Here is a 288,358-nt window from a genome sequence, read left to right as displayed (position 1 = left end):
AGGAGTTACACCCACTTAAAAACCTAATTTCTGAAGACATTTTAAGCAAGAATAATGTCGTCTTATTCTCGTTATTTTTCACATATTGTTAATTTATGCAGTAAATTGTTTGTAACATTTTTTAAAGTCTGAAGATGTAAGGGATAGGAGACCTATAAATGAGGAAGTTTCTGGAATATCATTATTTTTATTGACTCATATTCTAATGTTGAACACGTTTTGTGGATTTTTGATTGCTTCTTACAGAAATTTGTGGTTCATACGAATAAAACCAAGTGTATTGAAGTGGACTGCGGTATTAGCCTGCTCCTATTGGAAATGGTTTGTGAACCCTACAGGTTTCAGGACTGAACATTTAAGACTCCAGTCTTTAGAACTGGTGTAATATGTAACAATTGCAATGATGCACGGGGAATAATTATAGTTAACCTAATTATTTTTGGTTAAACATTGATTACCCACTGTGGGTGGGGCAGTAGAATACGTTCACTGTATGTACGGTATCTCCTTCATGCCGTACAAAATGACTGAGTCTAATATTGCTTCCACTTACTTGTGTCAGGCTCCTCGCTTTCAACTTTCTTATCTGACCTCCCTTGGTCAGAGCATGTTCTTTTCCAACCTCGATGTTATTAGGTTTGTGAGGCCTGGGAAGTCTTTAATATTCCTGCCTTTCGCAGCTCTTTCCTTTCATTTACCGATAACTTAATTTTTCGAAGAGTCAGACCTCTTCCATTTTCCTTCTGATTAGTCTTAATAGAGGATGGTTGCGCAGTTGTACTTCCTCTTAAAACAGCAATCTAGCCATGTATGTGCACGGGGGGAGGGATAGATTAACATTCAAGACGTCCCTTCCCTGTTGAGCAACTAAAAGTGCAACCAGGGGCAGTCAACTTGAGAGCATGCGTCGGCGAACGTGGTCTCCCTAGTTGAGTCTGGCATTGATTCCGCTTACTTGTGTTAGGCTCCACAATTCCATCTTTCCTGTCAAGCCTCTGTTGGTCAAATCTTGTTCTCCTCCGACCCCGATGGTATTAGGTTAGTAGTAGGGCAAGGGGGATTCTGAGCCACCTCGTCAGCATTTTTGTGCTGAGTCAGCACCCGAGGTCATTTAAACCGGCCAAGGCCATTGACCCCATGACACCATGACCACGTGACCGGCCACGTGCTATTGTTTGTAAACAAAGCCACAGCTGTCACCTTGACGGACCCTAGCCTCACTTTTTTCGATAAGAGAACGTCGCTAACCTCACTGCTGCCACCTTGACAGACTCTAACCTCACTGCTGTCATCTTAACCACGTAGGGGGCGCGGAATTTGAAATCCACGGGCTTTTAACAGCTGTCAAGATGACAGATGCCATCTTGACAGGTCGTAACTACGTGCACTTGTTGAACAAGTTGACGTCGCTAACCTCACTGCTGCCATCATGACAGGACCTAACCTCACTGCTGCCATCTTAACTACTTGGGGGCGCGGAATTTAAAATCCACGTGCTTTTGACAGCTGTTAAGATGACAGCTGCTATCTTGACAGGTCCTAACCAAGTGCATTTGTTTGGCGCGGATTTTGAACAAGTGAACGTGGCTGTCCTCACTGCTGTCAAATTCACATGTGCGATGCAGTGGATGAAGAAGGAGAAAACGCATTTTATAAACTAAAATATAACATTTTTATTTGCACATAATGTTTTCAATTTTGAAAGCCCATCCACCCGAAAAATTCTAAATATTTCCTCCCTCAAAATAAATCCTGTTAACACATTTGTGGAGACTTCAACAAGTTTACAAAATCTTCAACACATTTTACGGGCTAAAACATTCATGACAATAGCTTCTGCCTTTGTTTTTCCACAAGATATTTTTTTGTTTGTTCTGAATCATTGAACACGTGAGGAATTAATTTTGTGCTGCAATCAAAATTATCGTAACCCTTTTTTGTTGCTGGTGGTTTAACATCGCACTAGCACATTGGAGGTTTTCAGTGATGGAAGGATAGGTAAGGATTCAGAAAGTAGTACCAATATCCTTAATTGAGGTACAACACCACCATTTTCCTGGTGTGAAAATGGGAAACCGTTGGGTAACTGTGGTTTGATAGAAGGCAGTTCGGGTTTAGCAAAAGTTATTCCAGTGAAGCTCAACTTGTAGGATTCCACCAAAATATAGCAGATATTTTAGATTCAGGAGGTCAAATGGACTGTATCGCTATTGACCTATTCAAGGCTTTTCATAGGGTAGATCATGCGAGATTACTGACAAAAATGAGGGCAATTGGACTAGACAAAATAGTGGTTGAATGGGTGGCTAAATTTCTGGAAAATAGAAAGAGAATTAAAGTAGGCGAAGCGTTATTTGATCCTGTAGTGATTAAGAGGGGGATCCCGCAGGGCAGTATTATTGGACCTTTGTTTAGTTATATATATAAATGATACGAGTAAAGATCTGGAATCACAGATAAGGATATTTGCGGGTGATGTTATACTGTATAGAGTAGTAAATGAGTTGCAGGATTGTGAGCGAATCTAGGGGGACTTAAACAATGTAGTGGGATGGACAGCAGACGATGGTACGAATGTAAATGGGATGAACAGCCAACTTGTAAGTTTCACCAAGAGGAAAAGTGCTCTCAGTTTTAATTATGATGCTTATGGGGTGATAGTACCTCATGGGGAACACTGTAAGTACCTAGTTGTCAATAGAAGAAAAGATCTTCATTGCGGTAATCATATTAACGAAGTATTTAAGAAAGGTTACAGATCTCTTCACATGGTTATGAGAGTATTTAGGAGTTGTAGTAAGGATATAAAGGAGAGGGCTTATAACTCTCTGGTAAGACCGTAATTACGGTATGGCTCCAGTGTATGGGACCCTCACCAAAACTACTTGATACGAGAACCGGAAAAAATTCAAAGGTTTTTCTGGATGATTCCCGACAAAAGAGTTATGTTACTAAAACTTGGGAGTAAGGAGATGAGATGCTCGACTATGGGGTATGTCAACTGTCCGTTAGCATGGAATGACGTAAGTAGAAGAATAAGCTTTATTGGAGCTTTTAAAAGGGGAGAATATCATAATATGAAAATAAATTTGGAATTCAAGATAACAGATTGGGATGAATATTCATTTATAGGATGAGAAGTAGGGGATTGGAATAAATTATCAAGGGAAATGTTCGATAAATTTCCAAGTACGTTGAAAATATTTAAGAAAAAGCTAGGTAAACAATTATAAATAAATGTATGTATGTATGTATGTATGTATGTATGTATGTATGTATGTATGTATGTATGTATTTATTCATGAACATAACAGGCGTTCAGCCCCAAAAACATGTTCACATTAAAACAATCCAACCTAAGCCACCACGTTCACAACAATAAATAAAATAATCATAACACAGAAGAAAATAATAACAACTTAAACAATTAACTAATAAAAATAATAAAGCCCTACAAACCAACTGGCCTACGGTTGATTCCCTCGAGGAACCGTTAGCCTTATCCCATAATTTAATATAAAAATATAAAATACCACTTTTCTTGACCCAATTCCTCATTGCTGTTCCCATACTACCCTACACAGAAAGGAAAAAGAAAAATCATACAGTCAAATCTCAACACTGGTCTCCCTCCACACTTACCTTAAATACCACTTTTCTTTCAACACATTAATAACACTCATGATGCAACTTATTCTTATTAACTCATGCTTGATCTCATTTAAAACCCAAGCCATGCTCAGCATTACATTTGCTATCGCAACCATCCCTCATTACGTGTCCTTGTGCATTCAGCACATACGTCATCTTCATTGTTCTCTAGCTTACTCTCTGTCCAAACCATAACAACCAACATTCCGCAATTGCATTCCTATCCACCATGCACTACATTTACCAACCCGCATTTACTCTTACAAACTCCACCTACTGTACCGAAAAGGTATAGAAAAATAATACAACACACGCCACCAAACCACAATTTACAAAATGACACCACTTAATACAATCACCTCTCCAACTCCAAAAATTTCAGCAATAAATAAAACCATCTCAATACCAAACCATCTTCGCCTACAAAAACCAAACACTCATATACCAACACTTCTCCCACACCACATTTCGTTTCAATAGATAATAAAATCACCTCTACAACTCCAAACATTCATCAATACACTCCCATTTAATACCAACACATTACCTCATATACCACCTCTCAATCTCCCGAATTCAGTAATCAATGATCCGACTACATCAACTTACTAATACCAAACACAAATACAATAATACCACTTCCCAAATCTGAAATAATTCAGCAATAAATAAACCATCTACATACAAACTCCCGGATTCAGATACCACCTATTACCCACAATTTCCATTTCAGATCCACCTCATATACCTTCCACAATACACCACCAAATCAAAATTTACAAAATCTAAGATTTACAAAATAACATGACTTCTCGCCACATTTCAACCATAGTCCTCAATAACTGCGACCATTTTAATACATAATCATAAATACCAAGCCCTTAATAAATTCCAACATCACATTTCAGCAATATAACACCAACTCCACCCCATATACCACCTCTACCTCTTCGACCATTACACTCACCTTCTGCCATCCACCATCTTATACCACCACTTCTCCAACACCACATTTCAGCCCTATAACACATCATAACATACATACCACTTCTCCATCACCACATTTCAGCCTTCACAAATAAATACCATCATAACTTCCAACTCCACAAACACCACCTCCATCTCTTACTTCTTCGACAATCATGCCCTTAATTACTTACTCACTTTATTATTGTTTATACCAACTACCATTCAATACATATAACACTCAAAATACCAAACACTCATATACCATCTCTTCACCAACACCACATTTGAACCTCCACCATCCAAAACTCTGCTCCCTCTCAACACTCACTTATTTAGCATTAAATAAATATCATACCAAACACAAAAGCTATTACAACTACCATTCTATACCAACACCTCGCTTCATATACCACCTCCCAAACTCATACCACACACAAATACTATTGCCTCCACATATTTACCAAATAACACCTCTACTCAACACTACATTCTTACATCTAACAATCTCTATCTTCACTACTCACTAAACTATAGTTTTTTACTTCTAGTGACTACACCCCTCTCATTTCTACCTGTACCCCCACATGTCAGTCAGATTTCTATACCTTCCTGCTTCTCTACCACCCCTCTTAGCCGCCAATTCATCACTATCTTCACTCTGTTGTGTACCTTTGCCTCCAACTTCAGCTCTCATCATCTCCGTAAATTTTCTGCCCTTGCCTCTTTCCCAACTCAGATTGAGACATCCCAAAGTTGCTTCTGATGTCACCTTTTTACCCTGCCCTGCCCTTACTTCACTGCTTTCACTCCCCTGCCTTTCTTCTTCACTTCTTATGGTCACCTTTTCACTTGTCATCTCTTCCTGAACTTGGGCTTCTTCACTGTTTACGATCACATTTTCACTTGGCACCGCTCCCTGACCCTCTGCACACTGCACACTGTTACTGATATCTCGCCTCACTTCCCCACCTTTCGTTGCACTACTCACTTTTTCTTCGTCTTCTTTCATCCTCCTGTCTAAGTCAATCAATCTATTTACAGACCAGATTCTCTTCCAATTTCTGCCTGCTACCACTAGTTTTTGCCCTTTAATAGTCGCTCTCAACCCTTGATTTATTGCACGAATCTTGTGTTTTCTGAGTATTTTCTCGTTCCTAATCGCCTCCCATCCCACGTCTCTCTTGATCCATACTATCTCTCTCTGCACATTACTCGCATTTCGCATTTCTTATCACCGCATTAGCCATCAACGTAGAAAACTGTTCTAGTTTGATAGGCCTGTTGCCCCTAATTTTTCCCACCCTCTGCACATCGTCTATATCTACTTCACTAAAATTAAGTTTCAATTTCCCCTGTATTAAGTCCACTACTTTATAAGTTGTAGGTACTTTGTCTTCTCTCAACTCCTCCATATATAAATAAGCACTTCTTTCTTCGATATAAAGGATTGGCTTCCACTTCTTCTTTCAGCTTCAAGTTCTTCTCTTCTAATCGTCCTATTTTTTCCCTTAATGTTACAACTTCTTCGGTGTTATGTCTCACTTGTGCTGTTATATCTTCCGTTTTCTCTCTTAACCATACCTCCATTTTTCCAAACTCCCTGGTTTGTTCTTTAATCATATTTTTAATTTCCTCAAAAGGGCCAACTTCTTCCACCACCTCTTTTACGGCTCTTTTGAATGCGTCCATATTTTCCCTTTCCTCATTTCTACTAGAGGTTGGGCCTGGGTTCAGCTCGACCCCCCAATGCATAGCAAAATTATAATCACCGCCGCTGATAGCAATAATTCACCTTTTCTCTCCAAATCCATTTTACACCCTCCTAATTTCATTTCTTCTTTCTTCATTCTTCCCTGCCATCTTCCTACCGTCGCCCTGTACTGCTCTACACTAATCATTGTCGGCGCACTTCTCCACAACCTTCCTGCACTCGGCATTTTCACCCACCCCTCCCACTCCCGGGACCCTCCACTCAATGCGACCTCACTCGTCCGTGGCTTAGGCAAGACTGTGATATAAATAAATGTAAATATGAGGTAAACAATTGATAGGGTATCTGCCACCTGGGCGACCACCCTAAACGCAGATCATGGATTGATTGACTGATTTATTTATTTATTTATTTATTTATTTATTTATTTATTTATTTATTGACTGACTGATTGATTGATTGATTGATTGATTGATTGAGTGATTGATTGATTGATTGATTGATTGATTGATTGATTGATTGATTGATTGATTGATTGATTGATTGATTGATTGATTGATTGATTGATTGATTGATTGATTGATTGATTGACTGACTGATTGATCGAATGATTTATTTATTTATTGATTGATTGATTGATTGATTGATTGATTGATTGATTGATTGATTGATTGATTGATTGATTGATTGATTTATTTATTTATTTATTTATTTATTTATTTATTTATTTATTTATTTATTTATTTATTTATTTATTTATTTATTTATTTATTTATTTATTTATTGAACCATCTTCAGGGCTGCCGACGTTCGGATTCGAACCCACCATCTCCCAAATGCAAGCTCACAACTACACTACCCTAACTGCATAGCCAACTCACTTGGTAAACTATTATAACTCAAAAACAATTTTCAGTGTTATGGTAACATAAAGTTCACAGGCCATAGGCCCTACTGTAACTAAATTTTGTTCACAAGTTCCTTGTTAAATGAAGTAAGTTGTTTACTTTATATCTTTCACTTGTGATAACTTCCTGCAGTGAAGATTTTCAAAACAACATAACTCCAAGCTGCTTCACATCGTTTTCGCCACAGTGAGATATAGAAAATTTATATTTGTCATTTGAAATGTATACATTTTGCTTTGAAGTAATTGTTTCTAACACTCATTAATCAAGACTGTTTCTTTTTCCACCTTTCTTAACACGTGATTTTAACATGGCAATGAATGAGATATTTTCTTCTTCTCTCTGAACAAATGGAACAGAGCGATACATACAACATCTATAAGAACCTGAAAGAGACTAGAGACGTAACTGAAATAGACAGGGTAGTGTTAGAGGAGAGCATGAGTAGGGGGTGGTGAATAAACGGGTATGGTGGAATAGTTGGAATATGAATTCTACACTTGAAGATCTTTTCCCACGAAAGAGGGTGGCAGTAAAAATAAATATCTAATCGAAGTCATATTTGAGTTTGTAATTTAAGCAAAATATTGAAAAACGGTATTTTTGCTGATAATGATGACGATGCTTGTTGTTTTAAGTTGTCTAACATTAAAGTCATCGGCCCCTAATGGTATGAAATGGACGACATGATATGATAACTAAAATTTTAAAATGTATCCACTGACTAGAGTTTAAAATAAATGCTGGTGAAAAAATGATTATGAGATTAAAACAATCAGTGGATCTAATTCGCAATTTTCTAATAAAATGATGGAAAATACAGGTGACTATGGGATAAGGTATTGCCTGGAAGTACATATATATATATATCGAGTTAGAAGTTAAAATAACACATTAAAATACGCAAACACGAACTAAAAATAGAGTCAATGGGATAAAAGCGCAGCTAACAGAAATACACTAAGACAAAGGACATTATTACACACGATAAAAAAAGACCACTCTACCTCATAAAACGGATGACGAGGTCTGCAGACTGCTTGTCATCTTGCAGGATGAGAGACATGGTACTCGGGAGTTTTAGACTACGGCGCAGATCGACCAGGTCCACGCACAAACTATCCTCACTAAGGTGTTTAAACATCTGGTTATGGACATTGTCTGGTCCAGGAGACATGTCCTTGTGAAGAGCCAAGGCGCTGGGGAGTTCCCACTACGTAAAGGGCACGTTAGAGTCCTCTGAAGCTTGAGTGGAAACATTAAGATGATGACGTTCTGCCTCCCGCTTCAGAGCGAGGAAATCACGATCGTAATTCCCGGAGCCAGACACATCCGCGAAATTACTGGCTAGATGGTTAGCAATAGAGAGCGGACCAGTGACGATACTGCCTGCAATGGAAATTCCCTGTACAAAAGTTGATCCTTGGATACCCGAAATGCGTCAAAGTTTAGTCCACACTTGAGATGACGGAGTATGTGACGTCATAGATGACACATATCTCTCCCACGAAGCTTTCTTACTCTGTCGAATAAGAACTCGCGCCTTAGCACAGGTTTCTTAAACGTTACCAAACTGGCCACAGTAGACTGCCTACGATGGCGTTTATGAGCGCGACGGCGTTCTTTGATAGCTGCTGCAATTTCTTCGTTCCACCAAAGAACGAGTTTTCAACGAGGAGTCCCTGAAAACGTTGGAATGGACTCTTCAGCAGCAGCAAAAGTAACTTGTGTAATGTAAGTTATATCGCCGTCTACGGTCCGCCGGGTGACGTTATTAAAGACAGCTAGTGGTGTCAACTTTGGCCAATCATCATGTTTAAGAATCCATCAAGGAGGAGCGTCGACGGATTTCTGTTTCAACAATGTAATGGTCACTGTCAAAGAGATCATCGTGTGTATTCCACCGAAACAGCGGAACTTACGTCTATGCGAGATTATGTACCGTAACGTACACTGAAATGAGTTGGTTCTCCTGTATTCAAAACGCATAAATTCAGTTCTCTTACTCATGCCTCCAACTCCTTTCCCCTGGGGCAAGGCGCTTCATAGCCCCATATAGGGAGGGGCATTGAAATCGCCCAATAAGAGGAAGAACAGTGACATCATTTATATTAAGAGGCTGGCCTGGTGGAAAATAAGCATTATACACTGTTGCTATGGCAGGCAGTGGAACGCGAACTGCTACAGCCTCCAGTGGGATTCTTAGTGGAACCTCTTCACCGTAGATATCAGAACGGATAAAAATGCCAACGACATCGGAAGCCCGGTCAGCGTAATGTCATTCTGTTGAGTATAGACGAAAATCTCTCAAGATCGTATGATGGCCTTGTCTGAGATTTGTTTCCTGAATGCAGACTATACACATCGAATACTCACTAATGAGCTGGCGCAGCTCAGCAAAGTGCCTATCATTACCGTTACAATTCCGTTGTAACAGTGCCATAGTGTGGGTGTGGACTTCTGAGGCTTAGGTTAGAAGCAGCGAGATGCTACCTAACCTACACTCACATCCCCATCCGAAGATGGGGATAAATGCTCCATGAGCACCACCTCGAACTTCTTTGACGTATTCCGGGGGCGGGGTTTCTTCCTACGAGGGGAGCGCGCAGGTTTTCAAGAAGGATATCAGAATGGATAAAAATGCCAACGCAACAATATTCTGGCAAGGTGTTCCAGTTGTAAATGCCGAACCTAGGAGAGATTGTGCTATCATGCTGAAGTCTAGCGTCTTGGTCTGTGCATTCAGAGAATTAATCTTGCGGTGCGCTTAGGAAAGACCATCCAGGGTCTTGATCTCCTGAATCTTCTTCTCAATCAGGTATACTGGACACTTCTGATCTCTAGGAGAATGAAGACCAGGGCAGTTAGCACACCTATATGGAGTTGTGCAATCTTCCGTGCCACGAGCTACTATTCCACACGTACCACACATAGATGTATTCGAACAATGAGATACCGTGTGTCCGAATCTTTAACATTGATAGCATCGCATAGGAGGCGGGATGTATGGCCTCACATCGCAACGATTTTCTCTGGCAACACTGACAATTTGAAGGAAACTTTGAACGCACCCGTGGCAACGTCTTCACCGTTGACTTTGCGCGTGATGCGCCGGACGTGTGTCACGCCACGGTGCTTCATGTCTTCCGTCAATTCATCGTCGGTGTTCAGAACGAGATCACGGTGGAAGATAACTCCACGAATCAGACTCAAGTTTTTGTGTTCTTCCACTTTGACGAGGATTTTGCCAAAGCGGTTGCACTTAAGCAACCGATCTGCTTGGAGCGCAGTGCTCATCTTAAGAAGCAAACCACCATTGAGCATTTTCTTAAGATCCTCAAGTTCGCCGTATACATCTTCGAGTTGTCGACTGAAAAGGATCGATTTGACCAGCTTGAGATCTTTCCCATCGGTCCTGGTAGCAACCAGGAACATAGGGAAGCTGGAGCCCAGATTAATACGCTGCGCTTTTTCCCTAGGGGTTGCCCCCCTTACGGAATCAAATGTTAAAGACTTGGATAGCGAACTACCTGAGGAGGCAGGCGGAAGTGGTTTCGACGCCATGCCCGAAATCATCCTTCCCGAATGCTACTCACTCCGATCAGGGGCCTCTGTAGCTGAACCAAGCAGCCAATGTAAGACCTAACTGGTCGTAGCAGGTTTTGCCCGGGGTCCGATGTTGGACGATGTCTAATACGGAATGACTGAGACAATGAGCACTAGGACTCCCTCCAGTCACCCCTAATAGTATGTACCCCATAGTGTGTACAGAGTAATAAATATACAGGAAAAATTCAAAACAATTAATAATAATATGTCTTCCTGGCATTCGGCTGTGCCTAGACCTGTGTTGTCAGGCTGACACTACTGCACGAGTACATGGCGCTCCCACCCGCAAGTTTCCTGCGTGGTCACAAGCGGGCTTTCGAACGTAAACGCACACGTAAGAGGTACATCTCCGAGCAGCACGCACATCAAGGATTTTGAATCGGTATACAACTATCCCTCAATAAAAAAGAAAGAGGGGAGCCAATGGACACATGACTCTTTTATTCGCCTCCTACGACAGGCAGGGATTACTGGTGAATATATTAAGCCCCTCCCATCCACAGGAGGTCCAACACATGATACCAAGCCGCAATCCATGTCCGCGCCAAAGTCGCCACTTTTAGTCGCCTCTTACGATAGGCAGCGGATACCGGGGATGTATTCTACATCTACGTCCCCCACCCACAGGGGGTGTTACCATTTTAGTCGCCTTTACGGCAGGCAGGGTATACCGTGTATGTGTTCTTCGTCTGCGTCCCCCACCCACACGGGGTGGTATTTTTGCTGTCGCGTTCCATGCCTATATTGGATAATTTTCATACCCCTCAAATACAGGAAGTCCTGAACATATGGGATGGTTGACAACCTTACTGCCATTGCAACCAACTGAAGACATGCACCTATCCATCATGGCTTTGGAAGAACAAAGGCAAGCAACTAGTTCTAACAACACAATATACTTTTACACTCTCTTCCTATTAGTATTCCCGCCAGCTTCAGTGGCTCCAAATGAACATACTGCAGAAAGAAAAATGCAGAGTTGGAACATACTTCCAAACACATATCTGGACAGTGGGTTTAAAAGTTTAAAAATTATGTGGAGCAAAAGTTAGTGTTGAAATAATTTATAAATAAATTAAATGGAACTTCATTAGCTTCATCCCAGCAGTTGCAACTGCTTTTTGCAGCTGCTACCGCAGGACAAGTCATTGTAAGAATCTTGCAGAGCAGAGTTGAGACAAGTAGTAAATAATTTTCCGATTCTTTGCCATTCCAATGGTCAGCTATTTATACTGCAATTTGTTTGTCCTGTGAGCTTTTCTTAAATTTTTATGCACACAAAGGTACATACCTTGGTGAACCAGAGAATCATTGTTGAAAAATGGTATATTAACCAACTAGTGATCCACTTCGGCTTCTCACAGGAGCAATTTTGAATTTATGGCGATAGGCCTTCCTTGTAAGTTGCTTTCTCCCTAATGTAATATACAGTATGTAAGTCGTAGCTCACTGCAACATTTTCCCAAGGCCTTTCTTGCTGCTTGCCTGTTAGCTGGCACCTTTCTCCCTACTCCCCGTATGGATGAGGATGGTAGAATATATCCATGTTATCCTCCGTATATCGTAAGGGGTGACTAAAAGAGATAAACCTCTGCGCTCTGATCTTCGGGGGGCAGTAGAATACATCGATGTATGCCCTGGCTGTCATAAGAGGCGACTAAGGAACCAAGGACTGTTAACATAGGAGCGCGAGTTGGTGATCATGGTTCCCTAGTTGAGTCTGGCATTGATTCAACTTTTATCAGTCTTCTAGCTTTCATCTTTCCTATCCAACCTCCTTAGTCAACTCTTGTTCTTTTCTGACCCCAGTGGTATGGCATTTGGGAGGCCTAGGAAGTCTTTAGTTTCCATGCCCCTATATTTTCCCTTGTCAATACCTAATGATTAGTGTTAATAGAGGATGGTTACCCACGGATTCAAATTTGCCCTCGTATATAAATGTATGAGTAATTTTAATTGTAAATGTCTGTCATTGAGAAGTTTGCAAATGACCTGTCAGAATTTTAGAAAACCTCACCTAATCGATTTTAGAATTAAATAAAAGCAGTGATATGAATTGCTGGAACGTCAAAGGACCCCTTTTTGCAGGACAAAATTCCGCACTCTGGTGGGACTTAAAACTGATTCCTTGGAGGAACCTGAAACACAGAGCAAAATTTATACGTGATGTTGAATGTAATTGAAGTGTCCTTGAAAACATTTCAGTTATTTATATTTTAAAATATCTCACAATTAATTAAACATTGAAATGTAGGTATGTTGTTTCCTTTTATCTGCCAGGCTGAGTGGCTAACATTGCAGTGGGCAGGCTTTCTGAGCCTAAGTTAGCAGGTTCAATCCCGGCTTACTCCAGTAATATTTGAAAGAGCTCAAATACACCAACATCAAGTCAGTAGATTTACCGACATATAAAAGGACTACTGCGGGACAAAATTTCCAACATAGCAGCAGCTCTGATAAAAGTAGCTAATGGGAGTAAAACCGATAACTTTGATCTTTCTTTTGGTTCGTTTTGGTCTACTAAGAAGCAAGCAGCTCGTCTTAACTCTTAGCTATGGCCTTTTGCTGTTTCTTGGCCCAATATGCTTTCATTTTCTGGCTGTGTGCCTGTTTCCTTCCATCACTGAGAAGATTGCAAATGACCTGTCAGAATTTTACAAAATCACACCTAATAGATTTTAGAATGTAAATAAAAGCAGTGATAAGAATTGCTGGAATGTTAAAGAACATTTTGGCAGGACAAGGTACACCACTTAGATCTGGTGGTCCCTGTTCTCTTTTTGCTTGTGAGGGACAGTGGGAAGACTCCCTGTAGAATGGCCTGTCGGTACTGAGATCGGTTCTCTGTGGTCTCTAATGAGATCTGTAGTTCCTCTCGATCTGATTTTACTGAGGTGATCCTCTTGGTCTTGGATCCGCTACTTATCACTGTGTGGATTCGGTTGGTAAGTCTGCAGGATTTCAAGAGGGTAATGTGCCCGTAGAAAGTCAGTCGCCTTTTCCTCATACATGTGACTATGTCTTCCTGATGTTCGTAGCTCGTTGTTGTGCCTAATCCTGTAAGTGCTATCTTCCTGCCTTATGGGTCCTAGTATCCTCCTCAAGATCTTCCCATCTCCAAGTTCTAGTTTCCTGAGCGGGCCCTTTTGATTGATCAAGAGGCACTCAGAGGCGTAGAGTACAGAGGGTCTTACTACTGAGTTGTGGTGATTTAGTTTTACGTTCTAGGAGTGGTAATTTGAGGTACAAATGCTTTTACAGGTATGATAAGCCCTCTCTAACTTGGTGCACCTGGTGTATATGGCCAAAGTTTTGTTCTCGCTTCCTGAAATCCATTCTTCTAAGTATTTGAGAGAAGGAACTTTGCTTATGGAGTTATTTCCTAGTGGGATTGTAGAAGGAGCTTCCTTTATATTAGTGATAAACTCCATTTTCTGTAGGTTAACTCTCAAGCTGATTTTTGCTGCAATACTGTAGACACTCTGTAGTTGGTGAGTTGCCTCCTCCATGCTGTTGACCAGTAGGGTGAGATCATCAGGAAAGGCTAGACAGGGTGCACTGAAGTTGTCTTTCTTGTACGCAAGCTTCAGCCCTGCTATCGATGACAATGTGGCAGCCCAGTCCCTCAAGATCTTCTCTAGTACTCTAGCTCTCAGAGAGCTCATCTAGAACTTGACTTTGGAGGTGGTGTCCGTCAAGGTAGCTTGGAGCAGTCTGGTGGTCTTCTCATCTAGGCCTAGTTCCCGCAGGGTAGAGGAGAGGGTCTTTCTGTCTATTGAAACGTATGTCTTTCGGAAATCCACGATAATGGCTATCCAGGGGTGTCCTCCTTGGCTCGTATATGTGAGGATGGTCTTAAGGTTTTGTATCTGCTCTGTGCAGGACCTAATGATGCATAAACCAGCCTGATATTTGCCTATTTGGGAATCCAGCTGTTTGATGACTCTAATTAGCAAGACTGTAGAGAAGATCTCGTAGGTTACAAGCAATAGGGAGGTGCCTCTGTAGTTGTTGAGGTCGGTCTTACTCCCCTTCTTGTGTAGTGGATGGATCACAGCTGAGGTCCAACCCTCTGGCAAGAACTCTGTTCTCCATATGTCTTGGATGATCTGGGTGATACTCTGCAGGCAATGTTCCTATACATGCTTCCACATCTCTGAAACAATACCATCTTCACTTGGGACCTTGTTGTTCTTGAGGCCTTTGATTATCTCCTCTATTTTTACCTGTTGGGTGGTACGGAGTCCTGGTTCCTGACAGTGGGCTCGGGGAAGGTTAGTCTCTCTTTAGACTCTTCTGCATTGAGGAGTTTCTGGAAATACTCTGCAAAGGTGTTTGCGCTGTCTTTGTTGTTCATTTGTAGCTTCCCATCTGGCCCTCGGAGATGTAGGGCGGAGGCCGTGTATGAGGTAGGCTGTTTCTTGAGTCCCTTGTAGTAATCTCTTGAACTGTTTCTCTTGGAGTTTTCTTCTACCTGTTGCATTTGAGACCTGTTGTAGTTACTCTTAGTTTTGCGGATGATACTCGCTGTTCTTTTCCTTTGGGCAATGAAAGCCTGATGGTTGGGCTCATCCTTGCTCTGGTTCCGCTTGATCCAGGCTCTGAGTCTTTTTTCTGTAGCCTGATCACACTCTGTGGTCCAGCAGGGGTGCTTGTTTTTTATTGGATAAAGCAGGGATGGTTTCTTGAGCGTCATGCAGTAGAGCCTTTTGTAGAGTAGGCCATCCTTCTTTCTGTGCATTCTTCTCTAGGGTGGTCTGGAAGTCACAATCCTCACCGCTCAGCCGTTGGGTGTTGAAGCTAGGTATCCTCGAGATCTTTGGGGTTTTGCGTGCTCTCATCAAGGGTTGTAGCTTGGTTTTTACTAGGGAGAGATTGTGGTCAGAGCCGAGGTTGGTTCCTCTCAAGACCTTGACGTTCTATATTTCCGTGTGACATCTCCTGTCAATAGCCAAATGATCTAACTGAAATTCACCCAGCATGTGATTTGGACTCTTCCAGGTCATGGCCTTCGTAGGCAATTGCTTGAACGCGATTGATTTTAGGACCAGGTTGTATTTGTCACGAAGGTCTATGAGTCACTCGATATTTCTGTTGGTCCTTTTGTGAGCTGGGTAACTGCCAACTATCCTACGGTATTTATTCTCCTTGTCGACCTGTGCGTTGAAATCACCCATGAGTATGGTGGTGTGGTGTTTAGGGATCTTGTCTAGGATCTCTTCAAAGGTGTTTCAGTAATACTCTACTACTTCCAGATTTTCCTATTGGTGTCTTTTATAGTAGCATGGAAATTCACTATGGTGTACGCTCTGTTGTGGGACCTGAAGGATAGTGAGGAGATTCTGCCATTGAGCGAGATTAATTCTAACATATGGTCGACCATTATACGGTGCACAGCAGAGCCAGTATCCAGGTGTGGAACGGTCTTCATCACCCTCTTATCCGGTTTCCCTTTATAGATCCAGTATCCATTGGTTTCTATTGCGTCTTCATCTGTGAACCGAGTCTCTTGTAATGCTGCTATCTTGATATTATACTTGCCCAACGCTTCAAGGGTATGTTTGAGTTTACCCACCTTTAAGAGGGAGTTTGTTCACTGTAGCTAGGTTAGTAATGTTCCTTTTCTTTTTCTGTTGTTTTTGTGAGGGCTGTAGTGGTAGAGTACATGAAGGAGCAGGCTCCCCAGAATCCGATGACCTTCTTGCCCCATCATGACTGGGGGCGAACTGGTTAACTACCTGGGGAATCTGAATATATTTCAAGGCTCGTGAAATAGTACAGTATTCCTGATCCGATATATTAGCTGCAACAATTCTATCATTAATTATTATCAAAGGTGTTTATGATCTATAATACTGTCCACCAGTTTCTTAGAACTTTTTTTGCACGTTAAAATTGACCTCTTAGCATCTTCCTCTAATTAATGTGTATTGAGGTTTGGCATAACTTCGGTGTACTGATTAACTTCAGTGTCTTCGGAGGTGGGAGAAAAACGGAACCTTGTCAAACCTTAAATCGTCAACTGGAGAATACTGAAGCTTTCGGTCTGATTACATTCAAGTGGCAAGGTCTGGAAATTAAAAATATGTGTTTTAGTAGGTTTGAACTTTCGAAGATAAAAAGAGTAAATTTTTGTTGCGATTACCTGATACGAAAACTTATCCTCAATTAATGCTCTTCCTTATGGCCAGTTACCATCCGAGCCTAACTCTGACATGTTCAAACAGGACAGAAATGAATAGTGATGAAACTCAGTAATAAATTCCGGTGCCAAACCAGAAGGTGCAAGTTATGTTCAGTCCGCAATCAGAGATAGCATCACAATACGCATTGTGTGCAATACCTAACTATCATTATCAACAGATAGAGCAGGGAAGTCACTTCCGGGCTAGTGATGCACATCCGGTTATGCTTACGGCAGCTCCTCCCTCCCTACAACGTACACATGCCCCCCACCCCCCTTCACAACCTATTCCAACGATTATAATGCAGTTCTACTATTTCCATTCCCAATACATGATAGTACATAAATTTTTATTTTCAAGTACTTACTATGTTATAAATAATAATCTGATGTCCCTAGTTCGTATGGCACACTATATCATTTATAACATAACCTCACACCTCAAAGCAGCTTTAACTTGTAAGGGAATGACTGACATTTTAACACAAAGCTGACATTATGACAAATAATAAATCTCTTCAAAAGCAAGACGGCAGAGCACATCATATGCAAGATAATGGGGTATCGTATCAATATCTAAGTACCACACGAAATAAATATATCAGAATTAAATGCTCTGAAACAGGGAATATATAGAAATACATGATTAGCATCATTCAGCTTCCTGTCCCTAAGGTGTGTTCAAACAGGAAGAATTATGAAAACAAAATGAGGAGCCAGAATTGTATTATTACTACGGCAGAGCACACCATATGCAAGATAATGGGGTATCATATCAATATACAAATACCATACGAAAATAAATACAGTATATCAGAACTAAATGCTCTGAAACAGGGTATATATAGAAATTCAGTACATGATTAGAATCATTCAGCTTCCTGCCCCTGAGGTGTGTTCAAACAGGAAGAATTATAAAAACCACTACTATCAAACACACAGAAAGGGAAAGTGACCAGTAATGTATACATAAATATTTAGCTGAAGAATCACATACACAACTCTAACATTAAGCACTGAAAAATTCCGCAATAAATGTAGAAGATAGTGGAATAGAAGCCTACCTGTAACTGGAGTTTCATCCAGTCGGTATGTTTATAAGCATATTTAGGTGAATTTTGTGGTAAAATTGTAAACAATGTATGTTCCTCACCACAGTACTTCCTCTCGCCTGGTGGACCTTAGCTGGGGGCGGGAGGAGGACAAGCCCTGCTAGTAGGGGAAGGGAAAACTGTTCCGCCAATACGTAGAATGGAAGGAAGGAGTTTTCACTTCTGTGGAGGTAACTTAAAATTATTCATTTTGCTTGATGTTAAAAACGACGGTAGCTATTCTTATAATGGGTTTTTATTCCGTGTAAATCATTCATATTATAAATTAGATCCAAACCTATATAGATATTTTCATATATGCTCCTCAGTCTCCATCTGCGTACTTTTTTAATATGGCCAAGCCCAGATTTACATTGGTATACTGGTGGTCCACATCTCCCATATGGACACTCATGGCAGAATATTTCCTGTGTCTATTGTCTATTAGCATTACAGTGTACCTGGTACCTAGTATGAAAGTTCTTATCTCTTTGATCGACATACCTAACGCGACATTGATCGCACTTAAGTTTGTAAATTCCTGAATCTAATTAATCTTCTTTACTATGATTTACATTATTATAGTTGTAAAAACAAAGGGACATTATTATCCTTAGTTGAAAATGAAACCTGACAGTCGTGTTTCTTGAATAATATTGTGATTTGGTAAATGCTTGGTTTGTAAACGTAAATGTAGCGTACTTGGTGTTCTTGCAATTCTTTTGTGTTAATACTATTTTGTTCCTTACCTTTGTTTTACTGTAACTTTTTAAAATATTATTAACGCTAAACCCATTTATACTGGGTTCTTCTCCTCCATACCCCAACCAAGTTCCCCAGGCGAGAGGAAACATAACACGCCCAGTAGTGTGGTGAGGAACAGGTCAGAGATAGTCTCGGATGGTATCCCGCCATAGGGAGGAGCAATAACTGAGGGCAAGATTTCATATCACTTAATCGCAACAAGAACTTACCTTTTTTTATCTTCGAAAGTTCAAACCCACTAATATATATATTTCTTTCAAGAGGTTGTCACTTGAATTTTATCAGATCGAAAGCTTCAGTATTCTCCAGTTGATGATTTAAGAGTTGACAATGTCCCATTTTCTCGCACCTCCGATACTACAACTCAGCTTCGACACTGAAACTATGTCAAACCTCAATCAACATTTATTAGTGGAAGATAATGCTATGAGGTCAATTTTAACATGTAAAAGATCTTTTCTAAGAAAGTGGTGGACACTATTATAGAAAAAAATAGTGTATAGATTATAGTGTTTTTTAAAACATGACTGAAAGAACATTGGCTCATTCAATTTTAAGTCATTGGACAGTGATATTTCTGTATTTTAATTAGATTCAAATTTTTTGAGACACTAGGGCTGAAGACGTCTTAAACAGAAGACGAAACATGTGCCAAATTGTGCGTAAATAATTTAAGATTAATGTATTTTCACTTATAAACTGTAAAGTGAAGTGTATTCATTAAGTAGATCAATAAATCTGATATTTGTTCTAATTAAGCTGTATCAATACGGAACAATATGATAAAATTTGTAAATCGCAACACCCATTTTATCCAACAATCCCACTTTTCACACAAAAAGTACACGTTATAATATTGTGTTTAGTGCCGGTATTGTATATCCAATCATACATCCTTCCGGACAAAGTAGCATTGAGCATGTAATAAACATGATGGAAATTACAACAACCGCAACTGAGAAGCATTCTCAATACTCTGCTACTATCAGTTCACAAATAGCAGAAGCAGACACAACCTCAAGCAAAGAGTCTCAAATGCTTTACCAACGAGGGAACGAGTCTGCTTTATTACGCTGCCTGGCGGACGACGTAGAAGCAGTTTAGAGGCACATACACAGGCCGCCATATTACAACAATCAGTTGACTCCGTTTAAATCACGCACTCATTCCGGAGTACAAATTCAGATTTCACTTAAATTACTCACCTATATGTCCTTGTAACAAGTCAATTAGTGATATTAATCACTCGGTGTTTCAATGCGTGAATTATGAAACTCAACGTCAACTTTTATTACAGCAACTGATTAAACAAAATATTGTCGTCCCTACAGGTGTCTCTTGCCTAGCAAATAACTACACACAAGTGATAGTTATTATACGACTATTCATATCAGTTTGCTCTCCTCTTAATAAATTCATTATCGACCTTCATGAAAAGTATATCATAAAACACTAATATAGTTGACAAATGTTTGGGATCTGGTTGCGGCAGCATGGAAAAAGTTTAATGAAGCAGAGATTGTTATCACTAGGATACTGTACAGGAGGGGCACTGAATGCATGTCAGAGTACTTCGGCTCGCCAGGTACAGGTCTCTTGATTTGACGTCCGTAGGCGACCTGCGCGTCGTGATGAGGATGAAATACTGAAAAAGACACATACACCCAGTCCCCGTGCCAGGGGAATTAACAAATTAAGGTAAAAATTCCCAACCTTGCCGGGAATCTAACACGGGACCCCTGTTACGAAAGGCCAGCACGTTATCCATTTAGCCATGGAGCCGAACTTCAGTGAGTTTATGGAATGGATATGTGGGAAATTGGGAGTGGGATTTGTGGATCCTAATGGGTGGGTAGGAAATAAGAATCTTTGTTCAGATGGCCTTCACTTGAACTGCAATGGTACATATAAGTTAGGGGGTTTGTTTGCCAGAATTGTAAGAAGGGATGTTCAGGGAAACGGTGTGGACTAGGGAGCGGTGGTGAACATTTTAGAAAGCATAAAATCGAGTAAAATATAACATCAAATTTTTAATGTTAAACTCTATAAATATTTCAAAGAAAGGAACATAATTTATTTTCATAGAAATTTATTTATCAGAATTGAATCATCTCCGAGAAGTGATATTATGAATGCGGAAATTTTCTCACGGAACTGAAATGTTTATCGTAGAGACAGATTAGGAACGATAGGAGGGGAGTATTTATACTCACGAAAGAAAACTTGTAAAGGTTAAGGCTGAGGAACAAAAAATTCTAGGCGTAAGACACATCTCTGAAGACAGTAGGTAACTTGAAGTTTTTGGGGTGTACAGACCTGGCAAAGATGCGACGCTGATGCAGAATTATTTGATAAGGTAATCAGCTATGAGGGAACGACACAGATAGGAATATTATTGTACCGGGTGATCTGAACCTGTCAAATGTTAAATGGGAAGGGAATGCGAACGACAGACAAACAAGTGATGAATACTTTATTATGGGAAAGACAGCTGAATCAGAAATTGACGGTACAAAAAGGAGGGACAATATTCTAGACGTGGTTCTGAAGAAACCAGATGTGTTCCATAGGGAAACTGAAATGATAGATGGTAATACGTGACCATGGAGCTGCCTTTGTCAGAGTTGAAAATAAATGTGTTAGAAAGGAATGTCGCAAAAGTAGGACTATTAGGCAATGCCTTATTCCTGATGAGAGGGAATGCCGAAATTTTCAATAAAGCGATTATGATCTGTGGAAAATTGTAAATAAAAATGTACACAGTCTATGGGATGGGTTCAAACCAATTGCTGAGGTGTATGGAAACAAATATGTACCCTTAAAAGCGGTAAGAAATAGTAAGGACCAGTTATATTACGACAGGGATGTTAAGTGATTAAGAAGGAAGTGTAGATTAGAAAGAAATATGGTTAGGAATTGTTGTGGAAGTAAAGAGAGATTGAAAGAATTTATTAGGAAATTGAATTCAGCGAAAAATTCAGCTAAGGATAACGTGATGAGAAACGTAATTTGCAGCCATATGAATTGTACGTAACAATGGAAGGATAAGCATAGATACGTTAAGGCAGAAGCAGATTCCAGGAAGGACATTCCAGGGATTATTAATAAACAAGGGGAGTGTATATGCGGAGGCTTACAGAAGGCAGAAATATTCATTCAGCACTCTGTAATGGCAGTTGGATATAAAGATAAAGTTCTGATGTTGGAAGCAATCAATATTAGTGAAATACTAAAATTTACCTATGATAATAAAGACATGTATAAAAAGATACAAAAGTTTAAAGCTGGGAAGGCATCTGGGGTTGATAATATTTCTGGAGATATATTAAAGGCTACGGGTTGAGATATATTGCCATATATGCCATATATATTATTTGATTACTTTTTACATGAAGGAGCTACTGTATACCAAATGAATGGAGTGTTGCAATAGTAGTCCCAGTGTACGAGAGAAAGGGTGACTAATTCCACTAACATAAAGCGGACAGCTACAGACCAGTCAGCTGGGCATGTGTTTTAGTAAGCTCTGGGAAGTATTCTTTCTGATTAAATAAGACATGTTTGCGAAATCATTAACTGTTTTGATAAAAGGCAGTTGTGGTTCTTGGAGTAGCAGTGGGATACGTTCTTAAAAATGAGAGAAACACGCAATCATCCATAATTTGTACGAGGAAAATATTAATGAGGTGGTAAAACTTAACATAACCCTCACCAGCGCAGGAACCGCTGTTTAATGTTCATTTGTCACTGGGGACGTAAGTAGGTTCTTGGCGAATGGTACCAATTGATGTGGTGTAATTAGTTCCTGGTACCAACTTAACTTAGTTCCTATTTCCCAGTACCACTTTGGCCGCGCTGTTTAATCTATTCGTGGTTAGTCGCTACGGTCATAAATACATTCGTTGTTGCTATGGTAATAAACATGCTGTTGTTAAATATGGATGTTGTTCCGTGTGGAGGCTGATGTCTAAATTACTGATTTCAAGAGTAAGTTTGAGTATTTGTTGTCGTTTAATGTTCTTTGCTTGCTCTCCAATAAGGTATGTTATAATTTGGTGTAAATCTCCTTCTTCCTACGCATGGCACGTTATACATTGTCTATGTATCTATGAAATAATTTTTCAGCATTCGTCTACCCTGGACAATTAGTATTACTTTTCAGAAAAATGTGGCTTGCTATAGAACGATCACAGATGATTTCATTTCTCCTGTAGAAAAGATGTTGCTATTATTATTTTCACAATTTCCCTCATATCGATTATAAGAATGGCATCAGCGCAATCTATAATTTGCAGTGGTCAAATTTGACAAAAAACCTTTACTCTTATTTTCCCTTGGACGAAGCATAATGCCTAGCCCTGGACCATTTCAATTATTATTATTATTATTATTATTATTATTATTATTATTATTATTATTATTATTATTAATCCGACAAAAGTTCAGTTAGTGCAGCACTTCCTCACCCAGCTAGTGATAAAATCATTCGACTGGATAGGTTAGGTCCGGCTTTTGAATAAACCATTGGTCCGAATAGGTTAGGTCCGTCTAGTGACAATCCATTGGACTGTGATCAAGCAGAGGGAGTCCGGGAGCGTAAGCCCCCAGGCTAGCGCCGCGAAACACCTTTAGGCTTCTTGGTATCAGCGCAATGTACACATCACTGTGTTCACTTTTACAATTAACATGATTCGTTTTCTCCGGACAAAACGTAATGGTTATTTTTTCTCCTGTCCAAAATTCTTTTTCTATAATTTTTGTCCCATGAATTACAGGAGTGACATCAGCGCAAGCTATGCTTTACAGTGACGAGATTAAAAATTTCTCTATGGCTAGCCCTGGAAAATTCTAAAATGTTCTTTCTTCTCCTTGTTATTGATATTATTAATCTTGGCTGGTAGACAGCGAGATTTTATTATTGTTATCAATTACATATGATTATTCTTTCCATTCTTCCTCCCGACTACAACAACGATTAGTGAATCCATAACATTCCTTCATAATTTTAGGTCTGGTTATACCGCCTAAATTGGTCATAACCTCTCACTGTCTTGAATTATGGGAGTAGAGTTTCATTGGGCTAATGTTCAACCACTGACAGACTCCATTCGCGCCACCGCCAGGCATGTTATTAAATTATTTATACTGGTGAGGGTTAGGTGAAGTTTTACCAATCGGGTTATTTTCAACGTATTTTTTGCTGTGTATTTACTGCCATAACACAATTTACAGAGCTTATGTTATATTTCATTTCCTCATATTAATTGAATAAAACGACTGCAATGCAATGGAAGTTCATATTTCATTACATGAACAAATATTAAGAATTCCATAATAATAATAATAATAATAATAATAATAATAATAATAATAATAATAATAATAATAATAATAATAATAATAATAATAATAATATGCAAAGATTATCATAAATCGGTTATTGGTGACAGTGTTTACTTCTAGGTCATCGTACCGTAATAAACATAAAATCTGTCCATTTCCTTGAGATATTTTCCCTGCAATCGCCTCGTACGCTACCGTTTTATTAATTTTAGTTTGGTACTCTACTGAATCCACTGAATGAGCCTCATACTTAGCGATTAATACAGATACAACATCCCTCGGCGGCCGGCTCCGTGGCTAAATGGTTAGCGTGCTGGCTTTTGGTCACAGAGTTCCCAGGTTCGATTCCTGGCAGGGTCTGGAATTGTAACCATTATTGGTTAATTTCGATGGCTCGAGGGCTAGATGTTTGTGTCGTCTTCGTCATTATTTCATCCTCATCATGAACCTCAGGTCGCCTACGGCGATCAAATCAAAAGACCTGCAGCTGGCGACCCGAAAATGTTTTCGGACTCTCCCGGCACTAAAAGCCATACGCCATTTCAATTTTTCATCCCTCGGTCATGAAGAACACAATTTGTTGTTTTGATTCCTGTCACGGCACTTCAATCATGCCTAGCGGCATAGCCTGAATCGTTAATAGTCGAATTCTCGAATTCTGTTCTAGACATCGTAATTCTTTGATCGATTAGAACATATTCTAATTCACTTTCAAGACTTTTGAAGACTTATCATGATTTGGCAGGTATTGAAAGTGATTTGAAATATAAATTATGAAGTATTGACTATTCTTGTTAAGTCTTGAATTTCACCAACATTTGATCGTATGCAGCAGGCTTTAGATTATCCCGAGTAGTAAACTTACTCCGTTATCTGATGCAAGTAGTACCTAAAGGATATGTGTGTTCTGCATATTTTTGGGTATTGTCTAATATTCCTTGGAAACAGCGCGCACGTAGGTGATATTTTGAAGTTGCAAAAGAAAGCTATTCACACCATTGCTGATGTCCCACCTTCCACTTGCTGTAAACCACTATTCATTTAGCTGTCCATCTTAACAGTAATCAATTTATGTGTATATAACTTTCTCATATTATCAGGACTAAGCCCAGTAATGATTTTCCAGTGTGTCGGAGCATCATATATACGGTACTTACGGTATCAGGTCATCTTATCTCGATATGCCGTGGTGTACGTTAAAGCAAACTCAAAAATATAAGAGGGTGTTAAGTGTATCCCTATGTAATAAAATAGCTCAAGAATTCCGTCAGCTCCCATTAACATTTTTAAACATCTTCTTTATAAATGACTCTTGGTAGAGTCATGGTACTCCATTGTAGACAGCTTTGAAGAGGACTGGAGCGGTCTACACTAACTTAGAGTGTTAATTCCTAAGTTTCTATATCTTCAGTTTCGGTATTGTCTTATGCCGTATTTCCGTTATATAAACGCATTATGTGCAGGGAAGACAGGGTAGACAGCATGTACCCTTAACATTTTATGAACGAATATTGTCTAGTTAATTCAATTATTTTTAGAACGTTAATCACATTCGTCACATTATGGTATTCCCCGCTTCACTTATTTTCATCTCTCTTCGGCAATGCTAGGGTTCTCGCCAGTTACACGAAGCACGTAGGCGAAAGTAGACGCTGTCCATTAGTGTGTATTGATTGTAAAAGCTTTCAGATAGAGCAGCACTAACGCTATCTGTAGGTGTTGACTGTGGAACTATGACTTTCCTATAGCGAGATTTCTCCGCCCAGTAGACAGACTTACCAGGGTCTGTTCTTGCTCTCTTTGGCTAGTATTTGGATCTCGGTTATAACAGTGCTCGTATGAGCTACTATCACAGACATGCTTTTAATGTATTGTATTATATTTCATCCAAATGAACATACAATGATATGCGACACGTCAATAATCATATTTACAGTCACAAAGGATAAAATAATAATAATATACATTCCATGAGCAATAAAGAGAAATATACAATGTGGTATAGAGGCACAGATTTTTAAAAAAAGGTGATATATAAGTTAATTTTCAAGAGCTAAGTATTCTTCAATAGAATAAAAACGATGGTTAGAAAGAAATTTGAATAATTCTTTCTTAAATTTTGAACATGGTTTTGTAGTCTGGCATTTTATTAAATAACTCTGATTATATTAACTCAAACTTGATTCATATAGCTTAGTTTTGTGTGGTTCTATGTGCAGACTGTGTATATTTCTAGTATTACACCTATGCACATCGGAGTTTATGGTGAAACTGTTTATATTCTCTTTCATGTATACAAGTAAATAAATGGCGTAAGGCCTCCGGAGAGGCCTGGTGCAGGTCTTTTTCTAGTAGACGGCTATATTAGGCGACCTGCACGTCTGTGAAGATGAGGGCCCAACCAGAATGATTTCTACACACCCTGTCCCCGAGCCATTGGAATTAACCAATTAAGGTTAAAATCCCCGACCCGACCGGGAAACGAACCCGAGACCCTCTGAACTGAAGGCCCGCACGCTGATCATTCAGCCAACGAGTCGGACATATATACAAGTGTAAGGAAAATATAAAGGCTAGGCAATGATAAAATAAAATAAAGTTTAAAGTATTCCTTGCAACGTGTCCTCCTGCTGACACCGGCCATTCCACTGATTATTGTATTTTTTGTAACTTAAATATGACTTTATATCGTGAATTCCCCCATTAAATGATTCCATAGGTTAGTATGGGATGGACATATGCAAAATACATAATTCGGCAAGCCTCTAAATTAAAATTTTTTCAAAGATATTATCAAGAATAAATTCTACTAAGCCTTTTCCCTATAACCTCTGTATGTTTTCCCAGGTTAATGATTCATCCATCCACAAGGAAGAAACTTTGTTGATGAGTACTTTACTATGGTCTCTCCAAATGATATTGGACTAATTTCCATATTTAGATTAACCTTATGGTGAAATCTAATCACAGAAGATTTCTGTTCACTAAAAATTAATTCATTATCCTCAACCCAGCTCAGGATATTATTCACTATATTGCCTGCTTTTAATTCTAACCCTTCATAACTTTCATCAGCTACAAAAACAGAAATATCATCTGCAAAGTTAATTCCACTCCTTGAACATCATCGACAATTTGGACAATATCATTAATAAATACAAAAAATAATAATGCTCCTAAAACCGACCCCTGTGTAACATCGTGATTTATGTTTCTGGCACAGGAATACACATTCTTAATTATATTTTTGCTCAAATCAGTACCGGTATATTATTTCAACAATCTGTCTTATATCCCCTAAAAATGATTTGAACCAGTTATAGGCCATTCGCCGAACTCCATACATGCATAAATTTTCTAAAAGCAAGCTGTGGTCAATTGTAACAAAAGCTTTTGTTAAGTCTAAGAAAATACCTAAACAAGCACAGTTCCCATCTAGTGTGTCATATATCAGTTCAATAAAGTTAATGAATGCTGTGGTACTTGATCTGTTTTTACGAAAGCCATTTTGGCAACCAGCTATTTATATTATGCTTCTCTAAGAATGATAATAGCCTATCGTACATAATTATTTCCAGTATTTTGGAGAATACAGAAAGACAGTCAGGCCTATAGTTACCAGCATCTTTTTCACTACCCTTTTTATGTATTGGAACAACTTTGGTTACCTTGAATTTGTCCCGATATTTTCCAGTGGTTAGGGACAAATTTATCAAATAACAGAGAAGCTTTATTATATATTGGTAACATTATTTAATAAGGTACGGTAGTTTGAATAACCATTTAAATCAGAAGACTTCTCTTTACTCATATGTTTTATTATTTTCTCTATCTCTTGCTCAGTCACAGGAGTAAGAAACATGGATGATGCAGTCCTGTGAACTGCAGTTTGTTCTTGTCATTGATGTTTCAAACTTTTTCGTTAACCTCAAAACTGCTTCTAGAAAATAGTTACTAAAGATTTCTGCAGCTTCTTATGGATCACTGTCGTCCTTCCCTGCATTTGTAAGAGTAGTATTATCTTTTAATGAAACTAGAGTACCTTTCTCCCTTTTTATAATGTTCCACATACATTTAGAACTGTTTTAGTGTTTTTAGCCCATTTTCATTATGCAATCTCTTGGCACCTTTCAAAACTTCTTGATATATGTTCTTATAAAAATCCTTCAATTCAGATGAGGTGTTACTCCCTTTCACACTATTGCTTAAAAACCTTAATCGTCTACATGAATTTCTAATTCCTGTTGTAATCCACCCATTCCTATAGTTCTTTACAATTACCATTTTGACTGGTATTGCCACTTGATAATAATAGTTTAACAAACCCAAAAACTCACTGAAGCCCTCATTAGTTAAGTTATTTCTATATACACTCTCCCAAGTATCCGTGGCCAATAACTGGTTAAAATATGAAATATTTTCCTTTTTACACATTCTAGTTTCCCTGTAAAAGACATTATTATTGTTTAAATTATGGTTCCCTGCTACGCTAAAATTTAGATGCACAATTTGAGCAAAATGATCTGAAAAACCTGTATCATGAAGTTCTATTTCATAATTCCACATTTCCTCATTCAATACAATTTGATCTACTGCTGACATTTTATCCCCAGATATTCTAGTTGGTTGATTTACAACTGCCTTTAGACCATATAAGGAAAGCAACATGTCTAGCCTTTACTTATCTCGCCCACCATAATTCCCTAAAAATCTACATTAAAGTCGCCAGTGATTATTACATTTTTGTTCTTATTCTGCAGGTCATCTAAAATAACTTCAATATTATTACAAAAAGTTTCAGCATTACAAGAAGGATTTCTATAAATGCATATGTATTAACTTTTAATCCACGATTTCAATAAAGCTAGCCTCGAAATGCTCCTCTACATTCAGATATTTAAATTTATCCAACTGCTTACATTTGATCTTAATATTCACATATATACATGAACCTCCACATTTCATTTTCTTTCTACAAAACTTACTTGCAAGAGCATAACCTTCTAATACAAAGTTTGAAATTTCATCCTCTATCAATCAATGTTCAGTTAAACATAAAACATCATACCCTTGTAGGTAATGTGCCAATAGAACCTCCATACTTAGAATTTTATTTCTTAAAGTTTGAAATTCTGGTGGAACAAATCTAGCTCTCCCTTTAGATTATTACTATTGCTACCTTTTACCTTAAAAAATCCTGCTCTAGTAACACTGGTCGTTTCTTTGTCCTACTTGACGTTCTTATTTATGGTTGTTTAGCTTGCCCTCCTTCAGTTTGTCCTTGTGTTGCTCCAACATCCAACTTCTCAAGTAACTCCTCCCCTCGTTCATCCAAGTGACTGCTATGACGAGGTCAATGGTTTCCTCGCGAGTTTTCCCTGGGTACTCGGTGCTTTCTGGTATTGCTGTCTCTGATGATTGTGGTAGAATCACATTAATCCCTTTCAGCTGATTTTCTTGTCCTGAGCATCCTTCTTTAGTGGTAGCACTCACCTCAACTACTACCTCAACTCTTCTTACTTTCATTACCTGCAAAGGTTCTGTAATTTCTCATCTTTACCGAACAGCAATGGTATGGCATTATTCATTATAGTTGTTCCTGGGGTCTGTTGTATTTTTTCCTTATCATATTATATAGCTGCTTTTTCCTTCTTCTGCTAAGGTGCATGCCATGATTTGTGAAATATCCTCCATCCGTATTGCTCATATCAATTATATCTGTATTTTGAAAGTATTTGACAATCTTCTGTAGCCGCCTGTTTGTATCATCAACTAACTTATTTACGAAACACCATTCAATTAAATCATGTCGATGTGGAATATTACATAATATTACATTTGTGGTCTGTAATTCGCAATGTACATTCTTCACCACAGAAATCACACTTGCTGCTTCATTTCTAACAATATCATTCGTCCCTGCCATAATAACCACGTAGACATTCTCATTAAGTGTTCCCATCTCTTCCATATCTGACTTAAGAACCTCTTTGAACAGAGCACCTGGCTTGACAAAACCTACAACTTCAGTCCCCGGTAGCATATCACCAAGTTCGACAGCAATACCCCGACCATGCCTATCCCCGTACACAACTACCTTACAGTTTTGACTTCCTCAATCCCAGTGCAGGCTTCCTTGTAATGGCTGGGACGTTATTAATCTTTACACATTCTTCTTCACAAGAGGTAATTGATTCAATGACCTGGAACTTATTCCTTAATTCAATACCTAGGCCTATGCCCCGATCATGATTAGTCTTAGGCCTACTGTTGCAACTCCTCGTAATTACTTCTGACCATGTCTCACTTTGCACTTCAGTCACACCATTTAAACTAAGTCTATTACGTTTAATAGTTTCAATGTCTTCCCTTAACATTCGAAAAATTGAATCCCTTGAGGCCAGTTCGGATAATAAATTAACACAGTCAGCACACTTTTCCGCTTCCGCATGCACGATGCGTGCGTCACATACACGAACACTTCGCGAATTATTATCCCTTTGGCCTATATCCTGATCCAAACTTCCACTGGCATTTGACACCTTCTTCTTCCCGCCTTTAAATTCTATGCATTCACTACTTTCCATTAAACTATTACATTTCTGAAAATTCTCAACATCTTGAGAAGCAACACGATCGGCAGGCGCCATGTTTGAATAATAACATTATTAATTAATTTGAATTTACTTTCTTATATGACACGTCTAAAACAAAATAATATTCAAATACGAAGTATAACCAAGTTACACCTAATATATGCCGTGGTGTAGGTTAAAGGAAAACTCAAAGTACTTCAAGTACATACATTTTCTTGTCCGCCAATATTATTTACGGTATTATAACCCCAAAATTATTGGCTTACGTTCTTAAACATTAACTCCAGAGTGTGCATCCGGAAACAACAAAACTGCTTAACTTGATGCTGTATATTCCGTTAACGACAGTTTCTAGGGAATGCTCTGTCCGCCTCCGTAGCTAAATGGTTTGCGCGCTGGCCTTTGGTCCGGAGAATCCCGGATTCGATTCCCGGCCGCGTCGGGGTTTTAACCTCAATTGGTTAATTCCAGTTCTATGGGGCTGATTGAGTGTGCCATTTTCATCATTAGAATTCATCATATGGCGTCAAATTGAAAGACGTGCACCAGGTCTCCCCAGAGGCCACGCGCTATGAGTGCCTTCAAACGAATTAAAACCTATTTAATGAAGTCGATGACTGTCTAACTTGGGAACGCTAGCTATAGAGAAGGAACTGCTGTGGCATCTTAACAAGACGCCTGACTTCAAGACGAAAGTATTCGATATATTTGCTCAAATGAAGGACAGGTGGATTGAACTCATTTATAAGAATATTGTTCAAGTTACTTCTACGAAAATCTATTTATTTCTTATTTCTCTTAATAAATCTACATAACAATGAAAAATATTGCTATTCTTTTATTCTATTTGGTTATTTGACAACTACCGCTGCCTATTTGGCCTATATTTAAAATTAAAACGAGTGCACGCGAGGTTATAGGTTGTTATAGGGTTCGTCTTAGTTACGGAGCCATTAAGGGAACTGGGAAGCGTGAAACGATAGAAAAATATATCTTCCGATGTTTAGTTTCATATCTCAGAAACTAAAAGAGGTATTTCCTTGAACGATCTATTGATATATTCAGAATTCATTCATTATTATTTGGGCTGAATATGAAACTTCTCTGTTTAAAATTTTGTGTCAGGACAACATTATGAAAATAATATATTTTAAAAGTAAAAACTTCCCTTAACTGAGGTACCCTTTTCTGAGGAAATACTCAAACCAGACCCAAGAAAGTTTGTATGCATTATATATAAACATTTTTGAGCTGCTGAAGTAAAATTATTATCATATAATTTACAGGAGTTGAGAAATTATTATTTTTATATCCTAATGAAAAACTGAAATTTTCTGTAAAATTTTTAATACTCTTCAAGCTGGCCTCCACGAACTAATCAAGATATCTGATTAAATTTACTTCCACATGCAGATCTATATAGTGTCTAAGAGACTACCAAGTTTCAAATACAGTTATGCTGTAGTTTCGGAGAATAAAGTACACAAAATTTCAAAGAATATGACTTAGGAACATCCAAAAAGAATGTTTGACTGGTAGCAGTCATCTACTGATATTCAGTGTGAAGAGTTATGTTTAACCTTAATTTTATTGCCTCAAATATAACTTCAGCATAAAAACTAATACACCAAATTCTTCACGAAAGATGGAGATTTTTAAGTCAAAAACGAAAATTGACTTTTTTGAGCACAACACACTTTCTGGTTCCCTCAATATAATATTGAATACAGATCTGCATTCGTCGAAAACAGGATTCCATATATAAACTTATTCTCTCTCTCCAATCGTTCCACTCATGACTGATTATCGTGACCCAAGGAATTTGTTGTTTCTTTTATAAGCTGATACCATTCTATACGTAGGTACTTGCGTTTTCCGGACCATGATCTCCCTTATTTGATCAACCCATCTTTTCACGACCCGTCCTAGTGTCCTTGTGCCAGAAGCTTTTCCGTGGACAATTAATTTTCCCAGGGTGTCATCCTCTCTTGTCATAATGTGACTGAAGAATTGCATGATTCTCTGGTACATAACTTGGAATAGACTTACTTGTATTCCAATTTCCCGGATGACATAAGCATTTGTTCGCCTGATTAAAATAGCTTAAATAAAATATCTCTGTCTACCTCCTTACTTAATTCCCTCTTCGCCACTGAATATGTGTAACTGGATTTATGGGGTAACTTTTAATATTTTTTTATATTGTTCTGATTCCATTGAATGGCTGCTGCGAATTGAAATGAACGGGAGTCTTCTTCCAGTTGTTACTAGGGTTCAAGGCCGAGATTGACTGACTGAGAGCATGGAATTTATTTACAATATAATTAATTTGTTTTTAGTTGCATATCTGTCAATTTACTTTAGTATAATTGTGTTCTTGGTATGTAAGATTTTGGAGGTGTATATCGTTTAATCGTTGGAGTAAGCTCGCTTAGTTTATATGGTGTATATCTGTATCTGTATATACGAGGGGCGTACTATATTGTTTTACATATTATTTTTTACGCCCGGGTATGGTTCAGATTTCACTTTTGAAGTGATGGCGTGTAACTCTTGTCCTGTGCCTCCGTTTGGTAGCAGCACACGCACAGAGGCTAACGAATGCACTCGCCATAGCCATTTCATAACAACACTGTCAGCGTAGGAGCAGACAATAGGGAAAGCAACCGTCAGGGACAGCGCCATACGACTAGATTCCTACGGCAAGAAAGCGTGACCACTGCAGAAATATGTTGAATTACAAGAAGTTTAAGCGTCTTTAAAAATAGGAAATTTCACAATATGAAGGTAAAGTTGGAATTCAAGAGGACAAGCTGGGGCAAATATTCATTTATAGGAAGGGCAGTTAGGGATTGGAATAACTTACCAAGGGAGGTGTTCAATACATTTCCAATGTTATTGAAATCATTTAAGATAAGGCTAGGAAAACAACAGATAGGGAATCTGCCACCTGGGCGACTGCCCTAAATGCAGATCAGTATTGATTGATTGATTGAAATTTATCGACGCTTGGTGGCAGTCTGTGGAGAACATGTGCCGTCACGGAAAACTGTTTAAAACTGCGTGGGATGTTAGAAAACAGGGTGCACATCGATGGATAAGGGAGCCAGTTCTGGAAGGAATCTTACAGTGTCAACAATAGCCAACATTGTCCGGGTCGAACAGGCCATCCAAGGGAAAAAATGCATCACATTTACGGAAATGTATCCAGCCACGGGTATTAGCCGAAACACCCTGCAGTGGATCGTGCACGGCCACTTACAGTTGGGGAAGGTGTCATCCACGTGGGTGCCTAGACTCTTGTCAGCAGACGAAAAGCAGAGGCGTGTGCAGAGAACGTTTGCAACGCCATGATTGATATTCAGCCGACTGCATGCGTAGGCTTGTGACTGGTGATGAGATAAACAAACAAAAATCGATGCAATGGAAGCATAGGGGCAGTCCACCGCCAAGGAATTGTCGATCATGACATCATTTGAGAAGTGAATGGCGACAGTTTTCTGGGACAGAAAAGGCATCATCCTCATTGATTGGATAGAACTTGGGACCACGGTTAACAGTGCAGCATATGTGGCAAACCTTCAGCCCTTTCGTCTTGCCATTCAAAATAAGCGACCGGGAAAAAGGGCTACAAGGGTGCTTCTGCAAAATGACAATGCCCGGCCCTACACTAGCCGAGAGACCAACGCTGCCATTGATCAAATGGGATTCGCGGTGCTGTCACACCCACCATACTCTCCCGATTTCGCACCAAGTAATAATCACCAGTTCGTGAGCATGAAGAAACCTCTGCGTGGTCGCCATTTTGCGGATTTTGCAGAATTGGACACAACTGTCAAGGCGTGGGTACGCAGCACTCCGAAAGAATGTTTCCAGGAAGGTCTGGAGATACTGACACATCGATGGCAAAAGTGCATACAGTTTCAAGGACATTATTTTCAGTAGATGGACGTAACAACTGATCTGAAATGTACTTCATTTGAGTAAAAAAAGATAAAGTGTAAAGCAATATAGTACGCCCTTCGTATTAATGTATTATGACAAAGGTTATTGCCCTTTATGGTATAATGCCAAATAAATGATCCAATGATTCAGTGATCCAACTTACAGGCTGTCCAATAAGAGAAGGTCTTAACTAGTGCGACTGTGACGAAAACTACTGTGAGAAATATAGCGCGCTGTGTTGCGGCGTACCTGTCAACTAATTTGTCTATATGTTATATCTTGGTCTATTTTCAATATGAAACCTATTTTTCGCTTCTAACATTCACTAAGCTACGAAATTCACAGATTCGACTAAACAACAGAATGCATTCGTAGCTACTAGTACCCGTATATTTCTAATATTTACATACAATTCAATATAGGAGCGCGTGTAATATTAGCTGCGAAAATCCGTCTGGTGTCATAAGACATAAAGAAAACAGACACTCAGCGCAAGCATTATAACAAAGCCATAACATTCCTGCAATAATTATAATACATACAGGAATCATGAGCATTGGTATGACATGCAATAATATATATAGGCCAGTGCACGGAATGACAGCAATCAATAATCGCAGATATTATCCTACTTCTAAATCTGGTCTGGTCTAAAACAAAATGTGAACTCCACGGAGCGCGTCAAGTATAAATATCAAAGCAGCATACAAATACATTGCATAACAAATGTAGCTCCATTACCCCCGCAATAGCACAGTGCCTTTCAACAAGAATAAAAAACTTGTGTTGTTTGGACTGCTTATTTTTAAATCAGTAGGAATGGGTTAGATAGTTCGATCACCCTCCAAGTAATTTCTATTCTACCAATTGCCACGCTGCGCTCCTCCACACTGTCACATGATGTTGAACTTCTTCTAATTATTATTATTTGTATTTGATGGTCTTCGCTCCCGCGTTATGTCCAGCCAGAAGTCTCAAATATAGAAAGGCAATTTTCGTAAATAAATGAGGTTAGGGCAAGTTTATAAGTGGATTAAACCTGTAGGATATCTCTTCCAACTCAATAGTATTAACTCTGGGAATAGGCTAAAAACACGGGGACCGACCTCGATAGCTGCAGTCGCTTAAGTGCGGTCAGTATCCAGTATTCGGGAGATAGTAGGTTCGAACCCAACTGTCGCCAGCCCTGAAAATGGTTTTCCGTGGTTTCCCATTTTCACACCAGGCAAATGCTGGGGCTGTACCTTCATTAAGACCACGGCCGCTTCCTTCCCATTCCTAGCCCTTTCCTGTTCCGTCGTCGCCATAAGACCTATCTGTGTCGGTTCGGCGTAAAGCAAGTAGCAAACAAAACACGGGGATACGGATTGTTCGACTTTCTTCACCCGAGTGTGATCCACCACGGCGTCTTTCTACACTAAACACAAACAAGACAGGAGTATTAGGGCAGGGCGGGTTCAGAGCCATGGCGTCAGCATTTTTTCTGCTGAGTCAGCGCCCGAGGTCATTGACCACGTGACCGTGACGTCACACTGTTTGTAAACAAAGCCACGAACTTGGCCTGCCGCTTTTTGCCGGCTATCACCTTGACGACCCTAACCTCACTTTTCGGACAGGAGAACATCGCTTACCGCACTGCTGTCGTCTTGAAAGGGCCTAAACTCATTGTTGCCATCTTAATAAATAGGGGGCAGCGGAATTTATAATCCACGTGCTTTTGACAGCTGTCAAAACGGCAGGTCCTAACCACGTGAGCACGGAATTTAAGCAAGGGAACGTAGCTGGCCTCACTGCTGATATTTTAACAGTGATTAACCTCATTGTTTCTACCTTGAGCACTGGGGGGAATTTAAAATCCACGTGCTTTTGGCAGCTTTCAAATGACAGGTCCTAACCACGTGGGCGCGAAATTTAAACAAGTGAACGTGGCTAACCTCACTGCTGCCATCTTGACAGGGCCTAACCTCATTGTTGCCACAATAAGCACGTGAGGGCGCGGAATTTAAAATCCACGTGCAATTGACAGCTGACAATATGACAGCTGCTATCTTGACAGGTCCTTTGAGCACATGTGGGGCGGAATTTAAACAAGTGAACGTGGCTAACCTCACTGCTACCAACTTAACAGCGTATAAACCAACTGCTGCACACTTAATTAGGAAGGGGCTCGCGGAATCTAAAATGCACGTGCTTTTAACAGCTGTCAAGATGATGGGTCGTAACCACGTGCACCTGCTGGACAAGTGAACGCGGCTAACATGTCTGCTGCCAACATGACAGACACTAAAATCACCTCTCCCATCTTAACCATGTGGGGGCCGCGGAATTTGAACAGCTATTAAGATGACAGCTGCCATCTTTAACCACGTGCACTTTTTGCAGCTAACCTCACCGCTGTTATCTTGACAGGTCCTAACCACGTGCACATGTTTTGCTGCAGAATTTTGGAAAAGTGATCGATCGCTATAACCTCCCTGGTAAAATATTGACTTAACTACGTGCAGACGCGGAATTTGTGAAAAGTGAACGATCCTAACGGTACATAGACAGGGGGCCTATCCTCTAAGGATTAAGGCTAGCTGCTCTTATCGACACTATCCGTCTAGAAATCATAATTTGTTTTAATACAATTAAAGAGCTAACTGATGACGATCATCTAGTCTAGTTTGCAAAGAATAACGGATAAGAGGATTAGTCAAATATTTATCGTTAATATTACATTTTTCTGGTGCAGAGATACTTACGTTATTAAACAGGAAAGCATGTTGTAGCAATGTCCCTTGTTCTTTTTATCTCCTAATATGATGCGTCGCATAAGTTTTTACTTCCCCTTTTTACTATTTTCGTTTGATAAAAGATAAGGACTGAGCCGTAGGAGGAGGATTCGGTAAGGAGAAGGTAATACCGTTTTACAATTTTCTTTTTTAAATATTCATAACATGTTTCTGGTCTAAAAATCATAAATAGATGGACAAGGGAAGAGGAATAGATGTGTGTGATTATAATTTAATTTAATAAAAATACACAATATACCATTTTTCGTGTTCGATCGATAAAGGAAGAGGCGGGAGTTGTAGGAGGAGGATGCGGTAAGGAGGTAATATTTTTTAAAAAATTCAATATTTTACATATTGATAACAGCTTTTATGCTCTAAAGTCATAAATAGATGGACAAATGAGGAGGAAGAGATATGTGTGATTATAACCTAATTTAGTAAAAATAAACAATATGCCATTTTTCCTTTTCGATTAATAAAAGGAAAGGAAGGAGCGGTACGAGGAGAATGCGGTAAGGAGAAATAATTTTTACGTATTCATAACAGGTTTCTGTTCTAAAAATCATAAATAGGTGGACATAGGGAGAGGAATGGTTGTGTGATGATAATCTATTTTATTAAAATAACACAATATGCCATTTTTGTATTATTGATCATCATCGTTATCATTATTGACATTATAATTATTGTTTTTTAAATATTTCAAGTTAAACTATTATAATAAAAATAAACTTTATAGCATTCTTGTATTATTAGGGATTTTGAACATTTCTGAAAATGTTTTACATTTTCATTATTTTTGAAAATAAACATAATGTTACAATTTGAATATGTGCTTGATATTTTACATCTTGAATATAGAAAAATAGAATTTTAAATAAATTGTGTGGTAATAATATTTTGTATTTAAACTTTCCCCTTTTGACAGATAATTATAAAATTTACAATAATAAAACTTTTGTGAATATGATTTACACATGAAATCACGGCATAACAAGCAGCTATATGTTATTGTCCCCCATGTTACACTCGTAAGAGAATCAGTATTTCACACACGTTTATTATCAAATGGAATTAATGAACATTTATTCCGCTCAGTTTTAAAAACATGTTGTCTGCGTGATTTATTCTTTTCTGTGTACAAAAAGCAGCATTCTTAGATGGTAGCACATTACGATAGTATTGAACATGTAAATGGGTAACTACACTTGAACGTACACCTTTTGCCGTTTTCACAGATTGTGAATTTTCTGTCTCATATGCCTACATTTTTGGTGCTAAATCAATAAACTCTGTCAAAATATTCATGCCACATTCATAAATCATAAGACTTATTACTTTCTTACAAAGAGGCGTAATTTCAAATTGATTACATGGTGAAAAGGAAGATGTGTCGAAGTACTCAGAATAGTTTCGTATTATATTGTTGACGTTTGTATTCCGAATAATGATAAATAAAACCATCTGTATACATATACAAAAGTGCAAGATCTGAAAACTGCTGCTTTGCAAATCCATAATGAAAATCATACATTTTTAGTTTTGAGAAATCTAATATGACCATTCCCAAATAAATTAGCTTCGCATAATTTATCTCATTTTTTTCATTTCGACAGTAATAAGACATGATAGTATTTGAAATTCGGTTTTGATATGTACTTGCGTGCGCCATACCGTCCAACCCCTTGATTAATTAAATCAATGTCGCGGTGTTTCTGTACATTTTCCATAGATGGAGTTAGTTCTGCGTTTGAAGAACGTACTATCAAATAATGATGTAGCACGTTGACGATGCTCTGTATTTAAATCCATATACGATGTAAGCCATGCTTCCTGCTTAAACGCGATGATACGATGAATACACTCTAATTGTAAGCCGTATTCTAGACATTGAACAAGACATTGTATGTGAATAACATACCGCTTTTTTGGAAAAAGAATAGCTAGCAGTTTAACATGCTTTGATGTATTATCAGAATGAATCATTCTTTCAACACAAAAAGGAAGGTCAGAATGTGAATTATGCAGATTAGAAGGGTATGCAAGTGGAACCTCTAACACGAAACAACGATTAGGATCTTTAGCAGCTAGAAAACATCAAAATGTTCAATTTCAGTTTCTGTTAGCGATGCAAAATCGTTATATGGTAAAACCTCTGACATTGCATGCCCATAAAGATTATTAACATTAAAATACCTAAGATAAGAATATTCTTTCTCTGAATCATCATTCTTGAGGTAGGGATTATTTGCAATGGTATGTCTGTTAACAAGCGAATCAAGCCCACGACGAATTCCGCTTTTAAGAAAAGCATGTCAATGTCAGTAAGAAGATCAAGTTTAACACCCGTATACTTTAACATGGCATCCCGCAAAAGACCGGAAGTCGTGTAGAAATAGCAAGGATCTAATCCATAAATAGTTAAACACATTTTACGGAACTTTTAAACACATCACAGGGTAAAAGTGTGTCTACCTTCAAATACAAGTCTGTATATTCACCTAATGACTTTATATTAAATGCGTGCAAATAGTCTTCATCTGAAATCGATACTATATGCTTATTATTTGAGGATGAAATTAGTGACTGTGTACTACATCTAATACACTAGAAAATGCAGACTGAGGAGGTAACTTTCTTTCTTATAACATTTGAAAGCTTTGAATACAGTCATATGGCAGAATACCTTTCCTTATTTAAAGTTTAAATTTTTCAGGATCTGGAAAATACTCAAGAATGCATTTCAAGTCGTCGCTTGAAAGTCCACTTACAAGTGTATTAAGAGAAAAGTTTATAAATTTATAGGAATCTAGAAAGCGAATTCTAATATCGCCTACACGATGCCTTAATGAAATTAAGCGCTCATGATTTTGTGCAATTACAGTGAACTTTGAACAATTTAATAGTGCAAACTCAGGAACAATGACGTGGCTGTCATAACCTGACAAGTTATGAAATAAAACGAGGAATAAATTTTGTAACACGATGTAAGATGTTGCATGAATACTGTGCAGGTCCACGATATTTTCCAGTAAAGTGGCAGTAATCTCTAACATTAATCTCTGGGAATGTAACTGGCTGTTTACAGATGTGACATTCATCTCCTTCATCATTCATAATCATATCATCCAATGTCATTTGAATTGGAACTGGATGTGATATAAGAAAATGAACACGATGTGCTAACTCTTGTCATTTATTTAACAGCCATTCAGTACAGTTTTCTCCGCGATATATATAAGAAAATGATAATGATGGATCATATGAACAAACAACTTTCAATTTTCTAGTAAGTTCCATCAATTTCTCCTTACTTCCACAGCCATTTCTAAGTTTATTTCTTTCCAACCTGCAACTCCTTCTTAGTCTATTAACTTCTCTGTTATAATATAGTGATCCTTTGCCATTCCTTACCACCTTTAAATATACAAACCTGTTTTCACATTCCTCAACCATTGCTTTAAATCCATCCCAGAGTCTGTTTATATATTTATTATCATTTCCTCCGTTCATACTTACTTTTTGAAAATGTGTATTTGATCAGTCATATGGTACTGTCTAGTAATCCTAATTTTAACACATCCTTTCTATCACATTTATTTTTAACAACCACAAATACAGCTTTGTGATCACTAATACCATCTATTACTTCGGTTTCCCTATAGAGTTCATCTGGTTTCAGTAGCACAACATCGGAATATTCTTCCTTCTATTGGTTCTATCGCTTTCTGATTCAGCTGCCTTTCCTAAATTAACTTGTTTGCCATTTGTTGGTCATGCTTCCTGTCGTTCGCATGTCCTTCCCAACTGACATTTGGTAAATTGAGATTACCCGCTACAATCACTTTCCTTTCCATATCGTTGCCACATAGCTGATTATCTTATCAAATAATTCTGAATCAGCGTCCGCGCTACACTTTTCCGGTCTGTACACCCCAAAGATATCAAGTTGCCTATTATCTTTAGAGATGAGCCTTACACGTAGACTTTCATGTTTTTCATCTTTAACTTTTTTGTAGCTTACAAATTCTTCTTTCACCAGAATGAGTACTCCCCCTCCTATATTCCTATCCTACCTCTACGACACACAATCTAGTTCCGTGAGAATATTTCTGCACCCATTATATCATTTCCTAGCCATGAATCAACTCCTATTACGATATCTGGTAAGTACATATCTATTAAATTTATTATATTTCTTTCTTTACAGTACTTCTGCAGTTCAGCACCAACATTTTTATGTCATCCCTACTTGATTTCCAGATCCCTGTACCCTTTACACCGTTCTCTAGACCACCCCGTTTCCCTGAAGTACCTTCCTATAATCATTCTCAACGAATTTCCTAACTTATATGTACCACTGCGGTTTAAGGGAATGCCATCTGAGCGCAGATCCCTATCTCCTACCCACCCATGAGGATCTAGAACTCTCACTCTCAGTTTCCCACATACCCACTCCATAGTCTCATTTAAATCCCCAATCACCTTCCGGTCAGTATCCCTCCTACATAGTATTCCACTGATAACTATCTCCACTTCCTTAAACTTGACCCGTGCTGCATTTAGCAAAGTCCACACATCCCAACTATGTTGGTACGGTACTTATACCTGCTTGCCTTACGTTGTTGGGACCAACATAAAACAATACCGCCTTCTCCTTTCTGTCCTCTTTCTCTTCTGCTTTCCTCAACATCTGCCTTAACGTTATTCTTGGATAACACTGTACCCTGGTTCCCTTTCCTCCACACACTTTCCCCACATGTCTAACAGTGGAATCCCCATGAAAAGGGCCTCAAACCTACCCACCTCATATGATCCCTTCTCCTTCCTGGTCAGCCATATCTCACTTCTACCGAAGCTACTTTCTCCTCCCTATTTTCCCTCCCATGACCCTGTTGCACCTGTATTTTCATATCCTCTGTTCTACATTTCCCTTTCCTACCTTTTCCTTTCCTCCTACTTGCATTCTTCTCTGAAACAGTTCCCTGCTCCTCATGTTCCCCCCGTTTTTCTACCTGCAGTGACTCGTACCGATTTATCACAGACACCTGTCCTGAAATCTGATCCTGAATAGAGCCCCTTAGCCTGCAATCTCCTTCACCTTAAAACATTAAGGGCCGGTTTCATCAACGTGGGTTAAACCTTAACCCCGAGTTACACAGTTTTAACTCTGAGTTTGACTGTTCATTCCGTTTCATCAAGGAGGGTTATTTTTAACTCTAGGTTAAGACCGGAGTTAAGTTAACCCATCCTTTCGCCTGGGTTAAACTGTTTATTCGAGGTTAAAACAACATGGCCACAGTAAATCATGCATTTGATGCAGAGTTGCTTTATTTAGATTTGTTAAACGGTGTTCCTAACAGAAATAGGCCTATAATAAGAAGGAAAGACTTTGAAAATCTATCTGAGGAACAATTTCTGAAGAGATAGACTTCAAAAACCGTCGTCAGTTAATTCGTCGATGAAGTTCGCGAGAGGTTAGAATACACAGCTGATCGAAATAAACTTGAGCTTGCGAACTAAACTAGAAACTACATTGACCGTAATAGTAGCAACAGCGGTATTACACAATATTGCTGTGGAGACCCGAGATTAACTTCCCCCACAGGACTTGACTCTGCATCAGTATCTCACAGGAAGTAGAAGGAACAGGAATATTGGAATTGAGAATGGCAACATTCTTCACATTGATAACGACACCACCACTTCAGTAGTACAACACTTAAGAACATTATACTGTGTATTACGTAGTGGTTATACAAAAATGCATTACTTTCGTGTGTGTTATTGCTGTGAAGGTGTGCCAACTTTCAAAACAACTCTTGACACAGAGAAGCTAAAATTTTTATAGAACTGTTTTAGTTGTTTCGTGGATTGCACTGTAACGTGGGCAATATTACTAATTCCCCTGTTATTCTTTCCCATGTATCCTCCTTTTCTTTTAATTGTATACCGTCAATCTTCTTGCATTCTATAATACTTCGGTACTCGGTGACTAATTCAATAAGTAGTGATTTTTCTAAAGCAGAAAGATTCGTGCCACTATTTCTCTTCTGCACTTCTTCCATTTTTCGTTCAAGATCACGAAAGAATAATATCTACCACGGACCTGAGGAAGAAAACGAAATACAGCGAAAGAAAAAAAAGAACCACGCAAGAAGTGTGTTCATGATCTCTGATTTTTAGTCATTGCCTCCTTGATTATTAGGACAGCTGTTTCCTGCGAGGGTTAACGCGGTGTTAGTTAACCCTCTGCCGAAATAGCTTGGTGAAACGCGTGACTTGTAAGAATGAGTTAAAATATTAACCCTAAGTTAACAAACCCAGGGTTAGAGAATATTTAACCCACGTTGATGAAACCGGGCCTAAGCCAGCTTTCTTCTACAATTCCCCCTTTCTCTTCCCATTCCTACTTTACACCTACTGCATCCTGTACATTGTTTGAGGGAGGCCTAGTTTCCTTCCTGTCATCTGAGGGAATCCTAATTATCTCCCTTACACTCTCAACTCCTCCCTCATACTCCTTAACGCCCGGCCACACTCACAGTTCCTACAATTTTATTCCTTAGCCATTGTTTACGGAATAATGAAAAGAAAAGGAAAAATAACATTCTGTGCTAAATAAAAATGAAAGGAATGAAATATTTTGTAGGTATGTACACAAAGATAACATACAGTAAGGTAATTAATATAGGCTACTACTACACTACAATATTATTTATTTTTACTAAATTGTTATCCTACAACACTCTAACATCTTGAACACTGCTGTTAATTCTTGAAAACCGAAAGGAATACACAACAATTACACAATTCTAAGCTGCCGTTAAGTCTACCCTAATTTCTGCAACAGAATTCTAATTAGACAATTACTATAGATACTTCTACTATACTACACAAATGTTTTACAGTGATATAAAAAGCACACTAATTTCTAATATGATAGGTAATACAATACATTACTATTTTTTATTTCATTAATTATTCCAACGAGCCAAAGGCTCATATACAGGAATTGTACAATACAATATGTTTAGCGTCTAAAATTAATATAATACATACACAGTACATTGGCTGCAAATAAATACATAAATTTGTTATGATGAACGTTATTCTAAATATTTCCTTTACATTACCATTACACAGTCTTATCAAAAAAGTCGTCTACTCACTTAGGTACTGATTCTATAGCACTTTCTTTAATTTAATTTTGAAAGATGACAGATTGGAAACTGGTTTTAAATCTCTTGGAAGATGATTATATGATTGAATGGCTGAGAACTTAAAACTACAGTTGCCATACTTATATGAGTGTATTTGAAAGAGAGCTATGTCACCTGTTTTTCGTGCGTCATAGTTATGAATGTCTGAATTCAGTGTGTAGTTACTATGGTGCAGGACACTAGTTTAATTTTGTGAATTAATATTGATGATCTAAAAGCAGTGCACATATATAAGGGGATAATTTTACTATTAGCGTATAGAACTCGAGTGGGTGTGTCAAAAGGAAGATTATAGATATTTTTGATTGCTCTATTTTTTATTACCATAAGTTCATGAAGGATTGTCTTTCTGCAACGATACCAAATTACGTTTAGGTAGTGTAAGTGACTATGAATGAGTGAGTAATATACCGTAAGTAGAACTTTCCTACGGACTATAAATCTTAATCTTCTCAATAGCCCAGATACTGGAGCTATCTTTTTTGCAATGTAAATAAACATGCTCTACCCAGCTTAAATGTCTATCTATTGTTAGACCCAGATATTTAAAGTGATCGACCTCACCTATCTCCGTGTTGTTAATATATATCTTTGAATTATTAATATTTTTTATACTCGGCTTAGTTATTATATATTTAGATTTATTGACGTTCATAATTAATTTATTGATACTGAGCCACTTGTTTATTGCGATTATGTCTTCTTGCATATTATTGATTACCGAGTCCACTTTGTCACCAGTATAGAATACACCTATATTTGTATCATCAGCGTAAAGCATAAGTTTACCTTCTAAATTTAGAATATTTGTATCATTCATGTATATCAGAAACAATGTAGGGTCCAAGGTTAGACCCTTGTGGAACCTACACAATTCACCTATTTGTCCTGTTTTGATAACCATTGACGGAAAAAAAAATTCCACTAAAGTAGCTGCGCAACCACTCTAATGTAACACCACGAATTCCAGCATCTTCTAATTTAGATAACAGATTTTCGTGATTTACCGTGTCGAAAGCTTTAGCGAGATCAAAAACAATCCGGTCGCAATCTGGTTATTGTCAATGCTTTCCTGAAGCATCGACGCAAGATCAGTAACTGCGAGTTCTGTGCTGGAATTTTCCCGGAAACCATACTGGGATCGATAAAAGAATCTCTTTTTTCGGAGAAATGCCATTTGTTTTACCTTTATGATCCTTTCTAATATTTTGGAAATGATGGGTAGTATGGATATAGGTCTATAGTCCCCTGCGTTACTAGTGTTCCCTCAATTGAAAATCGGGATGACTTTAGCAATTTTTAGAGCCTACGGTACCATTCCAGTTGCCATGGATTCATTAATTAATGTAACAAGCTTAGTTATTAGCTGTTCATCAAACCTTTTGACAATAGTAGCTGTAATACCATCTACTCCACAAATTCTTTTTAATTTTTATATTTTTAATTATACATTTGACGTTTAATTTTTCCGAATAACAATTTGTCTTAATTTTTCTTTTTGGGAATGTTACTGAATTTCTACATTTTATGTATTCCACTCACAAGAGAATATTATCTTTGTGTATCTTGTGTATCTTTGTGTATCTTTAAGTTTAGAGTGAAGAGCATTACGTCGCTTAACGAGTTTTATCAATTCAGATGTTATCTAGGGAGTCGCAACATCTGTTTTAAATGCGTTTTTCTGCTGTATGGTATGGTCATTGCCTCTTTTTGTGTTTTTTATTTGAGCAATACATGTGGTTCATCTTAATTTTCTGGACTGAATGTCTTGCATTCTCTGGCAGGAAATTAATATTATTTAAATTATTTTTATCCACGCATTTTAAGAGTAAAGGCAAAGTGTTGTTTTGTATTTGGTTCTCTTAAGTGGCCATACAGTATCAGTGATAAGGATGTTGTGATCACTTATGTCATTTTCTACATTCGAAACTGTGAAATATATTTTATCTGTGTTAACTTGTACATGATCCAGAAGAGTTGATGTTTTGTCAGTCGTGTGTGTTGCATAAATTGTGATACACAGTGTGAACCCATAGCATGGAAGGATATTTATATACTGCTTTTTGTAAATGATCTTCAGTTAAATTATCAATATTTTTACAACCAATAAAAAAAAGGAGTATTGTTAGTCTGAGAAAGGAAATTTTCCAAAGATGTTAAAAATGACATTGCATTGCCCCTCGTAGGATTGTATCCTCTAATTATATGCAGACTATCTGAATTGGAATTACCACCTGAGATGTCTGGCCAAATCTCAACCCAGATTAAGCTATGTTTCATTTCACATTTATTAAGTATTTTAAATTTCCATTTTTTTATGGATAAATATCCCTGACCCACCACTCCCTTATGTGTATCCGTGAGCAAACAAACATGGGTATTTATTTAAATTGTAATATTTGGCCTCGTTACTTTTAACCCAGGTTTCGCATATAACCATGACATCGACTTCACCTAAAAATATTAAACTATTTTCAGACGTATCCTAATTACAACATGTTATTACTAATCTGTAATAACGCGTAGAACACTTTTATGGATTGATTCGTAAATAGGACATTGGAATATTGTGTGATTGAGTACCAGTGTCAAGTATACAATGATGAGAACTGATGCAAGTATGATTTAATCGCAGAATTTGAATTCCTAAGACGAATGATTATACTGTCCGCAGCAGTGTCGATAGTAATTTGCGACCCTGACCTTTCGAAATTTCGCTAGCTCGGTGTCGTACGGCCCGATGTAGAGAGCCAAGAATAACGGCCGAGAGGATCTGTCGTGCTGACCACACGATACCTCGTAATCTGTAGGCCTTCGGGCTGAACAACAGTCGCTTTGTAGGCCATAGCCCTTCGGGGCTTTTGCGCCATGGGGTTAAGTTTGGTTTAGGTGTCCTACGGCACATCACAATACTTGAAAAAATATATATATTTATAGAAAATCTAATTCTAAGGCGAAAGAACTTGAACGTTAAGCCAAACCTTATAGCATAAATTTTAAACTGAACTGATTTAAAACAGTAAGATAAAAAGGTAAAATTTCACAGGTAACATCCAAATAAAAATTTGGTGTTAACTATTGAGCATAGCCGCAGAGCACAAGAATGTAGTGTTTTGCGGAAAGTTATGCACAATGCTCGTACTTTATGTAATACTATCTTAATTTAATATTTGTTGTATACATCACCTATTTTAATAATGATGGGGAACTCGTCCTTGGTAGGAATACTGAGGAGAACGGACCAAAGATGATAGCATAGGTAGGGACAGCACGTTGTGATGACACATGACAGAATCCAGGTCGGGATCTGCCAATTTCCTGCATGGCTGATAATGCATAACTTCGATTAAGTAGCACGGATCTCTATACAAGGAAATTGAACAAGCACGTTTTCTTTGCGATCGAGTTGCGGTGTGTGAATGTTTGTATGTCGGATGGATTTGACATGTCTAAGCTATGGAATTCTATTTTGTTGTAAGATTTTAAATGGAACTGATAGTTCCTACAGGAATTCAACATAAGGATGTAAATTTTTAATAACAAGTTTGTACTCGAAGCTGTTAGCGTGTCTTGAAGTTATGGTACGTATATCACTAGTGTCGTACGGAGTACAGGTTATATGTATATGTCAAATCCGACCCTAAAATGAACAACGCCTTCTCTGATTTTGATACAAAATATCATTGTCTTTTACTTGCTGTAAATTATTCTATTTAATGTTGATTGCCTGGTTTTCCAGCCTTAATGACACTATCTGTGATTCCTGGTCACTTTTGTTATGTAAGTATGGGCATGGCTCAGTATTAAAAATGGTAATCTTCCTCAGGAGGAACCTGAAAAATCCAAGCCATGGGAGAAACCGTGGACAACAGATGAAATAAGGAGAGAGAGTGGCAATTGGAGCCTTGCTGGTGATGCTGGACTTTTGAATCATCTCCAACAGTTTTCACAAGTGGGTGCTTTCCTTGTTTAGCTGAATCTTGAGGATATCAGAAACACTTCACTGGGGTATTTCTTATGTGTTGTTCTGTGTTTGACATACGTAGTACATGTGCTTTGGCAGAAAGTTTAATATCAGTTGTGATACATTGCCTTCTATACAATTTTGGGAGGTACTAATCAGATCTTTTTTAAATGTTTTTAGAACTTGCTTCAAAGAACACACTCTACTGAGGTATCTCTGAATAAATTGATAGAAGAGTTGAAGACTACTTCTACAGAAATAAGCAATGTGACCAACTCTTTCCTGGCTCTTGCCAACACTCAGTTTGTGGAAAACAGGGTGTATGATGATGATGAAAATGAGAACTCTTCAGAAGACAAGAAAGAAGAAGAGAAGGTTAGAAATAAATCCTAGGTCTGTTTTTATCTTAGGGAATATTATGTAGGGTACATTGTTTGTTGTAACCCATTATTTATGCCTTTTAAAGTGAGATAACTGATTGGGTGCTTTTCACATGACAATTTGCCAGTGGCGTATGCTGGAATCAAGACGTGGGCTACCTCTAGACTTAGGTTGCCCCTTTTCGACAGTTGGTATAGTGAACGTCAAGCCTTCAGCGTTTTGAACTGGAGCCAATAGCCAACGGAGAAGTCTGCTGTGTTGTCAAGGCTGCTTCACAAGCTACTGCCCTGGCCTCTGCTACTGCCAATGCTCAACCCCTGATCAGCGGAGATAGTAGCCTAAGGTTTAGCAGATGAAAGTCCGGCTTTTTGGCTAAAAGGATAGAATGCTTGCCTTTGGCCCCGGTTCTAATTTCAGAATCAACTCCCTCATACTGTTAATTCCCCCGGCAAATGCCCTATTATTATTAGCAGTCGTACCCTTCACTGGTTAATTAGCTTCCTTGGGAGATCAGTGGTGGTGTCCGACACATGATCACGGGTTCAATTCCAACCAACAAATGAGAACGCTAAAGCTGAAAGATTGCACTTCAGTTTAGTAGATCTACCTGTAAAAAGAAAACTCTATTACTCGTATAACAGCAGCCGTGTAATGTCTTCCTACAAGGATGTAGAAGTAAACAGAAGTGAAATACCAGCACCCTGTTATCTATATAATTAAGCCAGAAGTATGAGGTGAGGAAGTATATACGATGAGTAACGCATGATTGATAGTTAGTAGTGGCGATCTGATGGACCGAACACACATATAATCTCCCGGTCCCCGCTCATATCGTACACAAGGCACCATTTTACAATGCTTGGTAAAGCTAAAGGTAACACAACAATTTCTAAGTAAGCATTATACATTACAAGCCAACAAATCAATAAAAAACACTTCAGAACTAATTAAACAACTAGAAAATTTCAAATTACAGGCATATGATACCATGCATTCATTCGATATCACCAATATGTACGCCAACATCAAATCTGAAAAAGTTATACCAATCGTTCTAAAAAATTTGCGTACTCACAGCCAACTTAGTCAACTTGAAATAGACGATTTCATACTAATCTTGAAGTTCCTAACTAACAATAATTATTTCATTTTCAACAAAGTAATTTATAAACAGGACGGACTGGCTATGGGTTCACCGGCATCAGGTATCTTAGCTGACATTTATATAGATTTTCTGGAACACACTAAAAATCATAAATAATAAGACATTCAATAATATAGCCGTATGGGCCAGATTTGTAGATGATACATTTATAATAATGGAACAACGCACTACCGATGCCCCTTCCACCTTAATATATTTCAACAGCATCGACAATGATATCAAATTTACAATAGAATCCGAAAGTAATAAACCCCTAAATTTTTTAGATCTAACCATTACCAGGCGCCCATCCTCTTTTGAATACAAAATCTACAGAAAACCGGCACACACAGCCACGACCATCAAACACGACTCTGAACATCCTCCTAGTCATAAAAGAGCTACATACAATAATTTAATACAGAGAGTATTTAATGTACCCTTGTCCAGTATAGAACGTAAAAAAGAACTCAACACTATACGCAAGATCGCATCCTACAACAAATGTTTTATAGAACGCATCATTTATAAATTTAAACACCAACCCAAGACTAAATTGCAAAAAGAAACGCCCAAAACAAAAACATATGCTACTTTCACCTTTAACTCTGACATCTTCCGATTAACCAATATTAAAAAAAAAAGAAATGTCAATATTGCCTTCAAAACTAACAATAGAAATTTAGATATTTTCTACAATTCCAAATCGGTTAATATACAAAAGCCATTTGATAGATCAGGTGTATATAGGTTTCATTGCAATGACTGTACCAGTGTTTACCTTGGACAGACTGGGAGATCATTTAATATCAGATACAATGAACATGTCAATGCCATAAAATATAGAAAATTTTTGGCAATAGGCCAGCACATACAGGAATACAAACACAATTTTTACAGTATCAACAAGGACTTGGACATCATCGAAACAATAAATAAAGGCCCACTCTTAGACCTAACGGAGCAATGTTACATTACTCTAGATCAATATTACAATCCCAATTAGAATCTAAATGATATTTTGGAAAAACCCACAATTTTATTTGACATGCTTATTTCATTGATTAATAGTTTAAAAATTCCTAAAAATCAATCAGTACATAAAATATTATGTTGCGCGCTAGCTTACTATCCCCGTAAAGCCCACGCCCCCCTGACACACAGATACTCGCGACCGCAACCTCTCCTACTTCCCCTTCCCCTACATAATACGCCCCCCTCACAGCTGGGCCAGCCGGCTGTCGTTTGACATTCAGCATTTGTTCCTCACTCTTTCTACACGCTGTTACATTCAACCTGAGGCGAGTTTCATATCTTAAATTCTTTCCTATAGTACCGCGTTTCATTCTCAATAACTCATACACAATTTGCAATTTCCTTTTTAGATCCGTGCTTGTTCGAGATTAATACTAATTACTGCCCGCTTCCACCTGGCATATAAAATAATATTCAAGATCTCAACCATAGTTTCGGCCTCAGCCATACAGTTATTTATCTTGAAAAAATACTACGAAGCAAGGTTCAAATACTAAAATAAGATTAAACATATCAGAAATCTGCAACTCCCTATATTAGTCAAACATAGACTGTTTTGTCAATAATTTTTAAGAAAGAAGAACCTGTATATATTATCAAACAGTATAAGTCGCATATCATGAGGAACAAAAAAACTGTGCTTTAATAATGGCAGATGTTTTGTAGAATCATTTATCAATTTTATATGAACTTCCTGTACATCAACTACACAAAATTAGAGACTTTGTCAATCACATAAAAAACAATTTTAGACGCACCAAATAATACTGTATTTTTAAAAAAGATATGTTACTTGTATAATACAATGGGTCAATGTTATCTAGCCATTTTTAATGTTTTTCATGTAGAATAGGACTTGCTGTTAAAAAACTGTGGTTTAAAATGGCAAATGCTCTGTAGAATCACTTATCAATTTCATATGAATTTCTTGTACATAAGCTACACCAAATCATAGACTTTTTCAATCATATACAAAATAATTTTAGACGCACCAAATAATACTGTATTTTTTCAAAAAAGACATGTTATTTGTATAGTACAATGGGTCAATGTTATCTAGTTATTTTTAATGTTTTTCATGTAGAATAGGACTTGCTGTTAAAAGTATGCCAAGCATACATTCTATACTGATTCTATAGCATATTTTTACTTTTTTGAATGTTCCTTGCTATTAAACTTTCAATGGCTGATGATGGCATAGTGGATTGCCGAAACCGGTCCCAAAGATGTATTTTACAATAAGTTAAATAAATATGTGATGTTCTAAACGTACCGTTATGATAATGTATTGAATAGGTGGAATCTTTAGCTTTACCAAGCATTGTAAAATCTTGAGTCAATACGGACAAAAAATGTTTTTAATACTAAACAAGGCACCATGCCGCGCAAAGTGAGTGGAGGGGAGAAGGACGAGAGTCTGGGCTGCAATATCAGTCTCCGATGCCTTGCTCTCAGAAATACGTGTGACGTTTTTCTCACTGCTTTCAAGTTTTGTAAATGGAGCAATGTGTCAGATGCTTACATTATAATGTGCTTTACACTTCCATCATTCTCAATTGAGGTTTGAGCTTGATAGCCCTCAGTATATGCCACTGCAGTTTACTGTTAGTAATGGGGAGAAAAAATTGTCATTATTTAACGTTGAAAAATTAATTTGTAAAATAAAAATCTAGGATAATATATAGATATTTTGACCAAAAAATAGGTTGCTCGTTTCAGAAGGAATTTTTGAGTTCTGTCATGTTTTCACATTTTCAGTTTATTGCTTTCCTTTTTTCTTTTTTAATTATTACTGTAAAGAAATTCTTATTCTATAATTGGAAATAGTAGTCACAATGAACTTTTGAAGAAATAAGCATTTTATTACATCAGCAAATGCACACTAGTGAACTATTTCAAACTAATAGTCACTGAAGTTCCTTAATTGGGTAATGTTTATTATGATTTTATATAGTACTTATGCTTGAATGGATACCTAAGTGGTTTCATATTCAATATCATTTGTACCTTGGTATTTTTGTCAAGCCTATTTCCTGCAAGAGATTTAATATCAGACTGGAGCTATGAACTGTGAAGATCCCGAATTAGAAATTAATTGATAGTTCAACAAGTGTTAAAAACTTGATTGTCATTCATTGGTTAGGAAGGAGAAAATCATGCAAAAATGTGAAACAATGCCGTAAGTATCAGAGAGGTGAGATCCTTCCTCTATGCTTGCCAAGGACCCACCAGCATATGCCTAGAAGCATTCTTCCTTACATAAAAAAAATACCATATTTACGTGAATAATCCCCGCCACCAAATAATCCCTGCACTCTAACTTTAGGAAGGCTGATTTTGAAAAAAAGTGCAAACATTGACGCAAATTAAACCCACACTCCAATTTCGTGCCTCAATTTTTAAAAGAAAATATGCGGGTGTTATTCGCGTAATTACGGTAAAATAAAACTGAGAATATGTCTATCTGTGAAATGCGACCATTTTCTGTGCTCCTATTGGCTGGAGAGGAGAGTGTGACATGCGATGGCGTGCACTGGGTGCAACTGCAGTATGTGGGAAGTTAATTTATTAACGATTTATTAAGCAATTCAGTCGTTGTAGAGTTTGTGACAGTTAAAGTGTGGGGAAGCAAATTCATTTTAGTGAGCCAGAAATATGCTTGCAAGTTTTATGCGCTCGGCCAAGTAGGGTAAGGTACATTTTTTTTTGTGTGTGTGTAAAGCACAAGAAGAAAGGGTTACAATCTATTGTCATTGCTTTTCAGCTTAATGACTGCAAGAGCTGCCATTGTTTAAAATTATAAAAATGACACTTGCTGTGTTAGTAAAGATAAAGTCTAGGTTGAATCACCGTCATTTGTGAATATTTCCTTTTGAGCAGTATTTAGTTTAATTGTGCTATTAGTCACTTTTAAGCCCTTAATTTAAAACAGACTTTCCTCATTTTCCCATTAAAATAACTAATGTAGACCACACAACATGTCAAGCATAAATATATATACTGCCGAAAGGAAAATAATGCAACATGCTCAAGGACCGTGTTCAGTAGCACCAGGGTGCAATATGTGTATACTGAGGGGTTGTGTTAGTGATTCATTTGTCACAGACATCGGTGATCAGATGGTGCTCAGGAGGCTTGTATGTGCACACTCTGTTTTGACTGCAGGCAGTAACTGTGCCGAGGTTTGAGATGAACAGTGTTCATAACATTCATTCTAACGTACAAGTACAGTAGAAGTCCGATAGTCCGGTACGTTCGGGACCGGCCCGGTGCCGGATTACCGAAAATGCCGGACTATCGGGCGGTACCTCTTATTACGATAGGTTAAGTCGTACAGTAAAAACAGCTGTAACACGGCGTTTTGAAGTAAAATGTCGATCAGCAGAATCATTAGTTTAATAACTTTAGCTCAAAATTAGGGCAGCACCAAATTTTCATTCAACACATTCAGTTTACATACATGTACTGTACTGTAATACGGATCCTAGATCGCAAGAAAAAATACTGTAGCGAAAAGATCTCGGTATCAAAACAATGAATTGAACCTGTGTGTGGTGATAGCCAACAATGCCGATTGTGTCTAACAATAGCAGACCCGTAGTGGACACTTTCGGGTGGTTTCGAACCGTGCCATGCACTTTAACTGTCCCAAACATAAGAAAAACAAAACATAAAATAATCCTGGAATCGTGCTGGACCATCGGACGTTCCGGACTGTTGGATGCCGGTCTAATGGAATTCTACTGCATGTCCCGCCGATGAGTATGTGCTCCTGTTGAACAACTGCAGCCATTTGAACAGGGTTGCATTGCGGGCATGCGGGAAGCTGGATGGACGTATCGACTGATTGCTGCACATGTTGGGCACAATGTATTAGTGGTGTGTCGCTGCTTTCAGCAGTGGTCTGTGGAACATTCCCACACCCGTAGACCAGACTCCGAACGATCCGCATAGTACAGATGCACGTCAAGATCAAGCATTGTGCGAGCAACTTTGGCTGACCGAACATCATCCAGGAACGAAATCCGGTCACATGCTGCACCTGCTGTCTCACCAAGGACCATAGGGAACTGTCTGCTTGCAGCAGGATTACAATTACGTGTGCCTCTGACCAGGCTACCACGACACCGCCAAGCACAGCTACTCTGGTGTTGTGAAAGAGTCGAGTGGAGAGGGGAATGGCACTTTGTTGTCTTAAGTGATGAGAATAGGTTCTGTCTGCATGCAAGTGATGGACGTACACATGTATGGCGTAGACCTAGTGAGTGGCCTATTCCAGAGTGCATTCGCCCACAATACCCGGGTCGCACTTCAGGCTCCTTGGTGTAGGAGAGGCCATCATTTACAACTTGCAGTCACAGTTGGTGTTTCTGCAGGGCTATGTAACCAGTGCCCGCTATATTGCACAGGTTGTTGTCCCCGTGCTACTGCCGTTTCTTTGATGGGAAGGTGATGTGCATTTTTAGCGGGACAAAGCACGTCCACAAACAGCTGCTGCGACACAACATGCTCTACGTAGTGTACAACAACTGCCCTGGCCAGCAAGATGACCGGATCTCTCGCCAATTGAACATGTATGGGACACAATGAAGTGGGAACTTAATGCGCTCTCTAAAGCCTGCAAGAACACTTGTCAAATTGCATCAAAAGATGCTTGGGACAATGTATTGCAGAATGCCATTCGGCACCTTTATGATCGCGTGCATGCGTGAATATATGCCTGCATTGCCACCAGAGCGGGGTACGCTGTGTACTGAAGCGGCTGATTGGGTGCCCTTTACTGTGATGTGTGTTTCATTTGGTTCGAATATGTAATCATATAGGCCTATTCCTGCAGTGATGAACTACCTGTCACCTTGCTTGTGAATAAAATGACCTTGTCCTTGAGGATGTTGCATTTTTTTTTTCCTGCACTGTATTTATAACTTAAACTTAACCCAAGTGGTTTAAAAATTCTTAAGGGTACAATTTTAGGTAGGTTGCATTGACAATAATATTTAGCAGTAAGATATATAACATTTTTTCTCGCTACCGCAGGGATGATGATGCTGATTATTATTATTATTATTATTATTATTATTATTATTATTATTATTATTATTATTATTATTATTATTATTATTATTATTATTATTATTATTATTATTGTTGTTGTTGTTGTTGTTGTTGTTGTTGTTGTTATTATTATTATTATTATTATTATTATTATTATCATCATTATTATTATTATTATTATTATTATTATGTTATTGGCTTTGAGTCCCACTAACTACTTTTATGGTTTTTGTAGATGGCCAAGGTGCCAGAATTTAGTCCTGCAGGAGTTCTTTTACATGCCAGTAAATCTGCCAATACAAGGCTGGCGAATTTGAGCTCCTTCAAATACCACTGGACTGAAAGCAAAGATCGAACCTGCCAAGTTGGGGTCAGTAGACCAGTGCCTCAACCGTATTTTTCTTCTTTCGTTTCTGCCAACTATGGGCCACATTAATTCAAATTCAGCTTTATCTGTATCTGGGCTTTAATCCTTGTCCAGTACTCCTTTATCGTTTCACTCTGCAATCTTTCTTCTGTCCATGGCGCTTGGGTATGGGATCTAACTTTTTCTTGAAACCTATTCATGGCCTTGATCCTTGACTTGTAAGCATCCTTGTTGCTGATTTCTGTTCCTTGTATTCCCATTTCTTCCAGATCCTTCCTCACTTCCTGTTACCAGCGCACACAGTAGTTTGCCTGATCTCAAAAAAATCTTATCTGATTGGTCAGTCTTCCTGGGTTCATTCTGTAGATATGTCCGAAGAACATGGCCCTCCTCTTCCAGATGGTATCTGAGATCTTTTCCGTCATGAGATATAATTTTTGGTTTCTTTCGTTTTGTATGATCCAACTTCTGTTTTTTGGGACCCCAGTATCTTCCTCAGAATCTTTCTCTCCACTAGTTCCAACTTCTTGGCCAATCCTGTTTTTATCAGGTTCAAACATTCAGCTACATATAAAGCCTCTGTCTGGTAGTTTCTTGAGTTTTGCATTGATCGAGATGTTTTTCTTGTTGTAAGTGTTCATAGTTAGTTTATATTCCAAATGCATCTTGCTGATTCTTGATAACAGTGGCTTTTTTTCTGACAGGTTATTGTCTATCCACTGTCCCAGATATTTGAATTTCTCCACTTCCTGAATCCTTTCTCTCTCAACTGTCATCCATCTGGGTGCTGTTTTGATGTTGGTCATGTATTAGTGTCTTCTCGAAGGAGATCCGTAGGCCTTCCTTGCTTTTTCCTAGGGTTGGGCAATTTGGTTCCGTGCCGCCTCTATTGACTCTGACAGGACCACAATGTCATCCGCAAAGTCTAAACAGTCAACTCCAATTCCTTTGTTCATGCATCCCATTCGTATACCACCCATTCCTTGCATTTTGCAGCTCCACTCTCTAATCACTTCATGAAGAACACAGTCTAATGGAAGGGGAGATAATACATCTCCCTATCTGACCCCTGTTTGAATCCCAAAAGATTCCAATAGGATCCCTTTGAACTTGACCTTGGATGTTGTGCCAGTCACTGGCTGTTTAATGAGTTCTCTTATCTTCCTATCTAGACCCATTTCTTCTAGGATATGAATCATTGTTTCCATTTCTACCGAATCGCAGACCTGCAGATCTTATATGTTACTGGTAGTAGTGATATTCCCTGTAATTGTTATCTGTCTTGTCTTCTTTCTTGTGTACCAGCGGTGATATCCATCCATCTGGCACCATCTCCTCTTCCCAAATCTTGCTCAGGATTCTTGTATATTTCAACGGTTGCTCTATCATTGGCATATTTCTAAAGGATATTCTCATATTTGAGCCCATATTGAAATTCAATGTAAATGTTAAAATACAAGTGTTTATTTGTAAGTTCACCTATTCAATACATAAAATACATTTATAATTAGGACTTCATCCTTGTTATAAATTCTATACTTGGTACATGTTTTGCCCATCTACCAGGCATCATCAGCCATAATAATGTCTCAAGGTTAGGTCAGGATCCTGGCTTTAATCTTTATAAGTTATTTGTTAAAACTAATTTACAAAAAATTATATTGTAATTGAAGATCAGTTATTAGACAGTATATAAAATAACAGCTTGGCTGTGAACAAGAAAATTGACAGTTCTGTACACTTTCAGTTAGATTAATTACAATAAAATTCTTGAATTATTTTTAACACTGAATGTCTAAATCTCAATAGTGTCATTCAGACTTGAAATGATGAATGAAGGCAATTATGTTGTAAAACACTTTAAAGTTTAGGGCAAGAAATCTGGCACCCCCTGCGGGTGGGGGACGCACATGTAGAATACACCCGCGGTATCCCCTGCCTGTGGTAAGAGGTGACTAGAAGGGACCCAAGGGGCTCTCAACTTGGGAGCGTGGGTTGGTGACCACAGGGCACTTAGCTGAGTCTTGGCATTGCTTCCACTTACTTGTGCCAGGCTGCTAACTTTTGTCTATCCTGTCCGACCTCCTTTGGTCAACTCTTGTTCTTTTCTGACCCCGACGGTATTAGATCATTCGAGGCCTAGGGAGTCTTTCATTTTCATGCCCGTCGTGGCCCTTGCCTTTCTTCGTCCGTTACTTCATTTTTCGAAGTGACGGATCCCTTCTTTCTTCTTTTTTCTCTCTCTCTACCCCCTGTGGGTGGGGGACTCAGATGAAAAATACACCCACAGTATCCCCTGCCTGTCGTGAGAGGCGACTAAAAGGGGCGACCAAGGGATGATTGTCTTAGAACAGTGAAACTACTTTTGATTAGTACCATCACGCGGGGAACACCATGGGTCGCCTTTACTTGTGAGTAGTGCCACTATATTAGGTACACAATAGGTTTGTGATTCATAGCAGCAGTGCATGTGGACTGTGGGTTTCCAGTACCCGTGAGTCGTATCCATGTGAGCAACACCACGGGTCTGGGTGTAGCCTGTGAGTTGTACCACTATATGAGTGACACCGTGGGTCTGCATTGCCTGTGATTGGTACCTACTATGTGAGGAACACCACGGGAATACCGGCGCCCGTGATTAGTACACTTAGGTGAGGAACCTCATTTGTTTGCGTTGGCTGTGAGTGGCGCCATTGTGTGAGAAACACCATAGGTCTGCGTTACCTGTACGACGTACAATACTTGTGAGTAGTACCATAATGTTTGGAACACCGTGAGTTTACGCTACCTTTGATTAGTACCGCAACTTGAGAAATACCATGGTTCTACTTTACTACCGATAAGTGCCATTATGCGGGATTGTTGACATAGATATTGGCCCATTTAGACAAGCATCATCGATTCAGGATTGGGCTTTGGAAGCTGTCCCTTGGTCAGTAATATTGTTTCTGGGAATGTGAGGCATTGCACGTCTTATCCACTGATTGTTTTAAATTCATATTCGTCAGTTCATTCCTCATCATCATGTTTTGAATTCTGGTCAGTGGATGAATTTTTTATTATTTTTAAATGGTAATTGCATTTTGTCTCATTTCGTACCATAGGGGGCGATGACCTAGATGTTAGGCCCCTCTAAACAACAATAATCATCAACATCAAGAAATCTGGCTAAAAGTTTCTTTTATTTCCAGAACTTTAAAAATTCTTAAACGTCTTATGGGCCTTCATCTTCACATTACGTACTATGATCTTCACAAGAATTTGTAGGTTCGAATCCCACTATCGGCAGCCCTGAAGATGGTTTTCCGTGGTTTCCCATTTTCACACCAGGCAAATGCTGGGGCTGTACCTTAATTAAGGCCACGGCTGCTTCCTTCCAACTCCTAGGCCTTTCCTATCCCATCGTCGCCATAAGACCTATCTGTGTCGGTGCGACGTAAAGCCCCTAGCAAAAAAAAAAGAATTTGTAGTTTGTTTCCAATAAATTAATTATTGACATAATCTACTGCCGGTGGCTCCAAGTAGCCTACACAATGGCCGCCACCGTATGCACTAGCCATGCGTCTTGATGGGTGTGCTATTTACCAGCTGATGAGCCCAACTTAGCACACAGGGACAAAACGCTGGCAACCAGGAAAGTTAGCTGGAAAATTTATAATGTCCAATAATGGACCATTTATATTGCTATTATAAATTTACTCATTCGGGACAAATATTTCAGGTTCCCTATGGGAATCAACATCTATATCATCTGATGGCCAGGCAGGCATCAATTTTTGGTAATGAGACAAAGTCTCTCATAGTGCATTGGCACTGCCGGTGGCTCCATGTAGCCTAACGCAGTGGCCTCCACGGTATACACTAGCCATGCGTCTTGGTGGGTGTGCTATTTACTAACTGATGAGCCCAACTTAGCACACAAGGGCGAAACGCTGGCAACCAGGAATGAGTTAGCTGGAAAATGTATAATGTCCAATAACGGACCATTTATATTGGTATTGTAATCAACTATGTCGTACTGATGATGTTTGCTATTTAAAGACTTGAAAGTAGTCAGTTGACATTGTAGAGTTTGAGGCTGGTAGTTTTTACAAGAGCGTCGGTTGAAAGGGACAATCCATTTTTAACCTTAGATGTTGAACTAATTGCTGCTGTTTATGCCAATACATGTTGATATGTCTGTAACAAGATAAAACTACGTGAAAATTGTGTGTTGGACCTTGTTTCTAAATGGTGGTGTTAATGGTTCATCATTTACCCCTTTGATTACAGCTAGGTTTTCTGGTGGTATTTACTGCAGCATAATGACTGCTTGCTGCCACGCTTCTACTTCTTGTATTGTAGGATTGAGGAAGTTGTAGCGGGGAGTGAGCCGGGGAGGGAAAGTTGGGCAGAGCTTTGATAACTGGCGTAGCGTGTGGAGGGGAATATTTAGAGGTAATAGAGGAAGAAGTTGTGCCTGTTTGTGTAGTGGGAGTATTAATAGATGTGGGATTGAAAATATTTTTTAAAATACTTTTTTCTAATTTGAGTGTTATTTATAGTTTCAGTATTTGTTCTAATAAAGGGCTTTTTATCTCAATATCATCATTTAAGTTTTTATCTTTATTAAAGTGTTGATCTAAATGGATATAGATATTTTCAAGTTCTGTCATTAATTTGCCCTTTTCAACCCTTGTAATGATTTTTATATCTCTTTCTATTCTAGTGAACTGGTGGCCAGTTTCTTTCATGTGAGAACTCATTGCAGAGTATTTATTTTTTGAGGCATTGAAATGTTCTAGATATCTAGTGAGAAACTTGTAAACTCAAACAACCACAACAATTTTTCGTACATTGGCCAAACTGGTCATAGTTTTTTCCACAGTCTGCAGTAATTCCATAATTTCTTGGATGGTGGTTCACAATGAGTTTTACAAAATAATCTGGTAGGATCTAACTGTTCTCCACATCACTGTGGGCTATTTTTCCTTCTAGGTTTCTGAAGTTCATCTAGCCTACTTAAGGTACACCTGAATGTTTTATACAAGTCCCAGGTGTTATTTTTCTGAAAGTCCTGTTCGATCTGGATCGAGCGTTCTTTCTCATACTTTCTCCTGAGATTTCTGATGATCTTGGCAGTTCTCTTCCTTCTTTCCTGGAACTTCTTCTGGTTTTTGGATGTTTCCGGGGAACATTAATTCACCCAAGCCTTTCGGCGTTCAATTGCCTCATCACCTTCACATGACCACCATGCATGTTTCCTCCTTTTCTCTAGAGGAACAGTAGCAGTATGTCACAGCCTCTTTTAATTGTTCCCATCCCTGATACTGCCTTTTGTTCAATTCTCTTGTGTGTTCTCAGTTTTTGAATGTCAAATTTAGGCATTTGAACTGTGTTACTGCTTTTTCTGGATGATGGAATGATCCTAACTTTGATGTTGGAGAGAAAATTATCTGAATCTAAGTTTGAACCCTCAGGACTTTTACATTTTGGATCCTTTTTTTTTTTTTGCAAGTTTAAAAATTGCTACATGACCAATTTGGAATTCTCCAAGGCTGGGATTGGGAGATATCCATGTTTTCTGTTTTTTCGGGAAGTGTCTGAAGGCTGTTGATTTTATGACCAGATTGAAGGTCTTATTATATTCTATCAGTCGCTCTCCATTTTGATTTGTCCTTTGTGTGCTGGATGAAAATTAAAATCCACAGCCTGTTTCCAGTTATTCGACCGGGTCAGGAATGGAATGAATGAATCCCCCATCTAGTGGCGAGGATAGGAATTGTGCCAGTTGCCGAAGCCTGTCGCACTCCTCTGGGGCAATGATTTTTTTTTTTTTTTGCTATTTGTTTTACGTTGCACCGACACAGATAGGTCTTATGGCGACAATTGGATAGGAAAGGTCTAGGAATGGGAAGGAAGCGGCTGTGGCCTTAATTAAGGTACAGCCCCAGCATTTGCCTGGTGTGAAAATGGGAAACCAAGGAAAACCATCTTCAGGGGTGCTGACAGTGGGGTTCGAACCCACTATCTCCCGGATGCAAGCTCACGGCTGCACGCTCCTAACCACACGGCCAACTCGCCCGGTGGGGCAATGATTAATGAATGACAGATGACATGAAATGATATTGGAGAGTGTTGCCTGAATGAAATATGACGGGGAAAGCCAGAGTGGCCGGAGAATATCCTGTCCTGCCTCCGCTTTGTCCAGCACAAATCTCACATGGAACAACTGAAATTTGAACCACGGAACCCAGAGGTAATAGGCCGGCGCGCTGCCGCCTGAGCCACGGAGGCTCACTGTGGGCTGGATATTCTCCAATAATGTTTTTGAATGTCCTTTTTCTTCCCAGTTGTGGATTAAAATCCCAAGGAGTATGATCACTTTGTTAGTTGGTACAGTGGATATTGTTTCCTCCAAATCTTCCCAGAAGTTCTCTACTTTTTCTGGATTTGTTTTTTTACTCTCATTCATGGGTGCATGTGCGTTGACTAGCGTGTAGAGCTTATTTGCTCCTTTGAAAGCTAGGGTGGGAATTCTGCAGTTTCGAGAAGTGAAGTCTGTTATTGCTTCTAGGATTCTTTTATTTACTGTGAAACCCTTTCCCAGGTGAGGTATGTTTTTCATCACTCTCTTGCCCGGTTTTCCTTTCTAAATTCTATACCCTTCTGATTCAAAAGCTGACTCGTCTGTGAACCTGGTCTCCCGTAATGCTGTTATCAGGATACTGTATTTTGTTTGGATAAGGTTGCAGTGAGATGTTTGAGTTTTCCAGCTTTGAGGAGTGAATTGACATTGAATGTTGCAAAGTGAGCTACTCCTTTGCTCTTTAATCTCTCGCATACTGGTGTGAGCTCCCCTGAATCCAAAGGCTCGCTGACGATGTTCTTGACAACGGTGAATTTCTTACCACCTTTCCATCATGCTGAGTAGTCGAATGATTATTATTATTATTATTATTATTATTATTATTATTATTATTATTATTATTATTATTATTATTATTATTTCCAAAGTTCAGACATCAACAATATTAATATTAAACCAACTGGCATACCATTATAATGAGAAAGAACAACCATATGATAAATTCAAGTCCAAAAGGAAATCTAAACCATTAACTAATACATCTTTCTTATTATTAAACTCCATCCAGGATGGAAATACTGCAGATCTGTCTACGCTTGAGTGATATTTAACTCTGCCGGGCTGAGTGACTGACGGTTAAGGTGCTGGTTTTCTGAGCCGAAGTTGGCAGGTTCGATCCAGGCTCAGTCCGGTGGTATTTGAAAGTGCTCAAATACGTGAGCCCCTTGTCAGTAGATTTACCGACACATAAAAGAACTCCTGTGGGATAAAATTTTGGCACCTCGGCATCCCCGAATACTGTAAAAGTTGTTAGTGGGATGTAAACTAATAACTATTATTATTATTATTAATATTATTATTATTATTATTATTATTATTATTATTATTATTATTATTATTATTATTATTATTATTATTATTGATATATTTTACTGTGTTTTGAGCACTAACACTTGATCAACAAATATCACATTTCTGTTCAAATTATTTACATAACAAGGAATAAAATCGAGAACATGCTCAAGTTTTCTTTCTCTTAACCCCATAAAGGAGAAAATACTGTTAATTCCCTTGACCTTAAAGGAGGTATGCTAAGAATTTCACCCTAATTAATAAAGAGAACAAGAAACAAGAAAGAAGGGAGGAAGCAAGATAGATGTTGGAATCGAAGAGAGTGAAAGAGTCTGAGGTTAAACAGTGATAGCAAAATTTAGATGATGAAAGTACACAGTGCATACAGCAGAATCTCTACTAAAGCGAAACAAGTTAAGAAACTTGTCTTTCAAAGTTTATCACTAAATTTGACACATAATGATTTTGTCCTACCATTTCCAGAAAGTTCTGTATCTGCAGTTTGCATAACTGGCTCAATAAACTTCAAAAGCAAACTAGGGAGTACATGCAGACTGTTGATGTACCACATCATTGTTCTTGCAACTCTCAAAGCCAATAATTTTGTGTTGTGAAATAAGTGAAATTTTAGAGAAACGTACAGGTCAGTATGCGAAAAAGAAATGGTTCCATTGAAAGGAATGGGGCTCCCTGCAGTAGAAAGAGACGTGATATATTGAAGAAGTACTTCTCCTGAACTCTCACCTCATATTACATAGATACATGATCATGTTGAAATGTTAAATTGAAATAATAAATATGGTAGTTCAACCTATTCAATACAAGTAAATAAGAGGTGTAGAGATTACATTCTTATTTTATTAAATGTGGAAATGGTACCAGCTTCGACCCCGGTCTGGGTCATCATCAGCCGATTGTAACTCGAAAAACAATGCATAAGTAAGAAAGAAGTTAACGGTCAAGTCCACACAATATCAGTTGAAGAGGCGATATAAAAATGACATTAAATTCACCCTCGAATCAGAACACAACAAAACTCTTAATTTTCTAGACTTAACCATTACTGGACATCCTTCTTCTTTATCTTACAAAATTTTCAGAAAACCAACCCAAACTGCAACCACAATACGACAAGATCCTTCGCACCCTCAAGCACATAAACGCGCTACTTATAACAGCCTAATTTTCCGTGCCTTCAACACCCCTATGTCTAAAAAAAGATTTAAATAATGAATTAAACACCATCCGTAACATCGCTAAATTCAATGGCTATAACAACTTCATAAACCGTATCATCAACAAATTCAAACACCGTCCTAAAACTACTTTATCTAAAGACAAAACCAAACCCACTGCATTTTCCACTTTCACTTTCACTCAAGAAGCTTATAAAATAACTAATGTTCTTAAAAAACATAACATGAAAATTTCCTTTAGAACCAATAACAGAAATTTTTATATATTACACAACTCTAAATCACTAAATAAATCTAATGCTTTTTCAAAATCTGGAGTGTACAGATTCAAATGTAACAACTGCAGCTCCTCATACATTGGTCAAACTGGCCGCAACTTCAACATCAGATACTCCGAACACATCAACGCCATTAAATACAACAGATTCTCCGCCATAGGACAACACATACATGACTCCAAGCACAATTTCACCAATATTGAAAAAGACATGAAAATACTTAAAATCATTAACAAAGGCCCCCTCTAAAACACTACTGAAAATTGTTTTATTCACCTTGACCAATACTTCAACCCCAATTCCAACTTAAACGACATTTCTGAAAAACGCAACATCCTATTTGACTTCCTAATTATTCTTAAAAATTTTAAATTTCAGAACCTGAATTCAATTTTCCATGCCTTACAAAGTTCCTATCCACATTTTGTACCTCCAGTAATCCACCCTAAACTACCCCTCCTTCATCCCTATCTTATCCTTTCTCACCACCTTTTAAACCCTTTTAATCTTTTCTTATCCACTAATCTTCTTTCTTTATTAATTTATCCTATTTTTCTTTTCACCTGTAAAAAAAAAAAAAAGCTACATTGCCACCTTCATTTTGGGCCGTCACTTTCAAATTTAAACTCGTGCCTTACGTCCGCCAACTTTGACTACTTCAGTCACGATCTGAATTTTTTATATTCAAGAAATAGCGCACTGTGCATACACGTTTTCATTTGTTTCCGGTATTGCGCTTTTTACCATTTTTTCTATTCACTATTGTTTTTTCACGTCACTGTTCTAAAAATCTTCAAGATCATAATTACGTATTCAGTTATATTGAATCGTATTATAAGTATATATATATATATATATATATATATATGTGCACATTTTCGTGAACTAAGCAAATACTTGATCATTAATCTATCCTTCAATCTCCGTCAGCGTATGAAACTACAGCACGTGATGTTGTAAACATCGCGCCGATCTTCTGGAGCTTGCAAGTTACTTCGGTTGAGCTGCTCGTCTTCGGCTTCTTCATGACTTTATATCTTCATATTTGGATTGTGTTGTGACTTTGTGCCTGACGGTGTATGCAGTCTGGCTCATTTATCTGTTCTCTGCTTTTCGTGAACATTGTGAAACAGTGCCAAACATAGTGTGTGCCGTGCTGATGCTTGGAAGATTACGCATTACTTCTTTTAAGTGACTTACATTCCACTTCGTCTGAATTTTACAGTGCCTACCGCCGTCATTTTTATATCGCCTCTTCAACTGATAGTGTGTGGACTTGACCGTTAACTTCTTTGTTACTTATGCATTGTTTTTTCGAGTTACAATCGGCTGATGATGACCCAGACTGGGGTCGAAACCGGTACCATTTCCACTTTTAATAAAGTAAGAATGTAATCTCTACATCTCTTATTTACTTGTATTGAATAGGTTGAACTACCATATTTATTATTTCAATTTAACTGTGATACTTTTCAATACAGAACAATGACATTTTTATCTTTAAATACATGTTGAAATGAGAAACCAGCTCTTCTACAATAAAGTAGTCTACTTGAATTTCGAGATGGACAGGAACTAGCTATTGGCAGGATGAGCTTCTATTTATATAGAGAGAGGGAGACTGACAATAAAACAGTAAAAGCAGCTGATGTGAGCACATCATAGGATGATGTCAGCAGCAGGCAGATGGTTCAAAGAGTGGACAGTCAAGAACAGGCTATGTTACGGGTTGGGGGCTGCATATGCAATCGTCTGTAGGGTGTGGTTCAAAATGGAAGTGGAATATGAAGATGAATAAAGGTAAGACATATATCACTTAAGGCTGTTATCACTACACAGATTACAATATATACCACAGAGCCCTGAAAAAAATCCCCTGGTCTTTTTGGTTTGTTTGCACTTTCGTGAGGTGTAATTTCTTCTTTCTTCATGGTAGCTGGAGGAGAAAGGTGACAAAATCCAAAACAGCACATGGAGTAAAATCAGTGGTGGCACCAACTGGGAGACGAAGTTGTTAACACAAAGTTTACGAAACGGGGCGCAACCATTAATGCAGACTTTTACTACCAAATGCTGATCTCATTGCGCAAGGCCTTAAAGAACAGCAGATGGGGAAAGTTAAGCAAAGGCATTTTCATTCATGACAATGAAACGGCACAAAAATTGTGCACAGTGGTTTCAGTGGGAGGTATGAGAGCATCTGGCGTACAGTCTGGATCTTGCACCATGTGATTTCCATGTGCTTGACAAACTAAACGAACATCTGAATGGAACAAGGCTTGCCTGTGATGAACAAGTTCAAACAACAGTTCTCTGGTTCCTGGATCCAGGAACAGATTTCTGTTGTCATGGAATTTGAACAATTGGTAGAACATTCCGAAGAATGTTTACAAAGACTGTGTGACTGTTGAAATGTAGTATGGTAATCTGTGTTCCTTCATACTGTACTGTGTAACTCAATAAAAGTTCACTAACCTCCCATAATGATGTATAACAATTTTTATAAAGGTGCTTTGTCTTGTACAGTCTTCTTTTGAAAGTTGTGTTTGTACTATGGTGTAAGAAGAAGTAAGATACAATCGGTTGATGAATCTCGGTGCTATTTGTTTGATATCCAGTCAGAGTACGCTTCATCAGTGTGGAAATCAGTCTTCACCACGTTCTAACAATTACGTTTCACAATTAGAGAGTTTTCTGATGTTCTCACCTAATCAATACTATATATGTTGTAAAATTTATTTACATTAAATTTTAAGACTGTAATATATAACAAACTCAAAGAAAGCGGTTTCTAATTATTTATTTATTTATTTCATGTGGAAAAGTTAAGGCTCATGGCCCTCTATTACAATACCCACATAATATCTAAAATAAACTTCAGAAAACAGTATAATGAAAAAATAAAATAAAAATCCATTCATACTGGCATTCACGCAAGCTGGTTATATATTTAATAGGTAATGTCAGCAAGACCACTTGAAAGAAGCTAAAGAGGTGCTATTCCTAACACTGACTGGAAAGGGATTCCATAGCCTTGCACCAGACATTTGAAAGGAGCAGTTATATGATGATGAGCGATGCACAGGAATTGAGAGTGTAGTAGTCGATCGTGTGTTATATTCATGAAAGGAGGAGAGTAAATTAAACTTTAAAGATAAATACTGAGGTTTAGATTCATTCAACAGACGAAATATGAGAGCTGTAAAGATATCTAGTTTATTGATTTTTAACCAGGAGAGTATTTTATAATAGGGGGTGATATGAGGTGAAAATTTAATTGAAAATATAAACCTAATGGATGAGTTCATTCCCCTCTGTAATTTCAATATTTGTTCCATGGTGGCATCTATCATTACAATATCACAATTAAATATAGCAAATACGAGTTTAATTTTCATGCTTAGTGGAAGAAGTGATTGGCGAGTTTTGAGAGGGTGAAGTGACGAGTGAATGACGACCTCGCCTCTCACCACTGCTCTCCACCGGCAGCCCAGTATCTATTAGCGGCTTATAGGATTTACTACATCTACTGTAGCGAGAGTTGCCAAATAGTCTACTGCACTCAACACAGAGGAAGAGTAAAGACTGAATAGAGTGTGAAAGAAAGTGGTTTGGCAACCTCTCCAGACCAAACAAGGATCACTTAGAATTCATTAATTCAGCAGGGCGCAGGGTGTGATAGACTGCTGGCTTCCAACTCGCTTCTAGGAACAGGCTGTCATGTTTTGTCCCCAAATATATGTGCTCACTCCAGTTGTATGTCGCTTATGAATATCTCAAGATTTTTTTACAGACTTCTGAAATGGTATAGGTACACCACAAAGCAAAGGTGAAGGCAATAACTTCTTGTTTAGGATATTTAGATGCATATAATAGTTTGTGTCTTTTTAGGGTTAATTAATAAACAGTTCTCATTAGAATAGAAGCTGATCAGATTTAAAATAGAATTCATCTGATGAATTCCAAGCTCAATATCAACGGCTTTATAGTGATAATATATTTGTAGATCATCTACATATAAATCATACCTACAGTTTCTGAACTGAGAAGAGATATCACTGATATATAGAGTAAACAGAAGAGGTCCTAGATGATGATGATGATGAGCGATGCACAGGAATTGAGAGTGTAGTAGTCGATCGTGTGTTATATTCATGAAAGGATGATGTGTATTCCACCGAAGCGGGCATTCAGCTGCGCAAACTAATGTCCATGTGCCATAACGTTGTGCTGGAATGTGTCAGTTCCCCTGGGTTCAGAATAGATCTGCGCTACCTATGAGTAGTACCACTTTACGAGAAACACCATGGGTGTACGTTTCCTGTGATTAGTACCACTTTGTGGAAAAAAAGCACGGGTTTGGCTGGTGCCCGTGGTAAGTACCACTATGTGCGAAAACCATGGGTGTGCGTTACCTGACTAAGGGCACCACAGGAATACCGGCACCCATGATTAGTCCCACTATGTGCCGAGCACCATGGGTCTGCGTTGCATGTGAGTAGTACCCTTATGTGCGAAACACCGTGGGTTTGTGTTACCTGTGAGTGATGCCATTGTGTGCGACATACGATAGGTCTAAATTTCCTGTGATTAGTACCACCATTAGAGAAACACCATGAGTCTGTTACCTGTGATTAGCACCACTATAGGAGGAACACCATGGTTCTACCTCCCAGTGATTAGTATCATTATGTGGAGCCGGCAACCTGGATTTAGGATCCCTTTAGATAATAATGCATCATCCCAGTACTTAAGTCATTGTGAATTAGATGCACTGATTGTTTTTGTTTCACTGTAATTTTTTCATCATTCATTCATTTTAGATTCTAGTCAGTGGATAAATTTTGAAGTTTTAGTTTTCGATTCGTTCACCTCGTACCGTTAGGGACCGATGACCTAGCTGTTAGGCATCATCATCATCAAAAGCATCTGTTGAAAAATGTCCATTAATCTCTCAAGTGGTTTACATGGTTCATAGGAGGCCTTTCAATACCTAATGAGCGAAGCTTTTGCCAAGTATTACCAGCGTTTATATTACTGGATAGATGCTGGAAGTAATAACATTTCTTATTAATGGTTATGAATTTCATGTCTATGGTCCGTATTGCAGTACACGGTATTGTTCGAATATACTGTTCTAATTGTTAGTGTAAGCAGTTGAGGATGATCCATGGATCGAAACTAGTATTGCAATGTAAATTAATAGATCTTACAACATATATAGTATTGATCAGGTGGGAACGTTAGAAAACTCTGTAATAGTGAATCGTAAACCATCAAATGGAAAAATGAAACTAATCACACGCAACTAACAATTACTTAAGCTATTAAAACTTTTTATAGTTGAGTTTATTAACAGTAACAATTACTTGTCGGTTCGCTGCAAAGGCAAAGTCATCTTGGAGTTCTTTTTTTCATTTGCAGGGAATTATTCATTCTGAATTCATTCCTGAGTGCAAAGCAGTAAACATAGAACTCTATTGGGATATTTTATATTGTTTGTGGCATCTCTCTCGTAAGCACCCTGAAATATGGCAAAGTGGATGATGGTACTTTCTGCTGGATAATATGCTTCCACATCGATCCTTACTGATCTCAAAGTTTTTTCGTTGAATATGAAACTTAATTTTCAATAACCTGCCTATTAACCAGACTTAGTCCCGTGTTACTTTTACCTTCTTCCAAGTGTGTAGAACATCAGATAAGGTGTCATTTTACGTCAGCAAATGAGATAAAAGCAAATCTCAGAGGACATTAGAAGAAGTATTTAAAGATTACACCTAGAAGTGTACTTTGAAGGTGGTTGTGCCATCAGTGTTTTAAAGTATTTGCAAAGAGAAGCAGAAATGAGCCTGTTGAAGCTGTAATTATTGATGAGGATAGAGCTCACCTATGTGAAAACTGTTGTATGTGAAGATCTGGACATAGTGTTTATCCTTTTGCGTTGTCATCTTTGTCAAAGTCCTTTTCGGTTACTCCTTCTACCCACTCTGACCTGTCGTTTCTCTATTCTAATATGCATTATCTTCCTGTGCAAGTTCCTGACTTTCTTCATATGACTATTTTTTGTTTGTTCCATTCAATTACCCCATGGCTCCCTTTATGGATCGGTGGTAGAGCGACATTGTGTGTATCCCAAGAATGCAGGACCAAACCTGGCAAAGAGAGTTGAATTTTTGAAAGACTGAGAAAATTCTGTTGGACACCCTGTGATACAGTGCCAGCGTGTAAAAGATCCCTGGCGACACATTTGGTATTTACAAGACATGATTTAAATCTCAACAATAGCCACCTAGTTTTGGTTCTGGTTTCTCTTCAAGGTGGTAGAGTAAAATGGAACATTGAAGTTGCCTGGCAGGCTAAATGATGTCAAGTCTCTGCACGCTGTAGCTGAATCCATACAATTATCATTGTTATTATTATTTCTATAAGAATGATTTTTGTTTAATATACTACACATTATTATTATACATACATACATACATACATACATACATACATACATTATCATTATAGACTGTTATGCCTTTCAGCGTTCAGTCTGCAAGCCTCTGAGAATTTACTAAACGTCGCCACAATCCTTGATTTGCAACTAGTGTTGTGGCCTCATTTAGTTCTATACCTCTTATCTTTAAATCGTTAGAAACAGAGTCTAACCATCGTCGTCTTGGTCTCCCTCTACTTCTCTTACCCTCCATAACAGAGTCCATTATTCTCCTAGGTAACCTATCCTCCTCCATTCGCCTCACATGACCCCACCACCGAAGCCGGTTTATGCGTACAGCTTCATCCATCGAGTTCATTCCTAAATTAGCCTTTATCTCCTCATTCTGAGTTCCCTCCTGCCATTGTTCCCACCTGTTTGTACCAGCAATCATTCTTGCTACTTTCATGTCTGTTACTTCTAACTTATGAATAAGATATCCTGAGTCCACCCAGCTTTCGCTCCCATAAAGCAAAGTTGGTCTGAAAACAGACCGATGTAAAGATAGTTTCGTCTGGGAGCTGACTTCCTTCTTACAGAATACTGCTGATCGCACCTGTGAGCTCACTGCATTAGCTTTACTACACCTTGATTCAATCTCACTTACTATATTACCATCCTGGGAAAACACACAACCTAAATACTTGAAATTATCGACCTGTTCTAGCTTTGTATCACCAATCTGGCATTCAATTCTGTTGGATTTCTTACCTACTGACATCAATTTAGTCTTCGAGAGGCTAATTTTCATACCATACTCACTGCACCTATTTTCAAGTTCCAAGATGTTAGACTGCAGGCTTACGGCACAGTCTGCTATTAAGACCAAGTCGTCAGCATAGGCCAGGCTGCTTACTACATTTCCACCTAACTGAATCCCTCCCTGCCATTTTATACCTTTCAGCATATGATCCATGTAAACTACAAACAGCAAAGGTGAAAGATTACAGCCTTGTCTAACTCCTGTAAGTACCCTGAACCAAGAACTCATTCTACCATCAATTATTACTGAAGCCCAATTGTCAACATAAATGCCTTTGATTGATTTTTATAATCTACCTTTAATTCCATAGTCCCCCAGTATAGCGAACATCTTTTCCCTCGGTACCCTGTCATATGCTTTCTCTAGATCTACGAAACATAAACACAACTGCCTATTCCTCTCGTAGCATTTTTCAATTACCTGGCGCATACTGAAAATCTGATCCTGACAGCCTCTCTGTGGTCTGAAACTACACTGGTTTTCATCCAACTTCCTCTCAACGACTGATCGCACCCTCCCTTCCAAGATGCCTGTGAATACTTTGCCTGGTATACTAATCAATGAGATACCTCGATAGTTGTTGCAATCCTTCCTGTTCCCTTGCTTATAGATAGGTGCAATTACTGCTTTTGTCCAATCTGAAGGTACCTTACCAACACTCCACGCTAATTTGACTACTCTATGAAGCCATTTCATCCCTGCCTTCCCACTATACTTCACCATTTCAGGTCTAATTTCATCTATTCCTGCTGCCTTATGACAATGGAGTTTATTTACTATCCTTTCCACTTCCTCAAGCATAATTTCATCATTTTCCTCCTCCCCATGAGCTTGACTGTTTGCAACACCACCATGATGATTTCCTTTTACATTGAGAAGATGTTCAAAATATTCCCTCCACCTCTCCAGTGATTCCCTGGGATCTGTTATGAGTTCACCTGAATTACTCAAAACACTGTTCATTTCCTTTTTCCCTCCATTCCTAAGATTCTTTATTACTGTCCAGAAAGGTTTCCCTGCTGCTTGACCTAGCCTTTCCAGGTTATTACCAAAATCTTCCCATGACTTCTTTTTGGATTCAACAACTATTTGTTTCGCTCTGTTTCTTTCATCTACGTACAAATCCCTGTCTGCCTCGGCCCTTGTTTAGAGCCATTTCTGATAAGCCTTCTTTTTACGTTTACAGGCTGCTCTCACTTCATCATTCCACCAAGATGTTCGCCTTTTCCCATCTTTACACACAGTTGTTCCTAGGCATTCCCTTGCTGTTTCTACTACAGCATCCCTGTATGCCACCCATTCACTTTCTATATCCTGAACCTGCTTACTGTCTACTGTTCGAAACTTCTCACTAATCATATCCATGTACTTCTGTCTAATTTCCTCGTCCTGGAGATTTTCTACCCTTATTCGTTTGCAGACAGATTTCACTTTCTCTACCCTAGGCCTACAGATACTTAGTTCACTACAGATCAGATAATGGTCTGTATCATCGAAAAATCCCCGAAAAACTCGTACATTCCTAAAAGATTTCTTGAATTCAAAGTCTGTTAAGATATAGTCTATTATGGATCTGGTACCCCTAGCCTCCCATGTGTAGCGGTGAATAGCCTTATGCTTGAAGAATGTATTCGTAACAGCTAAACCCATACTAGCACAGAAGTCCAGCAAACGCTTCCCATTCCCATTAGCTTCCATATCTTCCCCACATTTACCAATCACCCTTTCGTATCCTTCAGTTCTATTCCCAACTCTCGCATTGAAATCGCCCATTAGCACTATTCTATCCTTGCTGTTGACCCTGACCACGATGTCACTCAATGCTTCATAAAACTTGTCAACTTCATCCTCATCTGCACCCTCACATGGTGAATACACGGACACAATTCTTGTCCTAATTCCTCCCACTGACAAATCTACCCACATCATTCGCTCACTTACGTGCCTAACAGAAACTATGTTGCGTGCAATGGTATTCCTGATAAAGAGCCCTACCCCAGAATCTGCCCTTCCCTTTCTAACACCCGTCAAGTACACTTTATAATCTCCTATCTCTTCCTCCTGATCTCCCCTTACCCGAATATCACTTACTCCTAGCACATCCAGATGCATCCTCTTTGCTGACTCAGCAAGTTCTACCTTCTTTCTTCCATAAGCCCCATTAATATTGATAGCTCCCCATCGAATTCCATTTCGTTCGCCAAGTTGTTTCCAAGGAGTCCCTCGCCTGTCAAATGGGAGTGGGACTCCATTACTCCCATAGGTCCGAGGCTTGCTTAAAGGGTTCTGAGCTCGGTAAATTCATGAAGCAGGATGCTGCCCTACTTGCACATAGTCCAAGTGAGGATCTCTCCTCTAACGGGTTATGGACCACTGGTGAATTGTGTAGTCCTAGCCGCCTGAGCACAAGGAGGGCCTCGACTCAGAATATGTCCGAGATGCCCACTCCCATTCCATAGCAACTGGTATCCCGACTCTCAGGACCACCTACTAGGCCACTCAGCCGTTGCCCATGGTTCACGAACTAGGACGTGACTACAGTAACCCACAAACATGAACCATCATTATTATTATAAATAACTTAATTTTGTTTTACTTCTTTATTCCAGTTCTCTCAAAATCTAGGTAAATGTAGAATAAAGTGATGACTTATATGCAATGATAAACTGAGTGAATTCAGTTGTTAGTTGGGGCTCTAGTGGTATGTTATTGGTGTTGTCATTTTTGTTCATTTTTTTCATTGTAATGTTTTCTGCTGCATTACAGATTAGGCCAAAGGCTCAGCAAGAGGCGGAAGTGGTGGCCAGAATAAAAGAGGCTCTGGTGAAGGGTATGGCACTTCTGGATTCCCATTTTGATGTTGTGGATGTTCCTGCCAGTGATAGTGAGGAAGAAGAAAGCTCGGCCAGGTAAAATATACAGTGTGTGTTAAATTTTGATGTTGATTACCTGTTTAACCTCAATCAATCAATCAATACTGATCTGCATTTAGGGCAGTCGCCCAGGTGGCAGATTCCCTATCTGTTGTTTTCCTAGCCTTTTCTTAAATGATTTCAAAGAAATTGGAAATTTATTGAACATCTCCCATGGTAAGTTATTCCAATCTGTAACAATTCCTAATGTGTTTAGGTTTCCTTCACAATGTAATCCATCTATATATATAAAATAAGAGTTTTGTCTGTACATTGCTCAGAATTTGAAAATAATGGTATTTCTGTATCGGTCATGTCCATAGTAACAAGAAAATGCACTTTTTACTTTTCCGTAATTTCTGTCTGTCGGTCTGTCTGTATGTATGTATGTATGTACACGCATCACGAGAAAACGGTTGAAGAGAATTTAATGAAAATCGGTATGTGAAGTCAGGGCATGAGCCTCTACAATCTAGGCTATAAATCATTTTAGTTGCGCTGAGTGAAATGGTAGTTTAGGGGAAGGCCTAAAATTGAATTCTCAACTATTTATGTTATTAGTGGTCGTATTTTAAAGAAAATGGGTTTGCAAAGTTGGGGAATAAATTGCTACAATCTAGGCTGTCAATAATTGTATTCACGCTGAGAAAAATGGTAGTTTAGGGGAAGGCCTAAAATTTAATTCTCAAATATTGTTATTGGTAGTCCTATCTTGATGAAAATCGGTATGCAAAGTCAGAAAATGTCACTATAGTATAAGCTGTAAATTATTTTATTCACGCTGAGTGAAATGGTAGTTTAGGGGAAGGCCTAAAATGTAATTCTCAAATATTTCTTATTAGAGGTGTAATCGATGAATGCTACATAACTAAGGTTATATAGTATTAAATTTCCTATTATTCATGTCTTATACATTGTTACCGTACTGGCTATGATCACAAAGATATTCATGAATTTGGATTTTTGTTACCAAGTCCATATCAGCGCCGAGTAACGAGAAAATGGGTAAACAGTATTTAATGAAAATCGGTATGTAAAGTTGGAGAATAAGAAACTACAGTTTACAGTATAAAATATTTTACAAATAACAGAGTCGAAAGAAAACTAAATATGTAGGCCTACAATATAGAAAGCTCATAACATTGATCAACAATAACATTACATTGACCATTGTTTGTCGTGATGTGCTTTGTGTCTTCTGTTGCCCCTCATCTCCGGTAGATAGGATTACTGCTGCGTACAGAGTATTTTTTATTTGATTTACGTCACACCGACATAGATAGGTTTTATGGCGACGATGGGATAGGAAAGGGCTAGGAGTGCCTTAGGCCTTAATTAAGGTACAGGCCCAGCATTTGACTGGTGTGAAAGTGGGAAACCACGGAATACCATCTTCAGCGCTGCCAACAATGGGGTTCGAATCCACTATCTCTCGGATACAAGCTCACACCTGCGCACCGCTAACCACACGGTCAACTCGCCGAGTCGTACAGAGTGTAACAGCCTGCCTGAATATTGATGGGAAGTAGCTGGGGAGTTAGATAACTTTCTTCTTTAGCATGCCATTCCCCTGGTTTATAAATTTTCTGATACTACTGGTACGTAACACACTGGATCATCATAGCATTCGGGCTATTCAATCCCTACTCTGAGGCACTGATTGGAATGAACAGTGTGCATACTTAGCGGAATAATGGCAGATGAGTGTTCATGGCAATCTGGGGCCTGGTCATCCCAGCTCTGGAACTTTGGACTATTAGATTGGCACCGCAATCTAACCGCAGCACTGTTCGTTAAAAGTTATAAAACGTGCGGCTTTCCATTTGATCGAGTATTTTATATGATAGCATTGCTTTCAATCGCTACATTCATACTTACATTTTTGTAATGACCTATGTTGATTTCAGTTAGGAAAACCACAAAGTCAGTCTTTCTGAGAATCCCGTAGCGAAGCACGGGTACATCAGCTAGTTAAAAATATATGTGGAGAGATTTATGATTTCTTATTTTCAGAGATATTTCAACAAGATAGGAACACACAATAGGATAAACACAATGATAGGTCAAAATTGGAAGAGGGAGCAACAGAAAGAGGACACAACACTTTCCTACACTGCTGTCTTCAAATACATACACTCGTTTCTCATCAATCCCAGTTCTTCTACATCCATTTCTTCTTAGCCCCCAACAAGCTGTTTGTGCTGCCTAGCGTCTGTAAGAGGACGAGCTTCAACACTCATTGAGAGGCCATCTTGATGGATCTTCAGTCTTGACGTGGGAAGTGTGGGATAAGAAAGCTGGATGAACACATGAAAAGGGAAGGGACAAAAAGATAGTCAAATTCAAGTTGTAAAAAGCTAAAAACAAAGGTCAAACATAAAAGGAGAAAATAACCCAATGGGTCAATATAAGTAATTGAAGGTCCAAATTAAATGGTCTCATCATATGTCATTTGTTTGTTTTGTTCAATTTCTTATTTTAAACAAGATTGTTACGGCGTTTCTACAGGGAACAAGGAAAAAGAATGTGTTAAGCGAGAAAATTTACTACTGAATACACGAATAAAATCAATCCAACAAGGATATGGAAGCACTAGATACAATTTTTTTCTGACATGAAGGCATTTTACATTGTGTATCCAAGGGTACAGTGAAACTGTATGTACCCTTTCAAAAAATGAGAGGATAATATTAAATGGTGTGAAAAACACAAGAGAACAAATATGAAACCTTTTTCTGCTGGGGATTATAAAATATCAACAATGCACTAAAACAAATGGTAGTAGAAGCCTTTTATGTTGTACCAGTGGGCTATTAAACAGTATTTTCTGGTCACACTCTTAGACAATGAATTGGAGGTTACACTCGACCATGTGCAACTGTGGCCGTCATTTTGAACGTGGCAAAACTTTGATTTGACAAATTTGAATGATTGTGTTACAAATCAAAGGTGCAAGTTTTAACTTTGCGCTACCTCTGCATGCTTGAAGGTGCAGGTGCCAGTCCACTTTCTGATAGATTTTAATTTTGTTTTCATTAGTAAGGAATTTCACAACTTTTTCTGAATCCATAACTACGCTGTCACAAAAGGAATATTCACCACGTTAGTCAACTTTGCATGATTATGTTCCTAATCCAGATGTAGGCTATCAGGTGGCAAATATTTGCAACCCTTCACAGTACCACTCAACACAAAATAAATTTCTAATTTCTGAATAAAATGTGAAATACCAGCACTAACAGGCTGACTGAGTTGTTCAGCAATCTCGCTGCTGACCAGCAAGCAAAACTGAATATTCCTGAGGCTAATGGCTTGCTTTCCGAAGGTGCAACTTATCCTGTGAAATTCAGGAATTAATCACGCAACTCTGGCGAGGGCTCTTTCTCACCCAAATTAGAATCACGTTCCTTTCACGAGGGGTGACAAATAACGTTTTCAGGGCTAGGAAAAATGTGATCATACTGAGCCGTAATAGCGAAAGTTCGTGACACGATAAGCGAGGTATTTTTATATTGATGTAATATGATAAGAATTGGGACTTTGTATTTACAACATGCTAAGTGGGAAAATGTGTAATGAGGAACTCGCTAACAACGTTTCACTGTACTAGTTTAGGTGCATATTTTCTGTCTTGCTGGTTACTGCGCTGTGGAAATGAATAGACTGTACAGCCTGTGTCTCAATGCCAAGTGTCAGGCAGCAGTAAATAACCTGATCGCCTAAGGTAAACTAATGGTTTGGGGATAATGATTTAGCTTAGGTGGGGTGATGGTCCCCTCAGTATAGGAAATTACTGTGGAACCCATCGAGTAGGGTCTGAGCCCAGGTTAGGGCCAGCTGCAGAAGGCGTCTGTACTCCATTTTAGGAGCAGCCTGATCACCTGCTGGTAGTAACTCTGAAATGGCTATGAGAGTGGCGACTCTGTCATAACAGCAGCCTAAAATGATAATGGTACATTCAAATTAGCCTCAGAAAAGGCTAGGTCATTTCCCAGAAACAACATATAGATCTTATGCCATGGGAACTGTAAGACCTTAGCGACCAGTAGAGAACTTTATGAAGCTGACAGTAATCAACCTTATGTCACTGACTGGAAAGTTGGAAGAGATGGTTGATTTTGTAGAGGAGGGAATAGCTATAATAGGATTAAGTGAGGTTAATTGGAAAGGAAAAGGAAAGAAGTTGAGGATGGGATACACTTTCTCCTGGAATGGAGGACGTAAGGCAAAGAAAGAATGGAGTTAATAACCAACAATATCTTAGATGAGTACATAGAAAAAGTGGGCTACATAAGTGATAAAATTAAAGCTAAGAATGGAGTAAAGGACTTCATCACACCAGACTGGATGTAAAGATGATGATATGGACAAGTTCCTGGAGACTCTGGAGAGGGAAGTACAGGGTGTGGAAGTGACTGTCATAGGAGACTTTAACCGATGGTGCAATGAGGGGGGGGATGAAAGAAGTAATTGGACCATTTGGATATTGAAAGAAAAATGAAGAGGGAGAGAAGTTGGTGATTTTTGTGTGAGAAATGGGTTGTGTGGGCAAAATGTGGTTCAGGAAGAACAATAGAAAGGTTACAAGATATGGATGGGAAACAAAGATAGTAATGGCTTGCTTCTTGGTCGAAAGAGCAAATCATAGACACTTCTTAGATATAACAGCTTTGCCTTTAATGGAGTATTAGTAACAATAATTAAAGTAGGAAAAATAGTGAAAATAAAAGAAAAAAGGTGTTGATGTTGTTGAGTCATCAGTCCACAGACTGGTTTGATGCAGCTACCTCTCCAGCCACCCTATTCTGTGCTAGCCTTTTCATTTCTATGGAACTGCTGCATCCTACATCTGCTCTAATTTGCTTGTCATATTCATACCTTTGTCTACCCCTACCGTTCTTAACCCCTACAGTTCCCTCAAGTCCTGGGTGTCTTAAGTTATGTCTTATCATTCTCTCTCTTCTTCTCATAAAATTTAGCCAAATCGATCTCCTCTCACTAAATCGTTCCAGTATCTCTTCATTAGTGATTTGATCCATCCATCTCATCTTCAGCATTATTCTGTAACACCACATTTCAAAAGCTTCTATTCTCTTCCTTTCTGAACTAGTTGTCATCCCTATTTCACTTCCGTACAATGCCACGCTTCAAACAAAAGTCTTCAAAAACATCTTTCTAATTCCTATGTCAATGTTCAAAGTGAGTAAACTTCCTTTCTTGAGAAAGGCCTTCCTTGCTTGTACTAGTCGACATTTTATGTCCTCTCTACTTCTGCCATCGTTAAGTTATTTTACTACCCAAGTAACAATATTCATCTACTTCCTTTAAGACTTAATTTCCTAATCTAATATTACCTACATCACCTCACTTTGACTGCACTCCATTACTTTTGTTTTGGACTTACATATTTTCATCTTACCCAAGACTACATGCATACCATTCAGCAATTTCTCCACATCCTCTGCAGACTCAGACGAAATAACAATATCATTGGCAAATCTCAGGGTTTTGATTTCCTCTTCTTGCGATTCCCTTTTCAAATTCCTCTTTGCTTTCCTTTACTACCTGTTCTGTATAAACATTGAAAAGGACGGTCCTTTCCAGTTCTAGCGATTGGTTTCTCCATTTCATCAGTGTTCATCAGTGCACCCTTGTCTCTGTTTTCTGTTTCAAGACTGGGATTCCCCAATCATTAAGGACATCAGGGTTCTGGAGCTGTCAGATTCTCATTAAGCCCATTTTGTCCCTGCACTAGTCTATACCTAATAGGAACTTTTACCTGAAATTACAGTGGTCTGCCAAACTGGTAAGACATAGACTGTCAGTGTGGAGTTCCCATTTCAAGGAATAAGATATGTCCCAAACATGCAAAGTGTATTACTTTGAGGCTTTTTGTGCAGAAGTTTGGAGACTTTTTAAAACTGATGGAACTGTACTATTTTGAGACATTTATGAGAAACCCATAGCTGCAGGCAGACATGCATTTGCAAGTTACATAACATACTATGATAGCTATACACATTAAATGTGCAATGTTAAAGAAGCTGAACACAACATTTGCTTCCCGAAATTCAAGAAGTGAGACCTAGTCCAACGTACTACCAGTTCTCACAAAATATTTTCAAGCATATTTTCCGGCTAATGTACCGCTCAAAGTAAAGTATCCTGTGCTACATGAAATTTTAGAGAAGTACCTAAAACTTCCTCTCCCGACAAGTCAGCAGTATAGATTACAATGGACAAGACTGACACTACTGGCCATTACATAACCAGTGTCATAGTCAGTGCATTAAAATGTGGTCCATCACACTCCTTTTTTACTAATAATACTTCATCTTGTGAAAACTAACTACACTAGCTAAAGCTTTAATGATGCAGTGGCACTTCTGAGGCCTGATGACATCTGATTTGATAAAGTGCGTATATTAATTACAGACATGCTGCAGTTTACATGGTTAAAGCATGCCAAAGATTGAAAGTTCTGTACAGCATACATACATACATCTTCATTATAGGTTGTTATGCCTTTCAGCGTTCAGTCTGCAAGCCTCCGTGAATTTACTAATCGTCACCACAATCCTCTATTTGTAACTAGTTCTGTGGCCTTATTTAGTTCTATATCTCTTATCTTTAAATCACTAGAAACTTAGCCTAGCCAGTGTCATTTTGGTCTCCCTCTACCTTTCTTACCCTCCCATAAGAGTCCATTATTTTCCTAGGTAAGCAATCCTCCTCCCATTCGCCTTACATGATCCCACCACCAAAGCCGGTTTATGCGTACAGCTTCATCCATTGAGTTCATTCATAATTTAGCCTTTATTTCCTCATTCTGAGTACCCTCCTGCCATTGTTCCCACCTGTTTGTACAAGTAATGAAACTTGCTACATTTGTGTCTGTTACTTCTAGCTTATGAGTAAGATGCACCAAATCCACCCAGCTTTCGTTCCCAAGCAAAGTTGGTCGAAAACAGACCGAGGTTAGTCCCAGAGCTGACTTCCTTACAGAATACTGTTGATCGCAACTGTGAGCTCACTACATTTGCTTTACTGCACCTTGAATCAATCTCACTTACTATACTACCATCCTGGGAGAACAAACATCCTAAATACTTGAAATTATCTACCTGTTCCAGCTTTATATCACCAATCTAACATTCAGTTCTCTTGGATTTCTTACTAACTGTCATCATTTTAGCCTTCGAAAGGCTAATTTTCATACCATACTCATTGCACCTATTTTCAAGTTCAGGCTTTTGGCACAATCTGCCATTAAGACCAAGTTGTCAGCATAGGCTAGACCGCTTACTACATTTCCACCTACCTGAATCCCTCTCTGCCACCTTATAACTTTCAGCAGATGATCTATGTAAACTACGAACCACAAGGGTGAAAAATTACAGCCTTGTCTAACTCCTGTAAGTACCCTGAACCAAGAACTCATTCTACCATCAATTTTCACTGCAGCCCAATAGGGATGTATAGAACTAGCACCGATAGAGCGCACTGCTGTTATACTGGGTAAGCGCAATGCGCTCTTCATTTGTCTCCTCTGTACTCATGCTGCTAAATATCCACGAATTTAAGATGCTTAAATTGTTATTTTCGTGACTATGCCGAGCTGTTGCAGTATTCATCTTCGGAAAAAAAATCAGGGAAGCCCATTCTTTTTCGTTTCACCAGTTTTCACAAAATAAAGAAATAAGGACGAAATGGTTAAATGCTATTAGAAGGAAAGATTTTGGTGAGAAGAATCTGACCGAAAATATTAAAGTGTGTTCTCATTATTTTAAACGCGGTGATTTCATGAAAATTTTGTTGGGTAAGTGCGATTTACGAAGGGAAATAATTCCTTTTTTCAACCCATAAACTGATTAGGCATTTTGATAACCAGCAAATTTATGCGTTTGTATTTAAGGGTGAGAGAGCAAGATTAAAACCGGGCGCTGTTCCATCGCTTTTTCCGTGGACTACGAACACAACAAAAACAAGGAAGAGGCCATACACCAGAAAATTGCCGGATTACCACGATAAACCTACAATATTGGAATATGCAGAAATAACCTCCTTTGAAGTACGGGAAGAAATCGTGAATATACCCGAAGAAGTGAATGTTACATCAAAACTACATCAAAAACTACTACAGGTAATTTGTTTTTTGAGCGAACAATGCGTAATCGTGATGCCATATTGCTTTATACAGGGTTTGTAGACGTCCAACATTGTAAGCTGGCGTTTGGTATTCTGGAAGAAAACAGATACAATTTACTGATATTCCCTCTTGAACCCAGACTTTGTTTCTTCTTGACAGTTATGAAGCCAGGGACCAACAAATCTGACAAGGAACCAGGCCTTAACTTCGGAATCCATAAAACTACTGTTGGGAGAATATTTAATGTTTGGATTAATTTCATGTACTGCCAATTTAAAGAGTTGCTTTTAGACAGAAATACCCCTCGACTAGAGTTATAACTGGTGCAACTGAGATTATACATAGCAAAACTTGTTCCAAGGGCATACATTCCACTTTCATAGGGCTAACTGGCCTCAACCGTTTGGTAGAGGGATGCTGAAAAGTTTATACATTTTGGCTGCATGTTTCTGAACACTGAATAATACCAGTATTGGGGAAGTGCTCTAATGCGTAGCTTACAGCAGCAATATGCTTACAACATGCCTTGGGGCCTGCTCCAGCAAAACGTTCACATTCCCCTCCTATAATGTCACCAGGTAATCCTAAAATAAGCTTCACATTATAGGTCTTATGTTTTGTGTACTCGGATTTCACAGCACTGCATTGTAGAATTTTACCCGATTGAAATTAACCTTTTATAAACAAAACACTTTTCACTGAAAAGTCTGTATCTAGCATAACACAATGATTTGTAGTTGGAAACGGGTGTTCCATCTATTTCCGATTTTCTAAATACGAAGTAATCCATCGGGTGCAAATTTGTGATAGTGATCTTCACCTTATGGCTGATGGCCAAATATTCAAAGAAACTGGCACTGGGAAACTCAAGAATATTCACATGCCTTTGGTGGTGCACAAAGGCTGTATCTTCAGTTTCATGTAAGCCATCAACCTAAAAAGAATATATGAATCGAAGTCTATAAGCAAGGGGAGCAAGTGCGTGTTTAAATATATATTTATGATTTAAGTCTTGTGGAGGTACATTTATATATTTATCAATGTACAATACTCAAGTAATTGTAATCTTCAGGAAAAGGCATGCTGAATCCTATTCATTATTTGGATAATAAAACGTGTTATAATTTTCTAATTAGCGCTGTACTAATTCTTCGTTCCTCCCGCTAGTTTTAGCGTTTCTGGTCCGTAGCTCATTTTGCAGCTGTTTAAGGCTTAAACACTGAAAATCATCCGTAATATTCTAGGGGATATACCTATACAATTAATTAATATAGTCTTGGAGTAAAATTAGAGAAGATACAATCGGCTTTAGTTCAGAAAACTCGGTCACATTCTATACATTACTCGCAGCTGACTGGGGGAAACATAACACGATCGCCTTGCGCTTACCCAGTAGTACACGAGTGCTATCTGGCGCGAACTTTCTCTGCCTACATCCCTATTGTCAACATAAATGCCTTTGATTGATTATAATAATCTACCCTTAATTCCATAGTCCCCCAGTATGGCGAATATCTTTTCTCTCGGTACCCTGTCATATGCTTTCTCTAGATCTACAAAACATAAACATAACTGTCTATTCCTCTCGTAGCATTTTTCAGTTACTTGGTGCATACTGAAAATCTGGTCCTGACAGCCCCTCTGTGGTCTGAAACCACACTGGTTTTCTCCCGACTTCCTCTCAACCACTGATTGCACCCTCCGTTCTAAGATACCATTGAATACTTTGCCTGGTATACTAATCAATGAGATACCCCAATAGTTGTTGCAATCCCTCCTGTTCCCTTGCTAATAGATAGGTGCAGTTAGTATCTTTGTCCAAACTGAAGGTACCTTACCAACACTCCATGGTAATCTTATTACTTTATGAAGCCAATCCATCCCTGCCTTCCCACTATACTTCACCACTTCAGGTCTAATTTCATCTATTCCTGCTGCTTTATGACAATGGAGTTTATTTACCACCTTTTCCACTTCTTCGAACTTAATTTCACCAACATAATTTTCCTCCTCCAATTGAGCTTATTTGTTTGCGACACCACCAGGAAGATTTCCTTTTATATTGGGAAGATTTTCCAAATTTTCCCTCCATCTGTCCAGTGATTCCCTGGGATCTATTATGAGTTCACCTGAATTACCTAAAAAAACAATAAACACACTTGTTCATTTCCTTTTTCCCTCCCTTCCTAAGATTCTTTATTACTGTCCAGAAAGGTTTCCATGCTGCTTGACCTAATCTTTCCAGGTTATTACCAAAATCTTCCCACGACTTCTTTCTGGATTCAACAACTATTTGTTTCACTCTGTTTCTTTCATCTACGTACCAATCCCTGTCTGCAGCAGCACTTGTTTAGAGCCATTTCTGATAAGCCTTCTTTTTACGTTAGTAAGCTGCTCTCACTTCATCATTTCACCAAGATGTTCATTTTTTCCCATCTTTTCACAGAATTGTTACCAGGCATTCCCTTTCTGTTTCTATTGCAGCATCCCTGTATATCACCCATTCTCTTTCTGTATCCTGAACCTGCTTACTGTCCACTGTTCCTAACTTCTCACTAATCATATCAATGTACTTCTGTCTAATTTCTTCATCCTGGAGATTTTCTACCCTTATTAGTTTGCAGATAGATTTTACTTTCTCTATCCTAGGCGTAGAGATATTTAGTTCATTACAGATCAGATAGTGGTCTGTATCATCGAAAAATCCCCGGAAAACCCTCAAATTCCTAACAGATTTCTTAATTTCGAAGTCTGTTAAGATGTAGTCTATTATGGATCTGGTTCTCCTACTCTCCCGTGTGTAGCGGTGAATAGCCTTATGCTTGAAGAATGTATTCGTAACTGCTAAATCTATACTAGTACAGAAGTCCAGCAAAGGCTTCCCGTTGCTATTTGCTTTCATATCTTCCCCACATTTACCAATCACCCTTTCGTATCCTTCAGTTCTATTTCCAACTCTCAGATTGAAATTGCTTATTAGCACTATCCTATCCTATCCTTGCTGTTGACCCTGACTACAATGTTACTCAGTGCGTCATAAAATTTGTCAACTTCATCCTCATCTGCACACTCACACGGTGAATACACTGAGAAAATTCTCATCCTAATTCCTCCAACTGCCAAATCTACCCACATCGTTCGCTCACTTATGTTCCTAACAGAAACTGTGTTGCGTGCAATAGTATTCCTAATGAAAAGCCCTACCCCACACTCTTCCCTTCCCTTTTTAATACCTATCAAGTACACTTTATAATCATTTTTATGTACAGTACTTCAAAACAATGATCATCATGCTGCTCTGTTTGTGGGTCTAACTTAAATGATGAACAGTCTCCTAATAGTGCTTGGATGAGCCAGAATTATTAGGTTAAGATGTCTTAGATATGCGTAGCTATGTGGTGATATGGAATGCAACAGAGAAGAAAGGAAGGGCTGTAAGTTTTATTCTGGTATGACCAAGAAATCATAAAATAAACTGGTCCTCCTAACTTAGGATCTATAACACTAGCATTTTTCAAGAGGTTTGAGGCTATATCTAATATATCAGAACTGTTGCATTTATGAGCCTCTGTACAGGTTAATATGTTCATTTTTTCAGGTATGTTAGTTATTTTTTCAGTATTTTGAGCAGAGTCTGGAAAAAAGAAAGTTGCCAACACTGTCTGATTTAGTGTTTTCATAGTATACACACATCACCATAGATTTTTGAACCACCTGTGAACAACTTATTTTGAGAGCTGGGCTGAACATAATTTTAGCAAATATTACACATAGATTTTTATAACATGTATCCTATGACCCACCCGCACAAAATCAATGAAAACACGTTTTTCAGTTCTGCAAAGTTAGAAAAGGATGTTCTTTCCTTACACAGATTAAATTCTGCATCTCATTCCTGGAATATTGCATGTAAGTTTACATTCTCTCTCCTTCTTTTCTTGAGAACCTACTCTGTAAGTCTTAAAAGTGGTCAAATTACCCTGGACAGTTGGGCAGAAGTGAATGCACAGTGCCAGGTTGAAATCTTGGCACCTGCAGTGGTAGATTTATTTGTTGTCTATCCTCACAGTAGAAATAAATACTCCTTCTGATATCCTCAGGGTTAAAATGTAATTCTCAAACCAGATGTACATGGAAAGAAATCTGTTAGAATATACTGTAAACTGACATCACCTCCATCACATTGTTATAAATGTAGCTGATAACCTGCTTGAAATTTGGAGCATTTTAGTGTAGGTACTCACTTAAATTGACACTATTAAATCATATTAATGAAAAGAACCCAATAACTGAATACTGTATTGCATATATTTTTGGTCAATATTAAGGCATATCATTCAGTGCACATGATAAAACTGAATGTTTCAAGGTTAGGACTACCCTGTTTCCTGATTCCAGATTTATCCATTTTCAAGTTTCTCAAAAAATGATACAGTTTGTAGATTGTATAATTTATCAAGGGGTAAAACAAGATTTGCTTACATACTTTGTAGGAATGAAATCGTGATGTTTTATCTTCTGGGAACTTACAGACGTGTTTTATTTCTTATATCTTAGTTTTTCTTACAATTACGTACAGAACACTTGTAAACCATATTTACAGCGTATTATAAATAGCATAAACATCACCAAACCTTACACGATCACGAATGCACAAACCTGAATTGACAAATACTTTTCTAGGCTATTGTGGGCTATTACCTAAATGTTCCCATCATCTTGTTCATTCTCAGATCCATGCAAAGGCCTTCTATATAGGAAGTATTGAGTGAATGTTGTGGGCATTGAGCATTGACTCTGTTCATTGGAGAGAGGAGTGTTGCTTCTTCATCTCATGATGTATTTTTGTGTATTAGGTAGTAAATGAAAGGTAATGATTTTTATGAAATGTATGGAAATAAAAAGTAACTCGTAAGACCCTATTTTTAGTGATAAATAATATCCCTGAAGACGTGGAATGTAGTGGTGTAGCATATGTTTGTAGTGACGTTCAGTGGAAGTGGTACGAGTTGCAAACTTCTTATGCTGTGGAGGAAATTTCTTTTATTGGAAATTGGGGCCATGAAAGGATTCTGCTATGTTCTAGATGCATTGCAATTTTTCTCTTCTTTGATGAGGTTATACATATCGTAGTAGAGAAGATGGACACATGTGCTGAGCAAAGCCAAGGAGCCCGTGACAAGTGACAAAATATGTATGGTGCTTGGTCTCAGTATGTTGATGTGTCAAGTGCAGAAGCCCACTCTGAAAAATTCAGGTATTCATTTTAGGAGTCCTTGATCTTTTCTACAAACTATGAAACAGGACTGGTTTGAACTCTTAATGGGACTCCTGAATTTCATTAGAACAGCTGACAGTTACATAGAGCCTCCAAAATTATTCAAAAAGGAGAGATTGAAGGAACTTGCTAGGAAATTGAATTTAGCAAAAAATCATCTAAGAATAATAGTGGAAAAAAAACTACCTTTGAGAGGGTCACGAACATAAAATAAAATACCAATAAAATGGAAGGGAAATAAAGGACAGCAAAAACAACTGCTGCTGAAACAGTGTTAAGGCCACCACACACAGAAAGCTAAGCTACGCTGCACTATGCTACGCTAAGCAATGCCAAGCTGTGGTGTGCTATGACACGAATAAAAAGCTAAGCTAAACTATGCTAGGCAGCACGTTTATTGTCTCGCTGTTGTAAATAATCAATTGCTCTCTCTGCTCGGTGGCATGATTTTTTCGAAGCGGTTCGACTGGCTGAGATTGCGTAGGTGTGGCGGCGGACGGAACAGATGATGAACCAGATATATGTGATAGGGAGTGTAGGTCATCACATTCCATGCTCTCAGTCATCTGGGTGGTTACTTCAGTTATCTCTTGACCTCGATATGTTCCCTGCCTGTCATTGTTTGAATGTGTGCTATAAGGAAAACTAATTAAGCTATCAATACACATCCAAACGTATTTAAGAAATGACACACGGAGATCTGTTTATGGAGAATGAGCATATTGAACTCTCCTAGTCCTTGTGCTTCACACGCAATTATTCATGTTGTTCATTTTATTAGTGAAATGTTTATAATGTCTTAGCTGCAAAACATAACAAATTGAAATGTTCTTATTTTCTTATAACCTCGAATGAATTACATGTGTTTAAATTATAATATACTCAACATATAAATTCACTTATAATTTAATCAATTTTTAATATTTTAAAAATATCTTAAATATTAGTCATACTGCGTGTGTTAAAATGACAGCTCACCTTCTTGTAGAAATATAAGGCAGAAGGAATTCCATTTGTTTGTGGAATCTCCACTCCTTCATTTTCCCCCCTTACTGTCCACTTTTACTCTTTTTGTCTCATCATTGCCTCCCTAAAACAGCCTCTCAGTCATTTTCATAAGTTTTGAAGTTCTTTAGCTAAAACAATATATGCTATTATTTTACCTTTCACGTTCTTAGTAACTGTTGATATATTTAAGAATATTGCATACAGTTGCAGAACAGGCGCTTCAACTGTATCTGTTAAATTGTAAATAATGTGCGTAAAGCCATGTGAAAAACGTATTCGTCTCAAACAATTACAACTGTCAAAATTGTGATTATATAGCTAATTTATGAATGGTAGCCTACTTACAATCAATTTGAAGTACGGAACTTATTTACTGCCAACAGTTTTCCTTTCTTATCACGTCTCTGTAGTAATTTGATGACGTATCATAAAGGCAGGGATAAATTTTTACCTCTTCAATTAGTCGTTCTTCTTTTGGCCCTTTATCCATTGTATTAAAATATCGATGTACTACGCGAAGAGACTCACACGACACGACTAAACACACATGACAGCCCGCCAAACCAACTGCTCAGAAATGAAAAGCGCATGCGCCAGGCCAGCTACAGCCAAGAAAATCGCCTACCTAGCTATCTGTCTAGCTTAGCTTAGCTTAGCTTGGCATAGTATAGCTTAGCATAGTGGCCTGTGTGTCTCATCGTACTTGAATGCATTGGGAGCAATATTTTTCACAACAGCACGTAGCTTAGCTTAGCTTAGCTTAGCTTTCTGTGTGTGGTGGCCTTTAAAGGAAGCTACTGTAGGTCCAGGATCGAACATTTTACTTCACTGTCAACATGAGTTTAAACAAGAAAATCACTTTTAAACCAATTTATTAAATGAGTAAACAAGGAGCAATAGAGCCTACAGTAATACTTTTTTAACTGTAGAATTTGGATAACATTAATTAAAGCACGTACCTTTGTTAAGATGTCTGCACTTAATTGAACCCCACTGTCGGCAGCCCTGAATTTGGTTTTCGGTGGTTTCCCCATTTTCACACCAGGCAAATGCTGGGACTGTACCTTAATTAATGCCACGGTCGCTTCCCTCCCACTCCTAGGCCTTTTCTGTCCCATCGTTGCCATAAGACCTGTGTGTGTCAGTGCGACGTAAAGAAAATAGCAGAAATTTGGACAGCCCTCTCCATTCCATACATTCAGGCCATTTGGCACATTAGCACAGCCTAATATATGTGAAATACCGAATTTGTCATACAAGATAGAGGTCAGGCTCATTTCAAGCCTCTCGATGTGAGGAACAAAATTCGGTAGATCCCAGGGGGTCCCTAAAGGCCCTAAAACCAACTGTTTTCGAGATAATCAACACGCTACCCCTAGTCTAGGAATCTGATCGAGAAATGACTGGTCGTAACCATGGCAGTGTCAGCTAAAGCATGTTTCTATATGAGGGATCTCTTTGCATATGAAAGGAAATTATTAAATTCAGCCCTCTCTAAAGGGAAATATACATTTTCAGTCCATGAATAAAAATTATCCTGAGTAACCCTACCACCATGTTTGGCCTACGATTTTGCTATATATCTGCCAAAGATGTTACAATAATTTTTGCAGTATGGTTAGTAGTTTTCATGCATAGGCCATTTCGTTCTTCATGTAATATCAAATATCTTGCTGTATCAAACGTGATCACAATCAAAGAATAAATTCCTTCTGGAGAAGTAATACACATTAATGTATAGTAGGAGCTTGATTGTGTGTTGTCACAGTTTATTGCCTCCGCCTCTTGATATTTTTCTCTTACCAAGCTTGATAGCTGCAGTCGCTTAAGTGCGGCCAGTATCCAGTATTCGTGAGATAGTGGGTTCAAATCCCACTGTCCGCACCCCTGAAGATGGTTTTCCGTGGTTTCCGATTTTCACATCAGCCACAGACGCTTCCTGTCCCATCATCGCCGTAAGATCTATCTGTGTCAGTACGACATAAATCAAATTGTTAAAAACATACATACATTATCATTATAGACTGTTATTCCTTTCAGCGTTCAGTCTGCAAGCCTCTGAGGATTTACTAAACGTCGCCACAATCCTCAATTTGCAACTAGTGTTGTGGCCTCATTTAGTTCTATACCCCTTATCTTTAAATTGTTAGAAACCGAGTCTAACCATCGTCATCTTGGTGTCCCTCTACTTCTCTTACCCTCCATAGCAGAGTCCATTATTCTCCTAGGTAACCTATCCTCCTCCATTCGCCTCACATGACCCCACCACCGAAGCCAGTTTATGCGTACAGCTTCATCCATCGAGTTCATTCCTAAATTAGCCTTTATCTCCTCATTCCGAGTACTCTCCTGCCATTGTTCCCACCAGTTTGTGCCAGCAATCATTCTTGCTACTTTCATGTCTGTTACTTCTAACTTATGAATAAGATATCCTGAGTCCACCCAACTTTCGCTCCCGTAAAGCAAAGTTGGTTTGAAAACAGACCGATGTAAAGATAGTTTCGTCTGGGAGCCGACTTCCTTCTTACAGAATACTGCTGATCACAACTGCGTGCTCACTGCATTAGCTTTACTACACCTTGATTCAATCTCACTATATTACCAACCTGGGAAAACACACAACCTAAATACTTGAAATTATCTACCTGTTCTAGCTTTGTATCACCAATCTGACATTCAATTCTGTTGAATTTCTTACCTACTGACATCAATTCAGTCTTCGAGAGGCTAATTTTCATACCATTCTCATTGCACCTATTTTCAAGTTCCAAGATATTAGACTGCAGGCTTTCGGCACAGTCTGCCATTAAGACCAAGTCGTCAGCATGGGCCAAACTCTTTACTACATTTCCACCTAACTGAATCCCTCCCTGCCATTTTATACCTTTCAGCCGATGATCCACGTAAACTACGAACAGCAAAGGTCTTGTCTAACCCCTGTAATTACCCTGAACCAAGAACTCATTCTACCATCAATTCTCACTGAAGCCCAATTGTCAACATAAATGCCTTTGATTGATTTTAATAATCTACCTTTAATTCCATAGCCCCCCAGTATAGTGAACATCTTTTCCCTCGGTACCCTGTCATATGCTTTCTCTAGATCTACGAAACATAAACACAACTGCCTATCCCTCTCGTAGCATTTTTCAATTACCTGGCGCATACTGAAAATCTGATCCTGACAGCCTCTCTGTGGTCTGAAACCACACTGGTTTTCATCCAACTTCCTCTCAACGACTGATCGCACCCTCCCTTCCAAGATGCCAGTGAATACTTTGCCTGGTATACTAATCAATGAGATACCTCGATAGTTGTTGCAATCCTTCCTGTTCCCTTGCTAATAGATAGGTGCAATTACTGCTTTTGTCCAGTCTGAAGGTACCTTACCAACACTCCACGCTAATTTTACTACTCAATGAAGCCATTTCATCCCTGCCTTCCCGCTATATTTCACCATTTCAGGTCTAATTTCATCTATTCCTGCTGCCTTATGACAATGGAGTTTATTTACTATCCTTTCCACTTCCTCAAGCATAATTTCACCATCATTTTCCTCCTCCCTATGAGCTTGGCAGTTTGCAACACCACCTGGATGATTTCCTTTTACATTGAGAAGATGTTCAAAATATTCCGTCCATCTCTCCAGTGATCCCCTGGGATCTATTATGAGTTCACCTGAATTACTCAAAACACTGTTCATTTCCTTTTTCCCTCCCTTCCTAAGATTCTTTATTACTGTCCAGAAAGGTTTCCCTGCTGCTTGACCTAGCCTTTCCAGGTTGTTACCAAAATCTTCCCATGACTTCTTTCTTTCTTGGATTCAACAACTATTTGTTTCGCTCTGTTTCTTTCATCTACGTACAAATCCCTGTCTGCCTCGGCCCTTGTTTGGAGCCATTTCTGATAAGCCTTCTTTTTACATTTACAGGCTGCTCTCACTTCATCATTCCACCAAGATGTTCGCCTTTTCCCGTCTTTACACACAGTTGTTCCTAGGCATTCCCTTGCTGTTTCTACTACAGCATCCCTGTATGCCACCCATTCACTTTCTATATCCTGAACCTGCTTACTGTCTCCTGTTCGAAACTTCTCACTAACCATATCCATGTACTTCTAATTTCCTCGTCCTGGAGATTTTCTACCCTTATTCTTTTGCAGACACATTTCACTTTCTCTACCCTAGGCCTAGAGATACTTAGTTCACTACAGATCAGATAGTGGTCTGTATCATCGAAAAATCCGCGAAAAACTCGTACATTCCTAACAGATTTCCAGAATTCAAAGTCTGTTAAGATATAGTCTACTATGGATCTGGTACCCCTAGCATCCCATGTGTAGCGGTGAATAGCCTTATGGTTGAAGAATGTATTCGTAACAGCTAAACCCATACTAGCACAGAAGTCCAGCATACGCTTCCCATTCCCATTAGCTTCCATATCTTCCCCACATTTACCAATCACCCTTTCGTATCCTTCAGTTCTATTCCCAACTCTTGCATTGAAATCGCCCATTAGCACTATTCTATCCTTGCTGTTGACTCTGACCACGATGTCACTCAATGCTTCATAAAACTTGTCAACTTCATCCTCATTTGCACCCTCACATGGTGAATACACGGACACAATTCTTGTCCTAATTCCTCCAATTGACAAATCTACCCACATCATTCGCTCATTTACGTGCCTAACAGAAACTGTGTTGCGTGCAATGGTATTCCTGATAAAGAGCCCTACCCCAGACTCTGCCCTTCCCTTTCTAACACCCGTCAAGTACACTTTATAATCTCTTATATCTTCCTCATTATCTCCCTTTACCCGAATATCACTTACTCCTAGCACAACCAGATGCATCCCCTTTGCTGACTCAGCCAGTTCTACTTTCTTTCTTCCATAAGCCCCATTAATATTGATAACTCCCCATCGAATTCCATTTCGTTCGCCAAGTTGTTTCCAAGGAGTCCCTCGCCTGTCAAATGGGAGTGGGACTCCATTACTCCCATAGGTCCGAGGCTTGCTTAAAATGTTCTGAGCTCGGTAAATTCATGAAGCAGGATGCTACTCTACTTGCACATAGTCCAAGTGAGGATCTCTCCTCTAACGGGTTATGGACCACCGGTGAATTGTATAGTCCTAGCCTAGTAAAATACAATGTTCTTAAATTATAGACGTTCCCTGTTCCACATTAAAACTTATAGCTAGATTGAATAAAACATTTTGAGGCACAAATGAGTTCATACGGCATATTGTACTTATATAATTGTTATATCATGTGATCAGCCGTGTTTGTGTACTGGTGGTATAATGACTCAGAATATGTCCGAGATGCCCACTCCCATTCCATAGCAGCTGGTATCCCGACTCTCAGGACCACTTACTAGGCCACTCAGCCGTTGCCCATGGTTCACGAACTAGGATGTGACTACAGTAACCCACAAACATGAACCATAATTGTAAAAAAATAAAAAAATAAAGAAAATCATCTTAGATCATATCTACAATACACCAGAATCATTGGTGTAGCAATGGTAATCAATCTAAAAGTTTCATGTCCGTATTGATTTTGATATTCACAAATATGAAGTTTTGAAGCTTCCATCTAATCAATAATTTATTCCTGTATAGTTATTTTACAGTACCAGTTCCGACCTTGTGAAGGTCATCTTCTACTAATAAACATAACATGTAATTATAACATCACTGATACAATAAGAATGAATGACCGAGCTCGATAGCTGCAGTCGCTTAATTGCGGCCAGTATCCAGTATTCGGGAGATAGTAGGTTCGAACCCCACTGTCGGCAGCCCTGAAAATGGTTTTCAGTGGTTTCCCATTTTCACACCAGGCAAATGCTGGGGCTGTACCTTAATTAAGGCCACGGCCGCTTCCTTCCCACTTCTAGCCCTTCCCTGTCTCATCGTCGCCATAAGACCTATCTGTGTCGGTGTTACGTAAAGCAACTAGCAAAAAAAAAAAAACAATAAGAATGTCACATAGTATAGGTAAAAACATTGTCAATTTGCACGATTTGCAATATACTTCGTCCTAGCTTAAACAGTCGTCTACATTAAATTGTATGAGAATGAAAACTTAACATTACTATTATGTACATGAATGATGTGTGTTTAAAATACAATGTTCTTAAATTATAGACGTTCCCTGTTCCACATTAAAACTTATAGCTAGATTGAATAAAACATTTTGAGGCACAAATGAGTTCATACGGCGTATTGTACTTATATAATTGTTATATCATGTGATCAGCCGTGTTTGTGTACTGATGGTATAATGGTGTAAGTTTCTTGAAGTAATGTTGACACTTATGTTGAAGTCAAGGTTGTTGTCTGGTATTTGATGATGTGGAGCTTCGTCGATCTACATTTGAATGCTTACAGTCCATGTTAAAAAATTATAATTTTACCAGAAAACATACTTTGTAGAAATTTGTGTAATATTATGTATAGATCGTTAGTCTTACGATGTGCTTCCCTTGGTCTTTCTCGTTTTGTTAAAATGTCATTACTTGTTGCTTGATTTTGACGTATCATACGTTATACGAGTAGTGTGAAGTCTCCTCCTTCACTTTGTGTTGTTGGATATGTTTAGCATCTGTAAAAATAGAAAATAAACTGTAAGAAATTCGCACCTGCCAAGTTGGAATGTCTATTCAACGTTGGATAGGTGTGGGTGTGCGTGTACTTACTGCTGTTGTTGACTCTTGGTATGTGCTACTCGGGAGCACGTCATGCTCTGTTTCGTGTGTGTCTGAATCTACTGCTTGTGGTTGTGGAGGGGAAGGTTGGAGGGGTAGGAGGAGCGGCTGTTGAGGGAGTAGGAGTGGAGCGGGGCGTGTCTTCTGTTGGTTCTTTAATGTGCGTTGGGTTTTGTTTCTTGATTCTTTTTCGCTGGCACGGGGACGGGGTGTATGTGTCGTCTTCATCATCATTTCATCCTCATCACGACGTGCAGGTCGCCTAAGGGAGTCAAATAAAAAAACCTGCACCTGGCGAGCCGAACATGTCCTCCGACACTCCCGGCACCAAAAGCCATACGCTATTTCATTTCAGCTAGTATGCCTGATGTTGGGGATCCCATTGGTAAGCCTTGTTGTTGATAGATGGTGTCATGAAATTTGAAGTAATTGTTGTTGATCGTGAAGTAGAGTAATTTTATGAACTCTTCTATTTCAAGGATACTCAGTTTACTGTAGTTTTTTAAATTGGATTCTATTAATTTTATAGTCTTTTGCATAGGTCTATTAAGGTACATGTTTGTTATGTCATATGATGTTAAGCTGTGGTGGTGTTCAATTTTCTAATTCTTTCGTAATATTGCAGAAATCTATTGAATTTTTTACTGTTTTTTTTTTTTTTGCTAAAAATACGTTGTGTTTTTTAAGAAATGTTTGAATGAATTGTGACAGTTTGTAAGTTGGACACGGTCTGTAGTTTATAATGGGTCTCATTGGTACTTTTTCTTTGTGAATTTTCGGGTAAGCTTTGGCGGTCGGTAATTTGGGGTTCATTATGATGAGTTTTGCAGTTTCTTGTTCATTTGGAAGAAAGTGTTTATTAGTAATATTTTAAGGTTTCTTTGGATGCTGGTAGTTGGGTCTTTATTTTTAATTTGGAAAGTGTTATCTAGGAAGCATTGTTTGGTTTTGGCTATGTATTTGTTTTTGTCTAGGATGACAGTGGTATTGCCTATGTCTGCTTTAGTTATTAGTAAGTTGTTCTGTTTGATTTTGTTTCCGAGTTTTTTATTTGTATGTTGTTGATAGTGTTTTTGTTGCTGGTATCATTACCGATTCTATTGATATATTGTGGTAATCTTTTTCTACGTGTCTGACTTCATCACGCTGTTCGTAAGGAATTTTGTTGATGGCATTCTCAGTTTCTGTAATGATAGTGGTGATATTCTGGAAGGCTGAAATATTTCCCCAATTATGTTTGGGTCCCTTGCTCAGTATAATGGATTCTGTCTCGTCAAAGGTCGTATTTGTTAGATTTTTCATTGGCAGTCATAAGATATGGAAGAAATACAAAATTATTTTCTTCATTGTTTAGTGACAATACGATGCTGTCACTGAGGCTTTGCTTTGTACTGAGCTTACTGCATTAAATAATGCTGTAATATACTCAAATAAAATTGCCACACATTAGTTCACTAACTCGCTCAAACCCATTTGCTCCACAATAAAAGATGGAAGGGTGCATCATGACCTCTGGTCATGACAGCTGCATTGGCCCACTTTTCATTCCATGTACACTTTCTCTTTGAAGATTGTACTGTTTGGTTCTTGTGATCTGCCCTGTACATTTTCATTCGCTTCGATCATAATTTTCTCAATTTATCTGAAATCGTTATAGCCCTTCTATGGTATGTGTCATTTCTGCTGAAAATATGTGAGTCTTAAGAAGGGTGTTGATTTTGTTGTTGTTCTCTGTATCTACTATCTCGAGTTCAGTTGGTTTGCGATTTTGCTGAATTTTATGATTCCATTGCCCTCCCGTATTGTCTCCAAGATTTCTCATCACTAGCTGTTGTAAAAGCAAATTTCCTGGCAGACATAAGATATGAAAGAAATACAAAATTTTTTTCTTCATTGTACTGGTGATTGGATCAGTCTCTTAATAGACGGTTTCATTAGGAAGGATTCTCCAGACTCCTTCGACCTAGTATTTTTTTATTCATGCAAGTGCTGATGATTCTTCTTTCAGTTTTGAATAGCCGATCAGTTATTTAGTTTCTAATTTGGATCAGCATTTCACAAGCGTAAGTGGCTTCCGAGAGAGTGACTGTTCTATAGTGTTGGATCTCGATGTCTATTGACAGGCATTTCTTATTATACGTTAGGCTTATTTTCATTTTGTTAGTTCTATTTATCCATGTTTCTTTCTCTTTTAAGTTGTGTGTGATGATTTGTCCAAGATATATAAATTGTAGAACTTTAATTTTTTTTATCCTTTATGAAGACTTTATTTTTGATCACAGATTTCATGGGCATGATCTCAGTTTTTTCAAAGGATATATTTATTTATATTTTATATTTATATATTTTCCTATTTTTAGGGCAATTTTTTGGAAATCGGTGACTTGAGTATGGACTTTTTCCAAATTGAGGGCTATGAGAGCTAAATTGTCTACAAATCCCTAGCAGTTTGTTCTTATTGAGGGTTTTGCTCCAAATTTGGTTGTAGGTAGGTTTTCCTTTTGCCAAAGTCGCATGATGTAATCGAGAGCCATGTTGAAAAGCAGTGAATATAATCCATCACCTTGTCTGAGACCAGTTCTTATTGTAAAAGACTTTGTCACTTCTCCCCTGAATTTTACCATGGAATTTGTGTCAGTTAAAGTTAGTTTGTTGATTTTTATTAATTTGGGATGAAGACCATATGATCTGAAAATTTTTAAAAGTGTGGCTCTATGGATATTATCACTATCATATGCTTTTTTTGGAATCTACGAATGTGGTGATGAGCTGTTATTTCTACACTTGCAATATTCCATTATTAGATGTTGTTATACTATATAGAGTAATAAATACGTTACACGATTGTGAGTAACTGAAAAAAAAAGACCTCAACAGTGTTGCGAGATGTACAGCAGACTGATGGTAAAAGGGATGAAAAGTCAGGTTGTACGTTTCACCAAGAGAAAAAGTCCTCTCAGTTTTAATTACTGTTTTGATGGGGTGGAATTACCTCACAGGGATAACTGTAAGTACTTAGATGTTAATGTAAGGAGCAGTCTTCATCAGGGTAATCACATTAACAAGGTTTTAAATAAAGGTGACAGATCTCATATAGTTATGCGAGTATTTAGTGGTACCAATATAGTTGGTCCGTTATTGAACATTATGAATTTACCAGCTAACTCATTCCTGGTTGCCAGCGTTTCGCCCCAGTGTGCTAAGTTGGTCTCAACAGTTGGAAAATAGCACACCTACCAAGACGCATGGCTAGTGCATACCTTGAGGGCCACTGTGTAGGCTACTTGGAGCTACCGGCAGTGCCTATGCACTACGAGAGACTTCGTCTCCTTTTCAAAAGTGAATGCCTGCCTGGCCATCAGTATTTAGTGGTTGAATAATAATGTAAAAGAATGGGTGTATAAGTCTCTGGTAAGACTCCATTTAGAGTATGGTGCCAGTGTATGGGACCTACACCAGGATTACTTCATATAGGAACTGGAAAAGATTGAAAGAAAAGCAGTATGATTTGTTGTGGGTGATTTCCGATGGGTGATTTAGTGTTAAAAAAATATTGCAAACTTTGGGTTGGGAAGACTTGGGGTGAGGGAGATGAGCTGGAGACTAACAGAGATGTTACGGCTGTCATTGGAGAAATGGTGTGGAATGATGAAGATGAATAAGCTTGAGTGGAGCTTTTATAAGGATAAAGTTGGAATTCAAGAGGACAAATGTGGCAAATATTCATTTATAGGAAAAGGAATTAGGGAATGGACTAATTTATCAAAGGAAATGTTTGATAAATTTTCAAGTTAAAAAAAAAATCTTTTAAGAAAAGACTAGGTAAAAAAGTGATACAGAAACTGCCATCTGAACGATAGTCCTAAATGCAGATCATTGATTGATGGAACTTTCAAAACATTCTTCATGATTTTATTTATTTATTTATTTATTTATTTATTTATTTATTTATTTATTTATTTATTTATTTATTTATTTATTTATTTATTTATTTATTTATTTATTTATTTATTTATTATTTATTTATTTATAAAATGAGAATTCAAACAAGGTTAAAATAATGAAGAACACAAAATTTCAGTCTGCCTACATACCACAGATGCTAGGCTATTGGAATGTACACCTGAAAGGGTGATATGTTGCTTGTAAACCTGTGATATATGTTTTGCAGGCAGAGTTGATTTATTTGAGTCCAAAAGCACTACAGTACAGTACAACACGAAATATTACACTTTGTGAGTCCAATATTCAGCAGTCTAAATGGCACAGTCATTCGCTTTGAACAAGTCCTGGATATCACACAGTTCATTCAACTTACTGCAAACCAGCAGGTGTTCGGTATCCCACCTTTCTCCACACTCACATAGTTCATCACTGTAGTCCCACTTCTTCAAATTAATTTTGCACTATTTCACTCCACTTTATTATTATTATTATTATTATTATTATTATTATTATTATTATTATTATTATTATTATTATTATTATTATTATTTCAATTTCACTTCAAAGGTGATGCCTTATTCAATTTTGTTACATTTTAATCTATCTTAAATCATTTTATAAGAACATAAGGCCTTGTGAACTAGATGCACTAATTTTTAAATTCATAATTATTTTCATCATTTTTTTAAAATCCTAGTCAGTGGGTCATTTTAAATTTTAAATTATTATTTTATTTCATCTCATCTCGTACCATTACGGGCCAATGACCTATCATTATCATCACCATCATTCCTCAAACTGTCTTCTGAAAGCAACTTTCTTAGGTTTGACCACTGCTTCCACAGTACATATAACAGCTCTGTGGTGTGTTCTTGGAAATAGTTCTAGAATATGCTTCTTGGTTTGGTGAGCGGTTTGGTCTGAGGCAAAAATGCATTCCAGTACGGACAGAGTTGAAGACTACAGTATGAAATATTTGTGGTGGATACAACATTTGTAGTTCTTTTTCTGCAGTGACATTATCATAAGCATATTATTTATATTTTCTCTTTTTCTTTCCTTAATATAGTGATTCATTACTTATGATTTTATTAAGGCCAGTATGTGAGGTTTGTATGTAATATTGCTGCATTATTTGTGTCTCTGTTTACTACTCTACTTTTGGTCATCTCCCAACATGCTCATATTTGCCTTCTAGCTCTCCTTTCCCTACCGTAAACCAGAACGGGCATTGCATAGGCTACATTTTCAATCGGGGTGCTAGCCTCAAATCCTTTAGAAAAGTATATTTGTTTTCTCTGACATTAAGTTTTGTTTTTGGCTGGCTGGGTTGCACATTTGGTCAGGTTATCACTTCCTTTGCTGAAGGTTGTGAACTCAAATACTGACGACTACTTTGATGATGATGATGATGATGATGAACAATTTGCTGTATGCAAAGTGATTAGAAACATGAAGGGGGCATGGAATTTTATTCCAGTTCATCTCACCAGAGGTTGCTACATAACAAAGTATGATCATCAAATTACATAATTTGAAAGTATACATTTCACCATTATTTTGATGATTTCACATTACCAAAAATCAAGAAAACTGTACTGAAGTGATTACAGATTTTTTTTTTTTTGCCTCTTCAAAAACCATATCATCAGTAATAGCTAAGAAGATTTGTTGTTACATGCTTTGCATTCATAGATGAAACACCGCATACTGTATTTACATAATACAATCAGATGATACGTTTCCATTAATAATGTTCAGTATCGTAGCAAGTTTCACAAAGTACATAACTTGCAGCAATACAGAAATGCTAAGCAGAAGAAGAAGAAATATTTACTATTTCTTTGATCTAAGTGTCAGATCTCCTGCAACTTGACATGTATATACTGTACATGACACAGGGTGATATTTTGTTGTAGAGAACTAAAACAAATGAGGTGTTATAAACACTTTCATAGGTTTGTGGAACATTTACGGTATTTATGTAGTGCTCTATTGCTTTTAGTTGAAATAACATTGTTTTCTAGCACTGGACGAGTCTTCCTGGAAGCTCGAAACCCATACATGATGCGGCCTCTCCCTTGTCTGATTGGCTCTAAAGAGTTCATGGAAGATGATCATGTAGGCCTTGGAGAACTTCAGAGCGATACTGAAGAAAGTCCAGACCAAAATCTTGTACAGTCGAGTGAAAGTGAGGAAGATCTAGAACAAGGTGAATTTGGAGCAGTTCCCAAACGACCTCGGGTATGTGATTTGAAAGACTGTTTAATTTTTATTCTTCTTATTTTGTTTAAATGGAAGTGCTGTTTATTTTCATATCGTTTTAGTTGTCATCGTCAAGTGTGAGCGAAAATTCGGAGCCTGAAAGTGATCGAAGTGGTACACAAGCAAAACAAAAGAAGCATAAAGTAGGAAATTCTCATTTGGACTCTGCAGATGCTTTGGAAGAAGAACCTGACATGTTTGGCCGAGAATCACCTCCTGAATCTGATGTGGGAACAGTCACTCAAGTATGCATTTTTTTCTTTTTTTACTGTGTGTTTGGGTGTGTTCCAGTTAAGTTTTAAGATTCTGCACTACTTGCATGTCATCATTTTCATTTTCATTTCGCCTTGTCCAGCTCCTTTCAGGTCGGGGCGTTGATGGCACTTCATCACTGTTGCCTCTTATTCCACCACTCGTCTTCATTAATTGTATTCTAGTCCAGTCTTCCCTTTCTTATACTGTTCTTGACAGTCTTGGTCTGGGATTCCCTCTTACCCTCTTTCCTTCTATCTTAGCCTCCAACATTTGCTTTGATAACCTTCCCTCCTCCATCCTCATAAAATGTCTAAACCATCTCAATTTATTCTTCTCCAACCTATCACTCAGTTTTTCTATACCTACCTCTTTCTGAACTCAACATTTCTTACTCTGTCCCTCCTTGTCTTCTCTACCATACTCCTCAGAAACTAAATCTCACTGGCCTGAATTTTACTCTCATTTCTTGCTGCCAAAGTCCAAGTCTCTGAAACATACGTTAATATAGGAGTATACTACATCTTGTACATCATCTCTTTACATTTCACCGGGCGAGTTGGCCATGCGGTTAGGGGCGTGCAGCTGTGAGCTTGCATCTGGGAGATAGTGGGTTTGAGCCCTGAAGATGGTTTTCCATGGTTTCCCATTTTTACACCAGGCAAATGCTGGGGTCTACTTTAAGGCCACAGCCACTTCCTTCCGACTCCAAGCCCTTTCCTATCCCATCCTCGACATAACACCTGTCTGTGTCGGTGCAACGTAAAACAAACTGTAAAAAAAACTTTTACATTTCATAGGAACTTCTCTGTTCCATACCAGGTTCCTTATATTCTGGTAGAATGTATTTCCCGCTTGTACCCTTCTGCTGATGTCCTTATCCAACCTTGCATCTTGCATTAGTTCACGTCCCAAATATTTGAAGTATTAATCATCCTCAAGGTTTTGTCCCCTGATATTAATGATTCCTTTTTCTTCTCTTTCTCCTTTTGCCATCATCACTGTTTTGCTCTTCTCAACACTGATTTTCATACCGTATTTCTCAGTATTGTCATTTAAAGCCTTTAGTTGGATTCTGTATTGTCAACTCTCCAATCACTATGTCATATGCCAACAACAATATTTTCATTGCCATTGTTTCCTTTAGAATTTCATCCATAACCATTATAAACATAAGTGGAGACAATACAGTTCCCTGTCTTAGTCCAGTTTGGTTTCTAAACCAGTCTGTTCTCCCCACTGGAGTCTGGACATAACTGAAACAATTCAAATACATTGCTTTCACTTGTTCTGTTGATTGCCTTCCACATCCTTATCTTTCCAGGGTTTCCCACAACTGTTCTCCAGTACGCCTTCTCTAGATCAAGGAATACCATCTCCAGATTTTTTCCAGATTCCCACTGTTTTTTCATCAGTTATCTCATGGTAAATATAGGGTCTGTTGTTGACCTGCCCTGTCAAAATCCATACTGCACTTCTTCCAAATTTCTTTCCACCCTTCCTCTCATCCTCCTTCATAATATTCTCTCCAATACTTCGGCTACTTATGACAACAGTGTAATTCCTTGATAATTGTCACATACCTTCCTGTCAACTTTCTTAAATACTGGTATTAATACACCAGTTAGCTTTTCCCCCATATACATCTTAGCAACCTGTATAACCAATGTAGACCAATAGTCCTGCTGCCTTTATCATTTCCACACATATTTCATCCATCCCTGCTTGTTTTCTTATTTTCATTTGTTTAACAGCCATTTCTACCTTTGCCAGTGCAGTATCACTCCATTTCTGTATCATCCTCATTTACCACTACACTGTTGTAGTAGTTTAGTGTATATATAGACAGAAATTGTGAGGCATGCTGTCTTATACAGTCCTCTGTTAATCTTACTCTTCTTATTACTCTTGTAAAATAACAATCTTGAATCTTGATATTGGCTACAAATCTGCCTTAACTTACCAGTTGTTTCTGTTTAAAATCTTATACATTAATTCTGTAACCTAACATTTAAAAAAATAAATGTTGGTCCACATTGTCGTGCGTTTTAGGTCCTGAAATTTAGTTTAAACTTCGGTTATAGACAATTATAATTTGGAGGAACATTTGCAAAAATGTTGGACATTTTTAAAAGAATATTAAATGCTTAAATATATTAATTGCTGTAAAATATAAATGTAAATTACATAAATACTTTTAAAATATTTGCGAGTTATGCACTCACATCTGTTTCCTTCTGTGTCCTGATTCTTAATGAACTGATGTCAGAAGAGTCTGATTCACTTTTGTCATCCGAAGATGCAATATGACTTCCGCTGTCTGTCTGTCTGTCTGTCTGTCTGTCTGTCTGTCTGTCTGTCTGTCTGTCTGTCTGTCTGTCTGTCTGTAATATCACTCCTAAATCCACTATACTCAAAATCTTCATCAGTATTCACCTTGAAACAATTGCAGGAAATGAATGAAATTTAAGTGAAATATTCAGTGTGTCTGAGAATGTTTCTTGCCTTTTCAGGTAATCAGGTCAGTTGGTGCAATCCGACTTAACAGTGGCTCTGGTGCCCCTGCACTGTGACAGAAATTCTTTCTGAGATTTTGAAAAGTAAAAATGCAATGAACTTATATACAGTGTTGTGACTAACTGCAGCAACGGGTGGACAAAATGTTTATATTTGTTATTTTAAGTTTGTATACTTCGTACTGTTAGGTTACTCAAATATTCTTGATTTTTAAAGACCATTCATAAAAATGTAAAACTAGACATCTTGGGTTTTTAAGTTAAGAGGTTTAAGAAATAATGTATTGTATAATCAGATAGGATCTGAATGCAGAACAAAACGATTTTTTCTTAGAAAAGAGAGTTTAATTTGGATATTCTATAACATTTTTGCTGCAGTTTAGAAAGCTTCTGATAGTGTGTAATTGGCATCAGAAGAATGCATTACTTTTTAGTGTGTGCACTGATAGGGAAAGTTGAATTCACTTTGAGTTCCTAGCAAGAACTCCAGTTTGTTGGGTTTATGACCTTGAGATTTAGGTCACTAAAACACCAGTCATTATTATCATCTTTGTGCTGCTTTCTTACTGTTTTGCAGAGAGTTGCACACAGCAGTTTTGCAGCAGAGCTGGCTAGCAAACTAGGTGGAGTGGTAGCTGAGAGCAGTATAGCTCAGAAGCAGGAGCAAGGTAAATCTGGTAAGTACAGGATGTTAGTCATTTGCTGTTTTAGCTTGTTTGGGAGCTAGGGCTTGAATGAGTTTCAGTGGAGCATAAATATGTCTGCCAGGTACTGTATACAATAAATTATCATAGTTTGTGTGTCATTAATTTGCTATAGAAATTGTTTTCAATTTAACAACCTGGTATATTTGATAAAAGTGCTACTTGCATTTTCTGTGTATCCCTATCAGGATGGAGTCTATTGGAAGATTTGAATTTGTATTTTAAATCTAGATTCTTAATCATTTCATTCGATGTCTTCATGCCTTAGAAACTTCAGAGTACCATAAAATATACACACAATGACATAGGTATTGAATAAATGTCAAAGAAAGGAAACAACACATAAAGAGAGAAGCTGGGAAGAAAGATTGAGTTACTCAAAGAATAAGACTGTGATAGGTCAGTGTTGGTAGAGGGTGCAATAGGATGGAGAGATGAGACCTGAAAGACACCCATGAAAAAGGACAAACTTTTAGTCTTCATAGACAGGTTTTCTTATTAATTCCAGTTACCTTACCAGCAGTCCTAAAATTTTTCTGTGGTTTTCCATTTTAACTCTAAACAAATGCCAAGACTGTGCTCAATTTGAGGCCACATCTGCTCCCTTCCCTTCCCTTTCATAAATTATCTATCTCAGTTTTACTGCAAATTTACAGCCAAAAAAAAATATGTCTTTCCACTTACCAATGAGCTTATTTCTGTTTTTGTCTTCATTAATGAGGCAAGAATCTACACTTATCAAAGTAATCATTTTTGAGAAAAGGCTTTGGTTTTGTTATACAAAGCAGTGATGAAACAGAAATAAAGAATTCCAATATACTGTAAATTGTCCATTATTGGAAATTATAAATTTTCCAGCTAACTCATTCTTGGTTGCCAGCATTTCGCACCAGTGTGCCAATTAGGGCTTATCAGGTGGTAACTAGCACACCTGCCAAGAGCATGGCTAGTGCATAGTGGAGGCCACTGCATAGGCTGCTTGAAGCCACAGGCAGTGCCAGTTCAAGTTTCTCATACACATTGTTTTTCCATTACAGATTTGAACATCATTGGCGGTTTCCACTATGAGTCACTCACATTTTACCTGGCATTTGTTCTGTTCACAAACATAGTTACCTCAATTTTCTCGCTGCCCTCTTGATTACTTGTGATTGTGACTCAACGAAAACAGACTGTTATTTTCAATTTTAACACAGTGCATACGTTCTCGTTTTTAATTGCAACATACTGCACATTTGGACTAAGAGGTCCACTACCTCGCTATAATTACTTACTGTTTTAATTCCATCATGTCTCATTTGTTTTTCATTCTTTTCTTCATTGTATTTTAACATTCTTTTAGCATCAGTTATGTAAATTTTAACCTTTCGTCACTGAAGATGGCTCTAATGAGCAAAAACATGTATGACCAATATTACTCCATCAAAAGATGGAGATATATATGTATTAAATAGGAGGACATATTCAATTTCCTATGTAAAGTGTAAACCGTCAATACGGAATGATTTTAATATATTTCTGATATAGATATTGATTCCCAAAAGGAACCTGAAATATTTGTCCTGAATGCATAAATTCATATTTGAAATATAAATGGCCATTCATATTTGTAATATAAATGGCCCGTTATTGGAAATTATAAATTTCCCTCCGTGAAAGCGCTATCCAAGATCCATAAAGCTGACGTCCCCATAAGACCCATTATAAATTTCAGGAATAGTCTGACTTATAAAGTATATCAATTCATTCACAAATTCCTTAAATCATACTATCATTCTCAAGACATTACGTCAGTGAAAAATTCTAAAGAATTTTGCAATAAAATTAAGTAATTTATCCAAACACCACACACTTCATTCATTTGATATTACTAACATGTATGCTAATGTGCCCATTAACAACACCGTACAATTAAGAACAATTTTTTCCAAATTCAGTAAATTAACCGGATGAATGCTACGTCCGCCTATAGACGGGCTGACGCAGCCGGTCCACCAGTGCCATGCCCGTCTATAGACGGTGCGCGATAATTTAAATTATTTGAGTTTCCCAGCTCACTTTCGAGTGCGAATTTGATCTCTGTCATGTTCTGCCATCTGTTGGGCATTATGTAGAACTAACTGATCAGAGATTATAGCTTTGGGAAGTAACTTACAGACCTTTTTGTAGACATCTGTGGAGTTCATCTGTGATGTAAACAAACATGGCGGAACATCAATTTAGTTGCTCTTGCAGTGATGTTATTTCGGATCACAGAATCTTTCAGTTATTAACCACAGCGGAAAGTGATGATGGAGATAATAATTTTTAAGGAATCGTTAAGCGATTTTGAAAGTGTGAGTGATAGAGTGCCGAAAATTAACAGAGCCTCCTTCGAAACGAAAGGAGAAAAACACGGTGAGTACAAAAGCTGTTTTATCACTAATTTCGTGGCGGATGGATTACTTTTCTTCACCAGAGTTTCAGGTAACTGTGGCAGGCTCTGAGGGCCAAGTACTGTTTGATGACAACCCGAAAATCATTGATTTTTTAGAAACTTTTGTGCCAGTGGAGTTGGTGCAGATAGTTGAACAAATCGGCATCACAAACAACCAGAAAACATTTAACTATCACCACATTCCAGGTTTGGAAGGTATTTTAAAATATCAACTTATATACTTCTAAGAAGTTACATGTATTACTTGCCTACAGATTTTAGGAAATAATATTATTTTGGGCTCTTTACTTTGTATAAAGATAATGCACGCATAGGCACATAAGTGTAATTTTGTTTCCTCTCAAAATAATATTGAACATAAGTGAAGGATTTTCCATTTGCATTTAGTATAAACAACCAACATTTATAAACATTTTAAGCTAATCACCCCACTGATAAGTTAAAAATTGAGGCTTCTACAAATTTTTTTACATGCGAATGAAAAAACTCAGCACTGAGGTACCAAACAGTCAACTGGTAACTCAGCACTTAAAAGGTTAAGTATAGGTGAAATAGAAGAATTTATTCATGTTCTGAAAATCACATTGAACAACAATTTCTTCACTTTCAATAATGTCATTTACCAACAGATGGGTCCTTGTATGGGGTCACCGGCTTCAGGGATCCTTGCAGATATTTACATTGATCATTTAGAACATTCTCACATCATTGGAAAGTTTAATGGCGTTCAGCATTGGGCACGCTATGTGGATGACATGTTTGTTATTTTAGACTCTCGTATTACTAGCAGCAATACAGTATTTGATCTCCTCAACTCCATTGATCCACATATAAAATTCATCATAGAGTCAGAAAACAATAATGCCCTTAATTACTTTGGATTTAACCATCACGCAACTACAATAACACTTTATCCTTTAACATGTACAGAAAACCCACTCACACCATCAATACCATCCAACAAACTTCTCTGCATCCAGACATACATAAGAAAGCAGTTTACAATAGTATGGTACTCAGAGCACTACCTGTTCCTTTTATCTCGCAAGAATTACAAAAAAGAAATTAATACTATCTCCAATATTGCAGAATACAACGGCTTCAATAGAACCTTCATAAACAGAATCATCAATAGATACAAAAGCAGACCTAAGACTACCTTAGAAAAAGACTCTGCTCTTAAAGTTTTCTACTTTCACATTCAATAGTAGTTGCATTTACCAAATTTATAATGTCTTTAAAAAACACATCATCAAAATAGCGTTTAGAACCTCCCACACCAACTCCAGACTTATCTTCAATCTGCACACTGTCAACAATAATAATAATAATAATAATAATAATAATAATAATAATAATAATAATAATAATAATAATAATAATAATGCTAGTAATAGGTACTTGAACTCCGGAGTTTACAAATTAGAGTGCCAATCCTGTAATTTCATCTATATTGGTCAAACAGGCCACTATTTTTCATAAGATATGCCGAACATCGCAATGCTCTCAGATATAATAATTTTTCAGCCATGAGTGAGCATCATAAAGAATCCAGTTACGAATATACGACAATAGATGAAGATCTTAAGATCTTGCATTTTGAGCAAAAAGACACTTTGCTCAACATTCTCTAGAGCATCTACATCAATATAGATCAGTTTAAGAACCCCTCTCATAATTTGAATGAAATCAATGAAAAAAAGAACATTCTATTTGAAACATTCATTCCATATATTTGTCAGCACTTCTATAATTAAAATAAACCCTGCCTCCATCTCTCCAACTCAACACCACTTCTCTCTCCCCCTCTCCCCACAAGCTCCCCTTCTCCCTTCACTCCTCCCATCCTCACACACACACACACACACACACACACACACACACACACACACCTGAGCCAGCAACAGACACCACCAGTGAGAATGTGACCACCAGATTGAGAAGGTCAGTCAGTTTGAGAGGGCAGCTATGTAATAAATAAGTTTAAAGTTTTCTTCACGTTTATTTTTTTCTCATTAGTCCAAGTTTTTTATACACATTCAATTTTTCCATTACAGATTTGATCTTCATTGGCGTTTTCCACTATGAGTCAGTCACATTTTACCTGGCATTTGTTCTCTTCACAAACATAGTTATCAAAATTTTCTCGCTGCCCTCTTGATTACTTGTAATTGTGACTCAGCAAAAACAGACTGTTATTTTCAATTTTAACACAGTGCATATGTCCTCGTTTTTAATTGCAACATACTGCGCATTTAGACTAAGAGGTCCACTACCTCACTATTATTACTTATTGTTTTAATTCTATCATGTCTTATTTGTTTTTCTTTTCTTTATTGTATTTAACATTCTTTTAGCATCAGTTATGTAAATTTTAACCTTTCGTCACTGAAGATGACTCTAATGAGCTGAAATATGTATGACCAATATTACTCCATCTAAAGATGGAGATATGTACGTATTGAACAGGAGGGCATATTAAATTTCCTTTGTAAAGTGTAAAACTTAAGACGCTTCTGACGAGAAGAAGGAAGATCTTGAGATTAACCTCTTATCGGTGAATGGAAACCCCCTTATATGTTGACTTGGTTGAGGAGAACCATGCTCGCTGGGGACTGAGAAGAAATACAAAACAAAAAAACTATGATAAATGAAGAGGAAGCACATACAACAGTCTGTAAAGATATAGAACTTGTCTGTATCATTTCTTTGTCTTGTTTATACTTGTGTGTTCTCTCTTAGCTTTCTGTATTTAGGTGAATAAAACTAGTAGCATCAGTACAAACAATTGAGACATCTCTCTTCATAGAATTAGTAATTATTAAAATCTTAATTTCATCAATGGTAGTAAAGTGATCAGTTAAGTGAAATGTAGTTCAGATTCAGATGTGTTTTTATTGTGAAAAATAAGACTTCAAATTTTATTCTTAGTATCAAAAACTGAATGAATTTTTCTCTCTCAACAGATAATTTATTCTCTCCATCTTCAGAACCTGAAGAAGATAATTCTCTCTTTGGAAACAATGCTGGAAAGTTTTCTGGAGGACAGGGTTTATTTGATGATCTTGATGATTGGAGGAAAGCACCCAATTCCCTATGGGAAAACAGTGAAGAAACTGGTTCTAGGAAACAAGCTGAAAAAGGTAGGCATTTATAGTCTCTTCATGGGGTAATAAAGTAAAAGAAAAATATTTTGCTTTTGTTAAATTTTAGAGACTAAGAGACATGGTCATTATTCCAGTATGCATTAGTTGTGTTAGTACTGTTTGGTAATACGTGTTTATGTGATACTAGTATAATATGTTAATACTGTGGGATGGGGATTAAGAAATTAATGCATACTCAACAAATATATAAGCTGGTTTGCAGTTTTATGTGACTATTAACTTTGTGATCAGAAGCCACAAATCCTGTAATTTTCATGGAATTTGAATTATAGGGAAGTGGCTCTTTCTTCTGAAGATCTCCTATGCGTTGCCTGTATGGTGTATGGTGAGAAACTATTAATGATGCCTCTCAGCTATCTCGCCTGAAGTAAAACTTATTCCCTGTGCAAAAGAAATGCAGCCACTTGACCATAACCCTACGTAAGTCTCCTCTACTGACATATTCGACAAGCCCATCACTATAGTTATGCAACAGCAGGACTTAGATGTAAAATTTGAAACCAAATTATAATTTACGAACCACGTAGAAATATGAGGGCGAATCAAAAAAAGGAAGTTACACTTCCAAGTTATGGCCATTTATGAAACCACCTACACATAGCAACACAGCTATGACAACGTACAATGCAAGTTCACTTTTCCACATGGTCCCCAAGAGACTGTAAACATTTCTCAGAGTGGTCAACCAACTTTTTTATTCTGGATGTGTAGAAATCATCCCCAGCGCTATTGTAACCACCTGGAATCAGCTGCTTTCACCTTCTCATTGTTTCAGAATCGTCGTCAACAGAGATCGTTTTTCAGCTTACCAAACACATGATAATTGAATGGTGCTAAGTCTGAACTGTGTGGAGGATATTGCCATACCTCCCGCTTGAATCGTTGCAGCAGTTCGGACGTTTGGTGGGCCATGTGAGGTGTTGCATTATCGTGCAACAAAATCACACTGGCGCTCGATTTTCCCTGCCGCTTTTCTTTGATTGCCTTATGCAACATGTTCAACGTTTGGCAATACGAAGCCGAGCACCACACCCTCCATGTCAAAGATCACTGTCGCCATTACCTTTCCTTGGTCCTTGGCATTCTTTCGTGGTGGAGATGTGGTGTGCACCCATTCTCTCGATGTTTTCTTTGTTTCAGGGGTGAAATGGTGGACCCGCGTTTCATCCCCTGTCATGATTCGCCGCAGAAACTTGTTGCCCTCGACAGAATATCGTTGCAAAAATGCCAGTGATGATTGGAAACATTGTCCCATGTGAACATCGGTGAGCAGGTGTGGGACCCATCTTTGACACAGTTTACGAAATCGAAGGTGCTGGTGAACAATGGAGATCACACTGCCATACAAAGTGTTCAACATGCTGGCAATTTCCTGCATTGTTATGCGCCGATTCTCTCGAATGATCACATCCGCATGGTCAACATTTGCAACGGTACCGGACGTTGCGGGCCTGCCTTCACGATATTAGTCCATGAGATCTGTGCGTCCGGCATCAAATTGCTCACACCACTTTTTAATACCTGGGCGAGAAATTGCACGCTCACCATATACAGCAGTGATTTCATGATGAATGTCGGTGCAATTGAGCCGTTTAGCCCATAGAAATCTGATCGTTGCACACACCTCCAATTTGGAGTGAACATCCAGTTGACGCCCCATTGAGCCTAGCCCGCTTTGCACACACAACACAACGGGATACCACACCAACCTTCCTATGGGACGTGTCAGCAGTTACTGTAGCTTGCTCCGCATTGGCCACGGTCACAACACACAACGTGCTCTTTCGGCGAGCTTGTGTAACTTACTTTTTGATTCACCTTTGTATATACAGCCAAGGCTATGAAATTACTAGGCATTCTCTATACTGTTTCGCAGAAATCTCGGACCCCCTCTCCCACCCTCTTCTTTGCTTCTTTTTCTTGCCCTTCTTCTTCTTCATGTTCATTCAACCTCTCTTGAACTACTGCTCTCCAATTTGGACAACAGCCTCCCCCTCTAATACTAAACATTTAGACAGAGCATTGTCCTCCTTCACTGCCATTGTAAGGAACAGAAACCCTAAGCTTGGAAATCCATCTACACAGCTATATTAAGGGCTATGAATGTGCCACCGGTGCATTAGGCGACAGGCAGCTGATCTAAGTTTCCTTCATGGAATCTGAAATGGGTATTACTGCTCCTAATATCTTCTCTCACTCTTCTCTCTCTGCATTCCTTCCCTCTTCACAGAGTCAAAGAACTTCTCCATATTTCCCAAAATCAACATACACAGTTCTCCAACGATCCTTTCTAATCCATGTCCACCGAGCAAACTGGCCATACGATGCGCAGCTGTGAACTTGCAATTGGCAGATAGTGGGTTCGAAGCCCCCTGTTGGCAGCCCTGAAGATAGTTTGCTATTGTTACGGCTGCTTCCTTCCCACTCCTAGCCTTTTCCTATCCCATTGTCACCATAAGACCTATGTTTGTAAATGTGATTTAAATAATCTTGTAATAATAATAATAATAATAATAATAATAATAATAATAATAATAATAATCCATGTCTCAACTCTTTCATAATACAGTACGGTACAGTAGATCCTCGATTATACGTTCCCAGAAACTATGTTTTCCCGTATTATTCATTCAGATTACGTGGTCCTGCGAGCATCCTAATTAAATCACGTTGTAAAAATCCCGCATTATCGTTCCTCAAAGAAACGATTTCTCGGATCAACCGTCCAGAAATTTCAGTCCCATCAACGCTAAATCCTTGATCACATGTTTTCCAAGAAACTGTATCTTACGAAAGGACGGCTTCGGCATGGATCTTGATGTTGACGTCCCGTCATTGTGGTAATTTGAAGAAGTACCGGTACTGTACTGGAAAAGCGATCAGCGGTGAAGTTGCATAAGGGATCATCTTAGCATCGCATTCGGGTAGTATTGTTTAAAGAATCCTCGGAAATCATAAAGCAGAGATTGCCCTCGACAATTGGAAGGAGACAGAGCGGATTTTGGCAGCTCTGTTTGAAGACGGAACGAATTTCGTCAAATGTTCGTACTTGCAAAACGTCTACATTATGTCCAGGGTTAGATGGTTTTCTTTTTTACTTTTTTCGAGTGTTTCGCCGAGCAGGTTTCCGGCATTTCCCTCAGGGCACTGTATAGTCACTGGGCTTTCAGGCAGGAATCGAAACTGCTCCTTCTTAAGTAACACAAATTTAGTATTTTAATATTATCGTATACGATTATGTTTTACATACTATCCACTTCATATCCGTATCGACTATAAGATCCAATTAATTGAAGGAACAAGAATCCACCTGATCGATACTTTCACTTTTATTTAGCCTTAGGCTATTTCTATAGACATTAGATTAAAAGTTCAGAACATGTTTCGAATGCGTTGCATTCATCATCAGCTGCTTGCATTTGGCAAAAGTAAAAATTAGCTAAAAACAGTCTCACAATTTTCTTAAAACCTTAAAAACAAGTGTTAGTAGTGCGTGTGTGAATGGATGGGGGGGGGGGGAAGAGGGGGGGGGGATGCATTGAAGGCGTTTGTTAGTTAAACTAAGACTTATTATTAAAAATCTTAATGTTAAAAACACTGATGGACTAAAATGCAGTTCACTATGAGTCTTGTGAATTTTCCATGAGTTCGTTGATTACTGAAGAACTTGTATGCACTATGTGAAGTATATTAGTGAAAAGTTTCCTTGAGAAGGCATCCGGTGTTTTCACGTCTCTTATCTCCTGTTGAGTGGAGAGGTGTGGCTTGTTTCGAATATGAAGTTTGCTAATTTGTAGTTTGTATGAAAACAGTTGGATCGTCTGTATCACGATCTGTAACTGGCCAGGAAACTTTTCACTAATATACTTCACATAGTGCATACAAGTTCTTCAGTAATCAACGAACTCATGGAAAATTCACAAGACTCATAGTGAACTGCATTTTAGTCCATCAGTGTTTTTAACATTAAGATTTTTAATAATAAGTCTTAGTTTAACTAACAAACGCCTTCAATGCATCCCCCCCCTCTTCCCCCCCCCCCATCCATTCACACACGCACTACTAACACTTGTTTTTAAGGTTTTAAGAAAATTGTGAGACTGTTTTTAGCTAATTTTTACTTTTGCCAAATGCAAGCAGCTGATGATGAATGCAACGCATTCGAAACATGTTCTGAACTTTTAATCTAATGTCTATTGAAATAGCCTAAGGCTAAATAAAAGTGAAAGTATCGATCAGGTGGATTCTTGTTCCTTCAATTAATTGTACGATTATGTTATCGAGACCAGGACAGATGTTGCACCTTACATACGTACAAAAAGCCATGGGAGGTTTTGGGATTGCCTATTACTGTTTTGGTCCTAATATAAGACTGGGAATTTCACGTTTTTGTGTTAAAATGTTATAAAAGCCGCAGTCGTTTTATTTGCGCACATTACATTTCAAAACTTTGTATCGCACTCGTACCGACTTGTACAGCGAGAGTGCTTTCCAGCTGAGTTAAAGGTCGCGAATAATCGTAATTTCGGAAGTGTTAATGATATTTTTTCTCTTTCCAATTTGATTGTGATTAGTGACGGGCAGAACTAAATATAATGCATTCGAAAACTTGAGGATTGTTACTTTCAAAACCATATTCTCGCATTCAACATAACCTTTAAAAGTCGATGTAGCCTAGGCCTAATTTACGCGGTACAAGATTTCCATAAACTGACTAGGAACAGTATACCAGTGACCAAATTACAATGGAAGATTAAAAAAGAAAAAAAGGATTTTGCCATCATGTTGGACGCTTTTGTATCTAATGTGCTTTATTTTATTAGATTAGAGAATGAAAAACTACTTGTGGTCGATTGTTGTTTGGCTTCGTGTTACGGGTATTACCAATAAATTTTTCGAAGAGTTTGGCTGATCAAAGTTGCTGAACTGAAAGAAGTTTTCAAAGGAATATGACAAAGTTTTCAGAGGAAATTGACGAAGATTCCCTGGTAAAACTGAATGTAAAGTTTCGAGATTTTAAAGTCGCGTACCGGTAATTAACGTTTGAAGCCAGCTCCGCGGTCTAACTTGCCTGCCTCTCACCCGGAGGGCCCGAATTCGATTACTGGCCAGGTCAGGCATTTTTACCTGGATATGAGTAAAGGCTGGTTTCAGGTTCACTAATTCTACGATTACCTTTCATTGAGGAGCTATTTAATGGCGATATGGCGGCTCCGGTCTAGAGAGCCAGGAATAACGCCCGAGAGGATTCGTCACACTGACCATGCGTCACCTCGTATCTACAGGTCTTCGGTCCGAGGGCGGTCGCTTGATAGGCGGAAGGCCCATTGGGGCTGTAATTTGGTTTGGTTTGGTTTAAGGGCGTTTGTAAGATTACTGGTATACATATTTCATTTTTTTTGTTATGTTTAGCCAAATTGTTGATGGTTCATTTGTTCCCGGATTTTCCGTTTTCCCGTGTTGTACGTTTTTTTCCCGTGGTCCCTCGAAAAACGGAGAATCGAGGTTCCACTGTATTAATAAGAAAGGGCTCAATATAGCATAAAAAAGGATATTCCAGAAGAGTGTAAATAATCTCTCAAGAATAAGTTTGTGTGAAGTTATACTGCCATCTTGACTACAGCGACTTGGCTATGAACATGGACATCCTCATTGTTTTCGATTTGGAGAGTCATTACAGTAAAATCTTATTTATTTGACGTTATTGAGACGCATAAATTGGACTAAAAATTACCTGATTTTGAATTTCCCGTCAACAACTCGTAATTCTGAAATGGCAAACCATGTTGCATCGTAAAACAGTTGAAGACCTATAAATTACTTTGATTCACAGTTTAAACCTTTCAAATGCTGTGGAAAAAACTAATTTCTGAAATGTAACCAACAAGATGTATTTATTCAAATACTACTCTTGGATACTCAGAAGACAATACCATACACTGGCAAACATTTTCCTCACACAAAGGAAATACCCACGTATGATACCAAGACAAGAAAATCTATGCACTACATGATATACATACAATAATCCAGTGAATAAGGCACTTGCACAGTGGGGAGCCTACAGAACTATCTAATAGGAAACACATGGCACAAGCAATTAAATAAAACAACATATTTTTAACATAAATATCAAAAAGAATAAATAAATTTGTACAGTACCTAAGAAACATGCAAATGTTCAATGGTCCAGTAGTTTTTTGTCCACACATTAGGCTTATTGACAAAAACAATGGATGAGAAATTGCTTCTTCTCTCTTTTGTAAACATAGCAATGAACTGCTCATATTGTCCATAGCCCTAATTGTTGCTTTGAAAGCATCACTTGCACTGATTCCGGCACCTCAGCATCTCCAAAAACTGTAAAAAGTAGTTAGTGGGATGTAAAAATAAATAACATTGTAGTGGCAATTGGGGTGGTATTATAAAAGGAAAATTTTTTGGAATATGAAATAAAATTTAGAATCTTTAAAACCATATCATAAAATCAAAATTAAACAAGGTAAAATACACGGAAACTAACGGCAGGATGTGGACAGCGGAAGAAACCCTACGAGGTTGTGGATCGAAGGACTTTTGTGGCTGAAACTTCGATCAAAGAATAATTTAGTTAATATCTACCTATAGTTAATACTTATTTATTATAAAAACATTAAGGAAAAGGAAATAAGGAACACTACTGGTAACATAAACACAAAAAAATACCAACACTGATGAAATTAAGTTGCATCAAACAAAATTACAAGTTGAACGTCTGAAGCTACCATCTTCACCAAAGGAATAAAAATACAGGTCATAGGAAAACATTTGAAAATTAATCAAAATTACAAAACTCTTAGGAAAAGCTTGCCTCGTGCCAATGAAGATGGATGTAAGACATCTTTGTACAATCATAAATTAACGTAAGGAACTTCATCTTATTTGCCCATGTTAAACTGAGATCACAATTGAACTAAAAATCTTGTAGGTTCCACCTTTTCAATACAAATACAATGTTGTTAGATGATATTTACAACATATATTTTATTGCAGAATTAGTTTCAGCACTCATCAGCTGCGTAATAAGTGAAGAAAAACTTGGCGAAATAATAATGTACAACAACATATTTATATAATTAACTCCTTGATATCAATTTTATTTTAAGTTTAAAAACTCTGTTTTACAACAAGATAACCCTTGTGAGTCAAAAATATAAAATCTCATCTCCAGGAGATGAGTTATCTTCAGTATTCAGTGATGGCTATTAGTCTATACACTCGTAAACATAAAGTTCATATACAATCTTAAAATTGAAAAATTAGAGCTGAATCCAGTCCTGTACTGTTAAAATGTTCATTAGAATGCTAAACTGCGCTGTTTTCTGAATTTTATTGATATGTAGAAACGTAGTTCTTATGCTATATATCTAATGGTTGGAACTGGGATTATTTTCCCTAAAGTTGTTAAGCGGGCATAGCCTCTCAGTTCAATACAACCCTGCAAAGATGGAAGCCCAATGCTAATAGAAAGTAAGAAAAATGATAACCTAATTGAATAAAACTATTTATGAAGCCGACTCAGCTCAACGGCTGTGTACTTGGCACGACGACTGCAGCACAATGAGTGTGTCTGCTCATGTCGTGTGGTATGTGATGAAGCACTAAGGAGGGGGAAGTAGGGGCGGCAAGATGAATGTTTCTGGAATGATGACAAGGTAAGAGAGGGTCCGGGCGGGTGTTGTGGACGAAGACAGTAGTATGAAAAACTGTTACGTACAGTTCGAAAGATGGTCAGATTTTCTGGACTTCGTAGCTTGTCAAGTAATAGAATGAACCAATCGTATACTGTAATACTTTGGGTTTCTCCAAAATTTCATTCAGATTTAGGTTAGCGTTATAATACTGGTCTAAATGTATTAGACACGCTTCTGTGATGTCAAGCCTCAGTCCCTTAGCTGTTGTTTCCATGATCTCTAGATCTTGATCTATGTCCATGGATTTATGTTTATACTAATGGACATGTTGGCCTACAGCTGAAAAAATATTATATTTCACAGCGTTGAGGTGTTCTTGATACCTGACATTAAAGCTACGTCCAGTTTTTGCCCTATATATCTGCTTCCACAGTCTTTCCATTCAAACCTATATACACCTGATTTAGACTTTTGACTTTATTAACAGCTGATGCATTATGTAAAACTTCTGTACTTCTGCTATCTGTTTTGAACGCAATCCTAATGTTACGTTTCTTGAAAATATTCGTAACTGTATAAACCTCTTTATTGAACGTCAAGGTCGCGATTTCTTTTACTTCTGGTTTGTCTTTATTTATTATTTGCTCTATAAAATTCCCTTTAAAGCCATTTGCCATAGCCATAGATCGAATAATGTTCAGTTCCTTGTCCAAGTCTCGCTTGGACATTGGTACGCTGAATGCGCGATTCACCAAGCTGTTATAAGTCACACATTTGTGAGCTAAGGAGTGTATTGAATCCTGTCGTATTGTAACTGAAGTTTGTGTGGGCTTTCTGTAAATGCTGAAAGGAAATGGAGTGCCTATTGATCTTTAGGTCTAGATAATGGATTTTTCCTATTTGGGATTCCAAAGTAAATTTTATGTAAGTATCTATTGTGTTGAGATTATTAAGAGTGGTAGAGGCGTCGGTTATGCGTTCATCCAGAATAACAAAGGCATCGTCTACGTACCTGGACCAAAATAGAACATTTTTAAATTTGCCATTATTATTTATTTGCGTATCTTCTAAAAAAATTAAATAAATTTCTGCCAAAATCCCCGAGGCCGGTGACCCCGTTGCAAGGCCATCCTCTTTATAAATGGTCTTATCAGATGTGAAACAGTTGTTATTGACCAGCAATTTTAAAATCGCCATAAAATCTTTGATTTCAAAATTGCTTTGATGACTATATTTCTTCAAATTCTTGGCAATGATAAGAAGCAATTTATTTGTTTTGGTGTTAGTGAACATGTTTACTGTATCAAAAGAATGTATTGTGTGGTGATCCTGTAATCAAAATTTACTTAATTCTTTAATCAATTCTACGGAATTATTTATGGATTTATTTGCAGTGGATCTGTAAAGCTGTTTTAAGAATTTTTAGACCAAGCTCGATAGCTGCAGTCGCTTAAGTGCGGCCAGTATCCACTATTCGGGAGATAGAGGGTTCGAATCCCACTGTCAGCAGCCCTGAAGATGGTTTTCCGTGGTTTCCCATTTTCACTCCAGGCAAATGCTGGGGCTGTACCTTAATTAAGGCCACGGCCGCTTCCTTCCCACTCCCAGCCCTTTCCTGTACCATCATCGCCATAAGACCTATCTGTGTCAATGCGACGTAAAGCCAATAGCAAAAAAAAAAAAAAAAAAAAAAATGGGGACACCGGCCTTGTGAATTTTTGGCAGCACTTTAGCGGTTGGTAGGCCGGGGTTCATGCTTACAAAATTTTGTTTCTCAAATTCGTTAAAGGAGAAAGAAGCTTTCTTCAGTGTTTGTTTCAATTGCTTCTGCAACGACTGTGTCGGGTCTTCCTTAATAATAGAAAAAGTCATCATTAAAAAAGTTTTTTGTTTTTTGGATATAATCTGCTTTATGCATGATAAGTTACGTTGCCCTTATCAGCTTTAGTGACAATAAGCTCTTCGGTTTTTTATTTTCTTTTAAAGTTCTAATATTTATTTTCTATCCTTGAAGAACTTTAGACACACCAAAATTCTTATTAATAACCATTTTGTTAAGCTGTTTTTTTACTTCTGTTCTGACCTCATCATGCAAGTCGTGTGGCAATTTTCTGAGCATGATTTCTGCTTCTATGATAAGATTTTTAGTTATTTTAGCTTGATTAAAGTTCGGCCAATTATGTTTAGGACCTATCTCAAAAATGAATCTTTCCTCTTTGTCCAAGTTGACCTTGGAAAGGTTAATGACTGGAACATGTAACTGTTTCAATGGATCTCCATTGTGTGTCGAATGGGTTCTTTGAATCGAGGGGTGAGGATTGGGCTCTACCTGTTACTGCGTCTTTCCTTAGCATTTCTAATTTTTTCTCCAATGTTGATTGTTTATTTGCAAGTATGTTAAGATAATTTAAATTGAACTTTATTTTGGAACAGATTCCATTATGCAGTAGAAAGTAAGGCTGTGGCTTTGAGGTGAGCCTCATATAATTGCTTATTCAAAAAGGTTCTCTTTTTGTGAAGAAATTTTAATTCATTATTTAGCCAAAGTTTTTTTAACTTTAACCAGGTTTTACTTTTATGTAGCACCCCTGGGTCCCTTTTTAGAACCCTTTTCAAGAAATTTGGAGTCAAATTATATGCTATACATTGTCTAATAAATTTAATATCTTTACCAAGTTTTCCCACTTTTATTCTTAAATTCATATACTGATGAGCTATAGTACATGCCTGGTAGGCTTCATCATTAAACATAAGGAACTTCATCTTATTTGCCTGTATTGAACTGAGATCACAATTGAACTAAAAATCTTGTAGGTTGCACCTTTTCAATACAAATACTGTACAGTGTTGTTAGATGGTATTTACAAATATATTTTATTGCAAAATTAGTTTCAGCGCTCATTTAGACGCCATCATCAGCTGCATAATAAGTAAAGAAAAACTTGGTGATATAATAATGTACAACAACATATTGATATAATTAACTCCTTAATATCAATTTTATGTTTAGTTTAAAAACCCTATTTTACAACAAGATAACCCTTGTGAGTCAAAAATATAAAATCTCATCTCTAGGAGATGAGTTGTCTTCATTATTCTGTGATGGCTATTATTCTATACACTTGTAAACTTAAAGTTCATATACAATCTTAAAATTGAAAAATTAGAGCTGAATCCAGTCCTATACTGTATACATAAATTATAATTGATTTCTGATAGAAAGATCGACGGGTAAACTCCTGTGACAAGTTGAAATGTGAAATAAAATAAAGAGAAGGCAGATCTCCCATGGAGCACAGAGCTCCTGGACAACATGTCCGCTCTACATGTTGCTGAAGACGGAATTAAGGTATCCTGCAACACGCTTCCCGAAGGTAGCCCGTGCTGTATGGTACAACTGGAAACGGCACAGCATAATAAATGACCAATGACCGCAAAGAAGTTACCTTTCAATTGATTTAAACCAATCAAATTTAATTGTTTAATTGGACACTTGGTATCTTGTCTTTTGAAACATCTCGAAGCTTGTACAGTAGAGTCTCGATTATCCGACCTAAACGGGACCTGGAGTACGTTGGACCACCGAAAATGTCGGATAATACAGAATAACTTTGAAAATGAACTGAAACTAACAGGAAGGCTATACTCTAGTACTAAAACAAGGACATGTTTTACGGTACTCTGTTTATTGAATTATCAATTCAATTGTACAGTGCATGGAGTATTGAACGAAAACATTCCAGATGTCTTACAAAAAGAAACTTTTCTCCACAGATATTAAGCTTCCTAATGCCGTACCGCTTTTTCCACCGATCAAGCCACCCAGCACTGGCAGGAAAATTAGGGTCCCCTTCATTAAACTCCTTCTGGAAATACACAGCCTTTTCCTGCAGAATGGGGCCAGATATTGGCAGGCCCTTTTCCCGGTGTTGAGATAACCAAAGAAATAGTGCTTCACTTACTTTTTCGTACTCACATTTTTCATTTCTTCTCTGCTCTGGTAGAGCAACACTTTTCAATTTCTTCCCTCTCTTATTTTCCAGTCTCCCACTGTAACACATCCAACACTATAATCTGAAGCCACATTTTGAAGAATTTCCCCTTTGTCCAGTGTCTTTAATGCACTCAACTTGTCTTCCATAGAAACAATCACTTTGTTCCATTTACTCGCTATATTCACAGAGGATATGAAAATTATAACATCCGCACCCAACCAATACTACAATGAAAAATGACTTAAGACTCACTGCATCTGTCCTTGAGAAAAAACTGTCCTACCGCCAGCGGTCAGGCCAGTGCTTGTCCCATGGTCGCACCCTCCGCAGCGGGTGTGCCTGAATTTAGTCTCCACCAAAAGTTCAAATGAAGTCTACCAGTGTCGGATAACACGGAATGTCGGATAAGCGAAGGTCGGATGAGCGAGACTCTACTGTATATTGTGCAAGTCCAAGAAAAATCGACGTGTGGTTCAGGGTGTCCCACAATTTTCAACGATAAAATTTAATACAATTTTAAATGATCCAAGATTTATTTGAAGAAGGCCAAATATATAAACTCTCCCAGCACGCGTCTCAAACATTTTTATTCATTTGCACTTATTATAGAGTCCAATATGGCTAAAACAGCAAGTACATCATTTTTCAAAGGATTAGTTATTGCTTGTACTGTTGGAACACTGAAACTCCAGTACCATCTTTATGGCCAACTCATTCACTTTGACCTCAATAATCTCGCCATAAGTGGGGATATTGTTTGCCCGAATGAGCCGAAACCACTTTATCTATTCCACTTCCAAATCAGAGTTTTTAATTCAAATGCACATTCAGTATGCAATATTTGCACCTTACATTTCTTGAGCTTGTATGCTTTTGCAATATTTATATGAATGTTGAAAGCAAGGATACAATAATTCCATATTCTTTAGCTATTTCAGTTGTTTTTTTATCCTTTGTTGACCTTCATTATTACTTTCATCTTCTTGCTGAGTATCTTTGAAAAATACTGATGCTTAACCACCTCACAACACGAAAATGAACATGCGTACAGGAAACTAAAATATAATATTAATAAAATATAACTACAAAGTACATAACTGTACACTAAAAATTAAGTAAAATAACTAACTGCAGGAGTAACTGTACTGTACTAACCGACTGAAAAGCAGTTCTTACATAACTGCGATAACACCAAAGAACTGTGATTTCACTCAAATTTAACAACTCTGAACCACACTGCAGACTAGAGTTGTTCGGCTGGGCACCCGTTCAGTCTAGCCCAGTGCAGGTTTGACGTTAATGCGGGCAACTCACGTGCCAAGCATATGCCACAATAAAGTGAGAGAGCGAACATATTCGGTACAGCGCAGGAGGAGCAATGTGAATTGTGAATATGAAGCTTTCCTTGCACCATTTTCAACGAAATGTTGATTGGAATACAGCAAAAAGAAAGACATTATAAGCGCTAGAAAAATCAATTTTTCAAATATTCATGTTTGATTTCTACTGTGCTCAGTATTATCTCACTCAAAGAAAACTGACATGTTTCAATTTTTGTTATAGTGTACAGTTACTCAAAAAGAGAACAAGTGCATTGTATTGTATGCCGTCGTGCTTAATGTTTTAAGTATGATTCACCTCTCATGTAGATAAAATCTGTGTATAGATACGGTTGTTTCTAAAAAAATGTATCTACAAAGAACTTGTAAATCATCATGTTTTTTTTAACAACTGTACTGTAACTGTACAGGAACTGAAACCTTGATTTTTTTTTAAAGTTATAAAACTTGTTTGGTAATATTTGGCATTAATTTCAACATATATTTTATGATAGTTATAAATTAGCTGTCGTGTGTGCGTGCATGTGTTATTTATTGATTTTAAGTTTTATGTTATATTCATGTACTCATGCTACACTGTGCTTGTGTTGTATTTATATATGCATGGACAATATATATGTATATCCATATATCTATGAAAAAGTTCATGTTTTGTGACAAAGATATTAAAGTAGTCATTTTAAAAACAGAAGAAAATAAAATAATTGTGTGGAAGACTATCTGTGTAAAGGATAATCGTACAATAGATCTCACTGTGAGTGAAAAATTGGGACATCTATGAATCATCGGTAAGCCTAATAGAAAAGGAAGAATTGTGCAAAAGGATATTTACATGTCATACAATAATTTAACAGATATCAGTGATAAGGAAGATAGTATGACAAGCTTGTAATTTGTTGATCAAGATAACTAAAAAAACTGTGTAGAAGGCCATTGACATAAATGAAGATAATTCGACCGAGTTGGTGCTTAAAAAAACTAATAGATCATCATCATATCCAATCATATTCCATCGCGATGGGTCGGCGAATGAGGCTTCTCCACCAGTTGCAGTCTCTGAACTTCTCTCCTTCTTCGATGCTTTCCAAAGTATGTCCTCGCTGTTGAATATCAATCTTTACCATGTCCTTGTACCTTTAAATTGTTGATAGAAATATGCAAGTTATACGGAAAATGAATTGTGTGAATGAAAATAATGTAGTGCATTTGGTATTTTTTTAAAAGGACAGATACTGAAATGCATTTTTGGAGGTGCTTGAGAACGGTTGGCTGTTCAGAGAGCTCTTGCATTATTGTAGTGATAAAGTAGTTAAAACATTGAAATTGTTCAATTTTGTGTGTGTTTGATCCATTTAGTTCTTCTATTTATATATTGGTGTTTAGTGCATGTTGGTAGAAATTGGGAGTAGTCATATTTATTTGAATTTTATAACAAGTAATTCAGTTGGTGTTCAGTAGATTATGCTTTCTAGGTTAAGTAGGTGTACCTTGTTTCGAATTTAGGTTTAGGAATTACTTTAGGTAATAATATTTTTTTAAATATCTGTAGGTTCATTGGTATAATACTTACAAAGGCAGATTATCATAAGGAGTTGTAACTTCCGCCACAACTTTTCCGGTATTATCCATTCAAACTATCACGAAGGTAATAACTTAATTTATTAAATTAAATAACACGATACGCCTGTGAACTTTGATTTAAAAAGAAGTTAAAGAAAATTACACGGTAATTTCACTGGATAATTACTGTACTTAACAGTTTTTGGATTGTTGACGATTGTTGCTGCATTCCGACAAGATCAAAGAGTAGGTTACACGCACGTGGTAGTTGTGTAAACATATACAAAATCAGCTGATTACTTTATTCCATTAATTTGTAGTCTAAGTTCCTGGCATACCTTGTACTGTTTACCTTCGTTTATTCATCGAGTAAAACTTAATAATCAAATTTCTATATCCCAATAATATTGCAGTTCAAGCCCCTCGGCGTAGTTTTGACAGAAATTGCTATAGACAACCTCTTATTTTTCATTATTTAAGGACACTTTTATTCTCCATCCCACGTAGTAGGGAAAATAATAGTAATCCACCAGCGATAAAATCATATAACCACATTTCAGTTGAGAATTTTAGTGTAGGTACGGCATATTTTAAATATTACCGTATCTTGCCTGCTATATTCGTGTGTATCTTTGTGTGTGTATTTATTAGAGCATAGTACTAATAATAATCTGTCCAAGCATTTAGTTTTGTTTGTAATCTTTGAATACGGTAGTTCTTGCAAATTTCAAACTTACAATTTTCATTTCTGTTTGTTTTTAGTAGTGACATACGGTACCGGTATACTAATTAGGATACATCTGAACGTAGTTTAAAATTAGTGTACTGTACAGTAGTATACGAGCAATACCTTAATAGAAATTGGCGTGCTTATTTTATTATTGTAAAATATTTGTGTTGTATAGTAGAGGTATCCGTAGAAAACTCTCTTACTAGAATTCTGTTATTGTAATTAGGATAGGCTTAATTGCAGTCTAGAATTGTGTAATTCTTGTGTATTCCTTTCGGTATTCAGTAATCAACAGCAGTTTTTATCCTGTTAGGGTGTTGTATGATAAAAATTAGAGTACGACTAAGTAGTATTGTAGTGTAGTAGTATATTAACTACCTTATTGTCGTGTGAACTTTGAGTACTAACCTAGACATTATTTCTTTCCGTTCATTTTTTTTTTCACATAAGTTAGGTATTTTATTTTTCCTTTTCTTTTTTTTTTTCTGTAAAAAAATGGAAAAGGAGTGCAAGTGTAGGAATTGTGGGTGTGGCGAGGCATTGACAGGTTTGAAGGAGGAGTTGGAGAGTTTGAGGGAGATAATTAGGATTCTCACAGAAGACAGGAAGGAAGGTAGGCCTCCCTCAAACAATGTACAGGTTATAGTAGGTGTACAAGAGGGAGGGGAAGGAAAGGGAGGAGTTGTAGAAGACAGGTGGTCTAATGTTCTAAGGGGAAGGAGATTGCAGGCTAAGAGCTCTATTCAGGATCAGAATTCAGGACAGGTGTCTGTGCAAAATCGGTACGAGTCACTCCAGGTAGAACAACAGAGGGAAGATGAGGGACAGGGAACTGTTGCTGAGATGTGTGGAAGTAGGAGGAAGGGAAAAGGTAGGAAAGGAAAATGTAGAGTAGATGATAGGAAAAGACAGGTGGAACAGGGTCATGGGAAGGAGAAAAGGGAGGAGGAAGTAGCTTCTGCAGTTATCAGGAAAGATAGGGCTGACCAGGAGGGGAGGGGATCAAACGAGGTGGGTAGGGTTGAGGCTCTGGTCATGGGAGATTCCATTGTTAGACACGTGGGGAAAGTGTGTGGAGGAAAGGGTACCAGGGTAGAGTGTTATCCAGGAATTAGGTTGAGGCAGATGTTGAGGAAAGTAGAAGAGAGGGAGGAGGGGAAGGAGAAGGTGGTAGTGTTTCACGTTGGTACCAACAACGTAAGGCAAGCTGATATAAGTACCAACATAGTTGGAGATGTGTGGGATCTGGTACATGCAGCACGGGCAAAGTTTAAGAAAGCGGAGATTGTTATTAGTGGAATACTGTGTAGAAGGGATACTGACTGGAGGGTGATTGGGGATTTAAATGAGACTATGGAGTGGGTATGTGGGAAACTGGGAGTGAAATTTCTAGATCCTAATGTGTGGGTAGGAGATAGGGATCTGCGCTCAGATGGCCTTCATTTAAACCGCAGTGGTACGTATAAGTTAGGAAATTTGTTTGGAAGGGTAATAGGGAGGTACATTCAGGGAAACGGGATGGCCTAGGGAGCGGTGATAAGGGAACAGGGAACTGGAAATCAAGTAGGGATGACATAAAATTGTTAGTGTTGAACTGTAGAAGTATTGTAAAGAAAGGAATAGAATTAAGTAATTTACTAGATATATATTCACCGGATATTGTAATAGGAGTTGAATCATGGCTGAGAAATGATATAATGGATGCAGAAATTTTCTCACGGCACTGGAGTGTGTAAATAAACTGTATATAGGATAATATTTTTTGTTTATTTCCACCTATTCAATACATTACAAGATGTTGGCATTTACTTTAAAACATTATTCAGATGAGACATGTTTCGCCTCCTACTGTGAGGCATCATCAGTCATTATCAAAAACCTTATTGTTTTACCAGGCATCTGGTTAAAGATATTCAAAAATGTGTTTGATGATTATAAGAGAGGTAAGATTTAAGTTTGTTATAAACATGTTCATGAAGTAACTAAATATCTAATATATTGATAAAAACATATGTAGTTTTTTGTTGAATAGGACTTGTTTGATTGTACTATAGTAAAAGAAGGTGGCTTGAAGCCGTAGTCATTAACCCCTCAGCGCCGACCTCTATACGTGGTATAGACCCTCTTTTCTTCCGTAGCCGCCGACCTCTATACGTGGTATAGACCCATACATGGTTTCACATTTACGGCTATAGCGCGAAGAGTTTTGGAGTTACTGATATGCAAATTGTTTTGTTTCCAAGAAGACATTTTCGGGTTTATCAGTGTTGTAAGTAAGAATAGAAAAATCGTTATAATGTAGTTGTTTTTGCAAGGATAATTATTTGTCAAATAAGTCTGAGCACTAATCTCTTGCTTTTTTTAAAGTCCGTTTGCTTCATTCTTTCCCACAGAATAAAATAAAGAAATGATGATCTGAGAAGTTTGTCTTTTCGTGTGATGTTCTTTGCTCTATTTGTACATTGGGAGTGGGGTTTATTTATTATATTTGTCTTTATTTCTCAGCTTGTAATATTTTCGTAACTCTCCACGAGCGCTCGGTGTAGGCATCAGTTAGTGCTGCTTTCTGTCATACGATACGAGAACCAGTTGTTCATGGTATATATCTCGTTTGAAAGACGTTGTCTCGACCTTTTATCTGAAATATGTATCGAGTTGGTTTGTTTCGTCATAAATGTTATTCCCCTCATTCAGTTTCGTCCTGTTGCTTTCGGTCTCGTTGCAGCTTCACCAGTCCGTGTGACGCACGGCGCTCAGCTGTGGTATGACTGACAGTAACGTGCTTGAAATATTGTATAATTCAGATGAAAGTTTAGTCGGAAGTAGTAGTGACAGTATAAGCAGCAGTGATAATGAAATAGATGATGTAGCAGTGGTAAATGATGAGAGTGACGATGAGAAGGAAACAGTACTTGGAAATTTCGTGTAAGAGACTATAGATAATTATACAGGTCAAAGAGAAGTTTTCAACGGTGAATTCTGACTGCTAAATTCTCTAATAATACTCACACAGGTCACACAGACAAATAGGTTTGTTTACAAAATACGCTCGCTCGGGAGGGGAAATAAATATTCAAGGCCGGCGCGCATCAGATAATACAATTCGAAGGTTGCAGGAAAGATATTTTATCAGGAAATTAGCACCCAAGAGCTGGAAATCCAAACCTCAGAGACATTGTATCCTGTGCTCAAAACACGGCGAAAAGAAGGTGTCAGTGTATTGCTGCCAGGAGTGTGACTTGAGTCCCTGTCTCAAAGAGTGCTTCGAACTCTATCACACGGAACTAAATTACTAAGGAAATGTGAAACAATTATGTAATTATCTGCATGTACATAGTTCTATCATAAGGAATTCCAAATTTCGTGAAAATCGAGCTACTCTTATACTTGTAGTAACGCTTTAAGTGAATCGATGTATTTCAGTCACGCGTAGTTGAAATCTCATCCGGCCGCGCGGTAGGAAGCTATTTAAATGGCTGCGGCGCTGAGGGGTTAATAGATGTCTAATACATAGTGGAAGGCATAAAATATCAGTTCTATGAGAATATACATTACATTCAATTGATACTAAAAACTAGTGGATTCATAGGTAGTACATATAAAATGTTCAATGAAATAACTAAAGATCTAATAAAATGATAAACACATATGTGGTTCTTTGTTGATTAGGACGTCGTATGATTGTACGGCTTAAAGCCGTAGTCATTAATAGATGTCTAATACATAGTGGAAGGCATATGAAATCAGTTCAATGAGAATATATAATACAATCAATTGATACATAAAAACTGGTAGATTCGTAAGCAGTACATTTAAAAATGAAGGCGTCATGTGACTATAAATGACAGTTGATGGCTTAAAGCCGTAGTCAAAGTTAGAGGTATAGGTCAAATAACTGCTAATATATGATAAAAAGATATAAGTCAAAATTATAAAGCTTAGTATAAAAAATATGAAGGAAAAACATTCCAATAGCTTGACAAAAGTTACTTGACGTTGGCATGTATTTGTCCGTGATATATATTGGTCAACAGTTCGTAGGTTATTTTAGATTTATTCGGAAAGATTGCGTTGACAAGAAGTTCACCAGATGTTTATAGTTGGCCTAATTTGTATTAAGTCATCAAGAAAGTTGCAGAGATGATGATGGGTGGAAATTCTCAACGTTGGTATGGTTTTTTTTTGACGTGAAGGTTGGAGAGCTGTTGTGTTCTTCTTCGATGACAATATATTTTATAAAACGTTGATTTTAATAATTTATACTATTGAAGAGTATTATGGAAGTTTGATGAGGCTGTTGAATTATTGTTGTTATAGATTGGTTCTGAAATGAAGAAAAAACTGTAGTTAATTTTGACGAGAATGAAAGAAAACATGGGAAGGTTTTGTTTAAGTGTTGTTAGTGAGAAAATGTTGGTGCTTACCTATGGCGTTGTAGGCCCGTTTGACAAGCTGTGTGAGGCGCTATTAGGATACTAATGGTCACTAACGTTTTTTACTCCTTGTGTTGTACGTATGTCGTCTGGCCAGAGGGGGATGGGTAGGAGGAGGCGGAGTTGTAGGCTTGTGATTCGTGAACGGGAGGGAGTTGTGAATAGTAGGGGAAGCGGAGGGGCATGTATCATTTATTGGTTTATGAATGGCGCGTGGAGGGGAATTACGTAAGATGGGAGGGGGGGGGGGGGTATGATGTATTTGTTGATGTAGGGCTGTTTGTTGATACTGTTTTGAAAATATTAAAAAACTTTTTGTCCTGAAGGTTTACATTATTGAATAATGTTACTATTTGGTCATATAAAGGCCAAACATGTCTCATCTGAATAATGTTTTAAAGTAAATGCCAATATCTTGTAATGTATTGAATAGGTGGAAATAAACAAAAAATATTATCCTATATACAGTTTATGAAACTTTCAATACGGACGAAAAATGATTTTCATCACTTGCAACTGGAGTGTGTATCGTAGAGATAGGATAGGAAGGGTGGGAGGTGATGTGTTCATTCTGGTGAAAGAAGAATTTGTAAGCTACGAAAAGGTTAAAGATGAGACACATGAAATTCTAGGTGTAAGGCTCATTTCTAAAGATAATAGGCAACTTGATATATTTGGAGGGTACAGAGCGGGAAAGGGTAGCACTGACGCGGATTCGTAATTATTTGATAGGACAGTCAGCTATGTGGGAAACGACATGGAAAGAAATGTGATTGTAGCGGGAGATCTGAATTTGCCAGATGTCAATTGGGAAGGAAATGCGAACGACAGGAAGCATGACCAACAAATGGCAAATAAGTTAATATGGGAAGGACAGCTGATTCAGAAAGTGATGGAACCAACCAGAGGGAAAAATATCCTGGATGTGGTGCTGATAAAACCAGATGAGCTCTATAGGGAAACTGAAGTAATAGATGGTATTAGTGATCATGAAGCTGTTTTTGTGGTAGTTGAAAATAAATGTGATAGAAAGGAAGGTCTTGAAAGTAGGACTGTTAGGCAGTACCATATGGCTGATAAAGCAGGCATGAGGCAGTTTCTAAAAAGTAACTATGATCGGTGGAAAACGGTAAATAAAAATGTAAACAGACTTTGGGATGGGTTTAAAGAAATTGTTGAGGAATGCAAAAACAGGTTTGTACCATTAAGGGTGGTAAGGAATGGTAAAGACCCACCTTATTATAATAGAGAAATAAAGAGACTAAGAAGGAGGTGCAGACTGGAAAGAAATAGAGTTAGAAATGGCTGTGGAAGTAAGGAGAAATTGAAGGAACCTAGTAGGAAATTGAATCTAGCAAAGAAGGCAGCTAAGGATTACTTGATGGTAAGCATAATTGGCAGTCATACAAACTTTAGTGAAAAATGGAATGGTATGTATAGGTACTTTAAGGCAGAAACAGGTTCCAAGAAGGACATTGCAGGAATAATTAATGAACAAGGAGAGGAGTGTATGCGAGGATCTTCAAAAGGCAGAAGTATTTAGTCAGCAGTATGTAGATTGTTGGTTACAAGGATAATGTCCAGATAGAGGAGGAGACTAAGGCCAAAGAAGTATTAAATTTACATATGATAACAATGACATTTACAATAAGATACAAAAGTTGAAAACTAGAAAAGCAGCTAGAATTGGTCAGATTTCTGGGGATATACTGAAGATAATGGGTTGGGATATATTACGATATCTGAAGTACTTATTTGATTATTGTTTGGGTGAAGGAGCTATACCAAATGAATGGAGAGTTGCTATAGTAGCCCCTGTGTATAAAGGAAAGGGTGATAGACATAAAGCTGAAAATTACAGGCCGGTAAGTTTGCCATGCGTTGCATGTAAGCTTTGGGAAGGCATTCTTTCTGATTATATTAGATATGTAGGCAAAATTAATAATTGGCTCAATAGAAGGCGGTTGTAGATCATGGAAGACTAATGGCAAAAATGAGTGCAATTGGACTAGACAAGAGAGTGACTGAATGGGTTGCTATATTTCTAGAAAATAGATCTCAGAGAATTAGAGTAGGTGAAGCTTTATCTGACCCTGTAATAATTAAGAGGGGAATTCCTCAAGGCAGTATTATCGGACCTTTATGTTTTCTTATATATATAAATGATAGCAGTAAAGGAGTGGAATCAGAGATAAGGCTTTTTGCGGATAATGTAATTCTGTATAGAGTAATAAATAAGTTACAAGATTGTGAGCAACTGCAACATGACCTCGATAATATTGTGAGATAGACAGCAGGCAATGGTATGATGATAAACGGGGTTAAAAGTCAGGTTGTGAGTTTCACAAATAGGAAAAGTCCTATCAGTTTTAATTAGTACATTGATGGGGTGAAAGTTCCTTTTAAGGATCATTGTAAGTATCTAGGTGTTAATATAAGGAATGATCTTCATTGGGGTAATCACATAAATGGTATTGTAAATACAGGTTACAGATCTCTGCACATGGTTATGAGAGTGTTTAGGGGTTGTAGTAAGGATGTAAAGGAGAGGGCATATAAGTCTCTGATAAGACCCCAACTAGAGTATGGTTCCAGTGTATGGACCCTCACCAGGATGACTTGTTTCATGAACTGTAAAACATCCAAAGAAATGCAGCTTGATTTGTTCTGGGTGATTCTGGACAAAATAGTAGCGTTACAAAAATTTTCCAAAGTTTGGGCTGGGAAGACTTTGGGAGATGGAAGACGAGCTGCTCGACTAAGTGGTATGTTAAAAAATACTCATTACTTTATTTCCACTTATAGTGGTTACATAAACACAATAACTTATTTGGGGCATGTTTCGCCCTTAGTTTTTTTTTTTCTTTGCTAGTTGCTTTACCTCACACCGACACAGATAGGTCTTATGGCGACGATAACCCCTTAATTTAGGGCACCGCCAGCCTAAAATAATCTTCAAAAGTACATCTAATATTACAAATAGAAGCTAAAAGATTAGCTAGTTACTTAAATTGGGTACATATAAAGTGAATATCAATACATTAATAAAAACATGTTAATGGAACACTGTCAATGATCATATTAAAACTATCTTGTCAGAGACTAAAACTTCCTCCATTAAAAATACGTACGCTAGAGTCCCGTTAATCCAAACCCCGTTAATCCGAACTGAAATATTAAATTTTTTAAAAGAAATCTCCTTATTGAAATGAAAGAACATATTATAGAATGAAGATTTACGTGCATTTTATTAGTCATAATTTACTAGAATAACTTAATAAAACATAATTACACATCATAAACCATCAATCACTGGTTGTTTATCTATACAAAGTCTGTCAGTTTCTTTTGCCATAGTGGTTGGAACCTACTCGAAGATGCAGTGTTAAACTAGCGTCTCATAAGCATCACATCAGTGGGCGCAGCAGCGGAGTGTTGCTCAACGTAGCACACGGCAAGTTCTAAGGTTGCCGTGGCATCTGAATGTGACACTAATTGTTCATTGTGGTCTTCATTGTCGTCACTCTGTTCCTCATCAACAACTAGATTCTTTTTCCACCACAGCTACAATTTCTTGGTCTGTTTGTAATTGATAACAGTCAGCTTCCATCCACTCGCTAATGTCGTTTTCATTGTTTTCTCCTCTACAGGTCATTAACTAACCTTCTGTAATGTATACAGTAGGCCTATTTTATTGATGTAACTGCTAAACAATGGACATCTGAAATTACAGTATGTATTGTACTGTATTGTAGAAACTATTTTCCTCAGATGGTTGAGGCGCTGGCCTTCTCACCCCAACTCGGCAGCTTCGATCCTGGCTCAATCCGGTGGTATTTGAATGTGCTCAAATACGTCAGCCTCGTGTAAGTAGACTTACTGGCACTTAAAAAAATCCTGCGGGAGAAAATCCCAGCACCTAGGCGTCTCCAGAAACCGTAAAAGTAGTTAGCGGGATGTAAAAACAATAACATTATTATTAGAAAATATTTTCCGGTTAATCCAAAAATTTCGTAATCCAAACAGACTCCAGTCCCAATTAGTTTGGATTAACGAGACTCTACTGTAGTTCTATTTAAAATGGTTCAAATAAAATTGTTTATGGATTCACCAATGTGATAATGCATATATTGCCAACAAAATGAGGGCGTAAACATAAGCACAAAAACGTATGTCATGTGCACAATATGTTCAAGGCCACTGTTAAAGTTGCAAGCATGTAGGTATTAAAACATTCAAAGGTAGATATACGTGAAGGCGAAACTGAAACATCAGTTGAATTATCGTAGAAGAAGTGGCCCTTTGTACAGGCAGGCAATATTGTCAGAGACCTTTGTTGAGAAATGCCAGTAGATTCTGGAATAATGTTCACTGTAAGAGAAGGAAAGGAAGTCTTAAAATGGTGAACACCCGGAGAAAACTCTTTTTATGCTCCTTAGAATAGATGAGGTCTTACGTGTTTGTTGAAAGTTGTTGCTTGTTGTCTACCGTTGTGTTAGTAACTGCCCTTCTGTTGGCTTGGGGTCTCTTATTGTAACTGTGCTGCAGAGGCGGTAGTGAACTCGGATGGGAAGGAATGGGGGAGTGTGGAATGGAGTCTCCTATTTCTAAAGATTTGGAAATCGAGAGTGTTATCCTTACGCATAACTGTTACATCTAGAAAATTAAATGAGTTATTGATTTCGTCCTCTTTTGTGAATTTCAAATTGGGTTTGATTTCATTTAACTTATCTAGAACTTCTTGACTATTAGTGATGTCTTTGTTTATAATTACAAATGTATCATCTATATATCTCAACCGTAAATCAATTTCTTTAATTTCTGCTATTATTTCAATGTGCTTGATTGAATCCCTGAATATATCGGCAAGGTTGCCCGATATTGGGTCACCCATTGTTAATCCATTCTGTTTATAACTTCTATTAAATGAGCAGTAATTATTGTCTAATACGAAATTTAATAATCTAGTGAACTCTTCTACTTCCAGTTTACTAAGACTACTGTGTTTACAAATATTATGATGAATAATATTAACAGTTTTATCTGTTGGAATATTTGATAATTAGAAATATAGAAAAAGGAAGATTGTTGAACGAACTAGAAAGTTTATATATTTATTTAGACCAGACGTATATTAAGGATCAAACTCTTAATGACATCACAGACAGTAAAAGCATGTTACGTGAATTAACGCCTAAATTATTAAAGACGGTTAGCTCAGATAAAGTTAGGATACCTAATATATTTAATTCTTCATACTCTAATACTCCACCCATACCTAGGCCTACTTCCAGCAAATTTGATAACTCCGCCCCTTCGTCGTCCTCGTCACAGTTAACTCCACCCATCCTCTCCTCCCTTCCACACTCTCCCATTCTTTCCCCTCCGAGTTCACTACCGCCTCTGCAGCACAGTTACAATATGAGACTCAGAGCCAACAGAAGGGCAGTTACTAACACAATGGTAGATAACAAGTAACAACTTTCAATAAACACGTAAGTCCTGATCTGTTCTAAGCAGCATAGAGAGAGTTCTCTCCTTGTGTTCACCATTTTAAGACTTTCTTTCCTTCTCTTACAGTGAACATTATTCCAGAATCTAATGGCATTTCTCGACAAAGGTCTCTGACAATATTGCCTATCCGTACAAAGGGCCACTTCTATGATAATTCAACTGATGTTTCAGTTTCGCCTTTACGTACATCTACCTTTGAATGTTTTAATACCTACATGCTTGCAACTTTAACAGTGGCCCAACATATTGTGTACATGACATACCTTTTTGTGCTTATGTTTACGCCCTCATTTTGTTGGCAATATACACATTATCACATTGGTGAATCCACAAACAATTTTATTTGAACCATTTTAATTAGAACTACGTATTTTTAATGGAGGGAGTTCTAGTCTCTGACAAGATAGTTTTAGTATGATCATTGACAGTGTTCCATTAACATGTTTTTGTTAATGTATCAATATTCACTTTATATGACCAAATTTTAGTAACTAGCTAATCTTTTAGCTTCTATTTGTAATATTATGTGTAGGCTACTTTTGAAGATTATTTTAGGCTGAAGATGCCTTAAATTAAGGGCGAAACATGTCCCAAATAAGTGTTAATGTGTTGATGTAACCACTATAAGTGGAAATAAAGTATTGAATAGGTGGATTAATGAACACCTTTATTATTTCTGAACTGTAAATTTTCAGTACAGACCAAAAATGAGGTTTATAACATGTAATAAGTGGTATGTTCCGAGCTGACAGCGGAGAGATGGCGTGGAATGTCATTAGTAGACGATTAAGTTTGAGTGGCGTCTTTAAAAGTAGGAAAGATCACAATATGAAGATAAAGTTGGAATTTAAGAGGAAAAATTGGGGCAGAATATTCATTTATAAGAAGGGGAGTTGGGGATTGGAATAACTTACCAAGGGAGGTGTTCAATAAATTTCAAATTTCTTTGAAATCATTTAAGAAAAGGCTAGGAAAACAACAGATAGGTAATCTGCCACCTGAGCGACTGTCCTAAATGCAGATCAGGATTGATTGATTGATTACTTGTTTTGTTCCTGCACAATGACTTTGCAGTGGAACACTAACCTTACACATTACCTGATCTCTTTTGGCAAAAGTCCTACAATAACCGTACACAAGAGTCTAAGTGGTATGACAAGTACAAATTTACACAACTCCTGCCGGAGTAAACAAACAAGAATGAATGAAACATGAATTGAAACCACATACAACAAAATCATATCACAAAACAAAGTTATGGAACACTCATATGTTGTCATATTTTCCATACAAGTTAAACATTCCTATAAAATCTACATATTTCCATGGAAGTACATATAATAAAAGGCAGTCCTTGTAATAAAATACATGTTACTCAAGAACATACCAGACATCTGAATTAAAATCAACTCCTATTTCAACATGGATTCTCTGAAATAAAATACATGACACAAAAGTAAATCATACTATGGACATTGAATCAACCATTAACTCAACATTGTTTTCTTGAAAAAATAATTACATGACACAAATTATGCTCTTCACATAATTCCTCACTGAAATTGGGTGACTAAAATCAGGAATCTTGCAATAATGATTTATGAAAGGTAGCAACATCTACGACATAGATAAAACATACAATTGGCCGCTTCAAACACAAACTCTCCTTGGTAGACACAAAATAAATTGCCCTCACCGGACATCGATGGAATAACAACTTGGAGATCCTTGCTCACGCAGCCAAACTAACCTAGGTTCCCTGTACCCAAGTGAATACATGACACGCTGGTTCCAATGGCTCCTGGCTGATACAAAAACATTGCAAATCAAATTTTTACCCAAGAGAAGTCAAACACAAATATATTTGCCTTCATTATGCTGGCCTTTATTGAAGAACAATCTTCCCCTTTATTTCACATTAAAATAATTCCTATTGTCGCCATAAGACCTATCTGTGTCGGTGCGACATAAAGCCTCTAGCAAAAAAAAAATTCCTTGTCCTAATTTTGATGCCTAACATCTTTCCAGACACTCATTAAACATCGTTGAATCATCTCAAAAGATCATACTCATGTTTATTTGATATTATAGAGTCTCAATAATCCAAGGTAAAAGGGGGTTGGGTAAGGTACCTCGGACTATACGAAGCAACATGGGAGAAATCGTGAAACATGAAAAAAATCAGCAATGATTGAAGCTAAGGTCCTGTATTGTTATTTCTTATGGCATGGATTAAGGTCATTTTTTGAAAAAGTCTTTAATTGACTTCTCTTTCTGCATGTTGCATTGTTTTTGTGAAGTACTGTCAGACCATTGCTTGAAGAGCAGTGTGTTGCATCTGGTTGTTATTCTCTGTAGCGCAGTGCCGCCTAGAATGTGGTGAGACCCTCGCTACGAGTCATATTTGGTAGAGTCTCTACTAAAACTTCTTCCTCACCATCTTCTATCGGTTCATTCAACATTTCAGTGATTGATGCACCAGTAAGTTCATACTGTTCATCATCCTTCATCCATTCTGTAACTTCGATTTCACTAGCATCTTCACATCTGGGTATCTGTGAGATTAGATCCGACAAGTTTGGTACCGTCGTCATCATCATCATCATCATCATCATCATCATCATCATCATCATTGCTGTCATCGGAGTTACTGTTAGCAGACACAACCACAACACTTCTTAAAATCTTCTTCCATGATTTCGTGAGTGTGTCTAACTTCACTTCATCCCATGATTCTGCTAACAAATACACTACGTCCCTCATGGTTATCTGTTTGCGGAAATTTGTGATGTTTTCCTCATGTGTTGCTTCAAAGAGTGAATGTAGTAGGCTGTGCCAATACTTTGTTTTTAAACATACCAAAATGCCATGATCCATATTTTGTATCAAATTTGTTACATTAGGGGGCAAAAATAATGCACAAATTCCGTCACATACTAGTTCCTGTTCTTGGATGTGACCCTGCATTGTCCAGTAATAAAACTGCTCTAATACGCAACCTCTTCTTCTTCAGTTGTGTTTTACTTGGGAGTCCATTCTGTAAACTATGCCTTTTGTACTAATCAAAATTATTTATTCACCTGGCTCTCCACAGTATTAGCAGTATTCTACTCCAGCTCCACATTTAGTTTCTATCTCCAGTTTTTATGGTCCAAGTTTCACATCCATAGTGGAAGATCGAGAAGACGAGTGAGTGGACTAGTCTTTTCACAAACCATCCTTTTCCAGCACTACATTTTGAAGGCATTGATTTGGTTTCTCTATTCAGTTTTTGTGGTGAAAGTTTCACATCCAAACAGGAGGATCGAGAAGACGAGTGGAATAGTCTTTTCTTTGGATTCATTGTTATTGTTCTTTCTTGCCAGATGTTTTTTAATTTTGCCATAGCTATATGTCCTACTAAGATGTGATGCTTCATTTCTTTTTCATAGTTATCCATATCCTCTATTATTGAACTCAGATAAGTATATTTGGGGACAAAACATGATGGCCTCAGTTCCTGGAAGCGAGCTTGAAGTCAGAAGTCATTCACACCCTGCACCCTGCTGAGTTACTGAGTTCTACGTGATCCTTGTTTGGTCTGGAGAGGTTGCCAAACCACTTTCTTTCACACTGTATTCAGTCTTTACCCTTCCTTCATGTTGAGTACAGTAGACTATTAGGCAACTTTGGCTACAGTAGACGTAGTAAATCCTATAGCCGCTAACAGATTCTGGGCTGCCGCTGGAGAGTAGTGGTGTTAGGCGAGGTCGTCATGTTTTGTCTCAAAGTATAAACTGATAAACTCTTTGGAGGTTGTTTAGATGCTGTGGTAGCTGAATCTCTGCACCTTTATTGACTATCATTAGTTTTGTATTGGTCTCCAATTAATCTCCTTACCAAGATTGTGACTTTCATGTTGTACATGATCCATTATCTCAGCAAGGTCCTGTACACTTCTGGCTACAAGTGTGGCATCGTTTGCAAAACAGGTTATTGATTCTCTTCCCTCCAATCGAGAACCCCCTTTCCTAGTTGTCTAGGGCATTCCTCATGATCACCGTAGACATTAAACAGCTGAGGTGATAAAATGCATATTTGTCTCACACCTTTAGAAACTTTGAAAGTTGATAATTCACCATCCACTCTTACTTTGGTCAAGTTGTTAATGTACAAGCAGTTTATAATTAAAATGAGATGAGACAGTATTTACTTTTGTTCTAGAACACACCACAGCTTTTCTACCATTTCTATTCCCACAGAATGCAATGAAGGTCCTTTTGGTAGTCAACAAATCACAGACACAAGGGAATGTTGAATTCTTGTGCCTTCTCAATCAACTGACGAATATTTAGAATCTGTTCCTTAGCTCCTCATTTCATGACAAAGCTAGCCTGTTCTGATGGGAGCTTATGCCTAATGTAAGACTTCAGACGTTTATGATATGCAAGAAGGTTGCATGCGATTTTAGCGAGGTGATTCAGTAATTCTCACAATCCCTTTTTCTTAGGTGCACTGCTCACAGCAGTCTTTAGGTTGCTCCATACTAAGTCCACAGAGTCAGTGCAATTTGTTCTTAATGTCTGCAGTTTGAGACAAAATAGCCTCACCAAAGTTACAGAGAGCAGCATCATCAATTTTCATTTCCTTTACCTTTCCTGTGACTTTGAGGACATGGTCTGAACAACATTCATCACCAGGGTACCTTCTGCTGTTTAAGATGGAGGATTTCTAACGACCTGTAATCAGGATAAGGTCAGTTCATACACTGTATCCAGGGGATATCCACATATGTCAACGATGAGGGTGACATTCAAAGAGTGTATTGGTGACAGCCATGCCCTTATCCACATAGAATTGCAGAAGGTGCTCTTCTCTACATTTCTAGTCCCAAGCCTATAGCAACCAACGTGTGTACTAAGGTGATTTATCAAATGGTGTGTCACCAATCTAGGTATTGAGTCACTTTAAATGATGAGAACTTCTCTTTGAGGTGTGCCATCAGTACAGCATTCTAATTGGCTGTAGCATTCTTCTGTCTCATCTTCAGGAGAAGCAGATGTTGGTACATATACCTGTATGATGTTTAATTTACAAGGTGTTGAGTTTAACTTGATAGAAATAGTTCTATCATTAACTGGATAGTACCCAATAACTGCACTACGTAGCATCTTTGGAACAATGAATGCTTCACCATTCTGGTTTTGATGATTATGTCTGGATATTCTGTGTTTCTATTGGCAGTGGTGAAAGGCCCATCATCTGTCCATTGTGTCTCACAGAGTCCTAGGATCCTCACGCCATGCAGTGTCATTTCTCTCTTGACAGTCTGTAGGAGACGACACATCCCAGCTTCAACATCTCTCTGTGATCTCCCCGGAGATCCGATTGGGGGTCTTCAAACCCTGGAATTACATTTAATAGTAGATTAGAACATTTAGAATTGAGTAAAGCTATTGGGTTGTCTTGGGAATAATAATTAGGTGGGTTCCCTTATCCTTCCTCACATCTACCATGGAGACGGACACCTTTTGCAGCTACCCTAACATGGAGAACAAGATGTTGTGTGGTGGATTCCAGTGACATTTTCTTCACTGAGAGGGGGGGGGGGGGGTGGGGGGCCAGTATCCCATCTAAGAGGGCTCATCTGCCTGAAGTCTTGGCTCTCTTAGGGAGTCGGTTATTTACAACCACCCAACACTTGACGTTGAGTTGATGGCTGTAGGGTCTACTCAGTCCCATAGCAGGAATCCCTGGCCAGAAACACATTAATACAGTAAACAGTGGTAAACAAAGGCTTCAGCATAGGCTTAAGAAAGGACCTTCCTGATTGAGAAATGCATGACAGTGAGATAGCAGGACCGTCATTGGCCAGAAAGCACAGTCTGAGATTATACGAATTTCAACCAATAGTAGCTTGCACCTGACTGTACTGTACCACATCACTGCTCCATGCAAATATTTGAAGCTTGCTTGTAGGAGCGTAGAAGGTGGAGTATGTGTTCGATGATATTTTCTTAAACACTTCTTATACCTCTAATATGTAAAGACGAATTCTGACAGCTAGGGCTGGAGGGAGGAGCATAGCACGTGCCATTTCACGACGTTGCCACATTCCAGCATTCCTTTCTCTTGCTCCTCGCTTCCGGCTCACTTGTTCCCTCGTTCATTCTGACCGCTGTGATCTGTTGTAGACTACCTGGTCAGACGGTGTCGTCCCATTTGCGATCACTCAGGTAAAATGCAAGACTAATTTATTTTTGACGGGTTAAACATTGTCCCATTTGCGATCACACTTATCAGTGGCATACAAACAGTCAGATTGCTGTGAGAGAATTCCTTACTGAAGGACTTGTACAGGAAGACATACCTCAACTAACTGGCGAACTACATACTAGGATTCTTACGAATCGTATGTTGAAACTCATTAAATTACTTATATTTACCATTTGAGACTGATGTGTTAATATCGGGACTGGCAGAGACTAAACGGGACTCAAATAAACCTTTTACTTAGAATTACCACTTTGTTGTGGGTTTAAAGGCAGTTAAATGTGTTTTAAGAAGTAGGACAAAAGATGGGCATATTAAAACTGTTGAATAAACAAAGGATTTTGTTGTAACATTTTTGTTCTTTGACAGTGTTAACCCTTTTTGAAGCAATTGTAGCTCACCTCAAACTTAACAGTTAACTTACACTTTCTTATACAACAGGGGATAATATTAAACTATTCACATATTCAAACCTGTTCAAATATTCATATTGACACGTTAAGTAAACAGCTGCTCAAAGTACAATTAGCCTACCTTCTTCTGTCTGTATGTATGTCCACCCCTCAGTCTCGTTTCTTGATACTGGGTTGGGATGAGATGAGATTAATTTATACAGCATGTTTCTACGACTGGATGCCCTTCCTGGCACCAGCCTCAATTGAGGATCTAATGAAGATTAAATGTATTATGCTGAATGATTTTTTTTTTCTATTTGTTTTACGTCGCACCGACACAGATAGGTCTTATGGCGATGATGGAATAGGAAAGGCCTAGGAGTGGGAAGGAAGCAGCCGTGGCCTTAATTAAGGCGTGAAAATGGGAAACTATGGAGAACCATTTTCAGGGCTTCCGACAGTGGGGTTCGAATCCACTATCTCCCGGATGCAAGCTCACAGCTGCGCGCGCCTAACCGCACGGCTAACTCGCTCGATGTGAATGAAATTGGGTAAGGGGGTGGGAGGACTCAGCTCTCACCTATGGATAGGAACTGTACTGGCACTTGCCTGGAAGTGAAAATATTAAACCATACAAAACCATTCTGAGAACAGCCGACGGTGGGGTTCTAACCGATGTGTTTCCTGAAGGCAGAACTTGGCTCCACAGCCATAGCGCGTTAAAATGCCCGGCTATCAGCCTAATTTCACCTATATAAATAAAATTAATTTTTTTTTTTCTGTACGCTCAGATTAGATGTGTTAATGTTAAGAAAATGTTTAGATTAAAATAAGTTGAAAAAATGATTTTATAATGATAACGCGAAAAGATGATATTGCATTTGGAAAATAGTGGCTTCGAATCCCATTGTCGGTAGCTCTGAAGATGGTTTTCCATGGTTTCCTATTTTCACAAGAAGCAAATGCTGGGGCTGTACCTTAATTAAGGCTACAGCCACTTCCTTCCCACTTCAAGCGCTTTCCTATCCCACTGTAGCCATAAGACCTACCTGTGTCATTGCGACGTAAATCCAGCATTAAAAAAACCCATGTCACCAAACATCCCTGACTTTTCCGTAAATTTCTGGAAGAGTATCCATTATACAGGGAGAATATTTTAAGTGTTCCAACTTCTTCTCGCATGCCGTGGGAAGTCCCGAGCGAGCGCCATACGGCTTCTGTCAACACGGCGAGATAAGATGTGTTCACTGCAATGCGCAGCTGTTTAGCACTCCGTCCCTCAGTTAGTTACAAAATATTGGACTTTTAAGGTATATTGTGAGGTTATTATCACGATGGTAATACACTATAGAGCAAAGAATATTTTTGGTCGAGTGTTATTTGCACAAGAAGAAGAAATCAGTTAAAAGGTGCCTTCGAAAATTCCGTAGACAATTTCCCGGTGCGACAGTATCATCAAAACGTTACGTGCATCAGCTCGTTTACAAGTGGCGTAGTACTGGTTCCATAAGCAATAAGAAAAAGAAGCGAAGGAGAACAGCTCTCACATAAGAGAGGTTAGAAGATATACAGGCAAGACTCCAGGTCAGTCCACATAAGTCGCTTCGGAGATCAGCTCAGGAAAGTGGTATTTCACCTTCTTCAGCACGTAATGCAACAAAATTGTTACGTTTACGATCTTATCGGACTCATTCAGCCCATAACATACTGCCTACAAATTTCAATGCAAGAATACAATTTTGCAATTGGCTAATAAATAGTGTCCACGACGGTGTTGTGGATCCAAACTTTCTTTTTATGAGCAACGAAGCCTGGTTTCATTTGAGTGGGTATGTCAATTCACAGAACAATAGAATCTGGGATACAGACTACCCGCACATTTTACAGCCGAGACCTCTGCACGATGTGAAGGTGGGTGTGTGGTGCGCTATCAGTGCCAGACGAATTATCGGTCCGATATTTTTTCAGGACACGATTACTTCTGACCGTTATATTCACAACATTCTGGAACCATTTTTTGCTGAACTGACTGAAGAAGAGGAAAGGTACGGCTATTTCTAGCAGGATAGTGCAACAGACCATACGGCGCGTAGCTCTATGCGACGGTTACGGGAAATATTCGATGATAATCAGATCATCAGTAAAGGCTTATGGCCGCCTCGTTCACCTGATTTAGGCACATGTGATTTTTATCTATGGGGAAATCTTAAAGGAAAAGTTTACAGGAATAATCCTCGAACTGCAGAAGAATTAAAAACTGAAATTAGGAACATTGTGCATTCTATCGGTGTCCATGAATTACAAAGTGTTTCGAAATCTCATTACAAGATGTGAAGCTTGCATTGCAGCTGAAGGAGACCACTTTCAGTATCGTCTGTAAATACTGGTGAGTTCAGTTTAATTTCCTAGTTGATTTATTTATTTATTTGTTTATATATTTATTTATTACTGGTGAATTCAGTTTAACTTCCTAGTTGATTTATTCATTTATTCATTTACTTATTTGTCCAGAGTATCTATGTAGCTGGCGAGTTCAGTTTCGTTTAGTTTCTATAGGCGTAATCATGCCGCTTCTTCGAGCCGACTATGCCTGCTTGTCATGGCGGGCACTGCGCTCGCTGTCTCCGCTTCCCAGCACGCCTAATCCTCGGCTCTCCGCTCTGTATTTTGAAATTAATCACCCTGTATAAAGCATAAGGATTGCCTTTCTTTGTCTCAGTGACTTGCATGGCGTAAGTAAGCACGCAGATAGCATAACAACAGAATGTCTACAGCTGGAATAATTACAGTATGTTGAAAACTACAGACTAATATTACCTCAAAAAACATTCAACAGAGAGGGGACGGGTTTGGAGAATCCTTATCGCACAGTTGTGATGAGTACACCCTAATTAGCAGTCCCCTTGCTGCATTGACGTTGGAAAACCCTGACAGGCTGCTGATAATTTTACAGTGATCGCAAATGGGACACAAACCGGTCTTTCTTCACATTCTTGTTTTCCACTGTAATGGGACTGATCACAATGGGACAGATTTTGCTGTGATTGCAAATGGGACTGATCACAAACTTACTAATGGCCACAAAACAGAAACAGACATAGAATGCCACTCACACTGAATTGCTTCCGACGAGATCTGAGAAGTGAGAGGTTTGGCAACTCCAAGCAAGACGAGCTGGCCAGAAGATTTATCTCCATGACAACCACAGTCGCCCCACCCTCGTTTCCATGGCAACCATATCCCCTACTCGTTTTATCTTGCCCCGGCAGGCAGTAAATGGACCTCCCTCTAAGAAATATCAGATTTCAACTTTTAGATATTAGGGGTATAGTTTATATTACATATTGCAGAATGTATTATGGATCATTACTAAATCTTTTGCTTACTATGTGGTTTATTTTCATTTGATCTTGAAGGTTTTTACGATATTGATCCATACAGTTTGCATTTTAATTAACCATAAAATCAGTAACTATAAAAGCACTAACTGTGAATTGTCTTATTACTGATAAACAAATGCTCATGGACTTTTTTACAGGTTTCAGTAAGATCTACAAATACTACCCACATAATTTTGATGTATCTATAATAGTTTAGGCAGCGCATTCATGTTTAAGGGTCCCAGCTGCAAATTTTTTTGACTTGCTCTAATTTTACAAAGATCATGCTGCTTCTTTGATAAGCTAGCATAATTATATACATAGCCTATAATGATCTGGAAGAAATAAGCTTTCTAACTGAAAGAATTACTTAAATTGGTTGAATAGTTACTGACATTATTTTCAATATACAAACAGAAAACCTAACTTTCTCTCTTTATGATATTAGTATAGATTTCTTTCAAATCACAAAGATATATAAATATTTCTAAATAATTATGAAGCTTCAGTAAAAACATAAATTTGCATTTCCTTGGGCTAGTCATCTGTTTTGATCTTTCAAACATATTATTTAATTATCATAATTGTATGTATCTTCTCTCGTTTCCTCCACTCCAAGACAGTACAATGGAAATGAATAGTTATATTGACACAGGAACTTTGTAACCTGTGGATTGTTTAGGTTGAACAATTTGTCGATTTGTTGGTTAGTGGTTATTTTTCTGTTAACATTTCCTCAACAGATCCACAGGTGGGAAGTAATAATACCTTCAATGCTGGCTCTAGATCAGATGATCTGTTCAACAGAAGTTCTGTGGACCAGACTGATGATGATGATGATGATATATTTTCTACTGGAGTCAGAAGCAGTAAAAAATCAGCATCTACTAAAGTCATAAGGTGAGCTGATGAGTTAATATGTTTTTATATCCTTAGATGGAATAGAAAGTATTAAAATTTTCTGTTACATTGTAATGATAAATGCTGATCAAGCTGAGCGACAGCCTTTGACTTCTATAGATATGAACTTTCCACTGGCTTCAACAGAATTTTTTAAATTTGTCCATGCTGATACAGATAGGCATGTATGTTGTTGAAGGCTAGCAATCATTCTGTCACCTTTGTTTGTAACAGGATTCATCTTATTCATCCTAATATCCTCATTCCTAGAAACATTGTGACCTTCCTTTGTGTGGAAGTTACTGACCTCAAATCTTGATCAAACACTGCATAATGTCATTCCAACTTTGAAATGCACTTAAGAGCATCAAGATAAAGGAAATTGATAAATGACTCTAAAATCTCCATAGCAGTATGAATTGTGAAGTGATATCTTGTTAGCCATATTAAACACCGGTCAGTCTGCACAGGCCAGGCAACTTGAATGAGAGTTTGAACAGGGTTGGTAATGAGCGACATTCCATATTTTTCTATCACTGTGCTACACACTTACGTCCGACTCATTGGCTGAATGGCCAGCATTGAGGCCTTCAGTTCAGAGGGTCCCAGGTTCGATTTCCGGCCGGGTTGTGGATTTTAATCGCCTCTGATCAATTCTCCTGGCCCGGGGACTGGGTGTTTGTATTTGTCCTAACACTTTCCTCTTCATATTCACACAACACACTACACTACTAACCACCACAGAAACACGCAATAGTGATTACATTGCTCCATATAGGGTTGGCGTCAGGAAGGGCATCCAGCTGTAAAATAGGGCCAAGTCCACTTGTGCGACAATTCATGTGACACATTTTGCACCCGCGATCCTACAGGTGTGGGAAAAAGCAGTAGAAAAAGAACAAGAAGACTGTGCTATATACGTACCAGAAATATCACATTGAAGCCATTAGTACCTTCTGTCGATAGTACAGTGATATAGTAGTGTGGCTACCAAGCAAGTTGGCCGTGCGGTTAGAGTTGCATAGCTGTGAGCTTGGGTTCAAACCCACTGTCAGCAGCCCTAAAGATGGTTTTCTGTGGTTTCCCATTTTCACACCAGATAAATGCTGGTGCTGTGCCTTTATTAAAGCCACAGCCACTATCTTCCCAATCCTAGCCCTTTCCCATTCTTACATCTCCAAAAACTTTTGATGTATTAGTGTAACATTAAACTACTAGCAAAAATAAGTATGGTGGCTGTCCATGAGTGTTTAATTATCATATCTGCGACATCTGATTAGAATTGTCCAAGGTAACAATCAACACTAGCTGAAATGAATCTATATTCAGTTCACCATAATTGTGCATGATTCTTTTGCTTCTGTCGAATATGTATGGGCTTTTGAAGTTGTGTATTCAACAATGTATAGCTGGCAACATGTCAGGTTATCCGGTAAGTTGTGGTACAAGTTGTTAGGCTAATGTCAGGCTCTCTACTGTACCATAGTTACCAGCAAGATACTGTGCGCGGTTTTTGTGGTTCTGCATTGACTTAGGGATGTATTCATATGATGCAACTTTTGAGTCTGTTTGAGAGTCCACACTAAACAGATGTTTGTTAATCTGTTAGAAGCATAGCACAGATATAGCTTTGAGTCTGTTTGGGAGTCCACCTTAAAAAGATACTTGTTCATCTCTTAAGAAGCATAGGAAATTACTCATTTTTTGGCTGTGTGGCCCTCTGAGAGCCTTATCCTCCTTTACAATAATCTCCCATTCTTCTCTGCCTGCCACTTTCCTCCAACTTCACCCTGTCAGCTCTCTTAGGTCTTGCTCCACATCATCCATGCATCTCAGTCTTGGTAGTTTTACTTTTCTTCTTCCTCCAGATTTACCATCCTTCACTCCTTTCAGAAGCTTGATGTCATCCATTCTTATCAAATGACAGTCATTGTAACCTCCTTCTTTCAATACCTGCCACTATGTCTTGATCTTTGTACAAAGTTTGTAGCTCGTTCATCATCATCATAATCATCCATTTCCCTCATCTAGCTCCCACCAGGTTGGGATGTTTATGGCACTTACCCATCTTCCCTTATCCAGCCACCATTGTTACTCCTTAACTGTGTTCAAATTCGTGTTTCTTTCATTTATTTATTTATTTATCATTAATTCATTCATTCATTCAGCCTGTGTAGGTGGCTAAGTAAGGACTCTTGGCCCCCTCTTAACCACTGTAGTGTACATCATTGCGAGCAGAGCTTAAGAGTACAAAATAATATATAGTAAATAATAATCTACACAGTAATACATTCTTGATAATTTTCAATCACTTGTTCTGCATCTCCTTCTTCCCTCCTCGTATCTGGGTCTCCATCTTCCATTTTAACATCCTTCCCTCTTCCATCTTCGTATCATGTCCAAACCATCTAAGTTTATCCCTCTCCGTTCTATCGTAAAGCTTTTTCTCTCTGATTTCCTTCCTGACGTCATCATTTCTTCTTCTGTCCTTTGTCTTTCCCATCATATTTCTTAAACATTTCACTGGCCTAGATTTTATTCTCCTGTGTCTTTTGTTGTGTTCAGGTCTCTGTTGCACATGTCAGTATTGGGCACCAGTGCATCTTCTTTCACACCAGGTTTCTCACATTCTGGTAGAATGTGAATTCTTTTACTGATTTCCATGTCCAGCCCTACAGTTTCAAGATTTTGTCCCTTTATTTTTATAATTCTTTTCCCTTCTCTTTCTCCTCTAATCAGCACCATTGTCTTACTCTTTTCCATGCTGATTTTTATTCCATAATTTCCGATGATCTTACTCAGCGTGTCAAGTTGCCCTTGTACTTCCTTTCTGTTTGCTTCCCACACCACAATATCATCTGCATTCAGCTCCCTGTCCCCATATTTTACCTTTGTTTCCTTCACAATTGCTTGCACATATTTTATCATTTGTTTTACAAATCATTTTGATCGTATTACTTTCCATATCTTTGCTCTAGGTACACTGTTGTAAGCCTTTTCTAAATCAAGGATTGTCATCATATCTCTTCCATATTCCCAATGTTTTTCCCTTAACTGCCTCTGACTGAATATAGGGTCTAATGTTGATCTTCCATTTAGTAAGCCATACTGCTCTTCTTATAGTTGCCCTTTCTCCTTTTTTCTCATTCTCATTTGTAGTACCCTTCAAATACTTTTGCTACCTGAGATATGAGGTGATTCATTGATAATTATCATGTATCTATCTTCTTGTTCCCCTTCTTAAATACAGGTATTATTACTCCTTTACTCCAGTCATTTGGTACAACTTTTTCTTTCCAAAAACATGTAAATAGTATATACGGCCATTGTAAACCAACAGGTCTACCATTATCATTTCCACAAACAATTCATCCAAACTTGCTGCTTTTTCCACCTGTTCCATTGTGATTTCACTCTCGAATTCTGCCTCCTTACGCGCAGCTTCTATCATCTCATCTGCATCCCTTCTGACATTTTGGAGTTCATCATATTTTCCTTATCTTTTCTAGTTATTATCTCTCCTTTTTCTCCTTTCACCTGCTTTGTATAAAATCTTTCTTTTCTCTTCCTGCTTACAAGTCTATATAGCAACCTTTTACTGCTATACACATCCTCTACCAACTCTTATGTAAATCCTTCCCAGCTTTTCTTCTTAAACTTACTTTCTTGCACATTCTTTGTATCTCCTCATACTTTTTTCTACTTTATTCCGTTTTATCCCTATTCTATAGTGGCCGTGCTTTCTTCATCTTTTATCACTGCTTCATTACCCTCTCGTTCTACGATTGTGTCTATCTTTTACTCTTTCATCTTTCTGCCACAAGTACTCCCTACATAGCTTACAGATGCTTTTTTAAACTTGTCCCATTCCACTTCCACACTCTACGTCTCAGTTCTAGATATATCTTGTTTGTTTATATTGGAATTTTTCTTTTACATCCATGTCCTTTAATTTACATAAGTTACTTTTAATTTCTTCACTCTTATTTGTTTTATTTTTGCCATTGTTCCTACTTTCATTTTTGCTACCACTACTCTGTGGTCTCCATCAAAGGCACATCTCAAAACTGTCTACGATTAGCTCTTTCCACCAAGAAGTAATTAATTACTGTCTTTGTCCTTCTGTTTCCCCATCCATATGTTGTAATCTTTCCACTATTCTTCCTGAACCATGTATTGCCCACACTTAACCCATTCTTCATACAAAAATCCACCAACTTCTCTCCCTCTTCATTCCTCTTTCTGTATCCAAAAGGTCCAATTACTTTTTCCATTTCTTTTCTGTTGCATCCTATAATTGCATAAAAGTCTCCCATGGCAGTAATTTCCACAGCCTTCATTATTCCCACCAGTGTCTCCAGGAATTCGTCTATATATAATCTTTGCATCCAATCTGGAGTTCATACACTTGGATGAGATCCTTTACTCCATTCTCTGTCTTCAACTATATCGTGATCATTCATGTAGTCCACTGTATCTGTATACTCATCTGAGATCCTGTTGGTTATCATCCCCACTCCATTCTTTGCCTTACGTCCTCCACTGCAGGAGAGAGTGAATCTCTTCAACATCCTCCTTCCTTCCTTCCTTCCTTTTCCTCTCCACTTAACCTTACTCAATCCCATCATATAATAATAATATAATAATAATAATAATAATAATAATAATACAGGATATCTGTTTAACGCAGGGGTGATGAAAGAAGGTGCGGGCTTCAATGGGTCTAACTACAATATCAAGATTAATTCAAACTTAAACTGAAGGTTATATTTTCAGAACTTCAAACTTAACAATTTTTCAAAACAATGAAATACCAGGTACAGTGATAATCTTAAAACAAGTCCAGGAAAAGACAAGATAAGTGGTCTTAGCAGATCCTGGGCTTCAAGCCCCTCGCTTTACATTTCCTGAGCTCCTAGCTCAAATTCACAAAAGAGCACAAATTATTCAAGGGCAGAAATCCCCCCTAATTCACGAGCACTTGCTCTCCAAAATATAAATATCTAGCTTTCCAGAGGCTCTCTTAACTATTACAAAACGCGACGTAAAGCCCCTAGCAAAAAAAAAAAAAACTATTACAAAACCTGAAAAAGAGCTAACAGGCTCTCAGTTTTCCAAGCCTACTGAAGGCAACATCAACTTACAATTACTGGCCTCTCCAGGCACATCTTACAATTTGAAAATAATTTATACAGGGGTATGAAATACCCAACCTACTGGGCCTTCATGGAAAAAGAACAGGTTAGATAACTAACCCAAACACAAAGTGAATGGAGGCACACTGCACTCCAATATAATGAACACTTAAAAACCTAAAGGGCTGTAGGCCGATGAAACGGGTTATTCCCAAACTACTGAGGTGACTCATATAGAAATTACTTTACCACATTACAGAATGAAAAACAGTTAACTTATAAAAACGTAGTCGCCTCAAACCAAGATGAAGGGGAGCTCGAGAGGGTAATTCACTCTCTATCCCCGATTTACAGTTAAAGATTTTATGAAGTTTTTACATTAGCCGGAAGAAAGTTACATTTTAGAAAAGCTTGTTACATAACTAAAGAGTCGGACCTTTCCCTCGGGTTAAACTGCGGAGGTAGCAAGAAAGAATAAAGTTACGTGGCCATTACCTTGTCGATGTTCTAACTGCCGACGAAAGAGGCCGCCCGCCTCCTGCTTAACACACACACACTCAGAAAGGTGACGGTCAATTGGCCAAGAAGCGTGAAAAGCCGCAGTTTATAAACCCTCAGGGAAGATTCGAGATCATTCAAGACTAAACCAGCCACACCCTCTCAATTTAATTGGTCAATTCCAAAGTTACACTCAGAATCGAACAAGAAGCCTGTGATAGATTGAAAATTAATTATAGAAATTAGGGATAGGCTAGATTCAAAACTGGCGGAAAGGAAAAGGAAATATTGCCAACCCAAAAATAAATGAACATCAATGTTAAAAAACCTAGAAATACAAAACTTCTTTAAATTATAAGTTTTTTCACTTCGCACCAGGGTGCATGATCATCCATTTTTTGGTGGTGTCATCTGTAGAAAAATGTCCAAACTTCTTGATGTAGAGCAAACAAAACAAGGAGAAATTCAGTCAGTTTAGGAAACTTCACAATAACAAAATCACTCAATATTTTAGTGGTGACATCTTCTGATTAAAGTTCCAAGTTGGTGTAGTTTCAGTTTCACTGTTTTACCAATAGAAGAGTTCATTTAGATGCTGGTTTTGAATGCGCAACGTTGAGGTGTACCTTCCAGTACAATAATAATAATAATAATAATAATAATAATAATAATAATAATAATAATAATAATAATAATGCAGTCCCTCCAATGAGGGTGGGCGGCATTTGCCGTGTGTAGGTAACTGCGTGTTATTTTGGTGGAGGATAGTGTTATGTGTGGAGTGTGAGTGGAGGGGTAGATTGGCGTGGTATGAGGAATGAAGTAGTAAATTTGGATGGTATCTATGGAAGCGAATGGTGGAGCAGTGTCTTGGTTGTTAGACATATGATATGAAAGGTATGAGCGATGATAAGAGTGATAAGGCTGGCCAAGAGTAAGCAGGTCAAGGTTGGAAGGAAAGAGAGAGAGATGATAAGAGAGGTAGCCTATGTCATATGTAGATGAAAAGTGATGGGAGTGAGGGTGGCTAAGAGTAAGTCATTGGTGGATTGATTGTATTTAATATGGAGTTTGACAGTGGTTGTTTGTGGATATTTTGGAGTGAATTATGTATTTGAAAGGATTAGGAATATTTAAAATAAGTATTTGAAATGATTAGTGAATGGAGCATAAGTGTATGGTAATTATTGAAGGAGTAAGAAGGGATGGTATAATGTATGGTATGATGGTAAAGAGGTTGATGTGGTTGAAAGTAAAGAACATGGGTGAGTGAAAATGGATGGGTATACTGAGGGTTGGAGGGAAGGGTTGGATGTTGGTCATAGAGTGATCTGAGTTTGTTAGTGTGAATGATAAGAGAGGTAGTGATGATGTGGTTGGCGGTTGATGGTAAAATGTGAAGGTATATTGTGAGTGTATAATTTAATATTATGATAAGTAGATTTAATTAGTACGTGATGAGTGGATCATGGCAAGAGAGTAATTGTAAATATGGTGAGATGAAAGGATGAGGCCTGCTGTTTGATTATGTAAATTAAGATGTGAGTGGAGTGAGGTAATGATGACTAAGGGCAATGAAGTAGTTCATGCAAAATTGCAAAACGAGGAGTTTATGACACACTAACGTGGCAGTGGTGTAATGTTATGGCTAAATCAGCGTACTGGAGTAGGTCAGTGAGAGTGAAAAGTGGAAGTCGTGGAATGTGTCAGTTACGCGAGTTCAGCCGGAAGGGAAGTGGAGGTCTTTAAACCTCAAAGTGCCGATTATGCCATTCTATTATTATTTTTATTTTATACTAAAATTCTGCCTTTTGCCATGGCCTACGGGATCTCCAATAAGGGCGGATCAGGGGCCATATGCCAATATATAGGAGGAAAGAGTGCTGTTTATTTTAGTGTCATTTGTTCACTTTCATGTAATTTATTTGGGCTTATAGGCTGAACATTGTTATTTTTCTCACAAGATCAGTTGGGTAATTTACCATAGATCTGGAGGAAAATAATAAAGGTATCTATCTATCAAAAAAAAGTTACACATAAAACACAGTAAATTATTTGTGTGCCAGAAATCATGTTTACCAGTCTTGTTATTCCATGTTGTCATCCCATACCATTATAGGCAAATGACCTAGATATTAGGCTCCTGTAAACAACAAGGATCATCATCATAATCATCATCATTAATTGGGGCTATTGTGGATAAGAATTGCACAAGACAGAGGAATGTAAAGGTAAATGGAGGGAGGGGATTGAATAGATGATGATGTTGATACTCCAAGCCCCCCATGGCGCTATAGCCCATATATCTCATTCCGCCACCAGTCGCACACTATCAGCTAAGCTGCACAAACTGCCGTGCAAGGTCCCATTGTTCCGCTATAAACTGAGAGTTCCACCCATTCATATCACCACGCGCAGTGTCTACTTACAACTCCAGAAGAATTCAAAAACTTTATATTCAGTCTGAACAGTTCCAACAATCAATCCTGCAGTCATATCAACGTAGCTTGGTTACCTAATAAACCAAGTATCAAAATTTCTGCTTTAGCTGATACAGTGTATATCAACCCAGAGAGAGTAGAGAGTATCATGTACATATTTGTTACTCAAACATTTGTATATACTTGTACACTTTTATTATAAGTGCCACATTATATTGTGTTCAGTCTTAGTAGCATAACACTCGGTTCATAACCGTAATGTATTGCCAGGACCTACTGAATTCGATCTGAAACACCATGTGTATAAAAAAATTTGACTCTAGTTGATCCACAATATAGAGCATCTCATTTGTACTTCTATACCCAGACTTTATAACATATTTGTGTATTGTATTATATATTGCTCACCTATGTCACTTGTAATATTTCACTTTCATATGCAACATGTTCAGCACTATAGCACTTCACCTAATTCAACCACACATCATAATGTTAATTACATATTTGTTTCATACTGTTCTAATTGCTCATTAGAAACATGTTTTAGGATTTCGTCTAATATTGTGTATGTTTAAATATTGCTGATGATGACCCCGAGTAGGGTTGAAACTAGTCCCATGTAATGTAAATACATGCAGTGTAAATAAAACAGTGTATTGAATAGGTGGAAAACTTTCATGTTTATAAGTTATAGCCAAAAGACCTGAAGATTATGAGGTTGCGCATGGTCAGTGCGACAAACCATCTTGGCAGTTATTCTTTGCTTTCTAGACCGGAGACGCTATCTCATTATCAATAGCTCCTTAATTGTTCTTGCCTAGGCTTGAGTAGACCTCCAACCAGTCTTCAGACCCAAATAAATATCCCTGACTTGGCCAGGAATCAAACTCAGGACCTCCGGGTAAGAGGCAGGCATGCTACCCGTAGACTATGAGACTTGCAAAGTTTATAAATAACATTGATAAAATATGTAACACACATGCTTGTTGTGTCTATGTTCATACTTCAGTTTTAATTAAAAAGAAGTATATTTTTACATGGCATGGCTACACTTTAGAACAGATGCTTTAGACTGTTTTGTCATGACACTCAAATGAAGGCATTTGGTAATGTTATATTGTTTGTTGTTTTAGGATTGTTCCCAACGATGGCCTTCCTCAACAAAATGTCTTCACAAGCACTCCAACTGAAGTACCAGCACCTACTAAATCACACAGTGAGGGGCTTTTTGATGAAGTAGAAAATGGCGACCTGTTTCAAAACTCTGATTTTTCCAGTAAGACTGGTATGTATGAATGACTGTTCAATACAAAGTAGTGGACAACTGTAAAATTCACAGTATAGTGGAGAATAATAGCAGAATAGTGTTAACATTTAAAGTATTGTGTATATACAATTGCAATTTTTAGACTTTTTAGTGTGACTACGTTGCCTAGGTTTTAGAAAAACTAACTTGTGCCACAATGGTTCTTAAGAACTTTTGACATGATTGACAGTGAATTATCACTTGGTCAGAGCTATGAACCCTGCTGCCATTTATGTCGGTATGAGAGATTAATATCATCCTCCTGTGGGTCAGACAGATCCTCAAATCATCCTTGTTTAAGGTTGCTGATGGATGAAAGAATCATGTCTTTCTGAAATGCTGATGTTGCAGGCAAGGACCTAGTTTCTGATAGGACTGGCTGTGTCTGCTGGTGTATTGTTATGTGGATTTATATTAATTCATAGTGAGAAGTGTCATATGAACCATAATGAAGCCAGAAATGGACTTGCATTCGTTCTCCACAAAGATGATGATGTGCAGACCGACGTAAGTTATATGAGTGACAGAATCATTAAAATGAAATTACGTGTTGGCCAGGTATTCCACACTTCAAGTATATGCCTCACAGGCAGGCTCTCTTGCAAATGAAAGAGATCATTTCTTTGTAGATCTAGGGCACTGAATAAAGGAAGAAATCACAATTATGGGAGATCTGAATGCCCAAGTTGGGACAGATAGGCAAAGCTGCAAAGACAACATAGGCTCCCATGGCTATGGTTATAGAAGCCAGGAGGGAGAAAACTTCATAGACTTCTTTGCACACGGAATAACCTGAGCATACAAAACTAGGTGTCAGAAGGGAGACAGCCATAAAATCACAAACTACAGTTGGGATGGGAAGTAGAGGACGGTAATAGACTACACAATAACTGACAGATGTACTAGCTAGTTCTTCACGGGTGTTAAGGTTAGTACATGTGATAAATATAATTTTTGATCCATATTGATATTTGATTCAAATGATAAGTTAATTTATTAATTTGACCATCTAACCAATACAATAAATCTTGTCTTTATTGAATTACATTTACATGTTAATTAAAATGGTACATGTTTCGCCTTACATACAGGCTTCATCAGCCACCTGATTTACATATACATAAGATAAAACTAATTTATAAAAAACCTTGAAGAGACTTGAAGAAAAAAAAACTAACATATGGTAAAAACGCTCATTCGAATCTTATACCATCGAACGTATCTCAGCGGGTGATGCGCGTATGGTCCAACAAAGTTACGACGAACAAACTTAAAAGGAGCAAGGAAAGAAGAATGGCTGACTATAAAATGTTGGACACCATGCAAATATTTTAACAAAATATTCATTGAAGTAATGTACTGTAATTAAAAACTTACTATAAACACTGTGAGATGAACTTGTCACATTAGTAGACCCGGAGCATTAACTTTGTTCAGTCGCAAACATTCCCATTATTGTGTTGTCTGTTTTAGTACAGAATGAATCAAGAGCATGTCGGTCACTATACCTTGGTTAAGCGAGCTCCTTTTGTGTCTAATAAAGTTATCAGCTGAACTGAAATTTCTTTCACTTGCCTTATTGGAGGTTGGAATAGACAATATTTTCTTCGCTAGTAGAGCAAGTCTTGGATATTCTGTGCTGTAATTTCTCCGCTATACAAGGGGATCATCATCAGAAAGGAGATCTTTTAATAAATAATATGTTGTTGTAAGAATATCGGCAACGTTCATTCGTCCATAGTCTGCGCCAGCATTAACTAGTTTTTGACATAAATCTAAGAACCTATTCCTGAAACAACCGTCAAAGGATGGAAATCTGTCACACACATTTTGCTGCACTTATGTGTAATGTTTTGTTTGATACCATGTGGTACTGTATTTAATGGATGCACTGTATTCAGCCCCACTTTACTCTTGTGTGCTATCATATGTGAGGTGGTAGATGCATATGTTAATAAGGAAGCACAACATTTACATGAAATATATCCTGTATGTTGACCATTCGCCGTTTTTTACTAGTAAAAAGTATTCCTACAGTTCGCTTTTCATCCTTCATTTATTTAGTAATCCATATTGCTTCCTTTCAGGTTTTACTTTCACCCTCTCTTTCGGCTCCCATTCCATGTTCGTAACGAATGTCATAGTAATGTGAATGTGAATCAGTAGGACCAAATCTGGTGTGTTTGCTCAGATTGTGCAGCACCAAGCAGTTGGACAGGTCACATCACTAGCGGAGCAGGACTTAACTACACTACTACCCTCGTTCGATTGACCATAAACGGGGAAAGCAGACCTTTAATATTTATGCATACCTAAGCCATTTATTCAAGATAATAGGTGACCTAGTGAAATTGAGTTCATGTATTTAGATATTTATCTGTCGCGGTAGTATATTGTACCTTGTAATAATTAAGTTATTAGCACCAAGTTACTGGAATCGAGCTGACCATCAAGTAGGGGTACCTCAGTTACCTTGGTAATGAATATCGCTATGTATTTGAAATTATGGCAACTTGTACAAAAAAAAAACAACAACACTGTCCAACCCGGAAAAGAACTTAATACTAGTAGTATTGTCTTTTCTTTTTTTGTCATTAGGTACACCCCGAATGCCAAAGAGCTCTTCCCTATTTGACAGTACAGATATGGAAGATGGAGACTTATTTTCTGTTCCTTCAAGTAGCAAGAAGGATGTGAAGATTCCACAAGAAAGTACAGAGAAGAAGGTGAGATTAATTTGCAATGGTATCTTGTCTATTAATCCTTTTAGTTTTATTTGATATGCTTAAGTGATAAAGTCAGAGCACTGTTCCTTATGCTTTATTATGTCTTTTAGTTATTTCACCATTTACCTTCATGTGGCAAACATTGTTCATAATGTTTCTGAAGATTGAGCTCTTTGATCAACATTGGACCCAAAAAATTACATCTTCCTTACATTCACCTGCTTGCATGCTATGAGAAATTAGGCGATTTGCAAAGTGTTATTACAGAAGGGTAAGTGATTCCCCTGCTGCATGTGCTGTAGCTCTATCTTGCTGCATCCATTGTTGTTGGAGGGGTAAGATTCTGGCATGACAAAAATGGTCCAAATCCCTCACGAACGTGGTAATGAAGTCTCTGTAGACTTCGTGGTTACTGTTTTTGGAGTCCGTGCAGCATCTTTGATTAAATAAGAGCCCAGCATTCCATGATCAGACATGGCATTATCAAATCATAACCCGTACACTGTGTAGTGGCTTCTGTATAATGAATCAGGCCATTCAAACTCTAAAAAACAAGTTGTTTGTCAGTTGATGTAGCCATCATTTTTTTTTTTTTTTTTTTTAATTATACAATCTTCTTGCAACAGCTGCAGGTTGCCCAAGGACAAAGAGTACCTTAACAACAATAACTAGCAGTTTCCCGCTGGCTCCGCCCACAATGTACAAAGTGTGGTGTAGTTCGTTACTATCCTCACAGATGTATTTGCGAAGTTTTGAGTTAATGAAATAAAGCACATGATCTGCTCTGGTAATAGAATGTAATATTATGTCAACAAAACACTTGAAAATACATCACGCAAAGAAATTGAATTAAAGGTTCCTTGGTACAACACTACACGCCGAACTGTTAAAAAGTCCTTCAAAGATCTTCATCATGGAGACAAATGTACTCATAACTTTTCTCGGAATCTGCCAATTTAAGTAGTTATTACCTCAAAAGAAAGCGCTTGATCCACTGAGTGTTTTTAGACCAAAATGACTGCGTACCTCAATTAGAACGAAAGATACGATTGCTTCAATGAGAAAAAACGTTGAAGAAATGAGACATCAAATTGAATGTGCACTCATAACTTTCCTCAGAATCAACCAATTTGAATAGTTAAGAGCTGAAATCAAAGAGCTTGATCCACTGAGTGTCCTTAGGCCAAAACAAAATCCGTACCTCAATTAGAACCAAAGATATGATGGCTTCAAATAGACAAACATGAAAAAATCAAAAGGAAGATGGAAGTTAAGTGATTTATAGTACCTGATGACAAATCTGTGCATGAATACCTTTCAGTTAAACAAAAAATAAAAAATGAAGGAAATCAACCGGATAGAATGGCCGGACTGACTGACTTTAGTTTTCATACATTTTTTTAATATATAGATGGATACAGACACACGAGATAGTATGAAGTTAAGAGTAGGCAGAAGAGTGAGGCAAGTTAAACATTTATCTAAGGACCGCAGGCGTGGTTCTTGAAGATTGTGATGGTCTTCTTGAGAGTAGTAATTGCGATGTTATCAATGAAATTTCTGTGCAGCCCAAAGGTATTGCAGAAGTTGACAAAAAATGTAGGTATCGTTCCTCGAGCTCCCAACATCAAGCCAATTACAGAGATGGATGAGAGTTTGTACTTTTGCTTAAAGAAGTCCACCATTTCTTCATAAATGATTCTTCTTTCTGCATTGACCTCTTCTGACTGGTTTTTGTTGGTCTAAAATCGAATTGTTGGATCACTGATGAAACCTTCAGAACAGGATGGCTTAAAAGCAATAAAGTCAATGCGTCGGTTGTTTCCTCTGTTGGAGAGACCATGTAATTCTTCATAGACATTATAACCTTGTCCTCTCAGAGCATTAGCTATCACTGATCTGGCTACATTATGGCATGAGTTGCTTAGTAAATCACCATGTGGACAGGTTCCCATGACATGTGAAAGAGTTTCGAACTTTTTGTGGCAACGCTGACAGAGGCTGTTGCCCTGGGAACTGCCAGGTACAGTATGCACAGCAGAGACATTGGCATTCATTTTTATTGCCTCACACCATTCATTGCAAGATAATCCTTTATGATCATGAATCAATGTATTCGCTGGAGTATACTGTTTAAGTAGGACTACACCTTTTGCCTTTATGCTCTTTCTTGCTCCAGTTGTCAAAAGCTCTTCTTCTCAATTCAAGTTGAACTTTCTTTTTATCTACAAAACCATGCCTTTTGTCTCGAATAGATTGTTTCTGCTACATTCAATGCGGCGAGGCTCGTGCTGATTTCTTGACATAATTTTCTCATTGGGTGTAAAAAAAAAAACATTATTGGAAGATTTTAAAATTTTGCATGCATTAATATGTTGCAGATATATTTCCCATTATGCACAAAATAAACCCAGACCTTTAAATTTAATTTCAGCATATATTGTATCATTCAGGACATCCATGGGAAGTTGCAAAATTCCCTTAAATGCTCCCTAACCATAATATCGGTGTCATTTTTAAATTTGACTGGAATCTTTTATGGTGATACTGTCTGAAATTTATATACTAAACTGGGACAGATTGACGTGTTTATGATTACAAATCTTTGATCGGAATGCAATAGTGGTAAAGAAAGAAGTAGCTCTAGGGTGGTGTTGAGCTTATTTAGGACCTCGACAGATGGCAAATTAATTTCATTGGAGAAATTTACACCCGAATACTTAATAGATTTTCCTTTCTTCGGACATGGTATCTGTTTTTCATCTGCTGTGCATAGTTTTTCTTCTGATAGATGACCATGTTTGACGCATATTCCTTCACGTTTACCATTATTGATGTTAAATCCAATTTCTTGTAATTGATGTATGGCCGTATGAGCAAGTAATGAAGCTGACTCGGAATCTTTTCCAATAATAAGTAAATCATCAGCAAAACTTAGTCCTGTTAGAGCTTCATGATCTGGACTCAATTGAAAGCCATATTGGGTAGATATTGACCTTTCGCTAAGGTCACCCAGAATATTTTTGAAGGCAAGATTAAACAGGATTGACAACAGAGGAGAACCTTGCATAACTCCCCTAGTTATCAAGAGAGGTCTTGTTTTGCTTCCCTGCGTCTGAATTTGTGTGAAATTTCCTGTTAGCAGATTCATGATTAAATTCACAAGTTTGGTTTAAATTGGTAACACTTTTAGTGTCTCATTTAAATGAGCATGACCAACGTTGTCAAAGGCTTTCTCTATATCTAAGAATATAGTAGTCAGATTGGCTTCTTTGTTTTCGGCTTCACAGAGAAGAGAGTCCAGTATCACATTATACTTAAAAGGTATGGTCAAATGTTCCACCTTTACAGTACTAATTTTTTTTATTTAATTATTTAAATAACATTTAAAAAATAACGGAACATGTTTCATCTATCTTCTAGACATCATCAGCTGAAAAGTTTTAAGATTAAGACCAAAGGACAAGGACAAAAACACATAAAAAATAATTCAGATTGCCGAATGCGTCGGTTAAAGTGTTGAAGAATATGCTGGAATATTCTGAGCACAACATTTGAATACTGTTAAAAGTGAAAATCAAAATATTGAACATATGAGATGGTTCAGTAAAATTGGTAATAGAGTCCTTTTTAATGTGTTGATGCTGTGTTGACATACAGTTTGCCGATGCGTCGGTAGAAACTAGGTGATATGGAGCACAATGTTTAGTTCCAGTAGAATGAAGATAATAGTTAAACGTATGTTAAACACGAGTGAGGGTTCCAGTAAAATGGTATTGAGTTCGTCTTGTTGGCGTGATGATGTTTTATATATATATATTTGTATGGAACAAATGACTACATTATTTAAGACAAATATGTACGAAAAAAATTAAAAATGAATATCGAGACTCTTCAGCCAGGAAAGCGCTGGAGTTGATAGCAGGTGAATCTAGCCATCCCCATTTGTGCAGCGTTGCTTTGCACCTACCATAACCAGTTCGTACGCGGTTTAGTTGGCACCACGTAGCTCTTAGTAGATCAGTTCCTGGAACATGCTGGGAAGGATCATCTAATTGGTTTTGACATGATGATGAGAAATCTCTCCACCCTTCCTTCCAGACTTTGTTGATGTTGAAAGGCCCTGGCTGCTTAATAATAATGTTATCATCCCAAATAGGCTTCCTGGATTTCAGACGCATGGTTGGTGGATTACTCAGCACTGAGTGAATTGGAAAGTGTTTAAAGGCAGGACAGATGTAAGTTTTCTAAGTTTGGGCAGCAGCTTGTTGTCTTCTCAGTTGTGGAGGAGGTATAGTTACCAGTACGTGCAACCATGGCACAGGGGTTGATCTTAATGTTCCCGTTACGATCCTTAAGGTCTCGTTGAGCTGAGTGATTTCATAAGTGGAATGTGCAGTAGAGTGCCCTAGAACGAGAATGACGGCTATTATTTGCGTTAAAAGTGTGCAAGTTTTTGAAGCATCTTGTAATATAAAAGAATGAAATGAAAATAAAATGTGGCACATCTTATTACTTACGTTCCCGCCTACCCAAGAATGGCTAGCTCAGCATGTATAGATGTTTGTGATTGACTGGTGGTGAACTGTGGAGGCCGTGTGTGATGGAAGCTGGTATGAGGGGAGAGTAGGGGAAGGCTGCAACCAATCGGCGGGGTCTGACTGCATGGAAGCTTGTTATGAGGCTTGTTCAAATCCGAACTGTTGAGTGATGCCTTGAAAATTATGTTCACAATTTCTGAAATTTCATTCAAATTGTAAGCAGGATTGCATTTTTGGTCTATATTAATGAAGATGTTTTCTAAAACATTGAGTAAATTACCCTTGTTATAAAAATAAAGAATTTCTAAGTCCTGCTCTGTGGAGGTGAAGGAATGATTGGACTCTGTTATATGCGTGCTCATGGTGGAATATTTTTTGTGTTTGGCGGCGTTGATGTGTTCTTTATATCTAATTAAAAAGCTTCTTCCAGTTTGCCCAATGTAGCTCGCGGAACATTGGTTGCAATTTAACTTATATACACCTGATTTGTTGTGTTTTTTCCCGATGTTATTGATTTTGTGCTGGTTATAAGAGAGATTAGTATTGTTGTTGACTGTTTCAAAGGCAATTTTGACATTATGTTTCTTAAGAATATTGGTGATTTCATAAATATATTTATTGGTGTAAGTGAAGGTGGCGTAGTTATGTTTTATTTTTTGTTTCTCTGAGCAGAGTTGAAGTGGATTTGTTAACAATTTTGCTGACTATCCTGTCTATGAAATGCCTGCCAAAACCGTTTTTTCTTGCTATTAAGTAGATGGTATTAAGTTCTTTTTTACGATTCGCATCAGATAAAGGGACGTAAAAAGCTCTATGAATTAAGCTATAAAAAGTTGCTCTTTATTGAGAGTGTGGATGCATCGAATCCTGATGAATAGTGTTTATGGTTTGGGTGGGATTTCTAAAGATAGTATAAGAAAATTTGTTCGAGCTGCTATTAATAGTGATATCTAAAAAGTTTGAAGAATTATTGATATCAACTTCAGAAGTAAACTTGATCCATGGATCAACTGCATTTAGCTGTTCAAGGACGATATTTCCATTGGTGATGTTGTGATCTATTATGGCAAATGTATCATCAACATAGCACGTCCCGAACACAATACCTTTAATTGTATTATGAATTTTGGTCAAAATTGCCTTTGAAACAGTCAACAACAATACTAATCTCTCTTATAACCAGCACAAAATCAATAACATCGGGAATAAACACAACAAATCAGGTGTGTATAAGTCAAATTGCAACCAGTGTTCCGCGAGCTACGTTGGGCAAACTGGAAGAAGCTTTTTAATTAGATATAAAGAACACGTCAACGCGCCAAACACAAAATATATTCTGCCGTGAGCACGCATATAACAGAGTCCAATCATTCCTTCACCTCGACAGAGCAGGACTTAAAAATTCTTTATTTTTATAACAAGGGTAATTTACTCAACGTTTTAGAAAATTATAGTGGGTTACACCCAATAAACGAATATTACAGAGTTTTCTACAGTTTTCGACTACACAGATTTTGAGGTTATACTAATGTACAATACATATTGACGGAATATAATTGTACTTAACATTTAATAAAAGATAATTAAAATATATTAAATATAATAATTTACGGTTTTACAAGAATTAGGTCATAATTAGGTTGGCATACATATGACATTCTCCTGCCTTTTCTGAATACCATTTGTACTGTTTTCTTCTGATTTACTTCCATTTTATTTTGGTCCGCCCAGTTTATAAGGACATTCAGTAATCTTTGGAGAACGTGTTTGTTTGTTGAGCTGGAGGCCATGTTGTCAGCATAGATATACAGTGATGTTGTAGATAAACATACTGTATATGTCATCAACGACACGGGAAACTGTGATAAAGAGGTAAAAAGACGTATTGTCTTAGGTCGTGCTGCAATGGTTAAACTTACTAAGATCTGGCAGAACCGGGCAATATCAAAAGCCACGAAGATGCGCTTGGTAGAATCACTAGTGTTCTCCGTTTTTTTGTACGGCTGTGAGACCTGGACCGTGAATGCTAAAGACAGAAAGCGCATTGATGCCTTTGAGATGTGGTGTTGGCGGAGAATGCTACGCGTATCCTGGACAGAAAAAAGAACTAATGTTTCCATTCTGGAAGAACTCTGCATCAAGAAACGTCTATCTTCCCGTGTGAGTGAACGTTACCTCCAGTTCCTTGGCCACATTTTGAGACGAGACGGAGAGAACTTGGAAAAGGTAATTTTACAAGGCAAAATTGAAGGCAGTAGACCACGAGGAAGAACAGCAAGCAGATGGATAGATCAGGCGAAGAAGATCACTGGGCTACCACTTCAGGTCATACTAACGAAATGAGAAAACCGCTCTGGATGGAGACATCTTGTCAAGGTTGCAACAAGGAAATGATGGAGTTATGAGGTCACGACGCTCAGTAATGAGCACAACGACTAATGATGATGATGTGCAATGTCACACGTGACAGTGCTGAAGAGAAGTGGGCTAAGGGGCTCACCCTTTAAGACTCCTCTTGTTTGGGTGATTTCTTCTGCTGATGCGACAGTCATCTATCCTGATAATGTTGTAACACAATATGTTTCTTATCAGGGTTGTAGTATTATAACTCTTTCTAGTTTTTCTGAGAGTATCATTTTATCAGTGCTGTCGAAAGCTTTTGTGTAGTCTACAAAGATCATGTAGAACTTCTGTTATGGCATACGAAGAGCTTTGAGGATTTTGTCTAAGAGGTTTTGTACAGCTTGTAGGCAGGAACACTCTTTCCTGAAGCCATATTGTTGTTTGGGGATCTGAGTGACTCTTTTTGTTAGAATAGTGGTTAGTAGTTTGAATGAGTTGTTTTCCAAAGCCATGCCTCTCTCTGTTTGAGTTTGGCTCATTCCCGGCACCTTTGCCTTGATAGAGTAGTTTAATTGTAGATTCTCTCCAGCTGCTTGGCAGTTTTCCTGTTTCAAGACATTTATTTAGCAGATTCCATCAGGTTCGGCTGCTTTGTGTTTTTATGTGAGAGATCGTCTCTTCAATTTCACTTTTAGTAATTAGACTGTGTGCTCTTGTTGTGGGTGGTGGTGGAGTAGGGAAGGCTCTCGGTCCTCTTTTAGGATTTAGAATAGGCCTATTTGTGAAATGTGCCAAGTCTTCATCTGTGTGGTGGGTGGTTCTTTGGCTATGAAGGTTCTACAAAGGGCACTAGGAAAGTTTTGCAATACGCAAAAACGATTGGCTGGACACCCCTGTTATGGTGAAACGAGGGGTGAAAACCGGTCTAGAAGACAGCAAGGTGCAACCTTCACACCAGTTGTTACCAAGCAGTGGGATTGAAAGCAAGTTAAGATGTCAGTGTTGTCTAAAGGTGAATATCGCGCAATTATCTGCTACAGTTTTGCTCGTGGATTAACTGTTGACCAGTGCCTGGAGGAAATTACTCCTGTGCTGGGGAAAGACTGTCCACATCGGGAAACAATTTTCCGCTGGTACAAAGAGTTCCAGAGGGGAAATTTCGGAGTTGAAGACGATCCTCGTTCTGGGCGACCGTCTGAATCAGTGACTGAGAAAAACATTGAAGCTGTGAAGAAAATGTTGCAGCAAAAGAGGCGGTTGGCATATCGGCAGGTAGAAGAGACCCTCCACATCCCTGCACCAGCTATTCATTCAGTTCTACATGACCATCTCCATGTTAGAAAGGTTTGTTCCCTTTGGGTGCCCCATTCACTTTCAGAGGAACAAAGGGCACATCAGTGAAATGGTGCCGAATTGTAAAACAGTTTTAAAATGGGACTTCGCGTAATGTCAATAGCATCGTTACAGGTGACGAAACTTGGCTTTATTATTACGATGTCCCAACAAAATCCCAGAACAAGGTGTGGCTGTTTGAAGATGAGGGTACTCCTGTGACTGTGCGAAAGTCAAGGTCAGTGAAGAAAAGGTTAATTGCAGTATTCCTAACTAAACGGGGCATCCTGACTTGGGTTGTGCTAGAAACACAAAGGACAGTTACTGCGAAGTGGTACAGTGAGACTTGTCTGCCTCAGGTCATCCAGGCTCTCAGGCAGCTCCATTCAAGGTCACGGCTCAACACTTGACTCTTGCATCAGGACAATGCTCCAGCAAGCACATCGTGCTAATGTAACAATGGATTTTCTTGCCAGATCAGGGTTGATTGTGCTTGATCACCGTCCATACAGTCCTGATCTTTCCCCATGTGACTTCGCACTCTTCCCATCCGACGAGGAGCTTCTGGCAGCATGGGATCGAGAATGTGAAAATGTAACCGAAGAAAAGTGGCAGAGTTGGTTCATTGACTGATTTCGACGTATGGAGAAGTGTATTGAGTGTGGTGGAAATTATTTTGAAAAAATCTAAAGCGTTCACTCACATTGCAAAATTTTCCTAGTGCCCTTTGTAATTTAATGGTGTCGAGTGTTTTTCAGAAACACTCTGTGTTTGCAAGATCCTAGGACATGAGCAAGAGTTTCTTTTTCTTCGCAGCAGCACCAACAGAGGTTGTTGTCCAGGGATCTGCCAGGCACAAAGTGCACTGCAGAAATGTTCATCATTTTTATCGCTAGTGTTGCATGATTACTGTAGCATCCTGTTTTACATATCATAATAGTTCACCAAGGATCGAAGTATTTCTGATGGTCCCTGGTCTTGAACAGGAGCCCCAATGGTGTTCATTGAAGTTGCAAGATTTCCCTTGTTTTGTTGTTGATAATTTTATCTGCATCAGACAAAATTTCTTTGGAATTTTCTTGGAATCGCATGTTAGGAATGAGTATACAAGATTTGGACAGATGGAATAATTCAAGACTGTGAACTTCTGGTCTTCCTTAACTAGTGACGACGAAACTGGAAACTAATTTATTGTGGAGTTTCTTCATCATTTCACTCTTGTCGAAGATTAGTGTGTCTCGGAAAGTAGTATCGAGGTAGTGAATCTGATCGCCATTCCCAAGGGTGTCTATTTTACAGTCTTCTTCTATATCAAGAGAAGCACACCTCTATCCACACATATCCCTGTGCATTTTTGAGACTGATTTCTCTAAACCTCCTGCGGGCTAGCCCAGTGAGTTTGATTGCTGCTTCATTGTTATGTCCGATGATACCAGTATCATTTGCGAAGCCCATGGTGGTTAATGGTGGTAGCTCTGGAGTTAAAGATTTTCCGTATTGACGTGAAAGACTATCTTCATTCAATTCATCCGAGATATGGTAGACTGCTAAATTATAGGGGGTCATTGCATCACACCTCTTTTTAAGGGTATAGGTTATATTCTATCCATCTGTGTTTTGATCAGAGAAATGTTTTCTCTTTGCAGATTGAAAATTATATTCGCCAGTTTTTTAGGTATTCCTTCAGATTGAAGGATTTTAAAAAGATTGCTATGAACAATATTGTCAAAAGCTTTGCATATGTCCAAAAATATTACTGTAGTGTCATTCTTCTCCTGGTTTACATATCGTAATAGTTCACCAAGGATTGAAGTATTTATGATCATCCCTGGTGTTGAACAGGAGCCACATTGGTGTTCATTGAAGTTTGTGTATTAACAGAGCCAGCTATCGAATACTCTGTTGATAACTCTTCTTATGATTGAGCAAATGGTTATTGCTCGCCAACGTGATATGAGGTTGGGTTTCCTGTTCCTGTGAAGTAGGGTCATTCAAACATTCTGGAGGCATTTGGGAACATCATCAGTTTTTAGCACCCTAGTGGCGATTGTTGCAGTGATTGCATCTACCTCAGGGTCTTTATAGCTCTCATCAGGACATGATATGGGTCCGGTGCAGTACTCATATGTTTGGCGGCAATGGCTATTTCATCTTTTGATATAGTGGTGATAAAAGTATCGTTGATTTCCACACAGTCTGCATCAGTAATTTTTGATGGATAAATTTCCTTTTGTGTTTGTTACGAATTGAAAATGTATTTGAAAAGGTGTGTATATTTGCAAGATTGAAGCTACACATCTCGGACTTAGTTTCCAATACACGTCTTATGGGCTTATGTATTTTATTATAAAATTGAATCTATGTTAGTTGTATTTATTTTTTCTGTTTTCACAGACCCGTTTGCTTGTTGTGGATTTGATGGAACTTGTCAATGACATTTAACATTGTTCTGTTATATGGTCGCTTTGTATTAAATCACTCCTTGTACTGTTCTTTAATGTGAATCAAACTTGGCCTATTATGACCCCCCAACCCCCACTCTGTATGACCAGAACTAATTTTCCAAAATAAATACTACCGGTCGGGTTAGCGGTGTGGTTAGGGACAGGGAGTTGTGGGCTTGCTTCCAGGAGGTAGTGGGTTTGAACCCCACTGTCGGCAGCTGTGAAGACGGTTTTCCGTGGTTTCCTATTTTCAAACCAGGCAAATGCTGGGACTGTACCTTAATTAAGGCCACGGCCACTTCCTACCAACTCCTAGGCCTTTCCTATCCCATTGTCGCCATAAGACCTATCTGTGTCGGTGCGACGTAAATCAAATTCTAAAAATAATAGACACTTTCTCCTCTGTTGTGAGAACCATAATTGCACAAATTAACGCATTACTGAATTTGCAATATGTCGGACTATTATATAATTACAGTAAATAAATACTTTGTTACAGAAATATGGACAGCAGGTAAGAATCATTTCAGTGTCGTTTGTTTTGCTGCATACCATATATGTTATGGCTGAACAACTCACAAAATGATTTGCTGCTTTTAAATTTGGTCTACCGAGCTCGATAGCTGCAGTCGCTTAAGTGCGGCCAGTATCCAATATTCGGGAGATAGTGGGTTCGAAGCCCACTGTCGGCAGCCCTGAAGATGGTTTTCCCATGATTTCCCATTTTCATACCAGGCAGATGCTGGAACTGTACCTTTATTAAAGGCCACGGCCACTTCCTTCCCCATATAACTAGGCATTTCCTATCCCATCATCACTATAAGACCTATCTGTGTCGGTGCGACGCAAAGCAGACTGTAATAATAATTTAAATTGGGGCAGCTGAATTATCATAGCTTGTAACATAAAAACACATATTTTAAAAACTTTATTCCTTGCTTGACTGCTAGAAGCAGCTTCACATACATAGCCAAAAAAAAAAAAAAAAAAAAAAAAAAAAAAAAAAAAAAAAAAAAAAAAAAAAAAAAAAAACCACACAAAAAAAAAAAGTAGTAGTCCATTATAGCAAGCAATCATAGTTGTAAAAATTTACTCGCTATAGCAGGTTGTCGTTATATCTGATTTTTTGTAAAAGTCGGGAAGGGGGGACCCCCAAACACATTAAAATTAATATAAAACGGCAATCAGTTTGTTCAAAACTTGCATTTTTGCAGATTTCTATACTACAGCCTACTCATTATTTTTCTAATTTTGAGACAAGGTGGACGTGTATGCCCAATTTCATTCTAAAAAATTGTAGTAGTACGGTAGAACCTCTATGATTCAAAATCGGTTATTTGAAAATCCCACCTAATTCGAAGATGCTCTCGTTCCCAAAACATGAGGTACAGTTTTGAATGTTATTTAAATTGTTTAATACGAAATACAGATAATTCTTAATTCCAAGAACAATGTTGGTCCCATTACCAAAATTCATACGTTTAATTCAAAACTGCCTTTACATTTAAAAAAAAAAAAAAAAAAAAAAAAAAAAAAGGATTTTTCAGAGTAATATATATTCAAAATTTCTCCGTGTCATGATAGAACACGTCTTCCGGAACATGCTGTGATAGCTTTCCGTACTTTCACTCCGGTGTGTCTACAGTGTGCTTCATATTTGCTAAGTTTGACTGAAATCGTAATTCTTTTGTATTCAGCGTTTTAAGGAACGCCACAATATCACGTAGCAGGCAGTGTGCGGAGAATCAGAATCTGTAAACACTGGCGATGCAGATAGTTGGCGAAAAAAAGCTTGGCTCATATAATCGATTTGTATGCACCGAACAATATTGTCAGTGCCGATGAAACTGCATTGTTTGTTTTAATGCGGAGCCCAAACGGACTTGTGGTTTTGAAGAAGAGAAGTGCCAACCCAGAAATCGTACAAGGGTGGCGGTCATTGTACTGTGTTGCAATACACACAAAAGCAAGAGACTTCTTCCCCTTGTCATAGGAAAGTTCAATAAGCCACGATGTTTTAAGGGCGTCGGGCACATTCCCTGCAAGTACAAGGCATCTAAAAAATGCAAACAGTACAGTAATCCAAAAAATAAAGCATTTGCACAGGGGAGCCAGCTTAATTTGTCCTCTTCTATGAATTGTGTGGATTTTTTCCTTTCGTTGCATGAGGTTATGCTTGCCAGTGATTTATCCAAGTGCATTAATTGAATAATGTAAATGTACCTTGTTGGATACATTTCTTGCCATATTCTTTGTTGTGTCATCTAGTACAGTTATATCTTCTTTTTTTTTCACCCTTTCCCTCCCCCCCCCCCCCCCCCCTTCTCTCCTCCACAATACACAATCTCTTGTGGCTGTAGCAGTGAGCATTTATACTCCTATTGACATCAAATTATGCTGTTTATTTATTCTTTGTGTCAATTTTTTACTTTTTTTTTCCATTTGAAAGAAGTTAGTTCACTGTTACTAGTCATACGATTGCAGAGATATGAATTAAAATCATCAACTGTTGAAGGTACAGAAGCTGTTAGCTGTCTTCCTCTTCATTTCCCCACTTTTTATGCAAATTAATGTGTTTAAATTGATTGGAACACTAATATTTAAAACTTACATCACAGTAGTGTACAATATCAAAGTGTACCAGAAGAAATTGCCAGTTTTCTTTTTTTCTCCTTGGACTTGGCACAATTGCATGCCTCTTTCCTCCAGGTCTTGCATTATTTGGGAGATCTGTCTTTTCCTCATTCAGCCTCTAGGTCTCTTACCTTCCAGATATTTTTCAAACCATTTGTTTGCAACTCTATTTTGGTCTGTTCTTTTCATTTTTCTAGACCAGAGATGGCGAACCTATGCCACGCGTGTCACTAGGTGACACGCGAACACGATTTCGGTGGCACGCCACATGAACATAATAATATTTTATATATACGTCTTGTACTACAGATAATGCATATCTTACGGTGTTTCATGTGTAAGAAATAAATATCGAAAATCTAAATCCTAGTTCCAATCGGACGTGCAATATGGCAACACGGCTACACTGATAGGTCCGAAAGTCAAGTGAGATAGTGTCGTTTTCTGGTGGTTTTGTATACGGACATCGCAAACATGTTTTCGGTGCCGAAAAGAACAGAAACTTAAAGTGGTGACCGTATATTTCAAGAACTCTGGCCAAAAGAACTCGGCCTGTTAAAGATATGTGTTGCCTGTGTTCAAAAACAATAATTGTATCCCCCACATTTAATGTAAAGCGCAATTTCGAGACTGGTCATTCAAATGTTTGTTGCATTTCAAATGAAGAAAGAAGAGAGTTCGTTTCACAAAATATCGAACATTACACAAAACAAACTAGTTCTTGTGTATCATCTTTCCGGCCAAGGAATAATATCAGTGAGGCTGTTTCTATCTGTCTCACTGCATAGTACAGCATGCATGGGAAACCAATTTCTGATGGTGAGTTGTTGAAAGGAAGTTTCTTATTGACGTCCGACACATTATTTGAAAACTTCCCTAACAAACAACTAATAATTAACAGAAATAAAGGAATGCCAGCCAGTTGAACTGCTGTCAAGGATAGAATAATAAAAATGAGTGAAGAAGCTTCGGAGCAGTTGAAAGCTAATTTTGTTAACTCCTACATGTATGCAGTATGTTTTGATGAAATCATGAATGTGACCTTACAAACAAGGATAGCCTTTTTTTTTAATAGATATCCTCATGGAAATGTGATGAGGGAGAAATTAATTTAATTGTGAGCGTACAAACTACAACCTGGAATGGAGAAAGTGAAGTCCATTCGCAATATTAGTAATTTTGAATTTTATATCTAATAATTTTTTTTTTTACAATTTGTTTTACGTCACACCGACACAGATACGTCTTGTGTCGACGATGGGACAGGCTTACGAGTGGGAAGGAAACCTCCGTGGCCATAATTGAGGTACAGCCCCACGGAACATGCAATCAAATGTATTTTCAAGATATATGTATAATAAATAAATAAATAAATCAGTGAATGAATAAATAAATATATAAATAAATAAATAAATAAATAAATAAATAAATAACATATTATGAAACATAATCGGGAATTTATAAAGGAAGTCGCCCGGGGGGGGGGATTGTAGGTTGTAGACATCCCTTAGTGGAAAACAACAAGTGGCACAGTCAACAGATGAGAATAATAAACCAGACTTAAAATGGCACACTAGTTGGAAAAGGTTCGCCATCCCTGGTCTAGACCATTTCAACCTTGATATGACTATGTATTCACAAAGAGTTTCACTTGAATCTCTTGGCAGATCCCTTCTTTTTGGATCTTATCTCCTCTTATTTTCTGGAGCATTGGCCTTAGAAACTCCATTTCTGCAGCTTGGAGTCTGCTGTTATCTGTGCTGTAAATGGTACTGTAAACTGGGGTGAATCCAGTAAAAAGTGAGATTAAAAAAAAAAAAAATTCCATTCACTGAAGTTAAATTGAAATGTAAATTTGAACTTTTTACTGTTAATTTGATGTCTGACCCACAAATTAATTTATATTTAGTTCATATTTTCACCTGTTAGTTAAATTTCATTTTTGGTCACTTTCATCTTACTAACTTACATCATAATTAAAGACTGTTATGCCTTTCAGCATTCAGTCTGCAAGCCTCTGTGAATTTACTAAACGTTGCCACAATCCTCTATTTGCAACTAGTGCTGTGGCCTCATTTAGTTGTATACCTCTTATCTTTAAATCGTTAGAAACTGAGTTGAACCATCGTCGTCTTGGTCTCCCTGTACTTCTCTTACCCTCCATAACAGAGTCCATTATACTCCTAGGTAACCTATCCTCCTCCATTCACCTCACATGACCCCACCACCGAAGCCATCAAGTTCATTCCTAAATTAGACTTTATCTCCTCATTCTGAGTACTCTCCTGCCATTGTTTCCACCTGTTTGTACCAGCAATCATTCTCGCTACTTTCATGTCTGTTACTTCTAACTTATGAATAAGATATCCTGAGTCCACCCAGCTTTCGCTCCCGTAAAGCAAAGTTGGTTTAAAAACAGTCCGATGTAAATATAGTTTTGTCTGGGAGCTGACTTCTTTCTTACAGAATACTGTTGATCACAACTGTGAGCTCACTGCATTAGCTTTACTACGCCTTGATTCAATCTCACTATATTACCATCCTGAGAGAAGACACAACCTAAATACTTGAAATTATCGACCTGTTCTAGCTTTGCATCACCAATCTGACATTCAATTATGTTGAATTTCTTACCTACTGAAATCAGTTTCGTCTTCGAAAAGCTAATTTTCATACTATACTCATTGCCCCTTTTTTCAAGTTCCAAGATATTAGACTGCAGGCTTTTGGTACAATCTGCCATTAAGACCAAGTCGTCAACATAGGCCAGACTGCTTACTACATTTCCACCTAACTGAATCCCTCCCTGCCATTTTGTACCTTTCAGCAGATGATCCATGTAAACTACGAACAGCAAAGGTGAAAGGTTACAGCCTTGTCTAACCCCTGTAAGTACCCTAAACCAAGAATTCATTCTGCCATCAATTCTCACTGAAGCCCAATTGTCAACATAAATGCCATAAACATAAATCTACCTTTAATTCCATAGTCCCCCAGTATAGTAAACATCTTTTTCCTCGGTACCCTGTCATATATTTTCTCTAGATCTACGAAACATAAACACAACTGCCTATTCCTCTCGTAGCATTTTCCAATTACCTGGCGCATACTGAAAATCTGATTCTGACAGCCCCTCTGTGGTCTGAAACCACACTGGTTTTCATCCAACTTCCTCTCAATTACTGATCGCACCCTCCCTTCCAAGATGTCCGTGAATACTTTGCCTCGTGTACTAATCAGTGAGATACCTCGATATTTGTTCAGTTCTTCCTGTTCCCTTGCTTATAGATGCAATTACTGCTTTTTTCCAATCTGAAGGTACCTTACCAACACGCCAAGCTAATCTTACTACTCTATGAAGCCATTTTATCCCTGCTTTCCCACTATACTTCACCATTTCAGGTCTAATTTCATCTATTCCTGCTGCTTTATGACAATGGAGTTAATTTACCATCCTTTCCACTTCCTCGAGTGTAATTTCACCAATATCATTTTCCTCCTCCCCATGAGCTTGGCTGTTTGCAGCACCACCAGGAAGATTTCCTTTTACATTGAGAAGATGTTCAAAATATTCCCTCCACCTGTCCAGTGATTCCCTGGGATCTATTATGAGTTCACCTGAGTTGCTCAAAACACTGTTCATTTCCTTTTTCCCCTCCCTTCCTAAGATTCTTTATTACTGTCCAGAAAGGTTTCCCTGCTGCTTGACTTAGCCTTTTCCAGTTATTACTCGCTAACTTAGTTTGCATATAAAAATGGAGGAACAGTTATCTTTCCTGTGTTTTGTATAGTTAATTTTAGTATGGTAAAAGTTGCGAATATTCTGTAAATGGCCTCTTGGGCTCCCTGGATCCCCCCCATCCTTGATAGATGATAAATTGAAATTTGAATATTATGCTATTGAATTATGAAAATATTTTTGGCAGTTACCTCTGCTATTATGCTTTTGATCTAATTAGTTGTCCAGTACTTCAGGATAGGGCAACACAGGATATGACATGAGTGTCCAGTGAAAAATGTTCTGTTTTGTTTTTCTATGTGTATTAGGGAAGTGCAGTACTAGCATTGTGGAGGATAATATTTGATTAGACTGTTGTGATTATTTCAGATTCCTGTTGGTGGAGTGCCTGTAAAGCTATTTCAGAGCAAGCTATCTCCATTAGCACAGCAACCATCAACTGATTCTTCTGATGATATACCTGTAGAGTATACAAGATCAGTGCCAATTTCAGGAGATTCTAGCAGTGGAATTGGGAAAACTGGAACATTTGATTCAAGGTACTGATGTTTTTCTGGGTTAATACCTTTTTGAAATATTCATTGTTGTATCTTCAAGTATTCATGGACATTTGGCCTACATTGCCTTACACTAGAACAGAGGTTAGTATTGTTGTGGCAGCAAATTATTAAAGCATCCGTCGAACTACATCATATTCTCCATATACACATTGGAAATATTGTTAATCTTCTAAAGTATAATGTTTTTTTTTTTTTTTCAAACTGTATATAACCGCCACTGGATATACAAAAAACGAATACCATTGTTTGGGGCGTCTCATCTCGGCCCCTTGTAGTCTGCAACCTGCCTTAGAGTATTGCGTTTTGCCAGATAGCAGCACACACCACATGCATACCTCATGATGAGCCGTAGTGGGCGCTGTGTGTTATTGACTTAGGAACTTGACTACATTGTAACCTGTGTGTTAAAAATACCTGGATTTTTGCTTCAGTGTTTTATTACAATAAATTTGGTCACTTTTGTATGTAACTTATTGTCTATTCTACCAGAGAGAATGTTGCACAGCACCAGCATTCATGTAATTCAGGAGATGTATTTTAATAGAAGGAGTAATGATATTCTACAATTTATCCTTTTTAAGGAATGAAAAGGGAACAGAAAAGTTATATACAAAATCAATTCTAGAAATCTAATAAAGAGTATAGAAATATATACATTTAAGTCGGGTGGTATTTGAATGTACTCAGATACGTCAGCCCCATGTTGGTAGATTTACCAGCATATAAAAGAAGTCCTGCAGGATAAAATTCCAGCACCTCGGCATCTCCAAAAACCATAAAAGTAATTAGTGGGATATAAAATTAATAACATTGTTAGTAGGAAGAGAGTCAGCCAGTGTTGTTGAAGACTTGGACTCAGAACTCTTGAGAAAGATACACAAGAAGAAGTGAAACCAAACGACTTTGTTGATGTTGAGAGTGCAGTGATTGTAGAAGAGGAGGAGGTTATAGAAAAGGACATTATCAATAGCGTAACATGCTCCTCTGTGAACCATGTGACCTTGCCGCGGTGGGGAGGCTTGCATGTCCCAATGACGCAGATAGCCGAGCTGCAGGTGCAACCATATTGGGTGGGTATCTGTTGAGAGACCAGACTAACGAATGGTTCATCGAAACTGGGGTAGCAGCCTTTCGGAAGTTGCAAGGGCGGCAGTCTAGATGATTGACTGATATGGCCTTGTAATAATACTCAACATGGCTTAGTTGTGTTGATACTGCTACACAGCTGAAAGCAACGGGGAAACTACAGCCGTAACTAACTCCCGAGGACATGCAGCTCTCTCTGTATGAATGATGTACTGATGATGGCTTCCTCCCGGGTAAAATATTCCTGAGGTAAACTAGTCCCCCGCTCGGATCTCCGGGTGGGGACTACACGAGAGGGGGCGATCATCAGGAAGATGGATACTGACATTCTGCGAGTTGGAGCATGGAATGTTAGAAGTTTGAATCATTGTGGTAGGTTAGAGAATCTGAAAAGTGAGATGGATAGGCTAAAGTTAGATGTAGTTGGTATAAGTGAAGTACGTTGGCAGGAAAACAAGATTTTTGGTCATGCGACTACCAAATTATCAACACAAAATCAAACAGGGGAAATGCAGGAGTTGGTTTAATAATGAATAAGAAAATAGGGCAGCGCGTAGGCTACTACGACCAGCATAATGAAAGAATTATTGTCGTCAAGATAGACACCAAACCAATGCCCACCACAATAGTGCAGGTCTATATGCCTACTAGTTCAGCGGATGATGAGGAAATCGAAAGAATATATGAAGAGTTAGAAGATTTAATACAATATGTAACAGGTGACGAGAATCTAATTGTGATGGGAGACTGGAATGCAGTGGTAGGCCAAGGAGGAGAAGGTAGTACAGTTGGAGAATTTGGATTGGGACAAAGGAACGAAAGAGGAAGTCGGCTGGTTGAATTCTGCACTGATCATAATTTAGTCCTTGCCAATACTTGGTTCAGAAACCAGGTGTTGGATTGCAAAACTTTCCCAGGAGCAGACGTGGACTCTGACCACAACTTGTTGTTCATGAAATGCCATCTGAAGTTGAAGAAATTGAAGAACGGAAAGAATGCAAAAAGATGGGATCTAGACAAGTTTGAAGAAAAGAGTGTGAGGGATTGTTTCAAGGAACATGTGGCACAAGGGCTAAATGAAAAGACTGAAGGAAACACAATAGAGGAAGAGTGGATAGTCATGAAAAATGAAGTCAGTAGGGCTGCTGAAGAGATGTTAGGAAGGAAGAAAAGATAACTAAGAATCAGTGGATAACTCAGGAGATACTAGACCTGATTGATGAACGACGAAAATACAAGGATGCTAGAAATGAAGAGGACAGAAAAGAATACAGGCGATTAAAGAATCAAGTAGATAGAAAGTGCAAGGTAGCTAAGGAAGAATGGCTGAAGGAGAAGTGCAAGGATGTCGAAGGTTGTATGGTCCTAGGAAAGGTAGACGCTGCATACAGGAAAATCAAGGAAACCTTTGGAGAAAGGAAATCTAGGTGTATGACTATTAAGAGCTTAGATGGAAAGCCACTTCTAGTGAAAGAAGACAAAGCAGAAAGATGGCAAGAACATATCCAACAGTTGTATCAAGGTAAAGATGTAGATAATTTGGTTCTGGAACAAGAAGAGTCTGTTGATGCTGATGAAATGGGAGACCCAATTTTGAGGTCAGAGTTTGACAGAGCTGTGGGAGACCTAAATAGGGACAAGGCACCTGGAATTGATGACATTCCTTGTGAATTACTGACTACCTTAGGAGAAAGCAGCATGGCAAGGTTATTCCATTTAGTGTGTAGGATGTATGAGACAGGAGAAGTCCCATCCGATTTTTGGCGGAATGTTGTTATACCTATTCCCAAGAAAGCCGGTGCTGACTGATGTGAAAACTACCGCACCATTAGTTTAGTATCTCATGCCTGCAAAATTTTAACACGTGTTATTTACATAAGAATGGAAAAACAAGTTGAAGCTGAGTTGGGACAAGATCAATTTGGCTTCAGAAGAAATGTAGGAACTCATGAAGCAATCCTTACTTTACGTGTGATCTTAGAAGATCGAATCAAGAAGGACAAGCCCACGTACATGGCATTTGTAGATATAGAGAAGGCATTCGATAATGTTGATTGGACAAAGCTGTTTGAAATTATGAAGGTGATTGGGATCAGATACCGAGAATGAAGAATTATCTACAATCTGTATAAAAATCAGTTTGCAGTGATAAGAATCGAGGGCTTTGAAAAAGAAGCAGCAATCCAGGAAGGAGTGAGGCAAGGCTGCGGTTTGTCCCCTCTCCTCTTCAGTGTTTACATAGAACAGGCAGTAAAGGAAATCAAAGAGGAATTTGGAAATGGAATCACAATCCAAGGAGAGGAAATCAAAACCTTGAGATTTGCCGATGATGTTATTTTATCTGAGACTGCAGAAGTTCTCGAGAAGCTGCTGAATGGTATGGACGAAGTCTTGGGTAAGGAGTACAAGATGAAAATAAATAAGTCCAAAACAAAAGTAATGGAGTGCAGTCGAATGAAGGCATGTGATGCAGAAAATATTAGATTAGGAAATGAAGTCTTAAAGGAAGTAGATGAATATTGTTACTTGGGTAGTAAAATATCTAACGATGGCAGAAGTAAGGAGGACATAAAATGCAGACTAGCACAAGCAAGGAAGAGCTTTCTTAAGAAAAGAAATTTGCTCACTTCAAACATTGATATAGGAATTAGAAAGATGTTTTTGAAGACTTTTGTGTGGAGCGTAGCATTGTATGGAAATGAAACATGGACGATAACTAGCTCAGAAAGAAAGAGCATAGAAGCTTTTGAATTGTGTTGTTACAGAAGAATGCTAAAGGTGAGATGGATAGATCGAATCACGAATGAAGAGATACTGAATCGAATTGGTGAGAGGAGATCGATTTGGCTATATTTGACAAGAAAAAGAGATAGAATGAAGGACACATCTTAAGACACCCAGGACTTGTACAGTTGGTTTTTGAAGGAAGTGTAGGTGGTAAGAACAATAGGGGTAGACCAAGGTTTGAATATGACAAGCAGATTAGAGCAGATGTAGGATGCAGTAGTTATGTAGAAATGAAAAGGTTAGCACAGGATAGGGTGGAACGGAGAGCTGCATCAAACCAGTCTATGGACTGATGACTCAAACTCAAACATGCAAGAAAAAGGTGATTTGAGAAGTAAAAAATGGAGAAGATTCTGAATTAAGTAATACGGTAAGAGAAATAAAAAACTGTAAATGCTGCTGCTAATGCTTTGACTCTTTTTGACTAGACAAAAAAAAAAAAGTACCCCGACAGCGTGACGAGAAGTGCAAGTTCTATATTAGAGTCAATATAAAATGTTCAGTTCAGAGAGAAAGAGAGAAAAATGCATTTCTATAAAAAGTATGTAAGGTGCATGGTCTACTAATCTTTAAAAATTTAAAATAACACTTGATTGCTCTTGTTTTTAACACATTATTTACTGTAGAACTTTATTTTGATTTTTCACATTCATTCGTTAAATGTGTTATTCTGTTTAATAATTAGATAAGAATGTGCCATTTTTTGCTCTTTCCAGATAAAATAACTGACCAATTTAACAAAATTTCAGTTCAGTAAATGTCCCAAGAAATTTGTTATAGTGACATTTGACTGTATTTTAATTCTGTGTGATAAGTCTTTAAACCAAAGACTGTTGGATCCTCAAATAACACTATCAAAGTGTTATAGGGAAATTGCAAATACTGATAATGGCACCACCATAATGAGGCGTACAGAGCAAGGTGAGGAATGAGGCAATTTGCTATGCTTTCCTCAAAGTGTCAAGAAACTGCTATGCACCATGACTGGTCCTGCGAATAGCACTTTTCGTAACATCCAGATGCACTAGTCATGGCCTGAATGTCGTTAATCAATGCCAATTACCTCAGCAGTTTCTTTAATAATAATAATAATAATAATAATAATAATAATAATAATAATAATACAGTATGTTTTATTTAGTCTAGCAAAATTAGGGATGTACTCCCTTTCTTACACTTAACCAGTCTTAACCTAGAACACTTAATAATAACTACTGATGATCATAATATGATAATGTTAACTATAGAAACAGTAGTAGTATTAATAAAAGTAACAACACTTAAAAAAAGAAAAATATCATCTATATAATACACATCGTACGTAGAATGTATTAAAAATATATGAATAATGGGTACTATAAAAACTACTGAAAAGGAAGATTAGAAAATGTATATATTTCTACAGTACACCGAAATATCGCCTTCAATGAGAGGTGAAGAGAAGGATTAGTAAGAAGAAGAAGAAGAAGAAGAAGAATATATGTGAAAGGAAGAGGGAAATAATGATGAAGAGGCAGTAGGAGGAGGTGTTTTCAGGCCATAATTGGATGATTCATGCATGTTTATCTAGTATTTCGACACAGGCATGTTTAAAAGCTGAGCTGCTGAACATGCTACTGACGTCCACTGGTAAGAGATTCCATTGTCGGGCTGCGGTAACGGTGAATGATTTCGTGTAGATTGCTGTTCTGTGTACAGGAAGGGATAAACACATGGTGCTGCAGGATCGGGTATTTTTGTTATGGTCTGTGGAGAGGAGCTTGATGCGATCCTGGAGATAGGCTGGTTGAGAACTTTTAAGAATATTTATCACAGCAGTAAATAAGACTGAGACTTTGATGATAGCTGCATTTTATTCTGTCCTGAAAGAAATATATCTGGAATATATCTGCCTTTAATATGAAGTACAGTAGTCGCTCAATAATCCAGCAAATATTGGACCAGAGCACTGCCAGATTACCAAAAATGCTGGAGTACTGCAAAATTACTGATAATGATAATGCAATTAAAACTGCAAAAGATATGACTGTACAGTATTATTGTATGAAATACAGCACAGAATATGCAATGGAAGTGTCTGATATGTAGTAATAATATAGACATGATACTGTACTGTACAGGCCGTGAAAGCATCAGTGGCAATATAGTAATACTGTATTTTATATTAACATAACTAAAACTGCAATAAAGAAAAAATGAATTAAACTTACAGTACAGTACAGTACAGTACTGTATTGTTCTGTATAGATAGCCTACATTATTCCATCAAAGTAGAAGGCATTAAATAATTTTCTATTTTCTTTTGTTTTTATTTTTCACTTTAAATGATATTCTCAACACTTGTTCTTGAAGTCGCTTTAACACTAGAATGTCACTCGCGGTGACCCCATTTTCTTCTGCCCAGGTAATGGATGTTCCAAAGGAATAAATGGCAGGGCTATGAGGTATTGTTTCAAAAGCTGGTGCTACTTCCCCTTCCCTATCCCCCCTTTTCATCTGCTTCCAATGTGGTCATATCCTCTACTATGTCATTGTCTGTCAGAAACTGGTTGTTTTCCTCTTCATTACTGGCCAGCCACTTGCTTATTTTATCTGTTGTCAGAATATCAGCTGTATTCTTGTCCCCTCTAATTTCTTCCTTCTTGTGAAAGGGACCAGTATTATCTTGCTCAGGTTGACTATGAGTTGTTCTTCCCGACACCAGTTCTCCACAAGGTTAAATGATCTTTGCAGGAGGTCCTGGATGACACTCATCACCTTACCTCTTACCACAATAACTAGATCATCTGCATATCCTTGTGTGTAAAATCCCTGTTTGTTGAGCATGGCTATGATTTTGTTCACCACAAGGAGAAAGAACTCCTCCCTGCATACAACCTCAAGTGGCTCTAACTGTTAGTGTCTCTTCAAACAGAATTGCCTTTATTTTCCTCCCATCTAACATGGATCTAATCCATTTTACAACAGCCTTGGTCACCCTACTCTCTTCAACAACTTTAATCATTGCATTGTAGGTTGTATTACTGAAGGCCCCTTTTATGTCTAGAAATGCCCCCAGAGTTATTTCTTTATATTCTAGGCTTTCCTCCATTTTGCAAACCAAATGGAGTGCTGTCTCAGTGGATCTGCCTGGTCTCTATGCAAACTGATTTTCATGTAAGATTGAGTTCAGTTGCACCGTTTTCCAGATGTATTTATCCAGTATTTTCTCCATTGCTTTTAGCACGAAGGAGTTTAAGTAGGTAATGGTGTATAGGCTTTGGCTTGGGCATAGTTTGCCCTTCCAGGCTTTGGTATAAATACCGATTTAGCTTTAGACCATGATTTTGGCACGTACCCCAGAGCTAGGCTTGCTCTAAAAAGGTCTGTCAGGGCCTTGATGATTATATCCCACCCTTCGTGCAGGAGTATCGGGAGTATCTCATCTGGCCCCGGAGCCTTTTTGGGCTGTAACGTGTTGATTGCCCACCTCACATGGTTAGGCTTAATTAATCAGTTGGCACAGTTCCAATCCGCTCTTCGTGATCTGGCCTCTGTTTCAACCATTTCTTCCCTTTCTACTTCCTCAGCCTCAGGAAAATGACAAGCTAGCAACACCTCCAGCATCTCCTTTCCCGTCTGAGTGTATGTTTCATCGGGTTTTTCCAGTGTTCCCACTTTATTTATATGTATAGTCTTCTGGAGCACTGCTGCTTCAGTGTTCAATTCCACTTTCTCACAAAACAGTTGCCAAGAGTTGTTTTTTTTTTTGCTCTCTGTATCTGTAGGTTATACTCAGTGAGTTTCCTATGATATACATCCCACATGCCATCTCTTGATGACATTTTATACAACGTTCTAACCTCTTTCTTCATTTTGACTATGTTGTTATTCCACCACCTAACATTTTTGGCAGTTTTCTTTTCTTTAAGGGAACAGATGTCATGGTATGAGGCTAAAATGGCCTCTTCGAATTGTTCCATTGCCTCATCCAGTTCCCTCTGTCCCCTTACGTTCGTTTGGATCTTTTGTACAGCCTGCCCTAGAACTTCTCTGTATCCATTCCAGTTAGTTCTTTTAGGGTCTCTGTACAATTCAATATCACATTGCCTCGCATCTATCGCAAATTGGATGTGCTGGTGGTCTGCCAAGGATGGCTCCTCCAGCACCTTCCAATCCTTTAATGAAGTTTGCTATATGCATGGTGCTCAATGTGATATCTATTACCTCTCTACGATTCTTATTTATGAATGTCGGTTTATTTCCTAGGTTTAATGTGATCAGTTCTGTTCTAATAATAAACTCTAGTAAGGATTCACCTCTTGCATTGCAGTTGGTACTGCTCCATGCAGTGTGATGTGCATTTGCATCTGCTCTGAGTACTAGGTGTTCACCTTTCCTCTTTGCTTTGCAAATTAATTCTTCAACATCTTCCGATGGAGGCAGATCTGTTGAGTTGTATGGAAAGTACGCAGGGCTTATTGTTATTTCTCTGAGACCTTCCCAGTTTCCAAGTTTTATCTTGGCTGTCACTAAATCCCTTGAACAATGTTCCTGTAGCAGAAGGGGGGGGGACATACAGATGTATTGGAGACTTAATACGTAAGTAAAATAACGTAAATAAACAGTTACAGGGGTACGGGGGGACTTCTCGCCCACCTGTAGACTTGTACAGTCAATATTCTGACACGAAATAGACTGATTAAGGGCGGACAAAGCATTATCACCCCACCTCTGCTGTCATTCTTGCTATTGAACTAGCCACAACTATAGTAACAGTGACTAGTCTTTAATTCATACTCAGTAGCTTCCTCTGTAAAAAACACCGGGTTACTGGAAGGGCCAGATAGGTGAAGTGTCGGATTATAGAGGGAATACTGTAGTGAGGGAGGGGTAGTCATGAGAGAGAAATCATGAGAAATCTCACCTTCAACAGGATATGCAAAATTCTTTGATTGATTTTCCTTGCCATTGAAAAAACACTGTTTTATTTTTATAATTTATATTGTTTTTCTTCATTTTTCCAGCCAAAATATTGCAACTGGCAGAATATCTTTGTTTGACAGCAAAGAAGATGAATTATTCCAGCCTGAATTAACTTCTACTAAGAAGTCAATTAATGAAGAAGATGGAAGTGACAGCTTATTTGGCACTAAGAGTTTTAGAACGCCAACCAGGTAAGTTTTCTCTGATGGGAATAGTATATTTCTCTGTGAACATGATATGCTGTGTAGTATTTAGGAATGTCTTTGCTTTTTTCACCCTACTGGAAAGTGGAATTCTTCATTCTTACGATCCACCAGGGTAGCTGAATGATATAGTTTTCTTGTATTCTGGAGAATGATTTAAATCTTATTACCAATAGAAATAGTTCATTTTTTGAATACGGTAAGCCAAAATTAAAGCAACATCTGCTCATATTGATTTCAAAATGCACACAATAGAAGAGAGAACACAGATTGTTGTATGGGTTATCGGTCTACAGACTGGTTTTATGGAGTTCTCCATCCCGCCGTATTTTATCTCTCCTTAATTTTATTGCATCCTGCATCAACTCGAATCTATATATCGTATTATTGTCGTGGCCCTTTTGCACCTTTCTTATCCCTTGCACTTCCCTAAAACATAATGAACCAAACCTAGGTGTCTTAATATGTGTTCTATCAATTTATCCTTCTGGTCAGACATTTTCTAAATCATTTTCTTCTCAACTTGATTCAGTATCTCTTTATTTGTGACCCAATCTGCCTACCTCACTTTCAACATTTTTAGTAGCACTACATCCAAGCGCTTCTGTTCTTTTTCTGCACCAGTTCTTGTCCATTTTTTATTTCCATACATTGCCATGTTTTAGTTTAGAGTCTTATCAATAAACTGGATCTGTGACCTGATGATTCTCACCATTCCGTACAAGCGTCTTCAGAATCTTCTGTCTAATATGCATATTAGTGTTAAAGATAAGAAAATTATTGTTTTTAAGAAAGTCTTTCCTTACTTAGACTAACCTATATTTTATGTTGTCCTCATTTCTTGTATCATTCGTTCTTCTACTAAATTAACAAAATTTGTCTACTTCCTCTAAGACTTTATTTCCTATTTTAATACTTTGTGCCTCATCTGACTCAATTTGACTAAATTCCATTATATTTATATTAGACATTTATTTACTTATCTTACCAGACTCCATTTGACTGAATTCTATTATTTTTATTTCAGAACTATAATCCTGCCTCACCTGACTCAGTTTGACTGAATTCCAGTATTTATATTTTCATCCAACTTCTTAACATTTTATTTCATGTGTGTTGCCATGTTGTTGCCAGCGGCTTAACTCATTTCCGAGTAATTAACTTCTTCATATAAATTCACTTCTGTCTGTGGATGTACTTTCGATGGTTGAACAGACCAATTCTAGCCTGGAATAAGCGTCCATACAGATTGCACAGAATTGTTGGAGGAGGGTATGGTTGTTCTGTATGGAGTTTTCATACTTCTCTCCTGATCTCTTCACATCTGTGTCATTCCCCTTCAAACAGATTGACAGCCGTAGGGTTGGTCCAGCGCAAAACTGAACGGTCTTGAGCAAGCGTGAGACCTGTCATCTTCATAGTTTGCTTAAGCTGGTCCTTGTAACATCTCATGGGGGCTGCACGAGGTCTGGTGCCGGAACAAAGTTCACCGTACAGGATTTGGCGTGGAAATCTGGTATCACTCATCCGACGGACATGGCCAATCCATCTAAGCTGATGACCAGTGATGAACAATTCTATGCTCTAGGTATGCACTTTCTCAAGAACAGCAATGTTGGTGACGTCTTCCCTTTTGATCCTAAGGATGGATCGATGTGTTCATTGGTGGAAGTGCTCAAGCTTTTTCAAGTCACGTCGATAAAGGGTCCAAGTTTCACAACCATACAGCAATGTTGTTATGACAACAGCGTGGTACACCATGAGTTTCGTCTTTACGCTTAGGTCTTTATTCATGAACACCTGGTGTGAGAGTCGTCCAAATGCTGCACGGGCAGGACCAATTCCCTTCTCCACATCTTGCTCACAATTACACCGCACAGATAGGATTCTACCCAGGTACGAAAAGTGGTCTACCTGCTCCAGTGGAATATCTGAGATGGAGATGTTGAAATGTGGAAAGATTGTGCCTGGTGAAGATTGTGCCAGGACCTTGGTCTTTTGGGCATTAATGGTTAGCCATTTGCTAAATAAATAAATAAATAAATAAATAAATAAATAAATAAATAAATAAATAAATAAATAAATAAATAAGTAAATAAATAAATAAATAAATAAATGAATGAATGAATCAATAAATAAATAAATAAATAAATAAATAAAAAATAAATAAATAAATAAATAAATATATTTATTTATTTATTTATTTTCATCCATCCAAAACTTTCAGATTTCTGAAGACTAAGGCAAAACAACATCCTCAAATTTTAGAGTGTTCATATCATTTCTTTAGACTGAGATCTCTTTGTAAAGTTTATCTTTGATTTACTTTACCACCTGTTCTATATGCAGTAGATATAAAAAAGAAGCGACCAAGGCAAGCCTGCTTTACTCCTTTCTCTGTAGTTTATTTCTTTATAACCTTCAATGCTGCTGCTACCACTGTTGCTGCTGCTGCTACCACTACTACTACTACTACTACTAAGAAAAATGTATGAAGATAGAATAGAAATGGAGTCATCAGTAGATACAGTTTCATTTGAGTCACCACACTACCAGCCACCGCAGAAATACGTAACAGTTGAATATGTTCCTCCATGTAGGGTTGGTGTCAGGAAGTGCATCAGGGCCAAGTCCACATGTGTGACACAAGTTTGCACCCACAACCCCACCAGTGTATGGGAAAAGCAAAAGGGGAGGGAAGAGGAGGGGGAGGAGAAGGAGAACACAGTTTCATGCGAGCTTTGTAAAAAAAAAAATTCAACAGCATAGGTTATTCAGCTTCCCTTAGATAGAAGTTTCCCAATAAACAAAGCATTCCAAACATAAGTTACAGTATGTGTAATGATCGGATGGTAAATGAGATTTCTATATGTCAGTCATAACAGATACAGCCACTAAGGTACCACGTTCATAAATTGATTGTCCAGTCTGAACGCAGCTTACAGAACTGCAAATTTGGCTGTTATTATGCCTCTAGCTCCAACCATGACCCATTACTTCTCTAAATTTTAACTTATGTTTTACTGTAAGGAATTTTTTGTTTGTAGACATCACACTTCTCTTTATGATTATCTGCTGATTGGGTTTCAGAAGCCTTAGTTCTAACTACGGTATTGGGTCAATTATAAAACCATGTTTCAAGTCTTTTGGAATGGCTATCATATCTGCCTCCTTAGAGGATCCATTGAGCACAAGTCCGTATTTCAATCAGTCCAATCAGTTGTTATTGATAAATTATTCCAATCCCTAATTCCTTTGGATTTGATTTGATTATTTATCATCAACAGAGTTATTAATTTTCTAATTACAGATGATATAATGAATTAAAATAATAACAATATTAACAGCACTTCCTAAAACACACAACTTACGGAATAAAGAGGAAAAAACCTGTATACAGAAAAGTGTTTATACATTTGAAATGACTGAAGGAAGAAAGTATAACTTTCAGTTACCAAATGTGCATAGCAGAATACAAGGAACATTCTGTCTATGAAGCGTCCATAAGATGTCTGCGAATTTCACAAGCTGATGAGTAGAATACATCCACCATCTCGCTAATTTCGTTCAGGGATCTTAGGGCCTGCATAAACGAAGAGTTCCTATGTGATTCTGTTCTGCACCTGGGTAAGTGAAAGGTGACAGCCTGTCAGATGTTGCGGGAAGGAACGTGAATTGGTAGCAACTGCAGTAAATTGGGCCAATCAAGGAAATTACCGACACATTTGTGTATGAAACGTATGTTAACATACCTGCACCTAGTTCCAAGAGACTCAATATGCATCTTTGTACAAAACAAATCATAATCTATTGATGACAGCTTGATACCCAAACACTTTTTACTGATCCATTTTGAGAATCTGATCTGTACTCGCTCTAAGGCATTAACTTAGTATTGCTGTGAAGGAATCCACACTTCAGAGCAGTACTCTTAGACTAGATCGTACAAGTGAAAAATACAGGATTTTCAATGGGACAACAGATTTAAAACTCTTGCAATTTCTTTTGAAGAAGCCCAATGTTTTAAATGCCTTGTTAACGATATTTAACACATGCTCGTTGAAAGATAGACCATTTTGATTATTAAAAATTATATCGAGATCGTTAATTTTATTAACATGCTTCACTTCTTGATCCCCTATATTAACTTGTGATTTTCTTGTGAAGTATATTGCACTGCACTTTGAAACATTTAGGGTTAAATGCCACTTTTTGCATCAATCACTAATATTATTTATTTCAGACTGTAACTATTCACAGTCACTCATCTTTTTAATTACCCTGTAGAGTTGAAGGTCATCAGCATAGAGCAGGTAGTTGCTCAAATGGATTTGTGATGGCAGATCATCAACAAGTAGAAGGAAGCACAAAGGTCCCAGTAGTGAACCTTGTGGAACTCCAGACATAGGATAAGGACAAGAGATGATACCTTCGTATTTTACTGAATACCTCCTGTCGTAAAAATAGCATTTAAAACATTCAAGCAAGCTTCCATGAATGCCGTGTGCTGACAACTTAGTCAGAAGAGCATTATGCTGCACAGAGTCGAAAGCTTTGAAAAGTCCATGTACACGGCATCAACCTGTTTGCAATTGTTCAGTGCGCTAGATATGAAGTGGGAGTACACTGCAAGATTGCTGGTAGTTTAGCGTTTCTGGACAAAACCATGCTGGTTAATATCAATAAAACCACTGACTGCACTGTACAAGGCTTTGTACACGACTCTTTCTGCTACTTTGCAAATGAGTGAAAGAAGAACTACAGGTCTGTAATTGACAAAGATCTGTCACCTTTCTTGAAGATTGAAATAACATATTCTTTCTTCCATTTGGATGGGAAATTGCCTGTACGAAGAGTCCAATTGATTATCGTGGCTAGTTGGGTTGCCAGCTCCTCAGCACACTCGCGTAACACAATTCCTGGAATGTGATCTGGACCACATGACTTCTTCGTATCCATTGACTTCAAGATTTTGTAGACTTCGAATGCCAAAGTTACCACTGATAAGTTAATTTCCCCGAACTGTTTGGTGTGAGAATTACAGGCAACACTGGGTGGATGAAATTTTTTCAAAGTGTCTACCAGAATTTCTTTCATTGAGCTAATTCCCTTATCTTCACTAATCATCATAGAGGGTAGCCTCCTAGATTTTGATTTGCAATTAATAAATTTCAAAAATCTTTGTAGATGTCTGATAATATCCTCCTCAACAGACCCTTCATAATCCCTGTACTTTCTCCGCTGCATTTGTTTATGTTCTTAGCACCATGAATTTGATGTAATCTGAGTGAAATGAAGAACTCGCAGCTCGTTTCCTTGCTGTTTACTTTGCCCGCATTTTGCCTGTAAGTTCGGAGTCATATCGAGGGAAAATGCCTAGTTTTCATCATGCGGAAAAGTACAGCTTCCTTAAGAGTGCTTTGCAGTATAAATTAATATTTGCCCCCAATTGTCCTCTTGAATTCAAACTTAATTTTCATAATATGATCTTTCCTACCTAAAAGCTCCACTCAAGCTTCTTCATCAACTAATTTCATTCTACGCAATCTCTCCACTGACAACTTGGAACACATCACTTAGTTGAGCAGCTTGTCGCCTCACTCTCAAGTTTTCCCAGTGCAAAGTATGCAACATTTTTGTAACACTATTTTTCTGTCAGAAATCATCCAGAACAAATTGTGCTGCTTTCCTTTGGATCTTTTCCAGTTCTCGTATCAATCCTGGTGTAGGTCCCATACACTGGAACCGTACTCTAGCTGGGGTCCTACCAGAGACTGATATTCCCTCTCATTTACAACCTTACTACAACCCCTAAATACTCTCATAACCATATGAAGAGACCTGTAAACTTTATTTACGAACTCATTAATATGATTACCCCGACAAAAATCTTTTCTTATATTAACATCTAAATAGTGAATGACCCCATTGACACAGTGTTTGCCAGGCTGAGTGGCTCAGACAGTTGAGGCACTGGCCTTCCGACCCCAACTTGACTGGTTCGATCCTGGCTCAGTCCGGTGGTATTTACATCAGCCTCGTGTCGATACATTTACTGGCACGTAAAAGAGTTGTTTGGTATGAGAATTACAGGGAACACTGGGTGGGTGAAATTTTTTGAAAGTGTCAGCAATATTATCCAGAATTTCTTTCAGTGGGCTAATTTCCTTGTCCTCACTAATCATCATAGGGGGTTGCCACCTAGATTTTGATTTGCAATTAATAAATTTCCAAAATCTTTGTGGATGTCTGATAATATCTTCCTCAACATACCCGACATAATCCCTGTACTTTCCCCGCTGCATTTGTTTGTATTCTTAGCACCGTGAATTCGATGTAATCCGAGGGAAGTGAAGACCTTGCAGCTCCGTTCACGGAGATCCCATGGTAGTGGAGACGTGCAGCAGAGAAGAAACCTTTGCAGAAGAAGAGACTCTTTGATGATGAAAATGCTTTGTTTGGTGCTTCCCAACAGGATGACTCAGTAAAAAAGTAGTTAGAGGGATGTCAAAACAAATAACGTTATTATTAGTGTAATAAGAAAGTTGCCCAAACAGGGAATTACCATGCACAGAAAATAACAGCAATCCTGCTGCAACACTTGAGTTTTTTTGTAGAGCCTTTACACATACACTACTGGTCTGTCTATCAGATCAGGCTGGTTGCACTACCAGTGCAAAAACAAAATACATCAGTTGCAGAGTTCCAAGAAGATATCCTTATTGTTTTGGGGACCAAAATCAGGCTGGTATCAAAGAAATTGAAAGGGAACTGTTAAAATATATAACCGATGACCGATAACCGATTTGACAAGGAACTGCTGAAGATAGTACAAGTGTATGCTCCACAGACAGGATGTAGCATGGAAGAAAAAGAAGAGTTCCTCAATGAAGTGGAAACACATATTGTTGGAGATGAGATCATGATAATGGGAGATCTGAATGCTCATGTGGGAACTGATAGAATGGGGTATGAGAATGTTCTGGGCCCACATGGGTATGGCAATAGAAATGAAGATGGGGAGAAACTGTTGGACTTTTGTATCAGAAATAACCTGATAATAAATAACAGGTGGTTTATGAAGAGGAATAGCCATAAGATCAGCTGATATAGTTAATAATAATAATAATAATAATAATAATAATAATGTTATTTGCTTTACGTCCCACTAATTACTTTTACGGTCTTCGGAAACGCTGAGGTGCCGGAATTTAGTCCCGCGGGAGTTCTTTTACGTGCCAGTAAATCTACTGACACGAGGCTGTCGTATTTGAGCACCTTCAAATACCACCACACTGAGCCAGGATCGAACCTGCCAAGTTGGGGTTAGAAGACCAGCGCCTTAACCGTCTGAGCCACTCAGCCCGGCTCTGATATAGTTGGGATGGACCGTATGGAACACTCGTCGATTTTATAATAGCGGACCGGGAATGCGGAAGATATGTCATGAATACAAAGATAATCCCCAGTGAAGTATGGAAGGTGATCATAGATTACTAATTGTGGAATTAAAACAAGTAAAAATCCCTAAAATTGTATTAAAGAAGAAACCAAAGATCAGGATTTGGGAATTGGAGGAGGGGGATAAAAGAATGACATTCCAAGATTGTATAAAAAGGAAGTTGCCTAACATGGAAGTACGAAGTGGATAAGAAGAGTGGGACAATTTAAGATTGACATTTGTAGAAGCAGCAACTGAGGTATGTGGGAAAACAAAAGCAAAGGTTAGGGGAAAGGAGAACCGGTGGTGAACAGACAAAATATAAAATAACATAAAAGAAAGGAACAAGGTGAAGAAAGAAATGGATAAGGAAAAGCAAAAACGTATCAGAGGGATGAGAATAAGATGGAAAGTTTACATGTGGAATGCAAAAGATTGAAACTACAAGTAAAGAGGAGTATCAAGGAAGAAAAGGAGAAATGTTTGGGAGAGTTTACACACAAAATTGAGCAAGATAGTCAAGAAAATCAGAAACTATTATACAGAGTAATCAAATCGAAAAGAATGAATCAAGAAAAAAGTCAAGGCATTAGAGAGAGAAGATGGATCCATAGTACATGATGGAAAGGGTCTTCAGAAGGTGGTGGCAAAGTATTTTGAAAAACTTTATAATGAGGATGACTGCTCGGAGGAAGAAGGAGATAAGAAAATGAAAACGATAGACAGAGAAAAAGAAGAGAACCCGATAACATGGTTGGAACTTGAAAGGGCAGTCAAAGCATTGGCCAAAGGTAAAGCAAGTGGAAAAGATGAATTCAATGCTGATATGATTAAGGCAGCAGGAAGCATTGGACTACAGTGTCTATACAGAGCCCTCAATGCCATATGGAACGATGAAAGGATACCTGAAGATTGGCAACAAGGAAACATTGTACCACTATTCAAAAAAGGAAATAGGAAGAAATGTGAAAATTATGAGGTATAACCCTATTATCACATGGGCTAACAATAATGGAAAAAGTCATAGAGAAAAGACTGAGGGGTAAAATAGAAACACAGTTAGAGGAAGAACAATATACTTTAGACCAAATAGATCAACAATAGTCTTGATATTTACAGTGCGAATGATAATGGAAAAACATCTGGAAAGGAACAAGAAAATCATATTTGTATTTTTGGATTTGGTAAAAGCTTATGATACAGTTAAGAGAAAACATGTATGGGAATGCCTATTGAAAATGGAATGTACCAAAACCATTAATTAATAAGATAAAAATGTTGTATCATGAGAGTAAAAGCAGTGTACAAGTGGGAGAGCGGTGACTGAAACATTTTATACAAGAAAAAGGTCACAAGCAAGGAAGTGCACTGTCACCATTATTGTTTATTATATTGATGGATGAAATCATAAAACGTGTAAAACAGAATATCAGTAGTCATGAAGTAAATGCTTTGGTATTTGCAGATGATGTGGTGATTTGGGGAAAGGGAGAAAAGGAAGTACAAAGAAGACTGGACGTTTTGAATGAAAATCTGAAGGAGTTTGAAATGGTAATTAGTAAAAATAAAACTGTAGTCATGCACTGGAGAAAAAGAGAAAAAAGGTAAGCCAAGTGAACATGGACGGAGAACGGTTAGTGAATGTAGAACAGTTTACATATCTGCATAGCATTATTAATGGAAGTAATGAAATCAACTCTGAAATTATTAACAGACTAAGTAAAGGTACAACATTTTATCATCAAATCAGAGATCTCTTATGGAATGACAAAGTACCCAAGAGAATGAAATTAACAGTATATAAACAGTATTTCATACCAATTGTAACGTACGGACTAGAAACGCTGGTAACTAATAAGAGACAAGATAAGATCCAAGCAGTAGAACTGAAATTTTTAAGAACATTGGTTAAAAAGACAAGAAGAGATAGAATTCAAAATTCAGAATTCAAAACCATTAGTACAGAAGATACAGAAAACAAAACTGGGATGGTTCGGACATGTAAAAAGAATGGGAAAGGAACGGGTAGCAAGAAGGTAATTGGAAAGAGACGTTAAGGGAAAGAGACCAGTTGGAAGATCGTGAAGAAGGTGGATGGATCAGATTTGGAGAGACATTAGAGAAGCTGGATTGGATGTGGCGGAAGTAATGGAGCAGGAAAAGTGGAAAGACAGAAAGGAGTGGAGGAGGCTTGTTAACCACACCCAGGCGACTGGAGTGGGACATTGATGATGATGATGATGATGATGATGATGATGATGATGATGATGATGATGATGATGATGATGATGGCTATTCAAAAGGTGCAGGAGATCCTGGAGTGATTCAATAGAGGAATCTCATAATTTAAAGCAAGCAAAGGGTGGTATGAAGAGAAACAAACTTCCTCTTCAAAGGAAGGTTGACCAGTTGCCAAAGGACTGTACCGAAATAACTCCCTCTGTGGATTAGTAGTAGTAGTGTGTCAACCTTCAGATCCCAATGTATGGATTCAAATCCTGGCAGAGGTAGTCAGAGTTTTGAAGGGCGCAAGTCCGTTCGACACTTTGTTGTTCGAATTTATCATGTAAAAGGTCTCTGGTTTCATTTGTGTTACTTGTGTTTACCTGACAGAATAAAATAAAATTCAGTCATACATCACTTAAGAGAAATCTGGTAGAGTAAAATAGAATGTCAAAATTGATGGTCTACGTTGTCGGATTAAAAATACCTTCAAATGGTCACTGAGGCCATACGATTATTATTATTGTTGTTGTCATCATCATCATCATTATTTCACTCGCCATGGTGGTTCACCGATTGGGAGACAGACTGTTGTCAAGTTCTCTTAAGATCTACTGCTTTGATAAGAAGCAGGTGTATAGGCGATGTCCAGATCCTGCACGTGTTGTTGCAGCTTATTGTGCACAAGTCCTGTGGCAGAGATGACTAAAGGCCTCACTGTTGCCAGGTCCATTTCCCACTGTTTTTCAACTACTTCTGTGAGGTCAGCGTACTTTCTAATCTTCTGCACACAGGCCTGGTGGATATTGTGATCAGCAGGTCAGTCTTCCTGAGATGTTTGTCAAGAAGGACAATATCCATCTTGTTTGATCCTGTGGTTCCTTCTATCTGCAGAGATTAGTTCCAGTACAGCTAGAACCTTTTTGTCTGTATTCATAATATGGGATTTTTTTTACCTATTGTTGTTGTTGTTGTTGTTGTTGTTGTTGTTGTTGAAATGTGGTGGAATTGTTATATCAATGTTACAGATTCAAAGTTAAGTTTGCATAATTTTCCCTTCAACCAAAAAAGTAGGAAAATTACATGAGTAAGTGTAATTCTTGTCTGTTTTGGACTTGATAGTAGGAAGAAATTCTTGTTACTAAATATATTTGTATTATGTTAAATATTGTGATAAGTTTCACAAATATTATCTGTGAAAATCATGTTCATACCAGTATTTGAAATTTGACTATGTATACTGTATTTTATAATTGTTGAATAGTTATTTCTTTATATTTAATTTCTTCAGAAGTCATTCCAGTAACAGTAGATTTGTTATGCCAGTTCTCTGTTCTGACTTTCCTATCAGTTGCCTGCCAAAGAGTTTAAGAATGTATTTTAATTATTGATGCACATTATTGTCATAACCTTTTCACTTTTTCAGAACTGGTGGAATGAAACCACCATCAAATTTAGGAGGGAAGGATAGAAAACCAGTGTCTCTGTTTGATGACTCAGATTCTGGGGATGATGAGTTTCTCTTTTCCTCTACAAGCTCCACAAGCTCCCGTTCACGAAGATCCCAGGGCAGTGGAGACCTCCTTGCAGCGGAGAAGAAACCTTTGCAGAAGAAGGGACTCTTTGATGATGAAAATGCTTTGTTTGGTGCTTCCCAACAAGATGACCCAGGGTTTGATATATTTAGTGGAGATAGTGGAATGAAAAATAATATGAATTCTGTTCCAAAAATTGTGCCTGAGGAAAAAAATACACGTAGCTCATTATTTGATGACAATATTTCAGGAGCAAGAAAGGTTTCTCATGGATTGTTTGATGATTTTAGTGATCCTAGTGATGACATTTTTGCTATTCCAGCAAGGACAGGAGGAAACTCAGAGAAACTAGATAGTTCTGTTAAAAAAGCTTTAAAAAATGACTTATTTGCTGATGATGTTGATAGTACTGTTGATATTTTTCAAGTTTCTGTGCCTAAAGTTAGTAATAATTTAAGTGCAAGTGCGAGTACTTCCGGTAAATCTAGTAGTAGTGTTCGAAGTGATATAACAAATAGTGTACTGGATTCAGATGCTACAAATAGTTCTACAGGCATAACATCTGTTACTCATATTGGGGAAATTAGTAAAGCAATTTCTCTGTTTGATGATCCTGGAACCACTGTTGATGATCAGGAGAAATCAGAAAATAAAACAAGTTACAAGTCACTTGGTAGTCAGAAATCTAAAAGCTCTATATCAAAACCATCTTTGTTTGAATCTTCTCCTGAAGAAAGTGATATATTTCCAGTATCATCCAATGTATCCAGTAACCAAAACAAAACTGAAACTGGTGTTGAGAGATTGACAAAGAATTTCAAACAAAGTGAAAATATTCATTCCTTGGAAAGCCAACAAGAAGTAGTGAATAATATACTGGAGGAGAAAGCAGACCAAGAGTTACATCTGAAGTCAGGAACTGATAACACAAGCCAAAGCAGAAGTGAAGATTTCTTGCAGGCACCAGCAACAGCAAAACCTGAACCCCCAAGGACGTTAAACATCCGCAAAACCACTGATATGTTGTTTAATGATGAGGAAGACTTGTGGACAACTGGATCACTGGATGAGAAAGTGAGTGGCAGTGCAGTTGACTTGAGTGTAGGGAATGAAAAAGCGTTGAGTTCAAATACCTTAAGTGCGATACTTCAAGACTACTCACCTGACAAAGTTGTGGATGCTCCCGATGGAAGCATAATAAGTGTCAGAAAGCAGTCCACAGCTGAGGAACAAGGTCCAACAAAAGCTGCTTCTGCTACTGCTGTTGGTAAGATTTCCATTATTCTTACTATTCTGAAAAATACGTATAGTGAGATTTTGGTTCAAATATTACAATATTCCATATATGACCATAGAATAGAAGAAATGTTGTAAGGGTGAAAAAAGGATTGCTAGTCCTTATTTAGCATGTTACATTAGCAAAATTTATCATTTATCAGACCAATAGCATTCCTTTTTATGTTGTGCACAGAATACTTAAAATTACTAGGAATAGTTTGTAATGAGTATTTCATTAAACATTATAAACAATAGAGATTTTTAATTCAGTATCTCATGGCTTCTAGTGATCCTTTAGCAAATATTTTTGTTATGCTTTAGACCTAGTCTTAAAAACTACTTGTCATTTCAGCACTCTTCATAACTGTCAAATTCTTATTTTTTATCATGTACTTTTTCAACCTGACATTCAGTCCTCTTATGTTTCTTCTTAACTTCAACTTGAAAAGTCTTAATTTTCTTACCAATGTCTATTTTCCAGCATCACATCAACTTTATCCATATTTTCTAGTATTGAAATCATATGAAAAGATGAAAATCCACACCCTGTTTCCAGTCATTTGATTGGGTCCGGAATAGAATGAATGAAGCCCCCATCTAGCAACAAGGATAGGAATTGTGTCAGCTGCTGAAGCCTGTTGCACTCCTCTGGGGTAAAGATTAATAACTGACAGATGAAATTGTATTGGAGTGTGTTTCTGGAATTAATAGATGACAGGGAAAACTGTAGTACCCAGAGAAAAGTCTGTCTTGCCTCTGCTTTGTCCAGTACAAATCTCATATGGAGTGACAGGGTTTGAATCATGGAACCCAGCGGTGAAAGGCCGGCACACTGCCATCTGAGCCACAGAGGCTCTTGAAAAGTCATATATGCAGCCAAATAATTCATCATAGATGTCAAAATTACTATTCCAATATGCTTATCATTGTTGATATCCCATCCCTTTAAATCAGGAAAGATACTCAGATGATCGGGAATGACTTTCACGTATTGTATTAACAATCTGGGAATATAAATATTGGTATTGTAAGTACTTGAAATGAGTCATTATTTCAAGTTTACTTTTTTAACCTGACATTCAGTCCTTGTATGTTTCTTCCTAACTTCTACTTGAAAAATCTTAATTTTCTTACCAAATGTTTTTGTATCCCTTTCCATGTTCCAGTATATTAGATAAGTTTTCAACACAGTTGGTCACTGAGACCAAGTCATTGGCATAAGCTAAACTGTTTACTACGTTTTCACACACCTGAATACCTCGCTGCCGTTGTATGCTGTTCAGAAAGTACATGTAAATTTAAACAGTTACAGTGAATGATTTCACTTCTGTCTAGCCCCTGTAAACTTAATTGCAGCATAATGGTAAACACAATTAGCTGCCATTCTCGGGAGTCTGAGTTCGATTCCCAGTACCGTATTGCCAGAGATTTACGAACAGCAGGAAGGTTGATTTTTCCGGTAAAAATGGTACATGCAACTCCCTTCCACTGGGGGCCTGTCTAAAAAAAAAACTGCACCACCCCAGGATGAGGAAATTTTACTTAAGAAATATTCACGGTTGTTGCTATTAATATAGCAGGCGAGATCATTAACAAAGTGATAGTTTAATATCTTGTAACTCAGGCCAATATACTTTAGGTTTTTTTGGAGAAAAGTAGGTTTAAAATGTGATAAAAACAATCCAATCATAACGATTGTTTCACTTGCCAACGTACCTCCATGAATAATAATAATAATAATAATAGTAATAATAATAGTAATAATAATTGTTACCGTGTTTTGGTGGATCAGCAGAGGTGAAAGAAGGTGCGGGTTGGAATGGGTCTAACTACAAGTTCGAAAGATGAATTAAAATTTCAACAAAGGTTATATTTTCAAAACTTAACAGTGGTGACATAGAATTTGAAAACTTAACAAGTCAACAAGTCAAAATCAGATACAAAGAAATTATAAGAGTTAGGGGATAATTACAAGATCTGGGCTTCGAGCCCCACAATTACAATCCTTGAGCTATTAGCCCAACTTTACCAAGGTACAAAATTGAACAAAGGGGCAGAAAACCCCATCATGCCAAGGAGCACTTGCCCCTAATCACAATGTTAAGCCTCCTAGAGGCACGCAGAGATCGTGTTTAGGAAAGAGCAGACCCGCTCTCAATTTTACAAGCCTATCAAAGGCCACAACAAACTTCACTCCTAACTGCCCTTAAGGCACACAAAGAAACAGGGGTATTTAATACCCAACCTACAGGGCCTTCGCAATGAAAATAAAACAACAGGTTAAGTTACTGGCCCAAAGTACAGAGAGGACTGGAGGCGTGAACTTGCACTCCAAATACCTTTTTAAAAGCCTAAGTGGCTCTAGGCCAATACACAGGGGCTAGTCCCAAGCTAGGGAGGTGACCCGTATGAGAAAACTTTAATACATTAAGGTTATTAAAACGTAGTCACCTCAATTTCAAAATGAAGGGGAGCTCGAGAGGGTACAGCACTCTCTATCCCCGCTTTACAGGAAAAGATATTTGTAGTTTTTACATAGACAGAAGAGGAATTTACATTTTAAAATGGTAGGTTACATATTAAAAGGTTTTGAACCCTCCCCGAGAGTTAAACTGCTGAGCTAGCGAGAAATAAAGATGTTAACAGGCCATTACCTTGTTGAAGAGCTGCTGCTTGAAGAAAGAGGCGCTTCCCGCCCCCTGCTACATATCCACACACTAAGTTAGATGTTACTGAAGTGGCCCTGAGACAAGAAAATCAGCAGTTTTTATACCCTCGTGGAAAATTCGAGACCTTTCAAGAATGAATAGACACACCCCCTCAACTTTATTGGATAGCTTAGAGCTACATATCCATATCGAAGAAGAAATTCGAGATTGGCTGAGTTCAAAACTGGCGGACAGAAGGATTAATATTGCCAACCCAAAAAATAAAAGAACAAAATTTAGTAAAGACAACAACTTTTGAATACAAAATTTCTTCAAGAAAGTTCATTCCTTCGCACCAGAGTGCGTAATCATAGTTTTTAGTAGAGACATCTGGTAGAGAACGTCCACACTTCTTGATCAATTACAAACAAAAACACATCAAAATTCACACAGAGCCATCTTCGGAGAAACTGTTGAGTTAATACAGTTTGTTAAAGTTCAGGCTTTCTCCTGTAGAGGAGTTTCAACTGGCGCAATATTTGAACTAGCGGCGTGGAGGTGTACCGCCCGGTACAATAATAATAATAATAATAATAATAATTTTACGTCCCCACTTAACGATTTTCGGAGACGCCAAACAAAACGTACTATGCGTTAATAAAAAAATTGAGACAACGATCGTACAAAACTAAACGTTATGATGATAAAATGCATTACTGCCACTCCTATAGATATCCATAAATGCGGCAAACTTTCCTGTTATTTATTTTTAATCTTCCTGTCGTGGAACTTCTGGCACTATGCGGGTACTTGATAGAATACCTAACCTAAACAATGTGGTCTCTCTTATCACATTTACAGCTGTTTAGGTGAATCCTGATGTGATAAATGTGGAGAACAAGCATGAAATATACTTTAAAATAAGGGTTTGGCTTTCAACAGCTGCAGTTATCCAAAGAAAGTTTCCAGTTACTATGTATTACATTTTGAAGTACAACTCGTAACATACGCTAGTTGTCAACTAGTTGTTTGGCATACTTCCTAGTTTCTACAGCACGGTTTTATTCGGAAGGAGTGGGTTCTGCTACACATACACCAACAGGTAATATCAGAGACCATCTCCAGAAACCATTTGGGAAAAGATTCTCACTGTTTGCACTCTGTAGTCAGGAACAAAACTATTTTTAAGACCTCGAATGCTCTTGATGCATGGCTGACGAGATGCCAGTGAAAATGACATCATTAGGAATGACGACATGCCGGTAGCAGAGAAGTTGGCAGCACAGGACAATAATTCAAATGAAAGCAGTGATTAGGTTTTTGTTTCTTTCTAAAAAATGCTATTTGCTCGGGGCGTCGACCTAGAAAGATCTTTTGCCCCTACTTGCACCGTATATTAGGAACCTGCGTGTAAATGGAAATTGTGGAAGTGTAAAGTGTTGAATGTGAGGAAAGGAATATTAAGGACGACACAAACACCCAGTCCCCAGGCCAGGGATATTAATAATTTACAATTTAAAACCCCTGAACCGGTCGGGAATCGAACCCAGGGCCGCCGGATGATAGGCGGACGCGTTGCCCCCTACACCGCAGGGCCGCATAGTGATTAGGTTTACTCAGGTTTACTGTGTGTTAGGCCTACTGCTCAACTGACAGAGACAAATGACTGGCCACTGAGTTCTTTTGTATCAATATTGCATAATATGGTAATACGATAACCTTATCCCTTTTCTCTACGGGGTGGAGTATGAAGCGGGACGAACCTTCGTAGCGAGTTATTATGACCTTATGCCCTTCCTGCGTCAACCTAATCAGAGGAATTAATGAGATGTAACAAATGACGTGATATGAATAACTAAAACTGACTGCAAGTTTATTTACTTTATATGTAAGGCCTGAAAGTCGTGTTCACCATTTATTGTCATTTTACATTTAGAAATACTGCCTTCGAGCAAAAATAGCCAGTAAAACTCAAACACATTCATATGTTTGTTAAATAGTGTAGAATGTTTTCATTTATATTTATAGTTCTTTATAGCCTAGAAGCCATGTGTTCACTGCACAAAATTTGAGGTTATCGCATATTGAACCCCTCTCCCTTGTCTGTAAAAGTGGAAGAAAAAAAGGGGGGGTGTAATAATGAGTAAATACGGTACCTTGGTAGGTATACTAGATTAAAGAGATACTTTGATAACTGCTGGAGACCTTCCCATTTACTTTTTTGAAGGTTGGTGCAGTTACTACTATTGTCCAATTAGAAGGTACCTAATAGGTATCTAACCCAAATCCTATGCTAATACAGTATTGTTATTCTATGAAAGTATTTTATCTGTACTTTCCCACTATGTTTCACCATTTCAGGTAAGATTACATCTAATCCTACCGCTTTATGACACTGCAGTGTAACTTTCTGAGTGGTACATTCATTGTTCTTTCCCCAGTTAATTCTATATTCAAAACTTTATTTTATATGAGTAGATTTTGAAAATATTTCTTGCAGTTGTCCAGTGGTTCCCTAGGATGTGCATTAAGGTCACCTGAAGCATAGATGCTTTAGTTCATCAGATGTATTTCCACAGCTTGTTTACCAATATCCAGATGCACGATTTGTCCTCTTAGACAGTTCTAAAGTAGGAGAGAATGTTGGATGTTCGTTCATATTTGGTGGCATCAGCACAAAGATCTCATTATCTAGTGTCTGAAGCATGCAAAACTCTTTGCCATTTTAGAAGCTCTGCAGCTTGCGCCAAGGCACAAGCAAGGCCCCTTTGTCATGAGTACCAACTCTTTAAGCTCTTCGCAATTTATTGATGTTTGCCTCAACGCCCTCTGGTGCTGCAGATCCATGATGTAGCAAGGTTGTGTGATGCTGGCTCCAAAATCACATTCCCATGGCTTCCTAGCCACATGGCAGATCAAGTTATGAGAGAAGCAGGACTTCTGCCACCCAGACCTATGAATGTACCTGCTTGGGGTATTTGTTCTCAACTACTTCAAACTAGATCTCAGAAAGGAGCGGAGCAGTTGTTTATGCCACATGAATCGGTATCTCCAATTACCTCAGTCACCTCCATTTTCTCCATTGTAACAGTCGTGCAGGGAAAGGAACGGTAGGTGCAGAGCAGTTGTTTGTGCAACAGGAATCGGTATTTCTGATTACCTCCATTGCCTCCGCTATAACCATTGTGCAGAGAAAGGAGTGGTAGGAGCGGAGTAGTTTGTTTCTAGGATGCTAAAAGGTTTGTTTTTTCCACCTATTCAATACATATAAATTTTATAAATTAGGAATTTATTATTGATTCCACTTGAGACATGTTTCGCCCTTCATTGAGGGTATCATCAGTCAAAATATCACCTCAAGGTAAAAAATCAGGTAACTGGTTAGTAGTTGACATGTACAAATAAATACATATTATTAATACACATACAAAAATTAAGTATGGGAAATAGTTGTACAAAAGTGATGGTTGAACATATAGGTTTATAGATGAAAAGTCAGCACCAATGCCTAAAATTAACATAGTAGAGTTCGGCAGTGGTGCTCTGGAGAAACAGTTGACGCAATCATAGGAAAATAAAAAGTTTAAAAATATTTACATATAACAATTAAGGGAGAAAAGGTGTAGTATTCGGTGTCAATGTTTGTAACCAAAAATTAATGTCAAAGGTTGGTAACTATACAGTATTTACATTGTTCAATTGAACAGTTGAGATAAAGTTTTAAAAATATTTACATTATAACATTCAGCGTAAATGTTTGTAATAAAAACTAATGTCAATGGTTGGTAACTATATAGTAATTACATTATCTAATTGAATAGTTGAGAATTTACAATTATATACATAATTACACAAGAGCAGCTGGTGCGCAAGGATAAAAAATTTCAGTACCAAGTGCGTCCTGATGTTTTAGAGGTTGGAAGAAGGAATTAGCTAATTCTAAAGTAGGAGAGAATGTTGGATGTTCGTTCATATTTGGTGGCATCAGCACAAAGATCTCATTATCTAGTGTCTGAAGCATGCAAAACTCTTTGCCATTTTAGAATTAGCTAATTCCTTCTTCCAACCTCTAAAACATCAGGACGCACTTGGTACTGAAATTTTTTATCCTTGCGCACCAGCTGCTCTTGTGTAATTATGTATATAATTGTAAATTCTCAACTATTCAATTAGATAATGTAATTACTATATAGTTACCAACCATTGACATTAGTTTTTATTACAAACATTTACGCTGAATGTTATAATGTAAATATTTTAAAAACTTTATCTCAACTGTTCAATTGAACAATGTAAATACTGTATAGTTACCAACCTTTGACATTAATTTTTGGTTACAAACATTGACGCCGAACACTACACCTTTTCTCCCTTAATTGTTATATGTAAATATTTTTAAACTTTTTATTTTCCTATGATTGCGTCAACTGTTTCTCCAGAGCACCACTGCCGAACTCTACTGTGTTAATTTTAGGCATTGGTGCTGACTTTTCATCTATAAACCTATATGTTCAACCATCACTTTTGTACAACTATTTCCCATACTTAATTTTTGTATGTGTATTAATAATATGTATTCATTTGTACATGTCAACTACTAACCAGTTACCTGATTTTTTACCTTGAGGTGATATTTTGACTGACGATGCCCTCAATGAAGGGCGAAACATGTCTCAAGTGGAATCAATAATAAATTCCTAATTTATAAAATTTATATGTATTGAATAAGTGGAAAAAACAAACCTTTTAGCATCCTACATTCAGTATCTTCAATACGGATAACAATGATTTTTATCACTTGTAGTTTGTTTCGCCAGGAAATAGTGAAGGTCATTTGTTAAGTGGCCAAGCCGTTGAACTGTAACATATAACACTGTTTTTAAGCAACAGATGTGATAGTGCTATTTTAAATGAAGAAACTCTATTGTATAATACAGGTGCATCAGTTAATGTAACAGTATCTAATTCTGTTTTTGATATATTAAATGGAAGTATGTTACAAAAAAGGATGACTAATGGTAAATACATTTAGAGCTACAGCCATGAAAAAAGAACATTTCAGTCAATAAGAAACCAAATTCAAGGCTATGTATTTTACTTGAACATATAGGCCTACAGTAAAACCTCGTTACGACGTTTCTGCATGGGTCAACAAAAATGAACGTGTTAAGCGAGAAAACCTACTACTGGATATACAAGTAAAAACTATCCAACAAGGATATGAAAACACTAGATGTGATTTTTTTCCAACATGAAGGCATTTTACATCTTGTGTCCACGGGTACAGTGAAAACTATATCTACCATTTCTCAAGATGAGAGGAAATTATTAAAAGGTGTGAAAAACATGAGAAAACAAAATAATATCAAAACAAATGCATGGGGGCCAATAAAAACATCCAATTATTATTGCAAATCACACCAAATGTTAGTAGAAGCCTTTTATTTCGGAGCAGTGAGTTATAAAACATTTTTTTCAGGTCACACTCTTAGACAATGAATTGGAAGTTATATTCGGCCATGTGCAACTGCGACAGAATGACTTTGGCCGCCATTTTGAAAACTTCGACCAGGTCGAATCGAAGGAGTTGAAACTCAAAGGTGCGAGTTCAGCATTCGCGACCTCTGTGCGCTTAAAGATGCGGATGTCAGTCCACTTTCTAAAAGATTTTAATGTTGTCTTTATTAGGAAGGAATTTCACTTTTTCTGTATCCATACCTAGGCTATCACAAGACAAATATGCAACAGTCCACACTAGTCAGTTTCACACAATTAAATTCCTAATCCAGATATAGGCTATTGTATCACGCAAAAAACTTCACTGTAGGGCCTACCACTCAACACAAAATAAATTTCTAAAGCCTCATTCACAATGCAAACGTAACCGTAAACTTAACGACGTAACGTAACCGTAAAATTAACGTAACATTTGTGGTATTCACAATGGAGGAACGTAACATTAACGTAAAGAGTACACAGCAGCCAATCAAAACACTGCCATGTTATTTAGCACGGAAGTCGGGTTTTTGGGCTATCTCGCAGTTTTATATTTCAGTACCTCGATGGAATCAAACAACGTGGTAGCGGAATTCATATTACTTCAAACATATATTGCTTTGCTCCTGGGAGCAGTGTAGGCCTATGGTACCTGAAAAGGCGATCTAAACAACGGTGCAGAAAATGGGTTCATCCCTTGAATCAAAGAAGGTTATCTCAGGGCGATTTCGGTAATCTACTGTAAGAAATGAACCTCATCAGTTCGTTTTGGACATGTGGATGAAACCTGAACTGTTCGCCTTTCTTACGATTCGCTTCCCCTTTTCTAATAAAAAGAAATGTGAAGTCTCCTTTACCGACATCTATGACCCTATCTATCACACCCCGATGAGATGTTTGGATCTATTTGTTTGGATGATATCGTTTTCGTAAACTAGTAGTGCGTCATAACGTTAAGAAATATACAGGGACACTGTTTTATTTATGACAGGGATTGTCTCGTCCATTCGCCAGAGCTGCGAGCTTGTCTCCCCCCATTTACCGTCAGATTTCATTGCCAGAAGATATTTATTCCCACCTATTACTTTTTCGGTACAGCGTATTTGTAACTCTTTTTCCTTCTATCATACATACACACAAAGATTATTTTGAAAGAGAAGTACAAGCGTTTTGTCGAAAGAAGTCATTATATCGTGCACAACACACAATGTTTACCTCTGCTCTGATTGGCTGGTTCTTAAAGTTAACGTAAAATTAACCGCAAGAGCTTGGAGTTTGCAATCCTTTAATTTTACGGACTCGCAGTTAAGTTTACGTCAGCGCATTGTGAATGGTTCCATTAGATAAGATGGCTGCTAACTTCTAAGTTAACGGTTATGAATTTCATGTTTTTGGTCCGTATTGAACTGAGAATAATATATAAGTAATAATAATAACAACGTAAACGTTTCCACCTTTTCAATACTAAAATATATTCACAAAAATTATAAATTACACGGTACTAGTTTCGACCCATCTAGGGGTCATCATCAGCCGTATTGGAGCAAAGATCACTTTTGGCGAAATCCTAAGAAAATGTTATTTTAAAGAATAACAAGTGAAATGAGATGTTATTATGGTAATAGTTAATAATACAAGGAATATACATACTAAGAGGTTTTTAACAAAGAATAAAGTATAAATGGGGTGTTGTAAAAATTATAATCATGGAAATCAGTAAGTTCTTGTCACAATCTCAATGAAATCTCAGAGAAACCCAACATACTCTTCGATCTATTTATCACTTTCCTCAGAAACAATAATGCAGCCAACCTAAACTCAATCCTAAATTTAATGAAAGGTACTTTTCCAAGACAATTACACTTTCTCCCGCACCCTTCAGCCCCACCTTAAGCCCTCTTCCTAAGCCATATATAATTTTATATATGTCATTTCAGTACAAGAACTTACTGATTTCCATGATTATAATTTTTACAACACCCCATTTATACTTTATTCTTTGTTAAAAACCTCTTAGTATGTATATTCCTTGTATTATTAACTATTACCATAATAACATCTCATTTCACTTGTTATTCTTTAAAATAACATTTTCTTAGGATTTCGCCAAAAGTGATCTTTGCTCCAATACGGCTGATGATGACCCCTAGATGGGTCGAAACTAGTACCGTGTAATTTATAATTTTGTGAATATATTTTAGTATTGAAAAGGTGGAAACGTTTACGTTGTTATTATTATTACTTATATATTATTCTAAGTTAACGTTAATTTTTTTACGTTACATTACGTTTGCATTGTGAATGGGGCTTAACTTCTGAATGAAATACAAGCACAAATAGGCTCACTTTTTCCGTAATCCCGCAGCTGTGGCGACAGCTTTTACCAGAGTTGTAAATCACATTTCTTTCACAAGGGTTGACAAAGAACAATTTCAGAACTTAGGAAAAATGTGGCTGTACTCATAGCAAGCAGTAATAGCAAAAATTTGTGATGTGATAGGTATGTTTATACGTTCCTAATCCAAATATAGGCTACCGCATCACGCAACAAAAATACGCTACACTTCACTGTACCACTCAACACAAAATAAATTTCGAACTTCTGAATGGAATGTGAAATACAAGCACAAATAGACTCACTGTGTTATTCAGCAATCCTGCTGTTAACCAGCAAGCAAAATTGAACATTCCTGAGGCTAACAGCTTGCTCCCTGAATGTGCAGCTTATCCTGTAAAGTTCAGGACTTTAAGGCCTTTTTCCGTAATCATGCAACTGTCGTAAGTTATGAATTTCTTTATGGTCCTTATTGACAACTGATCATTATCAAAGGAGAGACAAGGGTCCACCTATTCAATATCATTAGCTTGTATAGTGTCGTATATAATTGGGACTAGTTTCGAACCTATATACACTGGGTCATCTTCAGCCACAGTCCAATTCGAAATAACATTTGCTCACATACAACCAACAATAAAGTAAACAGTCTGGTATGTCTCAATTTACAATCCAAATTTACAACATTGATGAAGTGTGGATGTGTCATTTTTTTCATTGGATGTGTTATCGGACTTCATCAATGTTTTAAATTTGGATTATAAATTGAGACATACCAGATTGTTTACTTTATTATTGTTTGTAAGTGGCATATGTTTTTTCCAATTGGATCATGGCTGAAGATGACCTAGTGTATATGGGGTCGAAACTAGTCCCAATTATATAGGACACTGTACAAGCTAATGGTATTGAATAGGTGGACCCTTCTGTACCCTTTGATAGTAATCGCGCAACTGTGGTGACGGATCTTACCCGAGTTGGAAATCACGTTTGTTTCACAAGAGATGACAAATAACATTCAGGGCTATGAAAAATGTGATCGTACTAAGCGGTAATAGCGAAAATTCGTGGCGCTATAAGTGAGGTATTTTTATAGAGATTTAATACAATGAGAATCGGAACTTTGAATATATAACGTGCTAAGTGGGAAAACGTGTTAATTTGGAATGCACTAACGACGTTTCGCTGTATTTAGTTTCCATGTAAGAAAAGCAAAGTGTTCGCACATTCAGGCAGTAGAGAATTCTGTTTTGCTGTGATTATTTGTCAGGCAGCAGAAAATATTTTCTCTGTTGGGACAGAGGTAGCTGGAATACAAAGGTATTACCCTGCTACTTCATAAAGCAGATTAGATTGGTTCTCCACATGAGCCCAGTACTGGACAGGGTCAGTCAGCCTATGCTCTGGCTCTAATTCAACTTACTGCCTTAGGAGTATTGCAGTGTTCGACATAACTATTGCAACACGTCTCTTCTTGTTCAGCTTTTTATACAAAATCTCTAAGAGATCACGTGTGCCTTTGTTTCTGTTTGCAACAGATCTTTCTTCCACTGATGTAGAGCTTTCTGCTGCTGGTTGCTACTTATCACGCCTTTGGATTATAGTCCTTCGCTCGACTTGTGCCTGAAAAAACAGTTGCACGTTTCATTTTGCTGAACACATTGTGCTTTCACTAAAGATAGCTCCTAACTGGTTGACGTGATTCTTTTACATGATCAAGTGTTAGAAATCCATCCTTTTGGTAAGCCTACATAGGATCAAGAAACGTTGCAACACTTTTCACAGAATGAACTTCATATACAAAATGTCACGTTGTTATGACTTCCGAACTTGCTTTGAGGACCATCTTGGTGGTAGCTGGTTTTTGTATTTCAAGAGAAAGGTATCACATTAAAATGTGATTTATATTTCTCCAGATAACATGGTAGTCATCGTTTCAAATGGATCTGGAAATGCTGCACACTCCTTTAAGATCAGCCATTCATTAGCTGGAAATAGTTGAGATCATACATTATATTCAAATGTTACAAAAAACACTATTTTCAATATACAGTAGAGTCTCGATTATCCGACCTAAACGGGACCTGGAGTATGTCGGATCACCGAAAATGTTGGATAATACAGAACAACTTTGAAAATGAACTGAAACAAACAGGAAGGCTGTACTTTAGTACTAAAACAATTACATGTTTTACAGTACTCTATTTATTGAATTATCAATTCAGTTGTACAGTATATGCAGTATTGAACGAAAGCATTCCAAATGTCTTGCGAAAAGAAACTTGTCAACAATGTCTGCTTGCCTGCTGATCAACGTTTTCTTTTTGCGAGATCCCGCCATCGACGAAAAATCAGCACCTCCGTTGCGCTTGCTTCTGGCTGTTGCTCAGCGTAGGTTAATGCCATTTCCAATGCACTTAATCCTTCACTGTGAGTCATCGTTTTCTCCTCTTGTTCTGCAATGCCTCGTTCTTCTTCATCATCATCCTCATTTCCATTAGCATTCACAAAATCAATAATATCAGGGTCAGTTAGTTCAAACAGCTGATCTTGTGCACACCACTTACTCACATCTTCACTCGTAGCATCCTCACAGCCAGGAATGCAATTCAGTAGGAGCACAATATTTTCCATGTCCTCTTGTACCACCTCCTCTCGATGTTCAACCTCGCTCAACAATATGTTCCAAGACTTTGCTAATGTTGTTGTTTCAACTTCTTCCCAAGACTGCGCTATCCAGTATGCCACGTCTTTCATGTTGATTCGTTTTAACTTTTCTATCATGTCGTTGCCACTGTCCATTTCCTCTTATCAGGGATGAAAGGAGTTTCCGCCGATATTTCCTCTTCAATGTTTCCAGCACACCTTGGTCCATTGGCTGGCATAATGAAGTCACGTTAGGAGGGAGGAACATGATTTTGATGTCACCACTTCTAAGTTGCTCTTCATTTGGGTGTGATGGAGTGTTGTCTAGTAGAAGAAGCACTTTTCTAGGGAGATTGTTCGAAGCTAGAAATTTTTCTACATATGGAACAAACTGTGTAAAAAAAAACAGTCTTTAAAGATGTCAGCAGACATCCAGGCAGCCTTCTGATTCATGTAATGGACTGGAAGAGCATTAACAGAAATGTTTTTAAAAGCCCTAGGCTTCTTTGTTTACCGATCATAAGCAATTTTGCTTTTAAGGTCCCAGTAACATTACTACAGGCAAGAACAGTAACTCTTTTCTTACTACGCTTGTAGCCAGGTGCAGACGTCTCGGCTTGGGCTGCAAGAGTTTTTGATGGCAGTATCTTGAAATTTAGCCCAGTCTCATCACAGTTAAAAATCTGATCACCGGTTAATCCTTCACCAAGAATTATTTCTTGAAATTCCTTTTTAAATTTCACAACCTCATCAGGATTTAACTGACAGTTTTTCTCCACAGCTGCCTAATGCCGTACCGTTTTTTCCACCGATCAAGCCACCCCACACTGGCAGTAAAATTAGGGTCCCCTTCATTAAACTCCTTCTGGAAATACACCACCTTTTCTTGCAGAATGGGGCCAGATATTGGCAGGCCCTTTTCCCGGTGTTGAGTGAACCAAAGAAATAGCACTTCACTTACTTTTTCGTACTCACATTTTTTCATTGTTTTTCTAATTTTCAGTGCATCACTTGTTGCTCTGGTAGAGCACCACTTTTCAATTTCTTCCCTCTTTTTCCAGTCTCCCACTGTAACACGTCCAACACCATAATCTGAAGCCACTTTTTTAAGAGTTTCCCCTTTGTCCAGTCTCTTTAATGCACTCAACTTGTCTTCCATACAAACAATCACTTTCTTCTGTTTTTTTTGCCATACTCACAGAGGATATGAAAACTATAACATCTGCACCCAACCAATACTACAATGAAGAATGACAGAAGACTTGCTGCACCTGTCCTTGAGAGAAAAACCGGTCCTACTGCCAGTGGTCAGGCCAGTGCTCGTCCCACAGTCGCACCCTCCACACTGGGTGTCCCTGAATTTAGTCTCCATCAAAAGTTGAAATTAAGTCTACCAGTGTCGGATAACACGGAATGTCGGATAAGCGAAGGTCGGATGAGCGGGACTCTACTGTATTAGATTCTGGGTATCAAAGCTTGCCCACCATAACCTCTGTGCCCATGGTAGAAATACTTATGCACGAGGGCACAAGTCACTTCCCCTCGTTGCTGACTCAGGGTTGTGCACGCCTACCGGTGATGGGCTCCAGTTACCTGTTTTGATCTACAAGTAATGGTTGAAATATTCAGTTGCATAGGCTGTGGCATAAGGATTGACACAGTAATTTGCCAGTGTCTGTGTTAGCATGGTTGGTGGAAGAGATGCTATTTTTATCATAGCCAAATTTATTTGTTTAAGGTTATAAAAGCTTGACGTTTTGCTACAGAAGTGATATGGTAGCAGGACAGTATTCGGTATTATTCTGTTTTGAAATGTTCATAGGAGAATTGAGCATGTTAAGCCCCTTAAATATAAATGCTTTTTATTTTGTATGTTATTGCTTAGGGCAACCTTTAAAGGAAAGATACAAAGCATATTCAGCACATTTTACACAAACTCTGTGCTGAACACATTTAATTATGTATGTCCTTATGTGAAAGAATATATACATGTGTTGTACTAAGTACCGTGTAATGTACACCCTTCCAGGCTTGCGCTATCTGTTAATGTCCTAGGCTAGCACTCGTAACAGCTGTTTCTCATTCATGCAGAGTTGTCGGTCAGCTTGTGACCTTGACATGCCTGTATTTGAGTATATTTTAAATTCCGACATGTTAGTGCTTCCAGCACATTCACGACTGAGCTACTATGAGTTGGTCCTTTACATCAGGGAGATGGTGCAGCATAGCAGGTTGACTGTTCCATCGAGTCGAACAGTACTGCAGTACCCAATAAGCCAGAGTGGCTGCTTACCGGACTCTGTTGGTGTTTTAATTTATGGCTTCCAACAGTACTTTACCTAGAAGAAAAATTAGTTAACAAATACTAGCAGCATTGTGAAAAAAGGAACTGTATTTGTATAAACCATAGTTTGGCAATACGTTGTGTTTAATATTTCATAACTTAAAGCCATAAATTTAATTTTACTTCTATTGTGGCATACTGACTTCAAAGCCTGACAGTATTTGAGCAGGTATCCAAAAGGACACAAAAATGGAATGTTCATTACCCTGTCACTTATGGGCAAATTAAGTGTATGTGCTACACAGGGAACATGGTGGATATTTAATTTCTGTACTGTAGCTGCCATACTTGTAGCATTATCTGTAGTAATTGCTGGCACTTTAAATACCAGATAGCTGCCAAGAATTGATTATATATGATAAGTGATTTAGCAATATGCTCTGCAGTGTCATTTCCTTCAAGAGTTTTTGTTGCCAGACATGAGGACATCAGTGCATTTGATGCCTTTGAAATAAAATGGGCAGTCTGTATGTATGGGTCTTGGCTGTTGGATGCCCAACAGCAAGTCATTAAAGCGACATGTCTGCTGCTGCCAGTTCTGTGTTCATCTTATTATGTACTTTGTCATGTATTTGTTCTAAAACCATACACAACGATAGTGTGGCCCTGGCATTAGGTCTACATTAACCCTATGGATGCTGGATGGGGTAGTTGTTAAAACAAATGTGGGCAGGATAAGGGAGACAAAGAACAGTAGCACACCTCAATAACAGAACTTTTACCTTAATACTCTCTATCCACAAAACACCCATGTGGAAGATGTGATGTAGGCACCAAAACCGCAAAATTAAGGTGGAGGGGACATTGTAGAGTTTGCTAGTCTGAGGACCAGTATCATGCTAAATCTACTTAAGTAAAAACCTACGGTATATAATTTTTAAGAAAAATTATTTAATGCCAGAGGTGAAGTAAAATAAATGGAAATTGTAACACAAAATTATGAAAATTGAATAGTAGATGAAAATAAAATATTAAAATACATGTTTTAAAATATAAAAATGAATGGAGGCTTCTTTAGAATAAATTCTTAATTAAATACACTCATATTTACAACTTAACATATACAATTTTTCTAGTATAAATCAAATTTTAATCAAACATTGAGATAGCGGTGTGCATGCTAGTGGTTACAAGTGTTCTCCATGCATTAATTTTAGTTTTATTGGTAAAAAGTGTCATAACATGCTCGAAAAGTATAACAGTGCATTCGGATAAGTCTTGTGGTGATTTGAAGATGATTCTTCTATTGGAAAAACTCTTGGTAAGTGAAATATGTTCTCTTAAGCATCTCGCTTGGTGTGGCAGTGAAAGCCTCAGGCTGCTGGCAGTAGGGCAGCCGCGTCTTCATAGGGAGGGCAGAGTTGTCAGATTTCCTATCACTGGGCAGCAACTGTGGTGCTTAACTCTCTCATTAATTGGAGACATTGAATTGAACCCTGGACTTCAGCAGTATACAATATGTGAAAGCAGTGAATGCCATAATCAACTATTTGTGAACTGTAACAGTTGTTTGTCAAGTAGTCACAGGACATGTGCAAACTTCCTACTTCTGATTACAGGAAATTAAAGAACTGAGGAAGAACATGGACTTAATGGCGATGCCAAATGCCACCACTAATGAAATCTCTTTCCCAATACCATGGTCATTACCAGTGACTGTGTATATAGCTACAACTGTAAATATTGTTATGAATGAAACTTCCAGTATTTTATTACTCTTATTCATTTCAGGATGACCCAGTAAATGAACACACGCGCGCGCGCGCGCGCGCGCACACACACACACACACACATATATATACACAATTCTAATCAACCATAAATGGCCACACTTACTAATTGCTGTCTATTTACAAGTCTCTCTTCTGTACATATACCAGGGAGTCTTGGTCAGTTGGAATTACCTGGGAACGGCTATAATCCTTAATTTCACTTCCCCAAGTCTGGTCACCTCATACAGAAGCTGTGTGGAGACTGCTGGATTTGAAGGGCTACGAGCTACACAACACACGGTGACTATTCTTTGGTTCGACTCCAGAGACAATCCAGTAATTCACACAGTCACATGCAGTGAACAACTAAACAGCAACAGCTTAACAGTATTTACAGCAGGACGATACTCAGAATTGCGAATATTAACACTAGTCCATTTACCCTCACACTCATGATAGCGGCTTCTCTCACTGGTTCACGGTGATCCTCAGTCCACAGAAATACACAGTTTTACAAGTTGCTTTATGTTGCACCGACACAGATAGGTCTTATGGCGACGATGGTATAGAAAAGGCCTAGAAGGAAGTGGCCATGGCTGTAATTAAGGCAGCCCCACCATTTGTTTGGTCTGAAAATGGGAAAGCTTGGGAAACCTTGGAAAACCATCTTCAGGGCTGCTGACAGTGGGGTTTAAATCCGCTATCTCCTGGATGCAACCTCACAGCTGCGTGCACAGAAATACACAAACACACAGCACTCTCAGGTAGTACATAGTCTTCCGTTCCACACACGATCTTCAGTCCAGCCACTCTCTGGATAATCCAGCACCAACAATCACAGCTCCTCGTTCAGACCTCGGTGGGACACTAGCGACATTCAAACCCTCTTAAATTGAAATAATAAATATGGTAGTTCAACCTATTCAATACAAGTAAGTAAGAGATGTAGAGATTACATTCTTATTTAATTAAAAGTGGAAATGGTACCGGTTTCGACCCCAGTCTGGGTCATCATCAGCCGATTATAACTCGAAAAACAATGCATAAGTAAGAAAGAAGTTAACGGTCAAGTCCACACAATATCAGTTGAAGAGGCGATATAAAAATGACGGGGGTAGGCACTGTTAAATTCAGACGAAGTGGAATGTAAGTCACTTAAAAGAAGTAATGCGTAATCATCCGAGCATCAGCACGGCACACGCAATGTTTGGCACTGTCTCACAATGTTCACGAGAAGCAGAGAACAGTTAAATGAGCCAGACTGCCAGACCAGAGCCGCCAGCAGAGTCAGAGGGTAGTAGGGAAATAAAATACCACCGTGAAAAAAAACCTGGTCCCTTGCCAGGGTTACAGCGAAGACTGGTAAATGACTAGAAGCCAGAACATATCTTGAGGCAACCTCTAGGGCTAACAACCCTAGTTGTAAAAGCATGGGTACCCGTCCAAAGCAAAGTCAAGTCAAAAAGCATGATGGCACAACATTTCAAGAAACATACCCCAGGGGGTAAATCTGCGGATAAATCCCTCATTGTGAACGCCACGGCGCACGAGTCTCGTTCGGATTCTAGGGGAGACTCGACATCATGCAAGAGACAAGTCGGAGCATCTTGGTGTACCCCGAAGAGTCAAAAACTCAGGCCAAAATCTAAAACCTTTCTAGCAACTTTCAACATAAATTCACTTACACAAACTGGCAAGCTGAAAACCCTCACCAAAGCTCTTCACGAAAATCAGTTATCCATAATGGCCCTACAGGAAACAAGGTACCCAGATAAAGAGATTTTTGAATCCGAAGGCTACCTATCTTTCAAGATCAAAGCGCAAAGAGGAATCCTCAATCGAGCTGTGATGCTTGGGACCGCGTTTGCTGTTAGAACCAAGATCCTTAAATCAGTTGCAAATTTCGAACCTGTGAATGACAGATTGTCTATACTCACAATTAAATGCGTGAACAAAACCTACGTCCTAGTTAACGCACATGCTCCTACAAACGATAAGAACAAGTCTGATCCAGACGAAGTTGATAATTTCTGGGACCTACTGGATGAAAAATTAAACAAAATACCCAAACACCATGTCAAGCTTCTTTTGGGTGACTTCAATGCCCAATTAGGTCATGAACAGAAGTACAAGAAAGTTATAGGAAATTACCCTGCTCACAAAAGAACCAATCCCAACGGCAAAAGACTGATGTCCATTTGCGAAAATCACAACCCGCAGGTCATGTTGACCCACTTTCGCCATCTACCCAGAAAGCAAATGACTTGGCGTTCTCCCGTCCAAGCTCTCGGAGAGTTCCAAATTTCTGTCTGTCTGTCTGTCTGTCTGTCTGTCTGTCTGTCTGTCTGTCTGTCTGTCTGTCTGTCTGTCTGTCTGTCTGTCTGTCTGTCTGTCTGTCTGTCTGTCTGTCTGTCTGTCTGTCTGTCTGTCTGTCTGTCTGTCTGTCTGTCTGTCTGTCTGTCTGTCTGTCTGTCTGTCTGTCTGTCTGTCTGTCTGTACACACATCACTAGAAAACGGCCAAAGAGAATTTAATGAAAATCGGAAGGCCTAAAATTGAATTTTCAAATATTTATATTTTTAGTAGTCCTATCTTCAAAAAAATTGGTATGCAAAGTCAAGGAATACGTTGCTACAATTTAGCCTATGAATAATGTTATTCACGCTGAGTGAAATGGTAGTTTAGGGGAAGGTCTAAAATTTAATTTTAAAATATTTACGTTATTAGTGGTCCTATTTCATTGAAAATTGTTATTGAAAGTCGGAGAATGAGCCACTACAATTTAAGCTATAAGTAATTTTATTTACGCTGAGTGAAATGGTATTTTAGGGGAAGGCCTCAATGTAATTCTCAAATATTTATATTATTAGTTGTCGTATCGATAAATACTACATAACTAAAGTTATAGAGAATTAAATTTCCAACCATTTATGTCTTATACATTCTTACCCTACCGGCTATGATAACACAGATATTCATGAATTTTTATTTTTGTTGCTAAGTCCATATCAACGCCGAACCACGAGAAAATGGGTTGACAGAATTTAATGAAAATCGGTATATAGAGGCGGGGAATAAGAAACTACAGTCTAAGCTATAAAAAATTTTATTTGTCCTGGATGAAATTGTAGTTTAGGGGAAGGTGTCTAAAATGTAATTTTTAAATACCAATATTATTGATCCTATCGAAAAGTACTATATAAAAAAGTTATAGAGAATACAATTTCCGATCATTTATATTTTATTCAGTTTTACCGTACCGACTATGATAAGAGTGGTATTTCAGAGTCGGAAGAAAACGAATTGATCAACAATAACATTACATTGACTATTGTTTATTGTGATGTTCTTTGTGTCTTATGCTGCCTCTCAACTTCGATAGATGGGATTACTGCTGTGTACCGAGTATAACAGCCTGATTGAATATTGGTGGGAAATAGCCAGGGAGTTAGAAAACTTTCTTCTTTAGCATGCCATTCCTCTGGTTCATACATTTTCTGATACAGCTGGTACGTAACACACTGGATCATCATAGTATTTCAGCTATTCGATCCCTATTCTGACGCGCTGTTTTGAATGAGCAGTGTGCGTACTTAAGGCAGAGCCTCATTTGCTAGTAGTAGTAGTGGTAGTATGATGGCCTGGTCTAGAATAAGAATTTAGGCCTTTTCCACATTATAGCACCACAATATTCACTAAATAACTTAAAATTCAACTCTGAAAAGAGCTGTTTCTTAAGAAAAGTGTTTTTCTCTTCACTTTTATTAAATGCTACATTCAATTTATTCCAAACTAGCAGTGAACAAGGGGTTTCTCTTCTAGCTTGGAGGAAAAATTTGCCTGCAAGTCAGTGTAGTGAATTGATATTTTCCTACTCATTGGGTACTCCTAGGAAACGGAATAGTAATTGGACATATTTTTTGCCCTGGGAGTCTCCACTATTCGACCCTCTCCCTGCCGAAGAGTATTCATGGATCACGGCTGTCTGCGGTTTGGTCATTCCAGGTCTGGAACTTTGGACTGCGTAGTCCTGTTCCTTAAAAGTGAGAAAATGTGTGGTGTACCATTTGAACGAGTATTTCGTAATATGAAAGCATTGCTTTCCTATTGACGTTATTGTATGTTAATTTCAGTTGGGAAAACTACTAAGACAGTCTTTCTGAGGATGTAAAAAGGCATTATAATGAAAACATCCCAACCTGATTGTGACTGATGGTGTATGAAATTGGGTCTACCATTACAGTGAAAATTCCCCCAGACTTCATATGAGAAAAGACGTTTGGTGACATCCCATCGCGTTTCTAGGGTAACATTAAGAGCTATACTATTTAAGACAATCTTGCTCACAACGTGTACACTACTTAAAGTAGAATTCTGTATACAATGTAGAATTCCGTAGCGAAGCACAGGTACACCAGCTAGTAAGAAAATATAGGCTAAGGCATGAGGATTTTGCATGCTTCTACCAAATGTACAGAACTCGTTGTTTTTGTAGTGATGTTAATGGTCTGTTTGAACACATTAAGATTCCTCATTAACCGGATCAATGGTGTCTATTTATAGATCAAGTAGAAGTCTCAAAGCTGTCCTACTGCACAATGGGAGCAAGTTTCCTTCCATACCAGTAGCTCATTCAGCACAACTTAAGGAGACTTATGAAAATATGAAGCTGCTCTTGGAAAAACTAAATTACGGATGTTACAAATGGGTTGTTTGTGGTGATTTTAAGATTTTGAGATTTCTTCTGGGGCTTCAAGGTGGCTACACCAAATATTCGTGCTTCCTCTGCCTGTGGGACAGCAGAGCGGATGATCAGTATTACACCAGGAAAGAATGGCCAACAAGAAAAGAATTCGTTCCAGGTGTACACAACATGAGAAATGAGCCCCTTGTGTCCAGGGAGAAGATTATGTTACCACCACTCCATATCAAACTTGGACTTGCTAAAAAATTCATCAAAGGTTTAGATACCAACAGTGAGGCTCTGAGTCTCATCAGACAAATGTTCCCCAAGCTATCCAAAGCAAAAATAAAAGGCAGAATTTTCACCGGACCTTAGATTCATGTGATGTTACAATCAAAAGAACTTGTAGATGCAATGACTCTTGATGAACGAAATGCCTGGGATGCTTTTAGAATGGTAGTGTAACAGTTCTTGGGAAACAATAGAAATGAGAATTACGTGAAACTGATAGAGAATTTGATACAGAGTTGTCATGTACTTGGATGTAGAATGTCGGTGAAAATGTACTATTTGTTTTCTTATATTGATTTCTTTAGGCCAAATTTAGAAGCTGTAAGTGAAGAACACGGTGAACGCTTTCACCAAGACATTCACCGCATGGAAAGAAGGTATCAGGGATGTTGAGACTGTGCTATGATGGGAGACTATGTGTGCGGTATAGTACAACCAGAGGTGTCAGAAGAATATAAGAGGAGAGCCGTTCTAATGTACATTTTTGAATGTCACCATTGTTGGGTGAAGATTCAGTGTTATTCAATATTTTTGCACTTATTCCCACCAATTCTTGAGGTACTGTATGGTAGATTTCTTCTGTAGGGCTGTAGTCATATTAAATAAGCATGCAATATTAGTAGCTTTTAAGAAAATTGAAACATTAATTATCATATCCAAAATATTGACACTTAAAAAAAACTACATATATATTCATAATCAGCATCACCAAATTAAGCAATAAATGCACAAAAATGAGATAAACAAAACTTCATCAAATTTTTTTACGTAGTGTAATCATCATTAAAATTTTCCTTTCCGATGTGGGCTGATGAGCACGCAGTTTCTCATCTTAAGACAACCATGACAAAAATACCATCACCAGTTAACATGACTGAACAATATTTCCATGTTAGCGATGCTTGGCATTGACATGGACTGAGCACCAAAAGACTAAATTGTGAATATCTCTGTTATCATATGGTACGGTAAAACTGTAACATAAGTGATCAGAAATGTATTCTTTGAAACTTTTGTTATGTAGTATTTATCGATATGACCATTAATAACATCGCTGTTTGAGAATTAAATTTTAGGCCTTCCTCTAAACTACCATTTCATCAGGCATGAATAAATTAATAGCCTAGACCAGTGGCAGCGCGAGACTTTCATCACTGGGGGTTCAACAGAACACCCCCCCCCCTTCATCTCCTTCCCTCCCCCTCTTCCGTCGTTGGCCATAACCTCCTAAAATAAGATGACAGATGTTTTAGAAATGTGATCAAATGCAAGAGAAGCAGACAACACAGTACATGCTGAAATTTACCACATGCAAAATAAGAAATATTTCACAATCAGCTTACCCTACGCAGACAGCTTATACAAAAAATTCATTCTGCGCTCCTTTATGGACGCAAACTTGTCTGCAGAGTCTCGAACAAAGTCCCTTTCAATTGACTACATAGCAAGAGCATTAAGTCTATCCTCGGTCAGTGTGCTGCGCAAGGAAGTCTTTATTCTCTTCAAGGTTGAGAAGCACCTTTCTGCTTCTGATGTCATCATGGGAATCGTAATATCTATAGGCTATTTAAAAGTTTTCATTGGTATTACCTTGCCACTATTCTTTGCCTCAATGATTTTTAAGTTAAGTTTCTCTCCAAAAAGTAATTATTCCAAAGAAGGCAAATGAATAGATGCTTAGTAAGTATTGATATATTTGGGACAAGATATCAATTGGGATTTGGCAGTTTAATGTGACTTTTGGTAGTAATGATGCTTTCCAACACTAGCGCTAGTTACGTGCACTACTTTCTGCTGCCTAGTTAAGTTCCCTTAAAGGCAACAGATGGCAGGCATATACCCCAACAACAAGACTTGCGAGAGACTTGAGAGTGTGGCATATTGCGCATGCATAAAGCACAGATATCTGTTTCTGTGATATTCTGGTCTTGCCTTACTGCTGGCCGACGTCCCCCCGTACCTCGCCACTCCCTTCACCTGTGTAGAGATGGAAGATCGCCTTGCAAGGGGGTTCATTCCAGACGAGTATCCAGCCACAGACCTTGTGCAGCTCACATGAATTGAAAGCCAGTGTGAGTATATTACGGATAGATGGACTTAGCAGGAGCTTCGAGATTGACAAGGAAGTTAAATGACGTAGTTGAGTACAATTTGATATAAACTGGAGGTTCATTGCTCCATTGTGCTATACCAGAAACCACCACTGGCCTAGACTGTATTGCCTTATTCCCCAACTTTATATACCGATTTTCATTAAATTATCTTAAGCTATTTTCTTTTGGCTTGGTGTTAATATGGACTGAGCAACAAAAATCTAAGTTCATGAATATCTCTGTTGTTATGGCTGGTACGGTAAAAGTGTTTAAGACCTAAGTGAGCTTAAATTGTATTACTTATTACTTTTCTTATGTAGTGTTTATCGATGGAACCAAAAAGAAGTCCCTAAATATTTGAGGATTCAATTTTAGGCCTTCCCTAAACTACGATTTCACCTGGAGTGAATAAAATTACTTGAAGCCTAGATTGTAGTGCCTTATTCCTTGATTTTGCATGCTGATTTTCATTAAATTCTGTTCATTCACGCACGTACATACAGAGGTGACGGATGACGGAAAATTAAAAATTGCGTTTCCTTCTTGCTGTGGAGGCGATCGGTACAGAAATGCCATTCCTTTTAATTCTGAGCAAAGTACAGACAAAACTCTTTATATGAAGCATGTTTTTTAAATAAGTACCGTTTTTAAATATGGCCACTGCAGCGCTTCATTCATCATTCAGAGCATGCGTGCTCAGTACGGACAAGTGTAGGATAGCCTCATATGCCATTACAGAAGCATTCACCTGTATTTACGTTTGTGCATATTGAAAATATCTCTGACAATTAACGGTCCTATTTAAAGTTAAGAACTTCATTTTGGTCCGTATTGAATCTAGATTTACACTATAAATTGAGGATAATTATGTCCACCTTTTCAATACAAATACAATGTGACGTCATTAACACATCACAAATTTATTACCTTTCAAAACATTGGGACCGGTTTCGGCATTATTTGTATGCCATCATCAGCCATAGGAAACTTTGTGACAAGGCCTAAGTACAATATTGACATAACATACAACATAAATATATATAAAAATTGACCATATTCTTACATAACTAATTTTTTTTTTTTTAATTTGGTGTAGTCCTTAAAACTTATGATTAAAATTGGTAGCATATTATATGCAACATATTATGACTTACTACTTCTATACAGTTTTTGACTAAAGTTAAAGCTTTGTCAGGTTCTTTAAATATTACAAAATGCTGATTTAGCATGCAGTAAAAAAAAAATTTCAATCTTTGAAAATTTTTATAACTACTAGGCGTTTAAAGGCAATTGTGCATTTTGGTTAAAAATACCTAAAAATAACATGTATTAAAATGAGTTCACCTATTAACAAATTGGAAACAGTAACCTATTTGTACTAGGTGTAGAGATATGTTACAGTATGAGTCTTTGGTAACTCAATGTCTTGCGTTAATGCAGTTTGGTTATTTAACAACAAATCGAGTAAAATGATAAGTTCGGCTGATATTATTTTAGACTTTAAAACATTATATGTCCATTATAGAGGTTCCTTGAGTAAAGATTTTTAGTGGGCAAAACAGTTCCTTATTAGAATTGATTACAGGTTCACTCTGTTTTGGGGTTTGAATAGAATGAAATTCTTATTTCATTATATAATGTTGTTGTGCAACATTCATATACATAATGTTCAGTCTTTGCTAGTGTTCTTAAAATATAGATCGACTTAACAGGAGTGGACTGTTGAACCGGATTTTCTTGGAGCATTACATTCAAGGACTTTGAGGTTCTAGAAATATCTCGATCCAAGGGGGATTCTTTTGCTTCATGACAATGTGCGACCTCACATGGCTAATCGAACCCAAGATTCTTTGGTTGGGGACAATTTGATCATCCTCCGTATCTTCACGAGAGATACTTCAGAACTGTCACAATCACGCCGATTACGAAAATATTACAACAATGGCACAATTATAGAAATTATCTTATAAAAATACCAAACTTGATATGAAGGAATGATTAGCCCAGGCATTATAAACCTGTATGGCTGCGACGGAAGATTACTACGGTCAACTAATCTAATTCGATTTTTAAGTGGAAAGGGCGTGAAAGCTGTTGAAATTCATCGGCAGATTAGTGAAATGTATGGAGAACACACTATGAGCAAAGGAATGGAAAGAAAATGGTTTAGAGCATTTAAAGAAGGCTGTACTAATGTCTACGACGAGAAGCGTAGTGGGCGACCGTCTGTTAATACTGAAGACTTGGCGCAAAACTTTGATGCAAAAAGAGAAAAACAGATGCTTTACGATTTCGTCATTAAGTTATGAGTTGCCTGAAATTTCAAGGAGTGTTCTGTAGGAAATTTTGTCAGGACGCTTAGATTATCGGAAGTTGTACTTACGCAATCCAAAACAAACAGCTTGTCATGCTCACAAGGGGGATTCTTTTGCTTCATGACAATGTGCGACCTCACATGGCTAATCGAACCCAAGATTCTTTGGTTGGGGACAATTTGATCATCCTCCGTATAATCGTGACCTAGTGTCTGGTGACGAACACTTCTTCCTGCGCCTCAAAAAGCATTTAGGAAGTCAACGCCACGACGATGATGATGACCTAAAAACAAACTAATGGCATTGGCTGACACATCAGGTGGCAGATTAGTATGAGGATGGAATTCAGAAGCTGGCTTCATGATATAAGTGCTTTAATATGCCTGGAACTTATGTTGAGAAGTAGTATAAGGTACAGGCTTACATGTAAAAAAGAATTGTTTAAAAAATTGCATTACAGTATTTTTTTCTATATCAAAACGGTACTTACTTAAAAAAACATGCCTCGTATATAGATATGATTCATTATAAAAATTGGGAAGTAATAAATAGTTGGTTTGCAGACCGTCCTTTCAATGTGTTTCTTTGTTTACTGATGTCAAACTTTGAAATTAAGTGTCCTTAAAATCTTAACTATCAAACTCCTCTTTATTGTGATTGAAGTTTATTAAAGGAGAATTCGCTAAGTTATAACTTGTCTAAAATTACTATTAAGGAACATTATATTGTCATTTTGTGTGGTGTCATGTTGCAGGATCTGTATTACCACAGAAAACAAAGTCCGTGGAGACTGTTTCATCAATACAGAGTCCAAGAAAGTTGTTCATTGATCCTACTGCATTGCTTCCTGGAGCTAAGCCACCTAGCAGGTCTGTTAACTCAGAAGGTGGTGTAAGTTTTGATATTCCGGTGGATACAAACACAGTCCTACACAGTGCTAGTAAGGTATGTATTGTTTTGCCTTCCAACAAGACATGATTTGCAGGGTAGGTAATTTTAAGAAACAGGTAAAAAACCTTACAGATTTCAGATACCTTTAATCAAGGTTAGGTGATCATAGTTCATAAGGGAATTAAAACAAAGGCAGTTGACTGTCAGTTCTGATGTTGGTATCAGGAGAATTTGTATTTAAATTGCTTGTAAGTATGTTCAGTCCGTCAGCAATGCCGCTGGTGGGATCCTCAACAGCTCTGCCATCAGCTGTCATAGATGGCCTAGGCATCACTCAAGAGGCGTACTAGGGAAGTGAGGAGTGAGGTAGTTTCCCGTTGCTTTCCTCACCGAGTCAGAGTTGCTATTACATATCACTCTGCCAGGCCCACTGAAATGCGTACACCAATCGACCCTATGAGCAACATTTTCACACCATTCATAGCAGGGACTGGCTGCATAAGGATTGGCATTACTAGCATCGCTCATACCTCAGTCACTTTCATATTGTAAAAGCCAAGGATAAGACAGAGACAGATCTATGAAAGTAACAAAATTGCTCTAGCCTATACCAGAAGACATAGTGCACTGTAAACACTAGGTACTTCCAGCAAAGGCATGCTTAGTCCTTCACAATAATAACAAATTGCAAACAACTAGGGAGATCCATTCATCCCAATGTATGAAAAAGAAAATTTGAAATGATTGTATTGTATTCATATACATCTGTAAACCCCATTTATAAATCCTACAGGTATTTTTAAGTTTGGTAGATCATCAACCAGCTGACTGCCTGGAAATAAAGCTATGTATGCCCTTGGTGACTGAACAGACATCCTATAATCCACTTAAAATGTTCAGTACATACAAAGGGCACTAGGAAAATTTTGCAATATACAAAAACGGTTGGCTGGACACTCCTGTTATGGTGAGGGATGAAAAGAGGGGTGAAAACCGGTCTAGAAGACAGCAAGGCACGACCTTCACACCAGTTGTTACCAAGCAGTGGGATTGAAAGCAAGTTAAGATGTCAGTGTGGTGTCTAAAGGTGAATATCGCACAATTATCCGCTACAAATTTGCTCGTGGATTAACTCTTGACCAGTGCCTGGAGGAAATCACTCCTGTGCTGGGGAAAGGCTGTGCACATTGGACAACAGTTTTCCGCTGGTACAAAGAGTTTCAGAGGGGAAATTTTGGGGTTGAAGACGATCCTCGTTCTGGGCGACCGTCTGAATCAGTGACTGAAAAAACTTTGAAAAATATTGCAGCAAGAGAGGTGGTTGACATATTGGCAGGTAGAAGAGACCCTCCACATCCCTGCACCAGCTATTCATTCAGTTCTACATGACCATCTCCATGTTAAAAAGGTTTGTTCCCTTTGGGTGCCCCATTCACTTTCAGAGGAACAAAGGGCACATTGAGTGAAATGGTGCCGAAAAATGCTAAAACAGTTTGAAAATGGGACTTCGTGTAACGTCAATAGCATCGTTACAGGTGACGAAACTTGGCTTTATTATTAAGATGTCCCAACAAAATCCCAGAACAAGATGTGGCTGTTGGAAGATGAGGAAACTCCTGTGACTGTGCAAAAGTCAAGGTCAATGAAGAAAAGGATGATTGCAGTATTCTTCACTAAACCGGGCATCCTGACTCGGGTTGTGCTAGAAACAAAAAAGACAGTTACTGCGAAGTGGTACAGTGAGACTTTTCTGCCTCAGTCATCCAGGCTGTCAAGCAGCTCCGTCCAAGGTCATGGCTCAACACTTGGCTCTTGCATCACGACAATGCTCCAGCAAGCACATCGTGCTAATGTAACAATGTATTCTCTTACCAGATCAGGGCTGACTGTGCTTGACCACACTCCATACAGTCCTGATCTTGCCCCATGTAACTGCACTCTTCCCAGAAGTGATATGAAGCTGAAAGGGCGGTGTTTTGCTTCTGACGAGGAGCTTCTGGCAGCATGGGATCAAGAGTGTGAAAATGTAACCGAAGAAAAGTGGCAGAATTGGTTCAGTGACTGGTTTCGACGTATGGAGAAGTGTATTGAGTGTGGTGGAAATTATTTTGAAAAAGTCTAAAGCATTCGATCACATTGCAAAACTTTCCTAGTGCCCTTTGTACAGTACAGACTTCGATTTTGGACTCCTTTCGACTACAAGCATCATCGATTCAGTATCGTGCTATAGAAGCAGTCCCTTGGTCAGTAATACTATTGTTTTACGCCAGCTTCTGTGCATGTGAGGCACTGTGGGTCGGTTGCACTGATCGTTTTAAATTCATGTCCATCCAGCCATTCATTCTTCATCCTCACATTTTGAATTGTGGTCAGTGGAGAATTTTAGGTTTTTTAATTTGTCATTTAATTTTGTCTCATTTCGTACCATTAGGGGCCGATGACCTAGATGTTAGGCCCCTTTAAACAACAAGCATCAATCAATCAATCAATCAATCAATCATTCAATCAGTAGCCACTGCATCTGCAGTTTTGTCAAAACATGGCAGAGGAGGAAGGTAGACATGATCTTTGACATACCCCACAGGAAGAAGAGTCAGTCATAATTCATAGTCTTCCAGATCATGTGAGATGAATTAAGTTGGTGTTTGAAGAGCGTTCCTCTTCAGTTCACTTCCTAGGAAGAGTAATTGTAAGTATGTACGTCACAACAAAAAAATGTGGTAGTGCTTTATCCTGTTGGATAATGAAGTCGCTATCTTTTTGTATCTAAGGCATTAGCCAATTTTCTAACATGTCCAAGTAGCTAAATTCCCATAACAGTTTTTTCATGACAAAGATATTGCCTCATCTTCCTCCATCGTCACTTGCAGTTTCACACAAAATTGTTCATAGAATCTTTTATCTTGGGAAGCAAATGTTTGCACTAGTTTCTGCTAGTTTAATTTGAAGACTAGTCATTTGTGTAGTACACACCAGGTAGTTGTCCAAGACATTTTGCAGCTTTTGGCTTGAGCGTTAAATAGATTTGAGGACTTCTGGGAAAATATTGTCGTGTATGGTTCTTAGTCTTGAAGCCTCTATCTTGCTTGATAGTTTCACACAAACAGCCAGTCTCTCTGATTATTATTTTTTTTTTTTTTCTTTTTTTACAATCTTTGCATTGCTTTATTGGTTAGTTGCAGTGATCTTTTCTGGAAAAAAAAGTTTACCATTAGTCACTAGACCCAACCCAAAGATAGAATGCTGGAGTCATAGGCTACAGTTTCTATGTTGTCATATAATCAGCTTATATTACCAGGTAGCTGGTTGCAATAAATTAGTTAAAAATTCATTTAAAACACATAGTGTACCATAATGTCTCATCCAATCTATAGGGTAAAACACAACTTAACCTAATCTTTACATTAACTTACTGACTTCATCATAGGTAACTAAAATGTTAGTAAAATTGAAGACATGACATTAGTACCTTTTCCATTACAGTAACTCCCAAATTGGACCCATGATACTGGTGCTGCCATCTTCACGTGAACGTTCTTTGCTCTTTGTGTAGGTTATATCTTCCTTTCAGGTAGCAGGAGTTCACATGTGGCAGAGATCGAATATTTCGTAGAAGAAGACCTATAAGCTTGATAAACATCAGTGAACTCACAGTTGTCAGGTATAGAGAAGCCCTTCTTGGTGTCAGTATTAATTTGCGAGAAACCATGTTTACATTCAGAGGTAGAAATGGTAATGATGTTGATTGTGTTTACAAGTGGTAGTAGTAACACTGGCATTTTATTCTCAACAAGGAATTCTCAGTAACCTCTTAGAAGTTGTCTGTCTTGAATCCTCAATTGGTTACACACATTTTGTACTTCAACTTCACCAAAAGTGACATTCTTCTGAATATTTCCTCGCCAACACTCAGGGTACAGTACTTTTGTCCATTCTGGTATTTGTGCGTCTTCTTTTGTTAATAGACAATTTTCCATCAATCGTCTTAAGCTGTCATAGAACATTTCAGGATCAAGAGAGCTTTTTGCATTGGCAGCTCAACTTTTTTCTCTCCCAAAATAACTTTTCAACCTATTCATGTTCTGTACATATAGTAAATGTTGAAGAGATGTTTTCTTTCTTCTCCAGAGTCACTCCCTTGAATTCCAAATTCTCAGCTACACTTCAAGTTTCATGATAGTAAGACTCACTATTACATTTTCTATCTTCAAACAGAAGAATCTACCTGGAAATTACTTTAATGAGCCTTATAAAGTGTCATATCGCGTGCTTGTAGATATAGATAGATAAGGAATGGGTAAGCCCTGCCGTCGCAGGGCTCCACACATAGGTCTATGAAGACCCTTTGTGTCCCTTAAACAGGTTTGCCTAGTCCAGCCGTTGTGCTCGTATAAGGATACCAGTGTCCAAATGTTGGTATTCCTGATGTCTTCCAGGGTCACGAAATGTGAACCAAGACAACGATGTCTAGTGCGTGCAAGAGCTTCGCACTGACACAGCTCATGCGCGGAGGTCTCTTCCTCTCTGCTGCATCTTCTACACATCGGATCTTGGCTGATTTTCATGATGTGTAGGTGTCTCTGTAAGGTGGTGTGGCCTGTTAACAGTCCAACTACCATTCGTATTCTGGTCGTGTTCAAGTTTATTAGGACCTTTTTGTATTTTTGGCTGGGCCCTTCGATAAGTTCGCATGCCTGCCTTGCTGTAGTTAACCTCTTCCAAGTGTCTAAGTGAGACTGGTTTGTCCACTGGGATATTACCAGTTTCACACTTTGGAGTGATACTCCGAGGAAGGGCTCTGGTCCTATGAAGGAACCTTTTGAGCCTTGTTTCGCTAGTTTGTCAGCTTCTTCATTTCCACTGATTCCTGTGTGCCTGGGAACACGCAACAGGGTAACTGAGCTAAGTTCACACAGCTTATCTAGCATCCTTTGGCACTCCCATACCATTTTGGATGTTGTTCTAACTGCACAAAGTGCTTTTAACGCAGCCTGGCTGTCACTACAAATAGTGATGTATCTTCTGTGCCATGGAATGTTCCATACATGTACAGCACAGGCCAGTATTGCATATACTTTATCCTGGAAGACAGTAGCATATATACCCATGGGAAGCGAGATCCTTGTCTTTGGCTCCCAGATCCCGGCGCCTGTACCAGTCTCCATCTGCGAGCCATCTGTGTACCATGTACAGCCCACGGACTTAAGACGGGCCCCAGCGTCCGTGAACCACTCCTCCCTTATGGGTATCACCACTGTGAACTTATAGTTCAGATTAAAACTAGGCTTCATCAGGTCCCCGATCATAATTGTCGTAGGCCTTAACTGATGAAGCCTTGTAAGAATAGATGCATGACCTCTATTCGGATACTTGAAGGACCATCCTCCGAGTGACCATCCTCCGAGTGACCAGAGGTGGTAGGCACTCACTCCCGCCATCTTCTTAACATATAAATGTAAGTGGGGAAGACATAGGATGGCCTCCATTTCACATAACTGTGTGGTGTCCAGTGCCCCTGTTATTCCTAGACACGCAAGTCTTTGGACACTGTTTAACTTGGTGGTCACAGTCTTACTCTCAGAACCTGGGCACCAGACTAAAGATGCATAGGTGATCGTGGGCCGTACGATAGAAATATAAAGCCACTGGACTACCTTAGGTCCCAGGCCCCAAGTCTTACCGACGGCCCTGCGACAGGCACACATGATCTTGCGAGCCTTATCCACCTTATAATCTATGTGTTTTTTCCAACTCGGTCTTGCCTCGAGATTACCCCTAGATACTTAACTGAAGTTGTCTTAACTAGTTTTTTCCTAAATAGAAGTGACTCTGTCAATCCATCTAGCCTCCTCCTACTGGTAAACACCACAAGTTCCATCTTGTTGCGATTGACCGACAAGTCCATATTGTGGCACCATCTTTCCACCTTACGTAGGGAGCTCTGTACGAGCACCGAGACCATACTGGGGAAATTTCCTACCGCCATTAGGCTGATGTCATCTGCATAGCGTTGGGCATAAATTCCTCGAACATTTAACCTGGTAAGTAGTTCACTACCAGGTACCATAATGTTGGTGATAATACTTCTCCTTGTGGACACCCCCTGTCTATATTAGCCCTCAACGTTACTGAGTTGAGGGTAAACAGAACTTGACAGCCCTGCAGTGAGGCCATAATCCATCTTATGAGCATCCTGCTCCCACCTCTTCTCTAGACTAAGTTCTATGGAGCCTAAAGATGTGTAGTTGAAGGCCCCTTCTATGTCTAGGAATACCACCATAGCAAGTTGTTGTTGATCCAAGGCTCTCTCCAGCCTGGAGACGAGCTGGTGTAGTGCCGTCTCAACAGACTTCCCTGGTTGATATGCATGTTGATGAGAGTGCAGGGGATGATCTCTTAATACTTTCTCCCTGATATGCCTATCCACCAGTCTTTTCAGAGTCTTAAGAAGAAAAGACGTCATACTGATGGGTCTATAATCCTTAGCTCTAGTGTGTGGTGACCTTCCGGGTATAGGTATATATACTACTTTCGCCTGTCACCACAAGGAGTACACGTACCCCATAGTGAGACAGGCTCTAAAAATTCTGACCAGGTAAGGTATAAGGACCACTCCCGCCTCCTGAAGAAGCGCTGGGAAGATCCCATCCATTCCTGGACTTTTATAAGGGCAAGACATTCTAATGCTCACTTTACCCTTCTTGGGGTAACGATTTCTGAGGCTTCCTTCCAACCACTTCTATCATGTTGGAAGGACCCGCTCGATTTCACTCTACAGCTCGTGACTGCTGAACCTGGAAAGTGGGCATCAAGCAATAAGCTCAGGATCTCCTCCTCTGTGAATGTATGTCCACCCAAAGAAGACTCCAATGAGTCCAGCCTTGCCCTTCCATCCAAAGTTAGAATTCTGTGGAGCCTTGCCACTTCATGTTGACTCCCACTGGAGTCACAAAACTGCCTCCAAGATTTTCTAGAAGCCTTTTTGACTTCTGACTTATACTATCTTTGAGATTCTTCATAAGAATCTAGACTTTCTTGGTCTTGAAGGTCCCTGTATTTATTCCAGAGCCTTCGTGTATTTCTCCTTCGGTGTTCCAAATAGCTGTTCCACTTGAAGCTTCCTGTTGTTCTTTTCGCCTTAACAACTGGGCAGTTCAGCTCATAAGAGGTAACTAGTGTCCGTGTGAGAAAACCCACACTGAGCTCTTGCTCTTCCTTGTTCTTAATTATATTTGAGGGCCCTCTTTCCAATCCTCCCTGAACGACGCCCAGTCCGTTCGTCTGGGATTTCTATAGGTTGGGATCTTGAAGGAGCCCTGTATATGAAACACAATGTGTCTGTGATCTGACAAGAAAGGTTCCAAAGAAACCTTCCAGTCTTTAAATTCCTGTATGATTCCCATGGAAGCCAGGGTAAGGTCTATGATCCCCTCACTCCTATTATTAATGAAGGTTGGTGTATCACCTATGTCCATGATCTCAAGATCGCTTGTACATAGAAATTCTATGAGGTCCTCTCCCCTTGGTTTGTATTCTTGTTTACCCAAATGCTGTGGTGAGCATTGGCGTCACATCCTACTATGAGGTTGAGTCCTTGTTTCCTGCAGTATATCACCAGTCTCTTGAATTCCTTCGGCGGGGGTGGAAATTTGGAGTCTCCTGGGAAATATGCAGAGCAGACAACCAAATTCCTTTGTTGTCCGCCCTCTTCATATCTCACCAGGACTGCTACTAGGTCTCTAGTAATGAAGCCCGGTATAGCCCAGGCGGTGTGATCTTTAACTTGTATACATGTTCTAGGCTTCTCCTCCAGTACCCCACTGAAGAGAGTAAAACCTGCACATTTATTCCCATGATTTGGTCCTGTCTAAGCCAGGGTTCTTGTATCAACGCGACTGAAAACCCGCCTTTCTGGATACTTCTTGCAAGTACCCTAGAGGCCCCTATACAATGTTGTATATTTGCTTGTATGAAAGTAATCATTCTTACCTCCATGTAATACTTTACCTTATGCAGTCTCCAGAAGTTGCGGCTGCAGCTCCCGCGATGGATCTTCAGGCTTGGCTGGCCCCGGCTCCCGGCCGGGCTCCTGCTCCTAGCCCCTGTTGCTCTCGATGTCTGTGGTGGGGTTAGTCCTCTGCTTGTCGCGCTTACCCTCCACCAAGGTGAAGGTGGCAACATGCGCCCCACAGAAGATCTTCTTCCCCACCACTTTTTCCACATCCCTGGAGTCCACACTGACTGCAAGGCAAACACCTCTCTTCTCCTCCTTGCGGTCGTAGATTCTCCAGCTACTGGGACTTAATCCTTGGTTCTGGCATGCCATTCTTCCCAGAAGGATATCATTATCCTTCAGTTGTCCTGGTATCCAGACCATGACCCTCTTGTAGGAAAGGCATTTATCCATGCCCACAATTGTGAGCCTGGCTCCTTTCCATGGCTGCATACTTGTAACATGACTGGAGAGCCATGCTACGCTCTCCTCATTTTTTGAGATTATAATGGCAGCACCTCTTGACAGATAGCAGTCCAGGAACTGAGGCTTAATAGGCCCCTGCTCCGGAAGCTCATCTATTAGATTGGTGATAGCTTCCTCTACTGACTCCATCTGTTTTTCCGTTAACTGCTGATCCGGATATCCTTCAGGCACTATGGCCCTCCTGATCCCAGCTTTGGCTATTCTGGCATGCTCCACCCTAGGTTTCTTGTAGACTTGCCGATCTTCTTCTGGAATTGCCCCCGACAGGAGTCGTTTCTCCGCCGACGTCTTGGTGGGAGGAGTCCTCTGTGCCCTGGAAGCAGAACCCGCTTTAGGGTCCCGCCTCTTGTGCCCATTGGATCCCTCCTCAGTCGTTGTTGTCGTGAAGGTAGAAAGCCTCTCAGCTCCAGGAACTAAGCCCTCTTTGGTCTAATCCCGGGCCTTCAAAGCCTTCTTATACCTTCTCTTCTCAGCACCGGAGCGTTGTTTCTTCTGAACTTGAAGATTGCCCACCTCTAGAGTGAGTTCTCTTAAGGTTGATGTAGTGCTATCCGAGGGAACCTCTGAAGAATCCCCATCAGTTGAACAGGTGTTTCTCTCAGAGGCCCCAGAGGAGCTCTCCAAGTTTGGGTTCACTACAGTACTCATGTACGTCCCACAAGTAGCTAGGGAAATATGATGTCCGCCCAGACAGAGCCCCGCATACCTGGGTAAGGCTGCTTTCTTTGAGAGGACGCCAGGTATCTTGAAGGCTCCGTTCAAGACACATCTCCCATGTGCCATGCGCCCTATCAGCACGGGTCGTGTTACACCTTAGGGTTGGGTGGTGCTTTAGCTTCCTCTTCCTTGTATACCGAATGGTTACCCAACAGGGCTCCATCCGGCATCTCAAGAAAAGAGCTACTAGTCCACCTCACCACGCAGAGGATCTTCAATTGAAGAGGATAACCAAAGTTAGCCCCCTACAATTGTAGAAGCACATGCTTGTAGTTCAACACTGATTTCTGACAAATCTTGGCCATAAGACCAAGATCAAGAATAAAATCAACATTCATAATTTTTTTTCAAGAGACCACCATCATAGAGAACTCTTTCATTGTTATCCCTGTACTCATTCTGTTTTGCTCTTTCAAAATTTGCCATGAGTAATCCATAGCTTTTTCAAACTGCAGAAACAATTCTGTAACTTGAAACAACCAAACGACTATTTAGAATTCTTCCAATGTGGTACAGTTGCTGGTCCAGATGGTCAGAATTATTTCTCAGTTCTCTGGCAATTTTAGGTGATTGGTGAATGTATAAAGTTTGTCAAGAAATGACTTCAAATTATTAATCTGTGATGGGAAGTCCTTCGTAACTACATTTCCAACAGAGTGTCCATGATTAGCATGTCAAAGTCAATACATTTTTCTTTTTCTCTAACATCAGAGCAGCTCCATCACATGCTACTGCAATAAGGTTTTCTTTCAAAAATTCTTGAGAGAAGTCCGATTCATTCAATACATTAATCAGACATTGAAAAATACCTTCGGCAGACATTTGGTAACTCAGCAATATCAATAAATAGATTTGTATGTTTGTCCATATTAGGAAGCATTGTCTGTACATATGTCTACTCTCAATTACGGTATTTTCTTCATTAGGTTTTTCCTCATTTTAGCTCCAATATGCTTAACTATGTTGACACAAGCATTGGTCGAATGAAGAATTTGGTCCATGTCACTACAGAACTCTTCTTGGTGATCAGTTCCATATCCAAAATCACCGAATGCCTAATTTTTCTTGGCAATTTTATGGGCTATTCTGAATATTTTGGTGGTTATCTCTTTGTTATGTTCAAAAGCTCGAGTAAAAGAGATTTTTTTTTTTTTTTTGCAGCAAATTTAATGTGTTAGTGGCAACCTTATGAACGAAACTAATTTTATGGTCATGTTTTTTTTATTTTTTAAGGGAAGTAATTTTTTTTTTTTTTTTTTTTTTATTTCACAGAAAGAAGTAATCTGAACATTTGCCTATGACTAAGAAATATTCATACCTTGTTTGTTTCTGCTGGGCCTAATTTGATTACTTCTTGACATATTTTACAGCCAAACCTTTTATTTTTCAAGATTAACCAGTAATTTTTTGCAAGAATCAGCATTTTGCTGTGGATTCGAACATTTGGGAAGATTTTTATTTGCAACCACATGTTCAGTAATCATAACAATGCATTCAGCTTTTACAGATTAGATTGCAGCATTTTCCCCCAAACTTGTCATCAGCACTCTATTATATTCACTCAATTCACTCTCAGAAAGTTTCAGTTTCTTACCTATCAGAGCAGAAGTGAAGAAATGAGTGAATGCACAACAGATGCAACCACAGCACACAAAGCAACAAAGTTAAATTAACAGAAAGTGAAGTGAAGCTGATCACACAAAGAGAAAGAGAAATAAGAGATAGACTCCACATCTTTACACACTGCCATCTTCATAAATGGACTTGCTGCAGCAATCCTATTTTTAATTTAATTTTAATGTTCTATTTCTCTCAGCCTCTGGTAGTATACAATTTCTGGGTTCAGTTCCATATCATATGACTCTCTTGATGGTGATTTGTCCTTCGGATGGGGACTTTAAGCATTCAGCAGAGCGCTTGGTTCTATTCAACAGGAGTAGGCTATTGCCAGCATCAGGTTTCACCCTATCATATATCACGTCATTAATTTCATCTCATTAACTGCTCTAGTGAGGATGATATTAGGAAGGGCATCCGTTCGTAAAAACCCGCTACAAAGATTAATCTCGCTTCATACCCTACCACGTAGAGAAACGTGACAAGGGTTGGACACACACAATTTCTTCTCAGCCTCTGACATTCATTTCTGCATCGAGAAAGGGGGCTATTTAATGCTGTTGGAGGGAATATGAGACAAGGAGAAAGTTTGGCAAATGGAGATTCTAGTTTTGCTTTACTTTTAATTAATTCATATTGGAGATATACTCCCAAATACATACATTCATAAAATGTTACATGGTAAGGTCGAAGTGAGTTTGCTGCGTTGTTCAGGTCACGTAGCTGTAGGCTTGCATTTAGGAGATGATGGGTTTGAACCCTACTGTCGGCTGCTCTGAAGATAGTTTTGTGTGGCTTCTCCTTTTCACATCAGGCACTCCCTTCCCAGATATAGCCTTTTTCTATCCCATCATGACCTCAAGAACAACCTGTCTTGGTCAGTAAAACCAATTGGGAGACAAAAGGAAATGATATCTCTGAAGGATTGGATTACCCTGTGTAATGGCATTGGATTGTACTCAGATTAATTTTGATTTTGTACAATAAATCAACTATAATTCAACCATGATTGATAATTCAAGATCACATTTCTGGGTTCAAACCTGTGTACAGTGGTATGAAGCACTCATAGTTATGCCTTCTGTACTACAGCATGTATCTGTAATGGTTGGTTGAATTTTGACTATGGTATGATATAAGTATATCGCTAGTCATCTGTTACCCTTGTAGTGGGATTTATTGTATTGTTTTCTTTCTATTTGATCATCTTGCTGCTTTTTCATTGTTGTGCGATCTCCAGAATTCAAAGCATGTTCTGTTTCTGGTTAGTAAAACTGTGTTCTCTTTTCAGGAACGTGCAAAGATTCAGGTGAAGAGACGTCCTCAGAGCCGCCGTGCCAGACAAGAAGCTCTTAGGGTATCCATGGACCTGGAAAATGATGACACACTAATAGAAAGGAAAAATGAAGAGGAAATCATTGTGAGAAAAGAGTCTTTGCATAATAACAATTTTTTACACCTGGAGTCCAAGATTCAAACCGAAGCAAAACATGTACCATCAAAACCAGAGGTAGCATTAAAACCTTCACTATCTAAAACTTCAGAGAAGGAAGCTGTGAAGGGAAAAAATGACAGTATATCGGCAATATCAGGGCCAAACACTCCACCTGATGCAACTTCCAAACCATCAGTCTCAGACTTCTTGAATGGAGGCAGCAATCCTCTTTCACCATCTACTGATGAAGAAGATTTCTTTGCTATTCCTCAAGACTTACCTGCAGAATATGGAGAAACTAAAGAACAAACCTCAGATGAGAGAAAAAATTTGTTTGGTGGTGCCCCTGTCATTTCCCCCATTGGTTTGTCTGCTCGGTCAACCTTATTCGGAGATGACACAGATACACATTCTCATCACATATCCTCTAATGACTTGTTTTCTGAGAATACAGAACCATCTGGTTCATCTAAAGGTGCTCCTCTCAATATTTCAGAACCAAAAGTAGATCCTTTCTCAGAAAAGAAGGAAAACACATTGCGACCTGCAGGAACTAAAGATCTCTTTGATAAAGCTGACAACAGCCTGGATGATGATTATGATCTGTTTAAATCAAGTGAGAGTACAACACCTAAAAAGTCCCAAAATATATTTTCTTCTGTTGAAAATCAACTTGCACCTGATGAGGATTTATTCAGTACTAGTCAGTCAAAACAACAAACTGTCCCAAAGGCAGATACATCTGACAAAAGAAGTACAAATTTGTTTCTTTCAGCAGAAGATGAACTACTATTTTCCAATAGAAATACAAATGAGTTTAAGAAAAATGTTGATAATACATCAACAATGGCAAGAAACATTAAAAGTGGAAAAGATAGAGGTTTGCTCTTCTCTGCCAGTGAGAGCAGTTCAGATGACTTATTCTCTGTTGGTAATAAGAGTGACATTTCTGAAGCTGTTGTTCCAGAATCATCACTAGATTCATTTCTTTCTAGAGAGCCTGGGAAGGTATCTGACCAACTTGATGAAGGCACTTTTGCCTCAGTTCAAGAGCAGAAGACTTCTTTGCGTGCAAATGGCGACAATCTGTTCTCAGATATCACTAAGGAAAAGAATCTGTTCTCATCAGAAGCTAAAAGTCAGGTTTCAAAAACTAATTCTGATGATGAGAGTGAAGCTAGTTTATTTTCTAACAAAGGTTGGAGTGGTGGCTCACGGAAAATATCTACAACCCAAAGTAACAGCCTTTTTGGAGATGATAGTCCAGAATCTGATGATTTATTTGCATCTTCATTAAGTACGGCAAAGAGAAAGATCAGTTCTGAAGGACTAAAAGAAGGTGTGAGTGCAAAGGGGTCATTATTTGAAGATGATGGTGGCAATATTTTTGAGGCAAAGTCTACCAAATCTGAACCAAAACTAATCTCTAGTTCTGTACTGGAGGCTACTGAAGACTCAGGTGAGGTTTCAATATTTATTTATGGAAAATAGGATTATTACATATTTTTTCCTAAATCTTTCGTTTTCTAGTAAACATAACTTATTAAAAATGCCCCAAGAAAATATACTGATGACCATTGAGCAGTTAAGAAATTCTGTATGAATATAAATGTGCTGATGTCTTAGTTATCGGTAGAATGGTTAGTTGGTCCATTTCCTAACAGAGAAAATAAAGAGAATATCTATTCTCCTTTTTATGTGTGTCCAAATATGTTGTAATGATGACTAGTATTGATTTAATGTATATACTCCCTTTCACTTAGTCCGTAGGCTTCTGAGGGACGTGAAGTTCCCGTGCCGATTTCACAATCCTATTCCATCCTTTTCGATCTTGAGCCTGCTCTTCCTAGTTATCAGTTTGGAAGGTCCGGCATACCTTGTTGATCTCCTTCTTCCAGGTGCTTCGGGGTCTTCCTGAAGGTCTTTTCCCATTAAGAGATCCCTTGTATAGATCTACTGGTGCTCTGTTATCCTGCATCCTCAGTACATATCGAGCCCAGCATAGTCTGTTGGATTCTATCATACCCATTATAGTGTGTTGTTGAGAGAGGGTGTAAATCTCATAATTAGACCTTTTCTGCCAGCTTTGAGAGATAGGATCGAACCATGGGCCAAATATTTTTCTATAAACTTTATTCTCAAAGACTTGCAACTGTTGCTGCTCTTTTTTGGTTATACTCCATGTCTTGGAACCATACAGAAGTACTGGTCGAATGATTGTATTTTAGATATAATCATTTTTGCATTCCTTGTTAAAAACTTGGAGCCTAATATATGGTTCATAGAGTAAAATGCCTTATTTGCATTCTTAATTCTAGCTTGGTGTTCCTGTTGCCTTCAATTTTGCTCATCAGTTAATACACCAAGGAATTTAAACTCCTTTACTCTTTTAAATGTATATTTCCCAATCTTCAAAGGCAATCTATCAACCTCCCCATGGTTCAGTCTCTGTACCACCATGTAATGTGTCTTTTTATCATTTACCCGTAAGCCAGTTTTTGCTGCCATCTTCTCTAGTTGCACGAATAACTGCCTAATTTCTAATTCATTGCGGCCAATAAGAACAATATCTTTCGCATATGCAAGGACTTTATGTTGCCTTCCCAATATGATGCCAGCAGGTACAAGAGCTAATTTCCTGATAATCTTCTCCAGTGCAATGTTGATTAGAAGAGGAGATAGTGCATCCCCTTGTCTCAGACCAGTTTTATTCTGGAAGGAACTTGTTTTTCTGCCCTTGAGCAAAACACAGCTAACATTACCATCCATACACAGTTCACATGTGCACATGTTAATTTTATGGGAAAGCCAAACTCCATCATGATGTTCCACAGCCCTTCTCTATGGATTGAATCATATGCCTTGAAGAACTCTATAAAGAGGTAATGAACTGACTCCTTGTGTTCCCACACCTTATCATTAATAGTCTTAATTGCAAATATGTTGTCTGTAGTGGATCTGTTACTACAAAAACCATTCTGATAGTCCCTAATAACATTTTCAGCAAATGATTTTAAACGCTGTAAAAGAATAAAAGACAGAATTTTGTAGGCTGTGTTTACAAGAGATATACCATGATAATTTTGAAGTTCTTCCTTATCCCCTCCTCTATGAATTGGGACAATAAGTGATTCCTGCCATTTCTTTGGAATAACTTCATCAAGATGTGTCTTTATGTAATTTTTCTCCACCGTATTTAATAAGCTCAGCAGGAATGTTGTCACTACCTGAAGCTTTATTGTTTTTTAAACGCGTAATACTTTGTAATACCTCTTGATATGATGGCTCTGGTATTTGTTGTTCTGATGGGGAACTAGATGTTTTACCAATACAGGTTTCTGGATCATCACAATTCAGCAAGGAATCGAAGTATTGCTTACAGTAATTTAATAATTTGTCCTGATCAGCAATTAAATTTCCAGACTTGTCTCTCATAATACTCAATCTTAGTTGAAATCCTTTTTTAATTCAGTTGACAGTTCCATACATCTTGCGGATGTTCTTGTTTCTGTAGTCATCTTGGATTGATTCTGTTTGTCTTGGGTAGACCTTTTTCTTTCTACAAATTAATCTTTCTACAAATTAATTTACTACATTATTTCTGTTTTTCTCTGTATAGTTCTTCAAAATCTACATTCTTATTAGATTGCAGCCACTTATTTTGCCATATTGCCACTTCATTAACTTCATCTTGACATGCCTCATCAAACCATTTCTTTTTCTTATTAACACCTTTTGGTATCACTTTCATTGCTACTGTTGTCACGATTTGTTTCGTGTTATTCCACATTCATTCACAAACATCGTCATTATTTTGTCTCATCAATGCCTTCTGTAGGATCTTCTCCCAGAATATCAAATCTGTTCAAAATCAAATCAAAATCTCTTTATTTGCAAATGAGGTGTCTACCTCGGTGGCAAATGGTACACTAAAATACATTGTTGTCAAGCACTAAATTTTAAATGAACAAGAGAAGAAGAAAATTTTCCTAGAATACAATATTATACAATTTACACTAACAATTTTTCTATTAAACACACAGCTCATCCTTAATAAATTTATATTGTTTACAAAATTATAATATCTCCTGTACTTACAAACATAGTCAACTCATATACAGTATTTGGAATTACTTCAAATAATACTATACAACTGGGATAAGATTAAAATTTACATTGCATTAATTTACTCTTTTTAAAAAAAATTTTTTTACCCATTTTGGAATCTCAGTAGCATGGCAACTTGCTGCGTCTTAACCAGAGCCCATTTTGCCACCACTTTTCAGAGTTCCTGAAGGGCCTTTACAGCTACCGTAGCGGTGACAGGGCCCTCGAAGTCGCCACTGTACTTTGCCCGTACAGGCAGTCCCCTACTTTGGCTGTCCAGACTCCATAGACCAGGGGATGGAATTAATTTATTCACACACATTTTTTATTTACAATAAACTGCACTGGTCGAATGCCCTCTAACATTTCATTTATTTTCTCTGTTGCTGTTTATTCTCTTCTTGAATATCTGTACAGATTTTGGAAAAGGATTAAACACTGCCCCTGGTAAACTGTTCCACTCCTTCACGCCCTTCCCAATGAATGAAAATTTACCCCAATCGCTTCTGCTAAAATTCCTTCTAATTTTATACTTGCGGTCAGTTCTGCCGATATAATTATTCTCCAACTGAAGCCTCACACGGATTTCTCCCCATGCTGCTTCTCCTGTATAGGCTCTATACAATCCTATAAGTCTAGTTTTCTCCCTTCTTACTTAAAGTTTCCCCACCCAAGTTCCTCTAACATTTCTGATACACTACTTTTTCTCCTGAAACCCCCTGTTACAAATCTTGCTGCTTTCCTCTGCACACTATCTACTTCTTTTCTTAGGTACTCTTGGTGAGGATCCCAAACACTGTTTGCATATTCCAATAATGGACGAACCATACTTAAGTAACTTTTCTCTTTTAATTCTTTGTTGCATCCTTTAAGTAGCCTCATTATGACATGTTACTATCTGTATGCTTTCCCAACAATGTCATCAACATGACCCTTCCAGTGCAAACTACTTTCAAATCTCACACCTATGTATTTGCACTTGCCATCTTTTGGGATAACTACCTCATCCAAAGTATGTTCAAATTCATTTTTAAAGCTCCTGTTTGTAAATGTTGTAACAGTTGATTTGCCTCCATTAACCTTCATATTATTTTCTTCAACCCATTGTTGGATACTCTCAAGGTTCCTTTGTAATTCTGAACAATCTTCAATGTTATTTATTTCCCTATAAACAATTATGTCATCTGCATACAATCTTATTTTTGATGTTGTATTTTTCTCTAAATCATTTGCGTATATTAAGAAAAGTAACGGACCGATTATACTACCCTGTGCAATTCCTTTCCAAACTTTCTCCTCCTGTGATATGTTATTTCCTACTTATACTTTCTGAACCCTTGAATTTAGAAATGTTCTTATCCAACGTATAACCCTTACATCCAATTCTATTCCCTCCAATTTCTTTAATAATATTCCATGTTCCACTCTATCAAAGGCTTTAGAAAGATCTATGGCTATGCAATCTAACTGGCCTCCTGAATCCAACTGATCTGGTATGTCCTGCTGAAATCCCACCAGTTGTGCCTCACAAGAAAATTTATTTCTAAATCCATACTGGCTTCCCATAAACCAATTTTGATCATCACATATCCCTCTGATGTACTTTGCTATTAAACTCTCCAGTAGTTTACAAACTATACTGGTCAGGCTGATTGGTCTGTAGTTCTCTGGTTTCTTTTTATCACCCTTTACTTTATAAATTGGTATGATTATAGATTCCTTCCATTCCTTTGGTATTACACTATTATATATGACATAGTCAAAGAGAAATTTTAAATAAGGTACTATGTACCACCCCATTGACTTTAATACCTCCCCAGTAATGTTTGCAGTTTCCACATTATACTTTAATCTTTCATCCTCCTGTTTCAGTTTCTCAGTGTCAACTTTGCATCTTTCCTCAGTCTGTGACTTACAAGAGGTTTTCAATTTAATTTTAACAGAATGACCATATTGTGATCACATCCTATCTCAACTCCTCTGTAAGCTCTGATATCAGCTATGGAGCTTCTATGCCTCTTATCAATTAGTACATGATCTGTCTGATTGGTAGTCTTACTGTCACGCAAATACCATGTTTCCTTATGTATTTGTTTATGTGGGAAAGTGGTACTCCGCACATTCATATTTGTGGATGTAGCGAAATTGATTAGTCTAATGCCATTATCATTGCTGTCGTCATGCAGACTTTCCCTTGTTGGCACAAAATTTCTTCCTTTCCAACTTCTGCATTGAAATCACCCAAAATCATTTTGACATCATGTTTGGGTAATTTATTCCACAGTTCTAACAAATCCTCATAAAAGGAGTCTTTAACATGATTGTCCTTGTTGTTCGTGGGGGCATGGCAGTTCACCAGTGATATGTTAAACATTTAGAATGTACCCTCAGATAGCATAGTCTTTCATTCACATGTTCAAAGGACAGCACTGACGGTACTAGTGAATTTTGGACACAGAATGCAGTGCCAAATTTGTGGGGTCCAGTTTCTTTACCACTCTTAATACTGTAAGTGTATACTTCTCCATGTCCTGTATACCATTACCTAATAATCTAGTCCCTCGAATTGCAGCAATTCCCACTCTATATTTCTCCAGCTGTTGACTGAGGATTTTGAAGGATCCTGGTTTATACAGAGTTCTTACATTCCAAGTTCCTATTCGTAAAGTTGATTTCCATTGCAGGGTTGTCATATTTTGATATCCATTCTTATTCATTCGAGGCAAATATGAGATATTCGTAACAACTTTTTTTTTTTTACACAATAGAGCCGTTAATCCTATGTACAACCCCCAACCTGGAGGGCCAGAGACTTTTGTGTCAAGGTTAGGGTTGCCATACCTTAGCCGACTAGTCCCAGTTTTAAGGCGCCAGGTACTCGCCCTCACCCCTTCTATTAGAATAGGAAGTACTGGTTATAATGTATAGCAGGTAGTCCGTCAGCCAAATATTTCTTCAGTTTTAGCAGGTACACTTACTGGACATGGGTGCACCCCCCAAGGTTCTCAGTCAGCCGATACTTGGGATACCCATTCAGGTCTTTAATGGAGTGGTTTCCTGTTCCCTTCCCCATCCTATGCCGTTGGCCATTTAGTGGCTCTTCCGTCTTTAGGAGCAGTTTCTCACTCCAAGGGATGCATATATTGGTTACAGCATGTACCAGTCATCTACAAATCAGGCACATAATTCAGAGAAATAGACTGAGAACGTTTTCAGAGATTAAAATTAGGAGAAGACTCCAAAAACAAGTCTACACAGGCTCGGATATGAAGGATGGACACTAGAGTAGCCAGAACAACCCAGGTTTAAGAAAATGAATGTGATGTCCCAAATTAACAATAATAATCATAATGGTGGAGAATGAGAAGGAAGCTAGTGTAAGTTGATGTGGTTAATTTCACAGTAGCTCAAAAAAAGAATGAGCGCGCTCTTGGTAATCATTTTGGCCTAGTTCCAGAGTCAGGTTTACATGAGAACTTTACAGCACTGTCAGAGATAATAAGTATATTACAAAGTTACTTTATTAATTCTTTTGAATTTTGGCTCTGGGCTTGAGAACTAAATAAGAAAGAAGGTAAAAATACATGCCTTGGAACTATAACTTCAGTGTCTACAAATAAAAAGAAACAAAGTGAGCCAGGGAGCTGCATGTTAGTTGTGCGGGTAGAGGTATTCCCTTGTGTTTTGTCCTTGCACTCATGGACAAAACAAGAAATAAGGAAAACACGTACCTTGAGGCTTAACATCAGTCTGTACAAATAAGACAACAAACACACATCAGTATCGGGTCTGCTGATCCTCTTGTTCTATGACCTCTTGAAGTTGATTGAGAACGGAAGCAGTGCGGGTCTGGAAGAACAGTTCCTTAAGGGTCAGTTCTTCCACAATACTTCCTTTGAACTTGGATGACGATGGTGTTCCCACAGAGTTCTCTTCATTAGAAACCGGACATTCTACATAGGGTTCAGATTAGGACAATTCAGAGGCCAAGGCATCACCTCGATCCTTCCCTGTGAAGCAAACCATTGCTGAACTTGCCTTTGAGGTATGAATGAGGTGATTATCCTGTTGGAAGCTAATACACTGTTCTTAGGGATAAATTATGTCAAATGCTGAAATCAACCAGACTCAAAACCTGTTCATAAATCTTGGCATTGAGAATTCCCTGAATTTTCAATAACATCCCAGCGCTGTGCGAGGTAAACCAGTACCAGCAATGAATGCTTTTTAATGGCCATCTTCCCCACATGAAGTTCAGCATTCTCATGACAAATGTGAAGAGATCAAATATTCGGTCCTCGGTCAAATGGAACTTCCTAGCAGCGACGTAATTTCAGATTCCCATGTACCTAATTTGGTTACATGCAGTCTGCACTACTCCAGGAAAGGCAGCAAAGTCCTCAGTGAAATAGCTGATAAAGGGCTTTTTTCTCTAGTGCTGTCCGCACGTTCAGACTTTGCAGGCATCGCGGCTGTGTGCAGCCGGCACGTGAGAGATCAGACAGGTTTGCTCAACCTTGTTGTGATGATGAAATATGTCTCGCCCGACAACTCACCATGCTTTTGTCCATTGCCAGGTCACCATAGACATTCTACAAGCTCCTATGAATATCTGTCATGCCTTGGTTTTACGCTAAAAGAAACTCGGTAACTCTCTGTTTGGTATGACCACCACCATCCATTACAGATGCCATTTTGAAGGCTAGTTATAGCGCTGCCACCTATCGGAAATTAATGAAACTATGAGACGAAGCGGGAATATTCAAAGATGTCCCAAACGAAATTTCAATTTTTAAAAACGGAAATTGGCCAAGAAATAAAATGTGATGTATTATATATTGAACACCCCTCGTACTAGATGTTAAATAAGACAAGTTTAGAAAAACACCCATCCCTTGTGGGTTAAATGGGGGTTAATACCTGTAAACAAAAGTATTAATTTCTCTGAAGCAGTTTGACATAAGAGGTTGAAATTTCATATGATGGTTACTGCTATATGTCTTATATTTTAAATAAGCAGTGATCTTTAAACAATATACCCATAATGAGTTTTGACTGGGGTGGAGAGTGATACCTGAAAGCAAAAATAATCATTTATCTGAAACCGCTTGACATACAAGATTGAAATTTCACATGATGGTTACCCCTTAATGTCTTAGATTTTAAATAAGAAGTTGTCTTAACAGTAAAGAGAGAGATGGTTAATCCACCTAATCAATATTGACTATGTCTTAGATTTTATGAATGTCTATGTCTTAGAGTTTAAATAGGATGTGGTATCAAAACAATACGCCCTTACAGGGTTTTGACTGGATAGGCGAGGCCTGGTAATAAAAATATTCATTTCTCTGAAATCATCTGACACACGAGGTTGAAATTTCACACGATGGTCGCTCCTGTATGTCTTAAATTTTAAATAAGAAGTGGTCTTAAAACAATACACCCCTAAGCGGTATTGTCCTGGGGGTGAGGCCTGATAATAAAAATATTAATTTCCCTGAAATCATTTCACTTACGATGCTTGCTCCTCTGTCCTAGATTTTAAACAAAAAGTGGTCTTCCAACAATACACGCCTGAGGGGTTTTGATTCAGGATGAAGACTGATAAAAAAATGATTCATCCCTCCAACCTGTTTTGATGTACGAAGTTGTAATTTTACAAAAAGGTTGTTCTTTTATGTCAAAGGTGTCAAATATGATATAATTGAAAATATTTAGGGTATATAAGGACTGTAATCATGTAGAAGTTAAAGTTCTAAAACTAACCAAGGCTTCATAGTAGCAAAGATATTTGTCATTGCCAACAAAATCTATTTGTAGTGCTGAGGTATTTAACTGAAATAATCTTAAAATTAGTACACAACTGGAAAAAACATTTGAGGTACTATGCCATTAATCTTACCTATGTATTCTTGCCCACATTGAATCTATATATTTTGAAAGATTTAAACAACGTTAATTACTAATAAAATTTCCTCCAGCTTATATAACTGACTTGACTTATTTCCTTTAATTCCTAAGTGGAACATAGAGACTCGGCAAAATTTCTCTAGCTTGTTCTATCTACCATCGATGCTTTCACCTCTGTCCATGTCTTGTTGACTCCAGCTAAATCCGTGTCTATGGTCCTCTACCAGGTAATCCTTGGTCTGCCTCTGCCTGTGGTTATTTTACGGATTCCAGCTCAATCCCTCCCTTATGATATTTTCTTGCGGTCTTCTCGGGGTGTGTTCTATCCACCTCCATTTTCTTCTCATCATCAGTTACTGTATGGGACTTTGATCTATGGCCTCCCAAAGGTCTTTGTTCGAGATGGTCTTTGGTCACCATATTCTCATTATGTACCTCAAGCAACAATTCATAAATTTCTGTACCCTTGTGGTAATCTTTGGTCACTTTTCAGGTCTCACTTCTATACAGTAAAACAGATTTAACATTTGAGTTGAATATTCTTAGCTTCGTTTTTATGCAAATGTGAGGGGATATGCATATTGGTTTTAACTGTGCAAAAGTTCTTTTGGCTTTATTTATATAACTTGATGCAACTCTAAAAGCACTTCCATCCTGGTTGATCATGCTTCCGAAGTAGCAAAATTCTTCTACCCTTTCTATATCCATTCCATCTAGTCAGGCTGGAATTGTTACAATGGTTTATGCGCATCTCCTTAGTATTTTTGTTATTTATCTTTAAGTCTACTTCTTTAGCTTCTAATTTAAGTCCTTCAGTTTGATTTCCATGTTCCGAAGAGATTCTGCAAGACGACGGACATCATCCGCATAATTCAGTTCTTCCAATTGGTTATTTAATCCCCACTGAATGCCCTGTTTTCTATTCGTTTCCTCTCTCAACATTCTGTCGAGTGTCATGATGAACAAAATTGACGCGAGACATCCTTGTCTTGCTCCAGATTTCAGACAGCTTCCCTTTATGTTCTACTTGACAAGTATATCCATCATATATTGCCTGTGTAAGATGGACAATCTTTTGTGGGATTCTGAACTATTCCATAGCCCTCCACATTTTCTTCCATTTTACAAAATCAAAGGCCTGTTCAGAATCAATGAAAAGTATATACAAATATGTCTGATACACAGCAAATTATTCAATGATTAGCCCTTGTTGTTAGCACTTCTATTAAAGGCACTGCTTACTCTCTTCCGTATAACTTGAACATCACTTTTCTGCCATATGAGAGCAACATTATTTCCCTCCAATTATTACAATCTGAGAGGTCACCCTTCTTCAGTATCTTGATGAGGATTCCTTCATCCATTCTTCAGAAGGGTGATCATCATTCCATATTTGTGTTAGAAGTGGCTCCATGATTTCCTTTAGGGCATCTGGGATAATGTTATTTTCACCAGGTGCTTTGCCACTCTTCATTTGTTCCACTGCTTGTGCAATCTCTTGTGTTGGTTCTGCTGAGGTATCTGGTTTCTCCAAAATGGTTTCACCTTCTTGTTTCCTCACTGAGATTATTGAGTACTTTTATGAAGTGCTGTCTACAGCTTTCCTATTGCTGTCTCTCAGATGTCAGGGCTACTCCATTTGCATCTCTGACTGGTTTCTCCCATGAAAAGTTCATCCCGGAAAGCTTTCTCATAATGGCATGTACTTTCTGTACTCATATCGACTCTTGCTGCTGCTTCTGTTGCCAATCGGTCTGTAAACACTTGTTTATCTCTCTAAACCTCCTCGTTGTTGGCCTTCCTGTATTTTGTTATTGCTCCTGGTTTCTGGCTTCTTGTTCTGCTGGAATTGAGTAATGACTTGCACTCGCTTCGCTTTTGGATTGATTCCCAAATGTCATCCGATATCCATTCTTTTCTCCCATGGCTAAATGGTTAGCGTGTTGGCCTTTGGTCACTGGAGTCCTGGGTTTGATTCCCGGCTGGGTCGGGAATTTTAACCATAATTGGTTGATTTCGCTGACATGGGGGCTGGGTGTATGTGTCGTCTTCATCATCTTTCATCCTCATCGCAAAGTACAGGTCGCCTACAGACGTCAAATCAAAAGACCTGCATCTGGCGAGCTGAACTTATCCTCAGACACTCCCAGCACGAAAAGCCATACGCCATTTCATTTCCTCCCTGGTTCTCTGTTGCCCACTATCTCTTCACATGTGTCAAGAAAGAGTTCCTTGACTGTGTTCAATTCAGTACTTACCTCTTCAGCAAGGGCCTCAAACCTGTTCTTCAGTTGTACCTTAAATTAATTTTGGACTTCAGGTTTTTCAAATTTCCCTGAGATGAAACGTTTCATTTGTACAGCTGCCCCGTTCCATCTAATATCAGCAATCATAAAGTGAACACACTGTGGGTGGGGGCAGTAGAATAACATGGTATCCACTGTCTGTCGTAGAAGGCGACTAAAAGGGTCCCCAAGGGCTCTTAACTTGGAAGCGTGGGTTGGCGACCATGGGGCCTTAGCTGAGTCCTGGCATTGCTTCCACTTACTTTTGTCAGGTTCCTCACTTTCATCTATCGTATCCAACCTTCCTTGGTCAACTTCCTAGGATTTGCAATCCTAATACCGTCGGGGTCGGGAAAGAACAAGAGTTGACCAGGGGAGGTCGAGTAGGATAGATGAAAGTGAAGAGCCTGGCACAAGTAGGCGGAAGCAATGCCTCTACTCACCTAAGGGTCCCATGGATGACAATCCACGCTCCCATGTTCAGACCCCTTGGGGCCCCTTTTAGTTGCCTCTTACAACAGGCAGGGGTTTGATGTGCATTTGAATAGGTCCGCCAACAAATGACCAGTTTTACTGTATTTTGGGATTGTAGTAAGGATGTATAAAGGAAAGGGCGTATAAGTCACTGGTAAGACCAGTGTATAAGACCCTCATCAAAATATTTGAAAAATGGGAAAGATCCAAAAGAAAGCAACACAGTTTGTTCAGGGTGATTCCAACCAACGAGTAGTGTTACGAAAATGTTACAATCTGTGAGTTGGAAAGACTTGGGAGTAAGGAGACAAACTGTTTAACTAAGCAGTATGTTCTGAGCTGTCATTGGAGGGATGGTGTGGAACATGTTAGTAGACAAATAAGCTTGAGTAAAGTTTTTAAAAGTAGCCTCATAATATAAAGTTGAAATTCAAGAGGACAAATTGGGGAAAATATTCTTTTATAGGAAGAGAAATCAGGGATTGGAATAATTTACCTAAGGAGATGCTTGATAATTTCCAACTTCTTTGAAATCATTTAAGAAAAGACTAGGTAAGCAGTTGATAGGGAATCTGCCACCTGGGTAGTAGCCCTAAATGCAGATCGATGGTAAATGTAATGTGTTCTTTTCCTTCTTACATTACTTGCAGCATCTTAAGTATTTAGCACCTGAAATTAACATTGAATTTCTCCCATTTCCTTACTCTTTTTATTTCTTACTGCTCCAGCAGTATCTGCACAACAATCTGGCATGCTATCTCTCTCTTCTGTTGTCCACTGTTGAAGTTGATTTGGAAACTTTTGTACCCAAAATGTATTATAACATTCATTGCTCTATTGTTATATGTTTTGTTTCCATAAAAATGTTATTGCCATCATAAATTTATTTTTTAGAAAGAAATGAATTCTGTGTACAGATATTTTCAGGATATTGTACTAGAAGGATCTTTCCATACAGCATTATGAAGAATTGCCTTTAGAATTAAAGAGAGACTGGTTGTTCAATATTCAGCTGCTGAAATGCAGGGGGAATGTTGTGATTAGTATATTCTGTCTGATATCAAGTGTGCTCTTGCATACCAAGTCTCTGCTCTCCATCTGTTTCCTTAATTTTATAATTCTGTTCTTGGTTAGCTTTCCCCTCAGCGCTTTTTTATGGGATGGTACTTTCCTTCTCTATATGTTAACCTAATGATTTTATTTTCTGTACAGATCTGTTTTCGAGTCGTGTCAGCAGTAAGAGGACTTCAGTCAGGACTAGTAAGATGTCAAGTACAGTTGTTCAAGGACAAAAAAAAGAGGAAGATGATCTATTTGAGGATCCATTGATGGTGATAAAAAAATAGTGTTACCAGGCTGTAGGCATGCATTGTGATACTGTTTTTCTACTGTGGTGAACCATGGTGAAGCTGCGCTAGTCAATTGGCTTCAGGCTGAATAGTGTGCAGTCACAAGAAAGTGTTGGTTGTATTAGATAATCTGCATATTATAATAGAATTATTTCATACTTTATACTGGTTACTGTATACACTGGTTGCAATGCACTAAAATGTGTTATAACATTTATTGCTCTATTGTTATATGTTTTATTTGTTTTCCATAAAAATGTTATTGCCATCATAAACTGATCTGTTAGAAAAAAAATGAATTCTGTGTTGTACGGATATTTTCAGGGCATTGTACTAGAAGGGTCTTTACATACAGCATTATGATGGATTGCCTTTAAAATTTGAGAGAGACTGGTTGTTCAGTATTCAGCTGCTGGAAGCTAGTTCTGTGTTTGGAGATGACCAATTTTGCCTTATTTGTACAACAATAAAATGGCTGTCATATTAGTTGCAAATATATAGATATATTTCTATTCTATGTTTTATTTTCCCTCTAACTTCAGAAATTATAGAATAAGTGTTGAATTTGAACTGTGATTGGAATGGTTTATGAAATTTTCAGATTATAAAAAAAATTATTCTGAAGCACACAATCTAAAACACATCTTTTCAAAATAAATTAAATTACTCTGACTACCTTTAACATGTTTTTGAAGTTAAATTTCTTGTTCATAAAGTACACAAAATGTTTTTAATTATTTTTAATTAATTAATGATTGAAGGACAAAGAGGTCCTGAAATCTCTAAACAGGATACAAAGGGCTATTAATGAGAGAGCATGTAAACTTTTTTGTAAAATTCAGCAGCAGCTGCTGAGGGTTCTGGCGGAGAGGCACTACTTTTTCACAAATTTACGTTCTTACTAAAAATGCACAAGTAATCAAATGCATACCCGGATATGCATCATACAATGTTAAATACTTGATCATTACTCACCTACTTCACTGTCTCCTTCTTCATTTTTAGAGAAAATGTGGAATGAAATGTTGGTGTCCATTCAAAGAAGGCGGCAATCCAGACTCTTACCTCACACAAGTATCTTGAACTGTTTGAATGTACAGTACCTACTGTCACTAAAATATCTTGAACTATTTAAATGTACCTACTGTCACTAAAGTCTATCTGAAATACGTTCACAGTGCTATATACTTTATCAGACTACTGTTGGATGGCCGCGTAATCCTTAAATCCATTCAAATTTCTGTACTGACTGATAGGCCTACTACTGAGTCTACAGGACGAATGAAGTACAGTCTACTCGCCCTGGCCATACAAATGAAAAATATGGTAGGGCCTGTGCATTGTTCGACGATGGCAGTGTTATTCCTTTATTTAAGTATGAATTCCATTCTTCTATTCCATAAATCCACAAACTTAGAAATGACTTTATCGTCAAAGTCAGGCATATCCCGTCTTTCGCAATAGAAATTATTGCCAGAGCAGTCAGTCATTCCTTGGTCATTGTATTGCATTGAAATGTCTTAATACAAGCCAGTGTCGAGAAATAGCGCTCTGCTTCTGCTGTGGACGTGGGTGTTGTCACAGTTATCCTGAGAAGCTTTAGAGGTTTTCTTTTCCTTTATGTCGCACTGACACAGATAGGTCTTATGGCGACGGTGGGATAGGAAAGGCCTAGAAATTGGAAAGAAGCGGCCGTGGCCCTAATTAAGGTACAACCCTGGCATTTGCTTGGTGTGAAAATGGGAAACCATGGAAAACCATCTTCAGGGCAGCCGACAGTAGGGTTCGAACCTACTATCTCCCGAATATTCGATACTGGCTGCACTTAAGCGACTGCAGCTATCGAGATAAAAATTTCATTGTTCTGTATTGAAATGTATCACAGTTAAATTGAAATAATAAATATGGTAGTTCAACCTATTCAATACAAGTAAATAAGAGATGTAGAGATTACATTCTTATTTAATTAAAAGTGGAAATGGTACCGGTTTCGACCCCAGTGTGGGTCATCATCAGCCGATTATAACTCGAAAAACAATGCATAAGTAAGAAAGAAGTTAACGGTCAAGTCCACACAATATCAGTTGAAAAGGCGATATAAAAATGACGGGGGGTAGGCACTGTAAAATTCAGACGAAGTGGAACGTAAGTCACTTAAAAGAAGTAATGCGTAATCTTCCGAGCATCAGCACAGCACACGCAATGTTTGGCACTGTCTCACAATGTTCACGAAAAGCAGAGAACAGTTAAATGAGCCAGACTGCATACTCCGTCAGGCACAAAGTCACAACACAATCCAAATATGAAGATCTAAAGTCATGAAGAAGCCGAAGACGAGCAACTCAACCGAAGTAACTTGCAAGCTCCAGAAGATCGGCGCGGTGTTTACAACGTCAAGTGCTGTAGTTTCACACGCTGACGGAGATTGAAGGATAGATTAATGATCAAGTATTTGCTTAGTTCACGAAAATATACTTATAATACGATTAAATATAATTGAATATGTAATTATGATCTTGAAGATTTTTAGAACAGTTGACGTGAAAAAACAATAGTGAATAGAAAAAATGGTAAAAAGCGCAATACCGGAAATAAATGAAAACGTGTATGCACAGTGCGCTATTTCTTGAATATAAAAAAAATCAGGTCGTGATTGAAGTAGTCAAAGTTGGCGGTCGCAAGACACGAGTTTAAATTTGAAAGTGAGGGCCCAAAATGAAGGTGGCTATGTAGTTTTTTTTATATATATATAAGGGTGAAAAGAAAAAGAAAATAAATTAATAAAGAAAGAAGAAATTTGGGGGTCTATATCTTTTCCTAATTTAGCCCATGTAAGAGAAGGCTTTTTGTTTAGCTTGGTTAGATGGTGCACAAGCCTTCTCTTACATGGGCCTTCAGATCAAGATCGCTAAATTAGGAAAAGATATAGACTTCCTAAAACAATGCATGTCCTATAATCTTACCCCCAAATTTCTTCAAGGTTGCATCAGGAAAACCCATTCTTCTCCTCACATATTAAAACCCAAAGAATAACCAACAAAATTTGGTTAAAAAACGAAATTTGTTTCTTACACAAGAAAAAATCGTATTTAAACAACAGATTATATGAAACACATCTAGAAATTGCTAATCTTCTCCCGAGTGCTCGATGGAACCTCTTCCTAGCTCAAGTTGACAATAAATTATTTCATGAATTGTCAATTAAGCAACAAACCCTTGAGAAAAAACTCAACATTCTTTAGAACAATTCCTCATATAATTATCAGTTTAAGAAAATTATCACACCCTCCAAAACCATTGAACAATTCCATCCTCCTATAGTCAATTTATCTAAAACAACTCTGAGTGATGATGAAAACTTAATTCTTTCGAAGGGCCTCAAACACAATTGGCCCAACCTCAACACTTTCAATATAGCCACCAATTTAATCATTGAATCTGAAATAGCCATTAACAAAATGCCAACAGAAGAACAAGATAAAATCAGATATGAAGTAAAAAGAAAACTTGAAAATATCTTCATCAATAATAACAAAAAACACTTCTCCTAAAAATTATAATATTAATAATAATAATTTTAATAAATTAATGACAATAAACTCATTTTAGATCTTAAAAAGAAAATCAATGACAATAACCTCATTATCACCAAATCTGATAAAGGCAACACCACCATCATAATGGAAAAACTGACTACATAGCTAAAACTAAAAACTTCTTCATGACTCTTCTTCTTCTATAGTAAAAGAAGACCCAACCAATAAAATCCAATGCCTACTCAATCAAACCTTAAAAAACACTTCCTTTCTCCTCACTGATCAAGAAAAAACTAAATTAATTAACATGAACCCAGGCCTACCCACTGCCAAAGCCCTCCCAAAAATTCATAAAACTAACATTCCCATCCGTCCAATAATCAGTTACAGACCCAGTCCCTTATACATATACAATACTTCTAAATTCATCCAAACATTTTTACTAAAAAACTTTTGATTTTTATCCAACAAATCTATCAAAAACACTTCTGAATTAATCGACAAATAAAAGAACTTTGACATTCAACCAAACTTTTCTCTCCATTCTTTTGACATCGTAAACATGTACCCTACTATTCCAATTTCCAATTTATTCCCCATAATAAACAACAACTTAAACAAATTCAGCAATCTGAGTAAACTAGAAATGCAAGACTTCATGTCAATCTTAAAATTGGTTCTCAACAATAAGTATTTTACCTTTGACAACACCATTTATCAACAAGATGGTTTAGCTATAGGCTCACCAGCTTCAGGCATTCTAGCTGAAATTTACCTCGACTTCTTAGAAAACACAAAAATTAATAATAATAATAATAATAATAATAATAATAATAATAATAATAATAATAATAATAATAATAATTTCTCTAACATCCTCTTTTGGGCCAGATATGTCGATGACACATTAGTAATTTTAAACGAAGAATCAACCAACGCAGCCTCTACACATCTTCTCCTCAACAACACTGACTCTAATATTAAATTCACCCTCGAATCAGAACACAACAAAACTCTTAATTTTCTAGACTTAACCATTACTAGACATCCTTCTTCTTTATCTTACAAAATTTTCAGAAAACCAACCCAAACTGCAACCACAATACAACAAGATTCTTTGCACCCTCAAGCACATACACGTGCTACTTATAACAGCCTAATTTTCCGTGCCTTCAACACCCCTATGTCTAAAAAAGATTTAAATAATGAATTAAACACCATCCGTAACATCGCTAAATTCAATGGCTATAACAACTCCCTCATAAACCGTATCATCAACAAATTCAAACACCGTCCTAAAACTACTTTATCTAAAGACAAAACCAAACCCACTGCATTTTCCACTTTCACTTTCACTCAAGAAGCTTATAAAATAACTAATGTTCTTAAAAAACATAACATGAAAATTTTCTTTAGAACCAATAACAGAAATTTTGATATATTCCACAACTCTAAATCACTAAATAAATCTAATGCTTTTTCAAAATCTGGAGTATACAGATTCAAATATAACAACTGCAGCTCCTCGTACATTGGTCAAACTGGCCGCAACTTCAACATCAGATACTCCGAACATATCAACGCCATTAAATACAACAGATTCTCCGCCATAGGACAACACATACATGACTCCAAGCACAATTTCACCAATATTGAACAAGACATGAAAATACTTAAAATCATTAACAAAGACCCCCTCATAAACACTACTGAAAATTGTTTTATTCACCTTGACCAATACTTCAACCCCAATTTCAACTTAAACGACATTTCTGAAAAACCCAACATCCTATTTGACTTCCTAATTCTTCTTCTCAAAAATTCTAAATTTCAAAACCTGAATTCAATTTTCTATGCCTTACAAAGTTCCTACCCACATTTTGTACCTCCAGTAACCCACCTAAACTGCCCCTCCTTCATCCTTATCTTATCCTTTCTCACCACCTTTCAACTTTAAACCCTTTTATTTTCTTATCCACTAATCTTCTTTCTTTATTAATCTATCCTATTTTTCTTTTCACCCCTATAAAAAAAAACTACATTGCCACCTTCATTTTGGGCCCTCACTTTCAAATTTAAACTCATGCCTTGCGTCCGCCAACTTTGACTACTTCAATCACGACCTGAATTTTTTTATATTCAAGAAACAGCGCACTGTACATACACGTTTTCATTTGTTTCCGGTATTGCGCTTTTTACCATTTTTTTCTATTCACTATTGTTTTTTCACGTCAACTGTTCTAAAAATCTTCAAGATCATAATTACGTATTCAATTATATTTAATCGTATTATAAGTATATATATATAGGTACATTTCCGTGAACTAAGCAAATACTTGATCATTAATCTATCCTTCAATCTCCGTCAGCGTATGAAACTACAGCACTTGACGTTGTAAACACCGCGCTGATCTTCTGGAGTTTGCAAGTTACTTCGGTTGAGCTGCTTGTCTTCGGCTTCTTCATGACTTTAGATCTTCATATTTGGATTGTGTTGTGACTTTGTGCCTGACGGTGTATGCAGTCTGGCTCATTTAACTGTTCTCTGCTTTTCGTGAACATTGTGAGACAGTGCCAAACATTACGTGTGCTGTGCTGATGCTCGGAAGATTACGCATTACTTCTTTTAAGTGACTTACATTCCACTTCGTCTGAATTTTACAGTGCCTACCCCCCGTCATTTTTATATCGCCTTTTCAACTGATATTGTGTGGACTTGACCGTTAACTTCTTTCTTACTTATGCATTGTTTTTCGAGTTATAATCGGCTGATGATGACCCAGACTGGGGTCGAAACCGGTACCATTTCCACTTTTAATTAAATAAGAATGTAATCTCTACATCTCTTATTTACTTGTATGGAATAGGTTGAACTACCATATTTATTATTTCAATTTAACTGTGCAGCTATCGAGCTCGGTTTAGAGTTTATTAGAGATTATTTTCAAAATAAAAGCGAGGACTGGTAGAGCTCCTTTGACTTGCCTGAAATCTTTCCATTTATAAATCACTTCTACTTCTGTCTTTAGCCTTTCTTTCTGCAACATTGGATAATGCAACACAGTAACATTTAATACTTTTTCTGGAAAGTCTGTAGAGAATTTGTCAAATGAATCGGAGTACAGTAGTATTGCAGCTTCAATATACCCAGTAAATGCAAACCTATCGTTCACCTGGTTCATTACAATGTCACAGACTTCTTTCGCTGCAATGGTTCTTGTGTTACTTACTCTACGTCTTTTATCGAAATTATTGTAGTCCATGAGATCACATGCAATTGTATCTATTTCTTCATGTTATTGTGTAACGTATTTTGTGAAGTCAGAAATAGCCCTTTATATTTGGACTGAATCTGTTTCTCATTTTTGTAGCTGTTTATACAGTATGTCAATATGCTGCATTAATTTATTTAAACAGAAAACTAGAACATGAATGTGGTATCATCAAGAGCACGGTGCAATCCACTGACTTAATTTATGCTAATAGACGTTTTGCCTTCTATTCTACGAACATACTATATCAGTTTCTCTCTCTTGTAAACTACATTCACGGTATGAATGTTCTAGTTCCAGCTAGTAGTTATTGTCCAACGCAGTCTAGTCTTCATATTTCATTCAAGAGGTCACTTCTGCGAGACGAGCTGCAAAAAAAAAAGTTGGGATTGCAGACAGAAAAATAATTTGACTTTGAGATTGTACAAAGAAGCCTTGTGCATTATCAAATTTAGTTAATGTTCATAGCAGTGAATGAATTGCGCATTAGGATAGTATACTTTCAATTCCCGCACACCCCCTGTCCTTTCGCTCATCACGCTAGTTCCGTTACAACTCTGACAAATAAGTTTACATGGTGTGTCCCTTAATACGGGACCAAGTGAGTTGGCCATGCGGTTAGGGGCGCACAGCAGTGAGCTTCACCTACTCTAATTCTCTGCGATCTATTTTCTAGAAATATAATAATATTATTTGCTATACATCCCACTAACTACTTTTACGGTTTTCGGAGACGCCAAGGTGCCGGAGTTTTGTCCCTCGGGAGTTCTTTTACGTACCAGTAAATCTACCGACACAAGGCTGGCGTATTTGAGAACCTTCAAATACCACCAGACTGAGCCAGGATTGAACCTGCCAAGTTGGGGGTCAAAAGGCCAGTGCCTCAACCGTCTGAGCCACTCAGCCCGGCTTCTAGAAATATAACAACCCATTCAGTCACTCTTTTGTCTAATCCAATTGCACTCATTTTTGCCAGTAGTCTCCCATGATCCACCCTATCAAATGCTTTAGACAGGTCAATCGCGATACAGTCCATTTGACCTCCTGAATCCAAGATATCTGCTATATCTTCCTGGAATCATACAAGTTGAGCTTCAGTGGAATAACTTTTTCTAAACTCGAACAGCCTTCTATCAAACCAGTTGCTAATTTTGCAAACATATCTAATATAACCAGAAAGAATGCTTTCCCAAAGCTTACATGCAACCCGTGTCAAAACTCACTGGCCTGTCATTTTCAGCTTTATGTCTATAACCCTTTCCCTTATACATAGGGGCTACTCTAGCAACTCTCCCTTCATTTGTTATAGCACCTTCATGCAAACCATAATCAAATAAGTACTTCAGATATGGTACTATATCGCCAGAAATCTTATCAATTCCAGCTGCTTTTCTAGTTTTCAACTTTTGTATTTTATTGTAAATGTCATTATTATCGTAAGTAAATTTCAATACTTCTTTAGCATTAGTCACCTCCTCTATCTGGACATTATCCTTGTAACCAACAATCTTTACATACTGCTGATTGAATACTTCTGCCTTTTGAAGACCCCCCCCACATACACACTCCCCTTGTTCATTAATGATTCCTGGAATGTCCTCCTTGGAACCTGTTTCTGCCTTAAAGCACCTATACATACTCTTTCATTTTTCACTAAAATTTGTACGACTGCTAGTTATGCTTGCCATCATGTTATCCTTAATTGACTTCTTTGCTAGATTCAATTTCCTAGTAAATTCCTTCTTAGTCTCTTTATTTCTCTATTATAATAAAGTGGGTCTTTACCATTCCTTACCACCTTTAAAGGTACAAATCTATTTTCACATTCCTCAACAATTGAGGAGTTGGATGCAATAACAGCGTAAGTAGGCTTACGTTATTTTGAGAAACAGAAGCTTGAAGTTTACAAATGTTCTGAGTTAAAAGTAATATTAGGAATCAACCTGAATTTCATTTAAGGACATTTAAAAGAGCCAGGAAATGTATTTCCCAAAGAATTTTATTGATCTGTTAGCTAATAAGAAAGACAGAGTTATTTAAAATTTCCTTTTATACGCTGTTATTGCATGAAGAGCAGGAATATTATATTTTGCCGTACACCAGTATTGATCAGGGAGTTAGGAAAGCATGATCGCCCACTATAGGGGAACAAAAGTGGCTGTTTATCCCACCTCAGTTCTCCAAAATGTCTAAACTTATTAAATTAAGAACAAATTCCTAAATAAATAAAAAATTGTCAATTAAGAAAAGTAAAACCATTAAGTTTATTCTTTATTTAACATTAACCTTTTTTGTTCTTTTTGGGTCGAGAGAATTTTGTTAGTGCTCTCTCCAACTATGGTATTAGGTTACGGTAATTAGTAACATTCCTTTCTGAACAACTTTTATTCTTATTTTTATTTACAAAATGATTCTCTAAACCTAAAAGAAAAGAAAAGGAACAAAACACAGATCACAAAGTATATAATTGGGATTTAGACATTACTTGTTTGAAATACTCAAATGCATCACTGATCAAAATCAGGATGATTCATCTTCACATGCTGCCTTAGCAGACTCTAGGGAATCATTACACACAGACATGACTTTCACATACCACTCAACATTTTCAGTTTTTAAGTATTTCATTAGTGAAATAACATCAACCCTTTTGTCTGCTTTACGCCACACTTTCTTACATCATGTAGCCTCAAATCATTAAACTGAGAAAGCTATCATTCCTCTTTAAGAAGGTAAATGGCACATAGTTAAGAGTGTAGGACTATGGCTCTGATACAACATCATTATGGTAATAAAGTCACACAAACTTCTGTATCATGAATCTGTTGCTTTTAGCAGAGTGCATTCTTAGAAACATAGATCAAAGTGCTGATACCCAGTCTTTTATTAAATGTGACACCACGAAACCTTCTCTTCCACTCGGTGACATCTTCTCCAGCCAGAGAACTGGCTGCAACTGAACGTGCTACTCGTGAAGCATGCATCATGCAATAACAGCGTAGCGCATGGTACCAGTTTTAGTGAGCTCCTGACCTCTAGCGGCATCCTAGCGAACTAAGACCTGGACTGGGTTGTAGTGAAGGGACCAGGGAATCTGAAAACAGTATTCATGCAATAACAGCGTATGTAGACTTACGCTGTTATTGCATCTAGCTCCTCAATTGCTTTAAACCCATCCGAGAGTCTGTTTACATTTTTTTAAATCGTTTTCCACTGATCATAATTACTTTTTAAAAACTCCCTCGTGCTTGCTCTATCAGCTGTATGGTATTGCCTAATAGTCCTAGTTTTAAGACCTTCTTTTCTATCACATTTATTTTTAACTACGACAAAAACAGCTTTGTGATCACTAATACCATCTATTACTTCTGTTTCTGTACAGAACTCATCTTGTTTTACCAGCACCACGTCCAGGATATTCTTCCCTCTAGTTGGTTCCATCACTTTCTGAATCAACTGTCCTTCCTATATTAACTTATTTGCCATTTGTTGGTTATGTTTCCTGTCATTCACACCATTGAGAAGACGTGCAGGATGCCTCGCAGACGTATGCGTGAACCGTACCGTTAAGTGAGTGAGTTTGAAAGAGGGCGCATTATTGGCAGAGAGAACGTGATGCAGCCATCCAGAAAATTGCTGCTCATATGGGATGAAGTGTGTCGGCAGTGCAACGGGTGTGTAGAGAATGGTTCACAGAAGGCCGTAGAACACGACGAGATGGGTCTGGTTACACCACCCAGAACCCCCCTCGAGAAGATCGACACCCCATCCGAATGGCATTGCAGGAAAGATCTGCATCCTCCTCGACTCAGGCGCAACAGTGGAACACATCGTACACTATTAGGAGTGACAGTCCATCACCGTTTATTACGGTCTGGGATACCGGCGCGTCGTCCACTAACATTTGTATGTCATCCCTACTTGACTTCCAGATTCTTGTACCCTTATCACCGCACCCTAGACCACCCCATTTACCTGAATGTACCACCCTATAACCCTTTAAAACAAATTTCCTAACTTATATACGTACCAATGTGGTTTAAATGAAGGCCATCTGAGCACAGATCCGTATCTCCTACCCATTACCTACCCATCGTTTGGTGCAGAGGACTGGAATTCTCGAACCGTGCAAGTTGGCCGTGCGGTTAGGGTTGCGCTGCTGTGAGCTTGCTGCCCAGGCGACTGGAAGAAATACGAGATCTCCAACCTATATCGATGGAGGACACAGACAACAGGGTACTGTGCTTGGCTGCATTGCCCTTTACCACATTCCTGAGCAACAACTGAATGCCCGTCAGGTACGCCGTAGGATCGAGACGTGGCTAGTGGACAAGAGGTATTTGATTTCTGACGTTAAGGTGACTGTGAATAACATAAGGGAGTGGCATAATCAAATTAATAGATTTAAGTTACAGATATTCAATAAGCACGGGAACGTTATTTACCAGGCACGAAAGGAACGTGACTATGTACTATATACGCATTTTTAACTCCGATGGCAAATTTTCGTTAATATCACGGTTAGATGCATTTCTCCGGGACAAGACATGATTAAGGGTTCCTGAGTTTTGTAATACTTGCTGTCACTACCATACTCCCGGTAAATTTTCTCTTTACAGGGTGATAATACTGTCACCATATCGGACAAGCCTGGAAGAATGAATAGTAGAGTAATATATGCTGATTTTGGGTCATATATTGATGACACGAAGCAGCATGTCTCTTCGGGATACGCTTGGTATGCACTTTTTAATGGGGAGGTGATATATAAAGACTTACAAACTCTGAATACGGTTAATGATGTAGTGGCCGCATTTGTCGAGTCTATTTGGCTGTGGACGAAAGACTGATTGTTGTCTCCTGTTGCAACGTCATCTAACTGTCTAATATGCGGCAACGAGATAATGGAACGTGACCCTGTGATCCACTATAGTAAAAATACTATAGACGGAAGCGGGGGTTCCTACCACGCACATTGCTGGCGTTTTATGGAAAATTGCATTCCGATTTTCTTTCATAATCTTAAGGGCTACGATTCACATTTATCGCTACGGGATGTAATTCGAACTTTTGGTGAATCAGTGCAGATACGGGCGAAAGGGTTCAAAAAAATTATACCCTCTATGTATTGACGGGTCACGTGAGATTTAAAATTTGTGACAGTTATAATTTCCTATCTGCGTCCTTGTCCATCCTTGCTAAAAATGTTGAACACCGAAGGTATGCTGTACATGCAGATGAAAAACCCGTATTTCCATCTGAATGGTTTGATACAGCTGAGAAACTAAACATGCCCTTTCCAAGCGACGACGCTGCATGGCTTTCCTCTTTAACAAGAATGGGACAAGATAAAACGAAAGGTTTTGCTGTGTGGGATGCAAAAGGAATGCAAAAATTCAAAGAATGTCATAATTATTATCTCGACCTTGATGTCACTATATTAGCTGATGTGTTTGAACAATTCCTCACAGTCTCCTATCAGGTGTACGGAGTATATCCCGTTGATTTTCAGGGAGCATCTGGCTATACGTGGTACTGTGCTGTGAGCCGGAATAACCGCAATTTCAAAATTATTCGTGATGCGAATGTCTGTACATCCATTCAAGACAACATGCGCGGTGATGACTCTCAATGTATTCACCGTTATGCGAATGTTGAAAATAAACCAGATGAATATCTATTGTATCTTGACATTAATTCGCTGTACTCTAAATGTATGTTAAATAAACTTCCGATTGAGCTTTTGTCAACAGAAACCAAGTTACCTGTGAACTGCGAAAGCTGGATTAATCAATCGGATAAATGCTTTTTAGCGATTGTAGGTCTTGAATGCCCAGTAGATAATCACGGTAGTCATGGTCAAATGCCTCTTGCCTCGCATCACTATTTCGAGAGACACTGCACCACGTTGTTAAATAAGGACAGGTGTATGGTGCACAATATCGCACTGAAATTCTACGTTGATAAAGGTCAGAAGACATCCCGTATACATGAAATATATTTTCCTAAGGTTTCGTCTTAAAAGAATATGTTGATGATAATATTGTAAAACGACGAAATGCTTGTACGAAACCGTACAGTGATTTGTACAAGCTTATGAATAATGCATTGTATGGAAAAACTTGTGAAAATGTCTTTAAATATAAGAAGTTCAGGGTTTTAAAAGCCAAAATTAATATTAACAGTGGACGGGAAGACTCATTTTTAGTAGGGACTAAGAAGTTCCTCAAAATTGATGACTACTACTTTTATGAGTTCGAGAACATAGAGGTCCATTTAAACAAACCTATTCATTCGGGTTTTGCAATCTTAGAATTCGCAAAACCAGAAATTTATTCTTTCATATTTCACATTTTGCAAGTACTTGGCGAGAACGCCCGCTTATTAAATACTAATACAGATAGCTTACTGTGCCATTTTGAATTTCAACGCTCGCATCCATTGCTAACTATGATGCGAAACGCATGGGTGAGCTCCAAACTGGACTTTGAAAATGCACCGCCTGGCTATGTTATTAGAACATTCAGAACTCACAAAGTAGAAGGATTATGGGCAGATGAGGTAAATTGCAAAGAAATTGTAGAGTTTGTGGTTTTCGAGTGAACACGTATGCCCTTCGTTTGCGTGATGGTTCATCTACACAGAAACATAAGGGGGTACGAATGAACGCTCGCACTATTACCGACAAGTGTGAAATACTGTTCAAAGATTATTTAAATTGTCTCTGACGATAAGGAATTGTTTGTGGATCAGTATTACATACAGTAAAACAACGTCAGTTGGCACTGTCGTCCACCGACAAGAAGCAGATCGTGTTACCAGATTGTATAAGTACCTTGCCACATGGATATGAAGGAGCAAAGAAATAAATACAAAAAATGAATGTAAATATATTTTATTACAGATTATTTACAGATAGATACAATAAATTATGTCAAAATAGGAAGTGTTGTACCACTGATTGCATCATAATTAGTAATCCCTACCCCGCATCCACCTCGGGCTCGCAAATGCGCCATGTCCAAAAGAGCCATGCCTTGTGTTTCGTCATCATGAAACACAAATGAGATTTGAACATTTATTTATTTATTTATTTATTTATTTATTTATTTATTCAGGATCAGCATAACACCAAATTGCAAAGCTCCGAGCTATGTACAATAGATATTAATCTAAAATGAAAGATATATACATATTTACAAAGAACACAAATATACACAATAAAAACTGTACAATCATATAAAATACATATTTACATAAACAACAATATTAACAAAGAAAAATACATTTACAGTAAATACAGGAGCAGAACTGGAAAGAACAAGAAGGAAAATTAAGTTTTATTAGAAATATCATGACAGAAGGAAGTAAACGTTACGAAGATGTCTAGGTTCTTGTTGATAGATAATGTATTAAACATTGCTGGAATACGTAAAGAAAGGGACCTTTGGGTGAGAGAAAGCCGGGAGTAAGGAATATGGAATAGGGTCTTCATTCTGGTACTACGGGATGGGACGTGGAGGGGGAATAAAGAAGCTAAATCTGGAGACCTAAATAGACCATTAGCTGCTTTGTATAGCAGCTTTAGGTCGGCTACTTTCCTCCGAACAGAAAGAGTCTTGAGGTTCAGTTTCCCAAGCACTTGGATAGTGCTTAGGTTCCGACATGCATGGACCCTGGCTCTGATGATAGCACAGAAAAACGATTGTACACGGTCAAGGTGGCAGAGGTTTGAAGAAGCAGAAATTGACCAGACTGGAGAGGTGTATTCAACAATAGGTAAGATACAGGAAACGTTGAATGCTCAGAGGGCATTTACATCTGTGATGTCAGAAAACCTGTAGAGTAAACCGAGGAGTGAGATAGCACGTGAGGTAACCCTGTTTATGTGCAAGACAAACAACAATTTACTGTCAAAATGCACTCCTAAGTCTTTTTGATTGTCAACAACAGCAATCGGTTGGTTCAGTAGGTGATATTCTTGTAGAACAGGGGATTTACGAAGTGTGAACGAAATGGTGGAACACTTGGAGGGATGAGGTTTAAGACGCCATGTAGTACAGCAACCTGACAGTGAATCAAGAGCATTTTGCAATTGGATTGTATTTGTAGGAGAATCGATCTGCTTGAAGATTTTACAATCATCTGCAAAGAGAACGATTTCACATGAATGGTGGGAAACAGTATCGATAAGGTCATCAATAAACAGGGCAAAAAGAAGTGGACCTAGGACACTACCCTGCGGGGTAGTTCATTAAGTTCCTGTTCGTTTTCTTAATAGGTACCATTGTAAAGAAATGGTGCTGTAATGGGTTGTATTGAGCATGGAGCCATTCAGAGCCCAGTGAGGCATTCCTACGATACGTTTTGGGATTGAAGGTCGACGGCCATGGGACGAAACCGAATTTCCAAAGAGTTTGCTGGGACTGCTTTTCCATTCCTTTCACGGAAAAGAAAGTAAACGGAGTAGGCATTCCCACAGGCTCTATCTTCACCTTCTACATTGGTCTCCACCTCAAATTCGACTGTGTCAGTTGCACCCAAGATATGAATCAAATCCCTATTTTGACAAGTAGAGATTGTCATGGGGTCAAGGGACCAATTAGACGTAACTGTCCTCCGTTGTGTCATTTTGTCTACCACACCAAATGCGTGATCCAGACGGAGCCAGAGCTTATCTTCCTCTGTAGAAGGTGATGCTAGTAGTACATGCTCTGTATATTCCAGATCATTTAATACATATCCTCGATAACGATTGTCGTTATTCTCCAAGTTCCCATGAATATGGGAAGCAATTTCATACAACTTGAGTTTTTCAAAGTTATCTGTCTTTGGTAAAGTATATAGGAAATTGGAAAGCCCACTCGCTATAAAATCTTTCCATTTTATCGTACTGACACTATCACTGTCGGAAATGGTGTACCCGGTAGTTGACTGATACTTCGGCATGAAATGAATTATCTTACTCTGTTGCACAAACGAAGCCATCTCAATGGGTGTGTTACTTCATACCTGCAGTTCATCTGTCAGGATGATGAAATTAGTCATCCTAACCTTCAGCTTATGAATGCGATAGCCTAGACAGCACGGCATGATGTGCTTTATAACACTTAACATTTCGTCATGTAACATAGCCATCAAGCCAATGGTTAATGGCAGTGTAGACAACTGTGTCGACATTTCCTCCCATGACCGTTGGGTAAAGGTGAACATGACATGCTTAAATGGGAGAGGCCCCTCTACCGGCGATTCACTCTCGCCAGGAAGTATACCAGCCTGTCCCGAATTGCCTGTACCACCAGTAGATTCAGCTTCCCGTTTCACCCGTTGTGCAGATGGTTCCTCAGCGCTGCCATAATCGATTGATCGTTTCCGAGCCAAAGTTCCACCCGATTTCAACATTGTGAAGTTCTGAGGATATAAACGACCCAATCAGCAAATTGGTTCGGTGTTATTTGCTTCACACAGGAAAAAGGCACATGTAAATTTTATTTCACCATGCGATTAGCCAAGGCTTGCTCGTCACGTTTACCTAAGTAACCTTTACCCATAAATTCGGAATTGCCCGATATTAACACAGGTGTGTGAAGCAAATCCTGTTTTGTTGAATACTTTCTGGAAATTTGAATGGGAGCAGCAACAAGAACAGATTTCATATCCTCACAAGTAGATTCCACCAAAAATGGTTCTTCGATTACAATGACATTTATTTTTAAAAAATTCAAATGCAAACTCTGACAGTGAACCTACACTAGAGGCATACCAAGTCACAAAGTGTGGAGCAATGCTCTGCACTACAAAACTCTTTCCTGTGTTACTTGGTCCATAGAGAAAGAACGAGTTAATCTTGGGTTTTTCCTCATTAAGAATTTTCTTAAGGTTGCAGACAAAATCAGTAGGAACTATATTATTTCTATAAAATATTTCAGATATTGTATCTCTGCTAAAGCTGGTGCCATCAGCTGCACAATTTAACAGATGTTTTTCTTTAATATAGCTAACACCTGGGAATAATGTCCAGTAAGGAGTGTCCATTCGTCCGGTGTACATAAATCTTATAATAAACTGTGCGAGGTAGCCTTGTATTTCCTAATTAATGACTCAAGAATATTGTTGAACCTTTTTCATGGCGAAGTACTCCCAGCTCGCTGTGACAGTCCAGGGTTGGTTCAGGTGATGTGGTAATCCTCCTCTTCCGGGTCAGCTCAAGGAACCGCCGAGAGTCCTCCTTTTGAAGATGGATCGTTTGTGGTGCCACTCTGACGAACTCAGCCCATTCCCCAAATTTATGGTAAATAGACTCACACTTTGTAGAGTACGGAAGGTGCAGAAATATGGTATCGTCGCCCTGCAGGTCGAACTTGCAATTTGGTTGATGAAAAATACCTCGCAGAAGAATTGAGAAGTCGTCAATCGACAGCTCTGCTTAGTCGGCACTTTGAACAAGCCAGCTCGAAGGTGTCGTTAATGCAGGCGTAATGAAGCTGAGGAGAGTTTGATGTCCTTATATACCTATGCGGGGTATTTATACTCCTTAAATTATGCAAAAAAGCTTTCTAGACGTGTCCTTTTAACTCCGCCCAATTTCCCCTACCTTACACTACAACTGAAATCCATCTGCCAGCAAGGCTAATGTTAGCGCAGCCCGTCGCCAGCCGGGCCGACGACAGTGGTGCCCCCAGTAGCGAGCCCGGCCCCTGTCGCCAACGGTGCCGATCTTGGGTGGACATGGTGCCATCGTAAACTACCAGCAATGGATGTCAACGAAGTTGTACCCAGAACCATGAGCTGTTGGGTAATGCTCCATGCCTGATAACTTCTCATATGCCTCGTCAAAGAAATCAGTAGATTCCAGGGTATCTATGTCCAGGAGTGTATCCAGGCGGGAAGGAAAGTGCGACTCCACCTCTTCCCCCTCGTGGAGAAAGATGCCTGAGGCATGCAGTGCCAAGTGTATAGGGTTCTCTGCTTCGACGTACTCTATTATGAAGTTTACTGCCTCTTCATAGGTGGCAGCCCACTAGTAGCCAGCAGATGGAGTAGCGTTGATAATACTTCGAGCCATTGCTAGAGAATGCATTACACTCCCGTCTGCGGCTGAGCTTTTATACAATGCACCATCCACGACTTTCTATGCAAGTCACTGCATGTGGATATAGTTCAATGCACCAGGATGAGATTTCTCTGCATGACCTGGCTTGTTCAAGCACTGTTCGCAACCATCACCAGCAAGGCTAACGTTAACGCTGACCGTCGTCAGCGGTGCCCCAAGTAGCAAGCCTGGCCCCCATCACCAACGGTCACACTGATCCATTACCTTTGGTTTATAGAGACGAGAGCCGCAGGCACATTTTACCAGTCAATGGTGGTGCGCCGAGATATCGACGTGGACCTTGAACCTGAGGGCCGACATGGTTCAAATACTAATCATTTCTTCAGAACTTACTAATGCACATGTCCTGTGAATATGAACTTTCTATCTCTAGTCTTTCAAGTTGTTCTGGTTTTCTTGAACATGAGTGTAGTTAAAGGCGATCGTGTGTTTACTTGACAGCGTCGCAGGATTACACACGCCAATCAGTGCTGTGATGACATGACACGAGGGGCTAATAAATCTTAAACTCTGGATCAAATACGATCACTGAATGATAAAATATATATTTAATATTGCAGTAAGTAATAACAAAGAAGGGGCGTGATGACATAACGGTCAAGCTGCTTGGAACCATCAAGATGGACTATGTTCAAGTCCCGATTAATGCATGTGTGATTTTTGAGGTGAAAGTCAAGTCCAATGGTTCGTATTTTGCCTAAAAAATGAGGTCCCGTGGCTTATGCTAGTGAGAATATTGGCCACGTATAACTACAAGCTTCATTCCTCCCAATAATAAAAATAATAAGGTGCATAACTACAGATACTAGTACTGACATGCGACCTACTTAATAAAGTAAAGTGTTTTTATGAATTGTCACACATTTATTTAACACTAATAGCAGTAAATGTGAAATGAACTAAAATACATAAAAATAACTGAACATTTAATGCTTAAGTAGCCTACAGTCTGAATGAAAGCTTGGTCAGATAAAATAATAATAAAAGGAAAAAAACATTTTTGCTCATTCTGCTTCTGGTATAGACTCATAAAAATACCATTTGCCATGAGTAAAACGAGGCACCAGTAATTTTCTTTCGATTTCACTTACATTTAAAAAGCACCCGTCTTTCGTCGGTGGTTCACAAAACACTTGCAAAAATTGGTTACAAAATAAACATGACCATCTCTTTCAGTTATGGTACAAACATAATATTTTGAATGTTTCTTTCAGTTGTATTTTCCAATTACGAAGTCACCCACTTCGAAGGCCATATCACGGGGTGGATTTTTGTCATATGCTTCAATCTTGTAGTCTGGATGTACAGAATGTGTGGTAGTAGTTTGAGAATAATAATATTTTCTTGCCTGAACTATGTATTTTTTGAATGGCTCCACATGAATGTCACGTGCTCCTGGTAGTGCACAGAAATGTACTTTGGTCAAAGTCCACAAAAAGAAGACCTACCGATTGCGTGATGTGGGTATTCTTGTTTAAAAAGTTTGTATGCGTCTTGCATTGTGATGCACATGAATCGTTCCTGTTTTTTGAAAATTTCCGGAACTGCCCGTAATGGAGATAAAATCTCTTGCTCACTGATAGGGGCCTATCATCCCGATTGAGAAATTCAAGAACTTCTTGATTTGGAAATGAAGACTTCCTGCGCTTGCTGGAGATAGATGAACTTGCACCAAATTTAGCACTCAGCGCAAAAACAACTTCCCGTTTCTTCCTGCTCCAAACGCTTTACAGCTTTCCCCAATGTTTGTTTGCATTTATAAGCGAACGTTGGCGTACTCGGCTCTGCAATCGATGGTGATGGTTGTGTTGTTGGACTTGTAGAACAGGAAGTAACTGTCGATAAGCCCTGAAGTTTCTTCTGTGCTCTGGGTTTCTTCACCAATTCTCGTACCTGTTGTTGACGTACGTGTAACTGGGCAGGTGTCATCTTCCTTCTTCTCCTTGCATGTCTTTCACTTTCCTTTCATTTAAAATCCTCATCATTCTTTTTCTTCTCGCAATACCGTTTACAATGTTCCTTGTGGGTAAGCAGCATTATTAAAAATCACCTCAGTGTAAACACTGATTGCTATTCTAAAATACGTCCTTTACAAGTGAGTGTGATGTAGAAACTGAATCCTGTGGGGGGCGTGTTGCGGCAGCGGGGAACTCCCCGGTTGCCTGCTTGCGAGAACGTCATAAACACGCGACGTATTTTACTGTCAGCTTTGTATGGATCCATTTGGAATTTTAAATGAATGAAGTAGCATATTGAAAGAGTGTACAGTATTGGCTTTGCATACCAAATTTTATTCAAATTGAACCATGCACTTTTCGTCTACAAAGACTTAATACCTTTTTTGTCGCGGGTTTACATGGCCTGCAGCAATAAATTTGTTGCCTTATTACACTATATAAACTGTTAATAATCTAAATAAGTACTTAACTGCTAAGAGAAAGAGCATTAGAATTAACATTTACTATACCAAAATTATTTTCATAACTTTCTTCATAAATCGGACTCCATAATTAGAGAACACGGGTGATACAAGCGGGCCACATAACTTAAATTAATTTTCATTCTTCATAACTTAATCTAAATGTTGTTCCTGTCAGTCACCACTTTTCAACTTTAATTCGATTTATATTATCCATTTTACAGACTAAAATCAGGTGGCTCAACTTCAATAATGCTTACGTATATCAGCCCATGTCGGAACACAAAAACTAAGCCAACAGCATACAGATACCAGTTGAACCACACCAAAGGACAACAAAAAGCACTGAAACAGAAAGACTTCCAGCTCAAGACTGTTTTAACAATCAACATTTCACAGTTTTTTAACTTTCATCATACCTTTTAAACATTCCTTAACTAACATTTCATTTTGTGTGTTTCCTATGTTTTTAATGCATCATACATGTCTTACTGAGGATGACCCAATGCTGGGTTGAAACATGGCTATTTATGTGTGAACTTTCGTCTTAATTGGACGTAAAAAATGTGTAGTATTGACTAGGAGCATTAAAATAGTTTTGTACAATTTTGTAAGACGTTCAACTGTCAATACAGATTCGACAATGAGATTCATAGTCTGTAATTGTGTTTCTGTCAGAAGAAATCTAAACGTATTTCTGGACTCTATATTGTCTGGAATTATTTTAAAAGCGACAATTAAATTGAATTCTATCAGCCAAGTCTTTACTAAATTTATGTTTTGATCAACAAATCAGGTGGCAGATTCCCCATCAGTTTTTTACCTGAAAGGGTAGCACTGATGCTGATTCAGTATTATTTCATAAAATAATCAGCTGTGTGGGAAACGACATGGAAAGGAATTTGATTGTAGCGGGAGATCTCAATGTACCAAATGTCAATTGGAAAGGTAATGCGAATGACAGGAAGCATGACCAACAAATGGCACATAAGTTAATACGGGAAGGACAGTTGATTCAGAAAATGATGGAACCAACTAGAGGGAAGAATATCCTGCATGTGGTGCTGGTAAAACCAGATGAACTTTATAGAGAAACCGAAGTAATAGATAGTATTAGTGATCATGAAGCTGTTTTTGTGATGGTTAAAAATAAATCTGATATAAAGGAAGGTCTTAGAAGTATAACTATTAGGCAGTACCATACAGCTGATAAAGGAGGCATGACGGAGTTTTTAAAAAGTAACTGACCGGTGGAAAATGATAAATAAAAATGTAAATAGACACTCGGATGGGTTTAAAGCAATTGTTGAAGAATGTGAAAACAGGTTTGTACCTTTAAAAGTGATAAGGAATGGTAAAGACCCACTTTATTATAACAAAGAAATAAAGAGACTGAGATGGAGGTGAAGAGTGGAAATAGAGATAGAAACAGAAGCGGCGATTGGGAATTAGAAGGGGGGGGGGGGGGGGGGGGCAAAAGATTGTACAGACAACAAATTTACCCAGGATTGTGAGATATAGTGGATGCACCGGGGGGGGGGGGATATGCATCAAAACTGGGAAGAAAAAAGGCTACAAAATGGTAAGTTTTTTGACGCTCTCTGAGTGAATTTCAACAGAGAAAGAGTAGCAGCAGTTCATGAGCGTCTACACATAATGATAATAAAACAAGATAATAATAATTATCATTGTTCCGGGATATCTCTGGAACGCAGAGAGGTGAAAGAAGGTGCGGGCTTGAATGGGTCTAACTACAATATCAAGAACTGAATTAAAACTTTAACAAAGGTTATATTTCTCTAAAAAAAAAAAAAAAAAAAAAAAAAAAACAAACTTAACAAATTTCTTCATTAAGTGAATAACAAATTTGTGGATTAAAACAGATAAACCCTAAGATAGGGCATTTAACAATTGTGGGTTTCAAGCCCTTCGTTCACAATTTCAGAAGCGGTATTACTCAGACACAGATAGAAGTCTCCCAAAAACAAGAGCACTTGCTCCAAAAGTTACAATCTTTAGCCTTCTAGAGGCAACCCTTACTATTACAAAACTTTTAAAAGAGCTTGCATGCTCTCGATTTCTTACAGCCCACTCAAGGCAACATTACATCAAAATATTACAATCTCTGGCCTCCCAAGGCACGAATTACAAATGGAAATAGTTTTGTTTTACACAGGGGTATCTAGTACCCTACCTACCAGGCCTTTGCGGAAAAAGAACAGGTTAAATAAATGGCCCAAACACAAACTGAATGGAGGCGTACACCATGCTCCCAGATAATGAAAAATTAAAAGCTACAGGGCTCTCGGCTGATGAAACTGGGGCTAGTCCCAAACTACTGAGGTGGCTCACATGGAAATCACTTTAATATATTACAGGAAAGAAAGTTTGCAAAAAATGTAGCCACCTCAAACCAAGGTGCAGGAGAGCTCGAGAGGGTAACTCACTCTCTATCCCTGATTTACAGTTAAAAACTTTAGGATATTTTACATTAGCCGAAAGAGGCTTTACATTTTAGAAAAGTTTGTTACATAGTTAAAGAAATGGACCTTCCCCTCGGATAAATTTGCGGAGACAGCAAGAAAGAATTTACGTGGCCATTACCTTGTAGATGTTCTGCCGGCCGAAGAAAGAGGCGCTCTGCCTCCACACACACACACTTAGAAAGACGATCAATTAACAAGGATACTTGAAAAGCCGCAGTTTACATACCCCCAGGGAAGGTTCGAGAGAATTCAGGACTAATCCGGGCACACCCTCTCAATTTCAAAAATGAACAAGTATGCAGGATAGGTTGAAAATTAATTACAAAAATTTATGATTGGCCAGATTCAAAACTGGCAGAAAGAAAAAGAAGTGTTGCCAACCCAAAAATAAGTGAACATAGATTCAGTTATGAAAATCTAGAAATACTAAACTTCTTTAAATTATAAGTTCTTCCACCTTGCACCAGAGTGCATGATCAGAGTTTTTTGATAGTGACATCTGTGGAAAAAATGTCCAAACTTCTTGATGTATAGCAAAACAAAACAAGAAGAAATTCAATCAGTTTAGGAAACTTCACAATAACACAATTACTTAATATTTCAGTAGTGACATCTTCTGATTAAAGTTCCAAGTTCATGTAATATCAGTTTTACCTTTTGATCGATAGAGGAGTTTATTAAGGCAATTGGAATATGCGGAGTTGAGGTGTACCTCCCGATACAGACACCCCCCCCCCCCACCAAATGTCCTTCCTTGGGGTCACACAGAAGAATTTTGAGAAAAGATTTCCAGTAGAAATTTTTTTTTATAAGCCTTTTTCTGAAAATAGGTTTGTAGAAAAATACGTAAATCCAGATTTAAAGTGTCCTTGTGGTCATAGAAAGTTAAATACATGCTGATAGATTTGACGGCAAGATCTGCCGCCGCTGCCGAAACCCAGGTGAGGTTGCCCGCACCTCCCCAAGTACCCTCAGATACACCTCTCCCGCTACTATGAGAAGGGTAGTCGTGGTGTGGGTCGCCGCAGCTTAGATGTATATGTGCAGTCCCCAGATGTGTTGGCGGTGTGGTTACCACACTTCAGCCTTTGCCGGGAAGATGGATTCCGGCGCGCCGTTTAGAAGGAGGCCTCACTAGAGTTGAGTGGCCCATTCCCCGCTCTGGTATCTCTTGCCAGGTGTGTATATACGGCCACCGAGCGCTGAGGGGGCACTGAAAGAATAATTATTGGGCGACAGAGAAGTGTTGTTGAAACCTTGAGTATACGATCTTTATTTATGTCAGGCAGAGAGGCGGGCGGCGTTGATGGTGAGTGTGTGTTAATAATGCGTGGATGCAGGAGACGGGGACGTGGTAATGGCCACCAGGGTATTGACCACAGGAAAAATGAGAGGGGAAGATCATACATATCAGTGAATATTCCAAACAGGGCAGAGATCCTTAAAACTATTCTAATCAAAAAAATTTTTTTGAAAAGAAACATAACCTTTGACTCCTGCCAATTTTAGTGGCAAAAGAAAATAACAATGAACTTACACTGGTTTCACCTGAGAGAGGTGAACTCTAAAAGATCCTCTCTGTGGCTGGATTACTGACTAATAATGTAACTGGTGTCAAAAAATCTAAAATGACGCACGGCCCATGGAATCTGGGAGCAAGCTTGCCCGCAGGAACAAAATTACTTTTTTGCTATTTGCTTTACGTCGCACCAGCACAGATATGTCTTACGGCGACGATGGGAGAGGAAAGGGCTAGGACTGGGAAGGAAGCGGCCGTAGCCTTAATTAAGGTACAGTCCCAGCATTTGCCTGGTGTGAAAATGGCAGACCACGGAAAACCATGTTCAGGGCTGCCGACAGTGGGGTTCGAACCTACTATCTTCCGAAGACTGGATACTGGCCGCACTTAAGCAACTGCAGCTATCGAGCTCAGTGAACAAAATTTCTAACCATGACTTGATCTCCGACTTTTAAATTGGTGGGCCTCTGTCCACGATCATATCTCTCCCTAACCTTTTCATGTGAAACCTTTAGGTTGTGTTTAGCCTTCTTCCATAGATCTCTAATATTATTGGGATCTATTGTTTCTGGTAATATGTCATTAAGTGACCAAAGATTAGAGAGCGGTGTGTTAGGAACAAATTTAAACATAACAGAAGCTGGAGTAAACTTATGGGACTCATGAACCGCCGAATTTAAAGCAAAGGCCAACCAATGCAGGGATGTATCCCACCTGGAATGATCTTCATGATGAAATTCAATTAGAGCAGATCTAAGATTACGATTGACCCGCTCAGCCAGAGATGGTTGAGGGTAATAAGCTGAAGTAGTAAGATGTGATATAGACAGATCAAAATAGAATTTACGGAATAAGTTGGACGTGAATGCCTTAGCATTATCAGAAACTATATATTGACAAGGGCCGAAAGAGGCAAATATAGTATTCAAACAAGAAATAGTGGACTGAGCGGTTGCTAACTTAGTCGGAAATAACCAGGAAAATCTAGTGAAACCGTCTACACACACTAGAATGAATTTATTGGCGTTCCCCTTTGACTGGGGGAAAGGTCCGACATAGTCTATATATAGGCGTTCCATGGGGCGCGACACTTGGTGAGATGACAATAGACCTAGCTTAGTGGACAAGTTCGGTTTACTAAGCAAACAAGATTTGCAAGCTATTACCAATTCTCGAATTTCACCGTCCATACCTTTCCAAATGAATATCTCTTGGATCTTTACCCGAGTTTTGAAGATGCCTAAATGCCCCCCTAATGAGGTCTCATGATAGTACTTGAAGATCATAGGCACAAGCACAGCTGGAACCACTACTTTCATCTTTTGGTCGTGCCTCGACGGGTAACACAAAACCCCTTTTCTCAATACATAAGGGACGATATGTTCCCCAGAAGAAAGGGTTTCCATAATAAAAGCCAGCACTGGATCTTCACGTTGATATTTTTCAATATCCCAAAACAACATGGGGGCATCAGTTAGAATGGCAGTTAGAATGGGAAGAGAAGAACTATCTTCCTGTTCAGTGGTCTCCATGTCATAAGAAAACATGCAGCTTAGTCCATCCGCAACCACATTTTCAGATCCTCTGATATGCCTCACATCAAACTGGAAAGCGGAAATCCTGATGGCCCAGCGGGCTATATGACCAGTACGACGCTGCCTAGCTAGTACCCAACTTAAGGCTTGGTTATCAGTTTCTAGGTTGAACTTGACATGTTCCAGATAGAGTTGGAACTTCTCTAGTGCAAATAAAACTGCCAAACCTTCAAGTTCATAGATGGAATATTTGGTCTCTTGAGCAAATAATGTCCTAGAAGCATAGGCGATGGGTCGCCTTCCAAGTTCTGTTTCCTGAAGGAGGACAGCAGCCACCGCCGATGATGAGGCGTCGGTTTGAACAATGAACGAAAAATCTGGCATTGCAAGAACCGGGGTGTTACAAAGAGCTAACTTCAGATCTTGGAAGGTGACTTGCTGAGACGGCCCCATTCAAATTTGACGCCTTTCCTACGGAGTAAGTTCAAGGGCACCGCCCTGTTAGCAAAGTTAGGAATAAATTTCCTGAAGAAATTCACCATGCCTATGAACCTGGCAATACCTTTGATGTCCTTAGGAGGTTTGAAATCATGGATGGCCGTTATTCTAGAATGATCAATGGAAACACCATCGGGCGACATAATATGCCCTAAGAAAGACATGGAGGTTTAGCAAATGCCACCTCAGATAACTTGACAGTCAACCCAACCTTACGAAGGTGATTGAGTACCTCCTTTAGATGATCTATTGTTGCGGCCACAAAATTAGGCGGGTGAGGAAAACTGCGCTGTTGTCAGATATGGGAATGGCGAAGCGACAGATGGTCGAGAGTCGCTTACCTCCGGGCACGGACTGGCAACGCTGATCATGCAGTGCTGTCAAACTGAAGCCCATCCGCTCCAGGCCACCTTACCCAAGTCATTCCCTGTCGTGCAGCTGTTGAGCTCGCACTGTAAGTGCAGTTAAAGATGGATAGTGAATGTGAATTGATTTGGGCTCAAGTCAAGAGAGAAGTGGCAGAGAGGAACAAGACATTCAAAATAAAGGACGTAGAAAAACTCACGTCAGAAGCCATAGACCATGTGACTGCTGCAGACTGGGAAAAGTGCTTCAATTGCATGGAAAATGTTCAAACAGACGATTGGGCCAAGGAAATAGTAAGGGACAAAAGAATGGAACCATTCATCATCATCAGTATAAAAGACGACTCGACAGATAGTGAGATGAGTGATGACAGTGACTAAGAAATCTTAGACTGCCTTGAAGCTAGAAACCGATTCTTACTTCATTGTAAATTAATGCAAACCTATTCTTTAAAGTAGATCTTTTTCTATATCACTCAGTACAATATACAGTACTCAAATATTTAAATTTATAATGTATTAAAACTGATACAGATTATGTAATCCGAAAGTAATTACGGCAGCCCTGTGCTGGTGCACACGACCCGAACTGCCTCAGCTAGCGACATTTACATTATTGCTTTCCCGGCCATTTTCTAGGAAAATTATAAGACTCACGGAAATACGTTTCAGATAAAAAATGTAAGTCAGGCAATTTTTTACATTTTTCCTGCAGACAAAATTTTATTGGCTGAAGAAATAAAAACTTGGCTGCCTACTGAAATTTTCAATACATGATCCTGCGAATTTAAATTTACTCGTTCAAGATTTTATTTTTAATAATTATTTAAAGTGGTTTATATGGAAAAGAGTTATACCACTGAAATCAGCAGTCTTTTCTGAAGCTTGTAGTATAATTTGTTTCAAAACATTGTATGAAGTAACATCAGGAGCTTGAGAGAGAACAACTTACTTCACACTCTGAAATGATGTGTTCAGTTAGACATTTCTTTGCCAGTTGCTACATATCCTTGGCAACAGTGTAATTTCTCTGACCCGCCTAATTTGGTGGCCGCGACAACAGGTGTTCTGCAAAGGTCTCAGAAAATACCACAACATCATCAAGATAGTGATATAAGTATTTAAATTTGATGTCCGAGAGGACCCTATCTAGCAGTCTCGTAAGAACAGCTGCCCCTGTGGGGAGCACGAAAGGCACCCGGTTGTACTCATACAAGTTCCAATCTGTGGCAAAAGCTGTTAGATGTTTTTGATTCTTCAGCTAGAGGGATTTGGTTGTATGCCTGATTAAGGTCTAGGATGGTAAAAACTTGGCTTTCCGAAACCATGAAAAACAAGAATGAAGATCAGGAAGGGGCACGGATTTTAACAACACCTTACAATTTAAAGCCCTATAATCAATCACAGGCCTGAAGCCACCTTGGGGTTTCGGCACCAGAAAAATAGGCGATGAATACGCCAACTTAGAAGGTCGAATAATAACATCTTTTAACATCTGATCGATGATCTCTTTAAAAGCCTTCATTTTTAGGAAGAGGCAGCCTATAAGGCAGAAATCTAACTGCGATCGAATCCGTAACCTCAATCTTGTATTCGATAAGGTCAGTAACACCAAGAGTATCAGAAAATACATCAGGAAATGACTGACACAATTTACGAATACTTTCAGCCTGCCCTCAGGTAGATGTCTAAGGTTTAACAACATCTCATCCTGGGTAGGCGACACAGATGAACATGATACAGAACTACACTTTAGCAAAGGAATTTTACAATCATTAGCAAATTTGAAGGTACACGACTTGCTCTGAGTGTCGAGCACCAGACCAGTAGAAAACATGAAATCAACCCCCAATATTACAGGGAAAGACAAGTGTTTGGCCACAAACAATTTTATTTTCCAGGTGAATTTAGAAATATGAATTTTAACAAGGATGAAACCCAAAATTTTTAATGGGGACGAGTTAGCTGAAACGCATTGGACAGCAGATGAACAATAATCAGGAAACTTACAAACAGTCTTTAATTTAGAATACCATTCAGCCGAAATTATAGAACACACGCTCGCTGAGTCTAATACAGCAGTGACAGGTTCACTATTTAATTCAATTTTAAGAAATGGTACAAATGCGGGGGTCTCCGCCACAATTATGAGGCATTCTTTAGGGCCTTCAAATGATACATTACAAGAACCTTTACCAGAGCTTTTGCTGAATTTAACAGGGGCTGAGCCTTGGGAAGATGAACATGCCGACTCAGCCAATGACACTGGTCACTTTATATTATTGGAGTTCGTGGAGGTTGCACCAGAAGTTGAGCAGGAGGGGGTGCTATTTACATTAAGGCAATTCCTGGCGAGGTGAGTAAACGAGCCACATTTGAAACATCATTGAGATGACCCTGCTCCATTCTTTGTCCCACTCGATTTTATCACTGGGCTCTTGTTACGCAGATGTTACATAGACCCACAAGCATAGCATTTGCGTGGGGTGAAAGTTCGGCGAGGTGGAGGCCAAAAACTACTAGAAGATGGAGGGGGCTCCTTTGCAACTCCTAAGATGTCGGCATATCTTACTCCTTCTGCTGACACCGTCATTGCCTCTAACTCGGCAAACGTTTGGGGACGAGACTCAAAACATAAGTAAGATCTATAAGGTGGGGAGATATAACTTCAACAATAGTTTGCACTATTTGGTCCTCAGAGAAATGCAGAGCGAACACTCGGGTATAAAATTTGATATCCTGGATGAAGTCCGCAAGATTTTCGTCCAGATGTTGTAACCTAAAATAGAACTTCTGTATTAAAGATGACATTGCCCTAGCCAGAATGAAATTTGCCAAAAGGTGGGCGTGGAAATCTTCTATGGATGATTGATCAGCAATGGCCTTGACTATTTTGTCCGAGAGGACACCTACTGAATATGGATATATGATTTGAAGAATTTGAGAGTGAGAGAGGGAAAACACTAGTGCGTGGTCTTGAAATTCAACTAAGAACCTTAGAAATGAAACGACATAATTAGTGGAGTTCACTGAAAATTTCGAAATTCCCCTAAGCAACATAGCCAATGGATGGGGCAAACTACTGAAACAGGGTGACACAATTGGTGATGGGTTAGAGGGTTGAGAGGCTTCAAACACAGCATGGTTCAAAAAGAAAGGTGGAATTTGTTTCGGATGACCAGACTCAGTTTCCAATGGGGCTGGTGTCTGTTGAGTTGCCCCAGATTTTCTACTTCCTACCATTGTAACGGTTCAAATCCCGTTACAAGGTGCTATCTGTATTATTATTATTATTATTATTATTATTATTATTATTATTATTATTATTATTATTATTAGATCATTAATATTATTATTATTATGTCCATACTCTTCTTATTTTATCTGTGAGATTACTATTATTATATTATAATTATTATTCAATTCCATTCTGCAATGCTTGTTGCTTGCGTGATTGTAGTTAAATGTACGCATATATACGTGTGTGTAGAATAACACTAAATACATGTATAGTAAGAACTGCTATATATCAAATGTTGGATATGACATTGCTACATTGTGCAATATTGCTGGCGTTACTGCTACGTCATCGTGCGTATTTAGCGCTGAGCTCACATTCTTGGAGATACCTACTGGGAGCCACGGGGGATTTTGTCATAGGGTGTAATATTTGTCGCGAGGTGGGAGTAGATCATAGTTATTTCTGGAGGTTACGTAGGTGCGTCAACCAACGTCTATAAAAGTTGGCTGCATCTTGTAGCATCAGTCATTATTCTACTGGAAGGAGAGGCCACAGTTGACCATTAACTGAACGAGATGGAGAGGCCTCAGTCGGTCATTAATCATTAATAATTGAGAGAGTGAGGCTACAGTTGGTTGGTCTCTTAGTTGAAGATACAGACAGTAAGCCTTACCACGAAGTCATAGAAGGATACACTTGCAATGAAGTCATACCATGCAGACTTACCAAGAAGTCACATGATATGGAGAAGAAGCAGTCACATGGATACATCACCAAATTAGGCGCGACACATCTACAGTCAACACCAGAACTAAGGAATATGTCGTAATTACACTCAAAGTGTTGAAGGTACAGTCAAGTGAACTAGTGAGGGATATATTTCGTATAAATTGTTAAATGTCCGGTCAAGAAGAATTCAAATTCAAGCCTCGTTTTTTTCAGTTGCAATGTCATAATTTCATATTCTCATCTGTTTTAATCGCAGCAGTTCTCACTATTTTATTGAAATTATTTCAAGAATATATTTTGTTCTATCAAATTAATTTAGCGTTTCATTTCCAGAAGAGAATAACATAACCTCAAATTTAATGGGGAAACTGAATGCCAATCTCCTTTTCCCGGAACTTATATGGTATGTTGTCAAAAGTAAGCTTATTACCCCACACCCTAGAGATAGTCAAGATTCTCATTCTATTATTGCTGCACTGAGTGGTAGCTGGCGCCCATCAAATAATGTACGTGTAAGTAAGCAGGTAAGAAGTGTGAGTATAAGGTCTGACGATTGTGTATTTTTCAGATTATTCAATTTAAATGCAGTTTTATATGTTTCAAAAGATAGTCAGCGAGTTAGGAACATCTCACCATTTTGGAAGAATCCTCCTCACTCGCTATGTTTATCACAGGGGCTTGGTCGGTTTTGGGAGCAGCTGCCCCAGTCAACAATTGATTGACTCTATTTGACATTTCTGATAGATGGTCAACTAAATTACTAGTCTCCTTAGCATGATCTTCTTTCAACGTTAGAGACAATAGGTCCCTAGCCCTATGATAGAAATGGAACAATCTAGCCTGTACTGTTGTAAGTTGGTTAGCAGATGGATCGTTTACTTCAAAAAAACTCACTACAGACACAAGTTCAGTGGTGTTGTCAATGATGGTGGAGATAGCCTCAACGATTTCCTTCTCCCCCAAAATTGGGATACAAATTGGCAATTCTAATGACTTTTTAAGTTTGGTAATATTTGCCACAACCATGCCTCCAGATAGAACATTTCTAATGAGTAACTCATAAATCAATTCCTCCTTGCGTAAGTACCCAGGACTGTGGACTTCGCGAGGGCCAGACATGATGATAGGAAACTTACAATTTAGAAAAAATCCCCAGCGACTGAGAAAATTCTTAGAATTCTGTGCAGACGCTATATTTAGCCGTCAACAGTGGCTTAATTTAGACCCATTCAACCACGCCCTGCTACCACTTGTTCCGGGGTACCTGTGGAATGCAGAGAGGTAAAAGAAGGTACGGGCTTGAATGGTTCTAACTACAATATCAAGAATTGAATTAAAACTTTAACAAAGGTTATATTTCTCTCAAAAAAAAAAAACTTAACAAATTTCTTCACTGAGTGAACAGTAACAAATTTGTGGATTAAAACAGATAAACCCTAGGATGGGGCATTTAACAATTTTGGGCTTCAAGCCCTTCGTTCACAATATCAGAAGCAGCATTACTCAGACACAGATAGAAGTCTCCCAAAAACAAGAGCACTTGCTCCAAAAGTTACAATCTTTAGCCTTCTAGAGGCAACCCTTACTATTACAAAACTTTTAAAAGAGCTTGCATGCTCTCAATTTCTTACAGCCCACTCAAGGCAACATTACATCAAAATATCACAATCTCCAGCCTCCCAAGGCACGAATTACAAATGGAAATAGTTTTGTTTTACACAGGGGTATCTAGTACCCAACCCACTAGTCCTTTGCGGAAAAAGAACAGGTTAAATAAATGGCCCAAACACAAACTGAATGGAGGCGTACACTGAGCTCCCAGATATTGAAAAATTAAAAGCTACAGGGCTCTCGGCCAATGAAACTGTGGCTAGTCCCAAACTACTGAGGTGGCTCGCACGGAAATCACTCTAATATATTACAGGAATGAAAGGTTGCAAAAAATGTAGCCACTTCAAACCAAGATGCAGGGGAGCTCGAGAGGGTAACTCACTCTCTATCCCCGATTTACAGTTTAAAACTTTGGGAAATTTTACATTAGCCGGAAGAGGCTTTACATTTTAGAAAAGTTTGTTACATAGTTAAAGAAATGGACCTTCCCCTTGGATAAATTTGCGGAGACAGCAAGAAAGATAGAATTTACGTGGGCGTTACCTTGTAGATGTTCTGCCGGCTGAAGGAAGAGGTACCCCGCCTCCTGCCTTAACACACACACTTAGAAGGACGACGATCAATTGACAAGGAAACTCAAAAAGCTGCAGTTGATATACCCTCAGGGAAGGTTCGAGAGAATTCAGGACAAATCCAGACACACCCTCTCAATTTTTATTGGCAAATTCATAAATGAACAAGAAATGCAGGATAGGTTGAAAATTAATCACAAAAATTTATGATTGGCCAGATTCAAAACTGGCAGAAAGAAAAAGAAGTGTTGCCAACCCAAAAATAAGTGAACATAGATTTAGTTATGAAAATCTAGAAATACTAAACTTCTTTAAATTATAAGTTCTTCCACCTTGCAACAGAGTGCATGATCAGAGTTTTTTGACAGTGACATCTGTGGAAAAAATGTCCAAACTTCTTGATGTATAGCAAAACAAAACAAGAAGAAATTCAATCAGTTTAGGAAACTTCACAATAACACAGTTACTCAGTATTTCAGTAGTCACATCTTCTGATTAAAGTTCCAAGTTCATGTAATATCAGTTTCTCATTTTGATCGATAGAGGAGTTTATTAAGGCACTTATTTTTAATGTGTGGAGTTGATGTGTACCTCCCAGTACAATCATAAAAGTGAATTAGGACAAATAAGGAAAATATGAATGTGGCAGAGGGTTCACATTTACGCCGGAAAATGAGATGGTTGGCTTATAAACATAACTTACATGTCTAACAACGACAACTGAGGAAGGGATTGTGGAACGGGAGAAGAACCCTAATGAGGACACGGTATCGTATCTCATTGTGAGGAAAGAGAAATGCGCGGCGATCACCCTTGAGCCCACACATATTAAAATTAACAAAACATACAAAATCAAATAAAGCAACACCAAGACATAGCCAATGACAAACACAACTAAAATAAAGATATTGAAATAAATTCATAAAACACAAGGGTTAACATAAAAGTTGATACTGAATTACAGTAAGTTGCCAATAACAAATGCGGTGACTGTCTGTTGAAAGCACAGTCATTCAGAAAAGCGAAATTGGTGAATGTGGGAATCTAGAGTAAACTCCGACACGCTGAACTTAAATCATGGAAAGTTACATTAAATGAGCAACGACCGAAACAGAAGAATGAATTAAATAAAATCAAACATAATAGAAATAGCACTTACCAAGAAAGGCTGGGTTTCCCAGAGGGGGGAACAGGCCCCAAGTGCGACCGCTCGCTAGGCCGGTCAGATGGAAAGACCTGGACAACACTCTTAACCCTTTACACTTTCTTATACATCCACTTTCAAGCCTTATACCTTCATGACTCGCCAGTAACACCTCAATGCATTCACTTATTTCAGACCCAAATAACATTATGAATTTCTTTTCTTTAACAAACTCTCCTTACCGCACACAAATACCTATTTTGCTCATCCCCTTTTTCTAATAATTCCCATTTATTGGCACTCAATAGTTTATTTCTTACCTTTTCTGTATTTTTACAATTCCCTACTAAGTGTAGATCATTTCCTGATGCCCCACATAATATGCATAGTGACTTTTCTTTACCCTTTGTCCATCCCTTGTTCTTGTATAACCTCATCAGCCACCATAGTAATCCTCCTCTCTTCAACCTATCTACATTCCTAATATTTAACACTGACACTTCCATTATTTTGTTAAAAACACTAAGCGATCCTCTGTTCCTACACTCTTCTATCACTTTCTGTCTGAATATCTCTCATCCTCCTTAAAAGCATCCTCTGTCACCTAACCTCCTCCTTCTTCTTCCAAACCTCTTCCCACAAGTACCCCATTCCCACCCTCTCCAGGTATAGTTTAATTTTTTCTAGCCAGCACCCCTAATACATGCTTTTCTTTTGTTGTTCGTACGCAGCCTGAAGCACCCTTCCTCCTTCCCCTCTTTTCAACCCCATCCAATATTTGACTACTCTTTTCACACACTCAACCTCTATTTCTTCCCTGCACATTAATTCAACCCCAGCATTTGCTGCGCACTGAGGGAGCCCCATAACTGCCTTACCAAATCTACTCATAATTTGT

At 38.2% G+C, this 288,358-nt stretch overlaps 1 protein-coding gene across 1 annotated transcript; it reads left to right on the top strand.

Annotated features, from left to right (window-relative positions):
• Positions 1 to 48,186: 48,186 nt before the first annotated feature.
• On the top strand, positions 48,187 to 253,932 carry FAM21 (Family with sequence similarity 21). The gene is made up of 17 exons (XM_067135340.2): positions 48,187 to 48,353; positions 48,599 to 48,724; positions 48,917 to 49,111; positions 75,626 to 75,768; positions 102,891 to 103,107; positions 103,191 to 103,373; positions 106,474 to 106,573; positions 112,004 to 112,180; positions 148,220 to 148,376; positions 157,584 to 157,735; positions 160,355 to 160,482; positions 177,885 to 178,054; positions 186,955 to 187,104; positions 198,207 to 199,582; positions 226,911 to 227,101; positions 239,152 to 240,754; positions 253,284 to 253,932. Exons 1-17 carry the CDS (start codon positions 48,351 to 48,353, stop codon positions 253,415 to 253,417), a joined length of 5,205 nt encoding a protein of 1,734 aa, XP_066991441.2. The 5' UTR covers positions 48,187 to 48,350; the 3' UTR covers positions 253,418 to 253,932.
• The last annotated feature ends 34,426 nt before the right edge of the window (positions 253,933 to 288,358 follow it).

The sequence above is a fragment of the Anabrus simplex genome, chromosome 1 (genome assembly GCF_040414725.1).
Source record: "Anabrus simplex isolate iqAnaSimp1 chromosome 1, ASM4041472v1, whole genome shotgun sequence".
Classification (NCBI taxonomy): domain Eukaryota; kingdom Metazoa; phylum Arthropoda; class Insecta; order Orthoptera; family Tettigoniidae; genus Anabrus; species Anabrus simplex.
The sequence above is the reverse complement of the archived record's forward strand: the minus strand, read 5'-3'. Positions and strand labels throughout refer to the sequence as shown.

Bases quoted from the DNA above. Each gene is read 5' to 3' on its own strand.
- FAM21 (XM_067135340.2), top strand. The intron at 148,377-157,583 runs GTGAGCTGATGA...TTGTTGTTTTAG, and splicing joins GCATCTACTAAAGTCATAAG to GATTGTTCCCAACGATGGCC. The intron at 160,483-177,884 runs GTGAGATTAATT...TGATTATTTCAG, and splicing joins AAGAAAGTACAGAGAAGAAG to ATTCCTGTTGGTGGAGTGCC.